Source organism: Rattus norvegicus, chromosome 6 (genome assembly GCF_021556685.1).
Source record: "Rattus norvegicus strain SHRSP/BbbUtx chromosome 6, alternate assembly SHRSP_T2T, whole genome shotgun sequence".
Taxonomy (NCBI): domain Eukaryota; kingdom Metazoa; phylum Chordata; class Mammalia; order Rodentia; family Muridae; genus Rattus; species Rattus norvegicus.
In genome coordinates this window covers 66,248,109-66,536,466 of record NC_141539.1, presented here as the reverse complement: position 1 = coordinate 66,536,466, position 288,358 = coordinate 66,248,109, and the positions used below count along the sequence as shown (strand labels likewise).

Here is a 288,358-nt window from a genome sequence, read left to right as displayed (position 1 = left end):
GGCTTATGGAGACTGTATATGCTTGTTCCAGTGAGTGGCTGCCCACATTATTGAATATGTTAATGACTCTTACTTTTGAGTACAACAAACCCAAGTACATTTTAAATTTTGGAATCATAAATTAAGGCTATGTATATATAAGAGTAGCAGAGATAAATTACTCCTATTAATATTGGGGGTAAATCCGTCGGAAGTTTATGGCTTATAAAATGCACAAATTTGTTTTGTTCTTCTTTTAAATTTAATAAAACTGTGGCTTACAATCGCATTTTCTAGGAAAATAGATGTCAAAATTTGATTTTTATTAGGATTTTCTACTAAAAATTGAATGTAAATATACTTTTTACAAGAATATTTTATTCTGTATTTTTCATGGTAAGACTAACTCTGAGTCATAATTAAAATGGCACATGTAGAGAGATTTCTAACTTATAGTTGGAAATACTCATATCTTCATATATTTCACGTATCTTCATAAAGCTTATAGTTTTATAGCTTGCTTACACTTCAGTGAAATATATTATTTTCTTAGGGTACCTGTTGCTATGATGAAAATCAAATTGGGGAGGAAGGGGTTTACTTGGCTTATGCTTCTATATCATAGTTTCTCACTGAAGGAAATCCAAAAAAGAAATTTAACAGGACAGATCTCTGGAGGCAAGAGCTGACAGGGTAGCAATGAGAGGTGCTGATACTCAGAACCTGCACAGTGTACTTTCTTATAGAACCCTCGTCCGGCAGTCCAGGGGTGGAAGGACACATAATGGATTTGACTCTCTCCTGTCAATCATTATTTAAGAAAATACCCTGCATCTCTATCTTATGAAGACATTTTCTCAATTGAGTTTTCTTCCTCTCTGACATAAAACTATTCAGTAGAATTATGAATCTTTATTAAGTTCATACAATTGTCATTTAAGAAACACACATTGGCTTTTACATATTAAAATGAGAAACATAACGGAAACTAGAGTTGGAAGAGAAAGGACTTGTGTGAGTACTAGAAAAACTGAGAAAATACATGAACTAGAAACAGGTATGTAGGACTTGATTTCTCTTCACCTATAAAGTAATATTCAGGGACAAATCAATAGAGTTTATCAAGCCTGAGCCTCACCACTCAGGTGATTAATACAGGAGGATACTGAAAAGTTTAAAATGTATTATCATGTAATTGCTTTCAGAATCATCATTTATAATTAACATATTTATCTGTGGAAATACTCATTGATACGATGAAATAGTCAACAGAGATGTCACTGTCTATAAGTTTCCAAGTGAATATTACTAAAACTGAGTAGGTGAATCAATGAAGATCTCCAAAAAACCAAGGGCTTCTCTTAGCATAAATGCAAAATCCAGTCTTGACAGTGCTATAGTAAGATACTCTGTTATGAATCCTGAGAGTTCAGGAGAGACTACCACTTCTGCTCACATTTCTGGCACAAGAAGAATGCACCTAGTGCCCTCTGGATACAGAAATGTAGGAGCAGTCAGGGGCAGGATCCTTCTATTTTCTGCCTGCGTCCTGAGCTGAACAAGCCCCACAGCTCTCTGTAAACAAATCCTGTGGGGGAAAGACCTGGACTAACGAAGAGAATCCTGAGAGCTCAGAAGAGACAACTACTTCAGTTCACATTCCAGGCCCAAGAGGAACCTGCCTAGTGCCCTCTGGATACAGGAACCTAGGAAGAGTGAAGGGCAGAACCCTACCAGTTTCTGCCTGCACCCAAAGCTGAAAGCCGGTTGCCCAGAGTGCTGCCACACCTGAGAGTAGAGGTAAGACCAACTCTTCTGATCCAAGAGTTCTGCCTGGTGTCCTCCGGACAAAAACCCAAGAGCAGCCTGGGACAGGACAGTTCCAACTTATGCCTACACCTTGAGCTGATCGAGTCCAACAGCTCTCTGTACTCAGATCTGGCTGAAAGAATACACATCTACAGGAGTGCTGACACACAGGCTAAAGGAGGATCAAGCCACTGTCAGAAACATCAAGACAAGCTAACACCAGAGACAACCTGTTGGCAAGAGGCAAATGCAGGAAAGTAAGCAACAGAAACCAAGACTACTTGGTATCATCAGAGCCCAGTTGTCCCACCAAAGCAAATACTGTATATACAAACACACCAGAAAAGCAAGATTTGGATTTAAAATCACATCTCATGATGATGATAGAGGATTTTAAGGAATAAATAAATAACTCTGTTAAAGAACAAAGGACAACACAGGTAAACAAGGAGAAGCCCTTGAATAGGAAACACAAAAATCCCTTAAAGAATAACAGGTAAACACAAGCACACAGGTGAAGGAATTGAATAAAACTAACCAGGATTTAAAAATGGAAATAGAAATAATAAAGAAAGCACAAAGGGAGATAGAAAAACTAGGGAATAAATCAGGAATCATAGATGATGTTAGATCCCTAATAGAATACAAGAGGTAGAAGAGAGAATCTCGGGGCAGAAGATACCATGGAAAACATTGACACAACTACCAAAGATAAGGTAAAATGCATATGTAGCAGAGGATGGCCTTGTTGGGTTTCAATGGGATGAGAAGCCCTTGGTCATTGTGCCAAAGCTGGACCCCCCAATGTAGGAGAATGTCAGGGTGGGGAGGTGGGAATTGGGGGGTAGTTGGGGAGGGGGAACACCCTTACAGAAGAAGGGGATAAGGGTCTTAGGATGGGAAACTGGGAAAGGGGATAACATTTCAAATGTAGATAAAAAATATCCAATAAAAAAGAAATAAGGCATGGAAAGGAAGGAAAATGTCAAAGTGAACAGAAATTATTATGATTAAAACAAACTTATTGGTACAGGAAAATGCCAAAGGAAGCACTTATTTTCTATAATTAATTTACACTAATATTAAAATACACTTTTTCTTAATTAACATATACAGTCTGAATATGTCTTAAGGAAGACACTTGAAAGTCATGTATTACTAAATATGTAAAGGACTATTGGAAATGTAGCAAATTAAGTATATGATTGAATATATGAAAGAAACTACTGAAGACCAAAATTGAAAGTGTTACTTCCAAAGTATAGTTAAAATTCAAAAGACCAATTGCAATGTATGCACACCTAACATTGTGTACTCCTAACTTGTCTATTGCACAGTCACTACATTTGTGAGAGCAAGGCTGTTTGTTAATGGGAATGTACAGTGCTGAATTGCTCCATAAAAAATAAAGATCATAATAAAACGATATATCCACCAGCTTGCAGAAAGACAAGTTGATATAACTGTATGACCAAAGGTATAAATACATATATAAAATAAATTTTACATCATTTTCTTGATTTAAGAAATTATTATTATTATTATTATTAGTAGTAGTAGTAGTAGTAGTAGTAGTAGTAGTAGTAGTAATGGATTGTTATCTTATGCTAAAATATGTTGGACTGAAAACACCATAAAAGAAGTGAGCAGATGAATTAGACCAAACAACCTAAGAACTTATTTTCTATGTAAGAATTATCTGACAAAATGAAAACAATATGAAATGAATAGGAAGTGTACTTACAACACAGCTACACTTACCCTCAATCTATCTGAAGAAGAAATACTTCTATGTGATTCATTAGCAATTATAATTTTGGACTTTGAGTCCTTTAGCCAATAAAAGCATAAAAATAATTATAGGAAAATTGTACCTACTCAGTAGAGGGCTGTTCACATTCAGTGGTGAGAGTTAAATGGAAGCAACTGATGAACAAGTAGGAGTGATTAAAGTAAGAATAACAAAAATGCTGTGAGTTTGAACTCAAAAATAAATTCACTATTAAGCTTCTTATAAGACTGTTGAAACTGCTTGCAATTCTGTATGTGAAGGAGACAAGCCAATAGTTATCACATGCATTCACACATGAGACAATAAATAAGCTGGTCTTTAGGGTTCAGTGTTTACAGCGGACAATAAACATTAAAACATATTTATACTTAAATATATCATATTTATATATTTAATTTATATATATTTATAATTAAAATATATTTATTGGCTAAGTCAAATATTTCATTGAAATTCCTCTACAGCAGTCACACGAATAGATCAGAAGATGATGATTTATGAAAAATAGAAAGTATGAGTGAGGGTGTTTAACATGGTAGGTTCATATGAAGTACTATGAAGGAAAAATGTGTGTCATTTCTACTGTGCTTAAAGTTTACAAGTTCTGTGAAACAAAATCCAGTGTTCATGGATAGAGGACCAAGAGTGGCCCATACACACCCCTAAGAGTGGTGACTCATTGCTACAAAGTGTATAGCAGTCATAAACCAAATTGTCCACATTTAAACAGATTCCCGGACTGTGTTTTGTTTTATGAAATGAAATAACGTGCAATGAAATGAGGAAACAGATACTGTACCACACAATTCCATCACTGACTCTCACAAAACCAATGCAGAACAAGTGTGCCTGGAACATAAACATATCATGTGAATATGATGATCGACTTGAGTGTGGTTTTTAAACACACACAGAAGCACAAGGATGATTGAAGTGATAGTCTAAATGTCCCTCTCATTTACAACTTGTTAATGACCTGCTGAGCTGCAGCCTCAGGCGATCCTTCACTTTTACTAAGTCAGTCATTAAGAAAAGAAACTGTAAATGACCAGCAGGAAGTAAATTGCCCTTAGTTAAAAATGAAAATGTGTTAACTTCACTTGACTAATAAATTTACTTTTGGCACTAAGCCACAACATGGAAAACAGCTTCAATTCCCGCTGAGAAGCTCAAGTTGGAAGGCAAATGTTATGTATTGTGATGGTTCTCCATGTGAAATGTCTGAACTCTGACAATCTTTTTTTTTCTTCTTTTTTTTTTTATCTTTATTAACTTGAGTATTTCTTATTTACATTTCGATTGTTATTCCCCTTCCCGGTTTTCGGGCCAACATCCCCCTAACCCCTCCCCCTCCCCTTCTCTATGGGTGTTCCCCTCCCCATCCTACCCCATTACGCCCTCCCCCCAACAATCACGGTCACTGGGAGTTCAGTCTTGGCAGGACCAAGGGCTTCCCCTTCCACTGGTGCTCTTACTAGGCTATTTCATTGCTACCTATGAGGTTGGAGCCCAGGGTCAGTAAATGTATAGTCTTTGGGTAGTGGCTTAGTCCCTGGAAGCTCTGGTTGGTTGGCATTGTTGTTCATATGGGGTCTCGAGCCCCTTCAAGCTCTTCCATTGCGAAAATCTAGAAAGTCCTTTATCATTGATTTTTGTTTGTTTCACTTTTATGTCAGAATAGCTATCTAATGGTAACAGTATGCCAAGACATGTGACTCCAGGGTTTGACATTTTCCCAGCGGCCACAAATTCCCATGCTAAATGTCTGTTAGGACTATATACCATACTCACTACAGTTGATATATACGTGTGAGTGCTCTATCTATATTTCTTCCTCTCTGTTTTTGAATCTGATTTGGTCTGGACAGCCATGTCTCACCTCTTGCTTTTCTACTTTCTTATCTACTCATTGAGTGGCCCATCCCTAATCCTACTTATTCCAGTAGCCTTCCTCCCCCAATTTAACTTATAGAAAAATAGGAAATGATAATCTACTTCACAATTATCTACACATGTTTTGTGATAGCATGTTAGAAAATTCATTAAGGTGTGATCACATATGCATACATATGGGACACAAAATCTGTTGTCTTAGAAGGATGGGAGGCAATATATGCAATACTGAGTACAAACTTCATGTATTCTGCTCAAAAGGTTTCTGATCATTTTCATAGTTGTTTAATACTCTGTGGTTACATTCATTTATGTTTATCTCATTTCTCCTTCAGGAATATCTGCATGTTTGAGGGAGGTTAATATATGTGCAGATATGTGTTGACATATGCACATGTGTGCCTAGAGGTATAGAATAACCTTAAATGTCTTTTTTTAAGAGCCTTTCAGCTTATTTTAAATATCATTCCCCTTTTTTCTGGTGCTTTCTTATTTGGCAGGTCCTCAAGCCCCAGAGATCTGCCCATGCTTCTCCAGTGTTGGGATTACAAACAGATATGTCTATGATTTTCTTCACATTGGTGTTGGGAGCTGAAGTTAGCTGTCCATTCTCAGTTGTCAGTTTCACAACTGAGCCATCTCCCCAGCCTCGGAGTCCTATGGTAGTAGTCCATATTGCAATATTTATGAGTGGGATGATATTAATTTAACAGTAGTGATTTAAAGAGCCACTTACCATATATATATATATATATATATATATATATATATATATATATATAATTAAACTGTGAATTTTTGTTTCATAGATTCCTGTCCTCTCTTAAAGGGAATTTATTAAGGCCTTCTGCTCAGCAGTGTAGTTAGTTTATGTAGGTCAACATCATCACAGACTTTAAGTTGAAATCTTTTCTCTCTATGTCTTAGATGGAAAATAAGAAACATAGAATAGAGGGTAGGTAGCTGAACTACAGAGGAAGGAAGAAGTAACAGTGAGCTTCTTCTTACAGCATAGGTTATGGACCCATCTATTGTCAGTACCCTGGATGATATCACAATCAATACTTTAACAGGTTGTGACAGATTCATCTAACAAACTCCGTGTATGAAAACCTCCAAATGACTTCCCCAGACATCAAGAGTTCTACATTGTCCTTGCCCTCACAACATAATTCATAATTCCTATTGGGAGGTTGTATTTAATGACATAGAAGTGGCACTTTAAATATATGAAGGAAAATAAAATTACTGAAAAAATCATAAATATTGATAGTTCAAGATACTTTACAATCACGAATGAAATCATATCAGAAATTTATATTATAATACAATATATTCAATGTTAACTTTTTTGTCTTTTAAAACAAAATGCTTGATAGCTAATCTTGATATTATGATATTGTGGGTCACAGTTAAAGGATGTATAGAAAGTATTTGAAAAATAGGACCTTAATGAAACTTTGACTTACGAAGACATGAACTTTTAGAAAACTAAGTGAAGGCAACTGACAACTTCTGAGAGTAGAATAATTGGTATTTTTCCATGGACAAGCCTCTGATTGACTAACAACACTATATGCATGGCCATCAAATCAAGCAACAATAAATGGACTAGGCAATATCTATTTACAGATATAGATATATGGATATAGATTAGATATAGGTTAGATATAGATTCGATACAGACATAGACATAGACATAGACATAGACATAGACATAGACATAGACATAGATATAGATATTAAATCAAGAGGGTATGAGTGGGGGCATGGGAAATCTTAGAGGGAAGGTTACATGGTAGGTATGGAAATGAGAACAGGGGAGAGTAGTATAACAATTTAAAATGTATCTCTATGTCTATAAAGAGATATAGATATAAATATATGGCTTATATATTAATATATGCATTGTGTGTACATATGTAGATATGTGATATATGTAACACATATGTATTATATGTTTATAACAACAAATGAATAAAGATAAGTATGTTTATATAAACATGGAACTGACTACTTTGCCCCATCTTTGAGAGACACTAATTCTTCATCTCTCTGTGGTCATTAGTTCTCTGTAGTACCTTGTCTAGGACAGTGACAATTCTCTTTCATGTTAAATATCTTAGATATTGTCATTATCTTGTATATACAGTGGTATTATTTAGGTATCACAGATTTCATGCTTTATAATCTTTTTGACTCGTATTTCACTGAGATAACCATTGAGCTTTAAGAGAAGGAGATATATTATAGATATATCAGATGGGCCTGGGCTTCACCCACTACCATCGTTTTGCATTCTGAGCCCTTGAGCTATTGTGGTTTTTTGCAATGGTTATCATTTGCTGCAAAGCAAAACTTTCTTGACTAGGAGTGAAAGCATAAAGCTAACGTCTAGAATGGAGATAAAAATCATTCTTATCTAGTAACGATTTATTCTGTGTTCCAGAACATAACTACCCCAGGGTAGTTGCCTAGGTTTCTAGTACCAGGTAAGACTTCTCTCCTATTGAGAGTGTTTTAATTCCAATTCGACAGTTGTTGGTTACCTCCAAGATAATTCTACTATTGTACACAGGGCATACTAAACAGATTCAGCAGGCAGTATTTTTATTTTATCCATTCATATTTACATATAAGTATAATAAAAATGAAACTATTAATTCAAAAAGGTGTGAGTGGGTGCATAGGAGATCTTAGAGGGAAGGTTACGTGGTAGGTATTGAAATGAGAAGAGGGAATGGAGAAAGTAGTATAACTTAATTAAAATGTAGATTTAGAAAAAAAATTTAATTTTTTCTTGGATATTTCATGTATTTAAATTTCAAATATTATCCCCACTCCCCCTTCTTTTCTTCTATGAGGATGCTCCTACTCCCACCCACCCAACCATTCCCACCCACCCACCTACTCCCACCTCAATGCCCTGGCATTCACCTACATTGGGGAAATGGGCCTTCACAGGACCAAGGGCTTTTCCTCCTACTGATACTGGAAAATGCCATCCTCTGCTACATATGCAGCTGGAATCATGGGTCTCATCATGTGTACTCATTGGTTGATGGTTTAGTCCCTGGGAGCACTAGTGGGGTCTAGTGCTTGATATAGTTGTTCTTCCAATGGAGATGCAAACCCCTTTAGTTCCTTCAGTCTTTTCTCTAACTCCTCCATTGGGGTCCCCGTACTCAGTCCAATGGTTGGCTGCAAGCATCCTCATCTGTATCACTAGGGATCTGGCTGAGTCTCTCAGGAGACACCAATATCATGCTCATATTAGCAATCACTTCTTCGCATCACAATAGTGACTGGGTTTGTTGGCTGCATATGGGACGGATCCCCAGGTTGGGCAGTCTCCAGATGACCTTTTCTTCAGTCCCTGCTCTACTCTTTGTTCTTGTATTTCCTCCCATGAGTATTTTGTTCTCCTTTCTAAAAAGGAATTAAGCATTTTTTGAAGAAAGTGAAACCATACATTTGAAAGGGAAAAAGCAAGGTGGAAACATGAGAGGTTGGAGGGAGGAAAAGAAAGGGGAAATGATATAGTTAAATTTTTTAAAATTTCAAAGAAAAATAAATGGAACCCTCAATATTATTTCACTGTCATGTGTACCAGGTTCATAGAAATGAATCAGTGCTTTTCCTCAATTTTATTCTTTCCAAAGGTTCAGAGTCGAGGACAGAGTTCCTGAAGTCTTTTAAAGATGACCCAATTCTCAAGCTGGTTATATCTGTTAGTGATCATCCTGATATCTAGGAACCTCTTCCATTGGTTCCGTGCTCCCAACGGACCTTTCAGTGAGCCACTTTTTGACTTCATTAGGTAAACTGGACCAGCTAAGTTGTAACCAAATACAGTGTTCTATATATTATATCCATGAAGTAACATGAGTACTGCCCTCACCTTCTCAGTGTCTGTGGTTTTTATTCAATAACAAATGAATAGTATTATCAGGGACTTTAGATCCACCTTTTTGAGTAATTTCTTTCATTGAATCCAGGCAGAAAAAATTCTGTATTGAGAAAACACTGACCCCTTGTCCCTTTTTCCAATTCTGTTTAGACATTCCGAATTTTACATTTGTTCATGATTAATTTTTCTATTAGTTTACATTGTGATTATTTGCTATATAAACTGTATATTTGAATTTTGAACACAAACATTGATATAAGATTTATTATCACTTTTACAATTGTTTTTAGGTATGTCCTAGAAATATTGAAACAAATATTCAGGAAACAAGATAAAAGAAATCTAAATGTTAAAAATTACAAACCAGGTTGAACTTATTTTATCTTTGCAAGTATTGTCTGAAGAGCTTAAGCAAATGTTTTTAGCATTAGATAAATTTTACTGGTATCATCACTAGTTACACTCTGAAATTTAAAACTGAATAAGCTGAGGTCCAAAGTGCTTTACTTCAAGTTATAAATAGAGATAAAAATAGCTGCTAATAAAGAAAATTATAATATTACTATCTAGAAAAATTATGGTTTTCCTTTGCCATATTTATATAAATGGACTCAATAAACTTTTTATTTGTATGAAAAGTAATTTTGCATAAAAATAGATCAAGCACTGCAGGAGAGGATTGTTAGAAAAATAAAACTAATTTTCGGAAGATTATTTTAAAAAAAGGTGTTGACACAGCCTACCTATTTTATTAGTCTGATGTCAGATGTTCAAATATTTCAAACATGCTAGTGTTTGTCATTGTTCAGCATAACATCCAATTAAAACTGTTAATTTAAACCAGATGTTTTATTATTATGAAGGTCTGGTATTAACCTGTTTAAGAACAGTGGGAAAAACACAATAATTTTCCAGATTGCTAATTGTTTATAAATATTCTACCTCAGTAATGACCTGAATATGAAAACAGCAATTACAAGAGCTATTTTGAATAAACTATGCCATTTTCATATGACAACCACCCAACTCTTTTAAAGAATGCTTACTACAATCAAAATACAATTATCTTTAGAATATAATTCAGAGTAAGAAATGCAATTTTAGAAAACACATACATCATAATTACATTTATGCAAATTAAATGACACTAAGCTAGGAGCAAAGATATAGACCTATAATCCAATTGCCCAGTAGGTAGAGGCAGGAGAAAAAGAGTTCAAGAATGTTATTTTAGAAGGATATGAAGCTATTTAAAAATTCATCATGGATACACACTGAATATGTATTCATCATGGTCTCAAGGTAAGCATGGATATCTTCATAGTAGGAAAATTTGAAGGTTATTTTCTGTAATTTTTCATAAAACAAAGATAATCCCATTAAATATATGAAAGCATTTGTTTTCATCTTGTTAATTGTGTAAAACCAAATTTGACTATAAAAAAATCAAATGGGAAGGGTTGGGGAAGAAAGGGAAGGAATAAATGATATAATTATTAATTTCCAAACATAAAAAACATTGAGTATTGGAATGAAGCCCTGTCCTTGTTAATCTCTTATACTAACCATTCTTACTTCCTCACAGTCCATAGTTTGTTCTTGAATGCTATTGATTCTTGACATTTCACATAAATAAACTAAACTAAAATAATAATTCTTGGGGGAATGGTGTGCTGCTCTTCTGATGTATTAGAAGGTTGTCAATGTTTATGAATGATGTAGGACATAAGGAAACTGTACCATTGTATTAGCAGCCATAAAATCCTTAGGTACTCAAACTTTGATTATCTCCACTTCACCTATAATTAACAAAGCTTGTTTTCACATGGAGATAGAAATGTAAAAGTGTTTTGTGTACATATTCTCTTGGTCCTTATATGTATAGGAATAAAAATGAAATTGCTAAGATCAATGGTAACTTTTATCAAATATTCTGTGGAATTATTAATTATTGTCCAAGGTGTGGCATCATCATATACCTTAGCCTGGAATAAATGAAGGTTTTAATTCCTATATGACAAAATTTGTTATTGTTTAGCACCACGCGATATTAATGTAGGATTAAGTAGGATCTCAGAGAAATATTGATTTTAATTTCTTTCAGAGCATTTTGCCCATTTGTGTATGTGTTTTAGATGAATGCCTATTCTAGTCTTTATTCTTTCTAAAATATATTTTCCACTTAGGTGTTTCCAGTCTCTGGTCCTCCTCTTATTCATACGTATTCTGGATGACATTTGTCTAGTTATTATTCTTTGCTGTTGCAAAATATACCAATAAAAGCAAATTGAGGGAAGAACATTTAATTTTGATTTCTGGCTCAAGGTACAGTCATTTTTTGGAAGCCAAGGCAGCAGAAACTTTAAGCAGCTCATCTGTATTCAGAAGAAGAAAGTCATCACTACTGGTACAGAGTTCACGTTCCCCTTTTAATATAGCACAGGATTCCAGTCCCGTGAATGTTGTCCACCACAGTGGGGAGAAATTCCCCCTTAAATTAGCTATTTAGGTTATCATGATTACACAGGTCAAGATGGCTGGATGAGAAAAAGCACCTGCCACAATCTGTGTTGGTGTAAGATTAATTTGCAGAAACCATTGTGACATGACAGAACCCACTCCTAAAATCTGTACTCTGAACTCCACATATATTTTCTGGTATGGGCAGTCCCCCCCATTCACCTATAAGCAAACAGAACAATATGTTATTGTTATTCTTTTTATTAATATTATTAATTTAAAAGTCTGCCCCAATCATGTACAAAAGTCCATCTCCTTTATACATTCTGGATCTCATCAACTTGCACAGAAGTTAATTTCCAAGATGACAAGGTAATTATAGGTTTTTATCAATTTAACAAGTCAGGTTATTCAAATTGATATCCAAGAGATATTTCAGTCTCTGTCGATTTCTTTTCCGTCTTTTAAAATAAACCCAGTCATTAGTCATCATTGTTTCTATTTGTTGTGAAAGTATATGTACTGTCTGGAGAATGATGGAAGAAATATCACTTCATGGGCATGAGAAAGGAGAAAGCAGATAGGAGGAAAGGACTAGGAACAGGCTACCATTTGAAATCATGTTCCAGTGACTTATTCTTTTAATGTAGGAAGTCGACTTCTAAAGTACCCACTATAGTGCTACCAACTAAAGGCCACGTGTTCAACATATGAACATGTGGAGACATTTCATATTCCAACCATGGCAAACTTTATTACTTACATTCTCCTCTGTTGATTCTGTAGCTGTTCTTTCTTACATTTCATTCACTTTAATATCTAGTTTACTTATGTATATGATATGTGTACATGTTCATGTGGGTGTTGATGCCTGTGAATGTGTGTGTGAACCATAATTTAATGTTAGATGTCTTTTGCATGCCAAATCTACCTTATTTTATGAGATAATGTCTCTCATTAAATCTAGGCCTAGACAATTAGCTTAGAATGGCTGGTCAAGGAGTTGTGGAGATCTATATGCCTCATTGCAGGACTTACAGATATGTGAATTTTGCCAACTTGATGCTATGACTCACATTTTAAGTTATTAGATTTTTTACAGTAGTTTTAAGTCTACAGCAAAGCTGATTAGAAAAACAGACTTGGCGAGAATGTGGAGAAAGAGGAATACTCCTCCATTGTTGGTGGAATTGCAAACTGATAACAACCACTCTGGAAATCAGTCTGGAGGTCCTCTCCCTGGACATTCCACTCCCTGAGAACCCAGCTATACCACTCCTGGGCATACATTCAAAAGTTGCTCCAACATATAACAAAGACACATGCTCCACTATGTTCATAGAAACCTTATTTATAATAGCCAGAAACTGGAAAGGAGGAATGGATTCAAAAAATGTGGTACAACTACACAATGGAGTACTACTCAGCTATCAAAAACAATGACTTCATGAAATTCATAGGCAAATGGAATGAACTAGAAAATATCATCCTGAGTGAGGTAACCCAATCACAGAAAAACCCACTTGCTATGCACTCATTGATAAGTGGATATTAGCCCAAAAACTCAATTTACCCAAGATGCAATTCACAGACCACAGAAAGCTCAAGAAGAAGGATGACCAAAATGCAGATGCTCCCATTCCTCCTTAAAAGGGGAAAATATTTATAGGAGGGGATATGGAAGCAAAGTTTAGAGCCTGCCCTTCATGTGACATATATATATATATATATATATATATATATATATATATATATACACATATATATATATATAGCCATCAAAACTAGATAAGATTGACGAAGCTAAAGCTAAACAGTGCATACTGAAAGGAACTGGATATAGATCTCTCCTGAGAGACACATTCAGAGCATGTCCAATACAGAGGTCAATGCTAGCAGCAAAGCACTGAACTCAGAACAGGATCCCTTTGGGGAAAATTAGAGGTAGAATTGAAAGAGCTGAAGGAGCTTGCAACACCATAAGAACAACAATGCCAACCAACCAGAGCTTCCAGGGAATAAACCACTACCAAAAGACTGACCCAGGGCCCCAACTGCATATGTAGCAGAGAATAGTCTTGTTGGCGCACCAGTGGAAGGGGAAGCCCTTGGTCTGCCAAGGTTGGACCCCCAGTGCAGGGGAATTTGGGGATTGGTACAGGGGATGCATGGGGGGGTGAACACTCATATGGAGGAGGGGGAGGGGATGGGGGCTTATGGACAGAATACTGGGAAGGGGAATAACCTTTGAAATGTAAGTAAAGAAATATATCTAATAAAAAATTTAATAAAAATAGACAAATATATAGAAAAACAGACTTGTCATTATATTCTCTACACATATATTAAACAGCCTCTCCAAATGTCATTATCCCCACTAATGAACTATCACTGAAATAGCAATTGCTTGAGACCTGTCCAGGCCTTTGCAGACTACTGAGGTGGGACACAGTGTTGGACAAAAACCAGAGGCTGATGATCTCTGGCTTGTAACTTACTATTCTGAGGTCTAGAAGTTGATGGTCTCTGGGAATTTAAGTCTCTCACTATTCTGTCATTAAAAACTACCGGTTTCTGGCAAATTGCCTCTCAATGTTAGCCACAGGAGATTAGAAAAAAAAGTTACTTACTTGGCTCTTTTCTCTCTGGTTTAGGGCCCCTCACTGACCAGTCAAAGGGCTTTGAGCTCATGAATTGTGAATAAGAAAGCAAGGAAAATAAAATAATAAAGAAAGAGAGAACAGAGACACACATACTGGATGAGTCTGAAGAATGTTGCATCATCATTTTATTGTGGTTCTTAGTTTTTATTGTTCTTTAAAAAATTGCTTCATACAGCTATTAGGTTGAAACATGACAGCCTCATAATAAATTACATGATTTTTAAAATATTTTACATTTCAGTAAGTTCATAGTAAATTTAACGCAATAATTCATATCATAAAACCACTAAATTTTTAGGAGTTATAACAGAATTGTTTACATGTTTTTACATTAAGAATAGTATCTGACTAAACAGTCATTATTTGTTACTACTCCCTCTGATACGTTCATTATAACTTTAAAGCAGTAAATTTTATGTCATAAATTAGCATGGATTTGTCAGGAGACAAATCATTTGTCTCATGTCTTATTATTTTGAAGCTTTGTATAGATAAGCTAGTCGATATTTTAACTTTTTGTCCTTCCACCTATAATAAATGTCCATTCCCAGTTTATGACCAGTTTAGGCCTAGTTCGTAGCCTAGAAGGAATATTATCCTTTATCAAGCCTGCTTTCTTTTCATGGTGCAATTAACCCTCGATACATGAAAGATTGCAGAGTTCTATTTGCAGCTCTTAATCTCTTGATGGTTAAGATTACTTATAATAATTTAGAAATTCTATAAAATCATTATCAGAAATTATGAAATTATCAGTTTGTTCAGACCACATTGCTATATTAAAGTGCATTTTCATGTTGATGTGCAGGAAGTCTGCCCAATAGGGTGGGCTAATGCTAAGGAATCATTACACTATGTAATAGTGATAGGAAAGGCATATCCATAGGAAGAAATAATCCTGAGATGAAGTCTTTAAGGATCCTGTATTACAGAGCTCACCCATTGCAGGCCATGCAAAATAGTGAGCTTTCTCCAGAAAATGATAAGGCATCTCCATTTGCATGCCTTAGCCTTTCCTGGATAGCTTCTGACAATCAATGTTTCAGAAAGGTCATCATTTTTCTGAGTGTTCACTTTTGCTTTCTTTGTTATTGTTGTCCACACATTTACAATTCCAGGTAGCCACCATGATAGCACCATACCGAATGCTATGTCTACTTCACAAATTCTCTGCATTTCACCTTTGTCTTTTGTTCTCTCAGCTCTTACACTGGCACAACAAATTATTCTTTCTATGGTTTGTCCCTTCTAAAATTGGAATGATATAATTGATAACCTTTTTTCACATAGTCCAGGTACATTGTTTTCACATTATTTGATAAATCTTTCCTTTCCAGTTCTGTCTTTATTGACAGCAATTTTTCATCTTTCATCCTATGATATATGTATTTTAAAATATTATCAATCTTGAAAAATAAACAAATAAAATAAAATAAAATAAAAATATGACTTCTCTACGTACAAGTTTTAGCTCACAAAATAATGCATAGATTAAGAAATATGTTACTTATATGGTCTCATTTTATACGGGTCTCTATACTTGAATAAACAACATCTTATGTATATGATTGTTTTTCCTAAATTTATATCAGTGTACCACTTGTGTATATTGCTCACAGAGGCCAGAAGAGGCCATTGAATTTCCTTGTAATTGGTGGTATAGATGGCTCTGAGCCTTTATGTGGATGCTAGGAATCAAGTCCTGGTCCTCCAAATAACATCCTGTGCTCTTCACTTGTAGCTAAGTCATTGCTACACTCACAAATATATATTTTTGTTATGGTTTGTTTGCTTTTTATGAAGTATTTGGCTATCTTTCTGAAAGTATTCTAAAACATAGTGGTAGATATAACAATTATGTCTATATATGATCTTTCTAGTCTTTATCTATCCTCTGGCCATACTCCATAGATATTTCCTTCATTGCAAACCATAAAGATTCAGTCCTGGTACTATTTAAAGAAATGTTCTCTGTCTTAAAGGAGTTAGCCATTTAGAATTCAAGGAAACTGTAAGTAAATAACTGGATAGATGGTATATAAACAATAATCACCTGATATAAAGAACTAGAAGATATTTTCTTTATATTTGAAGTTGATTTTATCATCTTTCTTTACATCCTACTGATATAAATAACATACTAATCTGTACTCTACATTTCTGGACAAGCTTCTAGGTATGTAGTTGTAGGTTAATAAAATTTTAGTGGACAACTGGATAAATCATTTGAAGAACTATCTCTGAAAATTAAAAAAGACATTAAAGGTAAAGTATTGTTTTCAAATAAACATACCACACTAACAATTATGTTCATTTTATTAGAAGAAGTAAATAAAGATGTAAACAATGACTATTGTCCTCAAGGAACCTGCGTAAAAATAATGGTATCCAATTACCACAAATAGAAATGAATGCAGTTACAAGCTGCATATATTAAAAATAGTTGTTTAAAATAATGTGCTTGATGCTAATTATATTGCTTTACCATTTTTATTTTAAGTGCATGAATTGCTTAAAATCATAAAGCAATGATGAACCATTACAAAACTACTATAAAGACTCCTGTAGCTTTTAAAAAGCATGCTTTCTGTGGTCAGTTAGCATTTATGGACTCTAAGCATAACTTGCATGTTCACTGATACAATTTTTAATTAGTTTCTCTAACATTTATGTGTATAGCATAAATATTATACTAATATGGTATGTGTAAAGTTCCATCATTTAATTGTAATTCACACACAGGGAAAAACAATAATTCTGAGAGTGGTCACAGAAAAAGGAAACTATCCAAAAAATAAAACCCTGGGAAACTGGAGACATGAATTTGGAGATAACCATAAGGAAATATCATAAAGTCTAGAAATGCAATTAGAGTTTTAGTTTAGGATTTGCTCTTCATATATGAGTATTACAAAAACTAACATTTTGAATTATTTAAAAACCAAAATTGCTTTGCTACAGAAAGTATTAGCCATTATCAAATTCTGCGAAGGCATCAGGTAGAAAAAGCTGAAAGAATTGAAATTGACAATTCTATCTGGCTACAGGACGTGGCTTCTTCAGGTTCGATATCCTTACCTCAGTTAATGCAATTCAATAAGAATAGGAGCCTCCTTTCTTGGAGCTTCCCACATCCCAAGTCTCTGCCACATTCTAGAGATTGTCCTTATCCTCCACAACCCAGGATAAAAACACCAACACACCAACAAAACTTTTGACCCCAAATTTGTCCTGTTTAAAAGAAATGCAGAGGAAAGATGGAGTAGAGACTAAAGGAAGGGCCAACTAATAACCTGGCCAACTTGATACCCATTCCATAGGGGCAAGAACCAATCCCTGGCAATATTTTTTTTTATTTTTTAGCTTTAAATGACACTTTAATGTAAAATTCCTTAATTTATTTATTTTTAAAAATTTTTTTATTAGATATATTTCTTTACTTACATTTCAAAGGTTATTCCCCTTCCCTGTTTCCTGTCCATAAGCCCCCATTCCCTCCCCTTCCACACCCCCATATATGTTTTCCCCCTATACATCTTCCTTATTGCACCCCCATATTCCCCTGCACTGGAGGTCCAAGTTTGCAATGACCAAGGCCTTCCCCTTCCCCTGGTGTCCCAACAAGGCTATTCTCTGCTACATATGCAGATGGAGCCCTGGGACAGTCCATGTATAGTCTTTCGGTAGTGGTTTAGTTCCTGGAAACTCTGGTTGGTTGACATTGTTGCTTTTATGGGGTTGCAAGCTCCTTCAACTCTTTCAATACTTCCTCTAATTCCACCCAAGGGGGTCCTGTTCTCAGTTCAGTGGTTTACTGCTAGCATTGATCTCTGTATTGGACATGCACTGGATGTGTCTCTCAGGAGAGATCTATATCCAGTCCCTTTCAGCATGCATTTTCTAGCTTCATCAATCTTATCTAATTTTGGTGGTTGTATATATATGGGCTACATGTGAGTCAGGCTCTGAATGGCCATTCTTTGAGTTGCTGTTCTAAACTTTGCTTCCATATCCCCTCCTATGGATATTTTTCCCCTTTTAAGAAGGAGTGGAAGCATCTGCATTTTGGTCATCCTTCTTCTTGAGGTTCCTGCGGTCTGTAGATTGCATCTTGGGTAATTCGAGCTTAAGGGCTAATATCCACTTATCCCACTTATCAATGAGTACATACTAAGTGTGTTTTTCTGTGATTGAGTAATTTCACTCAGGTTGATTTTTTTCTTGTTCGTTCCATTTGCCTATGTATTTCATGATGTCATTGATTTTGATAGCTGAGTAGTATTCCATTGTGTAGATGTACCACATTATTTGAATCCATTCCTCTGTTGAAGGGCATCTGGGTTATTTCCAGCTTCTGGCTATTATAAATAAGGCTGCTATGAACATAGTGGAATATGTGCCTTTGTTGTATGTTGGAGCATCTTTTGGGTATATGCCCAAGAGAGGTATAGCTGGGTCCACAGGTAGTGGAATGTCCAATTTTCTGAGGAACCTCCAGACTGATTTCCAGAGTGGTTGTACCAATTTGTAATCCCACCAACAATGGAGGAGTGTTCCTCTTTCTCCACATCTTCGCCAGCATTTGCTGACACCTGAGTTTTTTATCTTAGCCATTCTGACCAGTATGAGGTGGAATCTCAGGGTTGTTTTGATTTGCATTTCCCTGATGATTACAGATGTTGAACATTTCTTTAGGTGCTTTTTGGCCATTCAATAATCCTCAGCTAAGAATGCTTTGTTTAGCTCTGTACTCCATTTTATAGGGTCATTTGGCTTTCTGATGTCTAACTTTTTTGTTCTTTGTATATTTTTGATATTAGTCCTCTATCAGATGTCAGATTATTAAAGATCTTTTCCCAATCTCTTGGTTGCCATTTTGTCCTAATGTCAGTACTCGAGTGCCTGCCAACAACAACAACAACAAAAACAAACAAACAAACAAACAAACAAAAACAAGAAAGAGCATATGTCATCAGCTTCACAGCACACATAAAGTTCTAGAAAAAAAAGAAATAAATAAACCCAAGAGGAGCAGAAGGCAGGAAATAATCCAACTCAGAGCTGAAATAAATGAAGTAGAAACGAAAAGGACTATCCAAAGATTCAACAACACCAGGAACTGGTTCTTTGAGAAAATCAACAAGATAGTTAAACGCATAGCTAGATTAATCTGAGGTCACAAAGAGTGTACCGAAATTAACAAACTCAATAATGAAAAGGGAGACATAACAACAGAATCTGAAAAAATTAAAAAAAAATCATCAGATCCTACTACAAAAGCCTATATTCAACAAAACGGGAAAATCTGGAGGAAATGGACAATTTTCTAGACAGATACCAGGTACCAAAGTTAAATCAGGAACAAATAAACCATCTAAACAACCCCATAACTCCTAAAGAAATAGAAGCAGTTATTAAAAGTCTCCCAACCAAAAAGAGCCCATTTGGGTTCAGTGCAGAATTCTATTAGACCTTCATAGAAGACCTCACACCAATACTGTCCAAACTAGTCCACAAAATAGAAACAGTCACAGCACTACTAAATTCCTTCTTTGAAGCCACGATTACTCTTAAACTGAAACCACACAAAGGCCCAAGAAAGACAGAGAACTTCAGACCAATTTTCCTTATGATTATTGACGGAAAAATATTCAGTAAAATTCTTGCAAACTGAATCCAAGAAAACATCAAAATGATCATCCATTATGATCAAGTAGGCTTCTTCCCAGGGATGCAGGGATGGTTTATATATATAAAAATGCATCAATGTAATCCACTATATAAACAAACCCAAAGATAAGAACCACATGGTCATTTCATTAGATGCTGAGAAAGCATTTGACACAATTCAACACCCCTTCATGATAAAAGTTTTAGAAAGATCAGGAATTCAAGACCCATATCTAAACATAGTAAAAGCAATATACAGCAAACCAGTAGCTAACATCAAACTAAATGGAGAGAAACTTGAAGCAATCCCACTAAAATCAGGGACTACACAAGGATGCCCACTCTCTCCTTACTTATTCAAAATACTACTCGAAGTCCTAGACAGAGCAATCAGACAGCGAAAGGAGGTCAAGGGATACAAATTGGAAGGGAAGAAATCAAAATATCAATATTTGCAGATGATACGATAGTGTACTTAAGTGACCCCAAACGTTCTACCAGAGAACTACTTAACCTGATAAACAACTTCAGCAAAGGGTTGGGGTACAAAATTAACTCAAACAAATCAGTAGCCTTGCTCTTCTCAAAGGATAAACAGGCTGAGATAGAAATTAAGGAAATGACACCCTTCACAATAGTCCCAAATAATATAAAATATTTTGGTGTGACTTTAACCAAGAAAGTGAAAGATCTGTATGACAAGTACTTCAAGTCTCTGAAGAAAGTAATTGAGGGAGATCTTGGAAGATGGAAAGATCTTCCATATTCATGGATTGACAGGATTAATATAGTAAAGATGGCCATTTTGCCTAAAGCAATCTACAGATTCAATGCATTCCCCATCAAAATTCCTACTCAATTCTTTATAGAGATCGAAAGAGCAATTTGCAAATTCATTTGGAATAACAAAAAACCCAGGATAGCGAAAACTATATTCAACAATAAAAGACCTTCTGGGGAAATCACCATCCCTGACTTCAAGCAGTATTACAGAGCAATAGTCATAAAAACTGTATGGTATTGGTACAGCAGCAGGCAGGTAGATCAGTAGAACAGAATTGAAGACCCAGAAATGAACCCACATACCTATGGTCACTTGATCTTTGACAAAGGAGCTAAAACAATATAATGGAAGAAAGATAGCATTTCCAACAAATGATGCTGGTTCAACTGGACTTCAGCATGTAGAAGAATGCAAATCAATCCATTCTTATCACCATGTACAAAGCTTAAGTCCAAGTGGATCAAGGACCTCCACATCAAACCAGATACACTCAAACTAATAGAAGAAAAAGTGGTGAAGGTTCTCGAACACATGGGCACTGGGGAAAATTTTCTGAGCCAAACACCCATGACTCATGCTCTAAGATTAAGAATTGACAAATGGGACCTCATAAAACTGCAAACCAAAGCTTTTGTAAAGCAATCCTTGAACTATTAATGTGACTCTGTTATGCTTACTGAGAGGAACCTAGCATAACTGAGAGGCTCTTTCCAGCAGCTGACTGAAACAGATGCAGATAGCCACAGCCAAAATTTGGACAGAGGTCTGGGGTTCTTGTGGAGGAGTTTGGGGAAGGATTCAAGGCCATGAAGGAAATAGGAACTCCACATGAAGACCAACAGAGTCAACTAACTTGGACCCTTATGAGCTACCAGAGGTGAGCTACCGACCAAATAGCATACATGGGTTGGTCCTAGGCCCCAGACACATACGTTGCTCAGTCTTCATGTGGGTCCCTCAACAACTGGAGTGGGAGCTGTCCTAAAGTTCTTCCATGTCTACAGAATTTGTTTCCAAGCACCGCTGTCTTATCTAGGTTCAGTGGAAGAGGATGTGCCTAACCCTGCAGAGACTTGATTTATCAGGGTGGAAGGTTATCCAGGGAGGTCTGAGGATGTAAAAAATTAATTAATTAATTAATTAAATTAGAAGAAAGGAATTGGTGATTCTAAAGTCAGAGACAACTACAAAGTTGACTTTCGATAAGATAATGATAACGAAGAGTTAGCAGGCATGTCTTGTATACTAATTCCAGTGACATTTCTTATCTTATAAAACAGAAACACATGTATGGCCATTTTTTATAATGAATCTATCAAATACACATATGTTTGTATCATTTTATATAAAATTTCTAAGCATTGATAGCCTTTTGGATAGGATTTGAAGACCAAGAATGTCATGATTAAAGTACATTATACACATAAATGGAAATGTCATAGTAATAAGAAAGCAAAGAAGAGTAAAAGCAGGGATTAGCATCACGAGTAAGTATGTCTTAAATGTTTCCTTCTGATGAGTTCCTGTTCATCTAACAATGTACAACACTGAAGCCTGTCTATGGTTAGAAGTCCAGGTACAGAATTAAAGGTTTAATTTTAGAAATTTAAAAACAGATATTTTTATAAAATATATGCTTGTTTAAAGGAAACCAAAAACAATTACCATAAAAACATAAACAAAAAGAAGAGTTACGTACCCAAAGGTAGCCACAGTGGGAAGTCACTGAGGTGTGTATCAAGTGGGGAGAATCACATTATTAGCCAGTATGATCAGCAGTGGAGGAGAGGGAAGGAAACACAACCAAGAACCAGAAGATCCACAAGGAGGAACCACTGTGTCCCCTGTTGCATCCAATTGGTTCAACTGCATAGTGCTCCCTAGTAAGAGAGATGCAGTGTGCAGGACATCTCAAAACATGGCCTAAGCATTTTATCATGTCAATAGAGTTAACTACCTGAGGGAATAAGCATGGTTTTCTGAAGACATGAAATAAAAATATGACTCACTGCTGTAGGTGTGTATTCCTCTGCATCAACATTTATATACTATATTGTAGAGTTTTAAAAAAGGATATGCCATGGTTTGGTTAGTATTTAATATGTAGAATGTGCTACCTCTGGTTTACTATTGACAGTCTGAATGCTCTATATAAATTCTGCTCTGTGGTAACAATATACTTCCTTCTACTCAGGGATATAGCAAAAATAAGCCTCAAAAACAAGATGAAGAATGGATTAGCATTAGTACAGCCACAGCATGGTATCAAATGCTTGCTGTGTGAATTGACTCATATTCATTTCTTATAACTGTGAAGCCATATTTCTTATTTTTTCATATAGATTTGTTAATAGAAGATTGGTACACTTCTCAAAATGACCTACAGGTTGCTAATTTAACTCACAAACTCCAAGAAGTCTAATCTATACATAACACTAATGTTTGTGAACAAAAGCCATAGAAATAAAGTGATCTAGGATTTTCCCTCAAAAATGTAAACAAATAAATGTCTATCACCATCAGTAATATATATGTTTTTTAGAATCTCTTTTTTCCTTTTTCTTTTTTTCATTTTCCTTTCTTTTATTTGATATTTTCTTTATTTACATTTCAAATGCTATCCCCTTTCCTGTTTTCCCCTTCAGTAACACCCCATCCTACCCCCAACCACCCACCTACTCCCTCCTGCCTCCCCACCCTGGCATTCCCCTATGCTGCGGCATCTAGCCTTCACAGGACCAAGGGCATCTCCTCCCATTGATGCCCAACAAGGCCATCCTCTGCTACATATGAGGCTGGAGCCATGGGTCGCTCCATGTGTTCTCTTTGGTTGGTGTTAGTCCCTGGGAGCTCTGGGATGTCTGGATGGTTAATATTGTTGTTCTTTCTATGGGGGTTGAAAACCTTCTCAGCTACCTCAGTCCTTTCTCTAATTCCTCCATTGGAGACCCTGTTCTCAGTCCAATGGTTGACTGTGAGCATCCACCTCTGTATTCTTCAGGCTCTGGCAGGAGGCAGCTATATCAGGCTTCTGTCAGCATGTACCTCTTGGCATCCCCTACAGTGACGGGGTTGGGTAAATGCATGTGGGATGGATCCCAAGGTATGGCAGTCTCTGGATTGCATTTTCTTCAGGCTCTAATGGGTATAAGTACGATGGAAATGAGTCTTGTGGTTCCTCTGAAAACTGAACGTAGTACTACTTGAGGACCCAGGTATATCTAGACATATACCCAAAAGATGTTCCAACATATAACCAGGACACATGCTCCACTATGTTCATAGCAGCCTTATTTATAATAGCCAGAAGCTGGAAAGAATACAGATGTCCCTCAGCAGAGGAATGAATACAGGAAATGTGGTACATTTACACAATGGAGTACTACTCAGCTTTAAAAACAAGGACTTTGGGGAGGGGAACATCCATAAAAAAGGGGAGGGGGGAGGGGGATGTTTGCCCGGAAACCGGGAAAGGGAATAACACTCGAAATGTATATAAGAAATACTCAAGTTAATAAAAAAAAAAAACAAGGACTTCATGAAATTCTCAGAGAAATAGATGGAATTAGAAAAATTTATCCTGTGTGAGGTAACCCAGTCACAAAAGAACACACATGGTATGCACTCACTAATAAGTGGATATTAGTCCTAAAGCTCAGAATACCCAAGAAACAATCCACATACCACATGAAGCTCAAGAAGAAAAAAGACCAAAGTGTGGATGCTTCGGTCCTTCTTAGAAGGGGGAACAAAATACTCAAGTGAGGAAATACAAAGTGTGGAGCAGACACTGATGGTAATATATACTTTTTTATGCCAACATTAAATTGCTCTGTGGAATGGCATTTTAGTTTCAATATCAAAATTGAATTCCATAATACAGTTGTTTGGGGACTTTATTCACTGTAGTTTACTACAATAAATGTACTTGATTTCCTCCCACAGATCATGTGAAAAGTACCACCCACAGATCCTTTCACTCTCATGGAAAAAAAGTGTTTGAAGTTACAAAATGCAACACAAACTTTGTGGTAGAAAGTAACAGAAATTACTAAGCTTCCCAATTCTACAGATCAGAAAATGAAACTGAACCTGAATTTTCAGAGTCTTAGTGGTGAACTCTGTGTACAAATCCTGTCTAGCTTCTTGCCTTTGACTAGAGTGCCAAGAATTTTGCTTTTCTTTACAACTGATTCACTCCAGTGTTTATCATTTTTTACACATGGTCTCCTGCTTTTGGGTCTCCACATTCAGATACTGCTTCATGAAGTCATTGATCATCTACCCTGCAACACCATGATTTCATTCTAATTAATGGCATGGATAACTACCCAGGTTTTCTTATGTATTGTGCTCCTATAACAAAATATTGAAGGCTAGGTAATTTATTATAAACAAAAGTTTATTTGTTTTTGCTTTGCTGTTATCATGCCAAGGGCATCTTGTGTCACTACAATGATGAAAGCTTCACAAGAAAGAAAATCAAAGCAAAGAAGAGAGCGGAGGGGTGAAACTACCCCTTTGATACCAGTCTACTTTGGTCACAGAGCCTTCTTGACCTAATACTTCTTAGCAAACACTCACCACGACCCAGGTCCATTAAAAGGCAATTCATTGTTAACCTAAGTTTCGAGGGACATGTGTTCAAAGCATAGCAGGTCCTATTTTGAATGAGGTCATCTTTTAGTAACTAAAGTTTAAGGCTTCAACCTATTTATAGAGCAAAGGCACACAAATAATTTCGTATACATTGCACATTAAAAAGAGCTCATGAATGTGAGAGAGGGCAAGCAGAGTTTCCTGGGAGGGGTTAGAGGAAGAAAAGTGAGGAGTTAAAGGATGTGGTTTTGGGGCTGGGGATTTAGCTCAGTGGTAGAGCGCTTACCTAGGAAGCGCAAGGCCCTGGGTTCGGTCCCCAGCTCCGAAAAAAAAGAACCAAAAAAAAAAAAAAGGATGTGGTTTTTATACTTTAATTTCAAAAGTATAAAGTACAAAAAAATTAAAATTTAACAAGTTTAGGTTTATTTATTTATTTTCTTTTTTGTGTGTTAATGTTTTGCCTGAGTGTGTGAGTGTGTGTGTGTGTGTGTGTGTGTGTGTGTATGTGTACCATATACATGCAAAATTCCATAAATAAAAGAAGAATGTGTAGGAGCCCATGAAACTGGAGTTACAGATGGTTCTGAACCATGACATATGTGCTGGTAACTAAACACAGGTCTTGTATAAGGGTAGCAGTTTCTTAACCACAGAGCCATTGCTTCAGCTGCCAAGGAACACACTTTAAAATACTTATTTAGAAACAAGAACTAAACAGGTTCCTAAAAAATAGTTTTTTTTCCTAATTTGTCTATTGCATTTTTCTGTTGTCTATTAGAATATGTTTTATTCTATTTAAATGATTAAAATATAATGTGTTGAACTGTAAACACATCGTATTAGGTTTATATTCAGTAACCTGAAAGAATGTTACGTTTCTACTGCTCATTCATGCTGTTGGTCAGTTGTCATGAATTAGAAATGTCATAGTCAGGATTGTCAAAAGAAAACCAGAATAGGACAGGACTGAGAAAATAAGTTGCAAATGTTACTATAGCTGATGAAGCAAGTAGAAAGTCTATGTAGATGTTAAGAGGAAAGATCTAAAGACAGTCTCATAGCAAAGTGTGGGGTGCTGTGGTAATGGTAGGTGCCATTTCTATCAGAGAGTTCTCATTAAAATAGAAATATTTGAAAGGGTTGAGTTGCAATTTGATAGGAAAGCAAAAATAGATTCTCTACTATATTCATATACTCCCCCTAAACAAGATATGTCATAGAATGTGAATATATGGAAAAATTTGCTCAGTGATCCCCCCAGTTTGTTGCACGAAAAAGCCAGAAGTCATACAAATACTATTTTAAGTGAACTTTTGATTGAAGATTTATTCATTTTTGTTATTATGTATTGCTATTTTGCCTGCATGCATGCATGTTTAGGATGTGTATGCCTGGTGCAAGTTGAAATCAAGAAAGGTAACTGAATTCACAGATAGGTATGAGCAGCCATGTGGCCATGAGAAACTGACCTAGGGCTTCTGAAAAAGCAATTAACCTTCAAGGCAATTTTTCAGTCGCCCAATATGATATTTTAATAGCATAAGACAATGGACATATATCCATGATAGATAATTTTACATTCTTAAAAATACAGGATATAATGGCAGAGTTCTTAGGAATGGTCTTTTTGCTTATTGTAAACAATATTTCTTTTTAGTGTTTAAGCTTTAACTAAGTATATTTTTTAGAAAATTCCACATAATTGAAAGGAATGAATAAAGAAACAGTATAATGATGTCTTTTTTTTTTTTGTTATTTAAAGATCGCGAAGGGTCAATTCTGATAAATGTCTATAACACCTCTGTGAAACAACAGTATGGCCATGTGCTTACCATACACAGAGACACGTAGCTTAGTAGAAGGAAGAATTGTGTGACAGAACAAAGACACACAGCTCAGTAGAAGGAACAGAGAAGCCAGAAAGGGACAAACATAGCCTATTCCTCACTATGATACTGAGGCAAGAAAACGGGGGAAAAAAAAAGGAACAGTTATTCCCAGAAATGCAGCATTATTGTTTGAAATTGGTATTAGGAAGGAGGCATGAACTACCTTTTAGGTTTTGTTTTTTTTTTTTTTTTATTAACTTGAGTATTTCTTATATACATTTCGAGTGTTATTCCCTTTCCCGGTTTCCGGGCAAACATCCCCCTCCCCCCTCCCCTTCTTTATGGGTGTTTCCCTCCCCATCCTCCCCCCATTGCCGCCCTCCCCCCAACAATCTAGTTCACTGGGGGTTCAGTCTTAGCAGGACCCAGGGCTTCCCCTTCCACTGGTGCTCTTACTAGGATATTCATTGCTACCTATGAAGTCAGAGTCCAGGGTCAGTCCATGTATAGTCTTTAGGTAGTGGCTTAGTCCCTGGAAGCTCTGGTTGCTTGGCATTGTTGTTCATAAAGGGATGAACTACATTTTATTATTATGCCTTAGGGCATCAATTCAAAAGAGAGCCTAGGACTGTATGCAATACAGTGGAATATAATAGAGAAGGGGATGATTATAACCCAAGCTTTGAGAAAGAGTTCTTAGGCATGGCAAAAACAAACAAACAAAAAAACAAACAAACAAACATATAAAAATTATTTAAGGGGCTGGGGATTTAGCTCAGTGGTAGAGCGCTTGCCTAGGAAGCGCAAGGCCCTGGGTTCAGTCCCCAGCTCCGAAAAAAAAAATGATTTAAGACATTTTAAAGAAACTCAGTTTGCCTTCATTAAAATAAAAAAATCTTGATCAAACAAATCAAGAAAAATAGGTAAAGACTAGAAGAAAACATATGCAAACTGTCTATGATACAAAGGACATCTATTCAGGTTCTCTATGTAATTGTGTTTTAAAATCTCAAAACATTATAAAAGTAAAGAAACCAATTAAAATTTGGCAAAAGATTTAAGCAGATATTTTTCAAATGAAGCTCTGTGTATCAGAAATAATCATATGATATATAGTCAGCATTATTAATTATTAGAAAAATCCCACTCAGATTTATAATGAGATGCTACTGCAATCTTATTGGGAGAGCATACATTTAAATTAAATTAAAAGTTGATGAAATACACCCAAGGACATCTACTATAAGACTACAAAACAACCAGAACTCACAAACTGGTAGTAAAAATTCAAACAGAAAGAACGTCTAAGGCATAAGATTGCTCCCTAGGTCACTTGAAAAACATTCCTGTTTGATGTGTGACCTTAACTTTTCACCTAACATGATTCCCTGAAGATATTTCAGTTCCTGATATAAGGGGTTGTGATTTATTACTCTTACTTTTTTGCCTAGAGGTTTATTTATTGAACTCTGGGGTCAATCAAAAAGGTTTCCTGTGTAATATAACTGTAAATTTTTATGTGATATAAATTGATGATCATTAAGTTCTCTTTAAGTTCATGTACTTTTGAATAAGCAAGACTTATTCAAAAGTACATGAAAATCCACAGGCAACCAGAGCAGGTTGAATTGGCTGACCCAACAACTCCTTTTCTGGATATTAAAGTGCATAAGGTGAGAACCATAATCTGTACTAGAATACTATGTCTGCAATATCCAGAGCACAGTAAAAATGGCTTTCGTGTTAGTTGGGTAGATGATAGATTAGGTTGTTTAATTCACCAGGTATCATACCACTTGGGGCAGTAAAAGAAACACCAGACTGATTACTTTTGTCACTTGTAGTTCAATGGATTCATGGGAGGCCTCCAGAGAAAAACTGCCCAGATGACGAATTGAAAGCTCTACCCTCAGTGATACCTATGGAGTGCAGAAATCTAGCCATCTCTAATTATCCCCTTCTCTGTTATGTTCATTTGTAAATTTCTTAGAAAGAGTTAAGAGACAATCTTTTCTGTGAACTTACAAGAAACAAAGAAAAGAAATTAAGGAAGCAGATACAACTAATTTTTTATTAAGTTGCTGAGAGCATCAAGAACATGTGTAAGTTTTTTTTTTTTAATTAACTTGAGTATTTCTTATATACATTTCGAGTGTTATTCCCTTTCCCGGTTTCCGGGCAAACATCCCCCTCCCCCCTCCCCTTCCTTATGGGTGTTCCCCTCCCAACCCTCCCCCCATTGCCGCCCTCCCCCCATAGACTAGTTCACTGGGGGTTCAGTCTTAGCAGGACCCAGGGCTTCCCCTTCCACTGGTGCTCTTACTAGGATATTCATTGCTACCTATGGGGTCAGAGTCCAGGGTCAGTCCATGTATAGTCTTTAGGTAGTGGCTTAGTCCCTGGAAGCTCTGGTTGCTTGGCATTGTTGTACTTTTGGGGTCTCGAGCCCCTTCAAGCTCTTCCAGTTCTTTCTCTGATTCCTTCAATAGGGGACCTATTCTCAGTTCAGTGGTTTGCTGCTGGCAAGTTTTAGAGCTCATCTATAAAGGAATAATTGTACTTAGGAGCAGGCAGGATGGTGCTGGGAACCAACACATTCTGAACAATTTTAATGTTCTCATATGGCAGAAATGTAAAATGTAAAAATGTTTCTTAAAACATTTACCAAATTCTAAAGAATTGGGTCAGAAAAAATCTTTTTCATAATCACATATAAAAAAAGTACAAATTTTATAATGTGCTCCATTGTATTGTAAATGACATTACTGTTAATGACATTTTTCTATCAACAGGAACATTTACCATCAAGGAAAAAGGTATATTTTGATGAATACCTGCAAAATATAAAGATTGCAGAAATTCTGTCATGTATCAAGATTCCAAATAAAACCCGGTGTTGCCTGTATCAAATAGAAGGCAATTGGTTTTAAATAAGGTGCACTTCTAACCTTCAGCAGTAATGACCACTGAAAACTTGCCTTCAGTGTATTGCTAGGACTTGAGATAATAGTGTTTTCTGGTATTCAAGTTATAGTAATGAAACATGAAATCTAGCTAGGAAACATTAGTTAAAGTGATGAAAAAGCAAACCCATTATTCCTTATCTTTTCTCTTGTTTATAAACAAAACTATGAAAAAATTAAAAATATGCTGTGACATAACTTTAAGAATAATCTGCTTATCACTGAGGAAAACAAAGACTAGAGAAGTGATTATGGCTTGGACATAGCTTACATCTCTTAGTTCGATGGCTTTTCCATTATTCATTATTCATTTCCATACCATAATTCATTATTAAGATGGTGAAATTTTAATCTAGTACAGTGTCTACTAAGTCATTTCAGTGGAGCCTTCATGACTTAATACCGATGGATTTGTAGGAAAAGAGCAGAAGACAGACAGACAGACAGACAGACACACACACACACACACTCACACACACACACACACACACACACGAGGGGGGCAGAAGGAGGGAGGGAATGGGAGAGAGAGAGGAAGAGAGAGAGAAATTCATAACACACACTTGTCTCCCTTTTCTCCTGCCATGTGTTGCCTAACTAAGGACCTCTCTCTCTCTCTATATATATATATATATATTTTTTTTTCCCACATCTCTGTACCTTTAGAACCATGGATGCCCCAGCTCACCAGAGATGAAGGCTTCAGAATACCATCAATTAGAGAATAATTGCCATCCAAGCCATAATACATATCAACAGATTTTAGTCATTCATTGTGTATCTGAGATGAATACATGCAAGATATAAATGTCTACCTGAAATACTTCTCTGGTATTCATCCTAGGTATCCAAGACATTCCAAGGAATCATCATGAATATCATGAAGTAAGTAGGTATTCATTCGTGCAAATGCCAAGGATGAATATATTTATATATTGATTAATGTATGTTTATCCAAATCATTGCTTTATTTTTCTCTATACCATGCAATACATCACAAACAGATCAGACCAAAATGGAAATGATGCACGTATTCCATTCAACTAGGAACATCTTTGGCTTATGTAAGCCTATTTTCTTGGAACGACATTAAGTCTGGCTCATCTCTGTGGTGGAAGAGTAAATCATCGGAGTCACCATAGGACTCATCTGGCAGCAGCAGATAATTCTCCTCATGCCCAGTTGGCAGAACCTTGTCTAATTTGTAGACCTCAGGATGGATTGCTGTTCTTTTGAAGAAGTCATATTATTTATTTTCTATAGACCTTAATTTTATTTCAGTTTTTCTTCACTAGGTAATTAGAGTGTCTTGAAGTCTAACCCATTATTCACATAGGACTTATAAATCTTTCCACTGTTTGACCTACCTTTCTAAATTGGGACCTACTCTTAAGGGTTTTGTTCTCCCTCTCCACACCTTTTAAGATATGTAGATAAAAGAGTCAGTGCCTTTATCTATGAGCATAAATCCTAGTTTTAACTGATGAATGAGAGAATAGGAGTGCTTCTAATAATATAGAGCTATAAATATACTATGTTTCTTACATGTTCACAGCATTTCATATGCAAGTTCATGTAAAGTCTGACATGTAAAAATATATTGTGTCTTCTATATGCTCATACCATATACTTTTGTTTTTATAACCATGAACTGTTTAGCTATATTTTTGCTGAATCACCATAGCATTTAATGATTGCATTTTGTTAATTTTATAAAGTTTCTATAGAGCTATATTTTGCATGTTGAGCACATTCCTCCTATATCTGTTATTTCTTTTTGTTTCCCTTTTTAACTCCTTTAGTTCTCTCTGTTCCCATAGTCAGTTTCACATTTAGTTTCAAGCTATATATACTTATGTGATATTAGATGTGTATCATTTTATCTAAGTTTTATATTGATTTCCTTTAAATGCTCTAGAAAATATTGAAAATGCCCATTTTCATTAAACTGTTATAGGTGTCCAGTTGACCTAGAAAGTAGATCATTGTAGAAGAGTTTTCTTTCAGTGGTTGGTCTCAAAGCCATGGCAGATCCCAATGTACATAGTGAATTTTCTTCTCTTGCTTCAGTCCTGTTAACATCTGTTCTCTGCATGATATGTTGCTTTTAAAACAAAACCCCAAATGCTTGATTTTACCATTTAAGACTGAGAACCTAGTCATTGTGGTGATAGCCTATTGGCTTGGAGAGCCAGAGGAAGAACCCGGCTAATAGCTAACAGCTCATCTTCCTCCTCAAGGATCTCCAAGCAGGAAAATAGAAAGAACAAACCAAAGCAAAGTAAACCAAACCAAATCAAACAGTTCTCCTCCACAATGTCAAAAAAACCCTTCCAACTGAATGTTCATTCTTTCTAATTCATTCATTTTCTCTATCTGTCCTCCTGATTTCCCTTCATTCTCTCTGGTTTTTTTTAACCTATGTTCACTCCTTGCTCAACCTCTTGACCTATGATTGACTTTATTTAATCTTACATACAATAAATAGAAAGTTCTCAGATTAAATATGTGTGCTAGGTCTGAGCCATACCATGACTAGAAACAGTTCTTTTTTTCCCCAGTGCACCATCTCACAGTGTGACCAAATATCTTGCAACAAAGATATCTCTCAAACAAGAAGCCCTCTGAGAATGGAGAAAAAAATGTGCTTCCAAGTTCTCTGGAATCAGAAGCAGGCAGACCTCTAACTTTGAAGCTAGTCTACTCTACAGAGTGAGTTTCAAGACAGTCAAGAAACCATATCTCTAAAACTAATTAATTAAAAACAAACAAAAATCCATTCTTGGGATAATATTTGGAGAGGTATCAGAAAACTAGCATTCCAAATATTATACTGGCCTTAGAATGTTGAAAGAGTACTTTTTTATAAATCATGTGTGATTATATTTCCTAAACTTTTATTTTCATTCCAAATTCCTACAATATATTTTTGATAGGCAGTTAATGTGTTGGTGAATGCAACACTTTTTAAACTAAAAAGTGACCCACTTCAGGGGTTGGGGATTTAGCTCAGTGGTAGAGCGCTTGCCTAGCAAACTCAAGGCCCTGGGTTCAGTCCCCAGCTCCGGAAAAAAAAAAAGTGACCCACTTCAATGAGCTCATCATTAAGAACTGTATCGGGTATTAAATATTCAAACTCATATTCATATTTCCTTTGTTTTATGCCTTTCTATTTGCAAGTGTTGAAGATTTTTGAGATGCTACACCTTTACTGGCAGATACTTAGAGTGTGGAATTAGGGCATGAATTTAGAATAGTATGCTGTTATGGCTTTATATCGAGCCATAGAATCAAGAGTATAATGGTTACTGATCCATAGAATCTACAATGCCATGGCTATTGGGCCATGGAGTCTACAGTGACATAGTTACTAGGCCAAAGAATTTACATCGTCATGGCTACTGGGTCATAAAATCTTTTGTGCTATCACTATTGGGCCATAGAATCTAATGTTATTATTACTGGGCTACTGAATCTTCAGTGCCACTTGTCATTCATATATATATATATATATATATACATATATATATATATATATATATATATATATATATATATATATGTTCTGAAATCTGAAATCAGTACTCAGTGACTAGTGAATAATGATAAATTTAAAAGTCCAAAACTAGGGGCACTCCTGAGGCTGCAGAGCGGAAGAGACCACCAACACTGCTCACCCCTGCCCACATCCCTGGCCCAAGAGGAAACTGTATAAGGCCTCTGGGCTCCCATGGGAAAGGGCACAGGAGCGGCAGGACCCCTGCCTGAGACACCACCAGAACCTGAAGGAAACAGACCGGATAAACAGTTCTCTGCACCCAAATCCCATGGGAGGGAGAGCTAAACCTTCAGAGAGGCAGACAAGCCTGGAAAACCAGAAGAGACTGCTCTCTGCACACACATCTCGGACGCCAGAAGAAAAAGCCAAAGACCATCTGGAACCCTGGTGCACTGAAGCTCCCGGAAGGGGCGGCACAGGTCTTCCTGGTTGCTGCCGCTGCAGAGAGCCCGTGGGCAGCACCCCACGAGCGAACTTGAGCCTCGGGACAACAGATAAGACCAAATTTTCTGCTGCAAGAAAGCTGCCTGGTGAACTCAAGACACAGGCCCACAGGAACAGCTGAAGACCTGTAGAGAGGAAAAACTACATGCCCGAAAGCAGAACACTCTGTCCCCATAACTGACTGAAAGAGAGGAAAACAGGTCTACAGCACTCCTGACACACAGGCTTATAGGACAGTCTAGCCACTGTCAGAAATAGCAGAACAAAGTAACACTAGAGATAATCTGATGGCGAGAGGCAAGCACAGGAACCCAAGCTACAGAAACCAAGACTACATGGCACCATCGGAGCCCAATTCTCCCATCAAAACAAACATGGAATATCCAAACACACCAGAAAAGCAAGATCTAGTTTCAAAATCATTTTTGATCATGATGCTGGAGGACTTCAAGAAAGACGTGAAGAACTCCCTTAGAGAACAAGTAGAAGCTTACAGAGAGGAATCACAAAAATGCCTGAAAGAATTCCAGGAAAACATAAATAAACAAGTAGAAGCCCATAGAGAGGAGACACAAAAATCCCTGAAAGAATTCCAGGAAAACATAAATAAACAAGTAGAAGCCTGTAGAGAGGAGACACAAAAATCCCTGAAAGAATTCCAGGAAAACACAATCAAACAGTTGAAGGAATTAAAAATGGAAATAGAAGCAATCAAGAAAGAACACATGGAAACAACCCTGGGTATAGAAAACCAAAAGAAGAGACAAGGAGCTGTAGATACAAGCTTCACCAACAGAATACAAGAGATGGAAGAGAGAATCTCAGGAGCAGAAGATTCCATAGAAATCATTGACTCAACTGTCAAAGATAATGTAAAGCGGAAAAAGCTACTGGTCCAAAACACACAGGAAATCCAGGACTCAATGAGAAGATCAAACCTAAGGATAATAGGTGTAGAAGACAGTGAAGACTCCCAGCTCAAAGGACCAGTAAATATCTTCAACAAAATCATAGAAGAAAACTTCCCTAACCTAAAAAAAAGAGATACCCATAGACATACAAGAAGCCTACAGAACTCCAAATAGATTGGACCAGAAAAGAAACACCTTCCTTCACATAATTGTCAAAACACCAAACGCACAAAATAAAGAAAGAATATTAAAAGCAGTAAGGGAAAAAAGTCAAGTAACATATAAAGGCAGACCTATCAGAATCACACCAGACTTCTCGCCAGAAACTATGAAGGCCAGAAGATCCTGGACTGATGTCATACAGACCCTAAGAGAACATGCCAGCCCAGGTTACTGTATCCAGCAAAACTCTCAATTAACATTGATGGAGAAACCAAGATATTTCATGACAAAACCAAATTTACACAATATCTTTCTACAAATCCAGGACTACAAAGGATAATAAATGGTAAAGCCTAACATAAGGAGGCAAGCTATACCCTAGAAGAAGCAAGAAACTAATCGTCTTGGCAACAAAACAAAGAGAATGAAAGTACACAAACATAACCTCACATCCAAATATGAATATAATGGGAAGCAATAATAACTATTCCTTAATATCTCTCAACATCAATGGCCTCAACTCCCCAATAAAAAGACACAGATTAACAAACTGGATATGCAACGAGGACCCTGCATTCTGCTGCCTACAGGAAACACACCTCAGAGACAAAGACAGACACTACCTCAGAGTGAAAGGCTGGAAAACAACTTTCCAAGCAAATGGTCAGAAGAAGCAAGCTGGAGTAGCCATTCTAATATCAAATAAAATCAATTTCCAACTAAAAGTCATCAAAAAAGATAAGGAAGGACAGTTCATATTCATCAAAGGAAAAATCCACCAAGATGAACTCTCAATCCTAAATATCTATGCCCCAAATACAAGGGCACCTACATACGTAAAAGAAACCTTACTAAAGCTCAAAGCACACATTGCACCTCACACAATAATAGTGGGAGATTTCAACACCCCACTCTCATCAATGGACAGATCATGGAAACAGAAATTAAACAGTGATGTCGACAGACTAAGAGAAGTCATGAGCCAAAAGGACTTAACGGATATTTATAGAACATTCTATCCTAAAGCAAAAGGATATACCTTCTTCTCAGCTCCTCATGGTACTTTCTCCAAAATTGACCATATAATTGGTCAAAAAACGGGCCTCAACAGTTACAAAAAGATAGAAATAATCCCTTGCGTGCTATCGGACCACCACGGCCTAAAACTGGTCTTCAATAACAATAAGGGAAGAATGCCCACATATACGTGGAAATTGAACAATGCTCTACTCAATGATAACCTGGTCAAGGAAGAAATAAAGAAAGAAATTAAAAACTTTTTAGAATTTAATGAAAATGAAGGTAAAACATACCCAAACTTATGGGACACAATGAAAGCTGTGCTAAGAGGAAAACTCATAGCGCTGAGTGCCTGCAGAAGGAAACAGGAAAGAGCATATGTCAGCAGCTTGACAGCACACCTAAAAGCTCTAGAACAAAAAGAAGCAAATACACCCAGGAGGAGTAGAAGGCAGGAAATAATCAAACTCAGAGCTCAAATCAACCAAGTAGAAACAAAAAGGACCATAGGAAGAATCAACAGAACCAAAAGTTGGTTCTTTGAGAAAATCAACAAGATAGATAAACCCTTAGCCAGACTAACGAGAGGACACAGAGAGTGCGTCAAAATTCACAAAATCAGAAATGAAAAGGGAGACATAACTACAGATTCAGAGGAAATTCAAAAAAATCATCATCTCTTACTATAAAAACCTATATTCAACAAAACTTGAAAATCTTCAGGAAATGGACAATTTCCTAGACAGATACCAGGTATCGAAGTTAAATCAGGAACAGATAAACCAGTTAAACAACCCCATAACTCCTAAGGAAATAGAAGCAGTCATTAAAGGTCTCCCAACCAAAAAGAGCCCAGGTCCAGATGGGTTTAGTGCAGAATTCTATCAAACCTTCATAGAAGACCTCATACCAATATTATCCAAACTATTCCCCAAAATTGAAACAGATGAAGCCCTACCAAATTCCTTCTACGAAGCCACAATTACTCTTATACCTAAACAACACAAAGACACAACAAAGAAAGTGAACTTCAGACCAATTTCCCTTATGAATATCGACGCAAAAATACTCAATAAAATTCTGGCAAACCGAATTCAAGAGCACATCAAAACAATCATCCACCATGATCATGTAGGCTTCATCCCAGGCATGCAGGGATGGTTTAATATACGGAAAACCATCAACGTGATCCATTATATAAACAAACTGAAAGAACAGAACTACGTGATCATTTCATTAGACGCTGAGAAAGCATTTGACAAAATTCAACACCCCTTCATGATAAAAGTCCTGGAAAGAATAGGAATTCAAGGCCCATATCTAAACATAGTAAAAGCCATATACAGCAAACCAGTTGCTAACATTAAACTAAATGGAGAGAAACTTGAAGCAATCCCACTAAAATCAGGGACTAGACAAGGCTGCCCACTCTCTCCCTACTTATTCAATATAGTTCTTGAAGTTCTAGCCAGAGCAATCAGACAACAAAAGGAGATCAAGGGGATACAGATCGGAAAAGAAGAGGTCAAAATATCACTATTTGCAGATGACATGATAGTATATTTAAGTGATCCCAAAAGTCCCACCAGAGAACTACTAAAGCTGTTAAACAACTTCAGCAAAGTGGCTGGGTATAAAATTAACTCAAATAAATCAGTTGCCTTCCTCTATACAAAAGAGAAACAAGCCGAGAAAGAAATTAGGGAAACGACACCCTTCATAATAGACCCAAATAATATAAAGTACCTCGGTGTGACTTTAACCAAGCAAGTAAAAGATCTGTACAATAAGAACTTCAAGACACTGAGGAAAGAAATTGAAGAAGACCTCAGAAGATGGAAAGATCTCCCATGCTCATGGATTGGCAGGATTAATATAGTAAAAATGGCCATTTTACCAAAAGCAATCTACAGATTCAATGCAATCCCCATCAAAATACCAATCGAATTCTTCAAAGAGTTAGACAGAACAATTTGCAAATTCATCTGGAATAACAAAAAACCCAGGATAGCTAAAGCTATCCTCAACAATAAAAGGACTTCAGGGGGAATCACTTTCCCTGAACTCAAGCAGTATTACACAGCAATAGTGATAAAACCTGCATGGTATTGGTACAGAGACAGACAGATAGACCAATGGAACAGAATTGAAGACCCAGAAATGAACCCACACACCTATGGTCACTTGATTTTTGACAAAGGAGCCAAAACCATCCAATGGAAAAAGGATAGCATTTTCAGCAAATGGTGCTGGTTCAACTGGAGGTCAACATGAAGAAGAATGCAGATCGATCCATCCTTATCACCCTGTACAAAGCTTAAGTCCAAGTGGATCAAGGACCTCCACATCAAACCAGACACACTTAAACTAATAGAAGGAAAACTAGGGAAGCATCTGGAACACATGGGCACTGGAAAAAATTTCCTAAACAAAACACCAATGGCTTACGCTCTAAGATCAAGAATCGACAAATGGGATCTCATAAAACTGCAAAGCTTCTGCAAGGCAAAGGACACTGTGGTTAGGAGAAAACGGCAACCAACCGATTGGGAAAAGATCTTTTCCAATCCTACAACAGATAGAGGCCTTATATCCAAAATATACAAAGAACTCAAGAAGTTAGACCGCAGGGAAACAAATAACCCTATTAAAAAATGGGGTTCAGAGCTAAACAAAGAATTCACAGCTGAGGAATGCCGAATGGCTGAGAAACACCTAAAGAAATGTTCAACATCTTTAGTCATAAGGGAAATGCAAATCAAAACAACCCTGAGATTTCACCTCACGCCAGTGAGAATGGCTAAGATCAAAAACTCAGGTGACAGCAGATGCTGGCGAGGATGTGGAGAAAGAGGAACACTCCTCCATTGTTGGTGGGATTGCAGACTGGTAAAACCATTCTGGAAATCAGTCTGGAGGTTCCTCAGAAAACTCGACATTGAATTGCCTGAGGATCCAGCTATACCTCTCTTGGGCATATACCCAAAAGATGCCTCAACATATAAAAGAGACACGTGCTCCACTATGTTCATCCCAGCCTTATTTATAATAGCCAGAAACTGGAAAGAACCCAGATGCCCTTCAACAGAGGAATGGATACAGAAAATGTGGTACATCTACACAATGGAATATTACTCAGCTATCAAAAACAACGAGTTTATGAAATTCGTAGGCAAATGGTTGGAACTGGAAAATATCATCCTGAGTGAGCTAACCCAATCACAGAAAGACATACATGGTATGCACTCATTGATAAGTGGCTGTTAGCTCAAATGCTTGAATTACCCTAGATCCCTAGAACAAATGAAACTCAAGATGGATGATCAAAATGTGAATGCTTCACTCCTTCTTTAAATGAGGAAAAAGAATACCCTTGGCAGGGAAGGGAGAGGCAAAGATTAAAACAGAGATTGAAGGAACACCCATTCAGAGCTTGCCCCACACGTGGCCCATACATATACAGCCACCCAATTAGACAAGATGGATGAAGCAAAGAAGTGCAGACGGACAGGAGCCGGATGTAGATCGCTCCTGAGAGACACATCCTGAATACAGCAAATACAGAGGCGAATGGCAGAAGCAAACCACTGAACTGAGAATAGGTCCTCCGTTGAAGGAATCAGAGAAAGAACTGGAAGAGCTTGAAGTGGCTCAAGACCCCAAAAGTACAACAATGTCAAGCAACCAGAGCTTCCAGGGACTAAGCCACTCCCTAAAGACTATACATGGACTGACCCTGGACTCTGACCCCATAGGTAGCAATGAATATCCTAGTAAGAGCACCAGTGGAAGGGGAAGCCCTGGGTCCTGCTAAGACTGAACCCCCAGTGAACTAGTCTATGGGGGGAGGGCGGCAATGGGGGGAGGGCTGGAAGGGGAACACCCATAAGGAAGGGGAGGGTGTAGGGGGATGTTTGCCCAGAAACCGGGAAAGGGAATAACACTTGAAATGTATAAAAGAAATACTCAAGTTAATAAAAAAAAATGAAAGGCACTGTAGAGGCTACTCACATCTTGAGATGAACACTATAGATGACTCACATCTTGAGATAACTGGGTGTTCTTGCAGAGGATCCTGACTTAATTCTTAGAACAAAATGGCAGCCTCCAATAACTCCAGTTCCAAGGGAATTAAAAAAAAATTCCAAAAGTACATGTCTAAAGAAATGCATTTTGTTGTGAGAATTAACTATAACCTGTATTCATAATTGGAAAGAATAGAAACATTCATCAATAAGAAGGCTAGTTATAAAAACAATTAAGTTATTATATACTTAGGATCCATTTCTCTTTCTCTCTCTCTCTCTCTCTCTCTCTCTCTCTCTCTCTCTCTCTCTCTGTGTGTGTGTGTGTGTGTGTGTTTTAATTTGGAAATAGATTTTTTGTATAATATATGCTGATAAGGTTATCCTCATTCATCTTCTCTGAGGTCTTTCCCACTTATACAGCAACATGCTGTTTTTGTCTCTCTTTTTTAAAATTGAACAGGAAAATAAGAAGGAAAATATCTAAACACACCATAATAGAACAAAACAAACAGAAAAAAGAAGAAAAGCCAGAGAAGCACATGCACACATTGAGACATAAATGTGTGTCAAAAATACCAATTAATTCATTTTTTTATTAACTTGAGTATTTCTTATATACATTTCAAGTGTTATTGAGTTGGCCATCTACTGCTGACATGGGACCTACCCTTGAGTGAGGTATGGATACACAGTGAGATAATACTTGAAAAATACTGAGACTTTCTTATGTGTGGTTGTTAATCAGCAATAAATTCTTGATTAAGGATGAGAGATCATGTGCAATTCTCCCTCTTAGTTCTGAGACCCTGTGAACCTTAGACCAAAGTAGATCCTGTTCATGCTTCCAGAGTGTCTGTGAATTCTTATGTTCTATAGCCCTACTTGTCTAGAGGATTTTCTTTCTTTCTTTCTTTCTTTCTTTCTTTCTTTCTTTCCTTCTTTCTTTCTTTCTTTCTTTTTTTTTACTTTTTTTCATCTAACCTGAGTATTTCTTATTTAAATTTTTTTGAGTTTTATAATTTTTTTCTTTATTAACTTGAGTATTTCGTATTTACATTTCGATTGCTATTTCCTTTCCAGGTTTCCAGGCCAACATCCCCCTAAGCCCTCCCCCTCTCCTTCTCTATGGGTTTTCCCCTCCCCATCCATCCCCCATTACCGCCCTCCCCCCAACAATCACGTTCACTGGGGGTTCAGTCTTGGCAGGACCAAGGGCTTCCTCTTCCACTGGTGCTCTTACTAGGCTATTCATTGCTACGTATGCATTTGGAGTCCAGGGTCAGTCCATGTATAGTCTTTGGGTAGTGGCTTAGTCCCTGGAAGCTCTGGTTGATTGGCATTTTGTTCATATGGGGTCTTAAGCCCCTTCAAGCTCTTTCAGTCCTTTCTTAGATTCCTTCAACCGGGGTCCCATTCTCAGTTCAGTGGTTTAATGATGGCAATCGCCTATGTATTTGCTGTATTCTGGCTGTGTCTCTCAGGAGAGATCTACATCCGGTTCCTGTCAGCCTGCACTTCTTTGCTTCATCCATCGTATCTAGTTTGGTGGCTGTATATGTATGGGCCACATGTGGGGCAGGCTCTGAATGGGTATTCCTTCTGCTTCTGTTCTAAACTTGCCTCCCTATTCCCTCCCAAGGGTATTCTTGGTCCCCTTTTAAAGAAGGAGTGAAGCATCCGCATTTTGGTCATCCTTCTTGAGTTTCATGTGTTCTGTGCCTCTAGGGTAATTCAACATTTGGGTTAATAGGGACTTATCAATGAGTGCATACCATGTGTGTTTTTCTGTGATTGGGATACCTCATCAGGATGATATTTTCCAGTTCCATCCATTTGCCTATGAATTTCGTAAAGCCATTTTTTTTGATAGCTGAGTAATATTCCATCACTGACTTCTTCAATCTTTGTATTTTATCTTCTACAAAGTTTCTTGAGCCTTAAGAGATAATTTTTTTGGATACATACCACTGAGGACTGAGTATTCCAAGATCTCTTACTCTCTGAACATTGTCCAGTAGGAGATTTCTTATTTGTTCCCATCTACTGCAGGAAGAATATTCTTTTATGATGGCTAAGCAAGACAATGATTTATGGGTATAGCAGAATGGCATTATAAGTAATTATATTACTAGATTTCTTTAGCAGAACAATATTATTTGGTTTTCCCGAAGTCAATGGTCTATATAGTTCCAGCTTTTTGACCACATGAGCAGTATCTGTATTGGATTTCCTCTCAAGGAAATATAGTCCAAAGGTGGTTTATTACCCTGCAACTATTACGCCACTGCTGTACAAGTGAGTCATATAGTCAGGTCACCATTATACATCAGAGAGTTTATATGTGGGTTGGTGATTACCTTTCTCCTCTTGTAGCATGCAGAGTATTTTCAGGAATGTGAACAATATTCAGAGAGTTGAAGGGTCTAGCTACACACCATCTTTACCTCTCCATATTCAATGAAATATGGATGTAGGTGTGACCCTAAGCATTAGTGCCTTACCAGAAGTTTATAGAGAGGAATTAATACCCTTAGCTAGATCATGACTTATTTGGAGGATTCAATGGGTCATCTTTTGCCAACCACTCAATTAGATGTAACTCATTCCTGGCTTTCTTTTGGTGGCAAGAGGTGTCTTATTGAGGCTTTGTCTCCCCATTATTTAGTGATTTGATTTAGCTACAATGTGTGCATGAATGCACATATAACTATAAATACATGTATATTTAATATTTTTTCAAATTCTTCATTCATATATCTCAGACTTTAACCCTGTATTGACTGGATCGTTTCATATGCAGTAGCCTGACATTTTGACCAAATGCAGGGTTTCCCTCCAGACCTTTGAATGAAGACTGAATGAAGACCTTTGACTTCAGAAGGTTTTAAGTTTATTAGATTTCATTTATTAAATATTCTTCTTAGTGCCTGTGCTACTGATGTTATTTCCCATTTTGTTGTTTTACCATGTTAAAGTTATCTAATGCTGAGGTGTTTGATCCATTTGGAGTTGAGTTTTGTTCAGGGTGATAAGTGTATATCTATTTTGATTCTTTTACATGTAGACATCCAATCTGACCAGCATAATTTGTTAAAGATAACAATTTTTTAGTGTATTTTTGGTTTCTCTATAAAAGGATAGAAGTCCATAGATGTGTGCACTTATGATGGGATCTTTAAATATATTTACCAGTGTGTCTCATTTTATGCTAGTGCCATGCCATTTTTAGCTATCATGGGATTTCCACCTTTTCATAGAAAGTTGAAAATTATCCTATCAAGTTCTGTGAAGAAATATGTTGGAATTCTGATGGGGATTACAATGAATCTCCTTATTGCTTTTGGTACAGTGACTATATTAATCACTATATTAATATAATATAATATAATATATACAATATATAATATATAATCACTATACTAATATAATATAATATACAATATATCATATGTAATCATTATATTAATTGTATTGATGTGTGAACATAGAAGATCCATTTTCTGACATATTCTTCAATTTCTCTTTTTAGTACCTTCTAGGTTTTATTATACCATTTTCACTTGCTTGGTTAGAGTTACCCAAAAATATTTTTGAGGCTACTGTGAAAGTTATTTTTCTCCTCTTTTTCTTCCTTCTGCTCTTTTGTCATTTGTATATAAGTAGGCTATCATATTTATGTGTTAATTTTGTACCTTTCTATTTTACTAAAAGTATAAGCTGCAGGAATTTTATGATATTTTGTAGATAATTTATGTTTACAAACATATCATCTACAAATAAAGTTATTCTTCTTCCTGTTTGCATTCCCTTCATCTACTTCAGTTTTCTTACTGCTCACGTTATAGCTCTAAGCACTATATCGAACAGGTCTGGAAGTAGTGGATATTTTTGTCTTGTTCTTGATTTGAGTAGAAATCCATTTAGTTTCCTTCTGTTTCGGTTGTTGTTGGCTAAGAGTTTGCAATAAATGAACTTATTATATAGAGCTATGCCCTGTGCATTTCTTATCTCTCCAGGACATTCAACATGAAAGGGTATTTGGTTTTGTCAAAGGCTTTTCTCTTTCTAATGCTATAGTAGTGTGGTTCTTGTCTTTCATTGTGTTTATGTGGGAGACTACAATTATCAATTTGCATTGATTGCTGAATCATCCAGCATCTCTGGGATGAAGTTTACTTGATTATTTTGGATTATCATATTGATGTGTTCTTGATTTGGTTTGCATGATTTTATTGAGAACTTTTGCTTCTGCGTTCATAAGAATTGTTGGTCTATAATTTTTTTTTCTCCTTGGATCTTTGTGTGGCATAGTTATGAGAGTAATCCTGCCCTTTCAAAAAGAATTAAGCAATATTCCTTTTGTTTTTCTTTTGCAGAATTTTTCTTTTGTATAACTTTTCTTTGAATATCTAGTAGATTTCTGTGCTGAATCCTTTGTCATTGTGCTTTTTCTAATTAGGAGACTTAATTATCGCTTCTATTTCACTAGAAGCTATGGACGTGTTTAAGTTGTTTATCTGGCCTAGATTTTACTTTGGTATGTCATATATACCGGTAAATTTACACATTTCTTTTAGGTTTTACAATTTGAGTACAGATTTTTAAAGTATGTTCTACTGATTACCTGGATTCCTTCAGTGTCTATTTTTAAAGCCCCCATTTTAACTCTAATTTTATTAATTTGGGTCTTCTCTCTTTTTTTTTATTAACTTGAGTATTTCTTATTTACATTTCGAGTGTTATTCCCTTTCCCGGTTTCCAGGCAAACATCCCCCCAATCCCTCCCCCTCCCCTTCTTTATGGGTGTTCCCCTCCCCATCCTCCCCCCATTGCCACCCTCCCCCCAACAATCACGTTCACTGGGGGTTCAGTCTTAGTAGGACCAAGGGCTTCCCCTTCCACTGGTGATCTTACTAGAATATTCATTGCTACCTATGAGGTCAGAGTCCAGGGTCAGTCCATGTATAGTCTTTAGGTAGTGGCTTAGTCTCTGGAAGCTCTGGTTGCTTGGCATTGTTGTTCATAAGGGGTCTCGAGCTCCTTCAAGCTCTTCCAGTTCTTTCTCTGATTCCTTCTCTGTGTGTCTTTTAGTTAAAGCTGAATACTTATAAATTTTATTTTCTCAAAGAACCAGCTCACTAATTCATTTTTGGTATTGATTTTTTTTTATTTTATTGATTTCAACCTTGTGTTTGATTATGTCTTTTTATCTTCTCTGTTTTAGTGCTAGTTCTTTTTTTTTGTTTGTTTGTTTGATTTGAACAGTGATTCTCAACCTTCTTAATGTGGGCAACCCTTTAATACAGTTCCTCATGTTTTGATAATGTCATGTAATAAAATTATTTTCATTGCTTACTTCCTAACTATAATTTTGACACTTTATGAATTATGAATATTTGATATACAGGATATCTGATATGTGACTCTTATGAAAGGGAAATTCAACCCCAAACGAGTTGAGACAATTAATGTTGAGAGTCATCTATGATCAGTACCTGTTAATAACTGTTATTTTGTTGTAAGAGTGTGGATTATCCCTCCCCCTTCAATTATTTTTCTGAGATTATTTATTCCTTACGTTTACTTAGGTGAGGTTAACCTCTTCAGACTAAATTTTCTCTCCAAAGCCTTTTGAAGAACCAGATTTAAACATAGGCATTACTTTAAATTTTTATCATGTGATTTTATTCTTTATTGATTTAATTGCTTAGATATCTGGAGTGGATGATTGTGATTCTAGGTGTTTATACTGTAGTGTAATTGTTGGGTTGGTATTTCATTCCTTTGTTTATGCTAAACGCTGGATTTTAGTGAAATGTGTAAGATATAGATTTCCTTATAGGGAATGCTTCTACAGGCATTTGTGGACAGCAGAGAGGAAGAAAGGTAGGTTATGAGAAAGGCTGAGATAGGCTTCAGGAAGAGCTAAGTTTAATCCTGTTCACAGATAGAGGTAGGGTCTACAGAGAGTTGTGGATATAGTGGCAAGAGGAGATCTTGCCAAGTCAGTTGAAGCAAGACAAATAATTATCCTTCCAAGGATGGAAGGGCTATAGGTATCCTGGGTCTGAACAAAGAGAAGGAGTCTCCAGTGAATGAATTGAGGTAGGAATAGGCACACTTCTAAGAGGGTTCTTATTATGGTGAGGGTAAGAATGGTGAGATCCTAAGAGGAGACGGGAAGAACAGTGTGACTCACTTACTAGAGTCCCTACCAAGTATGGCTATTAGGGATCCCTGGAAGAGATCAGTTTTAGTATTAGGGGATGACACTATAGAAAGAGGAGAGACTAGAAAGAGGACTGAGAATGTCCACAGGAAGCAAGAAATCCCAACTGGCCAAAGAGTTTGTGATGAGTAGCGATTGCCTCCAGTTGTTGGCGGTTAACACAATGGGATAGGGATAAGAAGAAAAGCTGGATCTGTAGCAAGATCCAGGAGAGTCTACAAGGAATGGATGCAGAGCCCTATAAATACTCTATTACAGATGTGAGGATAAAACTGGAGACATTGTCATGTAGTAAAAGGAATGTAAGGATAGCCTACCTGCTTCCAAGGCATGACCATTGGGTTCCCAGATAGAATCATTTATTTTTATTTATATCTTTCTTTCACCTCATTATAAACATCAAATAAGTTCCTTTTGTGTGGTGAACACTTCTCAGAGCACTGAGAGAACAAAAGATAAAATACCCACCTGTATGTAATGTCCTATGCCTGGGAAGCTGAGACAAGGTCAGGTATAACTAGTTCCAGGAAAGAGTATAGTGTATAAACAGATCATGTCACACATAAAGAAGGCAAAAGAAAGAAAGAACAAATGAAGGAAGGTGGGAAGGAGGGAGGGAGGAAGAAAGGAAGGAAGGAAGAAAAGAAAGAAAGAAAGAAAGAAAGAAAGAAAGAAAGAAAGAAAGAAAGAAAGAGAGAAGAAAGAAATAAGAATAGGATTTCTCCAGGGATGTATGAAGCTTAGTAAAAGGCAGTGTAATGAGACACTGGAAAGCACTCAGAAAAGGAAATGGGGAAAAGTAAGAAGAGATTCAAGGCTTTTTGAGGTCTTGACCATAATGTGAAGTTTTGCTGTTGTTTTGTTTGTTTCTTTGTTTTGTTTTTTTATCATGCAAAGTGATATAAAATGCTTTGTTAGATGTGGTAATGATTAAGACAAGCTGAGTACTTCCTGCTAAAGACTCACTTCATATAGGGTTCTCTATCTTTGAAAGCCTTTGACCTTTGTTTCCTTGAATCATTTACTTTTCACGACTGTAACTATAAATTCTTTTCCTCTCTCTCTCTGCTACACAAGTCCTTTTAGAAAAAGCCTATTCTAATCCAGGCTGATCTATCTCAGGGAACTAGCAGCTATCTCTTTAAAATATAAAGAAATAAAATTTTGTGGGATGGTATAAGAAACTTAACTTAGAGAAGACCTCATTCCAGTTTATCAGAATGTCTCCTGCCATAAATATATAATGTTGACCTTTCCATTAGACAAAAGCATTAGCATACCCAGGTGACATCAGATTTTCCTCTTATGTTCTGAAACACTCTGTAGAACATTGAGCTGGGCACAGGCTGTGTTTGGCATCTTGCTTCAATCTCATTGCATAAAGTTACCATTACTTTTTTTCTCTGACAATGTGATTTTTCACTCGAATGCCTAAGTGTTATGGTTAACACAGAAGAGGAATTTGCTATTTTAAGAAACTACAATATAAGGATTGAAGCTGGATTGGTCCTTTGAGGAAGTGTATTGATAGGAAGTTTCATCTGAGATGTAAAGGTATGGTGATAAATTATGAGTGAGTGTGTGGGTCCTGAGGAAGAAGCTGGTTCATGAGCAATCCTAACAAAAGAGAAGAGTCCCAGTGAAGCTAGAGTGAGAAGATGCTAGGTCACTTCTAGGATAATGTTAAGCATCTAGATTTATTTCAAATTAAATGAAGACTGCAAAAGTGTTTGGCTAAATAGAAAAGCTCACGTTATATTAGGATAGTTAAATACCTTAGGTATAAATGTGACAACTGGATGAAGGTATTCCTGGGGATTCATTATAGGAGAACTAGGTAGATAGAGCAAAGGACACCTCAGCTTGATATAGGTAGCAGTAGAGATGAAAAGAAATGAAAATGGGAATTGAGGAGCCCAAATAGAAGAATTTGAATAAATGAGGTGGAAGAATTTTGCAGGAGCAAGAGATCATTCCAGGACTTACAATGTATATGAGCAAAACTTTTGTTCAGTGAGGAGAACTCTGCAGGCATCTGAGCAGGAAGAGAGGTTGCAATAGGGAAGCCTAATAGAGACAAAGGGTTTATTGTCAGAAGAAGGCCTCTAAGGAAAAGAGAGCAAGTGGGTTTGGTGGGGCACACCTATTAATCCCAGCCTTTAAAAGTAGATGCAGTTCAAGCCCATTCTTAGCTACCTAGAGTCTTAAGATCACTCTGCTTTATGAAACTAAGTCTCAAAAAAATAAAAGCAATAATTGGCCATCTTTATGGCACCACCACAAGACTGGTTAGGGGGAGGTATGATACAAAACACAGCACAAATGGCTCCTTGCCTCCAAAATGCATACACTGCAATCGGAGTATCTTAGTCTCTTCATTCACACACGCACTCATTCATTTAAAAAAAATCAATCTATTGGGCATCAACTGTCAGGAAGCTTAACTTTAAAATGTGATAGTCATGTAATATGATTGTGTAGTAATATATCTACATCTGTCTATCTATATATTATCTATTTATCTATCTATCTATCTTTAAAAAGAAAAAAACTGACTATAGGAAATGGGTCTGCAGAAGGTATCTGATCTTTGACATTTCATCACAGCCAGATTAATTTGCATAATATATATCCTTAACTTAGAAAATGAGACTTTATCTGAGATATATAGGCCTATTCTGTAGGCTAACAGCCTCCTGAGACCAGTACTGCTGAAAGACTGAGTTTCGTGAACAAAAAGGATTTTTATTACTTCGGTATATGTTTAAACTCTTTCCCATTGACAAACTACAAAAAATATCATGTACTCGTTACATGTTATGTCTTAAATGGAAAACGAGCCTAACTGAGAATTAGAACTGTGATATCTCTACAAATATCCTCAAGGTAGCATTTTTTGGACAATTCCTTACTTGAGTTATTTTTAAAACACGGGGAAGAGTTCACTTTTTCTATGAGTACCATTTAGCATTATTTAAATTAACACTTACCCTTTCGGATCTTGTAGCTCCTAACATTTAACTGAATAGTGATTGGCTAATTCATCTTCCAGTAATGTTGCTAGCACGCAGACTTGACAGACTATTACCTTACTTGTAAGCAGATTATTTGATGCTTTAAAGTCAGTTGTGATTTGACAGGACATGACCTATAACTAAATAAACAATTTAAAAGCTGTATGCCAACCCACTTTAATAGTCTATTGATTTCTAGTTAGTGCCTGGTAATATGTAAAAAGAGTTTTAGAAGTAGCTGCTTTTACCCCAAGGAAGCTTGGTGCAGAACACTTAGAAATACCTTTGTGAGGCAGACTATGGATTCACTCAACTGTTTTTTGATTTTTTTTTCATGTATGCCTCTCTACGTCATTGCTGCTGCACACATTGCACTGTTATTGCTGGTAAAATGTCTATAATAAATTAGAAAAAAAGAGATTTAAGTAAGTAGATGAGAATCAATAATCAAAGTAGACCTAACAATTGGCATTGGCTTTTGCAGAAGAAATAGTTTCTGAATGAACGTCTAACAACCAAATATAGCTCTCTGAACAGCAGTGACAAATTTAGTTTTCCAGGATGAAGGAAACAGAGCTACATCCCAGGATGTCCAGTTCTCCAAAGATGTCAAACTTCTCATCTACCTGACATTTAATTATGAAAATTTGATACAAAGTCTTGTCCAAGTGCTTAGCTTCACCTCTCATCATGCTCCTGCCTCAGCCTCAGAGGTGCTGGCATTACAGGAGGATGCCACCATGGTAAACTTAACTGCCTTTACTTAAATTAGTAAAACATTGTTGGATTTTTACCTTTATCATTACTGACTCATGTGGAGATACCGCTGAGATCTTCAACATATACTACTAATAAAGATTAGAAAGAAATCAGATATAAAACCAATCCTGAAAGCATTTTGATTCATATCTGAGTATAGTGTAAAGGATTATTTTAAGTTTCAGTTAAACTTAGTTTAACAAAAATAAATGTTTTGACTTTTACATTCTTTCCACCTCCTCTTTCATTATATTTCCAGAGCTTTAGAGTGGGTAGTATAAGACATACTCATAGGGCTGAGCCCTCAACAGTCATCTTCTCAGCCCCTAAAGCTCAGGAGTTTCGGCATTCATTGTGGCTCATTGCCAAGGGAAGCTTCTCTGATTAAGGCTGAGAGCAGCCTTTGTTATGTTATGTATTATCATAAACACTAAAAACAGTAGTTCAGCATTATGTCAAGTTAGTCAATCAAGCACAGTACGTTTTCTCCTAGGGCCTAAGCCCTCCTTGGCCATAAGCTTTTCTGACTGTGTTTACCATACCAGGTGTAGTTTCTCTCTTCTGGAGTGGTCCTCAAATGAAATCAGTTGAATTCAGTTGATTATGAAACCAGTTGAAGGCAGTTGATTATACCAATAATAGCTATTCCATTGCATTATTGCAACACTTGCATCAGAGGGCATTTTTTCTAACAGGTTGGTCTAGTTCATAGGGCTTCTTATTGACTAATACTGTGGATGTTTTGTGAGAACTGGACATCCTGGGATATAGCTCTGTTTCCTTCATCCTGGAAAACTAAATTTGTGGATATTTTCTCCCTCTGCACTGTACACGGCTAGAACTATGAATGCCATGCAATAGAGACGCTACCAGCTCAACTCCAGTTGCACATTTCTATACTTTGTAACCATGGTATATGATGTCTTTGTCAGGAGGGTCTCATCAAGTTTCACCAGTAGGTAACTAGAGAAAAAGGCAAGGTCCTTTTTGTTTTTTTAATGGAGCCTCTGTGACCTACTTTGATACTGTTTATGAAGAATCACACACATGGTATTTGAATTTTTACTTGAAAACCCATATTTTTTAGCAGCAGTACTATACATCTATGCAGAATATTTTCCCTTTCAATGTTTTTGTTTAACTTACATTTTGGTAATAAGCTTACAAAATAATCGGTTTCCAAACGTCTTTTTTATACATTTTTTACTTTTGCTATTCTCTTTTCTCCCTTATCTCTTCATATTCTATATCATCTCTGCTTAAGGGTTTCCATTTCTTCTTTTTCTTTCTTTTTTGACATGGATGTTTAACCTTCACTCACTGTTGATGTGAGTGTAAACTAGTAGTGAGTTTGGGATTATATTTGAAAATGTCACAAAAGTAAGAACAAAACTGAGATGTACAACAGCTATATTCCTCCCAAGCATACAATTAATGACTCTGCAGTTTTCTTTTATTATTTATTCTAATGGGCCCCTTCTTTACTTCCAAAGGAGTAGAAAGAATATAAGAGCTGGAACATATAAGGAGGGCTGTGAAATGACATTTTCTGGGCATAACATTGTAGCTATGATTACCTTTACTGGACCTGTATAAAACAAGAAATGTCAGTTGTCAATCATGGTTCTGGGAGGGACTCAAGAATCTTTACCCTTCCATGTTCAATAGCTCACCTCTTAATTATTGATGGGTTCTGAGGAGAATCAGTAATTGTCTTCTGTTGTATAGCTACTAGTAAATCTTACATATTCCCATGGAGTATTCCAAATACATGGTCACACATAAAGTCCCTGTCAAATCCACTTGATTATGAAGCAAAGGAAAAGGAAATGAAAGGGTTACATGTATTTGTAGGAAGAAGAGTGTGGGTAAGGAACGGGGAGCTATAAAAATCTGGGTGCTGGTAGTAATCAGAATGTATTCTATGCATATATGAAATTGTCAAAGAACAAAACTAATAAAACTTATTTTGAAAATATTTTGAGCCAAATAAACCATTGGTCTTGACATTGGTGGGTGAGAGAAACCACTAACTGCTGTTTCCCCAGTAGCTAGTGGATCATTTCCAACCCCTCAAAGGGATAGCTGCTATAGCTTTAAAGTGGTCTATATAGTACATCATAGTGTAACATCATTTTGTTCAATACCACTGGTGAACACCCTAAAATTGGCTAGGGCAATCATATTAAAAAATCAAAAATGTTTTTTAAGGCAAAGGATACACCACCATGAAATGTAGAGCTCTGTCTACACACAAGATAAGGGAACTGCTTTTCACAAAACCCAATATTCCTAACCACACGTGGCAGAAAGTAATTCAAGCTTACTCTTCCAGCTCTCTCTCTCTCTCTGTGTGTGTGTGTGTGTGTGTATGTGTGTGTGTGTATGTTTTTTCCTTTCAAGCAGTCATGCCTCCCTGATTACTTCTGCTTCTCTCTCATCACTGAAGATAAGAAGACATGAGTTTTAAAAGTGTTTATTGCACCTAGTACTTAGAAAATTATAGTCTTCACATGCATACTTTTTAAACATATGAATTTTACCCACAGACTAAGAATTTAAAGTGAAAAGGATAATCAAACTAATAGTCACATCTTTCAAAATCATATTCATAGATTGAAACTGTACCATTTTCAGAGAAGTAAGTTATCTACAATTTTTTTGTAAGCTACTTTCTTATAGAAAAACGATTAGAAAAAATTAAGCAAACAGCTTTGGCTACAAAGTGGACTCTGTCTCAAAAGAAGAAACAAAGAAACAAAAAAGAAATGGAAAAGGAAATTCTATAAAATGAGACAAATGTAATTTAGTAATAAAGTTTGGTTTATAAGTTATCAATACTTACTAAAATTTTCTATAAATTATCTAATAAATTGTGTGTTGTGTCCTAAGTATCCAATGGCCTATTTAAATTAATAAATAGTAATTAATATTCCAAAAACTTATAAGAATAGCACGCTGGCTAAACAAATTTCTGTTTTAGTTTCATCTCTGTTGTTAGGATAAACATCGTGATTGAAAACAGCGTAGAAGGAAATGGTTATTGATTTACAAATTATAGTCTGTTAGCAAGGAAGCCAAGGCAGGAACTCCAGTAGAAATCATGGAGGAATTCAGGCTGCCTCCCTTTATGTTGAGTAATCTTTTTTATGCAACTCGGAATGACCGGTCCAGAGTACTCCTTTTTAGTAGTTCTAATCTACTAATATGCTACTCTATTCAGTTTTTCTTTCTCCATATTGGCCCATTAGCCAAAGAATACCTATGAGGAATTGAGTGTAGGGCAGCAGTCTACGAAAGGTACCTTGATTCCTGGTTGAGATAAGTCAAATCCCCAGGGACCCTAAATGGGACAACAGGTGTATTCCCAGTCTACCAGGAGATCAGGGCCCCCTCAAATAGCTGCAGTCTCTCAGAGGCCCCTGTAGACAGATCAGTCATGTAGTGCAATGCCCAATCCCCTCCTCCACAGGTGTGGACATAACCACAGGTCATAGATCAGACATAGAAGCAGGACCATGACCCCAAATATAGATGAGGTCTTCCCAAGCTCTCAGTCCAACCAATAGGAAGTACCTGCTGTAAGACACTGACCCATCCAAAAAACTGCATTTAATCGTGTTCAGAAGGATTAAAGGTGCATAGGAATTATTCCGTCATCTGAGACCTTCTTTCATAAGAACTGTAGCACTGCCACTTGGGGGAAGAGATCTGCTCTCCTGAAATCACCACCAGAGGCTCCCATACACCCCTCACTGGCTATTCAGTCTACTGTTGGCTCAACCTGGCTCAAGCAACTGAAGCAGTAGCAGGAGAAAGGAGCAATACCAGCAGCGGAGGTGACAGAAGCAGTCGCCCGCCTCCCTGCCTGAGTTTTTTCCCTCTGGCCTGAACCCATGCACCTAGCTGTGCCAGAGATCTCTGTGGAAAGTCCCAGGCTCCAGAGCCCCACAACTGAGTTCTCAACTCCTGATATGCAGATGAAATGATTTTAAAAGAATGACTGGCTTAACTCACTTAATATGGTTCTTTCACTTTGCATCCATTTTTTTGCAAATAATATATGTAACACATCTCATTACCTAGAAGTCTCCTTCACATTATACATATAAAACCTAAAAGTAGAAATGAAATTATCTGGGGAAACAGAGGGCAACTGGAAAGACAGAGGGAATAGAAATAAAACACAAGGTAAAAAGTCATGCTTATATTTCTATATAGATTTGAATAAATTTTCCAATCAATATTTTTTTAAAGAAAGGACATTCCTAAGGCATTATCAAAATTCAAATGTACTTTCTCTGGTCTCTGATGGATGCCACTGTAACAGCAGTGACCCAGACTATTGGTTTCTATCACTCTGTACATTAGCTAAACCTACACTCTGTCTATTAAATTTTCTGTTTGATCCAGTAGTCAAATAGGTTTTTATTTTGAGTCACGAATGTAATATAATGAAAGTGCATTAATTTGTATTCCAACATTTGATATCCTGGCAATTCTGAAAAAAGATTATGTAACGCATCCTTTGTAGTATCATCATAGAAAAGTACTAAATAAATAAATGGCAAATATAGCTTGCTAAAGGCTATCTTAAAATACTTCTTAGGAAGACCTCCAGTCAAATTTAAGTACCTTATCATTGTATACCTCTGAAAAAGGAGGCATAGGCTAAGTGGAAAGAAACATATCTTTACTTTAAAGATTCCTTATATAACCTTTTAAAACTCAGCCGATTCATTTACAACACACACACACACACACACACACACACACGTGCACATACACACACACGTGCACATACACACACAAACACACACACACATGAACGCGCATGCACACACACATTATTAATGGTTTTAAAATTTTAAAACAAACGTAGATTTCTTGTCTTCCCTTTTAAATATTGAAAATAGGTTATTTGCTCATACAATATATCATGATTATAGTTTCCCCTCCCTCTACTCCTCCCAATTGCTGCTCCTCTATCCTTCCCTTCCCTCTAGATTCACTCCACTTCTGTCTCTATTAGATAAAAAACAGGCTTCTAAGAGATAAAAGCTAAACATGGCAAAATAAAATATGATCAGATGAAGCAAAAATTTTCATATTGAAGATGAACATAACGACCCAGCAGGAAGAAAAAAGTCCCATGAGCAGGGAAAAGACTCAGAGACACAATCTTTCTTACAGTCAGGAGTCCCATAAAAATACTAAGATAATGGTTATAACATATGAAGAGGACTGATGTAGACATCTGTAGGCCCTGTGCTTGCTGGTTCAGTCTCTGTGAACTCATGTGTATCATGCTTAGTTGATTCAGAGGACCATGCTATCTTGATAACCTCTAACCCCTTGCACTATTATAATATTTGCACCTCTTCTTCAGCAGAATTCCCTAGGGTCTGATGTAAGAGATTTGATGGAGACCTCCAGTTTAGACTCTTTCTCCACATCATGTTTGGCTGTGTGTCTTTTCATCTGTTCTCTTCTGCTGCTGGAAGAAGTTTCCCTGGTGATGACTAAATAATTCTACGAATATAGCAGATTATCATTAGGAATCATTGATATTTTTTGACCAGTTATGTATAACTTTACCCTAGGTTTTTACCCTTCTAATATTTGGTTTTGATTATCCAAGCAGTGTCAGATATTGTTTAAGTCTGATGTAGTGGGCCTTAAGGCACGCCAAACATTGCTTGGCTTCTCCCAAAAGTTCTGTGCCACAAATGCACTGGCAAATTCACAAACAGGACAAACTGTAGGTGAAAGACATTTGGGTTGCTGAGGTTCTTTTTCAGTAGCCTGAGAGCACCCTCTTCCAGCAGAGAGACTACAATGTTGGGGCGATGGCACCATGTAGGCACCAGCTCCACTTCTCCAGGTTCAATGAGGGGTGCATGTTTTCCTTGGCAATGATGCCCCAATGTCAATTTGTGGAGACCCACCTTTTGGGTTAGGGCTAGCCTGGGTTGTTGCAGACAACCCTGTCCCTCTACTAGAATCATTGCCTGGCTATAAGAAATTGACAGTTGAATTTAGGTCTCAACCATTGCTGCAGTCATCACTAGGGTCACCTTCATAAATTTCAGGAAATTTCCACTGCACAAGGTTTCTGCACCACTCACAACAAACCCTCCAATTTCATCTCTCTCTTCCCTCCCTCTCACTCTTTGTCCCATCTCCACCTCCAGCCCTTCTTCACTATTCCTACCCAACCCCAGTCTACCCATAAAATCTATTCTATTTCTTTTTCCAAATATGTATGTACATCCCATCTAGACCATTCACCTTTACCCAACCTTTATAAGTCTATAGACTATGGCTTGGTTATCATCCAATTAACAGCCAATATCCACTTATAATAAATACAAACCAGATTTATCTTTCTGCATCTGTGTTACCTCATTCAAGATATACTCTGGTATCATGCATTTGCCTGCAAATTTCATGTCAGTTTTCTTAACAGCTAAGTAATAATCATTTGTATAATAATCCTAGAACCAAAATATAGACAAGCTATATTTTGCTTCTCTATTCCTCTGTTGAGGAATATCTAGTTTGATCAAGTTTCAGGATATATATATATATATCCAAAAAGTGAAGTGGTATATAGATTGGGTCTGGAGGAAGACTGATTCCCAATTTTCCGATGAAATTCCATAGTGGTTGTAGAAGTTTTCTGGCTGGCGTGGCCTGTGGTTGAGGTGGTGTTATCTGATGGAGTGTGGGATGGATATAGTGATACGTGTAGGAAGAGGTAGTTGATGGTATCCATGGGAGATGTGTACATGAGAGGAGATAGTTGGTGATCCATTGTGGTACTAGAGATGAGACTGATGGATTGGTTCTAGGGAAACAGAAAGAAGAGTAGGAATATGAGTAGCCTACATGTCTTTGGTTTTCTTTTTTTATTCACTTTACATCTTGATCACATCCTGATCACATCCCTCCCCCACATCCTTTCTCTTCTGAGACAGTGGAGACTTTCCTCCATCACCTCAGCAGTAGGGAATAGCCTTATGCTCATTGGTATAGGAGACAAAATATTGAACATAACACTGGTGTCTTAGGCCCTGTTCATAAAAAAATTGTCAATTTATTAATTTATCAACAATTAATTAACAATTGATAAATAGAAAACTGAAAGCTTCTGAAAGGTAAAGGACATTGCAATTAGTACAAAACTCTCACTAACCTTACATTTGATAAAGGGCTAATACTGAAAATTAATAAAGTGCTCAAGAAGTTAGGTACCAACCACCCACATTACCCAAGTAAAGAATGGGGCACAGAGCTAAACAGAGAATCCTCAACACAGGAATCTTGAATGGCCAAGAAACACTTAAAGAAATATTTAAGGTCCTTAGCCATCAGGGAAATGCAAATCAAATCTTCTCTGAGATTCCTCCTTATACCTGGTCAGAATGTCTAAGATCAAAAACTCAAGTAATAGTACACGCTGGAGAGGATGTAGAGCAAGAGAAACAATTGTCCATTGTTAGTGGGATTGAAAACTTGTACGACTACTTTGGAAATCAATATTGTGGTTTCTCGGAAAATGGGGACTAGTTCTACCTCAGGACCCAGCTCTATCACTCCTGAGCATATACCCAAAGATGCCCCGCTATAGCACAGTGATAGTTGCTTAACTATGTTCATAGTAGCTTTATTTCTTTTTTTTTTTTTTTTTTAATTTGTGGAGATGTCCTTTATTTCCAAGCTAATGGTCTGGAAGATCTTTTTTTTTTTTTTTTTTTTATTATTAACTTGAGTATTTCTTATATACATTTCAAGTGTTATTCCCTTTCCCGGTTTCTGGGCAAAATCCCCCTCCCCCCTCCCCTTCCTTATGGGTGTTCCCCTCCCAACCCTCCCCCCATTGCCGCCCTCCCCCCATAGTCTAGTTCACTGGGGGTTCAGTCTTAGCAGGACCCAGGGCTTCCCCTTCCACTGGTGCTCTTACTAGGATATTCATTGCTACCTATGGGGTCAGAGTCCAGGGTCAGTCCATGTATAGTCTTTAGGTAGTGGCTTAGTCCCTGGAAGCTCTGGTTGCTTGACATTGTTGTACTTTTGGGGTCTCGAGCCCCTTCAAGCTCTTCCAGTTCTTTCTCTGATTCCTTCAACGGGGGACCTATTCTCAGCTCAGTGGTTTGCTGCTGGCATTCGCCTCTGTATTTGCTGTATTCTGGCTGTGTCTCTCAGGAGCGATCTACATCCGGCTCCTGTCGGCCTGCACTTCTTTGCTTCATCCATCTTGTCCAATTGGGTGGCTGTATATGTATGGGCCACCTGTGGGGCAGGCTCTGAATGGGTGTTCCTTCAGTCTCTGTTTTAATCTTTGCCTCTCCCTTCCCAGCCAAGGGTATTCTTTTTCCTCATTTAAAGAAGGAGTGAAGCATTCACATTTTGATCATCCGTCTTGAGTTTCGTTTGTTCTAAGCATCTAGGGTAATTCAAGCATTTGGGCTAATAGCCACTTATCAATGAGTGCATACCATGTATGTCTTTCTGTGATTGGGTTAGCTCACTCAGGATGATATTTTCCAGTTCCAACCATTTGCCTACGAATTTCATAGACTCGTTGTTTTTGATAGCTGAGTAATATTCCATTGTGTAGATGTACCACATTTTCTGTATCCATTCCTCTGTTGAAGGGCATCTGGGTTCTTTCCATTTTCTGGCTATTATAAATAAGGCTGCGATGAACATAGTGGAGCACGTGTCTCTTTTATATGTTGAGGCATCTTTTGGGTATATGCCCAAGAGAGGTATAGCTGGATCCTCAGGTAGTTCAATGTCCAATTTTCTGAGGAACCTCCAGACTGCTTTCCAGAATGGTTTTACCAGTCTGCAATCCCACCAACAATGGAGGAGTGTTCCTCTTTCTCCACATCCTCGCCAGCATCTGCTGTCACCTGAGTTTTTGATCTTAGCCATTCTCACTGGTGTGAGGTGAAATCTCAGGGTTGTTTTGATTTGCATTTCCCTTATGACTAAAGATGTTGAACATTTCTTTAGGTGTTTCTCAGCCATTCGGCATTCCTCAGCTGTGAATTCTTTGTTTAGCTCTGAACCCCATTTTTTAATAGGGTTATTTGTTTCCCTGCGGTCTAACTTCTTGAGTTCTTTGTATATTTTGGATATAAGGCCTCTATCTGTTGTAGGATTGGTAAAGATCTTTTCCCAATCTGTTGGTTGCCGTTTTGTCCTAACCACCGTGTCCTTTGCCTTACAGAAGCTTTGCAGTTTTATGAGATCCCATTTGTCGATTCTTGATCTTAGAGCATAAGCCATTGGTGTTTTGTTCAGGAAATTTTTTCCAGTGCCCATGTGTTCCAGATGCTTCCCTAGTTTTTCTTCTATTAGTTTGAGTGTGTCTGGTTTGATGTGGAGGTCCTTGATCCACTTGGACTTAAGCTTTGTACAGGGTGATAAGCATGGATCGATCTGCATTCTTCTACATGTTGCCCTCCAGTTGAACCAGCACCATTTGCTGAAAATGCTATCTTTTTTCCATTGGATGGTTTTGGCTCCTTTGTCAAAAATCAAGTGACCATAGGTGTGTGGGTTCATTTCTGGGTCTTCAATTCTATTCCATTGGTCTATCTGTCTGTCTCTGTACCAATACCATGCAGTTTTTATCACTATTGCTCTGTAATACTGCTTGAGTTCAGGGATAGTGATTCCCCCTGAAGTCCTTTTATTGTTGAGGATAGCTTTAGCTATCCTGGGTTTTTTGTTATTCCAGATGAATTTGCAAATTGTTCTGTCTAACTCTTTGAAGAATTGGATTGGTATTTTGATGGGGATTGCATTGAATCTGTAGATTGCTTTTGGTAAAATGGCCATTTTTACTATATTAATCCTGCCAATCCATGAGCATGGGAGATCTTTCCATCTTCTGAGGTCTTCTTCAATTTCTTTCCTCAGTGTCTTGAAGTTCTTATTGTACAGATCTTTTACTCGCTTGGTTAAAGTCACACCGAGGTACTTTATATTATTTGGGTCTATTATGAAGGGTGTCGTTTCCCTAATTTCTTTCTCGGCTTGTTTCTCTTTTGTATAGAGGAAGGCAACTGATTTATTTGAGTTAATTTTATACCCAGCCACTTTGCTGAATTTGTTTATCAGCTTTAGTAGTTCTCTGGTGGAACTTTTGGGATCACTTAAATATACTATCATGTCATCTGCAAATAGTGATATTTTGACTTCTTCTTTTCCGATCTGTATCCCCTTGATCTCCTTTTGTTGTCTGATTGCTCTGGCTAGAACTTCAAGAACTATATTGAATAAGTAGGGAGAGAGTGGGCAGCCTTGTCTAGTCCCTGATTTTAGTGGGATTGCTTCGAGTTTCTCTCCATTTAGTTTAATGTTAGCAACTGGTTTGCTGTATATGGCTTTTACTATGTTTAGGTATGGGCCTTGAATTCCTATTCTTTCCAGGACTTTTATCATGAAGGGGTGTTGAATTTTGTCAAATGCTTTCTCAGCATCTAATGAAATGATCATGTGGTTTTGTTCTTTCAGTTTGTTTATATGATGGATCACGTTGATGGTTTTCCGTATATTAAACCATCCCTGCATGCCTGGGATGAAGCCTACTTGATCATGGTGGATGATTGTTTTGATGTGCTCTTGAATTCGGTTTGCCAGAATTTTATTGAGTATTTTTGCGTCGATATTCATAAGGGAAATTGGTCTGAAGTTCTCTTTCTTTGTTGTGTCTTTGTGTGGTTTAGGTATAAGAGTAATTGTGGCTTCGTAGAAGGAATTCGGTAGTGCTCCATCTGTTTCAATTTTGTGGAATAGTGTGGATAATATTGGTATGAGGTCTTCTATGAAGGTTTGATAGAATTCTGCACTAAACCCGTCTGGACCTGGGCTCTTTTTGGTTGGAAGACCTTTAATGACTGCTTCTATTTCCTTAGGAGTTATGGGGTTGTTTAACTGGTTTATCTGTTCCTGATTTAACTTCGATACCTGGTATCTGTCTAGGAAATTGTCCATTTCCTGAAGATTTTCAAATTTTGTTGAATATAGGTTTTTATAGTAAGAACTGATGATTTTTTGAATTTCCTCTGAATCTGTAGTTATGTCTCCCTTTTCATTTCTAATTTTGTTAATTTGGACGCACTCTCTGTGTCCTCTCGTTAGTCTGGCTAAGGGTTTATCTATCTTGTTGATTTTCTCAAAGAACCAACTTTTGGTTCTGTTGATTCTTTCTATGGTCCTTTTTGTTTCTACTTGGTTGATTTCAGCTCTGAGTTTGATTATTTCCTGCCTTCTACTCCTCCTGGGTGTATTTGCTTCTTTTTGTTCTAGAGCTTTTAGGTGTGCTGTCAAGCTGCTGACATATGCTCTTTCCTGTTTCTTTCTGCAGGCACTCAGCGCTATGAGTTTTCCTCTTAGCACAGCTTTCATTGTGTCCCATAAGTTTGGGTATGTTGTATCTTCATTTTCATTAAATTCTAAAAAGTTTTTAATTTCTTTCTTTATTTCTTCCTTGACCAGGTTATCATTGAGTAGAGCATTGTTCAATTTCCACGTATATGTGGGCATTCTTCCCTTATTATTATTGAAGACCAGTTTTAGGCCGTGGTGGTCCGATAGCATGCATGGGATTATCTCTATCTTTCTGTACCTGTTGAGGCCCGTTTTTTGACCAATTATATGGTCAATTTTGGAGAAAGTACCATGAGGAGCTGAGAAGAAGGTATATCCTTTTGCTTTAGGATAGAATGTTCTATAAATATCCGTTAAGTCCATTTGGCTCATGACTTCTCTTAGTCTGTCGACATCACTGTTTAATTTCTGTTTCCATGATCTGTCCATTGATGAGAGTGGGGTGTTGAAGTCTCCCACTATTATTGTGTGAGGTGCAATGTGTGCTTTGAGCTTTAGTAAGGTTTCTTTTACATATGTAGGTGCCCTTGTATTTGGGGCATAGATATTTAGGATTGAGAGTTCATCTTGGTGGATTTTTCCTTTGATGAATATGAAGTGTCCTTCCTTATCTTTTTTGATGACTTTTAGTTGGAAATTGATTTTATTTGATATTAGAATGGCTACTCCAGCTTGCTTCTTCTGACCATTTGCTTGGAAAGTTGTTTTCCAGCCTTTCACTCTGAGGTAGTGTCTGTCTTTGTCTCTGAGGTATGTTTCCTGTAGGCAGCAGAATGCAGGGTCCTCATTGCGTATCCAGTTTGTTAATCTATGTCTTTTTATTGGGGAGTTGAGGCCATTGATATTGAGAGATATTAAGGAATAGTGATTATTGCTTCCCTTTATATTCATATTTGGATGTGAGGTTATGTTTGTGTGCTTTCATTCTCTTTGTTTTGTTGCCAAGACGATTAGTTTCTTGCTTCTTCTAGGGTATAGCTTGCCTCCTTATGTTGGGCTTTACCATTTATTATCCTTTGTAGTGCTGGATTTGTAGAAAGATATTGTGTAAATTTGGTTTTGTCATGGAATATCTTGGTTTCTCCATCAATGTTAATTGAGAGTTTTGCTGGATACAGTAACCTGGGCTGGCATTTGTGTTCTCTTAGGGTCTGTATGACATCAGTCCAGGATCTTCTGGCCATCATAGTTTCTGGCGAGAAGTCTGGTGTGATTCTGATAGGTCTCCCTTTATATGTTACTTGACCTTTTTCCCTTACTGCTTTTAATATTCTTTCTTTATTTTGTGCGTTTGGTGTTTTGACAATTATGTGACGGGAGGTGTTTCTTTTCTGGTCCAATCTATTTGGAGTTCTGTAGGCTTCTTGTATGTCTATGGGTATCTCTTTTTTTAGGTTAGGGAAGTTTTCTTCTATGATTTTGTTGAAGATATTTACTGGTCCTTTGAGCTGGGAGTCTTCACTCTCTTCTATACCTATTATCCTTAGGTTTGATCTTCTCATTGAGTCCTGGATTTCCTGTATGTTTTGGACCAGTAGCTTTTTCCGCTTTACATTATCTTTGACCTTTGAGTCAATGATTTCTATGGAATCTTCTGCTCCTGAGATTCTCTCTTCCATCTCTTGTATTCTGTTGGTGAGGCTTGTATCTACAGCTCCTTGTCTCTTCTTTTGGTTTTCTATATCCAGGGTTGTTTCCATGTGTTCTTTCTTGATTGCTTCTATTTCCATTTCAATTCCTTCAACTGTTTGATTGTGTTTTCCTGGAATTCTTTCAGGGATTTTTGCGATTCCTCTCTGTAGGCTTTTACTTGTTTATTAATGTTTTCCTGTGCTTCCCTAAGTGTGTTCATGTCTTTCTTGAAGTCCTCCAGCATCATGATCAAATATGATTTTGTAACTAGATCTTGCTTTTCTGGTGTGTTTGGATATTCCATGTTTGTTTTGGTGGGAGAATTGGGCTCCGATGATGGCATGTAGTCTTGGTTTCTGTTGCTTGGGTTCCTGCGCTTGCCTCTCGCCATCAGATTATCTCTAGTGTTACTTTGTTCTGCTATTTCTGACAGTGGCTAGACTGTCCTATAAGCCTGTGTGACAGGAGTGCTGTTGACCTGTTTTCCTCTCTTTCAGTCAGTTATGGGGACAGAGTGTTCTGCTTTCTGGCGTGTAGTTTTTCCTCTCTACAGGTCTTCAGCTGTTCCTGTGGGCCTGTGTCTTGAGTTCACCAGGCAGCTTTCTTGCAGCAGAAAATTTGGTCTTACCTGTGGTCCCGAGGCTCAGGTTCGCTCGTGGGGTGCTGCCCACGGGCTCTCTGCATCGGCAGCAACCAGGAAGACCTGTGCCGCCCCTTCCGGGAACTTCAGTGCACCAGGGTTCCAGATGGTCTTTGGCTTTTTCCTCTGGCGTCCGAGATGTGTGTGCAGGGAGCAGTCACTTCTGGTTTCCCAGGCTTGTCTGCCTCTCTGAAGGTTTAGCTCTCCCTCCCACGGGATTTGGGTGCAGAGAACTGTTTATCCGGTCTGTTTCTTTCAGGTTCCGGCGGTGTCTCAGGCACAGGGGTCCTGCCGCTCCTGGGCCCTTCCTCACGGGAGCCCAGAGGCCTTATACAGTTTCCTCTTGGGCCAGGGATGTGGGCAGGGGTGAGCAGAGTTGGTGGTCTCTTCCGCTCTGCAGCCTCAGGAGTGCACACCTGACCAGGTGGTTGGGTCTCTCTCTCACCGGGTCTGGGAGCAGAGAGCTGCTGCGGGCCAGGATCCGCGGGTGTGGGACTTCCGGTAAACACAGAACGTGCCCGGTCCTAGAGAAATTCTGCTTTCCTGTGTCCCAAGCTCACCAGGCAGCTTTCTTGCAGCAGAAAATTTGGTCTTACCTGTGGTCCCGAGGCTCAGGTTCGCTCGTGGGGTGCTCCCCACGGGCTCTCTGCAGCGGCAGCAACCAGGAAGACCTGTGCCGCCCCTTCCGGGAGCTTCAGTGCACCAGGGTTCCAGATGGTCTTTGGCTTTTTCCTCTGGCGTCTGAGATGTGTGTGCAGGGAGCAGTCACTTCTGGTTTCCCAGGCTTGTCTGCCTCTCTGAAGGTTTAGCTCTCCCTCCCACGGGATTTGGGTGCAGAGAACTGTTTATCCGGTCTGTTTCTTTCAGGTTCCGGTGGTGTCTCAGGCAGGGGTCCTGCCGCTCCAGGGCCCTCCCCCACGGGAGCCCAGAGGCCTTATACAGTTTCCTCTTGGGCCAGAGATGTGGGCAGGGGTGAGCAGAGTTGGTGGTCTCTTCCGCTCTGCAGCCTCAGGAGTGCCCACCTGACCAGGTGGTTGGGTCTCTCTCTCACCGGGTCTGGGCAGTAGCTTTATTTCTAACAGCCAGGATCTGGAAACAACTAAGATGTTCCTCAACTGAAACAGATAAAGAAAATGTGGTTCATATACACAATAAAATAGTATTCAGCTATTAAAACAAAGACATCATGAATTTCGCAGGCAAATGGATGGAAATTGAGAATATCATCTTGAGTGAAGTAACCCAGATCCAAAGTACATGTGTAGTATGTACTCACTTATATGTATATGTTAGTCTTAAAATATAGGATAGCCATGCTACACTCCACATACCCAAAGAAGCTAAAGAAGAAAGAAGACACAAGGGAGGATACTTGAATCTCACTTAGAAGATGGAATAAAATACTCATAGAAGACATAAGTAGGGAGGTAACCGTATGGCAGAGGGGACACAGAGGGAAATAGGGGCTTCAGGATCAGGTGTAGGGAGAGACAAAAGAAGTAGCTGGGTGTCCATGAAAAGGAATGAAATCTGCAGGTGAATGTGGTCATGGCTGAAGCACCTCAATGATATGCCAAGGACCTGGGATAAGGGAGGCTCCCAAGAATCAGTAGAGGTAACCTTAGCGGACACTCACAGAAGGGGGGATATGGAGTCTAAGAAGCCCTATCCTGTAGCCAAACAGGAACCCTAGTAGAGCAATAGGGATACTAATACACCCACAAAATTTTGACCCAAAGTTTATCCTGTATACAAGAAATGCATGGGCAGGGGATGGAGCAGAGACTGAGTGAAGAGCCAAGCAATAACCAGCATTTGGTTTTCTTAAAGGTCTATTACATAAATGTTTGTCAACTACTACTTATCTCCAATAGAACAATTATTTTCATTTATTATCATCTCACACTTTGAGAAAATTAGATGCATTGGTGATTACATCCTAATTACCCACATTGTATCTATATCATACTCAAAAAAAAAGAAAGAAAGAAAAGAAAACAAAACAAAATATTCATGTTCTTGGAGTCCAACTAAGAGTAAACCTAGTCTTGAATTCTGTATTCCTGTTCCCTTCCCTCCATGTCTTCCTTCCTCTGTCTGCTGTATGAGTCTGAATCTATACCTGTTTGAATCTGTCTCTGTGTTTCTGTCTGTTTTGTGACTGTCTCTAGCAAAGAGTTTCACATTTTACTTAACAGCAAAGAATTTCATGAGGTAGAAGTGGAATTCTTTAGAGAAATACTTAAGAAAATTTGAAAGGGCTTAAGTCACTGACTCCAACTGATCCCAACTGACTGACAACAAAAACACTACAAGAAATAACTTTGTCAATATCCATAAATGTTGTCATCCACTTTTAAGGTGGATTTTAGAAGGATGATATCAGCCTTTGTACTTGCTGCTTTCAGCAAATGATATGCGTGCATTGTTCTGAGTTTGGGGGAAGGAAGAACACATGATTTAAGCTTACAGCTATGTATTAATTTAGGTTATAAAAGTTGATATCATAGGAAATTCAAAGCAAGTAAGGTTGATTATTACACCGTTCTCTTCAAAGCAGGTTAAACCGACAGGCTGAGTAGACTTTAAAATAGAAAGCTGTCTTACTATCTCCAAGTGTGACTTTCATTCTGGCTCTGAGGTTAAACAAAAGTTCCAGTCTGTTAGAATATAAGAAGTAATTTCATAATCATGCACTGTCACATTTTTTGTGCTTTCTTCTTTCTTTCTTGTAAGGCTTCTCAAGGGGGAGTTATTTGAGCCAATTTTACCTGGCATCCTCTTTATCTCTTTATCATGTACGTTCCACGATATAATATTCCCTGTGCTGTTATCGCTTGCTGGTACTTTGGTAGCATGCTGTGAGACACCTTAATATGTCAGCTGTGGTTACATGCAGAGTCTGCTCCTAAACTCTGCCCTTGACTCTAGGACATTATGGCAAAGATAAAACTCTACATCTCTCAAATGCATTAATGAGGTTAATATTTATCTCACCTAACGAACTAAATACGAAAACTCAATGTTGGAGCAGATTTTTTAAAAACAGTTTGAGAAATACTAATATTTGTGTTTGACTGATTTTCTTTCCTTTTCTTTTTTGCTTTTGGTTTTTATTTTATTTATTTTTTGTTTGTGTATGTCTGTCTGGCTTGGAAATTCTTCAGCAGCCTAGATTAACCTCCGTATCCAGGTGCAATATTCCTGGGATTTCATAAAACTTAGTAGAGTTTTTTGATAAAGTTCATTTATTCTAGAAACTTCTCCTATTCCTGTGATCATGTTTTTCTATTGAAATGATCATGTGTGCTGTAAATGGAAAAATTAGTTCAAAATTTAGGCCAATCCTTCTTCTACCTATTGCTTATAGACTTTTCCTTTTCCTTTTTTTTATTGTATATATTTCTTTATTTACATTTCAAATGTTATTCCCTTTCCCAATTTCCTGTCCATAAGCCCCCAATTCGCACCACTCCCCCATAAGGGTGCCCCCCATCCACCCTTCATTATCACCCCACACCTTCCTCCCAGCATTCTCCTATACTGGGGGTCCAACTTTGGCAGAATCAAGGGCTTCCCCTTCCACTGGTGTTCAACAAGGCTATCCTCTGCTACTATGCAGTTGGAGCCCTGGGTCAGTCCAGATATAGTCCTTTGGTAGTGGTTTAGTCCCTGGAAGCTCTGGTTGGTTGGCATTGTTGTTCTTTTTTATTTTTTAACTTTTTTTATTAGATATATTTCTTTACTTACATTTCGAATTGTATTCCCTTTCCTGGTTTCCTGTCCATAAGCTCTCATCCCCACCCCCTCCCCCATACGGGTGTTCCCCCCATCCACCTCCCTTACTGCCCCACCCCTGGTATTCCCCTGTACTGGGGGGGGGTTGCAAGCCCCTTCAGCTCTTTCACACCTTTCTCTAATTCCCATTCTCAGGTCAGTGGTTTACTGCTAGCATTTGCCTCTGTATTTGATATGCTCCGGTTGTGTCTCTCAGGAGAGATCTATATCTGGTTCCTGTCAACATGCACTTCTTAGCTTCATCAATCTTATCTACTTTTGGTGGATATATATATATATATATGTATATATATATATATATATATATATATATATATGAATATGCCACATGGGGAGCAGGCTCTGAATGGCTGTTTCTTCATTCTCTGTTCCAAACTTTGCCTCCATATCCCCTCCAATGAATATTTTCCCCCTTTTAAGAAGAAATGAAGGAGCCACACTTTGCTTATCCTTCTTCTTGAGCTTCAAATGGTCTGTGGATTGCATCCTGGGTAACTCAAACTTTTTGACTAATATCCATTTATCAGTGAGTGCATACCATGTGTATTTTTCTGTGATTGGGTTACCTAACTCAGGATGATATTTTCTATTTTATTCCTTTTGCCTATGAATTTCATAAAGTCATTGTTTTTGATAACTGAGTAATATTCCATTGTGTAGATGTACCACATTTTCTGTATTCATTCCTCTGTTGAAGGGCATCTGCGTTCTTTCCAGCGTCTGGTTATTGTAAATGAGGCTGCTATGAACATAGAGGTGCATGTATCTTTATTGTATGTTGGAGCATTTTTTTGGGCATATGGCCAGGAGAGGTATAGCTGGGTCCTCAGTTGGTGGAATGTCCAATGTTCTGAGGAACCTCCAGACTGATTTCCAGAGTGGTTGTACCTGTTTGCAATCCCACCAACAATGGAGGCATATTCTTCTTTCTCCACATCCTCACCAGCATCTGCTGTCGCCTGAGATTTTTTGATCTCAGCCATTCTGACTGGTGTGAAGTGGACCCAATAACTCCTAAAGAAATAGAAGCAGTTATTAAAAGTCTCCCAACCAAAAAGAGCCCAGGAACAGATGGGTTTAGTGCAGAATTCTATCACAACATCCTAGAAGACCTCATATAAATATTGTCCAAACTATTCCGCAAAATAGAAATAGACAGCACTACCAAATTCCTTCTATGAAGCCACAATTATTCTTATACTTAAACCACACAAAGACCCAACAAAGAAAGAGAACTTCAGACCAATTTCACTTATGAATATAGATACAAAAATTCTCAGTAAAATTCTTGCAAACCAAATCCAAGAACACCTCAAAACAGTTATTCATCAGGATCAATTAGGCTTCACCCGAGGGATACAGGGATGGTTCAATATATGGAAATCCATCAATGTAATATACTATATAAACAAACTCAAAGAAAAAACCACATGGTCATTTCATTAGATGCTGAGAAAGGATTTGATAAAATTCAACACCCCTTCATTATAAAAGTCTTGTAAAGATCAGGAATTAAAGGCACATACCTAAACATAGTAAAATCAATATAAAGTAAGCTAATAGCTAACACAAAACTAAATAGAGAGAAACTTGAAACAATCCCACTAAAATCGTGGACTAGACAAGCCTAGTCTTTCCCTACTTTCAATATAATACTCAACCTTCTAACCACAGCAATCAGAAAATGAAGATACTTCAACATACAACAAAGACCCATGCTCCACTATGTTCATAGCAGCCTCATTTATAGTAGCCAGAAGCTGGAAAAAATCCCATTGGCCTTCAACAGAGGAATGGATACAGAAAATGTGGTACATCTACACAATGGAGTACTACTCAGCTATCACAATGACTTCATGGAATTCATAAGCAAATGGGATGAACTCCAAAATATCATCCTGAGTGAGGTAACCCAATCACAGAAAAACACAGATGGTATGCAGCCACTGATAAGTGGATATTAGCCCAAAAGTTCGAATTAACCAAGATGCAATCCTTGGACCACAGGAAGCTCAAGAAGAAGGATTGCCAAATGTTTTTGTTCCTCCTTTTTAAAAGGGGGAACAAAAACATCCATAGGATGGGATATGGAGGCAAAGTTTTGTTCAGAGACTGAAGGACTGTCCATTGAGTGCCTGCGCCACATGTGGTACACACACACACACACACACACACACACAAACACACACCACAACCACCAAAACTACTAGATAAGATTCATTAAGCTAAGAAGTACATTCTAACAAGAACCAGATATGGATGTCTCCTGAGAGACACAGCCAGAACATCAGAACATGTCAAATACAGGCTAAGGCTAGCAGCAAATCACTGGACTGAGAATAGGACCCTCATTGAAGGAATTAGAGAAAGGATTTAAAGAGCTGAAGGGGTTTGCAACCCCATAAGAACAACAATGCCAACCAACCAGAGCTTCCAGGAACTAAACCACTACCCCAAAACTTACATGTACTGACCAGTGGCTCCAACTGCATATGTAGCAGAAGATGGCCTTGCTGGGCAGCCCTTAGTCCTGCCAAGGTTGGATCCCCAGTATAAGGGATTTTCGAGGGGAGCAGTAAAGGGGGTGTATGTGGAGGGGAACACCCTTATAGAAGAATGGCAGGGGGAGGGGACAGGGGGCTTATGGACAGGAAACCAGGAAAGGGAATAACTTTTGAAAAGTAAATAAAGAAATATCCAATAAAAATAAAACATTTCTCTCAAATATAAGCTGAGCACAAGTATGATCATTTTGTAATTAAAAGTATAAAATATAACTAACACTCAGTCCAACATTTTATCAGTTAAACAGAACACTTAGTTATCCATTCCAGCTTAAGAAAAGCTTAAAAACTATGTTATATTCTGGTAATCTTATATACTATCTGATAACTATCTAATAAAATATGTAATTTCAAATTTAAACAGCCTGATAGGCAATGAGACTATAATCAGTCTTCCACCTTGTCAGAAATCTGAGAATGACCAAATATCTATACACACAGGAAGCCTAATACAGCTTCCAGAACTGAGAGGTTGCAGAGATAAATCTGTACCAGCACAGTCCTCTGTTAGCAACATGTGAGTGCAAGTCTTCAGCCTTCTGGTGCAAAATCAACTGACAGACTCTTGAAATGCAGAAACCTCGGATGGCTGATAATTCTGGCTTGGCAAAATTATCAGTCGACTATTCTGCATAAGTTTTCCCTTTGTACATAGTATTAGTCTGTAGATGAAATAGGCAGTTTCTACCTGGTATCTGCCAAGCCACAAATTATTGCCTCACCTGGAGGGAGAGATGTTCAATTTCTTTGTTAAATCCACCAAAGGGGAACTGTTAGGAGTAGATATGTCTCAACAAAAGATAAATAACTTTAAATCTCAAATTTTGTCGATTTCTGACGTTTTTGAAAACTATCTATCTAAGGTAATCTGGACTTTTATCCCTTAAAAATCTTAATATATTATCTTGAAAACACTCCAGGAAATCCAGGACTCAATGAGAAGATCAAACCTAAGGATAATAGGTATAGAAGAGAGTGAAGACTCCCAGCTCAAAGAACCAGTAAATATTTTCAACAAAATCATAGAAGAAAACTTCCCTAACCTAAAAAAAGAGATACCCATAGGCATACAAAAAGCCTACAGAACTCCAAATAGATTGGACCAGAAAAGAAACACCTCCCGTCACATAAGGTCAAAACACCAAACGCACAAAATAAAGAAAGAATATTAAAAGCAGTAAGGGAAAAAGGTCAAGTAACATATAAAGGCAGACCTATCAGAATTACACGAGACTTTTCGCCAGAAACTATGAAAGCTAGAAGATCCTGGACAGATGTCATACAGACCCTAAGAGAACACAAATGCCAGCCCAGGTTACTGTATCCTGAAAAACTCTCAATTAACATAGATGGAGACCAAGATATTCCATGACAAAACCAAATTTACACAATATCTTTCTACAAATCCAGCACTACAAAGGATAATAAATGGTAAAGCCCAACATAAAGAGGCAAGCTATACCCTAGAAAAAACAAGAAACTAATCATCTTGGCAACAAAACAAAGAGAAGAAAAGCACACAAACATAACCTCAAATCCAAATATGAATATAACAGGAAGCAATAATCACTATTCCTTAATATCTCTCAACATCAATGGCCTCAACTCCCCAATAAAAAGACATAGATTAACAAACTGGATACGCAACGAGGACCCTGCATTCTGCTGCCTACAGGAAACACACCTCAGAGACAAAGACAGACACTACCTCAGAGTGAAAGGCTGGAAAACAACTTTCCAAGCAAATGGTCAGAAGAAGCAAGCTGGAGTAGCCATTCTAATATCAAATAAAATCAATTTTCAACTAAAAGTCATCAAAAAAGATAAGGAAGGACAGTTCATATTCATCAAAGGAAAAATCCACCAAGATGAACTCTCAATCCTAAATATCTATGCCCCAAATACAAGGGCACCTACATACGTAAAAGAAAGCTTATTAAGGCTCAAAACACACATTGCACCTCACACAATAATACTAGGAGACTTCAACACCACACTCTCATCAATGGACAGATCATGGAAACAGAAATTAAACAGAGACATAGACAGACTAAGAGAAGGCATGAGCCAAATGGACTTAACAGATATTTACAGAACATTCTACCCTAAAGCAAAAGGATATACCTTCTTCTTATCTCCTCATGGTACTTTCTCCAAAATTGACCATATAATTGGTCAAAAAACGGGCCTCAACAGGTACAGAAAGATAGAAATAATCCCATGCGTGCTACCGGACCACCACGGCCTAAAACTGGTCTTCAATAACAATAAGGGAAGAATGCCCACATATACGTGGAATTTGAACAATGCTCTACTCAATGATAACCTGGTCAAGGAAGAAATAAAGAAAGAAATTAAAGACTTTTTAGAATTTAATGAAAATGAAGGTACAACATACCCAAACTTATGGGACACAATGAAAGCTGTGCTAAGAGGAAAACTCATAGCGCTGAGTGCCTGCAGAAAGAAACAGGAAAGAGCATATGTCCGCAGCTTGACAGCACACCTAAAATCTCTAGAACAAAAAGAAGCAAATACACCCAGGAGGAGTAGAAGGCAGGAAATAATCAAACTCAGAGCTGAAATCAACCAAGTAGAAACAAAAAGGACCATAGAAAGAATCAACAGAACCAAAAGTTGGTTCTTTGAGAGAATCAACAAGATAGATAAGCCCTTAGCCAGACTAACGAGAGGACACAGAGACTGTATCCAAATTAACAAAATCAGAAATGAAAAGGGAGACATAACTACGGATTCAGAGGAAATTCAAAAAATCATCAGATCTTACTATAAAAGCCTTTATACAACAAAACTTGAAAATCTGCAGGAAATGGACAATTTCCTAGACAGATGCCAGGTATCGAAGTTAACTCAGGAACAGATAAACCAGTTAAACAACCCCATAACTCCTAAGGAAATAGAAGCAGTCATTAAAGGTCTCCCAACCAAAAAGAGCCCAGGTCCAAACAGGTTTAGTGCAGAATTCTATCAAACCTTCATAGAAGACCTCATATCAATATTATCCAAACTATTCCACAAAATTGAAACAGATGGATCACTCCCGAACTCATTCTATGAAGCCACAGTTACTCTTATACCTAAACCACAGAAAGACCCAACAAAGAAAGAGAACGTCAGACCAATTTCCCTTATGAATATTGACGCAAAAATACTCAATAAAATTCTGGCAAACCAAATCCAAGAGCACATCAAAACAATCATCCACCATGATCAAGTATGCTTCATCCCAGGCATGCAGGGATGGTTTAATATATGGAAAACCATCAATGTGAACCATTATAAAAATAAACTGAAAGAACAAAAGCACATGATCATTTCACTAGATGCTGAGAAAGCATTTGACAAAATTCAACACCCCTTCATGATAAAAGTCCTGGAAAGAATAGGAATTCAAGGCCCATACCTAAACATAGTAAAAGCCATATACAGCAAACCAGTTGCTAACATTAAACTAAATGGAGAGAAACTTGAAGCGATCCCACTAAAATCAGGGACTAGACAAGGCTGCCCACTCTCTCCCTACTTACTCAATATAGTTCTTGAAGTTCTAGTCAGAGCAATCAGACAACAAAAGGAGGTCAAGTGGATACAGATCGGAAAAGAAGTCAAAATATCACTATTTGCAGATGATATGATAGTATATTTAAGTGATCCCAAAAGTTCCACCAGAGAACTTCTAAAGCTGATAAACAACTTCACCAAGGTGGCTGGGTATAAAATTAACTCAAGTAAGTCAGTAGCCTTCCTCTACACAAAAGAGAAACAAGCCGAGAAAGAAATTAGGGAAACAACACCATTAGTAATAGACCCAAGTAATATAAAGTACCTCGGTGTGACTTTAACCAAGCAAGTAAAAGATCTGTACAATAAGAACTTCAAGACACTGAAGAAAGAAATTGAAGAAGACCTCAGAAGATGGAAAGATCTCCCATGCTCATGGATTGGCAGGATTATTATAGTAAAAATGGCCATTTTACCAAAAGCTATCTATAGATTCAATGCAATCCCCATCAAAATACCAATCCAATTCTTCAAATAGTTAGACAGAACAATTTGCAAATTCATCTGGAATAACAAAAAACCCAGGATAGCTAAAACTATCCTCAACAATAAAAGGACTTCAGGGGGAATCACTATCCCTGAACTCAAGCAGTATTACAGAGCAACAGTGATAAAAACTGCATGGTATTGGTACAGAGACAGACAGATAGACCAATGAAACAGAATTGAAGACCCAGAAATGAACCCACACACCTATGGGCACTTGATTTTTGACAAAGGAGCCAAAACCATCAAATGGAAAAAAGATAGCCTTTTCAGCAAATGGTGCTGGTTCAAATGGAGGTCAACATGTAGAAGAATGCAGATTGATCCATGCTTATCACCCTGTACAAAGCTTAAGTCCAAGTGGATCAAGGACCTCCACATCAAACCAGATACACTCAAACTAATAGAAGAAAACCTAGGGAAGCATCTGGAACACATGGGCACTGGAAAAAATTTCCTGAACAAAACACCAATGGCTTATGCTCTAAGATCAAGAATCGACAAATGGGATCTCATAAAACTGCAAAGCTTCTGTAAGGCAAAGGACACTGTGGTTAGGACAAAACGGCAACCAACAGATTTGGGAAAAGATCTTTACCAATCCTACAACAGATAGAGGCCTTATATCCAAAATATACAAAGAACTCAAGAAGTTAGACCACAGGGAGACAAATAACACTGTTAAAAATGGGGTTCAGAGCTAAACAAAGAAGTCACAGCCGAGGAATGCCGAATGGCTGAGAAACACCTAAAGAAATGTTCAACATCTTTAGTCATAAGGGAAATGCAAATCAAAACAACCCTGAGATTTCACCTCACACCAGTGAGAATGGCTAAGTTCAAAAACTCAGTTGACAGCAGATGCTGGCAAGGATGCGGAAAAAGAGGAACACTCCTCCATTGTTGGTGGGATTGCAGACTGGTACAACCATTCTGGAAATCATTCTGGAGTTTCCTCAGAAAATTGGACATTGAACTGCCTGAGGATCCAGCTATACCTCTCTTGGGCATATACCCACAAGATGCCCCAACATATAAAAAAGTCACGTGCTCCACTATGTTCATCGCAGCCTTATTTATAATAGCCAGAAGCTGGAAAGAACCCAGATGTCCTTCAACAGAGGAATGGATACAGAGAACGTGGTACATCTACACAATGGAATATTACTCAGCTATCAAAAACAATGACCTTATGAAATTCATAGGCAAATGGTCGGAACTGGAAAATATCATCCTGAGTGAGGTAACCCAATCACAGAAAAACACACATGGTATGCACTCATTGATAAGTGGCTATTAGCCCAAATGCTTGAATTACCCTAGATCCCTAGAACAAATGATACTCAAGACGGATGATCAAAATGTGAATGCTTCACTCCTTCTTTAAAAGGGGAACAAGAATACCCTTGGCAGGGAATAGAGAGGCAATGATTAAAACAGACACAGAAGGAACACCCATTATGAGCCTGCCCCACATGTGGCCCATGCATATACAGCCATCCAATCAGACAAGATTGATGAAGCAAAGTAGTGCAGGCCGACAGGAGCCGGAAGTAGATCTCTCCTGAGAGACACAGCCAGAATACAGTAAACACAGAGGCGTATGCCAGCAGCAAACCACTGAATTGGGAATAGGACCCCCGTTGAAGGAATCAGAGAAAGAACTGGAAGAGCTTGAAGGGGCTCGAGACCCCATATGTACAACAATGCCAAGCAACCAGAGCTTCCAGGGACTAAGCCACTACCTAAAGACTATACATGGACTGACCCTGGACTCTGACCTCATAGGTAGCAATGAATATCCTAGTAAGAGCACCAGTGGAAGGGGAAGCCCTGGGTCCTGCTAAGACTGAACCCCCAGTGAGCTAGACTGTTGGGGGGAGGGTGATAATGGGGAGAGGATGGAGAGAGGAACACCTATATAGAAGGGAAGTGGCAGGGGCTAGGGGGATATTGGCCCAGAAACCGGGAAGGGGAATAACAATCAAAATGTACATAAGAAATACTCAAGTTAATAAAGATGGAAAAAAAATACCTGCTTAAGTTGCTAACATTGCCTGTATTTGTCTAATGTCAAAAGCAGTCATTAGTACTTGAATACGACTTGAAATATATGATTGCTATTACACAACGGCAAAAGTGTTGTGGGAATTTTGGGTGTATGGTAATTTAAAAATAAAAGCAAGGATCCTTTGTAGGGGGAGGTGCTGATTCCCAAATTGGTTCTTGATTGTGTCACTATAGAAGTCAGGAGCCAATTTCTGAGTGAAGGTTAAACGTCCCAGGAGGAAAAAGAGGAAAAGTAAGGGGCTCTTTCAGCCAGGCTTTGGAATAAGAAGCATGCGACAAACCGTTTTGGGTTAGCTGGAACCAGCAGCTCTGCCACCAGTAGACTGGCTGATGTAGACTAGCTGATAAGGAGAAGGCAGGCGATTCTGTGCCCGTCTATGCTATCTGACAAGTTCTAAATTAATAAAACTGACTAAGTGTTTTTCTTCTTCGGAGTAAGGGTGGGCAGAGATAAAAGCCTAGTCCTTGGTGCCTGCTTGGTGAAGCTAAGGTAGGTGGGCATGGGAGCTTGATCTCAGCCATCCTGGGAAAGGCAGTAGCTGGCCATTGTTAGAGCTATCCCTCAGGAACAAAAGAGGCAAAGGATGCAGTCATGGGCAAATGCAGAAGCATGTTTTTTATTTTTTAATTACATGCAACAATCCTTTCTCCGTTGTCTGAAGATGCCTTAGTATGTTGTTTCCATGGACTGAGCATATTTTGATATCATGTAAAGACAAGGACCTTACCTAAATAGTGTTTCTGAGTCAATTTTTCTTTTATGCATATACTTAGCTGTTACTTTAAAAAATATGACAAAGCAAAATCTTTGTAAATATTTCTTAAAGAGAAATGGAAGAACAGAAGAAAATAGCCATGTGTGACAGATATTATCCCAGTCCTATAAAAACCTCATAACAATTAAGAACACCCTCCCTGTCACTCAGTGAGTCTTCATGACTCGTTTTTATATGAGCTATACTTACATCCCTGTATGTCAAGATATAAAGATACACAAACATCCTATTTCTTTGTCTTACTGGTCCATTTCTAACCTGGGGGAGGCATATTTATGATCTACTTTCACAACATTCTGGTTAAGTGCTTCCTGCTTTATTGACTGTTGCATCCCGCCTTGCCACAATGTTGACAATTGTGTGATGCCGGCAAAATCACAGCAGATGAGAAGGCAGGACTTCAATTTTCTGGTGATTAACTTTCCTCTGTGCAATTTGCATGCATGCGGATTGTCTTCACTGGTCAGAGAATTTCAGGCTGTTAGAGTTGTCACTTTTGTTTAGCTTTTACCTACTCCATTTTATTTTTTTGCAACCCAACGAATCCATTATTATCCTTAATAATGGAAGCAACATATGGAGCGCTTGGAAATCAAAGTCCTCCAGATAGTATGGGTTTGCATAAGGTCACAAACATTGTTAGGTCTGACTCTCCTCAACCTGTTCTGTACATAGGTCCACGTTATTTTTTCCAGGATTGTGTTTTTCTGCAGAAGATTTGAGAAAGGCTTGAAGGACAATTAACATCTCAGGTGAATTTCACAGCTTAGACTACAGTACCTCTTGACCCTTGCGTTCTTATGCTCTATGGACCTTGACACTCAGCCTGGGTCAGAACTCTGAGCCCTTTCATCATGTTAACACTATAACTCCTACTTCTTTAGTTCATGCTTTTGACTCCATTCCCTCTCATGCTTTGTCATCCCAGCTTGCCTTCTTAGTAAACAGTAGCTTGGATATCACAGTTTAGATGTCTTTTTACCTTTAGCATTGGACTGAAATCTTGATTCCCAGTCTGGTAGTGTCAGCAGATGTTCTAGTCATTTGGCCTTTAGATGATGGCTGGGGGGGGGGGGGCTTAAATCATTGTGCACGTGGCGGTGGAAAAAAATGAGGTTTTATAAGAGGGAGGATAGTGCTTACAATGGTTAATTTTAACTGTAAACTTGAATATATTGAGATGCATTTGTGATACTAATAATGTACACCCATGGGTGTGTCTGAGAGGACATTGGCAAATGTGATGGTTCTAATGAGCACATTGATATTCTTGATAAATCAGAGTTTCAGTAGTGTATTGGGAGGTAGTGAGACCATTACAGTAGAGACTAGTCAGTTACTGGAGAGAGTTGTATCTTGTCCTGACTGTTTCTTGTTATGGTACCTCTCTGCTTTCTGGCTGCTATAATGAGAATTAATTTTCTTTACAAATAGCCTATATCCATTATGACCAAAAATTCTGAATATACAAATTATAGGAAGTTTCCCCCTTAGGTAGTTTATGTCATATATCACAGTGACTCAAAATTTCTGAAGAGAAGGTTGTTTAATAAGATCAAACCTGGACTTTCCTCATCTAGGGTACCTATCATGCCTTGTGATATCTTTCTCTTACATATATTCAAGCTGTTGTGATGTCTTCAGCAATCTCTGATGCTGAGCCAAACAGAAAACAAGTCTGTAACTTTGTGTCTCTAAAGTGAACTAAAACAAAGTAAAATTGTCAGTAAAATTAAAAGCCAAACAAATACCCCAACACTTACTTTTTATGTATAAAATACATGACTTATAATTTGCTAATAATACTAGAAAACAGAATCCATACAGTTTGCAAAGTGATTTTAATGGTGCAATTTTGTTTTAGTTTCTAAAAACCAAGGGTCTCTTCCAAACAAAATCATAAAGATACTTTCATAATTTTAGCCCATAATATAAGCTTGGATCAAATTAAAATTGTAATATTTTTGTCTGATCAGTATTAATAAAACATTCACTTCTGTGGTACAACAAACAACTACATTAAGATTTAGAGGAATGGATTTAAATTATGCTTATCCCTCAAAGCAGTACTTGATCTCTCATCAGGTATGGAATAAATTGCTCAGAAATCGGAAAAAAGAAAATGATTTTCAATTTTTTTGAATGTGCTAAATCATTTTTTCTTTTTTTGGATATTTCTTTTTACTTTTCAAATGTTGTTCCCTTTCCCTGTCTCCAGGACGGAAGCCCCTTATCCCATCCTCTCCCCTTCTTCTATGAGGGTGTTCACCTACCTATCCACCCCTTCTTATGCTCCCTCCCCCAACATTCTCCTACACTGGGATCCAATCTAGGCAGGGTCAAGGGCTTCTCCTTCCATTGGTGCCCAACAAGGTCAGCCTCCGCTATATATGCAGCTGGAGCCATGGGTCAGTCCATGTATAGACTTTGGGTAGTGGTTTAGTCCGTGGGAGATCAGGTTGGTTGATACAGTTATTGTTATGAGGTTGCAAGCCCTTTGAGTTACTTCACTCCTTTCTCTAATTACTCCAACAGGAACTCTGTTTGCAGTTCAATGGTTTAGTGCTAGCACTCGCCTCTATATTTGACATTCTCTGACTGCGCCTCTCAGGAGACATCTATATCAGGCTCCTGTCATCAGGCACTTCTTAGCTCATCAATCTTATTGCATTTTGGTGGCGTTACCTGTCGGGCAGGCTCTTAATGGCCTTAAGAGCCCTCCAGTCTCTGCTCCAAACTTTGCCTCTATAACCCCTCCTATGAATATTTTTGTTCTCCCCTTTTCAGAAGGAGTGAAGCACATGAAACTCAAGAAGGATGACCAAAATGCGAATGCTTCACTCCTTCTTTAAAAGGGGAACAAGAATACCCTTAGCAGGGAATAGGGAGGCAAAGTTTAGAACAGAGGCTGAAGGAACACCGATTCAGAGCCTGCCCCACATGTGGCCCATACATATACAGCCACCAAACTAGATAAGATGGATGAAGCAAAGAAGTGCAGGCTGACAGGAACCGGGTGTAGATCTCTCCTGAGAGATACAGCCAGAATATGGCAAATACTTAGGCAAATGCCAGCAGCAAACCACGGAACCCCAGTTGAAGGATTCAGAGAAAGGACTGAAAGAGCTTGAAGGGGCTTGAGACCCCCATATGAACAACAATGCCGACCAACCAGAGCTTCCAGGGACTGAGCCACTACCCAAAGACTATAGATAGACTGACCCTGGGCTCCAAGTGCATAGGTAGCAATGAATAGCCTAGTAAGAGCACCAGTGGAAGGGGAAGCCCTTGGTCCTGCCAAGACTGAACCCCCAGTGAACGTGATTGTTGGGGGGAGGGAGTAGTTGGGGGAGGATGAGAGCGGAACATCCATAGAGAAGGAGAGGGGGAGGGGTTAGGGGGATGTTGGCCCAGAAACCGGGAAGGGGAATAACAATCGAAATGTAAATAAGAAATACTCAAGTTAATAAAGATGGGGGAAAAAAAAGGAGTGAAGCATCCACACTTTGGTCATCCTTCTTCTTGAGTTGCATGTAGTCTGTGAATTGTATCTTGAAATATTCAAGTTTTGGACTAATATCCGAATTTCAGTGAGTGTATACCATGTTTTTAGGGTTTTTTGGGGGGGGAGTTACCTCACTCAGGATGATATTTTCTAGTTCAATCCATTTGCCTATGAATTTCATGAACTCATTGTTTTTGATAGCTGAGTTGTACTCCATTGTGTAGATGTACCACATTTTTTAAATCATTTCCTCTGTTGAAGAGCATCTGGGTTCTTTCCAGCTTCTGGTTTTTATAAATAAGGCTGCTATGAACATAGTGGAGCATGTGTCTTTGTTATATGTTGGGGCATCTTTTGGGTATATGCCCAGGAGAGGTCTAGCTGGGTCCTCAGGTAGTTCAATATTCAATTTTCTGAGGAACCTCCAGACTGATTTACAGAGTGGTAGTACCAGTCTGCAATCCCACCAAGAATGGAGGAGTGTTCCTCTTTCTCCACATCCTTGCCAGCATCTGCTGTCACCTGAAATTTTTATCTTAGCCATTCTGACTTGTGTGAGGTAGAATCTCAGGGTTGTTTTGATTTGCATTTCCCTGATTACTAAGGATGTTCAGCTTTTCTTTAGGTATTTCTCAGCCATTCGGCACTCCTCAGCTGTGAATTCTTTGTTTAGCTCTGTACACCATTTTCAATAGGGTTATTTGACTCTCTGCAGTCTAACTTCTTGTGTTTTTGTATATTTTTGAATTACCACTCTATCAGATGTAGGACTCGTAAAGATCTTTTCCCAATATGTTGGTTGCCAATTTGTCCTAATGACAGTGTCTTTTGCCTTACAGAAGCTTTGTAGTTTTATGAGGTCCCATTTGTCAATTCTTGATCTTAGAGCATAAGGCATTGGTGTTTTGTTCAAGAAATTTTCCCCAGTGCCCATGTGTTCGAAACTTCCCTACTTTTTAGTCTATTAGTTTGAGTGTTTCTGGTTTTATGTGGACTTGGACTTAAGATTTGCACAGGGCAATAAGAATAGATCTATTTTCATTCTTGTACATGCTGACCACCAGTTGAACCAGCACCATTTGTTGAAAATGCTATCATTTTTCTATTGGATAGTTGAAGCTCCTTTGTCAAATAGCAAGTGACCATAGGTATGTGGGTTCATTTCTGGGTCTTCAATTCTATTCATCTGATCTATCTGCCTGACTCCGTACCAATACTGTTTACCAGAGCTAAACAGTTTTTATGACTATTGCTCTGTAATACTGCTTGAGTTCCGGGATGGTGATTTCCCCAGAATTTCTTTTATTGTTGAGTATAATTTTAGCTATCCTGGGGTTTTTGTTATTCCAAATGAATTTGCTCTTTCTAACTCTATGAGTTGGAATTTTGATGGGGATCACACTGAATCTGTAGATTGATTTGGTAAAATGGCCATTTTTATAATATTAATCCTGCCAATCCATGAACATGGAAGATCTTTCCATCTTCTGAGATCTCCTTCAATTTCTTTCTAAAGAAACGAAGTTATTGTCATACAGACCTTTCACTTGCTTGGTTAAAGTCACACCAAGGTATTTTATATTATTCGGGACTATTGTGAAGGATGTCATTTCCCTGATTTCTTTCTCAGCCTGTTTATCCTTTGAGAAGAGCAAGCCTTCTGATTTTCCGAGTTAATTTTATAGCCAGCCACTTTGCTCAAGTTGTGTATCAGGTTTAGTAGTTCTCTGGTGGAACTTTTGGGGTCACTTATATATACTATCATATCATCCGCAAATAGTGGTATTTTGACTTCTTCCTTTCCAATTTGTATTGTTTGACGTCCTTTCATTTCTGGATTTCTGGTGCTATATTGAGTGAGTAGGGAGAGAGTGGGCAGCCTTCTGTAATCCCTAATTTTAGTGAGATTGCTTCAAGTTTCTCTCCATTCAGTTAGATATTGGCTACTGGTTTTCTGTGTATTGTTTTTACTATGTTTAGTTTTGGACCTTGAATTCCTGATCTTTTCTGGACTTTTATCATGAAGGAGTGTTGAATGTTGTTGCTTCCTCAGCATCTAATGAAATGATCATGTGTTTTTTTTTCTTTGAGTTTCTTTATATAATGGATTACGTTGATGGATTTCTGTATATTGAACCATCCCTGCATCCCTTGGATGAAGCCTATTTGATCATGATGGATGATCTTTTTGATGTGTTCTCGAATTCTGATTGTGAGAACTTTATTGAATATTTTTGCATTGATATTAATAAAGGAAATTGTTACTAAGTTCTCTTTCTCTGTTGAGTGTTTGGTTTAGGTATAAGCATACTTGTGGCTCCTTAGTAGGAATTTTGTAGAGTTTCCTTTGTTTCTGTTTTGTGGAATAGTTTGGACAGTATTGGTATGAGGTCTTCTACGAAGGTCTGATAGAATTCTGCACTATACACATCTTGTCCTGGACACTTTTTGGTTGTGAGAATTTTAGTAAATGCTTCTACTTCTTTAGGAGTTATGGGTATTTTAATATGATTAATCTGTTCCTGATTTAACTTGTGCATGTCTTATTTGTCTAGAAAATTGTCCATTTTCTTCAGATTTTCCAGTTTTGCTGAATATAAACTTTTGTAGTAGGATCTGTGGATTTTTTTAATTACCTCAGATTCTGTTGACATATCTGTCTTTTTATTTCCAATTTTGTTAATCTGGATACAGTCTCTATCTTGTGAATTTTCTCAAAGAACCAGCTCATTTTTTTTTGATTCTTTGCATAGTCCTTTTTGTTTCTATTTGGTTGATTTCAGCCCTGAGTTTGATTATTTCCTGCCTTTTACTCTTCTTGGGTATATTTGCTTCTTTTTGTTCTACAGCTTTTAGGTGTACTGTCGAGTTGCTAATGTATGCTCTCCCTTGTTTCTTTTTGGAGGCCCTCAGAGCTATGAGTTTTCCTCTTAGCACAGCCTTCATTGTGTCCCAAAAATTTGGGTATGTTGTGCCTATTAAATTCTAAAAAGTCTTTAATTTCTTTATTTCTTCCTTGCCCAAGTTATCATTGAGTAGAGCATTATTCAACTCTCATGTAAATCTGGGTTTTCTGTTGTTTTTGTTGTTATTGAAGACCAGTCTTAGTCCATGGTCATCTGTTAGGATGCATGGGATTATTTCTATCTTCTTTTATCTGTTGAGGCCTATTTTGTTTCTGATTATATGTTCAATTTTGGAGAAGGTACCACGAGGTGCTGAGAAGAAGGTATATCCTTTTGTTTAAGGATGAAATATTCTATAAATATCTGTTAAGTGTTTTTGGTTCATATCTTCTGCTAGTTTCTCTATGTCTCTGTTTAATTTCTGTTTTCATGATCTGTCCTTTGGTGAGTGTGAAGTGTTGAAATCTTCTACTATTTTTATATGAGGTACAATGTGTGCTTTGAGAGCTTTAGTACGGTGTCTTTTATGAATGTAGGTGCCCTTGCATTTGGAGCATAGATACTTAGGATTGAGAGTCCATTTTGGTGGATTTTTCCTTTGATGAATACTAAGTGTAATTCTTTATCTTTTTTGATAACTTTTGGTTGAATGTTGATTTTTATTGGATATTAGAATGGCTACTCCAGGTTGTTTCTTTGGACTATTTGCTTAGAAAGTTGTTTTCCAGCCTTTTACTCTGAGGTAGTGCTTGTCTTTGTCTCTGAAGTGTGTTTCCTATATGCAGGAAAATGCTGGGTCCTCTTTACAAATCCAGTCTGTTAGTCTCTATTTTTTTTATTGGGGAATTGAGTCCATTTTTGTTAAGAAATATTAAGGAATAGTGGTTGTTATTTTTGTTGTTATAGGTGGAAATATGTCTGTGTGTCTCTCTTCTTTTGGTTTCATTGCAAGGAGATTACTTTCTTGCTCTTTCTTTCTTTTTTTTTTTGCTTTCTTTTTTTTATTTAATACTTAATAATAATTCTTTGTTTTCCGGGCAAACATCCCCCTCCCCCCTCCCCTTCCTTATGGGTGTTCCCCTCCCCACCCTCCCCCCAATGCCGCCCTCCCCCCAACAGTCTAGTTCACTGGGGGTTCAGTCTTAGCAGGACCCAGGGCTTCCCTTTCCACTGGTGCTCTTACTAGGATATTCATTGCTACCTATGAGGTCAGAGTCCAGGGTCAGTCCATGTATAGTCTTTACGTAGTGGCATAGTCCCTGGAAGCTCTGGTTGCCTGGCATTGTTGTACATATGGGGTCTCGAGCCCCTTCAAGCTCTTCCAGTTCTTTCTCTGATTCCTTCAACGGGGGTCCTATTCTCAGTTCAGTGGTTTGCTGCTGGCATTCGCCTCTGTATTTGCTGTATTCTGGCTGTGTCTCTCAGGAGCGATCTACATCCGGCTCCTGTCGGTTGCAATTCTTTGCTTCATCCATCTTGTCTAATTGGGTGGCTGTATATGTATGGGCCACATGTGGGGCAGGTTCTGAATGGGAATTCCTTCAGTCTCTGTTTTAATCTTTGCCTCTCTCTTCCCTGCCAAGAGTATTCTTGTTCCCCTTTTAAAGAAGGAGTGAAGCATTCACATTTTGATCATCTGTCTTGAGTTTCATTTGTTCTAGGCATCTAGGGTAATTCAAGCATTTGGGCTAATAGCCACTTATCAGTGACTGCATACCATGTATGTCTTTCTGTGATTGGGTTAGCTCACTCAGGATGATATTTTCCAGTTCCAACCATTTGCCTACGAATTTCATAAAGCCGTTGTTTTTGATAGCTGAGTAATATTCCATTGTGTAGATGTACCACATTTTCTGTATCCATTCCTCTGTTGAAGGGCATCTGGGTTCTTTCCAGCTTCTGGCTATTATAAATAAGGCTGCGATGAACAGAGTGGAGAACGTGTCTTTTTTATATGTTGGGGCATCTTGTGGGTATATGCCCAAGAGAGGTATAGCTGGATCCTCAGGTAGTTCAATGTCCAATTTTCTGAGGAACCTCCAGAATGATTTCCACAATGGTTGTACCAGTCTGCAATCCCACCAACAATGGAGGAGTGTTCCTCTTTCTCCGCATCCTCGCCAGCATCTGCTGTCACCTGAGTTTTTGATCTTAGCCATTCTCATTGGTGTGAGGTGAAATCTCAGGGTTGTTTTGATTTGCATTTCCCTTATGACTAAAGATGTTGAACATTTCTTTAGGTGTTTCTCAGCCATTGGGAATTCCTCAGCTGTGAATTCTTTGTTTAGCTCTGAACCCCATTTTTTAATAGGGTTATTTGTCTCCCTGTGGTCTAACTTCTTGAGTTCTTTGTATATTTTGGATATAAGGCCTCTATCTGTTGTAGGATTGGTAAAGATCTTTTCCCAATCTGTTGGTTGCCGATTTGTCTTAACCACAGTGTCCTTTGCCTTACAGAAGCTTTGCAGTTTTATGAGATCCCATTTGTCGATTCTTGATCTTAGAGCATAAGCCATTGGTGTTTTGTTCAGGAAATTTTTTCCAGTGCCCATGTGTTCCAGATGCTTCCCTAGTTTTTCTTCTGTTAGTTTGAGTGTATCAGGTTTGATGTGGAGGTCCTTGATCCGCATGGACTGAAGCTTTGTACAGGGTGATAAGCATGGATCAATCTGCATTCTTCTTCATGTTGACCTCCAGCTGAACCAGCACCATTTGCTGAAAATACTATCTTTTTTCCATTGGATGGTTTTGGCTCCTTTGTCAAAAATCAAGTGCCCATAGATGTGTGCGTTCATTTCTGGGTCTTCAATTCTATTCCATTGGTCTATCTATCTGTCTATGTACCAATACCATGCAGTTTTTATCACTATTGCTCTGTAATACTGCTTGAGTTCAGGGATAGTGATTCCCCCTGAAGTCCTTTTATTGTTGAGGATAGTTTTAGCTATCCTGGGTTTTTTGTTATTCCAGATGAATTTGCAAATTGTTCTGTCTAACTCTTTGAAGAATTGGATTGGTATTTTGATGGGGATTGCATTGAATCTGTAGATTGCTTTTGGTAAAATGGCCATTTTTACTATATTAATCCTGCCAATCCATGAGCATGGGAGATCTTTCCATCTTCTGAGGTCTTCTTCAATTTCTTTCTTCAGTGTCTTGAAGTTCTTATTGTACAGATCTTTTACTTGCTTGGTTAAAGTCACACCGAGGTACTTTATATTATTTGGGTCTATTATGAAGGGTGTCGTTTCCCTAATTTCTTTCTCGGCTTGTTTCTCTTTTGTGTAGAGGAAGGCTACTGATTTATTTGAGTTAATTTTATACCCAGCCACTTTGCTAAAGTTGTTTATCAGCTTTAGTAGTTCTCTGGTGGAACTTTTGGGATCACTTAAATAAACTATCATATAATCTGCAAATAGTGATATTTTGACCTCTTCTTTTCCGATCTGTATCCCCCTGACCTCCTTTTGTTGTCTGATTGCTCTGGCTAGAACTTCAAGAACTATATTGAATAAGTAGGGAGAGAGTGGGCAGCCTTGTCTAGTCCCTGATTTTAGTGGGATTGCTTCAAGTTTCTCTCCATTTAGTTTAATGTTAGCAACTGGTTTGCTGTATATGGCTTTTACTATGTTTAGGTATGGGCCTGGAATTCCTATTCTTTCCAGGACTTTAATCATGAAGGGGTGTTGAATTTTGTCAAATGCTTTCTCAGCATTTAATGAAATGATCATATGGTTTTGTTCTTTCAGTTTGTTTAAATAATGGATCACGTTGATGGTTTTCTGTATGTTAAACCATCCCTGCATCCCTGGGATGAAGTCTACTTTATCATAGTGGATGATTGTTTTGATGTGCTCTTGGATTCGGTTTGCCAGAATTTTATTGAGTATTTTTGGGTCGATATTCATAAGGGAAATTGGTCTGAAGTTCTCTTTCTTTGTTGGGTCTTTGTGTGGTTTAGGTATAAGAGTAATTGTGGCTTCATAGAAGGAATTCGGTAGTGCACCATCTGTTTGAATTTTGTGGAATAGTTTGGACAATCTTGGTATGAGGTTTTCTATGAAGGTCTGATAGAATTCTGCACTAAACCCATCTGGACCTGGGCTCTTTTTGGTTGGGAGAACTTTAATGACTGCTTCTATTTCCTTAGGAGTTATGGGGTTGTTTACCTGGTTTATCTGTTCCTGATTTAACTTCGATACCTGGTATATGTCTAGGAAATTGTCCATTTCCTGCAGATTTTCAAGTTTTGTTGAATATAGGCTTTTATAGTAAGATCTGATGATTTTTTGAATTTCCTCTGAATCTGTAGTTATGTCTCCCTTTTCATTTCTGATTTTGTTAATTTGGACACATTCTCTGGGTCCTCTTGTTTTTCTGGCTAAGGGTTTATCTATCTTTTTGATTTTCTCAAAGAACCAACTTTTGGTTCTGTTGATTCTTTCTATGGTCCTTTTTGTTTCTACTTGGTTGATTTCAGCTCTAAGTTTGATTATTTCCTGCCTTCTACTCCTCCTGGGTGTATTTGCTTCTTTTTGTTCTAGAGCTTTTAGGTGTGCTGTCAAGCTGCTGACATATGCTCTTTCCTGTTTCTTTCTGCAGGCACTCAGCGCTATGAGTTTTCCTCTTAGCACTGCTTTCATTGTGTCCATAAGTTTGGGTATGTTGTACCTTCATTTTCATTAAATTCTAAAAAGTTTTTAATTTCTTTCTTTATTTCTTCCTTGACAAGGTTATCATTGAGTAGAGCATTGTTCAATTTCTACGTATATGTGGGCATTCTTCCCTTATTGTTATTGAAGACCAGTTTTAGGCCGTGGTGGTCCAATAGCACGCATGGGATTATTTCTATCTTTCTGTACCTGTTGAGGCCCGTTTTTTGACCAACTATATGGTCAATTTTGGAGAAAGTACCATGAGGAGCTGAGAAGAAGGTATATCCTTTTGCTTTAGGGTAGAATGTTCTATAAATATCTGTTAAGTCCATTTGGCTCATGCCTTCTCTTAGTCTGTCTACGTCTCTTTGTAATTTCTGTTTCCATGATCTGTCCATTGATGAGAGTGGGGTGTTGAAATCTCCCACTATTATTGTGTGAGGTGCAATGTGTGTTTTGAGCTCTAGTAAGGTTTCTTTTACGTATGTAGGTGCCCTTGTATTTGGGGCATAGATATTTAGGATTGAGAGTTCATCTTGGTGGATTTTTCCTTTGATGAATATGAACTGTCCTTCCTTATCTTTTTTGATGACTTTTAGTTGAAAATTGATTTTATTTGATATTAGAATGGCTACTCCAGCTTGCTTCTTCTGACCATTTGCTTGGAAAGTTGTTTTCCAGCTTTTCACTCTGAGGTAGTGTCTGTCTTTGTCTCTGAGGTGTGTTTCCTGTAGGCAGCTGAATGCAGGGTCCTCGTTGCGTATCCAGTTTGTTAATCTATGTCTTTTTATTGGGGAGATGAGGCCATTGATGTTGAGAGATATTAAGGAATAGTGATTATTGCTTACTGTTTTATTCATATTTGGATGTGAGGTTATGTTTGTGTGCTTTTCTTCTCTTTGTTTTGTTGCCAAGACGATTAGTTTCTTGCTTCTTCTAGGGTATAGCTTGTCTCCTTATGTTGGGCTTTACCATTTATTATCCTGTGTAATGCTGGATTTGTAGAAAGATATTGTGTAAATTTGGTTTTGTCATGGAATATCTTGGTTTCTCCATCTATGTTTATTGAGAGTTTTGCAGGATACAGTAACCTGGGCTGGCACTTGTGTTCTTTTAGGGTCGGTATGACATCTGTCCAGGATCTTCTGGCCTTCATAGTTTCTGGCGAAAAATCTGGTGTGATTCTGATAGGACTGCCTTTATATGTTACTTGACCTTTTTCCCTTACTGCTTTTAATATTCTTTCTTTATTTTGTGCGTTTGGCGTTTTGACTATTATGTGACGGGAGGTGTTTCTTTTTTGGTCCAATCTATTTGGAGTTCCGTAGGCTTCTCGTATGCCTATGGGTATCTCTTTTTTTAGGTTAGGGAAGTTTTCTTCTATGATTTTGTTGAAGATATTTACTGGTCCTTTGAGCTGGGAGTCTTCACTCTCTTCTATACCTATTATCCTTAGGTTTGATCTTCTCATTGAGTCCTGGATTTCCTGTACGTTTTGGACCAGTAGCTTTTTCTGCTTTACATTATCTTTGACAGTTGAGTCAATGATTTCTAGGGAATCTTCTGCTTCCGAGATTTCTCTTCCATCTCTTGTATTCTGTTGGTGAAGCTTGTATGTACAGCTCCTTGTCTCTTCTTTTGGTTTTCTATATCCAGGGTTGTTTCCATGTGTTCTTTCTAGATTGTTTCTATTTCCATTTTTAATTCCTTCAACTGTTTGATTGTGTTTTCCTGGAATTCTTTCAGGGATTTTTGTGTCTCCTCTCTATGGGTTTCTACTTGTTTATTTATGTTTTCCTGGAATTCTTTCAGGCAGTTTTGCAATTCCTCTCTGTAGGCTTCTACTTGTTCTCTAAGGGAGTTCTTCACGTCTTTCTTGAAGTCCTCCAGCATCATGATCAAATATGATTTTGAAACTAGATCTTGCTTTTCTGGTGTGTTTGGATATTCCACGTTTATTTTGGTGGGAGAATTGGGCTCTTATGATGCCATGTAGTCTTGGTTTCTGTTGCTTGGGTTCCTGCGCTTGCCTCTCGCCACCAGATTATCTCTAGTGTTACTTTGTTCTGCTATTTCTGACAGTGGCTAGACTGTCCTATAAGCCTGTGTGTCAGGAGTGCTGTAGACCTGTTTTCCTGTTTTCTTTCAGTCAGTTATGGGGACAGAGTGTTCTGCTTTCGGGCGTGTAGTTTTTCCTCTCTACAGGTCTTCAGCTGTTCCTGTGGGCCTGTGTCTTGAGTTCACCAGGCAGGTCACTTGCAGGGGAAAAGTTGGTCCAACCTGAGGTTCCGAGGCTCAAGTGGCTTGTGGGGTACTGCCTAAGTCCTCTCCGCGGCGACAGCAACCGAGAAGATCTGCGCCGCTCTTTCCGGGAGCCTCCGTGCACCAGGGTTCCAGATGGCGTTTGGTGTTTTCCTCTGGCGTCTGGGCGTGCGCAGAGTGCAGTCTTTTCTGGTTTCCCAGGCGTGTCTGCCTCTCTGTAGGTTTAGCTCTCCCTCCCACGGGACCTGGGTGCAGAGAACTGTTTATCCGGTCAGTTTCCTTCAGGTTCCGGCGGTGTCCCAGGCGCAGGGGTCCTGCCGCTCCTGGAACTTCCCCTGAGGTTCCGAGGCTCAAGTGTGCTCCTAGGGCACTGCCCAAGTCCTCTCCTTGGCGGCAGCAACCGAGAAGATCTGCGCCGCTCTTTCCGGGAGCCTCCGTGCACCAGGGTTCCAGATGGCGTTTGGTGTTTTCCTCTGGCGTCTGGATGTGCGCAGAGTGCAGTCTCCTCTGGTCTCCCAGGCGTGCCTGCCCCTCTGTAGGTTTAGCTCTCCCTCCCACGGGACCTGGGTGCAGAGAACTGTTTATCCAGTCTGTTTCCTTCAGGTTCCGGCGGTGTCTTAGGCGCAGGGGTCCTGCGGCTCCTGGGCCCTCCCCTACGGGAACCCAGAGGCCTTATACAGTTTCCTCTTGGGCCAGGGGTGTGGGCAGGGGTGGGCAGTGATGGTGGTCTCCTCAGCTCTGCAGCCTCAGGAGTGCCCACCTGACCAGGCGGTGAGGTCTCTCTCCCACAGGGTTTGGGAGCAGAGAGCTGCTGCGGGCCGGGATCCGCGGGTGTGGGACTTCCGGTAAACACAGGAAGTGCCCGGTCCTAGAGGAATTTTGCCTCTGTGTGTCCTGAGTTCACCAGGCAGGTTTCTTGCAGGGGAAAAGTTGGTCCTACCTGAGGTTCCGAGGCTCAAGTGTGCTCGTGGGGTACTGCCTAAGTCCTCTCTGCGGCGGCAGCAACCGAGAAGATCTGTGCCGCTCTTTCCGGGAGCCTCCATGCACCAGAGTTCCAGATGGCGTTTGGTGTTTTCCTCTGGCGCCTGGACGTGCGTAGAGTGCAGTCTCTTCCGGTTTCCCAGGCGTGTCTGCCTCTCTGTAGGTTTAGCTCTCCCTCCCACGGGACCTGGGTGCAGAGAACTGTCTATCTGGTCTGTTTCCTTCAGGTTCCGGCGGTGTCTCTTTCTTGCTCTTTCTAGGGAGTAGTTTCCTTCCTTGCATTGGAATTTTGTACTATCCTTTGTAGGGCTGGATTTATAGAGAGATATTGTGTAAATTTGGTTTTGTCATGGGATATCTTGGTTTCTCCACCTATGTTAATTGGGAGTTTGCTGGATATAGTAGCCTGCACTGGCATTTGTGTTCTCCGAGGGTCTATATGACATCTGCCCAGGATCTTTTGGCTTTCATAGTCTCTGGTGAGAAGTCTGGTGTAATTCTGATTGTCTGCCTTTATATGTTACTTGATGTTATTCCCTTACTGCTTTTGATATTCTTTCTTTGTTTTGTGCATTTGGTGTTTTGACTATTATGTGATGGAAGGAGTTTTTTTCTGGTCCAATCTATTTGGAGTTCTGTAGGCTTTTTGTATGTTTATGGGCGTCTCTTTCTTTAGGTTAGGGAAGTTTTCTTCTATGATTTTCTTGGAGATAATTCCTGGCCCTTTTAGTTGGGAGTCTTCACTCTCTTCTATACTTATTATCCTTAAGTTTGATCTTGTCACTGTGTCCTGGCTTTCCTGGATGTTTTGGGCTAGGAGATACTTGTGTTTTATCTTATGTTTGACAGTTGTGTAGATGTTTCCTATTTTATCTTCTGCCTCTGAGATTCTCTCTTCTATCTCTTGTATTCTGATGTTGAAGCTTGCATCTATGACTCTTGATCTCTTCCCTAGGTTGTATATCTCCTGGGTTGTCTCCCTTTATGCTTTCTTTACTGTTTCCAGTTCCATTTTTAAATCCTGGATGGTTTCGTTCAATTCCTTCAGCCGTTTTATTTTTTTTTTCTTGTAATTCTTTAAAGGATTTTCTTTTGTTTCTTCTTTAAGGTCTTCTACTTGTTTACTTGTGTTGTTCTGTATTTCTTTAAGGGAGTTATTTATGTCCTTCTTAATGTTCTCCATCATCATCATAAAATGTGATTTTAAATCTAAATCTTGCTTTTCCAGTGTGTTTGGATATCCAGTATTTTCTTTTGTCTGAGGTTTTGGCTCTGATGATGCCAAGTAGTCTTGGTTTCTGTTGCTTAGGTTCCCTGCTTGCCTCTGGCCATCAGGTTGTCTCTGTTGTTAGCTCGTCTTGCTGTCTTTGACAGTGGCTTGACCCTGTAGGCCTGTGTGTTAGCACTCCTGTAGACTTGTTTTCTTTCAGCTGTATATGGGAACAAAGAACTCTGCTCTCATGTGTCTAGGTGTTCCTGGAGACTAGCTTTCAGCTCTTAGCAAAGGCAGAAACCTGAAGGGTCATACCCCTGACTGCCCCTAGGTCCCTGTGCCCAGGAGGCAGTGATGTCAGTAGGCAATTTCTTCTTGGGTAAGGAATGTGGGCAGAAAGTTTTCATCCACTCTGTGTTCTCAGAAGTGTCTGCACTGCTGAGAGTCCATCTCTTTCCTCCACAGAATTTGGGTGCAGGGAGCTGTGGTACTGGTTCATTTCAGTTCAGGGTACAGCCAGAAACCAGCTGGTTCCTGCTGCTGATTGCTTCTATCTTTCTGTATCTTTCTGTATCCAGAGGCATTATGCAGTTTCCTCTTGGGCCAGTAATGTGGGAAGAAGTGTGGGCAGAAGTGGGCAGAAATGGGCAGAAGTGTTAGTATGTCCTGAGGTCTCAGGACTTTCCACACTTCTGGGAGTTCAGCTCTTTCCCCCACAGGATTTGGGTACAAAGAGCTGTAGGATTATTTCAGTTCAGTTCCAGGCACAGCCAGAAACCAGAAGTGACCTGTCCCAGAGAACTTCTGCCTTAATATGTCCTGGGGCCACCAGGCAGGTCACTTGGAGCTGAAAAGTTGGTCTTGCCTCTTCTTTCAGGTGTGTAGTCACTCCTGGAGGCTGGCTTTCAGCTCTCGGGGCAGGCAGAAACCTGAAGGGTCCTGCCCCTGACTTCTCCTAGGTCCCTGTGTCCATATAGTACAAGTGGCACTAAGATATTTCCTCTTGGGTCAGGAATATGGGCTGAAAGTAGGTATCTCCTCTGAGTTCTCCGGAGTGTCTATACTTCTGATGGTCCAGCTCACTTCCCCATGGGATTTCGGTGTCAATGTTTTTCTTTCTATCTCTACTTAACTGTGTCTTGTCCTGGACCTCTAAGACAGTATAATATTGAAATAGGTTGTCAAACATAGATACTAACTGAATCACCAGCCATTAAAAGTAGATGATGTTCATCGGCTAATAAGGAAAAACCCTAGGCTGGAGAATAATGGCCTAAAATTTTGCTCTCAGGCAACCTTTGAAGTCATATTACCATTGATTTCACATCTCAATTTTTTATTTATAATTGTCTCCAAAAATAGTATAAAAATACAGAAAAAAATAAGAAAAATAAACAAAGCAATTTTTGTTTTGATTTTTCTTTTGAGGAAGGAGTGAGGAGAGACAACATACACTAGAGTAAGGATATGGAAGAGAATGTGGCAGGAATTGGAGGAAATGAAAAAATATAATCAAAATAAAATGTATGAAAAACATTTAACAAAGTCTTTAAAAATGGTTCCTAGATAACTTCTCATTCCCACTGTTAATAAAATTGTTGTTTTAATAAAATCCTGCTTGATCAAATATATATATATATATATTAATCCTATATCAATCACTAAAAATAGTAATCAGTTCTTTAACTTTTTTTCATGGTTTCTCTTCTGCCCCTCCCTACTTTAGACTATATCAATTCTATCTTTTAGTTGTCTAACTATGCTGGGCATTGTGCCTTGACTGGGATTTTTCTGACTTACCCTCCGAAATAGCAATCAAGTGCCAGTAACTGATTTCCTGGCCACCTTACCTCATCCATATTGGGATTCTCTTGGTAACTATTAGCTGCTAGGAGAAGGAAAATGGCTTTTCCCAAAGGGGAGCTTAGTTGCTGGCTGTTCAATACAGAGTAATCAGCCTTGGCACCAAATACACATATTCAACAAAACTGGATGCATAGGATTTTGTTAATATATATTTGTGCATGGTAGAGCAACTGTGTAGGGGGTGAGAGAGAAATGATTAATTCTTGAGATGATTAATTCTATTTCTATTAAAAACATCTAGAAGGAATTATTATATTTTTATTGACCTAATAGGTTAGAGAAATCACTCTGGCTGATTTATATGCATGTTGTCTAGACATATTACATAGGTTTTCATGTGTTTATACCTATGTTCAAATTACATATTATTCCTCAAGACATTTCTATTTATTTAAACACTTTTAACATATTCTTGAATGAATCATCTCTTTATTCTGTTGTCATTTAAATCAATGGCTTATTATTTTTTCTATTTTATTTAAGGATTTTTCATTTATAAATTTGTTTTAAAATCAAGTTTCCATAGGTGTGTGAGTTTATATCTGGGTCTTTAATTCAATTCCATTTATCAACCTCTCTGTTTCTATACAAATACCATGCAGTGTGTATTACAGTTGCTCTGTAGTACAACTGGAAATCAAGGACAATTATACCACCAGAAGTTAGGTATTTGTCACTCTGAATAAACCTCAAATCCAAATTGATCAACCTTCCCAGATACACTAAATCTAATAGAAAAGAAAATGGAGAATAGCCTTCAGTACTCTGGTATATGAAACAATATTCTAAACAGAACACCAATAGCTCAAGTACTAAGATGAACAATTAATAAATGGAACTGCATGAAAATGAAAAGCTTATGTAAGGCAAAGGACACCATCAATAAGACAAAACATCAGTCTCTAGGATGGGAAAATATCTTCCCCAACCCTACATCTGACAGAGAGCTAATATGAAAAATATATAAAGAATTCAAGAACTTAGACACCAACAAACTGAGTAACCCAAGTAAAAAAAAAATGGGCTGCAGAGCTGAATAGAATTCTCAACAGAGGAACCTCGAATGGCCAAGAAACTCTAAAAGAAATGTCCAACATCATTAGTCAGCAAGGAAATGTCAATCAAAATAACTCTGATAGTCCACAGAACCATCAGAATGGCTAAGATAAAAATTCAAGGAAAAACACATGTAGGCAAGGATGTAGAGCATGGGAGCTTGGTGGAAGTGCAAACTTGTACAACTCTGGAAATCAATGTAACAGTTCCTTGGAAAATTGGGAACAGTTTTACCTGAAGATCCTGCTATATAAATGCTCCTCGGTATATAAGCAAAAGATATTCCACCATGCCACAAGGACACTTGTACAGCTTTGTTCGTAGAAGCTTTATTTGTAATAGCCAAAAACTGAAAACAATCTAGATGTCCCTCACCTGAAGAACGGATAAAGAAAATGGCATTTATTTGCACAGTAGAAAATACTCAGCTATTGAAAACAAGGACATCATGAAATGTGTTGGGCAATAGATGGAACTAGAAAACATCATCCTAACTGAGGTAACCCAGACCTTAAAGGACATGAATGGTATGCACTCACTTACAAGTCAATATTAGCCCTAAAGTACATGCTACAATTTGTAGACCTAAAAAGCTAAACAAAGAGGGCCTGAGGAAGGATTTTTAAATCACACCTAAAAAAGGAAATAACATAGTCATCAGAGGTGGATGGAGGGAGGGAAGTGGATGGCATAAGGGACAGGGAAGAGAAGGAGGCTGTCAGGTTAGGGAGAGGTGGGAGGAGAGTGTCCGAAGAATAGAGAATGAAAGAAAATTATTGACTAGCCTGGAGGGAGTGAGAGGAGCAGTGGGCCATACCAAGAAACATAGTAAGGTTGAGTAGATCCAGAGACCTCATCAACCAGGCACCTATCGGAGATTTTAGGGAACTTCTTGCTCCCTACCAGATTCCTGGCACAGAGCATGTGATCACATTCCCCACATAAATAACATAGCCCAGAATAGAGTTCTCCATACTAATGAGGTTACTAGAGGCCTTGAGGGTTTAGCCAATAAGCTTCTCTTCCTGGACATTCCTTCCTGCAGAAGGTATTTAAACTCTATCTACTATGAGGAGGTAGTATGTGGCCATTTTCCACAATGAAAAATCAGTAAACAGTTTGGAACCAAGGACTGTCTTTCATCAAGAACCACTGTGGGGAGAATGAAGAAGGTTTTCATCTACAGAGCCTCAAGTCAGAGCTGGAGTTCCACATTTCTGCTTTCCCTGACCAGCACTCTCCTCCCCCCAAAACACACACACACACACACACACACACACACACACACACACACACACGCATGCACTAGCTCCTCAGCCCTTAAGCCTCTTTGGTTCCCAACTATCCATAACCCAGCAGTGTATGATGTTCAGGACTTTGGGATTCCCTGACCATAGGCTCCTCATCATAAGGCTGTGGATCCCTGTCCCTCTGTTTCCAACTCCTCTATGAGGTGGCAATTGGGTACCTGGGAGTCTGGGAACCCTAGCTTCACTCTCCCACACCTTAGGCTGCATTTTCCCACCTCCTGAGCAGTGTATCTGGGTGCTCAAGCCCAGCATCCAATGGTGGCACAGGGTAAATGCAGTTAAGCATCTCCAGTTTGTCAGATCAGCAGGGTTCTCACACCCCAGCAACTGATGAGGTGGAATACAAAGCCACAAGGGAGAGAAGTTCTCTATGACATACCAGAGATCTGGGATGGGGGAACTTCAGGGAGTCTTTGAGGGTAAATCTAGCTGATGCTGCTAGCAATGGGGGCTATAAAGCCTGAAGTAATCATCTCCTAGAGACAGACAGGACTTCCACTGGAGGGATAAGGACACCAATCCACCCACAAAACTTTTGACCTGAAACTTGTACCGCCTCCAAGGACTTCAGGGAAAAAGATGGAACAGAAATTGAGAGAATGGCCAACCAATGACTGCCCTATTTGAGACCCATCGCAGAGGTAAGAACCGAGGTCTGCTTGAAGAGAGGAGCCTAGCATAACTTGGCTCTGAGAAACTCTACTCAGCAGCTAACTGGAACAGATGGAGAGACCCACAATCAAACATCAGACAGAACACAGGGAGTCTTATGGAGTAGTTGGGGAAATGATTGAAGGGTCCAGATGGCCTAAGGGCTCCACAAGAAGACCAACAGAGTAAAGTAACCTGGACTCTTGGGAGCTCCCAGAGACTGAACCACTAATCAAAGAGCATACATGGGCTAAACCTAGGTCTCCTGCACATATGTAGCAGATGGGCAGCTTGGTCTTCATGAGGGCTCCCCAAAACTAGAGTATGACTTCTTCCTGACTGTATTGCCTGCTTGTGGATCCTGTTTCCTTAATTGGACTTTCTTTTCTGCCGTCAATAAGAGAAGATCTGCCTATTCCTGCAGTAATGTGTTGTACCTGTGTGGGTTGGTAATCGGGGGGTGGGGGGTCATTCCCTTATAAGAGAATAAGGGAACCAGAATCAGGGAGAGGGGAAGAAGGGAGGGGTCTATGGGAGGGCAGAGGGACTGGGAGGAGAGGAGGGATGAAAAAGAATGTAAAATGAGTGAATAAACAAACAAACAAACAAACAAATAAATAAATAAATGGAAACATCTAAACATCTAAAATTCTTTCATGATGGATTTTATCATCATATTGCATTTGTGAGTTATGTTGGTCACTTCTTAAACTCTGTTACATGTGCTGTTTGTCCTATATTACATTATGCATACAATATAATTTATATCAATAGTTCTCAACCTTCTTAGTGCTATGACTATTTTTTTTTAGTCTTTTTTCTTTATTAACCTGAGTATTTCTTATATACATTTCGAGTGTTATTCCCTTTCCTGGTATCCGGGCAAACATCCCCCTCCCCCCTCCCCTTCCTTATGGGTGTTCCCCTCCCAACCCTCCCCCCATTGCCACCCTCCCCGCAACAGTCTAGTTCACTGGGGGTTCAGTCTTAGCAGGACCCAGGGCTTCCCCTTCCACTGGTGCTCTTACTAGGATATTCATTGCTACCTATGGGGTCAGAGTCCAGGGTCAGTCCATGTATAGTCTTTAGGTAGTGACTTAGTCCCTGGAAGCTCTGGTTGCTTGGCATTGTTGTACTTTTGGGGTCTCGAGCCCCTTCAAGCTCTTCCAGTTCTTTCTCTGATTCCTTCAATAGGGGACCTATTCTCATTTCAGTGGTTTGCTGCTGGCATTCGCCTCTGTATTTGCTGTATTCTGGCTGTGTCTCTCAGGAGCGATCTACATCCGGCTCCTGTCGGTCTGCACTTCTTTGCTTCATCCATCTTGTCTAATAGGGTGGCTGTATATGTATGGGCCAAATGTGGGGCAGGCTCTGAATGGGTGTTCCTTCAGTCTCTGTTTTAATCTTTGCCTCTCCCTTCCCTGCCAAGGGTATTCTTTTTCCTCATTTAAAGAAGGAGTGAAGCATTCACATTTTGATCATCCGTCTTGAGTTTCGTTTGTTCTGGGATCTAGGGTAATTCAAGCATTTGGGCTAATAGCCACTTATCAATGGGTGCATACCATGTATGTCTTTCTGTGATTGGGTTAGCTCACTCAGGATGATATTTTCCAGTTCCAACCATTTGCCTACGAATTTCATAAACTCGTTGTTTTTGATAGCTGAGTAATATTCCATTGTGTAGATGTACCACATTTTCTGTATCCATTCCTCTGTTGAAGGGCATCTGGGTTCTTTCCATTTTCTGGCTATTATAAATAAGGCTGCGATGAACATAGTGGAGCACGTGTCTCTTTTATATGTTGAGGCATCTTTTGGGTATATGCCCAAGAGAGGTATAGCTGGATCATCAGGCAGTTCAATGTCCACTTTTCTGAGGAACCTCCAGACTGATTTCCAGAATGGTTTTACCAGTCTGCAATCCCACCAACAATGGAGGAGTGTTCCTCTTTCTCCACATCCTCGCCAGCATCTGCTGTCACCTGAGTTTTTGATCTTAGCCATTCTCACTGGTGTGAGGTGAAATCTCAGGGTTGTTTTGATTTGCATTTCCCTTATGACTAAAGATGTTGAACATTTCTTTAGGTGCTTCTCAGCCATTCGGCATTCCTCAGCTGTGAATTCTTTGTTTAGCTCTGAACCCCATTTTTTAATAGGGTTATTTGTTTCCCTGCGGTCTAACATCTTGAGTTCTTTGTATATTTTGGATATAAGGCCTCTATCTGTTGTAGGATTGGTAAAGATCTTTTCCCAATCTGTTGGTTGCCGTTTTGTCCTAACCACAGTGTCCTTTGCCTTACAGAAGCTTTGCAGTTTTATGAGATCCCATTTGTCGATTCTTGATCTTAGAGCATAAGCCATTGGTGTTTTGTTCAGGAAATTTTTTCCAGTGCCCATGTGTTCCAGATGCTTCCCTAGTTTTTCTTCTATTAGTTTGAGTGTGTCTGGTTTGATGTGGAGGTCCTTGATCGACTTGGACTTAAGCTTTGTACAGGGTGATAAGCATGGATCGATCTGCATTCTTCTACATGTTGCCCTCCAGTTGAACCAGCACCATTTGCTGAAAATGCTATCTTTTTTCCATTGGATGGTTTTGGCTCCTTTGTCAAAATTCAAGTGCCCATAGGTGTGTGGGTTCATTTCTGGGTCTTCAATTCTATTCCATTGGTCTATCTGTCTGTCTCTGTACCAATACCATGCAGTTTTTATCACTATTGCTCTGTAATACTGCTTGAGTTCAGGGATAGTGATTCTCCCTGAAGTCCTTTTATTGTTGAGGATAGCTTTAGCTTTTTTAGTTTTTTTGTTATTCCAGATGAATTTGCAAATTGTTCTGTCTAACTCTTTGAAGAATTGGATTGGTATTTTGGTGGGGATTGCATTGAATCTGTAGATTGCTTTTGGTAAAATGGCCATTTTTACTATATTAATCCTGCCAATCCATGAGCATGGGAGATCTTTCCATCTTCTGAGGTCTTCTTCAATTTCTTTCCTCAGTGTCTTGAAGTTCTTATTGTACAGATCTTTTACTTGCTTGGTTAAAGTCACACCGAGGTACTTTATATAATTTGGGTCTATTATGAAGGGTGTCGTTTCCCTAATTTCTTTCTCGGCTTGTTTCTCTTTTGTATAGAGGAAGGCAACTGATTTATTTGAGTTAATTTTATACCCAGCCACTTTGCTGAATTTGTTTATCAGCTTTAGTAGTTCTCTGGTGGAACTTTTGGGATCACTTAAATATACTATCATGTCATCTGCAAATAGTGATATTTTGACCTCTTCTTTTCCGATCTGTATCCCTTTGATCTCCTTTTGTTGTCTGATTGCTCTGGCTAGAACTTCAAGAACTATATTGAATAAGTAGGGAGAGAGTGGGCAGCCTTGTCTAGTCCCTGATTTTAGTGGGATTGCTTCAAGTTTCTCTCCATTTAGTTTAATGTTAGCAACTGGTTTGCTGTATATGGCTTTTACTATGTTTAGGTATGGGCCTTGAATTCCTATTCTTTCCAGGACTGTTATCATGAAGGGGTGTTGAATTTTGTCAAATGCTTTCTCAGCATCTAATGAAATGATCATGTGGGTCTGTTCTTTCAGTTTGTTTATGTAATGGATCACGTTGATGGTTTTCCGTATATTAAACCATCCCTGCATGCCTGGGATGAAGCCTACTTGATCATGGTGGATGATTGTTTTGATGTGCTCTTGAATTCGGTTTGCCAGAATTTTATTGAGTATTTTGCGTCGATATTCATAAGGGAAATTGGTCTGAAGTCTCAGGTTCGCTCGTGGGGTGCTGCCCAGGGGCTCTCTGCAGCGGCAGCAACCAGGAAGACCTGTGCCGCCCCTTCCGGGAGCTTCAGTGCACCAGGGTTCCAGATGGTCTTTGGCTTTTTCCTCTGGCGTCCGAGATGTGTGTGCAGGGAGCAGTCTCTTCTGGTTTCCCAGGCTTGTCTGCCTCTCTGAAGGTTTAGCTCTCCCTCCCACGGGATTTGGGTGCAGAGAACTGTTTATCCGGTCTGTTTCTTTCAGGTTCCGGCGGTGTCTCAGGCACAGGGGTCCTGCCGCTCCTGGGCCCTCCCCCACGGGAGCCCAGAGGCCTTATACAGTTTCCTCTTGGGCCAGGGATGTGGGCAGGGGTGAGCAGTGTTGGTGGTCTCTTCCGCTCTGCAGCCTCAGGAGTGCCCACCTGACCAGGCGGTTGGGTCTCTCTCTCCGCTATGACTATTTTTAACTATTTTATTATTTAGTATTTATTTTATTAACTATTAACTTACCCAACTTGAGTCCCATGCTGAGAGAGAGAGAGACAGAGAGAGAGAGAGAGAGAGAGAGAGAGAGAGAGAGAGATCTCTTACCTGACACTATTAATAGTATTTTGTTATACTTCCAGACAGGAGGCTATGTTGAAGTGACACCCAACCATAAATTATTTTGTTATATAACTGTAATTTCGCTGGTTGTGAATTTTAATGTAAATATTTGTGTTTTAGGTCTTAACCAAAACCTGCAAAAAGGTCTTTAGGCTACCAAAGAGGTTATGACCCACAGATTGTGAAACACTGCTCTGTATCTATATGAGTTATTCCATCTCTTTTTTCCCCAGTTCTATGTAGACTTTCTCATTTTTGTTCTAGATAGTTTCCTGTCTTTTCTGCCTTATGAAATGTGCATTAATTCGTCTTCCTTCCTGATATTTGTACTGATGTTGCAAATACTCATGCAAAATTGGGGTAAGCATGTTCATAATATTGAGCCATCTAAGCAAGGGAATTCTTCTGCATTGGTTTAAATCTTTTGCAGCTCTCATGAACATTATAAATATTTTCATTTTTAGTTTATATGTCTGTTTGTATGTGTATTTGCAAGTTAAGTGTATGCATGCATACCTGAACAAGTATGTTCAAGTATTTACAATCCAGTGATAACATTGTCTAACATTGTCTGTCATTCTTCAGGTGGTAGGGCAAGCACTTTAATGATGTTACTGTCATCTCAACCTTTAAATATACCCTTTAACTATGTGAACGTGTTTGGTATACTCCAAAATATTTTATCTTCTATTATAACATTATAAATGGTACTTTTTATATAATTACGAGGAAATCTTATTTGTGGATAGTATGGTATTACTAATTAGGACAAGTTTTAGATTTCTTAAAAGATTATAATGTCAAAATGTATTACACTTTTAACACAATATAGTATTTATGATTAATATTAACAAGTTATCTTGCTTACAATTTATAAATTCCACTCACCTGTCTTTTTCCTTTATCTATTTTGTTTTATTTGTATCATTAGTAAAGGGGTTGCCATATTTTATTTCATTTTTCATCTCTACAGCATTGAAATCTATTTGGCTTGAAGATTTGGGGAGGTGGTTTCTTGATGCATTTCACTATTTTGTGAAATTGGTCACTTGAAAATTCTATTTCTAGTAGAGATTAACTTTAGCAAAAGTATTGTATAATCCCCTGTGGTCGTTATTTTTTATAGACTTTTCAATTTTTGTACAATACTCCCATAGTCAAACTATTTTGATGACTTAAATGTTTGTTCACTCATGTATATTGTTTTGTGCTCTTACTAGTCACCCAATGTCTGGTTTTCATATTTTTTATTTAAAAAAGTACAGCAGACTGTTGAGTTATTAATTAATTATTTGGCTTTGTATTCTCTACCTTGTAAATACATTTTTGAACTACGTGATTTTGAAAAAATAAAACATCATATTTTCATAAAAACTAAAGTATTCAATAGCCATAAAGAACAGCTCTTTCTACTTTCTATCCTGTGGAGATGTTCAATACGCTGGATAGAAATTGGTTTCTATTTGAAGAATTATTTTTAGTCCCAATCCATATGATTTACTGAAGAGTTGACAAATAAATCAAGAGTTTGTTTATGATTTTGTGATGAATTTTACATATTTGTATTACAGAATTTATTATCAAGCCAAGAGAGTCTGTGTGACCTACATTCATGTGGCTGGAGAAGGAGAAGCCAGCCACATAACTATGTTAATAACTGTGTACTCTGTCTTGGCTTCATTTGGTGGAAAGATAAATGAATACATAAGCAAACAAACCTCCCCAATCAAACAGAAAGTTTAGGGCTAAAATACTTCACCCAAATACTGTGAATATTGTCACAGTACAGTTTTCCACATATACAATTCAGAGAAGCTAGGAAGTTGGCTATCATCATTTGCTGTATAATAGTTTGCTTTGTAACACACACACATACATATACATTCATACATGTATATTTATATTTATAATGTGGATAATAACTTGCTTTGCCCTTTCATTCTATTGAGACTAATGGATTCAGTGGATTGTATGATACTCTCCAACATGATGAATGAGGAGCCGCCCCTTAGTCTCCAACACCTTTACATCTTCACAAACATATTTAGAAACAATGTTTGATCAGCTCTCTCTGCATCATGTCCAATCAAGTTGACACATAAAATTAGACATCAGATACATCAATCAGATACCTCTCAAGATTCTGAATTATTTTACTACTAATGCATACCATATACAATTCAATAACCTTGAAAATTAAGAATATATTTATATTCAATAAGCTCAAACTAATAAATAGCTTTAAAATAGAAAATGGACACAAAATCTATGAAATAAGAAGAGAATGTGTCTGGGGAATTTTATTTTGCCCTATAATAGTAACAATCTTGAAATGTGTTTTACGACACATCTACGTAATTATACTTCACAGCCATTTCATTTTTTTGGCCAGTGTTCAGGTAATAAAGACTTTTGCTGTTCATGGGCCCAGAGACTCATTTTCAAAATAGAATTGACTCTTTCAAATGGAAAGTTCTTTGAAATGAACCAGCAGAAAAGTGTAGAAATTTGGAACACAGGAAACAAATATTTACAGTCTAATTTCATTTACAAAGCTCCACATTTTATTTTCAAGGTTTCTTTCTTTCCTCTAAAGAGAAAATAACTTACAGTTCTCAATTTGATCCAGTGTACCCAGTGGCCCAGTGGCCCAGACAATAGTCCACCACATAAACAGACATATAAAGTAATTATCCTTGGAAGTTGGAAGGAAAATGCATCATCACAAAACACAATTCATTATCCTTTCCACAGTCTGAATAGTCTTACTATAGCTCATTGTACTTAAACCATAAGTGAAGTCCCATTCTGCTGGGTTAACATCTTCATGCTTAGCTAAATGATTCAGGGCCTAAAGCAGCTCGAATTTAATTAAGCAGTACTTTATAATTACACAATATAGAAGTGATGCTTTAAATTTTTTTAACTAAAAGTTGGTTTTCACTTACTTAAAAATCTAGTATCAAACAAATCGAATAGACAAGACCACTTTTTGAAAAAGAAATGAATACCAGAAAATACCAAAACCCTTCCCACATGTAGTGTAAAATATTTTCCTGATAGCACACATGCTCTCCATTTTTCATGTGAGTGTATGTATCTGTCTGTCTGTCTCTCTCTGTCTATCTGTCTGTTTTACTCCTGTCTCTCTCTCTCTCTCTCTCTCTCTCTCTCTCTCTCTCTGTGTGTGTGTGTGTGTGTGTGTGTGTGTGTGTGTGTGTGTTCAGGGCATGTATGTGAACAGATTTTTGCACAAATGTGAGAATTTGAGTACATGTATATATGAGAGCACAAACACATAACTCATGGAAATTGCTGTGGATGATCATCCTCCACAGCCATCCCATCTTCTGTTTTCTGGTTGTGTCTCTGAATCAAGCTCAGAGTTTGCAGATATAGTTAGTATCACTAGTCTAGTCAGGCTATTCTGAAGAACCCTCTGTCTCCAGTTTCCAAGATTGCAAATGGAAAATTATCCTCACCCATAATTTCTGTGGGTTTCTGGAACGTGAAACATAGTTGTCACATGAGCATGGCAAGTGCCTTAGCTGCTGAGCCACCTGCACCTACTTGGATATGCGTTCTCCTTTCACGTCATTTTAGAATCTATTATTACAGACTTATTTATGCAATTAAACTAGCAATAACATTGCATTGTGATTTCCTTTTTAAAAATTACTTCAGCATTTTTTATGGATTCAAGTCTTCAACATAGCAAGTCCACTATAAAGTACACAAAAAACAAATGCCACTAAATATATTAACTCAACATGGAGGATACTTGTTGAGACATTGCTATACCACAGCATACAAAGTAAATATCTCTTCATTCTCCTGGAGAGATAAAAATCTGTACCAATAAGCATTAAATTGCTTAGACACATCTGATAACATTTGCTAGTAAGATTTGTTATAGTGCCTTTATCACATTCCATCATACGCAGCACAGAAATAACATGAACTGATTTTTTTTCAAAGTGAGACGTATTGATATATTGTCACCTGCATTTGCCTAATGGTATTTAAAAGACCCAAATCCTCTAGCGGGAAAGCCTTTTTAGGTTTTGCTTGCAACGAAGCAGTTCATTTCTAGCCTCTACTTCCAGTTATGTGTATTATTTTTACAGATTTTCTCATCCATTAATCTCACAGAGATTTCAAAGAACAGGTGTCAAACATTCAGAGAGAAAGTTCTCTTTGATGATGGACTTTGCATCAAGTTTTGAAGTGTTACTTACTATGAATTATGTTATATAGATTGCTTTTTATTAAAAGAAGTCAAACTTTAAGTTTTGTATTATTTAATAAAGTTGAATAGTCACAGTTACACAGTGAGACTAACTCTTTCTGAAAATGGATCATTAAGTGGGTTAGCATGCCATGTTACCACATAAGGGCCTCTATACTACTACTCCTCTGTGAAGTAGGAATGGTACCTCACCTTAAAAAAAAATGTGTGTGAACTCAAGATGAATGGGCAGGACATTATTATAAATTGTAATCTGAGCTTTGCTGGCCTCAGGCAAACAAGGTGATTTCATTTTTAATTTTATGACCTCCCACAAACATGAAAATAATGAAAATTCTTATGGGTACTGGGAGATTTAGTTAGAATTTATGTAGAGTTTCATGTCCAAGTCTACAAAATTATACATGGGAGTCATAGTCATGCTTGTTTGTATTCTGAATCTTTATTAATAGGAAAAGAGATTCAGGGCATTCTATTTCATACAAACAATTTTAGGAATAAAAATAATAATTTTAATCTTGAAATTAGAAGACCTGTGGTCGAGACTTGATAATCTTATACAAGCATGATACCTCTCTGGGGAAAGTAGGAAACCTACTTAGAATTCCGATTTTCTCTTCTGTCAAGATAATAAGCAAGCATTTACTAAAAATAGCATTGATTTCATGTTATTTCTAGAAATTCCAAATGTAGATGCATTTAAAATAAAATAGAGAGATTAGGGTGTTAAATAATGAGGGATAGTTTATTCCAAAAGTGAGGAACAGAAGGGCAAAGGAGCAGAGGATGATAAAGTGAGTGGTATGGACAAGTACTGTGCTAGTAGGAATCCATTCCATAATCAATAATGTGAGTCACAAGAAAATGAGAGATATAAGGATATCTGTGCTCAGTGTCAGGAACCACAGAAATTGTCTACATTCCTTGCAACCTGAAGACTAGAAGCTAATCAGTATCAGTGGTAAATAGAGGCTTATTGGGTATTCAGAATCTTTGGATATTAAGAGTACCCACTTGATTAATAAATATTATAATTGTATTAAACTGGGTTTGGGCATCTGGCATAACCTAGAAAAGCTTGTACCTGATATTAGCTTAATATAGGCAAATATATGAAAGGGGATTGTAGACTCTGAGGCTGATAGATTGATTATCTTTATTCTGTTTTAGAACTTGATATATGTGTGTGTGTGTGTGTGTGTGTGCGTGTGTGTGTGTGTGTGTGTGTGTGTGTGTGTGTGTGCTTTTTTCAACACAGGTCTTTACTGATCTCTGTGTTTAGTGACTAGAATTTTTAAATAACTAAATCATTTTCAGCTATGCATTCTTTGTTTACTTTGTGTACATTTTTATGTATACATGTATTGTATATGTATGAGTACATATATACATGTGTTTATAATGTATTTGTGGATATTTGTACACATCTGTATAGGCTAGATACTGAGGTTGGTTTTCTTCCTCTAGTGTTCTCCACTTGTTTTTGAAATACAGTCTGTTTTACTGAACCTGGAGCTCACTATTTGGTTGAACAAACTATCCAGAGAGATACATGGATTCTCCTGTGTCTGGTCCTGAGCTCTGGGGTTTGGGGCCTTACTGATACATTGTCTACATGTGTGCTAAATACCCACACTCAGTTCCTTGTGTTTGCACAAGCACAATACCTATGGACTATCTCCTCAATTGCCAGTTGCTTTATGGATAAGAAGCTCAAATGAGTATGGTAGTGAATGTCTATGATTTTAGAAGGTAACAAGAGGATTAAAAGCTTAAAATCATCCTTGGCTGCATATGGAGTTCACAAGAGTTCCTATTTCAAACAAAAAAGAACTCCTTATATGACATTTATACTGCTGCATGTATTATATTTTTAACATTCATATGCAGGAAGAGAAATCACTTTTATAATATTACCTTTATTGCCCTATAACTATCCAAAAAGTTCTTTAAGTGTCCAGAGGGAAATTGGGAAACCCAGAGCAGGCAGGTCCTATTCTCAGATCACAGGAAGCTTACCAAGCAAATCACTTGGCTTCCAAAACTTCCAAGTCTACATTTTGACAAATGTATATGTCTTATCTACCTCTATTTATGCCACCTTCTAGAAGATGACTAAATCAATTGGTCAATATAAATTCATTTTTTTTGTTGTTGTGGTCGATGAGAAACTCACCTCATCATTCACATTGATAAAGACTAAGGTTTAACAAAGCATTTGCCACTGAGATCTAGGCATAGCTTACATGAGTAAAACATGATATACTTGTGTAATTTTAGGTCTTTGGTCTTATTTGGCATGCTACCTTGGGCTGTACATCATTACACTTTCCCCTTAAGAATTTACAAAACACAATCATATCTCAAAATTTTCTCAAGGGTATTTAATAGCTCTCAAGCCTAGATATGTATTAGAATTACTTAAAGGTTTTCAAATACACTCCTCCTGGGCACCGTGCCCAATTCTTCTGATTTATTTGGTTTAAGTACTGGCAATGGGCAGCCATCAATTTTAAACATCCTATAGGCCCTCTAGTTTATGTTCAGGCTACGCAACACACAAATGGTGATCAAAAAATGGATTTTTTATTAAGCGTATTCAGGTCACCATGGGTTCTCTACCGTCCCAGATGACAGCACACTCTACCTGAGAGCTCATGTATGATGTCATTAAATGTATATTTTCCATTCTGCTAAAAGGCAAATTGTCTCTATAATTGTGAAAGCACAAAATGAATGTCTAATTCACATCAGGAAAATAATTCCCTAGTATGTTCTTAAATGGTTCCTAAATGGCTTTTGCACGAATTGTCCTTAGCCACTTTCCATTCTTTAGTACTGTTACTGTACCTTTTTCTGGAGCAATGAAGTATAGTAAAAACAGTGGGGCTAAAGAAACCTGTTATTTTTAGCAGTGAAATGTTACAAATCAATTCAACTCCTAAAACAGAAAATGAATAACAGTTGGAGACACAAGATTCCTGTTCAGGTAGGTAGGGACCTTAAAGAGCAAACAACAAAACAGCTTTAGAACTCCTAGAATGCAGGCTACTAGTTTACACAACAAAGAGGCAAAGGCCTGAGGACTGTGCTTTGAATACTTCATACTATTGTAGAGTTTGATGTTGCCTGTTACCCTCATGCTCATCACATTCCCCATAATCCTTGAGTCCTGTGAAAACTCTAAAGGGGTTTCCAGACCCTACTGGCCAGTCTCATCCTGGGCATATATCCAAAAGATGTTCTAACATATAACAAGGGCACATGCTCCACTATGATCATAGCAGCCTTATTTGTAATAGCCAGAGCTGGAAAGAACGCAAATGTCCCTCAACAAAGGAATGGATACAGAAAATGTGGTGCATTTACACAATGGAATACTACTCAGCTATTAAAAACACTGACTTCATGAAATTCACAGGCAAAAGCATGGAACTAGAAAATATCATCCTGAGTGAGGTAGCACAGTCACAAAAGAACATACGAAGTATGTACTCACTGATGAGTGGATATTAGGCAAAAAGTTTGAAATACTCATGATACAACTCACAGACCATATGAGACTCAAGAAGAAAGAAGACCAAAGTGTGGATGCTTCAGTCCTTCTTAGAAGGGGGAACAAAATACTCACATGAAGTAGAGGTTGGAAAGGACTTGAGAGGAAGAAAGGAGGGGAAGGGGAAGAAAGGAGGGAAGGATGGGGTTTTGGGAGGAGACATGGATGATATAGAGAGGGTCAGGAAATTGTACAGAGGTGTATAGGAATGGGGGTTGGGAAACTGGGAGTTGCTACCAGAAAGTCCCAGATACCAGGAAAGCAAGAGACTCCAAGGACCCAAAGGGGATGCCCACCAAAGGAGAGGAACAACCCGTAGGGAAGATTTCCAGAAGGTAGGCAGGCTCCAGGTTGGGGGATGGGGGCCACACACTCATCTCCAAATTTCTAATCCAAAATTGCTCTTGTTTAAACAAAATATGGAACAAAGTACAGAGCAGACACTGAAGAAAAGGCCATCCAGAAACTGCCCCACCTAGGGATCCATCTCTTATACAGATACCAAACCCAGAAGCTATTGCTGATGACAAGAAGTGCTTGCTAAAAAGAGCCTGATATAGCTATCTCCTGAGTGACTCTGCCAGAGCCTGAGAAATGCAATGTGGATGTTTGCAGCCAACCACCTGACTGAGCACAGGAACACCAATGAAGGTGCTAGGGAAAGGACCGAAAGAGCTGAAGGGGTTTGCCACCTCATAGTAAGAACAACTATATCAACCAACTAGACTCCCCAGAGCTCCCAGTGACTAAACCACGATCCAGAGTACACATGGAGGGAACCATAGCTCCAGCTGCATATGTAGCAGAGGATGAGTCTTTTTGGACATCAATGACATGGGAGGCCCTTGGTCCTGTGAAGGCTTGATGCCCCAGTGTGGGGGAATGCCAGGGCTTGAGGTGAGAGTGGGGGGACACTCTCATAAAAGCAGGGTAAGGAGGATGGGATAGGGGATCTGCTGAGGGGAAACTTGGAAAGGGGATCACATTTGAAATATAAGTAAATATAATATCTAATAAAACAATAACACGATTGATCTTTTTCAAGCATTGCTGCTAGAGCAGATTAATGATTCAACCACCACCCTCAGAAAACTTAGAGATGTAGATGTTGTAGATGATACTAGAGTTAGTTTAAGATGTCTTTGTTAGTGGCTTTGATGTAGAAGATCTTGGAGAACAATTTTAGGTTAAGAAATGAACACTGTTAATAATTGAGTGAGGGAATAAGAACAATGGTAGCTCAACTAGTTCTAGTTGATGTTCCTTCTTATTAAAGCAGGCCTGGTGGTAAAGCAGGGCTGGTGATGATTAATTTCTTGTACCCTTTTCTGCCCTCTGGCTTCCTGATACGATTAAATAAAAATATTATTAATGATTAAATGACCACCCTGAGGATTTTTTTTAAAACTATTTTTATATAAGTGCTTACATTTGTGATTCTCTTAAAGTTTTTTTGTGAGATTACTTTTTAAGATAAATAATAAAATGAATAATCCTTTCTTTGTAACTGCAAGCTGCAGCCTGATAGTAAGAGAAACTGGCTAAAAAAAGTGTCTTACTTGTTTACATTTTGTTAATCTATAACAAGTTGTTTAAATAGGATTTTATGTGGTTTCTTGAGAATAATTTGTCTTTTACATGTATTACAGAAAGTGTTTAGCCATGTAAATGTATTAGGAAACATAATGGGTTTTGCTCATAATTATTCACTTAAAGAAAATTAGAGTGTAACCCTGTTATAATTTTTGTATTTCTTGAAAGATTTTGCTGTGTTATATAAGCTGTGGGAGAAAAACTAAAGCTGATTGGATATTGTAGGAACCTTGTTTCATCCAACAAGTGTGTGTGTGTGTGTGTGTGTGTGTGTGTGTGTGTGTGTGTGTGTGTGTGTGTCTGTGTGTGTCTGTGTGTGTCTGTGTGCATTTCCTTTCATTTGGTGGTCCCAGAGAAGTAAGTTTTGTTCCTCACCTTTATGCTGGTCCCTCAGAGAAAAGACTCCTGAATGATCAGTTGCTAACTTCCTGACTCTCTTCAGTTTACCTGACATGTCAAAGCTTAGTTCCACATCAGACCATTTTCACAGTTATATAAAGTAGATATTTTACTGCTTGATTAGTGGCAGCACAATTCGATCAGGTATACCTTGGATAATATTTAAAAGCCAGATGTGATTCATTAAAATTCATGTTTCAGAAAATTTTGCCGGTCTACAAAAAAAAGGTAGAAAAGTAAACTTATTTAGCCACAATATTTTCACATGATAATCCAGCCTATGGATATTTCTAATGTGCTGTATTATTCATTTTTTTCTTCATACGTGAGCAAACAAAAATACTTTATAGAATGGAAGTGGGTTCATATTTACAGGGAGTTTCAAATTAGAATGTCCTGGTATTCTGCCTTTCATAGAACCTCTAGAGGGATTAATAAAATGACATACAGGAATTTGAACATTTAGATTCACACAATGAAATCAGGGTTTTTAAGATATGATGGCTTTTAAGGTGCAAAAGATCACTAATGCACAAGCATTTAAATATCTCACTTGGATATAATGATACTTTTATTGAAGCTTTTAAATAGCCTGTGCTTTTCATGTTAATAGTTTTCAAACATCTAATAGGTAGCACAATTAATGTTGAGTACTTGGCACAATCATTTAAATAATCTGAACCTCTGATATGCATCTGTTTTTTTTCCCTTGGCTTCAGAGGAAGCAAAAGAACTAGTGTTATTTTTGTATCTAGTATATTTTCGAGTTACAGATATCATTTTAGTGCAAACACAAGATAAATTAGAGTCAAATTCAAGTTATAAAGAAAAACTATTTACTCCCTGGTCTTTTTTTCCTTGCTCTCCCCATATCTAGTCAGATATCTTCCTCCCTATTGGCTCTCCCACCCAGTTCCCTTTCTCCATCCACCTCAGATGACTTTCATTTCTTCTTCTGAATGAGATTCAAGCATCCTTCCCTGGGCTCTCCTTGTTGGAGGGGTCTGTGGATTTTAGTGTGGGGTATACTGTAATTCATGGCTAATATCCACTTATAAGTGAGTACACACCATTAATGTCCTTAGCGTTCTGGGTTACCTCATTTAGGAAATTGGATGCTGGTAGGGGTCAGGAGATCTCTCGAACCTGCCAGCGACTTGGAATGGGTGAGGCTCCAGGGAGTCTATGAAGGTATCTAGTGAAGACTGCTAGCAGTATGGGATATGGCGGCTGATGTGACCACCTCCAGTATCCAGGCAGGACTCCCAGTGGACAATTAAGGACAACAATTATCTCACAATACCTTCGGCCCAACAATTGTCCTGCCTACAAGAAATGCAGAGACAAATATGTAGCAATAACTGAGGGAATGACCAATTAATGACTGGCACAAATTGAGACCCATCCCATGGGCAATAACCAATCAATGCCTGACAAAGTGGTACATAATAATAATTTTTTAAAAAAATATCTATGAGCAATTGTATCTGGGAGGTAAGTGGGAGGCCAAGTAGACAGAAGACTGGCAAATGACCTCTGTTCTCCAACCCTTACTTTCTCAGTTATAAAACAAGATTCATGGCAATTTTATAGTGTCTGCTTCAGTGGTTTTCTGTTGAAATTTATAAAAAAATCCTTGAAGAGAAGGGACACACAAAATCCTAAGTGGTCAGGACTTAGTTTCAATACTCGACATTCTAAAAATCACATTCTGAGTTTTCAAGGCATTGTTTTTAGTAATTGCTTTGGAAGTATTTGGTTTAATAAGAAAAAAAGTATCCTTTCTGTTGTCTTACTATGGGATGATTAAAAATTCATTAATGCAAAAAAAATCACAGGATCAAAGTTGGGTGTCATGCTCTTTTATATAAATTCTTAAAGACAGTTGTTTAATTATGATGTTTTGTACTTAAACAAATAAAACTTTACTTGAAATAATCAAGCCTATCTAAAGAGATTTCCATTCAACAAGTATTGAAATCTGCAAAAATATTTTTTGAGATAATTTAACTTCTGATTCAAAATTCTGTGTGTGAATGGTGGAGAAACATCATGAGTATGTGGACCAAACATGGCATTCATGCAAACTATAACTCCAAAACAAGGCAAAATACTCAGATATGGTTAGTACATAGCCAATGTATTATCTTGTAAAAGTGAAAATATATGTCAATCACATCACTAGATTAGGAGTTTACCTTCCCACCTCTGCAGTTAATGTTTCAGATTTAATATCTTGCCTCAGTTTTTATAAAAGATACACCCAACTAGTTGATACATCTATGTGCCAGCTAGCATTAGAAATGGTGATTTTTCTCAATATGCAATATCTCGTGTTTTATAGTTCTTAGGTTTTGTTTTAAAACAAAACTAGAAAAGTCATACTATTTTTAACATTCATTCAACAGAAATACAACTGTCATTGAGACTAAGAATAAATATAAAAGCAATTCTGGGAAACTCTTAGCCAGATGCTATGCAGTGCCAAGAGTTCACTCAATTTTGGATTTGAAAGTCTGCTCCTGTTTCTATCAACATCTACATATTGATGTCAGGGTCGAGAAGATGGCTGTGAAAGTGTAATACCCCCTTTATTTTCTTTGGGAACATTATGAAACGCAGGACTGTAACTCTAGGCTGGAAAGGTGCATCTAGTAAACGTCTGGTCTACGGACAGAAGATTCATGTACTTTGAGGAATGTACTTCCTAAACCCATGCAAGCAACAATTCTTAGACAGTGTGGGTTATGTTACAAGGTAAATATGCTCCCTTCATTTCCTTCTGAAATATAGTTAAATGTTCATCTAACAAAGTTGGGCATCAGTTCTCTTTACAATACTGAATCTCTATCCTCATGTTACTTCACATTCGATTAAACAGAAGTAGATATAACAGTTCCTAAAGTAATGTAATCCAGAAGGACTTTCATTGAGAATGATTCCCACTGAGATTAGGGTGACAGAAATGTGAGGGGATAAGGTAAGTGCCCTGGTGTGTATATTCATACTCTGGAAAGTCACTTGGTGGTAGACACATAAAGGATCAGTTGTCTTATGGAGCAATCTTTGGAAGATTCTATGCAACAAAAAATAGCTAGCAGAAAGTTCTTCATCCCTAGAAATGTTATTGAGCCATTTCCCCATGGTATGGTAAACTAGAATGTTCATGATCAAAATGTGTTTTCTAATTCGCCGTATGTTTTATCCAGTCTATAACATTTTAATTGTTGAACATTGAGCCATTCCAATGGAGAGAGCATTTACAAATTAAAAATCTATCCATATTGGATGTCTAAATTTTCATGATATAAATTATCTAAATCATAGTAGAAAGGGATAGACATGCAAATAAGAAATAATTCGAAATGAATGGAGTTTCTTAGGAAATTATGTTTAAAGTTATATTCAAAAATCAAATCCATAGCAGGTCTCACTACAGGTTTTCTAACATCCTAGTGACTTTGATATAAGTCTTGCTGCACTATGCCAGCCGATCATAGGTGCTTCTTTTTCCTGTGGGAAAATTAAGTAAGGTCTTTTCATTATTCTAAAATTCTTATCTGTTAACTGGACATATTGGAAGTCTTGGACATAAATAAAAATGACTTTTAGTAAGCCCAAGTTATTGTAAGTTGGTGGCAATAAACCCAACAGACCATAAAATATCGAAACAGAAAACTTCATTAGAAATGTACTTTATTTTGTTTGCAGAATCCTAGGATAGCATTACATCTTGTCCTTTGCAATAACAAATGTCATGGCAGGTCAAGTGTTTGGGCAAAAAGAATTTGTTTGATGTCACATTAAAGATGATTGTGTGACTGTACAAGTCTTTAAAAACATGAGCTAACAGAAAATTTTAGATCTTTCCTCATTGTCTAATGAAAATGATAACAAATGGTTTTGAATTCTACATTCCAGCATTTTCTTCTCATATATGGTGTATTGTTTTATAGTCTTTCTCAATCTTCTTCATTTGAGTAACACCTTAGATACACAATAAAGTGAAATGGTTCAGAGGGTAAGGTGTTTAATGTCAACTCTGAGGAGCTGAGTTCAATTCCTGGAACACACATGGTGAGAGGAGAGCCCCAACTCTCCAGTACACATGTACACAGTGAATCATATACATGTGCACACATACATACAAATAAAGAAACATCAAAAGAAGAATATGGCTGTCATGCAGTAGTTCATAAGGGCAAATCTGAGATTGTTATGGAATACTGACAGCCTTGTGCACTGGCTGCTTTGCAGTGCCTGCAGTCTTCTGGAGAGGACCTAGCTGAATAGAGACCTGTAGACACTCACTTGAACACTTACATTAAATGTAGCTTGCATGCTACATTTTAGATTTTACACCTTGATTTTAGGGGAAAATGCATGTGTTAAATAATCTGTTAAACTTACTTAGTTTGTGAATTCTTTCTTCTGACTGCCACCCTTTCCCCCATACAAGTGTAAAATCATTTTCCTATAAAGTGATAAGAAATATTTTACATGCATTTTGCCTTTCATATTTACTACTATTACCTTGTGATCGATTCCTTATTTGTCCATTTGAAAACTTTCTTCAATTATCATAGCTTTAATTTTTATAGATGATCTTTTATCACTTATATTCATGGCACACAATGCTTAAAACAGCACCAGTGGCTCAGCTCTACTTCCTTAGCAAATGCCAGACACAAAAATCTTTATGTTCAAACTGCTATTCTGGATGCAAAGCGGTTACTTACCCTCTTAACATTCTTCCTTCCTCTAACTATGTGATTGGCCAGACCAAAGTTCTGGCTCTGAATTTATCACTTTGTTTATTTATTTATCTCCTTATTGAACAATAAAAAGATTTTGTCACAGTTTTTTTTTTGCTAGTAATGAGCTGAGAAGTACTCAGAACTAAATAGTCCTTATTTTTGCATCTGTTTCTAACAGAGTTTTCATAAACATGGCATAATCAAATACATTTCAGTGTAGATATCAATGTTAATAGAATACAATACTGTATTTTGTCAGAAGTCCCTAATAAGAATATGTTATGCAGAGTTACAGATGTTTTACCTTCCAATGGTTGTTTTATAACATTTTTATGCTGCCTTTTTAGGGAACACATTACACCCACTTATTTTCCTAAAGACACGCTTAGAAATTAAAGTAGAATGACTTGAGCTATCTTGCATTCTCTTTCCAATACTCTGCGTTCAAATTATCAGAGGTTAGAATTATATGCTGAATTTAATTGGGTCATTACAAAACTTGGAAAAGTACAGGTATAGAAATTACAGGTTAACAAAGAGAAATAACAGGTACATCATGATCTATAATTAACAATTTGAAATTTTTCTATTAATTTTTTTATTAAAATAATATATTTAATAATTTCTTTGAACAAAATTGTTTTTAATTTCAAGATGGTTACTTCACCAAATCTTTCTTTGTTTTCATTTTGAAGGAAAGATGTATAATATGAATCCTTTTACTTTAAAAAAAGTTTTACTTTTTTATTTAATATTTATTTATTCATCTAAATAAAATTTATTCCAATTGATATCATTTGTACATACATTTGGAGTATACATTGATATTTTAGTAAATATTGCAATGTAATAATTTTATTAGTACAATTATCTCTTTAAACTCAGCATTTTTAAAAATTTTAAGACTATGACTTTTTGACTTCTAGTTGTTTATAAAATATATAATGTGTAAGTGCATAGTGTATTCTTTTTAAATGTGCAGCCATCACCACTTGCCTTTTTAAACAGAATATAGAAAGCATTGTATCTTTCATTGCCAAGGCTGTGTCATCCTCGTGAAGATGAATCAGCAGCCTGAATCAGTGCTCTCTGAGGTTATTGAATATGTGTTCACTTACTTAAGTTTCATGCAAGGGATAATCTGTTTTTAAGGGTTTGTGTGCCTTTTAATATGGTGTGATATTATTCACACCGTATTCTTTACACCAATGTACATTAGCATATTCATCTCTGATATTCATATCAAAGAAGCTAGGTTTATTTATAAGTTGGTGTTTCATATCTCTAAGTTTATTGGTTTTTATTTTATCATCATTATTTTTACAGTCCAGTCATTATCACCCATTCTGGTCTGCCCTCCAACTGTTCCACATCTCATTCCTCATCCTCTGTCTTCTAGACAATGTCCCTTGTAACCTCCCAACCCCACCAGACCTCCCCAATCCCTGGAGCCTCAAGTCTCTGAAGGATTAGATGCATCTTCTCTCACTGAGGCCAAACCAGATAATCCTCTGCTGTATATGTGTCAGGAGCCTTGGATCAGCTTGTGTATGCTTCCTGATTGGTGGCTCAATGTCTCAGAGCTCTTCCGGGTCCAGGTTAGTTGACACTGCTGTTCTTCTATGGGGTTACCCTCCTCCTCAGCTTCTTCCAGCTTTTCCCTACTTCAACCACAGGGGTCCACAGCTTCTGTTCATTGGTTGGTTCTAAGCATCTGCTCCTGACTTTTTCAGCTGCTTGTTGAGACTCTCAGAGAGGAAGGCAGTGGTGCTAGGCTCCTGTTTGTAAGCACATCATAGCATTAGTCTTTATAACACAAGAAAAAAAGTTTCCCTAGTCCTGCTTTGCTTAAGAAGTAGATAACCAAATGGACTTTCTTCATAGGAAAAAAAAGGCATTGCTCATGTCTTCAGATAATGTAAGTCATCATTCCTCTTTGTGCAAAATTTAATCAGATGAGCAGAGCTTTGCTTTTTAGAGATGAAATATTACATTAACAAGAAAACAAGCAAATCTAGTCTGCAATTGGTTTTGTAACTTAATTTTCAATTGTATTATGTCAATATTGATGAGCAGATGTTTCAGCTGAGGAGCTGTTTACTATGAACTGCAGGAGGAAATACTGAGGATGCGTTTGAAATAAGCAACAATATGGAAGGGATGAGACGATGCATCCATTGTGCCACTTTAAATGATGGTCCCCTCGGGAACAGCTGCTTAGTTTATCTCTTGGAAGATTTTCTTACTCTTCCATCAAGTCAAACTATGATTCATTGTATTCTCACAGGAGTTATATGCAATTTTTTCTTTGAAAAACACTAGGGGCAACGACATCAGGGTCTGAACATCTCACAAATAATTACACACATTTGGCAAAAACAATTTTCACTTACTTTAGTGTTAAGAAGGAAAGTATAGCTTAGGGCACAAGTAATGACCTCCCTACTGTTGACTCTTCATACAGGATATAATTTGGATACAAGGATTTAGATTCCTTTTCTTTTTCATTGGATATTTTTTATTTGCATTCCTTTCCTGGTTATTCCCTTTTCTGGTTCCCTGTCCATAAGCCCCTTATCCCATCCACCTCCCTTTCTTCTATAAGTATGTTCTCCCTCCCTATCCATTCCCCCTCCCCCCTTCCATGTCCTGACATTCCCCTACACTGGGAGGGGGGGTCCAGCCTTGGATTTAGACTCTTGAACTCTTTGATCAATGCCCTATTACAGAGGTTTTAAGCCTGTAATAGTTTCTTAAACAAAGTGTCAAGCTTTCTTAGTTAAGTCCATGAAGGTGTGAAATCAATGCATAGATAGCCCGCTGATTTTATTTACAAAGATTGTTCTTTACTTCTTGATATAAAATGTTTTTACTGGAATTTTTAAAAATGTCACTTATGTTTATTGAAAGCATGGTAACTACTGGTAATGTCTTATATTCTTTGTATGTCCATTTTTTTCAAGAATGACCTCGTGCTAAGGTAACATAATATTTATGGAAAGGGAAAAATTAGAAGTTTTAAATTCTCATTCTATCATTTTGAAATACTGCTTACAATAGAACAACAATTTAGGAAGAAGGAAACAGGATATTACCATTTGACAAGCACCACAATAATAAACAAGGAAGTATCAATAATTACAAATTAGAGAACAAAATGTAATAAGAAGCAGAACATTTTCCACATGTCCTGACATAGATAATGAATGCAAACCGGTAGCTATGCTGTTCAGAGCGTTCACTGTTGCTATCTTTATTATACAATAAGCCTTAAATTTTCAATTAATGTGGCAAATAACTATTATATACCTCTTGATAAATACTAATCCAATTCTACAGCACCTTTTCTTTCATTTTCTTTGTCAAAAATGTTAAATTAAGTCTACGTAAAAAAAAGGATTATAATAATCAAAAATTTCAAATGCATAAAAGAAAGAATAGCAAACTCTTTGAATTAAAAAAAACTAAGAACAAATGCCAATTAGTGCAATACTGCACACTGGCTTTGTCGTACTAGTTTGTTTGTTTTTGACAACCTGACACAAACTAGTGTCACTAAGAAAGAGAGAGAGACTTTTAACTGAGAAGTGACCCCATCAGATTTGCTTGCAGACATGTTTGTGGACATTTTTTCCGGACTAATCGTTGACTTGTAAGTGACTAATTGACTGCAGGCAGTGCCAACCCTGGGCTGGTGTTCCTGGGTATATAAGAAAGCAAGATTTCCCACACATAAGTATAGCTACAAGATATTAATGACCAATGAGTAAAGAATCAGATTTCTCCGGGGATAAAGCTACCTAATTGGTTATCCAATCCTAAATTGTCAGTCCTAAAACCACATACATACAAACAATACTAAAGGGACCTAGAATATTGTATTTACATATTTACTAATTTATGTATAGATGAGTTTATTATTTATTTCACAACAATGTGCAAGAAAAAAGAATTTCAGAAGAAGTGTTGGGGAGTGTGGACATGGGAGAAATTAGAGGGAGGAGATAAAGGTCACAAATGATGTAAACACAGTACACATATATGAGATTTTAAAAAGCCATCCAAGCAAGCCATAGAAAGCAAGCTAGTCATTCATATCTGTCTCTGCACTTCATTTCAGTTTCGGCCTCAATGCTCTCTCTTTAAGCTCCTTTCCTGGGTTCCTTTGATTATAACTTCTAACTATAAGATGTAATAAACTCTTTATTTCCCTTGTCTTTTTTTTTTCATGGCATTTAGAGTGGTCTCCATTAAAAGAAAAGCAGTCTGCTTTTTCGAAAAAAAATATTATCATAGATTTAATGCACCTGAGGGAAGGAGAAGTTTCTATTAAATTCTAGGATGGTGTTTGCTTGTTTGTTTGGGTTTTGTTTGGGTTTTCGGGGGTCTCTCCTATGATGGGACAAATAAATTGTATCACTGGAGGAACAGTTGCTAAAGTCAAAGATTATGGGCATAGAGCGACCCAGTAAGAGATGTACTCAGATTACAGGATACTTCCCACATCCCTCATCTCCCCACAAATTCATCCGTGCGGCAGTATGGTAAGAATGATTTAAAGCTAAAAACTAAAAAGGCAGATTTTAGCAAGATACTCTAAGATCACTAAAGTCAGCTTTAAACAGAGTACAAGTCTTCACTAGACTGACAGCAAAATCGCAGACTACCTATCTCAATCTTGTCAGATAGATTAAATCTTTCATTTAAAAATGAAAGAGAAGAGGGATGAGGATAAGGATGGAGGGCAGTGGAAGTAGCAATAAATGGGGAGATATAAGAAATCCTGGAATGGTCAATGATAATAGACACTGTTAGGACCAGAGAAGGAATGAAAAACTGTGAATAATAAGTTTGAGACCAAAGCTAGGTGACATGAAAATGTAAAACTAAGAGCAGTATGAGAATATTTACAACTCTAAGAGACTATTCTAATATACTCAAAGGACATTTTTTGGAACAGAATTAAAGAATATTTATTGAAGGCTCATTGAGATAGAAGATTCTGTGCATTTGAAAATAAATTCTTTAGGAACTGTCTCAACTGGACAGAGAAGGGTATAAAAAGAAAAAAAATATAAAAAATAGAATGCTCTCAAACTTAAACAATCTCAAGGGTTATAATATTCTTGTTAGAAAACTAGAAAAAATAAAACAATATAAGGCTGCCTATGAAAAACTTAAAGCGATAATTGTTGAGACTTTTTCAAACTCAGTGAAAGGTATAAAGCCAAAAATTTCAGAAGCTCATAGGACACAAAGCAAGGTCAATATGAAAACTATCTTTAAAAGCACATGGATTGAGGTTGGTAGTTAAGTCTTTGCATATCTGTGAAGGACAATCATGGACCACTCAAGGAAAACTGTGAAAGCACCCAATCAGAGGAAACTATTTAAACTTTGGGTGAAGAAATAACAAAGTAACAAAAACAAATTATAAATAAAATTATACACCCATAAAGGGTGATTTTTAGGAAAATGAATGATTTCTCAAAGGATCACATTGACAGCAAAATTTTCCAAGAGGAAAAATGAAAAGAAGTGTTTAGCAGGGCTGAAGAAATGACTCAGCAATTAAGACAGTATACTCTGCTTTCGTACATCACCTGTTGGGTTCCTAATACCTATGTGAGGTGACTAAGTGATACTCTTAACTCAAGCTCCAGAGAATGTACTGTGGACTCCATAGGCATCTATACTCATATTAGCATATCCACACAGAGACAGCCAAATCCACATACAAATAATTTAAAATAACAAAATAAACCTTTGAAAATGTTTTATCTTTATGTACATGGGTATTTTGCCTGTGTGCACATCTATTATATGCATGCATGGTTTCTTCAGAAATCAAAAGAGATGTCATTTATTCTGTGAGTGAAGTTGCAGATGGTATAGATGTTGGGAATTGAACCTGCATCCTCGGGAAGAGTGTCCAGTGTTCTTTTTTTTTAATTTTTTTTATTAACTTGAGTATTTCTTATATACATTTCGAGTGTTATTCCCTTTCCCGGTTTCCGGGCAAACATCCCCCTCCCCCCTCCCCTTCCTTATGGGTGTTCCCCTCCCAACCCTCCCCCCATTGCCACCCTCCCCGCAACAGTCTAGTTCACTGGGGGTTCAGTCTTAGCAGGACTCAGGGCTTCCCCTTCCACTGGTGCTCTTACTAGGATATTCATTGCTATCTATGAGGTCAGAGTCCAGGGTCAGTCCATGTATAGTCTTTAGGTAGTGGCTTAGTCCCTGGAAGCTCTGGTTGCTTGGCATTGTTGTACATATGGGGTCTCGAGCCCCTTCAAGCTCTTCCAGTTCTTTCTCTGATTCCTTCAACGGGGGTCCTATTCTCAGTTCAGTGGTTTGCTGCTGGCATTCGCCTCTGTATTTGCTGTATTCTGGCTGTGTCTCTCAGGAGCGATCTACATCCGGCTCCTGTCGGCCTGCCCTTCTTTGCTTCATCCGTCTTGTCTAATTGGGTGGCTGTATATATATGGGCCACATGTGGGGCAGGCTCTGAATGGGAGTTCCTTCAGTCTCTGTTTTAATCTTTGCCTCTCTCTTCCCTGCCAAGGGTATTCCTGTTCCCCTTTTAAAGAAGGAGTGAAGCATTCAGAGTGTCCAGTGTTCTGACTGCTAAGTAATCTCTCTGGACTCAGTGGCCTAGAAAAAAGTGCACGTTGGTGAGGGCCTTAACAAACAGATTTAACAGAGCAGCAAAGACTCACCCTGTAAGTGACTCATATCATCTTATAGGCTAGAATTCAGAACTGAACAAGCAGCACAAAATGCATTTCTTTTGTTTCCTTGACACATCTGAGACACTATAGGTGCCATATGACTAGCAACAACTGTACTATCCCAACATTATTGATTATATCCCTTCTCAACCCGTAAACTTTTCCTTCTTTATATTTTTTTGCCAGATACTTTTGCTACAGGAAGAAGAAGAGTAATGAATATAGATATATCAAACTAAAACTACTCTCACAGGATAGTTTTGTCTCTATACAAAATGTACAACACTTTACAGACTTTTCCTTGAATTATCCAAAATATAGACCATTATAACAAAAGAAACAAGTTAATTGTACTTCTTCATCTTTCTGATAAAGAAATGGAAATATAAACTATAGCAATGTACACAATGGTGCCAAAGATGAAATATATATGAATGGAACAAAGTATACTAGTTGTAATGCTTGTAACTGATCAAAGATCTAAATAGAGAGAAACTCATGGTTCATTGATTGGAAGACTAATTATTATAAAATTTCCAATTTTTGAAACTCAATATATAGATTATCTTACTCATAATTAAAACTAAAGCAAGTTATTTGTGATATTGAAAACATGTTTATAAAGCTTCTGCAAAGAACCCAAAGATTCAATGAAAGACACAATTTCAGAGTTAATAGACTCACCACTATGAATACATTCCCCATGGGAGTTATGGTTGGAAAAACTTGGCAGCAAAATGAATAACAGTTGACTGGATTAAAATGCAAATATGAAATAAGCTTATACTGGCAAAAATGATTTAATGAATGCACGACTGAATGAAAATATACTTAGTTTCTCAGAAAAATCTCAATAATTATTAATTTTAATGTGTATTAATTTTAATACTTTTTGTTTTTGAGATTATAATGTTTTTAGATCATTTTCCCATTTGCTTTTCCACCATTTAACCTTCCAGGGTATCTCTCTTTTGTTCTCTCTCTAGTTCATTTCCTTGTTTTCTTTGACTATGGTTAAATATATGTGTGCGTATGTTGATATATATGCATATTTTTAGGCTCTTACAAGATTTCCACCTACTTCTTCCATAATGATACTTAAACTACAGGTATAGGAACTATATACAAATTTTATCCATAGGAACTACTAGGCATTTATTGATTATGATTTTCTTTGCTAAGAAAAGTTTCCTTGATGAGGAATAAGAACTACACTTCTCTATTAATATAAGAATATATACTTTAAATGTAATTGGAGATGAAAAAGATTTAGTAAAGTGGTGGGTGTAGTTTTTTCCTCCAAAATCCATAATTTCATTAGCCCTGTGTATTTGGCCAGATTTTCATTACCAAGAACAATTCCTGTCTTGTTGAAGAGGTCGTATTTGAAAGCTTTGTGTTACTATCGTGGGATACATGCTAGTATTACACCCTTAGGTTTAATAGGCCCTTACAGTAACTGTTGTAGAATCTAATAATTTTGTAGATACATAATGCTTTGTTAGTTGTATTACAGCTTCACAAGAAAATAATTTGCAAGTACTGCAGTGAAATTTGATAAAATGTACTGTATTACTCAGGGTTGCCTAGAGTAACAGTCTTTATAAAATGAATTTCTGTCTCTTCATAGAAAGAGAACTTACTAGGATGGCTTACAGGCTGTGGTCTACCTATTCTAACAATGGCTGACTGTGAAGGGAAAGTCTAAGTATCCAATAGATGCTCACTTCATGAGGCCAGATGTCTCAGCTAGTCTTTGGTATGCACTGGAATCCTAAAGAAGTAGGATCTAATGGCAGTGAAAGAATGGATTTTCAAGCAAAGCAAGAATAAGCAGCAAAAAGCAAAAGATTTCTCCTTCTGTATCCTTAAATAGGCTTAAAGCAGAAGGTGTGGTCCAGATTAGAGGTGGGTTTTCCCAGCTCAATTTATTTGGATTAAAGTTGTGTTCCTGCTTCAAGATGGAGATAGAAGCTGTGATTTAGATTGGAAAGGGGTCTTCTTACTTCAAATTAAGCAAACATCCCTAAGAGGTGGGTTCTCCATTTTGGGTTTTAGTTACCTCCAGATGTAGTCAAGTTGACAATGAGGAATACCCATAATACATAGGATATAACCAACTATCATAAGGACAGATAGGAAAGAAAGGCTACTGAAGAACTGTGCGAGGGCAGAGAGGCAGTTCTGTTTGACGCAGTTCAGTTGATTCCAAGCAATGCATTTGATTTTGGTTGAGTTCAGTTCAGAAGCCGTTTTAACCAGGACATTTTTAGAAAGACGGGCTATAGACGGGCTATAGCAAGTGACACACAAGAGGGCAGAGAATAAGAAGAAGCCAGATTAGAATATACTATCCAGTTAGTTTGAGGCCAAGCAGAAAAATTCAGTGAGAATCCAAAAGAAGCTAGTTTGAATCAGTCAGCTTGGAGAGGCGTTTTGAGTCAGAAAAACTGAGTTAAACCAGCCAGCAAGAGTTTTCAAAAAATCAAAACAAAACCTAGAAAGTATGTGAGTCTATTCAGCAGTAAGCTCCGAAAAGAAAATTATATCTGGTGAATACATTTACAGTACCCAGAGAGCATCAAGGAGTAGAAGGATTTTAGGGGGAAAGTAAAAGCAACTAACAGTGGAAGCCATGTTGTTATAAAGCCAGAGCAAGTTAGTTTCTGTGTGCTGCAAAACTCAAGTTGATCATTCTTTAACCTGTTTTTGGAATTTGAAGTTTCTTTATTTTGTCTCTGTTGAGGCCAACTTTGGTTTCTATCACTTGCATTAAAAGTCCTTTGGTAAAGCACTGAGAACTGTTCTAGAAGCTCAGGTGTCACACTGTTCTAGATAACTGCATATTTTTGACTTTTTGTTGAACTGCTTGCTTACTTCCCCCTGCAACTGCCAACCTGGATGTAGTTTTCCTGTCTTCTTTTTCTTTAAAATCTCTGTGCAATGTGCACTCAGAAATATTTTATGAGAAGTGTTTCTCTCCAGTCAGTGTCCAACAGCCTAATACTGACTCTCAATCCATGCTGAGTTGTCTCTGGGTTTTTACCCTGTAACATTTGGAGTTTCCTTCAAGATTTACATAAGACTCTAGCCAATATGACCAACTTCCATGTCTCAGTGTGGCATATGACTGCAGTGTGTGTGTACATCCTCCTAGGAAGTGCGCAATCTGAGGTTTTCCACTGGGCTCCAAGCAAGAAACTTAGTATTTGTGGCAGTCCAGGCCCTTCCAAAACCCCTGTCTAAATTACCTTCAGTGAGAGTCATTTGGTCTGTCACCTCTAGAGGTAAGTCTGGTTAAGACACCTGTTTTGACACATAGGAGAGGTCAGACCTGGTTGCTGATCCTGTGTCTGGGATCCTTGTCAGATGTCACAGCATCCCCTCTTTCAGGTGTATGAGTGGTGGTTACCACTAATATGTCTCTTTATTATTATTGTCTGTTTCTGTCCTGTCTGTGTCTGTCTCTTTTAATCAGTACTTCACTTTTCATTGTGAATTGCAATTCAGAAATGAAACTATGGACAGTTATGTTTCTAAACAGGTCTCTACTATGGAATTTTTTTCTTTATTTTCAGGAGGCATAAAAAGACAGGGAGATGGAGTATGAAGTCTATTCTACAAAAGGCTACCTATAGACTCTTTGAATTGGAATGGCCCTCCTTTGATATTGAGTGATCTTCACCTGCAGGTACATGAGACCACAAAAAAGCCCAAGGAGAATGGCTTGTGATGATAGGAACTCCTGGACATCCTGATTAGTATGGTTACGTTTATTATAGAAACTTCCTCTACGGCTTATGATCTGTTCCCTTAGAGCTACAATCAAGGTTCCAGTAACCAATCCCCAAAGGGAAAAACACAGAAATTTAGCCCATCAATCCAGAGGAGGAAGAACTACCCAGTACAATGTCTTAGATGAGTGGTAACTCCATCTTTAGTCTTAACACCATGCACCGTTTTCTCATTTCCCATATACTATCTCCCCCACATAAACAGAATAGTTCGAAATGTGCTTCCTGTTCTCTTGGCTCCCAAGACTCAGCTCATTCTGTCATTTTTTCCTTCTGCCAGACTCCTAGTCTTACTTTTTTTTGAGACAAAGGATTCAAGCAAGAAGTACCCCCATCATTGATTAATATGTTTCCTCCTTAGCTTGTACAACTGAAGGTCATAAAATACACTCACACCCATTTTTCTGAGAAACTAGAGATACTTATTTCTCTTCTGGAGACTGTTTTTTTATACCCACCAACCAAGCTGAGATGATTGCCAACAGCGTTTGATTGACCTGTTTACATCACAAGTAAAGGATGATATTAAGTTGGAAGTGAAGAAAATGGTCCAGACAGGACATTTCTGGCTTATAGTGCTAATCATATTGAGGGTGTGTTTCCATCCAACCTACACCCTTGGGATCCTAACACTGATCAATTGGGGTTGTGCTACACATGTACTGCTGAGCTTTTCTGGCTGGCCTCTAAGCAGTAGTAAGGAAGTCCACAACCTCTCAAAGCTAAATGATGTCATACAGCGAACCTTAAAGCATCCTGCTGTATTCCTATGGTGCCTCCTAGGGACTTACTGTACCTGTATGTCCATAGACCCAGATACATTGTAGAATAATCAGGCACTCAAGATTGCCTCTGTCATTCAGTCAGCCCCAGATGTTAGAATGAAGTTACAAAACATAAAGAGACTTGACGGGATGAATAGGTTCTAGTCGCTGGAGGTAGCACAAAACCATGTTTAGTTGCCAGAGAACGGATTGGGAGCCAGAGGTACAAGAAACTTACTAAGGTCATAGTAGTAGCTGTATGAAAAAGTCTAAAATACAAACCAGTTTGGTAAAACAGGCAAGAAGAGTGACGGGATAAATAAGCCACCACTAGAGAAAGATCAATGTGCCTATTGCAAGAGGAAAATGCACTGGAAAAGGGAATGACCTAATCATAAGAAAAAGTCCCTACAAATATTACAAGTGGAAAAGTGATAATGTCTAGGTTCCTATATTTTAAGCTCCAAGAGCCCAGGGTAACATTTAAAATTGGGGTGAATCAATCAATTTCTTAGTAAACACAGGGGTGACATCTTCAGTCCTTACAAAGCCACTGCATCAATTGATTGATAAAAGTATTGGAGATTATATTGTCTGTATTAGAGACAGACATCAGGATGTCCTGCCAGTCTCCCTGGAATAAACTTCTTCTGCCTGTGAAGAAACATGAGACCTCTCATTATACACCTGTCTAAAATATACTAGAAGTTAGTAAGAACGTCAAGACCATCCACCTATACACCTTACAGTTCTAATTTGATGAGTATGATTCCTCCAGAGAAATAGGTGTCACAGCCTTGAACCTGAAATATGTGTTCTTCAGACAATGGGAATTGGTAAAGGTGAGTAAACACCTTTTTGTTATTGAATTTTCTTTTTTATTCTTTTGTGGGCCAGACCTATGGGACAGACAGAGGTTACATGTACAGCTTACTTAGAAAGATTGCCTCAACGATTTAAGAACTTACAAATTATGTTTGATGAAGTATTAACTTCTGACTTTCTTGTGCTCTTGCATCAGAAATTTCTTGCTACCCTACTCGGACACTATGGAGATGATTTCCTCCTAGCCTCTGAAACTGAACTAGATTATAAAAGGCCCACTGAGGGATTGATGCAAGAGTTAGAGACAGTAGGCTACAGAGTATCTGTTAAGAAAGCCCAGCTTTCTACATGAGAGGCTACTATCCCAGCTATCACCCATGTGAGGGCCAAAAGGAGCCTGAATCAGAGTAGGATTGTTTCTATCTTTCAAATTCCAACTCTAAAGACGAAGAGACGGGTTCAAGTGTTCCTAGATGTGGATGGATATTGCCACCTCTGGATACCAGGGTTTGCAGAAATAGCAAAGCTTCTGTATACCAGAACAAATTGGTGCACTGATCCCCTAATCTGGACTGAGACTGACTAAAAGACATTTGAGTCTTTAAAAATATCTATGACTACAGGTCCAGTCTTGCACTTCCAGGTGTTTCAAAGTACTTGAAACACTCAGGGAAACAGTAACACCTCCTAACCCAGGAAACAGTGGGATACTCACCCTTATTTTTCACTTTTCTACCACTTGTTTAATCATTTTCAGCCAGAAATTGACCAAGATCTCTGGTTATGCTTAGTCCCACCACCCTTATACTACATAGTGATAAGAGCTAATAAAATGTCAGCTCATTTACTGATAAAACTTACCCATTCAGGGCCTGAGCTTGCTGCTGCAGTTTCTATGAGCCCATGTATTCCACACTTAGTTGATTTGGTCACGTTCTCCTGGTGACTTCCATTCTCTCTGATTCCTGTGGTCTTTCCTGTCCTTCTTCTGCAGGGTTTCCCTATTTCCAAGGGGATCTGAAGGAGACCTGTAACCTGGGTTCTCTCTGTGCCTAATTTTCCTTTGTATCTGATACCATCTATAATGAGAGGAAACCTCTCTGATGATGACTAGTCAGAGTAACTATCTCTAAGTATAGCAGATTATCATTAAAATAATTTCATTAATCTTTTTGTATGTTTATTTTGCCAATAGTATTTGTTTCTACCCTGGTCTCTGGGGTATTTAGATTCTGGACTCTGGCCATCTATGCACTGTCAGGCATGAGTTTCCTTTTTGGCATCTCAGGTCAAATTAGACAATGGCTAGTCACTCCTACAAGTTCTGTGCTACCATTTCCCCAGCACATCATACTGACAGGACAACTTTTATGTGGAGGTTTTTGTGGCTGGATTGATGTCTAGGTTTCTCTTTCTATAGCCTTCAGAGTACCTTCTCTTGCCAAAACAATGAGATCGTAAAAAAGAAGTCTCTAAGCCTATACTGGCTTGATCTTGCTACCTTCAATGATCTGTATGAAATCTCTCCTTGTAAACAGAGCAGCACTTTCAGTTTTCAAATTTCGGTAACATTTTGTCCTAGCATCATCCTTTGTTGTTTAGAGAGTTCCACGAGGCTTACTGAGCCAACAACTCAAAGGAATATGCTCAAGTCCTAGCACTGAAAGCCTTGCCTAGGTACAAATGGCCAGTTGAGTCTCAATATCCTCCATTAGTATGGTTCTCACTAGTGACACTTTCATAGATTCCGGGACATTTCCACTATACTAAGTTTCCCAACAACCCCCCAAATATCCATCAATTCCAGCTTTCTTTCCTGCACTCTGTCCTCCATTCCTCTCTCAGACCTGATCTCTCCTACTCCCATTCCCATCCCATTCCCACCTGCACCCTAGTCCACTTGCAGAATCTATTCTATTTCCCCTTCCCGGGGAAATGGATGCTTACCCCACTATAGCCTGTTCTTTACCTAACCTCTCTGGGTCTGTGGATTGTAGCTGGACTATCATTTACTTAACAGCTAACATCCACTTATAAGTGAGTACATGCAATATTTGTCTCTCTGTGTCTGGTTTACCTCACTCAGTTTGATTTTTTTCCAATTGCATTTATTTGCCTGCAAATTTTATCATGTCATATTTCTTTAACTGCTGAGTAATTACTGTGTACCACATTTTGTTTATCTATTCTTCAATTGAGGGGCATCTAGGTTGTTTCCAGATTCTATTAGAGTTAAAGCTGCAATGAACATAGTTGAACAAGTGTCCTTATTGAGCTTCCTTAGGGTATATGTTCAGTGGGATACCCGTGTCTTACTCTTGACCTTTTCAGATCATGAGATGTGAAATTGGCATGGTGATAGGTAAAATTCTGGTAGAATCTTAGAAGAATTTTTTCAACTACAACTTAATATGGGAATTATGAACCAAGACACAGACGACAGTCAACTAATTAGGAAAATAGATATTGGAAGACAATTGTAACTTTGAAGCATACATAAATACAGGAGGACTCTGGATAAAGCTATACCTTATATGAATGGGAGCAAAACACTTGGTAATAACTGGGGAAGGTAAAAGAGATAAGCAAAATCTCACAGCAGTGCTTTAAGGGTGAGAGCTTTTATTTTTCTTAGTTTACCTTGAATTATAAGTTTCGAAAAGATCTGCCACCAACTAATGGATTGAAAATCAGTGTATGACGAATAGTATTATTATGAATCAAATGAAGTTGAATAGAAAATACTGTTAGCATTTTGTCTAAGTTCCTCCCCACAGTTACCTGGCAAAAGCCAGGTATGACTGACTCACTATAAAAAGGGCTGCTTGCCCTTATACTCTTGCAATTGCCCCCACTCTCTTCCCTCCTCTCTCCCATTCCCTTCCCTCCTCTCTCCACATGCTGTGCTCATGGCTGCCCTCTACACCTCTCTCTCTCTCTCTCTCTCTCTCTCTCTCTCTCTCTCTCTCTCTCTCTCTGTTCTCTGCTGTTCTCTGCCTCTACTACCCCCTCAACTCCCCTGTCCATCCTCTGAATAAACTCTATTCTATAATATAGCGTGCCATTGTGTAACTTGTCCCTCGGAGGAAAGAGATACCTCAGCGTGGACCCTCTGAGGCACCCCTTTCCCTCATACCTGCACCAAAACATACACCCTCTGACTTTATCTTTCTTAAAAACACATCAAACACAAAAGTTGATATGTATGGGAAAGTGTTGAGATCACCCTAAGAGAGAAAAATGTTATCCTCTGGTGAAAATGAATTGTCACTTATAAAGCAAGCAAGTGAGAATCGATTTACCACCTCCAATAAGCCTCCTATGAGAATAGAGATTCCATATAGGTTCTAATATGACTGATAAAGGAGCCATAAAATGAGGATGGGGTTTTTGGTGAGTATGGAGTGAGGTTATGATTTCACAGGTGACTAGAAGAACCCTAATTCTCCTGACTCCATTAAAAACAGTTTCCTCTTTAGCACCCATTGATGGGGGGAGAGGCAAGTTGAAATCATTTCAATGAAAACCACTAGTAGCCCAGCATCAATAACAGGTATTCACTCTTTCTACAGCCTTTGTTTCAGAAGTATATGGGTTAGTATATATGAACTAGATTCTGCTGCTTGGTGCTGTAGTGAAAAAGTTTTGCAACAAAAGCGGAAACCAAAAGTCAGAGAAGAGATTAATAGACACTTTCCCAAAGTTCACCATCAAATTAAATGCAGGAATACATTTTAATGATTTTTCCCAGATACTTGCTATCTCTCTTTTATTTCAGGAGATTTAAGAGCTAGAAAAATGAAAGTCCATGTATTAATATACTCTTACTTCCTGCCAAGCCATTTGATTCATCTGAACCACTACACAGAAGTTATTTAATTTCACCTTGACAGTTATACTGTGAGCTCTAATCCCAGCACAGATTTATATTTCTAAATATTGTGTATGTATACTTGGTTTTCGGTATCGGTGTGATCCTCAGGGTTCAAGAAACTGTAAATGGAGAACTAAACACATCAATAATGAGTGCACAGATTTGTTTTAGTCATCTTCCTTTAACCAATTTAGTAAAATAGGAACTTAAGACACCACTGTTTTGTTTACAAACAAACAAGCAATGATTTAAAGTTTGACTGAGATTTTCATTTCACAAGTCTCATGTGGATTTGTATAAGGCTATGAAATATTCACAGATATTAATATCTAATGTGAACCAATGCCCAATGAAGTTCAAGGGACAACTGTCAGCCACCATAGCGGTCTTCCTTAGCATCTGGTGAAAATGCTTCAGTTTCACCCACTCAACATCTTTGGGTCCATAATTTTTAAATCCAAATAACAATCTTTTCCCAAGCTATGGAATTTTTAGTTTATCCTTGGAACTGAGTGATGTCAATGCACTATATCATCAGTTGTATGTGATATATAGTATCTTACTGTTCCGTGTGATACCTGTTGACCATACTTCCAATCCCAATCCTGATTATTGCCCACTAGTTGTTCTTTGTTTCTTGTGGGATGTTAGCTTTATCTAAAATATTAATGTTATTTCCTAGAGTACTTCCTTTTCTTACTTCAGTAATCCAATGGTTTTCTGAGATGATGTCAAAATACAGAGATATTTATACACACAAGCACACAATTGCAGCCACATTGCTTTTCAGGCAGATGGAAAATGTTGCCTAAAATAATGTCACTTTTCAATGTTAATTGGACTGAGATCTCACTGTATAATAAGCTTCCATTTTCAAAAAGTCTGCTGTGTAAGGTGTTTTTGGAGTCTGCATTTTAGATTAGACTCTAATTGAAAATTTAGTCTGTTGCCTTAAAAAGTACAATTATCACCCTTTAAAAAAACAACAGAAGTCACAGAGTGATCTCACACACACAAGGATGCTCATCTAAAAGCAATGTCTCAGGCATCTGACTTGGGACCATGTGATTAGAAAGAGGAAAGACAATTTTTTTTTGCTTTTAATTTTGGTAACTTAGAAAATGTAAGGATTATATTCAATACCCAAAGATATTTTTCATATATTCCTTTTCTATAATATTTTTGTTGTTATTTCTGTCTCTTAAATGCTTTCCCTTTTTAGATTTCTCTTCCTGTGCTTCTGGTGTTTTGTTGTTTGTTTGTTTTTGTTTCTTTTGTTTTGCTTTGTTTTTTGTTTTGTTTTGCTTTGATTTTCGTTTTATTTTGTTTTTGTTTTTTGTTTTTGTATGTGTGTTAAATTTTTAGTGTTAGTACGATATTTTTAGTTGTTCTCTGATTTTTGTTTTCTAACTTAATTGCTGTATAAAATAGAAAGATGTACATAGATTTTCAAGGAAGTTGAATAATAAGAAATAAGAAAAGATCTTTTTCTGAACTGAAATTCTGTTCCATGTAGAGTTTTATCACCTAAATTTTCAGATATACGTGTGTCTGAACATGTATATTGAAAAAAGTGAGATCAATTTTGTCTTTTTTAGAATTTACAGTGAAGAGGCTAAGTAGGATGTGTATGTCATAAGCGTACCAAGCAATGGAATAGGGGAATCTGTGGTAAAACACCTTGATGACCAATAGGCAGAAGTCTATCTGAATTCCTTGGGTTACCATTGACAAAAATATTCTCACAGGTATTCTAATATAGCCAGTGTATGACTTTATAAAAGAAACATTTAAAAATAAAAATTTACCCAGCCTCATTTTAAGGTCATTTTATTAAGCTTGATTACTATACTTCTACACAGTCAAATCTGGAACTGATTAGTTCAACTAAAACTTTATCTAATAAGTATAGCTTGGTTATTAATAGAGACATTTTGAACAATGATATAATCAGCCAAACAGGGTTAAGATATTTTTATGTAAACTTGCAAGTTTCAAAAGCTAATCACATGACAAAACACAAAAGACTGCGCTTAAAGTCCTGGAAAGAATAGGAATTTAAGGCCCATACCTAAACATAGTAAAAGCCATATACAGCAAACCAGTCGCTAACATTAAACTAAATGGAGAGAAACTTGAAGCAATTCCACTAAAATCAGGGACCAGACAAGGCTGCCCACTCTCTCCCTACTTATTCAATATAGTTCTTGAAGTTCTAGCCAGAGCAATCAGACAACAAAAGGAGATCAAGGGGATACAGATTGGAAAGGAAAAAGTCAAAATATCACTATTTGCAGATGATATGATAGTATATTTAAGTGATCCCAAAAGTCCCACCAGAGAACTACTAAAGCTGATAAACAACTTCAGCAAAGTGGCTGGGTATAAAATTAACTCAAATAAATCAGTAACCTTCCTCTACACAAAATAGAAATAAGCCGAGAAAGAAATTAGGGAAACGACACCCTTCATAATAGTCCCAAATAATATAAAATACCTCGGTGTGACTTTAACCAAGCAAGTAAAAGATCTGTACAATAAGAACTTCAAGCCTCTGAAGAAAGACATTGAAGACCTCAGAAGATGGAAAGATCTCCCATGCTCATGGATTGGCAGGATTAATATAGTAAAAATGGCCGTTTTACCAAAAGCGATCTACAGATTCAATGCAATCCCCATCAAAATACCAATCCAATTATTCAGAGAGTTAGACAGAAAAATTTGCAAATTCATCTGTAATAACAAAAAAACCCAGGATAGCTAAAACTATCCTCAACAACAAAAGGACTTCTGGGTAATCACTATCCCTGAACTCAAGCAGTATTACAGAGCAATAGTGATAAAAACTGCACGGTATTGGTACAGAGACAGACAGATAGACCAATGGAATAGAATTGAAGACCCAGAAATGAACCCACACACCTATGGTCACTTGATTTTTGACAAGGACCCAAAACCATCCAACGGAAAAAAAGATAGGATTTTCAGCAAATGGTGCTGGTTCAACTGGAGGTCAACATGTAGAAGAATGCATATCAATCCATGCTTATCACCCTGTACAAAGCTTAAGTCCAAGTGGATCAAGGACCTCCACATCAAACCAGATACACTCAAACTAATAGAAGAAAAAGTGGGGAAGCATCTGGCACACATGGGCACTGGAGAAAATTTCCTGAACAAAACACCAATGGCTTATGCTCTAAGATCAAGAATCGACAAATGGGATCTCATAAAACTGCAAAGCTTCTCTAAGGCAAAGGACACTGTTGTTAGAACAAAACGACAACCAACAGATTGAGAAAAGATCTTTACCAAGTCTACAACAGATAAAGGGCATATATCCAAAATATACAAAGAACTCAAGAAGTTAGACCATAGGGAGACAAATAACCCTATTAAAAATGGGGTTCAGAGCTAAACAAAAAATTCACAGCTGAGGAATGCCGAATGGCTGAGAAAAACCTACAGAAATATTCAACATCGTTAGTCATAAGGGAAATGTAAATCAAAACAACAACACCAGTGCATATGGCTAAGATCAAAAACACAGGTGACAGCAAATGCTGGTGAGGATATGAAAAGGAGGAACACCCCTCCATTGTTCGTGGGATTGCAGATTGGTACAACCATTCTGGAAATCAGTCTGGAGGTTCCTCAAAAATTGGACATTGAACTACCTGAGGACCTCTTGGGCATATACCCAAAAGATGCCTCAACATATAACAAAGACACGTGCTCCACTATGTTCATCGCAGCCTTATTTATAATAGCCAGAAGCTGGAAAGAACACAGATGCCCTTCATCAGAGGAATGGATACAGAAAATGTGGTACATCTACACAATGGAATATTACTCAGCTATCCAAAACAATGACTTTATGAAATTCATAGGCAAATGGATGGAACTGAAAAAATACCATCCTGAGTGAGGTAACCCAATCACAGAAAAATACACATGGTATGCACTCATTGATAAGTGGTTATTAGCCCAAATGCTTGAATTACCCTATTGCACAGAACACATGAAACTCAAGAAGGATGACCAAAATGCAAATCACTCCTTCTTTAAAAGGGGACCAAGAATAACCTTGGGAGGGAATAGGGAGGCAAAGTTTAGAACATAGGCAGAAGGAACACCCATTCAGAGCCTGCCCCACATGTGGCCCATACATATACAGCCATCCAATTAGACAAGATGGATGAAGGAAAGAAGTGCAGGCTGACAGGAACCGGATGTAGATCTCTCCTGAGAGACACAGCCAGAATACAGCAAATTCATAGGCGAATGCCATCAGCAAACCACTGAACTGAAAATGGGACCCCCGTTGAAGTAATCAGAGAATGGACTGGAAGAGCTTGAAGGGGCTCGAGACCCTATATGAAAAACAATGCCAACCAACCAGAGCTTCAAGGGACTAACCCACTATGCAAATATTATACATGGACTGACCCTGGGCTCCAACCTCATAGGTAACAATGAATAGCCTAGTAAGAGCATCAGTGGAAGGGGAAGCCCTTGCTCCTGTCAAGACTGAACCCCCAGTGAATGTGATTGTTGGGGGGAGTGTGGTAATGGGGGGAGGATGGGATGGGGAAGCCCATTTCGAAGGGGACAGGGAGGGGTTAGGGGGAATGTTGGCCTGGAAACCAGGAAGGGGAATAACAATTGAAATGTAAATAAGAAATACTCAAGTTAATAAAGATAAAAAATTATTAATCTTGAAGCAAGTCATAACTTTTCTGAATATAAGTGTATCGATGTATTATTTGAATGTGATATTTTCTCCCTAAACAATGAATTAAAATGTTAATAGGAAAAATAATTATGTACCGTATGGGCAACTTATTTCTATATTTATATAATTACAATGAACTTTGTTTTCATAAAATACAAATTAGACAATTAACATCTTTCAGTCTATATGATAGTCACAATCTAAAATTTTAGAATAATAAAAGATACTGTTAAGTGCATGCTCAATATAGCTGCTACCATTTTCAGTACATTTGTTGTTAACAGTAACTACTCAACTTTACTCCTCATTGACTGCCTAAATACCAACTAAGATAGGGTCACTAATCCATTTTGAGAATTCTACAAATTAATATTAATCTTACCTATTTCTTTCAGGTTTTCAGAGAGCATTTCCTCATCATTATTTCTGTTCTTAACCAGTTTTCATTATTTGTCTTTATATATATATATATATATATATATATATATATATCCATTATGACAAATTTTCAAAGACTATTCAGCCCAGAAGTGAGATGGTTTCATCATTCAACCCACAAGTGAGAAGGTCTCAACATGTCCTTCCATCCCTTTTAACAATCAAGTACCTTCATGCTGCCACCTCAAGATGAACATTTTTAAAGTAAGCAAGATGGCTTTCCCTCCATAATGCAATTACATAATGCCTGCTGAGACTAAGAAGGGTAGTTAGATAAGAAGTGATTCTATGGAAATAAGTTTACTCTGGGTCATATAAAGGAAGAAGGTCTGGTTGTTTGGCATGGTTGTTCATAAGGGGTCTCGAGCCCCTTAGATCTCTTCCAGTCCATTCTCTGATTACTTCAACGGGGATCCCAGTGAACCAGATTGTTGGGGGGAGGGCGGCAAGGGGGGGAGGATGGGGAGGGGAACACCCATAAAGAAGGGGAGGGGAGAGGGGGATGTTTGCCCGTAAACCGAGAAAGGGAATAACACTCGAAATGTAAATAAGAAATACTCAAGTTAATAAAAAAAGAAAGGAAGAAGTTGTGTAAAACATATAGGGAAGCCATTAAAACCATTTCATAGAGTTTGTTCAATGAGCTTCTCTCATGAGCAAGGGATTGTCATTTGTCTCTCATCTGAGCCTTCAGTGGTTTTACCTGGGTTTGTATCAGTCCACAGTTCATTTAAACAAAGATACTTGTTTATCTATAAGTGGTGACTTCCAAATGAAGCAAGTGCTCACAGTTGACCTAGAGTCTGAATACTCTGCTACAAATGTTAAAAATCACCCTACTTCTCAATTTTGTAAACCTGTGGCCCAACCTTCACTATATGAACCTTCATTAGGACAAGCAACAGCCAAATTACATCAGCAGAACTAATATAAATGAAATAAAAACAAGAGGATAAATGAATTTTCCTAACTTGTAAACACTGCAGTAGATTATTTCCATAGGAGCCTCTGAAAAGATATAAATCTGCTTTATAAAACAGCAAAATTAAATTAGGGTCAGTCTGGAGATTACAAACACACACACACACACACACACACACACACAAACACACACACACACACACACACACATGCCTTACACAAGCCTGAACTGAACAGGTTGTATTTATATATTTAGTAAAATCTAATATATATATTTATCATAAATGAAAGTCCTATAAATTAAAAAATAGAATTTAAACATTGAATCCTGCAACAAAAATGAACCACAACTCAACCTTATTCTGTTGACCCTTTTCTTAAGAATGTTGTTACTCAAGGGGTAAAGAATGAATTTAAGAGTTGTATCATTCTATGAATCTTAGAATACAGATTATGAATTGTGATATTATTTTCTGACATAAGGAAATCTTTGGCCTCTGTTAATTTATGATTACCCAATGATCTGACATAATTTTCATCTACGTAAAATGAAAATATTTTCTGCTGAATACATTTCAATTCTTTTTTTTTTAATTTTAAAAGCATGCACAGAGCTCAAAGTACAATGAGTTCTCATGCACATATAATCAAGCAGGAAAGTCATCAATGTGTGATCAACTTGTTAAATCTATTGTCGTGTTCAACTTTATTTCGACATTTCACATACATTGTTCAGGAGATAATAGTTTATGACAAAAAGAGGACAAAGTTATTTCTAAAATTACACCTAAAGGTGTCTCTTTTTCTAACATGGAAAGATCACGAACATTTTTTGTGCCATGTGAGGGTTGAGCTGACTTGGGGATTGGGCCATGTTCAAAAACCGCTGCACTTAATTACAAAAAAAGGTTGAAACAATATAAGATGATATAATACTCTTTTGTCTCCTCCTCCATTATGGGTTTCTGAGAATACATTCCTCTCTCAAGGAATTATTTGTGAAAACATTTCCTTCACATACAGGAATATGGGTATATGTTTATATGTTATATCTAACAATATAATTTCAGTAACTGAGTGTCAATACAAAATAAACTGTGTATGGATTTTCCTGACCCTTGATCTCTTTTCTATGATAACAATCATAACATCAATTTTTGTTTAACACAAAAATACTTTCTTGAAGAATTAATTACCATACATGTAACCTAAAATATATTGATCTCTCTTCCATAGTTATTTTTGATAACTGTCATTAATGATGGACTTTTGGATCCATTCTAACACTTCTGATATAAATAACACTGATAGCAGTGTGTTTCTGTAAGATTGACAGATGATAGCTGAACAAGAATTTCTATTGGATACTGTCTCTAAAAATTTTACAAAAGGCCTCATATTTTTAATTTCACTGGAGGATTTAAATGTATATTCAATGTGATTTCCAATTTATACTCCCACTCACTGTTTGACGGTTTCTATTGTACCATCTCCGAAAACATCATTGAAATGCACAGTGTCTAAAGCTGATGTCTGATTACCTAAGTGGTAATTAACTATTTTCAATGTTTTCCCATGTTCAAATAAAACAGAACACACCTCAATATTTCTATATATTATATTGTTGTTTGTGCTTTTGTTGTACAAAGTAAAAGCCTTTCAATTGTTCTTGACTGAAAAATCCACATTTAAAATTTTTTACATATAAATGAACTTTCATTTTACATGATAAAATCTAAGATTTTTTTAATTGAAAATTTTAATGTGGTTTTCATGGAGAAAGAATGGTAAACAAGAGTCAGGAAGAAGGCTCAACAATTGAGAGCATTGCTGCTTTTGCAGAGGACCTGAATTTCATTCCAGAATCCATAACAGAAAGCTATAACTTCAAGTCTAGCTGATCTGCCATTATTAGGTTGCACATAGCCACATACATTCACGTATATACATAACTCAAAAGAAGTTAGGATATGTTGAGCTTTTACAACTTAAAAACAAAGCTTTAAACATATCCTTTCATTTTTCTTCATGAGTTGTGGCACACACATGCTCACTCCAGTATTGAGTATTGAAGGCAGGAACCAGCATGCATGATGGACACGTACTCTACCACTGAACTTTATTACACAATTGCTTTTCTTTTACATTTAATTTGAGCCAGGCTCTCACTAAGGTGACAAGGCTGTCCTTAAACTAACTCTACAGTGTTGGTCAGCCTTGAATTTGAAATCCTCCTTCTTCAGATCATGAAATAATCTGGACCCATACAGGGAAATACAACTTTATATTTCCTTTAATAAATGATTACCCCACACACTAACAAGGCCTGAAGCCTACTTATGTAGCTACTGTAGGTAGGCAAGCTACTATTGCATTTTAAGGTCATTGCGGTGGTTCACAAGAATCATGGTTCGGTAGGATTATCACTTGCTTTCTTCTCTTGGAACTTGTGAGGATAGCACAAGTGTAAACACCTGTGCAGTATGAATGGTAGGATACATTTCATTCTTTTTTTTCTTATTGGATTTTTTTTTAATTTACATTCCCTTTCCCGGTTTCCCGTCCATAAGGCCCCTAACCTATTCCCCTCCCCCTTTTTCTATAAGGGTGTTCCCCCTCCCCAAACAGCCCCCTCCTTCTTTCCTCCCTGCCTTAACATTCCCCTACACTCGGGGGTCCAGCCTTGGCTGGACCAAGGTCTTTTCCTCCCATTGGTGGGCAACAAGGCCATTCTCTGCTACATAAGCAGCCGGAGCCATGGGTCTGCCCATGTGTACTCTTTGGGTAGTGGTTTAGTCCCTGGGAGCTCTGGTTGGTTGGTATTGTTGCTCTTATGGTATTGCAAGTCCCTTCAGCTCCTTCAATCCTTTCTCTAACTCCTCTAATGGGGACCCCGTTCTCTATTCAATGGTTTGCTGCTAGCATTCTCCTCTGTATTAATCATGCCCTGGCTGAGTCTCTCAGGAGACAGCTATATCAGGCTTCTGTCAACATGCACTTCTTGGCATCAGCAATATTGTCTAGATTTGGTGGCTGTACATATGTGGGCTGGATCCACAGGTGAGCAGGCTTTGAATGGCCGTTCCTTCAGTCTCTGCTCTAAACTTTGTCTCCGTATCTACTCCTACAAATATTTTTGTTCCCCACATTTTATTCTTTTTTTTCAATTTTTTTTATTTTTATTAACTTGAGTATTTCTTATTTACATTCGATTGTTATTCCCCTTCCTGGTTTCCCGGCCAACATCCCCCAACCCCTCCCCCTCCCCTTCTATGTGGGCTTCCCCTCCCCATCCTTCCCCCATTACCACCCTCCCCTCAACAAACAGATAGTTTTCCAAGTATGTTTCACTGAAGATTCTTTTTATTTCATTGTCAATCTCTAGAATCAACTAACATTTTTTTTTCCTTTTCATTGTGTGTGAGTATGTTTGTGTTTTATATGAAGTGTGTGTGTTTGTGTGCATGGGTGTGTTAGTGTGAGACTGTGTGTGTGATTATATGTATGTGTCTGCAAGTGTGCTTGTGGTTACACTTACTTATGCACTTGCCTATGTATTTCTTCATAGCTTTTCTATCTGAACTTCTTTAAGACAATCTCTCACTGAATGTTGGACTTGCCATTGTATCTAAACTATCAAAGCAGTGAGCACCTGGAATTCACCTGTCCTGGATTCCCCAGTACTAGTATTACAGATGCTTATCTCCAGGACTTGTTCTTTTAAAAACTCAGAGCCTACTTTTAGAGAGCAAGTACCTTGCCTAGTAAGCTCCCTCTCTAGTCCTCAGCTTGGACAGTTATGAATACTGAAAGAATTCGATAGCCTGTTTCAAGACAATTAATGTCCTATCTTTTTTATTTCTGCCTATGTACCACTGTCACGCTTTAGTTCTTATATGTTGAAATTAATTTTTAATAAAATTTATTTCTGCCTTCTTATTTTGAAAAGTCTCCTATGGAAACTTATAGACTTTAAAATTACTTTATATGGGATTTTGATTGACCCACAAATAAATACATAAAATTAAACTTGAAGGAAATGTCCATTTCATAATATTCAGGGACTGTCATGGATATATTAAGTTTAATCATATGAAATTGCGAATACTGACATCCCAAAACAAGAATTTCATATAGTTCAACTTGATAAATGATCATTGAGGGTTTTTGTAGCTTTCTGACATTTTTCACTAAAAGTTTGCTATTTCCTCTATGAATTAACACATTATTTGTTAGACTTAATTCAAGGTACATATTGTTGTTTTCTTGAGCTCAAAAAATGCAGGTAATTTACCTAGATTAATAATCTATGTAGCAAATACATTGCAATAAATTATAATCATCATTATCATCATCATCATCATCATCATACTTTTTAGTGTGATTTTTTTAAAGAAAGAAACTGGTACCTCTAATTCTAAAAGTGTGATAGTTATAGTAAGATTTTGACCAATTACCTTAGTATATTTAAAAATATTTTACTATTCTACTTAAATATTCTATATTGAGTTTGTTGAATAGCATCAAAAGATTTTTCTTTATTTAGAGATTTATTTATAGGAGGTTTTTTTTTACTTGATGCTTAGATTGCTGTAATACATACAATAAGAATTTTATTTTCATTGTAATTATTGTAGAACATATTTATCTACCAAACACTATTTTGCTTTATCCATTTTAAAACCAGAGTTGTTTATACACCAAGGTACTTCGATGGTAGCCCTATCTCATTGTTCAGCAGCAGTAGAAAGCTTTGAATAGTGAAGTTCGAGGGTACACTGGCTCACATCTGGCCAACATATCAAGATATTTTCTTTTTTTTTTTCTTTTCTTTTTTTTTGGAGCTGGGGAACGAACCCAGGGCCTTTAGGCAAGCGCTCTACCACTGAGCTAAATCCACAACCCCCTCAAGATATTTTCTAAAGCACCTTTGACTAATGTACTTTTCCAAGCCATTCTATGATTAGGGGTACAAAGTACATTTTCTCTCACATTCCAAACATTTGAGGTAACAATGGAAATAAATTTTACCTATTGAGTAAACTTCTCAATTTGACCACATGATAAACTTTTAGCAGATCGCAGATATTTCAAATAGCTTACAGATAGGCTCTATTAAAGTAAAGAAAAACATAGACTTAGGAAAAAGAAATAAAATGAGTAAAATACATCTTAATTGAAAACTGCACCAAAAATCAGAATATGACTTTGTCAAATAGAACTGAAAATAAACATGCATATCCAAAAATAATACAATTTTAAAGCAATCAAATGAATCACAATGAAGAGGTTAGAAGGATACTGTTGGAAAGTTACAATATTGATTTCAAATCATCAGACTTTCATTAATAAGAAGTAATAAATAATAACTGCAAATCCCTTGTAAATGCTCTGAAATTACTTATTTCTGAAACCTTATTTGGGTGAGATATCAAGTGTACTCTGCAAGAACTAATCCATTGATGTGATAGACTGCAGAAGAGTCCCTAGATTCTCATCTCTTTGAAGAAAATAATTCAGTTCAAGACAGTAATTTTGAACATTTGGGCATTTATTTAGCAAAGCATCTGAATCAAAGTGCACAAAGCAAACACTCCAAAGATTGTGGGAGCAGCATCATGAAGTCAATGTTGTGGATTTTAAAGATGTTATGAATATTTATGGAGTGACATATTTATACAGTAAGGCTACCCTTTTTCTATTCCATATCACGGTAAGCTGGGAGTAATGTCAAAACAACATTGAATATAAAATGAGATCAAACATTTTGAGGATGTGTGGGTGTATGGAAATTTGTGTCAATGTTTTAAAACGTATAGGTTTCTGGGTTAGGTGATACAACATGATTGATCCAGTGAAGGTCACTGAGTACTAACCAGAGACTTTCGTCAAGAGCTAGGAAGAGTCTAACAGTTTGCCTGCGTTAATATTCACATGGTTGACTGTCACTAATTCATGGGCAATGAGAGGAAGAAAAAAATTCTTGAGAGATAAAAGATTTTGTGGTTCATAGCACATGAAGCAACAGAAGCTTCATATTTCTTCTTGCTCCCATTGACCTATATTACCAAGAAACAGTATTGGGAGTCTCAGGTGGGAATAAAGCATGCATTATACATATATTTCATATGAAGGAACAGCCTAGAAAACCCCAAAATTTAAGAAGATTTTTCTGAAGCATCCATAAACTTTTCCAAAAAGGGATTTATTACCTTGATAGTCATAGAATAACAATGGAAATCCAAAACAACCACTTTTTTATCCTGTAAAAAATGCTACCAAATCTTCTAATATATTTGTGAAGCAAACACCCTACATAGACTGAAATCAAAGCTGAAACATATTGTTCTGTAGTAAGAAAGGACAGATATTTGCCTTCCACTAATTCTGGATATTGATCTTAGTAGATCATCTATTGTAAGTAGAGTGATAAGTGCTTGGTATAAAAATAGAGACATTAAGTATTTGGAGGACAGAACGGTTAGTGAATGAAACAAAAATTATAAATGTTCCTTGGCATTCATCTTTGCCCTTAAGCTTGAATTTCTACTGTACTCTATTTACAAGAATCCAAGCAAAAATATCTCCATAATTATGGAGCTATATAATTATGTATTGAAGGATTTTGTTCTAATACTTGCCAGGTAAAAACTCATGTACTACAAAAGCATATGACTTCGATATACTCTGTTTCTTTTGTGTGAAAGATTGGTATATCTGTGAGAGAGATATAAATGAGAAAATGTCTACCATGAATGTGGTTAGTACCATATGTGAAATGGATTTCGGAATGTAAACTTGGGTAGAAGTGGAGACAGCTGACTACCGGTTTTAATGTCTCTTTTCTTCCTAATTCAGGATGCAAAGTTACCTGTAGTCTCATACTCCTGATAGCATGACTTCCCACCAAGATGGACTGTATCACTTCCTAAACCATGACCTCAAACAGATCTCTCTTCCTTTCAATTGTTTTCTATTAGTAACATGTTACAGTAACATGAATTATAACCAATCCTGAAGGTAAGAGATGTCTTTAAATTATTTTTTTCTGAACCCAAATATTTGATTCTTAACTATGTCTTGTTAAAATACAGTTAATTCCTTGGTAAGTTCAAAATAAACAAAAAAGCTAGTATGATGGTACCTTCCTTTAATTCCAATACTGAGGTGGCAGAGGCAGGGATCTCTGAATAGAAGATCAACTAGATACTTCCAAAAAAGCCTCCTTTTTCATACACACACACACACACACACACACACACACACACACACACACACACACACGCATGCGCGCGCGTGCGCTCAGTACACAGAATGTTATTTGTGTGTATGTGTTCTAGGCTGGCCATTTGGCACTGGACAACTAATTACTGTCTTCTTACTTGGGGAAGGCCACTTCTATAACTCCCAGCTTGCTTGAATTTGATTCAAATTGAGGACACATGAGGGTTTCCATCAAATTTAACATGTAGGGCCAGTTATTGGTTAGCCTTTCAGTCTCTGCTCCTTCTGTGCATTTCCTTTAGACAGGAACTGGGTGGGACAGGGAACCGGGAGGAAAATGGAGAGGCAGAGATCAGATGTGAGGAGAGTCTGGAGAGAGGAATAGAGGACCAGGAGAGTGAATGAAATTCTGCAGTTTCAGGGGTAGGGACAGAGGATCTTTAGGAAGTTCCAGAGACCTAGGAGAGGAGGAGGCTCCCAATAGCCAATGGAAGTGACCTTAGCCAGATGCCTAACAGTGCAGGGACATGGAACCTGGAAAAGCCACCTCCTTTACCTAGCTAGGACCCCCAGATAAAGGATAAGGACACCAAACCACCCATAAAACATTTCTGTCTAAAACTAATATGTAGTTTTAAAGGAATCATTTTATTTGCTGTACTCGTATAAATATTCTAAGCTTTCTAAGCTAGTTGGATTCATAATTTCATGAGAATTTTTTTAATCCTTGAAAATGCTATAGGAACATCTAATTTCACATATTTAGTAAACTTGGAAATTACTTTGTAGTTTGCTTCCTCAAATATTCACAGGAACTAATTGATCTGGAACACTGGGTTGGATTAAAAGCCTGAGAAAATTCCTGAGGGCAGTATCATTTTTCAAAATGTTTCCAAGGGTATGGGAAGGGCTAGGATTGTAAATTACCTGCTTAATAGCTACCTGGTGTGAGCTGATATGCAGTACTCACCCCACAGATAATTTCCTCTTCACCTTCAGCAAGATGTTAGATGTTTTCAAATAGCAATTCTGTACTGTTTTATTGGTGCTAGCAGAACTATTATGGCCGTTACTGGCTATCTTTATTGCCCTTTGATGGCTCACGCCCATAACATATATGTCTGACTACCAAAACTGCCATCGATCATAGTTTAAAGCATCATCTTTCGATGATAAAATTGGTAATATCATTGAATGACAGATTCCAAAGTATCTATCTTCAAAAATCTCTCAAACAGATGGCAAATATACCACTGTTTACATTCTTTAAATGAAGGCTACAGATGGTAAGGAATTATTCCACCATGTTTAATAGGAAAATCCCTCAGCATTTCTACAAAGGCACTTCTAATTTTATTGCATGAGAATATATTCGGTAATTTAGTTACCAAACATTCTTTTGCCTTCCAAATTATAGATTGGGAGCATATGGGAAAGATATGTGAAGAGCAAGCATTTACTTTTCCCTTTATGTGACCTTAAAATTATTTGATAGTAAAAATAAATAGGAATGAGAAAAATGCTTGAAGGTGTTTGGACTTTTTTGTTTATATATCTAAGGGAAAAATCAGGATTCTTTAAGGTATTTTAGGTGGTTCATTTATTTATTTAAAGCATAATAAAATTTTTATTTAAAAAGACTTAAGGGGTTGGGGATTTAGCTCAGTGGTAGAGCGCTTGCCTAGCAAGCACAAGGCCCTGGGTTCGGTTCCCAGCTCCAAAAAAAAAAAAAAAAAAAAGAAATACACAAAAAGACTTAAAAGGTTTAAAAATGTCATGTAAACATTGTAAAAAGCTTTAATATATCATTATGGTGCTTGTAATATGTACTAATTTCATGCATCTTGTAATAAAACAATACTTTAACAGAATGTTTTAAATAAGAAAATATATCAATTAAAGAAGCATTTGAAGTGGAAACTTAAATCTTCTATATAATTTTGGTAATATATGTGATCATATATTACCACAGATGGTCACAAGGACATAAACCATTTAATTCTATTCTCCTAATAGTAACTAAGTTGTAGGGATGGAGGAACGGTTTAGTGGTTAAGAATGTTCACTGTTCTTGTATAAGATCCAATTTTGTTCCAAGCACACACTTTTGGTGGTTTGCAACTATGTGTACCTTCAATTCCAGGGGACCTGACAGCCTCCTTTAGACTCCATAAGCACCAGAATTTTTAAATTTCAATTTAAAAGTTAAAAATCTCTAAAGAAATAACTTGCTCTATAATCAAACTTACTATTTGTACTTTTTCTCACAAGTAAAAATGTAATTCCTCTGGAAACATTTCTCGTAGAGCTTCAATTTAAGTTTATAGTTTCCTTATTAATAATAAATCTTGGGCTAGAAAGATAGTTCAGTGGGTAAAAGTATCTACAGTCAAACTTTACCTGAGCATAATCTCAAAGAAGTCTATGGTAGAAGGGGAAACAGGAAAGTTGTCTTCTGACTTGACCATGTGCGGCATGGCATTCCTGAACTTATTACCCAAATAAGAACATTAAATTACTCCAAGTCAAATAAGAAGTGGTATTTTAAAAATGTGCATGTTTATTTAATCTATTTAATCTATTTAAAGCTATTCTTATTTGTAGTTAATCTTTTGAACCATTTAAGACTTATGGGTTCACAGTTGTTTGTTTCTGAAGGGCTAATGGTAAATGACATCCACTTGAATGATGCATAAAAATAACCTGTGATACTTATATTTGTTATGGTGCTATGATGCTTCCTGTATCTCTGGTTGTTTGTCTACATCATCTTTAATTTGTATAAGCTTACGGGCACATAAAAAATCATTGTTAAAATTTTAAATCTAATCTTTTTCTTGAAACAATATAAAAATATGATGTCCAAAATGTGTTGGGAAAGTTTAAAACTCAATGGTTTATTCTGAGTCATAGTATTTCCAGTGGCCTTCCAGAGATAGCACAAAGCAAGTGTCTCAATAAATTCAAACTAACAACATTTCAAATATAAAAACAGTGCTTATTTTGTATATGTGCTTTAAGTTCCTTTTCTATTACTACTCTTAAGTGCCTTCCATTTAATTAAAGAGTTTAGCTATTAAAAATAGTGCTTAAGGGGCTGGAGAGATGGCTCAAGATTTCAGAACACTGGCTATTATTCCAGAGGACTAAGATTCACTTTCCAACACCCACATGGCAGCTTACTACATATATATATATATATGTATATGTATATATATGTATATATATATGCAGGCAAATACAAAGCAATGCTCACATAATAAAAATGTGTATATATATATATATATATATATATATATATATAGTGCTTTAGTAACATGGTAGTACAAGTATCTTTTTGGTAGTTTTTGTATTACATTTCTTTTGGTTATCACTGGATATTCATGACTCTTGTTTAGCTAAATTTATATGGTGCTATGACACCTTGCTACATTTCAATATTTTTGTTTATGCTCAGAGAATTTGAAGAAAATGGACAAAGCATGAAAAACTCATCCAGAGTGATCCAACCCAGACACAGAAAGACAAATAAGGTATATATTTCCTTTATGTGTCTGTTAGTTAAGTCTTTGATAAACAAATTACAATTCTTATAATCACATATGTTAGTATAGAGTAAGGGACTAACGAGGAGGGATGAAGATGAATCATTTGGGAAGGGGGAATATAATAGAGAGTTAGGGTGAATGAGGGACAGGGGTACTGAAATGAGAAGATCGACTAGAGAAGCAGGGGGAAGAAAGTGTGTAGAGAAAATATAGGGAAAAAACCGTTAAAACTAAGGGTCATTTGAGGGGTCTTATGGAAACCTCATATCTGTAGGTTAATGTCATTATGCAGGTAAGGCAGACACAAGATAAAACGAGGCCTGCCATTTAACTAGAAGGAAAGGAGGCAGGAACAGAAGTTTTAGAAGGAGAGGGAGAAGCAGAAGAGAGAGGAGAAGCAACGTGGAGACAGACATAGAGGATCCTCACCATGCATCTCTACATAAATACAAGCTTTTATGAATATTTCTTAAGGGATGGATTTCTATAGGTCAATTTATCTTATCTAGGTGGCCAGTTCATGTCTTTTATCAATTGGTTGTGAATTTATTGTGTGGATGTATTGTAGATTGAGAATTTTTTTTTGTGTGTGTGTGTGTGTGTGTGTGTGTGTGTGTATTAGCATATCATCTGCAAATAGTGATATCTTGACTTCCTCTTCGATTATGTCCCCTTGATCTTTTGTTTTCTTTTCTTTTCTTTTTTTTTTTTTTTGCACTGTCTAAGAACATTTTTTTTTTATTAACTTGAGTATTTCTTATATACATTTCGAGTGTTATTCCCTTTCCCGGTTTCCGGGCAAACATCCCCCTCCCCCCTCCCCTTCCTTATGGGTGTTCCCCTCCCAACCCTCCCCCCATTGCCGCCCTCCCCCCACCAGTCTAGTTCACTGGGGGTTCAGTCTTAGCAGGACCCAGGGCTTCCCCTTCCACTGGTGCTCTTACTAGGATATTCATTGCTACCTATGAGGTCAGAGTCCAGGGTCAGTCCATGTATAGTCTTTAGGTAGTGGCTTAGTCCCTGGAAGCTCTGGTTGCTTGGCATTGTTGTACTTTTGGGGTCTCGAGCCCCTTCAAGCTCTTCCAGTTCTTTCTCTGATTCCTTCAATAGGGGACCTATTCTCAGTTCAGTGGTTTGCTGCTGGCATTCGCCTCTATATTTGCTGTATTCTGGCTGTGTCTCTCAGGAGCGATCTACATCCGGCTCCTGTTGGTCTGCACTTCTTTGCTTCATCCATCTTGTCTAATTGGGTGGCTGTATATGTATGGGCCAAAAACATCCAATGGAAAAAAGATAGTATTTTCAGCAAATGGTGCTGGTTCAACTGGAGGGCAACATGTAGAAGAATGCAGATCGATCCATCCTTATCACCCTGTACAAAGCTTAAGTCCAAGTGGATCAAGGACCTCCACATCAAACCAGACACACTCAAACTAATAGAAGAAAAACTAGGGAAGCATCTGGAACACATGGGCACTGGAAAAAATTTCCTGAACAAAACACCAATGGCTTATGCTCTAAGATCAAGAATCGACAAATGGGATCTCATAAAACTGCAAAGCTTCTGTAAGGCAAAGGACACTGTGGTTAGGACAAAACGGCAACCAACAGATTGGGAAAAGATCTTTACCAATCCTACAACAGATAGAGGCCTTATTTCCAAAATATACAAAGAACTCAAGAAGGTAGATTGAGAATTTAACATATAAATCTTATTGTTGGGTTGCAGTTTGTTGAGTCTTGATTTTACTGGGTAGCTGGAACCAGAGAGTTCACGGCTAATAGAGAGATACTAACCAGAGGTAAATTATGGCTGTCCTTATGGCTCCACAGGTGTCAGAACTAACTCTAGAGACCAGCATGGTAACTCGCAGATTGCAGGTGTCTGAGAGTATTTTGGACCAGTGTGAAGCCGCTGAGATAAAGAATCCTGCAGTGTCACATGGCCCCACAGGTGCTGGTGCTAGCCCAGGGTAAAAGGTTACCAGTTTTTTAATGTTTACCGCAACATATATGGTAGAATCTCCTTAAAACATATTTATATACAAAGTTGATCTAAGTGAAATTACTGGAAGAGACACAGCCCCAATTGAACGTCTCTCATCATTAAATGACACAGTTCCACAAATGGATTATATCTAGTCAAGTTGTTGGCTAAAGGGGCCAACAAACAATGGAAACCTCCAAACAATCTTGGCTGTTGCCAAGGCTATTGGTTGCTCTCTAGAAACTGAGAGTAAGATTCTGTTCATGAGGACTATACCACACATTGAATTTTGGAGAAAGTGAGCTGGTGCCTACCTAGAGCCTTCTCCACTACTGGCTAGTGTTTATGGTACAGGAAGGTACTCTACACACTACCAAAACACAAATCACAAATGCAGCTGCAAAACCTAACATGTACAATAATGACCTGAATGCAGGATGTGCTAGTGCAATAGTGTCACAAGACTGTGGGAGTAACTGATCGATATTTGATTAGATTTAAGGCTTATCCCATGACAGGTTGACCCATCTCTGATTCTACTTGGGCAGCCGAGAACTTGAGACTAGATAGACTATGGAAAAATCAAATAGTCTTCTGCTAAAGTAACATAGCCAAGCAATGACTCCTAAGGATATTCTTCTATAATCATATATCACTGCCTTACTCAGATGTCATTAGAAAAGAGTTCTGCTGTAGATGGGAACGAATACATATAGTCAAGATACAGCCAGACTATATGTAGAGCATGAGAGATGTTGGAATAACCAGTCCTAAATGGGTTGTCAAATACCTCTTATTGGGATCCAGGAGACATTATGGAAGAGAATGTATAAAAATTCTAAAAACCAGAGGTGATGGAGGATATCAAGGAGACAACGTCTTCTAAACCCAGCATGACTGGTGCATACATGAACTCAAAGATACTATGGAAGCATCCACAGTATATTCACATGTCTGTACCAATGTGGTAACCCAGCACTGGGAGGATATCCTCATTCCTAGCCCAGAATCTATCTCTAATAACTACTCATAAATTAAAAATTAGTCTTCTCCAATAAAGTTTCAGGAGATTAAAACCACCTCTAAGAGTAAGCTTCACAACCAGTAAATGGCCAACACAAACACACTCACACACACACGTGTGTGAGTGTGTTTGCGTGTGTGTGTGAAAATATGTTAATACATTTATATGTGCATCTTGTGCTTTATTCTTGTTTGCTTTTCCTATTTTGAATTTTTATCTTACTTTATTTTTTATTGTTCTCTAGGTATTTGTTTCTTTTCTAAGGAGAGATAGAAAGAGTGTGGATTTGGGTGGAAGGGTAAGTGAGGAAAATCATAGAAGAGTGGAAGAAGGAAAATATTTCTTACAAGCTGCCAATGCCTTTGATGCTGGCTGTATGGCAGTAAGACAAGAGGAAAAAACTAAACTGTTCAAATTCTATATTCACTGCAACTATTAGATACACACTGGAAACACTGCTACTCTGGGGTCCCTGTCTGATCTGTTTTCCAATGAGAGTATTGGGATAAATGATCGTTCATTCTCTTCTATTGTACTCCAAAGTGATTGAATATCAATCATTCATATGCATAAAATAAAAATTAAAGTTAAAAGACAAAGTCCTTAAAATAGAACTACCATATTTCCTAACTGTAGCACTCCTGAGTATATAATCAAAGATTGAAATCCTAGCACCAAGATTTTTATATATTGTCTTACTCAACATGTTAAGGAAATGAAACCATGACACATGTATGTAATAGAATTTTAATCAACCATAAAAAAATTAAAATTTTGAATATTTTGGAAAATTGGTAGATCTAAATATTACTACATTAAATTGTACAGCATAACCCAAACACAGACAAATACATTTTTATATTGTATCTTATATGTGAATATTAGCTTTAAAATTTTGTCTGTATTTATATATGTGCCTTTGAGTGTGCTTATATGCCATGAAACTGGAAGAAGTCTTTTATGGGAAAAGGAGGTATAAAGGAAGCAGAAAAAGTAATAAAACATAATAACAGAAAAGGAAACAACTGAGTCAAAGTATACTGTTAATGGTCGTGAAGTGATGGAGGAGAGGTCTGAAAAAGCATGGACCAAGGTAAAATATTCATGAACAAGCCATTAGCTGTTTATTTTATCTGCCAGTTAATAGCAAAAAATATGAAATATCATAATAATATTTACAAACAATGAATTATAAAAATTACTTCTGATATTCTCATTACCTATGAACTGGCCCATATTTGGATAACTGTCACTGGCTTCTATCTATAGATAGGCAAACTGACTATTGCAATAAAATGACTCAGTTGCTTCCCCAATTTTATTGTAAGATTTGGCCAGAAAAAAAATTGATTCTGATTACAATACTAGATCTTCTACCAAAATCTTCTCTAAAATGTAAACATTGATTGTACATAAATAATAAATAATAACATCATCATTGATAGAAATATTCTCAGAGGACACCTGTTTGTCTGTCTCTTAAAATGCAACACCTCATTATTTTGCAACAATTACTACATGGCTAAAGTACATGTTTCCTGTCTGCTATCCTAGAGCAAATGGAAATTATTGTCTACGTTCAGTCAATTTTTACATTTACGAGGAACATTTGGTAAAAAGAGCATAGGAATCAGAGGATCAAATTCTGTGGACTAGGGTTTTTTTTGTAATTAGTTTAGGTCATCATACCAGCTTTGATCATATTATTATTAGTGAAGCACCAATGGAGTTAATGTTCTAAAACTCAGTGTTGTCAAATTTCTACTTGTGACTGATTATGTTTGATAGCAAATTATCTCTGAATTCATCATAGTGATTAACACTTATAATCACATCTATTTTTAAAGAAATACCCTAAATTAGTTAGCCACAGCAAGTGATAAAATATTTTCATTTAAGTAAAACTCTGCCATTAGTGTCTAAACTTCCCAGAATACTTACTACAAGGCTGTGTTTCTCTTTCTCTTAAATGATGTCAAAATAAGTCTTTATTTTAACAGCTAGGTGTTCTCAGAGCTCAAATTTGTACAGACACCCAAAAACCTTGTCGATCATTTTGACAGGAAAAGAAAACCTTGACCGTTGCAGAGGTCAAATATAACCTGACCTTTTGGTCTAAAATCTCAGGAAGCAGTCAATCATTAGTTTTTGTTGCAAAAAGACAGTTACTTTCTGTCCGTGTGAATCTACAATCCAAGAAAATAGTTTCACTACATTTATGAAATTCTCAACAACGAAGAAAAATTATAAAGAAATGAAAATTGGAAGACATTGTAAAATTTGAAGCAAGTGAAAAAAATTAAGTACATAGACTGTCTTTGACCTACAGAACTGTAATTGTTCGAAGTATTTCTTTAGTCTGCATCTGTAGTATTATTTGTAGTATTCATGCATATGTCCCTAAGATTTATCATTTTATAATAAAAATGATATCTCAACATGCTTTATTCTCTCTCACCTTTTCAGATATGGTTACCTAATTCTCAGTATGAACATTTGGTCATAGAATAGGAATCCCTAGCTTTCTCCCAGATGAGGAATTATACACATGTAATGTGAAAACTTTCCTTAAAACTAGACAATGGCAATGTGAGGCTTCTCCATCAGTCCTATGTCAAATATCACAGCTGGTTATTGATGAATAGCTGCATTTTTGTTTTTGTTTTTTTGGGGTTTTTTTTGGCTTTTTTGTTTCTTATTGGTTATTTTATTTACATTTCAAATGTTATGCCCCCTCACAGTCTCCCCCAAAACCAAACCTACTCAACCCCTCTCCTCCTGCCTCCACGAGGGTACTCCCCTACCCACTCACCCACTTCCGCCACACTGCCCTAGCATTACCCTACATGGGGGGATCAAGCCTTCACAGGACCCAGGGCTTCCCCTCCTATTGATGCCAGACAAGGCCATCCTCCACAACATATACAGCTGGAGCCATGTGATCTTCCGTGTGTACTCTTTGGTTGGTGGTTTAGTCCCTGGCAGCTCTAGGGCGTCTGCTTGGTTGCTATTGTTAATCCTGCCCTGGGATTGCAAATCCCTTCATTTTACTTCTTTCTAGACTGTTGGGGGGAGGGCGGCAATGGGGGGAGGGTGGGGAGGGGAACACCCATAAGGAAGAGGAGGGGGGAGGGGGATGTTTGCCCGGAAACCAGGAAAGGGAATAACACTCAAAATGTATATAAGAAATACTCAAGTTAATAAAAAAAAAAAGAAAATTAAAAAAAAAAGTGAGGACATGGCATTGATTTTGAAAACTGCTGGATGGAAAAGATGTTAAACGTGTATTTTTAAACTATCTACTGATTATCCCTGAAAAATACATCAGTATAATAACATGAACGCACATGCAAATTAAAATGCAATAGATAGAAAGTAAAAAGAGTAGTTATTTGAAACTGGGAGCTTTTAGAGTAAACCTGGTGGCAGAGAGCTGACAAGAAAAAAGGAGGATGCATTCTGCAAATTGAAAGAGAGGCCTCCCTTTACTTTTCTTCATCCCTCTGTATCTGAGCACTGATGAGCAGTGACTTATTATCTACTTATTATCAGTCATAACATTGCTAAACTGGGAAGTCACCAGTTGATAAAATTAAAGAAATCCTGAAAGGTCAGAATGGCGTAAAATTTACTTACTAAACATTATATACCCCTTTCCATTGAATAGCAATACAATAAAACCCAACTCACCGAATAAGTCATTTCTTTAACACACTTTACCTGGTAAATATGTTTATAACCTGCCAATTCTAATGTGTAAGAACTGACTTCTTGTAAACCTTACTGCACTGCTAGGAGCGTCCTTTCTGTCATTGTTGTTACATTGTTGCTATTTGACCGTGAGTGTTTGCTGTGGCAGCATTCATGCTTTATAAGCAGGTCTGTTTTATAGGAAGTACTGATAATATTTTTTAAAAGAAAAGTTATAAAATGTGTTTAAGAGCTTCCGAAGATGAAGATTTATTGTATGCAACAGCACTGGGAACAGGTAATACAGATTTGCCTTTATATAAGCATGTACGTTCATGGTCAAATACATTAGGCTAGAACTGACATATAAAATGTCACATCAGATGTCAGTTAGGTTGAAGTAAAGCCCCTAAGGTCTCAATGGAGATTATCAACTAAGTCTCATAACAAATTATTTAAATATAAAGGGTGCCGTTTTGTTTGGTTTGATTTTTTGTTTGTTTGTTTGTTTGTTTTAGTTTTAGTCTTTACAGTCTAGCACTTGCCCCACTCCGGGTCCCTCTCCCACATTTCCTCATCCTCCCTAGTCTCCAAAACGATGCCCCGCCCCCTTAGGCCTCTCCACTTCCTGAGTCCTCAAGTCTCCTAAGGGTTAGGCATGCAGCTTTTCCCAGTGAGACCAGACTAGACAGTCCTCGGCTCTGTATGTGTCAGGGGTTCAGAAAAGCTCATGTATGCTGCCTGGTTGGTGGTTCAGTGTCTTAAGTGTTTTAAAATATGAATCTATGTGTGTAAATAAAATTTCTCTCTATATGTATTAACCCATATATTTCCATAAAACACTCAGAAATAGGAAGCTTAAATATGGAGATTTATTCTTATTTTCATTCTTGGGCTTTTATTAAACTATCTATTTTCCATGTACAAATTATTTGCTTGAATAATACTTGATAGATACCTTACAATTGATGTTATCTATATTAAATCTAATCAGCCTACTGGAAAGCTGAGAAGTCACCCATGACTCACCTCTATTGTCTGAATTAATTTGGTCAAAAAAGAAAATGTGATAAATGTCCTTACAGAAACAATTTTTGGGATGAACATATGTTGAGAATCATGAAAGAATAATTGTAAATATTCTACAAAGCCATTTGTTTATTTCAGCACATAGTACAATTTTAGTGATAATCTGGTGTATCATAATAGAGAAGATTGATCAGGTTTTATTGCCTTTGCTGGAGAAAATGAATATAATTTTATGTCATTTTAATAAAGATTCAGTTTAGAAGAAAGGTATGTCATTTCTTCTCCGCTTTATTAAAATCTCATATGACCATGAGGATATTAAGCTTTGCATTGGAGCATAACTGATATTATAAATTACTTGTCATACTAATGGTCCAATTAATCAAAGAAAATGTCAGGAAAGTGTATGGGAGATAACTCCATGAGTTTGCAATAAACAGTTTTACTAGTATGGGGATCTGTAAAAATATGAGATCTTTTCTCTTCCTGACTGATGGTTGTTCCTTTTGTAGTTTGGATCCACAGTTAAGTTAATAAATAAAAAAAACATAAAACAACTAACAAACAGATGTACAGCTAAATTTAGAACTTGCTCAAATTAGGATTATTGAAGACTCTGCTATTCTTGTACTTTCTACACGGTGTTTAGAAATTTCAAGCAGTTCTTTAAATTACACTGACCTGAAATGGTGTTGCTTTGCATAGACAATTCCTGCCAGCCCATTTCAGACAAAATTCTACCACAGTATGTAACTCTTAAAGTAACATACTGATACATTAATTAACTGATAAGTTATATATTTTACAGGTTATTTTTAACCCAACTTTTATTGATAAGCCTGTTACTACATGTACTTTATGTATGTTTAAACATGCTTGAACTTTGAACTAAACTCACTAGCTAACTATGAAAATTAGGTTATACGTTAGCATTTTAGTATTTATCATTGTGCAAATGATAGTGCTTTCAACTCACCAAATTTGACATTTTAACTGTTCCCTCGACATTATACTGATGCTTCATCTCCTGTTAGGCATCTTTCACAGACTTATAAGTGTATATTGAAAATGATTTCTTTATCCTAAGAATGGAATAGGTAAAATTCAGGTTCACGTCATGCCAAATTTACTTAATTTGAATAGTATTCTATGATAGGCATATGCCTGTCTCATAAATGTTATGTAGATATAATTTGTTATGATAGATTTCACCACTACATTAAATCATTTGCTCAAGCATGATGAAGATTTCCTGTGATGTGAGTTTTTCAATCATGAGCGAAAAAATCATGGTAAATGAAGGTCCATTGAATAGAACTTCTGGCAAAAGTATTGTGTTCATTAAGAGAAAACGCATATCCAGCCTTGGTCTCTGCTCTGGTAATTACAAAGCATAGTATTTTTCATCATGGAATGTTGAAACATACTCCAAAAAACAGCATTGTGTGGACAGATTTCTCAAGGCTTGTGCAAAAACTCCAAGAAAACGAGATATGAGTTTTGTGAACTCAGTTCTTCCAAACATTGAATTGTTCTTGGTATGTGTTTGTGTTCTCTTTTCAGGTGTAGCAAATAGGAATAAATTATTTCAGCTTTGGTTATTTGTATGCATCTGTAGAAAAAAGACATTGTTTTGAAATATGTAGCTTGTTCTTGTGATTATGTACTTTACTCAGATCACTCTTCTTAATGCTCACTATATAAATTGTCTGATGCTCTGAATAAAGCTGTCCATTGGTTGAGACTTTAATTCACCTCCTTTTCAGGCCCCTATAACCCAGGTTTATGCTGCCAACTAGAGTAATAAAGAATGACTTCATTCAGTTTCATCAAGCAGCCTTTGCGAAGCTGTTAAATCATTGCAGAGTGTCGCCCGGAATGGCTTCTGAGTTGTTTCTGTTTCCGGAAGAATTAGTATTGAAAGGTACTGTGGCTATGTTAACACTGGGCAAACATGTCGTGTGTAATTTTCCTCACCATGGCCATCAGTTTAATGAATTGGACAATAATAGAAATAGTTAGAGAAAGGAGCTGGCTGTAATCTTCGGAGCAGGTCATCCCATACATTTTATCTTAAATCTCTTCTAAATTCTTACTTTTGTGAACATCTCCACAGGTCATTCATTCAGTAGAGATTATCCATATGTATCTTTGCTGCTAATTTCTAAATCATCTTCCTTCTGCTTCCATGATCACTTTGTCAAAGACTCTGCCTTAGACAATAAAGTAATATAGACTCTTACTGATGACTGTTTTTACTTCTGAGAAAAGGGGACAAACAGGTACCCTTCCACCAACCCCCATAAGTCACATTATAGAAAGAGTTGCCCACATCTTTATCTGGTGAATGCATTAGGATAGCTGACTGCTTGGAGATTGTACTTACACAATGTAGAACCAACTTACCTACCTATTTCTCAGTCAACTGACCATAAAGAATTTACCTTTAAGTGCCTAGTGTATAAGAGCTTAGAATAAGAAGGTAATATCACTAGGATCAAGATTAAAAAGCATTTGCATCACTTCTTCATAAATTCATCTGTCCTGAACTGAAATGTAACTCATTTAGTATTGTGTGTCCAGCAAGCATGAAGCTATGGTTTTAATGTCTAGCATTGGATAAACCAGTTATAGTTATAAGCACCCATAATCGCACACTCAGTGGAAAGAAATGGGAAGATAACATGTTCATGGGCATTCTAATCTCTATTATGTACTATAAAATGCCTGCTTGTTTAATCAATGCAAAACATATATGCACCAATATTAAGAGTTGCCATCTGCTTAATTTGTTGTACTGTCACTTGTCAAGATCCATCATTACACAGACCAGCTAGATGAGCTGAATGGGGAAGTGGTAAGGATCGTGATTTCTGTAACTTTCAAATTCTGGCTATTTCAGTGGCATTTACTTCTGCACTCTCTAGAAATATGGTACTATTTTTCTTTATGATGCAACACAGTCCCAAATCACAGTAGACCCTCTGACAATAGCAAAACTGATTTCATGGTAGACGTACCATTCAGGCCCTAAGTTAACATGAAGATATCATCACCACATGCCAAAATAAATACAAAAACCTAGTCCCCCAAAGTACATAGTTCTAAAAAAGTCTCTAGATATACTAACATTGTTTTCTTGGCTTAAACAGTTTTGTGTCTGTCTAACTGCTTTTGTTATCTGAAGTATGTCAATGAAGAATATGTTTTTGTTTGTTTTTACTGGCTACTTTTTTTATCTACACTTCAAATGTTTTCCCTTGTCTCCATTTCCCGTCTGTAAACACCCATACCATCCCCACTCCAAGCTTCTATTAGGGTGCTTACCCACCCACTCCTGCCTTACCACCCTAGTATTTCCCTATGCTGGGTCGTCAAGCCTTCAGAGGACCAAACGACTCCCCTCTCTTGAGAGATAAGTCCACCCTCTGCTACATATGCAGCTGGAGCCATGGATCACTCCATGTGTACTCTTTGGTTGGTGGTTTAGTCCTTGGTAACTCTGGGGGATCTGGTTGGATGATATTTTTGTTCTTCCTATGGCATGGCAACCCCCCTCAGCTACCTCACTCCTTTCTCTAACTACTCCTTTGGGGACCCTGTTCTCAGTTCAATAGTTGGCTGTAAGCATCAATATCTGTATTAGTCTGGCTCTAGCAGAGCCTCTCAGGAGACAGTTATATCAGGGTCCTGTTAGCAAGCACTTCTTAGCTTGACAAACAATATTGACTATTCAGCAATATTGTCTGGGTTTGGTGGCTTGTATAGGGGCTGGATCCCTAGGTGAAGCAATCTCTGGATGGCCATTCCTTCAGTCTCTCCTCCACACTTTGTCCCCGTATTTCTATTAGACAGGACCAATTTTGGGTTAAATTTTTTGAGATGGGTTTGTTTGTTTTTGTTTGGTTTGGTTTTGGGGAGCTTAAAAGTTCATTCTGAGAAAGCTCAGTCATTGGAGCCTGAATATCCCATGTAGTCACTGACTGACTAATAAAGACTTTTTATTGACTGAAACACATGTCTCAGTAGTCTTCTCAGGGGGATACTTCACAACAACTAATTTTGTGGGACACAGCATTTTTTCTTTTTTTATTTTTTATTTAACCTTTCTAAAAAGAAAAAATTCAAACTACAGCTTATTACATTAATAAATAGCTCTGCCAACTTCCATATTTAATAATGATACATATACTTTGTAAAATTGGGAAAATAAACCATAACATGTATTTAGTAATTTGCTGGAACTAGAGTAGACAGAACTCCGCTAAAATTCTACTGGCCTTGACTTCTACAAGTCTTCTACTTGACTTCTACAAGTTATTGTTCTGATGGACTGACTGCATTGTTATTTGGCCTCCAGTGGTTGGTGCTAGTTCTTAATGTTCAGTTTCCCATAAAGTATTATTATTCCACTTTCCCTAATATACAGTCATTCCAATTAATGACCGTTTATCCTATAGAGGAATGAAATCTTTCACAATATGAAGATTCAGTGTGATATTTTAAGGTCAATCTTAGGTTATTTGTAAACGTAAAATAAAACATGTATAAGACAGGTCCAAACATGTTCAATATCATGATGACAGTTTGAACTATACTTCTGGTCATTTCATTTCTAACTACATATTATTATTTTTCTTACTAAACTCACCTTATATGACACAGCTGTAGTGTATACTGTTAAAAAAAACTAATGATATGAGTTATTGACACTAATAGCATGGCATCTCTTTTGTTCAAGGATTTCTCTACTTGTAAACTTCCTTGGGCCTCAGAATTGATTATTAATCACTTTCCTTTTTAAAGATTTGAATTAGAATTGTATTCACATGACACAGATTATACAGACTAAGTAAGAACTTACTAGGCTGTCATGCGTTTCTTTCATAGGCACTGCTGTTACCCTGCTATTCCTTTTGATAACTTTGACAACCGTGACTCTGAAGGTTATTTAGACCATTTGGATTCTACCTTCCTAAAATGCCACTACATCTCTGAACTTACCTTTTGGTAATAAGTTTTTGTGATTTCTGACAAACACACAGGTATAATCACATATCACCTCAGAGATTCTGTACTCTCTTCTAACCAATATTTCTCACACTTGTGTAGTAAAGAGGTCTGTGCCCTTCCAACATATGTAAGTAGACAGCCCTGAGACACTGACTTGAATATTTTATTTTTTTAAAGACTTTGGATCGCAAACTTCATAACAGTTCAGTCTATTATAAACTTTCAAGTATATGTATAAAAGCCATATTTGAATTCTAATTTTCACACACAAACCAAATAAATTGTAACTCTCCCTTTTACTCTTTGAACTAAAATATTGAGTGCAAATTTTAGTGTTCTTTTTTAACAAGAAACTCAATGTGCTTTGTGTTCATGGTTGTTGTTTATTTTGCCATGATTCTTCAATGCTAAGGTCTATTCTCACACAGTCTGCAGATTTCTGTATGTATCAGTTGTAAATATCATGTAGCTAAGTTCTGTAAGTAAAGGACCCCTTCATAAGTCACCAAGGCCTCATCTAGTTATAGGCCAATATACACAAAATAAAACTAAAAGTAATTCTTAGGGATATTCAGTACTTCTCTGCAAGACTTTTACCACAATAGAGTCCAGGAAAGTAGAAACAACCTAGCTACTGGAAAAATTTTATCCTTTTCATTAAATATAGCAAAATTAAGCAGTTTGAATTTTCACTATTAGGGTCCTCCCTTATTTTACCATCATATCATAAACATTAAGCTTTCTACTCACTCCCCATATTAAACTTGGGCAAATCCTACATAGTTTGGAGTTCCAACTTGTGTTGCATGTCCTACACACCAACTAAGAATCTGGGTTTATTCTTATAAGAAAATAATTTTTCTCATAGTAGCTTAAATAAAAGAATCTAGGTTTAAATCAGAATTCGTAGCCACAGAGGTTCGAAAGTTTAAAATTTTCTTTCAGTTCAGATATAAAAACTATACAAACATTGATGTCATCTATGAGGACTTTCAGTGGATCTTTGGAGGCCTTTCTCTTCTCAAATTTACCTATTCAGCTGCCATTATGGTCTTTGGTTTGATGTAAATCCATTAAGGCATACCATATAAGTCAATTACACCATTCCCTGCTGTAAGATATGAGTTAGCTGTTTACCCACAGTTCCTTGTAATGAGCTACCACTCAGTTTCCTTTACTAACAAGATGGATTCATTCACCTCTCAAAATATGATCAATTTCCAGAACAAATACTGAAAAGCATGAATTCACAGAATCTAGCCTAGGACTCTTTCAGAAACTCCATCTGTACCCTGATTAGAACTAAATAAACATTAATTACAAGAGAAACATAACCAAGAAAAGACATGTACCAAGAGTTTTTCTCAGGGATAACAATAAATTTAAAGACTTATCACAAGGATATACTTATAGGTACTCTTAAAGAAAGTGTCACATTTATACCAGATCAAAAATTGTAAGTTGGAAGGCTGGATCACAAGCTGAAACTTCTATTCACAGTTAGAATTTCTTCTTCCTCTGGGAAGACATTTCTCTATTTTAAAGGTTACATAAGACTCAAGAAGCTAAAACATATTTCTTATAATAAGCTTCTTTAGTAAAATACAATACTTCATTCACATTAATTTTTGCCCAGAGAAAGCAAATAGCAGAATCTTGCTCAGAGTCATACCATAAATGATCAGGGGCACAGTCCTTTAGAGCTGTAGCATAAAGGTATCCATTTCCTATGGGCCTAAGTATACATTCTTCGGAATTAGGATGCGGGGAATAAGAATGCCTTTCTGCTAACCTGATATAGGAAGAAATTCAGATTTACTGAACAGAGAAGCCAGAAAATGAAGATAATTTTGCCACTTAAATGAGATCTATCCTATCAAAGAACAACTATAACATATAATCATCTGCAGAGGCATTTCTGAGAAAGCTAAAAATTACTCCAGTAATTTGTCACATGCAGAGGTGTGATCTACAGTGATGAAGGTCCTTGCTCTTCTCCAAATCTGCAGTGGAGTTTCTAAATAACAGAATGAAGATGGACAATGTGTCAAAGAGGGTGATTTTCCAAACTCCAACATACCTTATTTAAAGGGAATTTGACTTCAAGTGTTTAAAAACACCTACAAAAAATCTATAAAATTTACTGTAATTTAGCCAGGACCTTGAGTCATAGGGAGGACTTTGAAAAAAATGTTAAATCTTCCTATCTGTACTTTACAAACCACAGCTCATTCTACTTCTAAAATCTGGCAGAATTTCAGTTAGAGATTTATTTTTCCTAAACAAATGATTCTTGAGTGATTAGGGTACAAAGATAGAATTTTAGGTAAATATTAGACTCAGTGAAAATTAGAAAAGAAATAATGTATTTATTCCTATAGCAAAATTGGCTACTAATAGTAAAAAACATAAAATTATTTTCAGGTAACACATATGAAAAACAAAAGTTAAATGATCTAATTTTAAATACTAAGTATTTAGAGGGATTCTTAATAGGTTCGTATTGAAAGGGAAGGAAACAAAACTCATCAAGTTATCAAGAAGCAAGGTCATGAGTTTGCACATATGTGTGTGTGTTGTGTGTGTATGCAAACACATTTCTGCACTACACAGGTATGAAATTATACATACCACATGATTTAGAAAACCACAGGTTGTTGAGATTGTTAGCTTCCCACACAATCATCTAACACATTTCATTTTCTTGTGGTGTTGTTAACTGAAGTAGTGTGCTTTAAGACAAAGAAATATTTTATTTCTATGAATTATGCAGTGGTAACATTAAGCGAAAGATGCCCCCTCCATTACTATTCTGGTCAAAGTACCAATGTTATTTATGAGGCAACAAAAGGTTTCTGTACCAGAAACACATTTTTATAATCCCTCCTTCTAAACATGTAGGTGAATGATGCCAAAGGCAGAATACTAATTATTTTCCAGATGTGATTTCTCTGACTAGAGAGTTGTTTCTGTCTACATAATTGACTCAAACATTGACTTCTGAGGAACGTTTACTTGTTCTCTGGCAAAAAAAACCCAACTAACAAGGTTTGAATTCTCAACCAAACTAAGGTGTATATCTTGCCCACTAAATTGATAGTAAAAAAATAGACTTTTTTCTATAATTAGCTATTTTATGAAGTATATATGATTTCTAAATATAATCAAAAGTTTTCCGCAGACCCATAGTTCAGGGATGGGGATGGGATAGGGGGCTTATGGATGGGAAAACAAAAAAGGGAATTTCAAAAAAGGGATTTGAAATGTAAATAAAAAATCCAATAAAATATCAAGATAATTAAAGGAAACAGTGAAATTTTACAGATCATCTTGTACACTGTCTGGTTAACATGTAGCTAACTGCAGAAATGAGGCTTTCAGGATAGATCCACTGTGAGTATTTGTTGGTGAGACTGTGGTGTTTTCAGCAATAAATGATTAAATTCATTCTCTTAGATGCAACAAAAAGCTACATCAATACTATATATTATTTTAGGAGTTTCTGAACAAACATGTGAAAGGGAATTTCTCATGCCATGGTACTGAGAATTTTCCTAGTCTTCTTGTGAGGAGTATTACCATACCAAATGAGTCTCTCTCTCTCTCTCTCTCTCTCTCTCTCTCTCTCTCTCTCTCTCTCTCTCTCTCTCTCTCACACACACACACACACACACACACACACACACACACACACACACACAAACATGAGGGGGTATTATGTATTATATAATTGGGGAAAATATAAAGTAATTTAATTTCTTGAGACTTTAATCAAACACGTTGCTCTTTTCAGTGATTATTCAGTGATTATTCTCCTATTTTAACCCACAAACCTCAGCTTTGCTATTCTGAACTATAATAGACAAGTTGTGGAATGTTGCAGAAACTTCTGGCTGATTAGCACCTTTAAAATCTCTGCACTCTTTTTGTAGCTGTAAACAGTAGCCACAGTAAAATAGTGGTGAGACAGTCAGGCAAGTGTTTTGTGCTTCTATTCACACTATTTCAAGAACTTCGTGTCATGAGATTCCAAGTAATACACTAGAATGTAGAGATGTGAAAGTTCTATGTAAGGACAAGCTTGACCCCTCCATATTCAATGAGATGTTCAATGAGGTGTGTAGTCTTCTGCAATGGGACACTGTTATTCCTTTGTGAAGAGCAATCTATTGTCTTGCAAACAGCCTAGAATGTTTGGGGATTTCCATGGGATCACTTTGGCGAGCAACTCAATTCAATATAATCCAGTCCCCTGGCACTGAAAGTTTGATTTGGACACAAGAGATGAGTGAACTTTGTCTTCCCCATTATTTGGAAACTTTATAAAAATTACCTTCATATATTTTGGGAAGGTTCCACTGCACTAGATTCTGATACAGATCTTCAAGTGCCCCTCAGTTCTAGCTGTCTTTCCCCACATCCCCTCGCTTAACTCCATCCTCTCTCCTCCCTCCCCACCTGATCCTCCTCTTCTCATTCCTTTCCCAGAGAAGCCATAAAAATCTATGCTTCCTCCTTGGGAAATTCCTGTGCCACTTCCTATAGCTAGTCTCTTTATACCTAACCTTTCTTGTAAAAATAACTTTTATTCACCTGATGTAATTGTCTTCTCAATGGTTTACTGCTGAATAAGATCACCCTTTCTAATTCTTTGTGAACCCTGACTGGCTGGTTCTGCCTCAAATTTACTGATTCAATCGGGCTTCTTTCAGTTTCTCTCTGGGTTTCTCTGCTTGGACTCAAATTAATCCGGTAATTTGGTCTAATCTTACAGCTTCTTCCTTATCTGGCTGCAACTACCTCTACTGACCCGCACTGAACTGCTTGAACTCATGAAGAAACTCAATTCTATTGCAAAGCACTCAGTGCAATGACTCCTAATTATCCAACTCTCTCCTTGCATTGCCTTTAAATAACTTCTCTTTCCTGGGCTATCCTCACAAGAATTGCTTGTATTCTATCTCTGACTCATTCAGTCAAATCTTTCTCTGATCTATCACTTTGTCTGCCCCTCAATTAAACAACACATTCCAACACAATTGCTTCCTTCTGCAAACGTTTTGGCCTAAAGGTGAGTACTAAATACATGGCATATCTATATTCCAGCCAGAGAGCTTAAAGGTGTGTAGCTTGTTCTTATTCTAGCCAGATCGCAGAGATCTAGATATTTGGATATGATCCCTTGCCAGAAGAGTCATGTTGCTGGCAACTACCCTTTTGGATTGTATAGATTGTTAACTTAATTTTCTTTTACTTAGTAGCTAATATTTACATATTCTTGTATCATTGGTATGGAAATGTTCTCTGCAGGCTACAAAAAGACACCAAAGCGCCAGTACAACAATCCTAAAAATACATATTTAGGCGTTAAATGTTATGTTTTAGCAATTAATTTAAAGTATTTAAAAATTGTTATGTATAAGTATTTGCTGTTCTGATAATAATGTTTTCATTCATCCAATATTTTAGTTTATTACATAATATAAAAATCATTCAATAATTTTCTATTTTGGTCTTGCTTTTCTCCCTTTCATCAGCTGATAGAAACATAATTTGATAAGACAGACATTTAAATACTGTATATGCAAAAATGCATTTATTTCTATGAATTTATTTCTACTAATAGTCCAGGGAACTAAGTGTTTCAGTCTGTTCATGAATTTTAGGCACTGAGATTATAATTACTTTTCCCAGACCACAGCTTTGAATGCAGACTACTGTCTCTTGACCTCCATGACATTTACCCTTGCACAGTATCCAACACTGTAATTACACAGGTTCTCAGAAATAATGGCAGGGCTCTTGTGTGCTCTCTACATTGATAATAAAATAACAAGTGTCCATTTTTCCTATTCCTTTCAATGTTACAATCCGTTGGGCCTATTGTTTTTGATGTTCTTTTAACTAGAGAATTCGTTTGTCACAAATAACAGGCTAAAGCAGTTGAGACCTTTTCATTTACACAGGAGTGCCTTGAAAAGAATCACTTAGCTGAAATGAATATCTTTAATAAAATAATTCAAATGGGTCCTTTGAAAAGGATATTCTATACATGAAATTGTTTGAGGAAATAAGTTACAAAAACAGGTACTTCCACCAGATTTATAAAAAAAAACAAAAATCTAACTCTCTTTCCAGTTTTATAAAAGATAAACAGAAAATAATTATTGATTTGATGGTTTAGTAAAATCTCACGCATAATCTATGCCTATGCATATTTTGCCCCCAGCTATGGCCGTTGAAAGATTTTTAGAACTTGTGTCTATCTCAACAATGTCACTGAAGGTGCACCTTGCAGCATTAGACTCATTCCATGTTGAATTCACCGTGCAGGTTGTATTTATGGCTTATAATATGTGTTCTCAGTTCTCAGCTTCAACCCCAGACATCTGAAGGCCAGCGGCTATACCCATCATTATTGACCCTAAACTTAAATTAAAGCCTTCAGCTTTGTGAGTTGTCTTAGTTATGTTGCTTTGTTACAGTAATAGAAAAGTAGTTAACAGTGTAGAGGATTACTGAGGGGTGGGTAACGGGGATGGATGAGGAGGGGAACACTCATATAGAAGGGGAGGGGAAGGGGTTAGGGGACTGATGGACAGGAAACTGGGAAAGGGAATAACATTTGAAATGTAAATAAGAAATACCCAATGTAATAAAAATGTAAAAAAAAAAGAAAAGTAGTTAATACATTTAATTAGCTATGTAGTTCTACCATTATATAATCTCCAATACATAAATATGCTTTGCCACCCTCCTAGCCACTTGTCTTGTATTTCATAATTACATATTTCTGTCAATCTTTATCTGTCATTTTTAACTTTAATTCTAGTAATATCCTTTTTGTTGACTTACTGATTGTAATAACACAAGTCATCAATCAATCATTAATCACACCAATTATAAATCATCTCTCCAAACACAGAGTTGCTATGTTATCATGTATCTCAGAACGAAGTCCAAAGTCCTCAGCAATGAATAGAGCTTTATTCTAGAGTCTCTTCTTTAAATGTTTGCACCAATCCTTTAAGACTACACTATAAGAAATCATATGAGAAATCTTTCAGGACCTTGTTACAAACAACAGTTTTCTGGATAGGATCACTGTAACACAAAACACAAAGGCAAAACTGATAGAAATGCATAAAATTAAAAAATGGTGAGAACTAAGGTGGATGGTGCTTAAAAGAGAGGGTAACCTATCGTGAGTCTTAATTATAAAGCATGTAGTCGGGGGTTGTGGATTTAGCTCAGTGGTAGAGCGCTTGCCTAGGAAGTGCAAGGCCCTGGGTTCGGTCCCCAGCTCCGAAAAAAAGAACCAAAAAAAAAAAATAAAAATAAAAATAAAAAAATAAAGCATGTAGGCAAAAATAGATCTATGCTTAAGGGATAGAAGAGAACAGTGGGTTAAGGCATCAGTGGTGGAATAATTTTTAATCCATGAGGATGCAATGTTAAAGCTTACACAGTAATTAGATGGTATGCAAAACTCACGGACAGAATTTACAGTAATACTGTAGTAGTTTAATAATAATGTAGTAATTTGCATTCAGTCAATTAACACTCATGCAATTAACACTAAATATGTGATTATGTATCAAAACAAGGTAACCAGAAGCAACCTCTCATAGGAATAAAATATAAGAAAAGTCAATACACTGATGAAAAAACAATTTGAACTTCACAAAGAGAATTATTATCATGTGATCATTGAATAGTCAGTGTTCAGTTAAATCACTTGGCCAGAAGGATCACTGACAGATGAGTTTAGAAGAGTCTATGGAAAAGAACGATCATCAGAAAAACTATAGGTGATATAAGAGAGTAGGAAATGGGCAAATTTATGTCAGATTGACCTGAATTGACCAATCTAATCTCATAAGTGAACCATTATCCAGAATATATTGCATGCATTTTGTACCACATTACAGGGTACATTAGATATATTATTCTTTAACCATTCCTGATATGGATATTATTATTTTCATTTTACAACCTAGAATATATTGTATAAGAATCAGCATCCTTGGAGCCATATCTAACATAAGTGGTCAGACTAGTAGTTAAATTCAGGTCTTCAAGTTCCAAATTGCAGCACAATTTTCATGATAGCACAGAAAATTTGAAGTGTAGTTAGACATAGCAAAATTAAGCTGCTTGAAGCCAAAGATAAAAAACAATCTTGAAATCTCTGAAGGGGAAAAATGACACATTATTACGACATGAATATCACAATTGTTTCATCAGAAAATAGAGGTCAGAATCAGTAGAACAACATAAAAATAATTATTCTTAAAAAATATCACCCCCAAGTTCTACAGATGCTGAAAGTATTCTTTATTATTTTTATTTTATATTATGTCATTGTACTGAAAACAAAAGAAGTTTTCTCACAGCATGTCTGTTGTGTGTAAAATGTAGCACAAAAGCTTTAAGAAAGAGGAAATGCTACCAGAATATAAATTCACCTTTAAATAATGAAAAAAATCAGAAATGATAATTATCTAAGAAATTAACATCATTCTCTAATTGTTTCAAATCTGTTAGTTATGTGAAATAAATATTATAAAATGAGAACTTCCATTGCATATGCATCTAATATTCATGACACCTGAGACAGAAGGGACACTAAATTTAAAAGGTGTTTGTAAGGTTTCAAGCTGTCTACATTTAAAGTGAACCTAAGCGGTTTTAACTCCAGCTGAGTTATAAAAGACTGTAATGACACAGAGTGAATATTCAATGAAAAGGCAAGGATCATTATACTTCCTTGAGCCTAAGGACACACTTTATATACAAAGTTCAGCTAGACTGAAACTAAATAAGATGAAACAGATATACTCGGCTAATAATAGGTATAAAAGCATTTGAGTGAGTAAATTCATGTTGAATAACTTAAAAGTTAAATGTGACCACTAGTAAAATATAAATTTAGAGTAAGAAGAAGTAATAACAGGTGAAAATAATAATTACAAATATATTTCTATCTGATAAAAAGTGTTAAAATTCTTTTTTTATTAACTTGAGTATCGCTTATATTTATTTCGAGTGTTATTCCCTTTCCCGGTTTCCAGGCAAACATGCCCCTCCCCGCTCCCCTTCCCTATGGGTGTTCCCCTCCCAAACCTCCCCCCATTGCCGCCCTCCCCCCAACACTGAGTTCACTGGGGATTCAGTCTTAGCAGGTCCCAGGGCTTCCCCTTCCACTGGTGCTCTTACTAGGATATTCATTGCTACCTATGGGGTCAGAGTCCAGGGTCAGTCCATGTATAGTCTTTAGGTAGTGGCTTAGTCCCTGGAAGCTCTGGTTGCTTGGCATTGTTGTACATATGGGGTCTCGAGCCCCTTCAAGCTCTTCCAGTTCTTTCTCTGATTCCTTCAACGGGGGTCCTATTCTCATTTAAGTGGTTTGCTGCTGGCATTCGCCTCTGTATTTGCTGTATTCTGGCTGTGTCTGTCAGGAGCGATCTACATCTGGCTCCTGTCGGTCTGCACGTCTTTGCTTCATCCATCTTGTCTAATTGGGTGGCTGTATATGTATGGGCCACATGTGGGGCAGGCTCTGAATGAGTGTTCCTTCAGTCTCTGTTTTAATCTTTGCCTCTCTCTTCCCTGCCAAGGGTATTCTTGTTCCCCTTTCAAAGAAGGCCTGAAGCATTCACATTTTGATCATCCGTCTTGAGTTTCATTTGTTCTAGGCATCTAGGGTAATTCAAGCATTTGGGCTAATAGCCACTTATCAATGAGTACATACCATGTATGTCTTTCTGTGATTGGGTTAGCTCACTCAAGATGATATTTTCCAGTTCCAACCATTTGCCTACGAAATTCATAAAGTCGTTGTTTTTGATAGCTGAGTAATATTCCATTGTGTAGATGTACCACTTTTCTGTATCCATTCCTCTGTTGAAGGGCATCTGGGTTCTTTCCAGCTTCTGGCTATTATAAATAGGGCTGCGATGAACATAGTGGAGCACGTGTCTTTTTTCTATGTTTGGGCATCTTTTGGGTATATGCACAAGAGAGGTATAGCTGGATCCTCAGGCAGTTCAATGTCCAATTTTCTGAGGAACCTCCAGACTGATTTCCAGAATGGTTATACCAGTCTGCAACCCCACCAACAATGGAGGAGTGTTCCTCTTTCTCCGCATCCTAGCCAGCATCTGCTGTCACCTGAGTTTTTGATCTTAGCCATTCTCACTGGCATGAGGTGAAATCTCAGGGTTGTTTTGATTTGCATTTTTCTTATGACTAAAGATGTTGAACATTTCTTTAGGTGTTTCTCAGCCATTCGGCATTCCTCAGCTGTGAATTCTTTGTTTAGCTCTGAACCCCATTTTTAATAGGGTTATTTGTCTCCCTGTGGTCTAACTTCTTGAGTTCTTTGTATATTTTGGATATAAGGCCTCTATCTTTTGTAGGATTGGTAAAGATCTTTACGCAATCTGTTGGTTGCCATTTTGTCCTAACCACAGTGTCCTTTGCCTTACAGAAGCTTTGTAGTTTTATGAGATCCCATTTGTCGATTCTTGATCTTAGAGCATAAGCCATTGGTGTTTTGTTCAGGAAACTTTTTCCAGTGCCCATGTGTTCCAGATGCTTCCCTAATTTTTCTTCTATTAGTTTGAGTGTGTCTGGTTTGATGTGGAGGTCCTTGATCCACTTGGACTTAAGCTTTTTACAGGGTGATAAGCATGGATCAATCTGCATTCTTCTACATGTTGATCTCCAGTTGAATCAGCATCATTTGCTGAAAATGCTATCTTTTTTCCATTGGATGGTTTTGGCTCCTTTGTCAAAAATCAAGTGACCATAGGTGTGTGGGTTCATTTCTGGGTCTTCAATTCTATTCCATTGGTCTATCTATCTGTCTCTGTACCAATACCATGCAGTTTTTATCACTATTGCTCTGTAATACTGCTTGAGTTCAGGGATAGTGATTCCCCCTGAAGTCCTTTTATTGTTGAGGATAGTTTTAGCTATCCTGGGTTTTCTGTTATTCTAGATGAACTTGCAAATTGTTCTGTCTAACTCTTTGAAGAATTGGATTTGTATTTTGATGGGGATTGCATTGAATCTGTAGATCGCATTTGGTAAAATGGCCATTTTTACTATATTAATCCTGCCAATCCATGAGCATGGGAGATCTTTCTATCTTCTGAGGTCTTCTTCAATTTCTTTCTTCAGTGTCTTGAAGTTCTTATTGTACAGATCATTTATTTGCTTGGTTAAAGTCACACCGAGGTACTTTATATTATTTGGGTCTATTATGAAGGATGTCGTTCCCTAATTTCTTTCTCAGCTTGTTTCTCTTTTGTGTAGAGGAAGGCAACTGAATTATTTGAGTTAATTTTATACAGCCACTTTGCTGAAGTTGTTTATCAGCTTTAGTAGTTCTCTGGTGGAACTTTTGGGATCACTTAAATATACTATCATATCATCTGCAAATAGTGATATTTTGACTTCTTCTTTTCCGTTCTGTATCCACTTGACCTTGACCTCCTTTTGTTGTCTGATTGCTCTGGCTAGAACTTCAAGAACTATATTGAATAAGTAGGGAGAGAGTGGGCAGCCTTGTCTAGTCCCTGATTTTAGTGGGATTGCTTCAAGTTTCTCTCCATTTAGTTTAATGTTAGCAACTGGTTTGCTGTATATGGCTTTTACTATGTTTAGGTATGGGCCTTGAATTCCTATTCTTTCCAGGACTGTTATCATGAAGGGGTGTTGAATTTTGTCACATGGTTTCTCAGCATCTAATGAAATGATCATGTGGTTTTGTTCTTTCAGTTTGTTTATATAATGGATCATGTTGATGGTTTTCCGTATATTAAACCATCCTTGCATGCCTGGGATGAAGCCTACTTGATCATGGTGGATGATTGTTTTGATGTGCTCTTGGATTTGGTTTGCCAGAATTTTATAGAGTATTTTTGCGTCGATATTCATAAGGGAAATTGGTCTGAAGTTCTCTTGCTTTGTTAGGTCTTTGTGTGGTTTAGGTATAAGAGTAATTGTGGCTTCATAGAAGGAATTCCTAGTGATCCATCTGTTTCAATTTTGTGGAATAGTTTGGATAATATTGGTATGAGGTCTTCTATGAAGGTTTGATAGAATTCTGCACTAAACCCGTCTGGACCTGGGCTCCTTTTGGTTGGGAGACCTTTAATGACTGCTTCTATTTCCTTAGGAGTTATGGGGTTGTTTAACTGGTTTATCTGTTCCTGATTTAACTTCGGTACCTGGTATCTGTGTAGGAAATTGTCCATTTCCTGAAGATTTTCAAGTTTGTTGAATATAGGCTTTTATAGTAAGATCTGATGATTTTTTTGAATTTCCTCTGAATCTGTAGTTATGTCTCCCTTTTCATTTCTGATTTTGTTAATTTGGACACACTCGCTGTGTCCTCTCGTTAGTCTGGCTAAGGGTTTATCTATCTTGTTGATTTTGTCAAAGAACCAAGTTTTGGTTCTGTTGATTCTTTCTATGGTCCTTTTTGTTTCTACTTGGTTGATTTGAGCTCTGAGGTTGATTATTTCCTGCCTTCTACTCCTCCTGGGTGTATTTGCTTCTTTTTGTTCTAGAGCTTTTAGGTGTGCTGTCAAGCTGCTGACATATGCTCTTTTCTGTTTCTTTCTGCAGGCACTCAGCGCTATGAGTTTTCCTCTTAGCACAGCTTTCATTGTGTCCCATAAGTTTGGGTTATGTTGTACTTTCATTTTCATTATATTCTAAAAAGTCTTTAATTTCTTTCTTTATTTCTTCCTTGACCAGTTTATCATTGAGTAGAGCATTGTTCAAATTCCACGTATATGTGGGCATTCTTCCCTTATTGTTATTGAAGTCCAGTTTTAGGCCGTGGTGGTCCGATAGCACGCATGGGATTATTTCTATCTTTCTGTACCTATTGAGGCCCGTTTTTTGACCAATTATATGGTCAATTTTGGAGAAAGTACCATGAGGAGCTGAGAAGAAGGTATATCCTTTTGCTTTAGGATAGAATGTTCTATAAATATCCGCTAAGTCCATTTGGCTCATGACTTCTCTTAGTCTGTCTATGTCTCTGTTCACTTTCTGTTTCCATGTTCTGTCCGTTGATGAGAGTGGGGTGTTGAAATCTCCTACTATTATTGTGTGAAGTGCAATGTGTGTTTTGAGCTTTAGTAAGGTTTCTTTTACGTATGTAGGTGCCCTTGTATTTGGGGCATAGATATTTAGGATTGAGAGTTCATCTTGGTGGATTTTTCCTTTGATGAATATGACGTGTCCTTCCTTATCTTTTTTGATGACTTTCAGTTAAAAATTGATTTTATCTGATATTTGAATGGCTACTCCAGCTTGCTTCTTCCGACCATTTGCTTGGAAAGTTGTTTTCCAGCCTTTCACTCTGAGGTAGTGTCTGTCTTTCTCTCTGAGGTGTGTTTCTTGTAGGCAGCAGAATGCAGGGTCCTCGTTGCGTATCCAGTTTGTTAATCTATGTCTTTTTATTGGGGATTTGAGGCCATTGATGTTGAGAGATATTAAAAAATAGTGATTATTGCTTCCTGTTATATTCATGTTTGGATGTGAGGTTATGTTTGTGTGCTTTTCTTCTCTTTGTTTTGTTGCCAAGATGATTAGTTTCTTGCTTCTTCTACGGTATAGCTTGCCTCCTTATGTTGGGCTTTACCATTTATTATCCTTTGTAGTGCTGGATTTGTAGAAATATATTGTGTAAATTTGGTTTTGTCATGGAATATCTTGGTTTCTCCATCTATGTTAATTGAGAGTTTTGCAGGATACAGTAACCTGGGCTGTCATTTGTATTCTCTTAGGGTCTGTATGACATCAGTCCAGGATCTTCTGGCCTTCATAGTTTCTGGCGAAAAGTCTGGTGTGATTCTGATAGTTCTGCCTTTATATGTTACTTGACCTTTTTCCCTTACTGCTTTTAATATTCTTTCTTTATTTTGGGCGGTTTGTGTTTTGACTATTATGTGACGGGAGGTGTTTCTTTTCTGGTCCAATCTATTTGGAGTTCTGTAGGCTTCTTGTATGTCTATGGGTATCTCTTTTTTTAGGTTAGGGAAGTTTTCATGTATGATTATGTTGAAGATATTTACTGGTCTTTTGAGCTGGGAGTCTTCACTCTCTTCTATACCTATTATCCTTAGGTTTGATCTTCTCATTGAGTCCTGGATTTCCTGTATGTTCTTGACCAGTAGCTTTTTCTGCTTTACATTATCTTTGACAGTTGAGTCAATGATTTCTATGGAATCTTCTGCTCCTGAGATTCTCTCTTCCATCTCTTGTATTCTGTTGGTGAAGCTTGTATCTACAGCTCCTTGTCTCTTCTTTTGGTTTTCTATATCCAGTGTTGTTTCCATGTGTTCTTTCTTGATTGTTTCTATTTCCATTTTTAATTCCTTCAACTGTTTGATTGTGTTTTCCTGGAATTCTTTCAGGGATTTTTGTGTCTCCTCTCTATGGGCTTCTACTTGTTTATTTATATTTTCCTGGAATTCTTTCAGGCATTTTTGCGATTCCTCTCTGTAGGCTTCTACTTTTTTCTAAGGGAGTTCTTCATGCCTTTCTTGAAGTCCTTCAGCATCATGATCAAATATGATTTTGAAACTAGATCTTGCTTTTCTGGTGTGTTTGGATATTCCATGTTTGTTTTGATGGGAGAATTGGGCTCCGATGGTGCCATGAAGTCTTGGTTTCTGTTGCTTGGGTTCCTGTGCTTGCCTCTCGCCAGCAGATTATCTCTAGTGTTACTTTGTTCTGCTATTTCTGACAGTGGCTAGACTGCCCTATACGCCTGTGTGTCAAGAGTGCTGTAGACCTGTTTTCCTGTTTTCTTTCAGCCTGTTATTGGCACAGAGTGTTTTGCTTTCGGGCGTGTAGTTTTTCCTCTCTACAGGTCTTCAGCTGTTCCTGTGGCCCTGTGTCTTGAGTTCACCAGGCAGGTCTCTTGCAGCAGTAAAGTTGGTCTTACCTGTGGTCCCGAGGCTCAAGTTCGCTCGCAGGGTGCTGCCCACGAGCTCTCTGCAGTGGCAGTAACCAGGAAGATCTGCGCCACCGTTTCCGGGAGCTTCAGTGCACCAGGGTTCCAGATGGCGTTTGGTGATTTCCTCTGGCGTCCAAGATGTGTGTGCAGAGTGCAGTCTCTTCTGGTTTCCCAGGCGTGTCTGCCTCTCTGAAGGTTTAGCTCTCCCTCCCACGGGATTTGGGTGCAGAGAACTGTTTCTAAAATTCTTTTTTATTTTTATTTATTTTTTATTTTTTCTATTATTGGATATGTTCATTATTTACATTTCAAATGTTATCCCCTTTCCAGGTTTAACCTCAGGAAACCTCCTATCCCATCCCCCATTTCTATGCTTCTATGAGGGTGCTCCACCACCCAACCACCTACTCCCTCCTGCCTCCCCGCCCAGGCATTCCCCTACATTGGGACATAGAGCCTTCACAGGATCGGGTCATTTCCTCCCATTGATGCTCAACAACGACATCCTCTGCTACATTTGCAGCTGGAGCCATGGGTGGCTCCATGTATAATCTTTGGTTGGTGGTTTAGTCCCTGGGAGCTCTGGACTGTCTGGTTGGTTAATATTGTTGTTCTTCCTATGGGGTTGAGAACTCCTTCAACTAAAACAATCCTTTCTCTAACTCCTACACTGGGGGATCATGTGCTCAGTTCAATGGTTGGCTATGAACATCCACCTTTGTATTTGTCAGGATCTGGCAGAGACTCTAAGGAGACAGGTATATCAGGCTCCTGTCAGCATGCACTTCTTGACATCTGCAATAGTGTCTGGGTTTGATGACTGTATATGTGGTGGTGAAGTAGTCTCTGGATGGCCTTACCTTCAGTCTCTGCTCCCAACTTTGTCTCCATATTTCATCCTGTGAGTATTTGGTTCCCCCTTCTAAGAAGGACTGTAGCATTCACACTTTGGTCTTCCTTCTTCTTGAGTTTCATGTTGTCTGTAAATTGTATTTTTGGTGTTCTAATCTTTTGGTTAATATCCATTTATCAGTGAGTGCATACCATGTGTGTTTTTGTGATTGGATTACATCCTCACTCAGGATGATGTGTTCTAGCTCCATCCATTTGTCTAAGAATTTTATGAAGCCATTGTTTTTAATAGCTGAATAGTACTCCATTGTGTAAATGTACCACATTTTATGTATGCATTCTTCTGTTGATATACATCTGGGTTGTTTCCAGCTTTAGACTGTGATAAAAAAGCTGCTAGGAACATAGTGGAGCATGTGACCTTGTTATAAGTTGGAGTATCTTTTGGGTATATGCCCAGGAGTGGTATTGCTGGGTACTCTGGTTGTACTATGTCCAATTTTCTGAGGAACTGCAAGAATGATTTCCAGAGTAACTGTACCAGCTTGCAATCCCACCTACAATGAAGGAATGTTCCTCTTTCTCCTGATCCTTACGAGCATTAGCTGTCCCATGAGTTTTTGGTCTTAGCCATTCTGATTGCTATGAGGTGGAGCCTCAGAGTTGTTTTGATTTGCATTTCCTGATGATTAAGGGTGTTGAATATTTCTTTGGGTGTTTCCTGACCATTTAGTATGCCTCAGTTGAGAATTCTTTGTCTAGCTATGTACCCCATTTTTAATAGGATTATTTGATTCTCTAGAGTCTATCTTCTTAAGTTCTTTTTATATTTTGGATATTAGTCCTCTATCAGATGTAGGATTGGTAAACATCTTTTCCTAATATGTTGGTTGCCATTTTCTCCTAATGATGGTGTCCTTTGTCTTACAGAAACTTTGCAATTTTATTAGGTCCTATTCGTCGATTCTTGATCTTTGAGCATAAACCATAGGTGTTCTGTTCAGGAAATTTTGTTGTGCCTAGGTATTCAAGACTCTGTCCCACTTTTTCTTCTATTAGTTCCAGTGTATCAGGTTTTATGTGGAGGTCCTCGATCCACTTGAACTTGAGCTTTGTACAAGGTGATAAGAATAGATTGATTTTCACTCTTCTACATGCTGATCACCAGTTGAACCAGCACCATATGCTGAAAATACTATTTTTTCCACTAGATGGTTTTAGCTCATTTGCCAAAGATCAAGTCACCATAGGTGTGTGGATTCATTTCTTGGCCTTCAATTCTACTTCACTGATCTAATTGCCTGTCTCTGTACCAATACCATGCAATTTTTATCACAATTGTTGTATAATATAGCTTTAGTTCAGGGATATTGATTCCCCCAGAAGTTCTTTTATTGTTGAGGATAGTTTTGACTATCCTGGGTTTTTTGTTATTACAATTACATTTGCAAATTGCTCTTTCTAACTCTATGAAGAACTGAGTTGGGATTTTGATGGGGATTGCATTGAATCTGTAGATTGCTTTCAGAAAAATAACCATTTTTTACAATAAAAACCTTGCAAATCCATGAGCATGGAAGATCTTTCCATCTCTTGAGATCTTCAATTTCTTTCTTCAGAGGCTGGAAGATCTTGTCACACAGATATTTCACTTGCTTGGTTAGAGTCACACCAAGATATTTATATTATTTGGGACTATTGTGAAGGGTGTCATTTCCCTAATTTGTTTCTCATCCTGTTTATCCTTTGAATAGAGGAAGGCTACTGATTTGTTTGAGTTAATTTTATATCCAGCCACTTTGCTGAAGTTGTTTATCAGGTTTAGGAGTTCTCTGGTGGAATTTTTGGGTCCCTTAAGAATACTATCATATCAACTGCAACTAGTGATATTTTTACTTCTTCCTTTCCAATTCGTATCCACTTGACCTCCTTTGGTTGTCTAATTGCTCTGGCTAGGACTTTGAGTACTATATTGGATAGGCAGAGAGAGAGTGGGCAGCCTTGTCTAGTCTCTGATTTTAGTGGAATCAAGTTTCTCTCCATTTAGTTTGATGTTGGCTACTTGTTCTACGGATTCGATGCAATTCCCATCATAATCCTAAGTTATTCTTCACAGAGTTAGAAATAGAAATTTGCAAATTCATTTGGAATAACAAAAAAAAGCACAGGATAGCGAAAATTATCCCCAGCAATAAAAGAACTTCTGGGGACTCATCATGCCTGACCTCAAGCTGTACATTACTACAGATTAATGGAAGAATGGAATACTACTCAGTTGTTGAGAAGGACATCATGAATTTTGCATGCAAATGGATGAGGGAAGTAACTCAGACCCAAAAGAACATGCATGGTATGTTCTCACTAACAAGTGGATATTAGCCAAAATGTACAGAATACCTGGGATACAATCCACAGAACTCAAGAAGGTTAACACACAGAAGGGCCCAATTGAAAACTCTTTAATCTCACTTGGGAGGGAGAAGAACACAATCACAGGAGGCAGAGTAAGGGAGAAATTTGGGTGGGAGAGGGGAGAGGTAGGGAAAATGGGAACATAATCAGGAATTGGGGGAGGGAGGCAGGAGAGAATCCATGAGGGCTAGCAAAATGAATTGAAATATGCAACCTCTGGGTGGGAATTGGAGGGACCCTCTAGAAAGTATCAGAGGCCTGGGAGGTGAGAGACTCTCAAGACTCAAAGGGAGGGAACTTAGATGAAATGTTGTTTAATATTCCATAATAAGAGATCTAATTTGGTTTAGTTGTTTTGTATTTTGCTTCTGAGACCTCTTTATCCCTGAATTCTTCCCACTTCAGTAAAAACACATTAAATCATTTTATTAGTTTTTGAGTCAGCTGACAGTTTTGTAGGATTGTACTTACCATTAAGGAAAGTGACATATGACCTAGTCATTGAGAATTATTTTGCAGGTAATTATCTTCTTTAGAAAATCATTTTGCACTTTCGATTTATATTACTTCTTTGTGTGGCCCATCATTTTATTAAATTTCAAGAATTGGTCAATGACAATGCACTGTTCCCCCACATACTTTTAGGAAGTTTTCCACATTGCAAATCCAATAAGTCCTTAATCTATAAGGCAATACTTGTTCCTTACACACAAAATTATATTATGGAGATCCAACAAAGTCCTTCTGTAAAGTTGGTGGGTGTCCTGGTATTTGCATTTAGTTTGCTAATGACAACTAAAACTTAATGATGAACTCTTTTTTAACTGTGCTAAATTGATAATAACATTACAAATAAAGGAACAGGACAATGGTGTTCTAACATGTTAAACATTTTTTTCCTTCAGAAAAATGAATAGAAAGCTATTGCATATCTGTCCTAGATGTGCTTATCTCCTCATTTATAAACTATATTTTCTCTTATCCAACAACATTTTTTCCTTCTAATCAACCTTTAGATTATCATGTAAACCTTTTGACAATCAATCTAAAAGATCTGTTTTTTGTATACAGACAAGTTATTGTGCACCAATGTGGGGAACAATATTACAAAGACAACCTGTGTTGAGGAATTCTGCAGATATAAAAGTAAAAGGCACTAGCATAGGACATTAACAGCAGAAGTTGTCAAAAGGCTTGAGAAGTGAATGAGTGTAGAGTCCAGCAAATGTTTCAGAAAACCATAGGAAAAACAATAATAAACTAGTTTTGAGATGAGTGAGATTAAAGTTCCTGTTTTCTTGTTTGGTCTGTGTTTATTTATTTGTTCATTCATTCATTCATTCATTCACTTTAAATTCTAAGCAAACCCCATATCCCTGTCCCCCTTTACACAGCCCCTCCCCATATTCCCTTCTCTTCTGAGAAGGCAGAGGACCCCCCCGGGTACCAACTGACCCTGGCACATCAAATCACTTCAGGACTGGGCACAAAGGTCAAAGAATACAACCAAATTAGGAGAACAGTATCTACAGGCAGGAAACAGAGTCAGGGATAGCCCCCTGTCCAGTTGTTGGGAGCCTGCATTAAGACCAAGCTGCACTTCTGCCACTTGTAGCAGACTTAGGTCAAGCCCATGCATGCTCTTTGGTTGATGGTTTAGTCTCTGGGAGTCCTCAAGAGTCCAGGTTAGCTGAATCTGTTGATCTTCTTTGGAGCTCCTATCCCCTCTGGGACAATCAACCCTTCCTTCATGAGTTCTGTCTAATGTTTGGCTATGGGTCTCTGCATCTGTTTCAGTCTGCTGCTGTTCTCTCAGAGAACACTTATGTGTGTCTGCAAGCATTAACAGTGTCTGGGATTGGTTCTTGTCCATGGAATGGGTCTCAATTTGAGCCAGTCACTTATTGGCCATTACCTCAGTGTCTGCTCCATTTCTTGTAGGCAGGACACATTTTGGGTTGAATGTTTTGTACATGGGTTGGTGTCCTTAACCTTCCAGGGGAAGTCCTGCCTGGCTACAAGGGGAGCTCAAATCTGGTTTCATATTCCCCACTGATAGGAATCTCAGCTAGAGTCATCCTCCTAGACTCCCTGGAGCCTCATCCCTATCCCAGGTCTTCTGGTACATCTCAGGGTCCCCCTCCCCACTCCTGCATGCTGCTGATTTCCATTCATTGTCCTGCCTCTCTCTCCCTGCCTCTCCCTAGACCTCATTCCTCTCCTCATTCCCTTTGCCATCCCCACTCCTATCCAGTTCCCTCCCTCCATCCATTGAGCTGACTATTTTATTTCCCCTTCTAATTAAGATTCAAGCATCTTCCCTTGGACCCTCCTTGCAATTTAACTTCTTTGCATCTCTGAATTGTAGTGTGAGTATGCTGGCTAAAAGATATGGGATTAGACTCTACCATTTAGGTAGATCAAAGCATTTCAAGTCTATGTGTAATGCAATCTGCAGTTCTCTGGTGGTCTAACTGGTATGACTACCTCTGTCTGGAAAGTATTCTGACACAAACCTTTGGTTTTCCATTTACATATATTATATGTATGAGTATATTATACAAAAACAGTCAATCTGAGACACAATTCTGCAGACCCATGCATAAGCAACTCCATCCATTTGAGCAAGCACATCCTGCTGTACTGATATTTCCTCACATCTTTGCTGTCTTGAAAATATTATTAGTAAGGTTGCTCCAAACTCTTGCAGAATAGAAACTATTCTAGTAATTTTTAAAATTATTTATTATAACTGTAAGCTTACTTTAAATTAAGTTTTTGGAAATCTGAAAATGATATGGATACATGGATATAGATATTAATTTTATTGATATAAATAATTAAGGTTGAAGGAATATATTTTTCAGACTGAGAAAGAACAAAATTATAATTATATGAATAAAAGGAATAACCAGAGTACTATAATATATACATATATTGTGCATATATATATATACACACATATATATATATAAAGATATTTATCAATTTTCTCTAAAAACCAACTGGCTTGTTTAAATGGAAACAGGATTTTATGAGGTTCACACTGATTACCTGAATGTACTAGCATATTGTTTTTATATGGAAGCCCAGTGCCTCCTACATGTTAGGTAAGCACTCATCCAACACAGCCATTTTTTCAGTCTGGCAACATCTTTTGTTGAGGGTAAAAAAAGACAAGATGACAACTAATACTAAGTTTTCTGTTTAAAACTATACTGAAGTATTAAGGCTTGGACATCTGAAAAGATAAATAAGTGATAGAATAGCTTTATCTTTGAAATGTAAATGCAGTTATCTTTTTGTATATAAAGTAGAATTGTGTTTTATTATAACTTGACTTGGGCACTTGGTTCTGAGACTATTTTCTATGAAGAAAATTAGCTAAAGCATCTCTGCGAATGCTACTGCTTTCCTGATTGATGGGTGTTTTTCTGTGTGAACTCAAGTCCCTGAGCCACAGTGTCTCCCCAGAGGTACACATGGGCTCCTGGCTAGACAAAACGCTGCTCTGAAATGTATTCCCTCTGGACTTCTTGAAATAAATAATCATTTCCCCAATGTCAATGAGCTCAACTTTTCGTTATACTTACTAAGGTATTCTTTCAATTTGGTATATGCTTAAAGACTGACCAAGGGTAGAGCACAGTTATGAACAACTTAGGACCAAGATACATCCTATCTTCATTTCCTATTAAAATGACCAAGTCCCACACTTGCTTGTAGATGAATGTGACAGTGCAAACATTCCAGATATCAGTTATGCATTTTAACCATCTGTGACAATCTGATGGCAGAAAAAAATGATTGCAATAAGATAACAATTGGCTGGGTGCTTCAGAATAATGAATCAAGTATTTTGCAGAAAGCCTGGGGGAAACAGGGGTCAAGCGTGAAAGGCTGATAATGAGAAAGTGAAATAGTCAGTCCTTATTGGATTCATTATCTAGGTACAAAAACTCCTGTGAAAAGCCCTGTTAGCAATCAATGAATATTGGCCTTTTCCCTACAAATCTGTCTTCTGAGAACAAATGTAGGTATCTCAATTTGAGAGGCGAAGAATTATAAAAAAAGAAAAGAAAAAAGATCTTCTCGTATATCTGTATATGAAAGTTTACACAGTTTTTAGTCATCTTAGAAATCTGGGCATATATGTGGTTAAGAATGGCTAATGTGTCTATAGAAGTACCCAGCCATGATTCCCTCTGTGTGCTTCACACACACACATACACACACACACACACACACACACACACACACACACACACACACACACACATTTCTCCTTTATTGAAAATAAATTTTTACTCAGAGAATATTTCCTGATGACCGTTTTCTGTCCCTCTACTTCCTCCCCATTCCTTACTGCCTCTTCTCCCAAACTCATCAACCACTGTCAGTTATTAGGAAGAAATAGATTCTAAGGGATCAAAGGAGAAGAGACGGAGAGAAAGGAGGTCCAGTGACTTGCTCAACCTGGGATCCATCACAAGGAAGGCTCCAAGGCCTGACAGTATTACAGATGCTCTGGTGTGCTTACAGAGAGGAGCCTAGCATGGCTGCTCTCTGAGGGGCTTAACAGCAGCTGACTGAGACAGATGCAGACACTTACACCCAGTCATTGGACTGAAGCTGGGACCCCTATGGTTGAATTAGGGAAAGAATGAGAGAAACTGAGGAGGAGGGCGACCCCATAGGAAGACCAGCAGTGTCAACTAACCTGAACCCCTGAGATCTCCCAGACACTGATCCACCAACCAGGCAGTAGTAGCTGTCCTAGTCCCCAGGTACATATACTGCAGAAGACTGCCTGGTCTGACCTCAGTGGGAGAAGACGCACCTAACAGTCAAGAAACTTGAGGCCCTAGGGAGTGGCAAAGGGGTCATCCTCTTGGAGACAGTGGAGAAGAGGAATGGAATGAGGAACTTTTGGAGGGAGGATAGGGTAAGGCATAATAGCTGGAATGTGCGTGTGTGTGTGTGTGTGTGTGTGTGTGTGTGTGTGTGTGTGTGTAACAAAAACTAAAATATTCGAGTTGGACAGAGCAAACAACACGAAGGAAAAGAGCCAGTGGAATGCACAAGAAACAGAACTCACATTCTTTTCTTTTCTTTTCTTTTTTTCGGAGCTGGGGACCGAACCCAGGGCCTTGTGCTTGCTAGGCAAGCGCTCTACCACTGAGCTAAATCCCCAACCCCCAGAACTCACATTCTTAGGAATTCCATAAGAACCATAAACGGTGAGACACAATACGCAAGTAAAGCATCTGTAGGGTAAGGAGCAAAGAGAAAAATATCCAAGTAAAAGAAAAATAAAAGAAAAAATAAGATAAAGTTAAATAGTAATAGCAATCACAATGAAAATAGAAAAGTTAAAAGGAAAGGTCATGCCACAATGTTATGAGGCAAGGAACCTTAATTCTTTTGAGTTCATTTTCTGTTGACCATCTACCATTGTACATATATTCTACCTCTAAAAGTAGGTGATTCTACAGAGACACTCCCTTGAACAAAACTGAATATTAATTTGTAAGGGTTATAATTTGGATATTGGTTCTAGGTTAGGCATGATGGAGACATGTGTCCATTTCTCCTTTCAGCTCTAGGGCACCATGTGGTATAGATCCATTCAGATTTATGCAAAATGTCTCGGTCTTTGTAAGTTCCTATATGCTTGATTATATTTAATAAGCTCTTTTTGAACCTAAATAATTTAGATTGTTTTCTAGGTGTCCTGCATCATCTAGTCTCTTACACTCTTTCTGCATCTTCCTATAAGGACCTGATAGAGGGCTTTGATGGAGACATTCCATTTCAAGCTGAGTGTTACAAGATCTCTCATTCTCTGCATAAAGTCTGGCTGTGAGTCTCTGCTTTGTTTTCACATGATGTAGGCAGAATCTTCTCTTATGATAGCTGAATAGGACATGGATCTATGAGTATGGTAGACTGTCATTAGGTGTCACTTTATTGTTACGTTATTTTGCTTCTTTGTTTTAGAACAGTATTTGCTTTTACCCTAGGTCACCAGGCCATCTCATCTCAAGCAATATTAGGTATTGGTTCTACTTCATGGAATAAACCTTCACTCAAGTCATGTATTAACTGCTATTCGCACACATTTTGTTCCATCATTGTACTAGCATTTTTCAGACAAAACAGCATTGTAGTTAAAAGGTTTTGTGGCAGGGTTGTTGTTTATGTTTTGGTAGCATGCAGAGTACATTATGCAAAAGATGCTAGCATGAGAAGGCTCTATGTAGGAACCACCAGCTTTACTTCTTGTTCAATGAGTTGTGTAGTTGTTCTCAGTAAGATGACATTGGCATCAGATTGTGGAGATTCACCACTGGACTTGGCCTAGCTTATTTAGAAGTTCTCATGTGACACCTTTGGACAATACAGTTATATACAACACATCTTTCATATGAGAGGCTTCACTTGGTGACAAAAGAAGGCAAGGTGGACACTGTGCCTGCATTGTTGGGCAGTTTCATTGAGATCACCCTTCTTATATATTTTAGGAAGCATTTACTGTACTACATTTTCATACTGCCCCTCAAATAACCCTTAATTTTGACTATGTCTTCACATATTCCCTTTTCTCCTTTCCTCTACCTTTACAATTGATAAACCACTCATAGTCTCTCCCACATCTATCTAAAATTATCTATTTTACCTTTCTTAGGCATTTTTCTACCTCCATCCAGTACCTTATTCTCTACCTTACCACTCTGGTTTTACAGATTGTAGGTTGGGTACCATTGACTTACCAGATAATATTCACATATAAGTAAACACTTATAAGATCTGTCTTTTGGGTCTACGACAGATTACTCAGGATAATTTTTTTTTTTACCAATTTAACTGAATGTGTCAAGATTTCATTATTTTTAATGGCGGAGTAGTAATCCATTGTGTCAATATGCCACATTTTATTTATCCATTTATCTGTTAATTACTTCTAAGTTTCTTTCCATTTCTAGCTATTATGGATAGAGCAGCAGTGGACATGATTAACCAGGTATCTTTATGTTTGGATGAAATTTGTGGGTATATTCCTAAGAGTTATATAGTAGGATCTTGAGATAAGCCAATGTCCATGTTTCTATGGAACACCACTCCATAATACATTTGTACACCTACCAGCAATGGACAAGTGTCTCCCTTTCTCCATATTTTTGCCAGCATAAGCTGCCCCATGTTTTATTAATATTAGCTATTCTGACAGATATAAAATGAAATATCAAAATAGTTTAATTTGCACTTCCCTGATAGTTATTTCTTTAGATATCTTTCAACCATTTGAGTTTCGCTTTGATAATTCTCTCCTCAGGTTTCTACCAGATTTTTTATTGGAATCCTTGTTTTCTTGATATTTTATTAAGATCATCTAAATTGTTTGTTTTGTAATAATTATGTGAAGTTTTTCTTTAAAAAAATCTCCTATACTGTAAGTTTTTGCTTTGTTTTAATGATGGTGCCCTTGCCAAACAGATGCTTCTCAATTTCATGAGGCCCAATTTATTAATTGTTGATCTGTACCTGTGCTAATATTATTCTGTTCAGAATGTCATTTCCTGTGCCAATAAGTTGAAGGCTATTACCCATTTTCTCTTCTATCAGGTTCAGTGTATCTGGTTTTATGTTGAGGAATTTAGTTCCTTTGGTCTTCAATTTTGTGCAGAATGATAAGTTTGGGTCGATATTGATTCTTCTATATTCAGACATGCAGTTTGACCAGAACCATTTGTTAAAGAGACTGTTTTCCTTCCCTTACATATTTCTGGCTTATTTATCCTAATTAGATGCCCATAGATATGTAGATTTATATCTTAAATTCAATTCCATTGATCATTCTCTCTGTTTTTTTGCCAATACCTTGCTTTTATTTTTTTATTATTATAGCTTTGTAATACAACTTAAATGTTGTCCTCACAAGAGTTGCCTTGGTCATGGTGTGTGTTCACAGCAGTAAAACACTAACTAAGATGGCCTTAAATCAAACAAGGCATTGGTTGGCTACTATCACAGGTTCTGTGCCACCGTTGCTTTAGTTTACCTTACAGGAAGCAGACTGTAGGTCAAAATTTTTGTGGTTGGGTTTATGTTTACCTTTCTTCTTTGGTAGTCTGCAGAGTATCATTGTGCTGAAAAGATATAAGTGAGGACTCCATATAGGTACTAGCTGAAAGGGCTTGATCATTTATGTAGGTATTATACTCAGCAATGGTGTCTACCTATCAAGTTTGCAGAGAGCAACCCCATTGTCTTAGCAACAACCTGGATAGTTTGGGGATTTCCATGGGACTCCAACCCCTTAGCCAGTAACCCTTGGAATGCAACTCTTTCCCTCTACTGGAGGCTTTCTTTGATGAAAAGAGATATCTACTTGGACCCCAGATACCCTATTATAAAGATACCTCATTTTGGTTGCATCATATATTTTTGTACATGTCCCCTGCACTAGATTTCCATATCATCTCTCAAATGCTCGACAATTTCAGCTGGTTCTCCCATATTACCTCCCTCAACCATACCTCTATTCCCTCTTTCCAACTAATCATCCACTTTCAGGCCACAACCAACCCCAACCTACCCATAAAACCTACTCTATTCTCCCCTCCCAGGATGTGTTCCCCTTCCTTGTAACGTTTTCTATATATAACCTTTCTAGGCCCATGGATTATAGCTTTGTTATCATTTATTTATGGCTAATATACATATACAAGTGACTACAAACCATATTTATTTGGCTGGGTCTGGGTTACTGTTAAGGTTTGGGAATTACTGCACAAACCATTAAAACATTATTCTTATTCAAATAGGGATGGCTTATTGAATGCCACACACCAAGGCTGATCAATCAGGGCCACATTTCAGACTCAGCAGCTGAACTGTGAACTTGAATTAAGATTCTACAAGGCTTTTAAGTCTATAATCCACAAGCATCTGTGCCAATTTATTGCACCAATCAGGATTAGGGATAAGGGATTGAATTAGAAACATGTGTTTGTTATACACTTGTCCTGCTCCCACTGGTTGTAATATTCAACTGTGGCATGGGACTTGCCTTGTTTAACATTTATATCTCAACTTGTCAGCAAGAATGGGACTTGTCTGGTTGAACATTTATATCTTAACTTGTCAACCAGAATATCTGTTACCCACACTGTGGCACATTTCTCTTTCTGTCAAGTAGGATGTCAGTATGCAGGGATGTCTTAGAAACATAAAATTTACTTGACACCTAGTCAAAATAGAAGTCTTATTCCAAATAGTTTCTTTTATTGGTATGGGTGTTTATCTTTTAACTTTTTGGCTCAAGCTTATTGTGGTTAACTATATAAAGTAGTTCTACTGACTTCTACTATTGTGATTGGTTTCCAAAAATACAGACACAAGAGAATATGTAATCAACTTCAGCATATAAAGTTTACTAGCTACAGCAGAAACAACATATGAGAAAATTACTTCTGATATTAGTAATAGCACAAAATTACAGGCTAGCAATGTACCAGTTACTTAGTTCTTAACATTCTACGTAGGTCTTAACATTCTATCTAGAACTTAATTTTTTACCTTCATCTTAGCTGTCATTTCACTCATGATTTTTCTAGTTCAATCCATTTGCCTGCAAATTTTATGATGATGCTATTATTTAACTAAGTAGTATGCCATTGAGTAATATAGACCACATTTTCTTTATCTTTTCTTCTATAAAAGGACATCTAGTTTGTTTCCAATTGCTAGCCATTATGAATAAACTAACTATGAACATAGTTGAACAACTGTCTTTATCATAGAATGGAATGAATTTTGGCTGTATTCCCAAAAAGTAGTTAACTGTGTTTTGGGGTAGATTGATTTCAAGTTTTGAAGAAAATGCCTACTTGATTTCCATACTGGCTGTACAAGTTTTCACTTCCACCAGTAATTGGATAATTGTTTCCTTTATTCCACATCCTCATCAACATGAAGTGTCACTTATGTGATTGATCTTAGCCATTCTGATAGTGTGAGATGGAATTTCAAAGTTGTCTTAAATTTTATGTTGACTAATGATATTGAGATGGATATACTCAGTTGTCAACTTAACTATAAGTATAGTCCTAAAATTAAAGGCACATTGGTGACCCAGATCTTGAGGCAGAAAGACACACATGCTCTTAATCCATATAAACCCATACATTTAATCCGGATCTTGAGGCACACCTTTAATCTGGGCCATATTTTCTACTAGAGGACTATATAAAGATAATGGAAGACGGAGGGATACTTTGCCTGCTTACACTTGCCAGCACATCTATTAAAACATACTTCTCCAGGATTCCAGCATATACAGGAGATAACCTAAAATGCCAGCTTCTTGGGAATGAGTAACTACTAGATTCTTGGACTTTCTATTAACACCTAGACATTGTCAGGTTTGTTGGACTGCAGATCCTAAGTCGTTCCAGTAAATTCCTTTATGCATATAAATTCATTTCATAAGTTTTTGTGACTCTAGAGAATGTGAAGAGTGAAGTTGAACATTTCATTAAGTCTATCTTAGTTACATGAGTTTCTTCATTTGACAATTCTGTGTTTAATGTATACCATTTTAGTTGGATTATTTGATTTGTTTGATAGCTAGTTTCTTGGGTTCTTTATATGTGTTTAATATTAGTCCTTCATTTTTTCTAACTTAGTAATGCTTTCTTGTTGTATTTTTTAATTTACATTTCACGTATTATGCCCTTTGACTGTATCCCCTCAATAAATCCCCTATCCCATCCCCCTTCTCCCATTTTCTCTGAAGGTGTTCCCAGACACATTGACCTACAACTCCTCACCTCTCTTCCCCTACACTTGCGAGTGGGGGAGGGTCTAGTCTTGGCAGGATCAAGGGCTTCTCCTTGCACTGGTGATCAACAAGGCCATCCTCTGCTACATATGCACCTGGAGCCATGGCTCTGTCAATGTGTACTCTTTGGATAGTGGTTTAGTCCCTGGGAGCTCTGGTTGGTTGGTATTGTTGTTCTTATGGCTTTGCAAAAACCTATGTCATCTTCAATCCTTTCTCTAACACTTTCAATGTAGACCCCATTCTCAGTTCAGTGGTTGGCTGCAAGCATTGGCTTCTGTTTTTGTCATGCTCTGGCAGAGCTTCTCAGAAGACAGCTATATCAGGTTCCTGTCAGCTGCACTTTTTGGCATTACAAATATTTTCTGGGTTTAGTGGCTGTATGTATATGGACTGGATTCCCAGGTGGGGCAGTCTCTGAATGACCATTCCTTCAGTCTCTGCTCCAAACTTTGTCTCCATATCTCCTCCTATGAATATTTTTGTTTCGCCTTTTAAGAAAAACTGAAGCATCCATAATTTCGTCATCCTTCTTGAGCTTCATGTGGTCTGTGGATTATATTTTGAATAAGTTTTTGGACTAATATCCACTTATCAGTGAGTACATACCATGTGTGTTTTTTGTGATTGGGTTAACTCACTCAGGATGATATTTTCTAGTTCCATCTATTTACCAATGAATTTCATGAAGTTTCATTATATTTTATAGCTGGCTAGTACTCCATTGTGTAAATGTACCATTTTCTGTATCCATTCCTCTGTTGACAGACATCTGGGTTATTCCCAGCTTCTGGCTATTATAAATAAGGCTGCTATGAACATAGTGGAGCATGTGTCTTTGTTATATGTTGGAGCATCTTTTGGGTATATGCCCAGGAGAGGAATAAGGAATACCTGGGTCCTCAGGTAGTACTATGTTCAATTTTCTGAGGAACCTCCAGACTGTTTTCCAGAAGTGGCTTGTACAGGCTTGAAATCCCACCAACAATGGAGGAGTGTTCCTCTTTCTCCACTTCCTCTTCAGCATCTGCTGTCATCTGAGATTTTATCTTAGCAATTCTGACTGGTGTGAGGTAAATCTCAGGATTGTTTTTATTTACACTTTCCTGATGACTAAGGATGTTGAACCTTTCTTTAGGTACTACTCAGTCATTTATTATTCCTCAGGTGAGAATTTACTTAGCTCAATACCCCATTTTAATAGGGTTAGTTGGGATTGGGGATTTAGCTCAGTGGTAGAGCCCTTGCCTAGCAAGCACAAGGCCCTGGGTTCGGTCCTCAGCTCCAAAAAAAAAAAAAAAATAGGGTTAGTTGATTCTCTGGAGTCTAACTTCTTGAGATCTTTGTATATATTGAATATTAGCCCTCCGTTGGATGTAGGATTGATAAAGATCTTTTTCCAATCTGTTGGTTGCCAATTAGTCCTATTGACAGTGTCCTTTGCCTTACAGAAGCTTTGCAATTTTATGAATTCCCAAGTCAATTGTTGATCTTAGAGTATAAGCTGTGGATATTCTGTTCAGGAAATTTTCTCCAGTGCCCATTAATTTGAATGTATCTGGTTTTATATGGAGGTTCTTGGTACACTTGGACTTGACTTTGTAAAGAGTGATAAGAATAAATTCATTTGCATTTTTCTAGATGATGACCATCAGTTGAACCAGCACCAATTGTTAAAAATGATATCCTTTTTTTCTTCACTGGATGGCTTTAGCACATTTGTCAAAGATCAAATGACCATAGGTGTGTGGGTTCATTTCTGAGTCTTGAATTCTATTACACTGATCTACCTCTCTGTCTCTGTACCAATACCAACACTTTTTATCACTATTGCTCTGCAATACTGCTTGAGGTCAGGAATGGTGATTTCCCCCAGAAATTCTTTATTGTTGAGGATAGTTTTGGGTATCATGGGTTTTTGTTATTCCAAATGAATTCACAAATTGTTTTTCTAACTATATGAGGAATTGAGTTGGAATTTTGATACGGATTACATTGAATCTGTAGATTGCTTTTGGCAACATGGTCATTTTTATAATATTAATCCTACCAATTCATGAACATCTGAGATCTTTCCATCTTCTGAGATCAATTCCTTTCTTCAGAGACTTGAAGTTCTTGTCTTATAGATCTTTCACTTGTTTGGTTAGAGTGATAATATTTTATGTTATTTGGGACTATTGTGAAGGGTGTCATTTCCCTAATTTCTTTCTTAGCCTGTTTATCCTTTGAGTAAAGGAAGGCTACTGATTTGTTTGAGTTAATTTTATGCTCTGACACTTTACTGAAGTTGTTTATCAGGCTTAGTAGTTCTCTGGTAGAACTTTGGGAGTCACTTAATTATACTATCATATCATCTGTAAATACTGATATTTTGATTTCTTCCTTTTTAATTTGTATCCATTTGACTTCCATTTCCTGTCAGATTGCTCTGGATAAGACTTTGAGTACTATACTGAATAAGTAAGGAGAGAGGGGACAGCATTGTCTAGTCTCTGATTTTAGTGGGATTGCTTCAAGTTTCTCTCCATTTAGTTTGATGTTTTCTAGTGGTTTGCTATATATTACTTTTACAAGCTTAGTTATGGGCTTTGAATTCCTGATCTTTCCAAGACTTTTAACATGAAGAGCTGTTGAATTTTGTCAAATGATTCCTTATCATCTAATGAGATGATTATGTGCTTTTGTTCTTTGAGTTTGTTTATATAGTGGATTATATTGATGGATTTCTGTATACTGTAACATCCCTGTATCCCTGTGATGAAGTTTACCTTATCATGGTGGATGATAGTTTGATGTGTTCTTGGATTCAGTGTGCAAAGACATTATTGAGTATTTTTGCATTGATATTCATAAAGGAAATTGGTCTGAAGTTCTCCTTCTTTGTTCAGTCTTTTTGTGGTTTAGATATAAGGGTAATTGTGGATTCATAGAAGGAATTGGATAGTGTTCCTTCTGTTTTTATTTTGTGGGTTAGTTTGGACTGTATTGGTATTAAGTTTCCTATGAAGGTCTGATAGAATTCTGCACTAAACCCATCTGATCCTGGGCTTTTTTTGGTTGGGAACTAATACTACTACTTCCATTTCTTTAGGAGTTATGGGACTGTTTACATGGTTTATCTGATCCTGATTTAACTTTGGTACCTGGTGTCTGTCTAGACAATTATCCATTTTATCCAGATATTACAGTTTTGTTGGATATAGGTGTTTGTAGTAGGATCTGATGATTTTTTTTTAATTTCTTTAAATTCTGTTGTTATGTCTCCCTTTTCACATCTGATTTTGTTAATTTAGGTACATTCTCTGTGCCCTATGATTAGTCTAAGTGTTTATCTATCTTGTTGATTTTCTCAAACAATCAGCTCCTGATTTTGTTGATTCTTTATTTAGTTCTTTTTGTTTCTATTTGGTTGATTTCAGCTCCAAGTTTGATTATTTCCTGCTGTGTACTCCTCTGCAGTGCATATGCTTCTTTTAGTTCTAGAGTTTTTAGGGGTACTGTTAAGCTGGTAGTGTATGCTCTCTCCAGTGTCTTCTTGGAGGCACACAGAGCTATGAGTTTTCCTCTTAGCACTGTTTTCATTGTATGTCATTAGTTTCGGTATGTTGTTCCTTTTTATTAAATACTAAAAAGTTTTAATTTCTTTCTTTATTTCTTCCTTGACCAAGTTATCATTTAGTAGAGCATTGTTCAGCTTCCATATGTATGTGAGCTTTCTGTTATTTTTGCTGTTATTGAAGACCAGCCTTAGTCTGTGGTGAACTGATAGGTTGCATGGTATTATTTCAACCCTCTTGTATTTGTTAGGCCTGTTTAGGTACCATTTGGATTATATGGTGAATTTTTGTAGGAAGTCCCATGAGATGCTGATTAAAAGGTATATATATATTTTTTCTTTTGTTTTAGAGTGAAATGTTCTATAGATATCTGTTAAATCCCTTTGTTGTTAGTTTCTCTGTTAATCTGTTTAGTTTCTTTTTTCATGATCTTTCTATTGCTGAGAGTGAGATGCTGAAGTCTCCCATTATAATTGTTTGAGGTGTAATGTGTGCTTTGAGCTTTAGTACTGTTTCTTTCATGCATGAAGGTGCCCTTTCTTTTTTTTTTTTTTTAAGTTTTGTCAAAACTGAGTATTCTTTTTTTTTTTTATTAACTTGAGTATTTCTTATATACATTTCGAGTGTTATTCCCTTTCCCGGTATCTGGGCAAACATCCCCTTCCCCCCTCCCCTTCCTTATGGGTGTTCCCCTCCCAACCCTCCCCCCATTGCCGCCCTCCCCCCATTTGAAGCATACACTTGGTTTATAAAGCCTGTTAGATACAGCATTTCTCTGTTCAGTTTTTGTCTGGAGGACCTGACTGTTAGTGAAAGTTGGTATTGAAGTCTTCCACTACCATTAAGTGGGACCAGTATGTGATTTACACTTCAATAGTCTTTCTTTTACAAATCGGGTATCCTTATGTTTGGAACATAAATTTTAAGAATTAAAAAGTCACCTTGGTGGATTTTTCCTTAATAAATTTTTAGTTGTCTTCTCTTTTTCCTATTATTTTCATTTGAATTCTGTTTTGTTAGATATTAAAATGTCTATACCTGTTTCCTGTTTAGGTTAACTTAGCAAAATATTTTTTCCAATCCTTTACCCTGAGATGATATCTATCTTTGGTCTTGAGTTTGGGTCTATTAGATGCAGAAAAAAAATGGATCTGTTTTTTTTCATTAAACCTGTCAATCTGGGTCTATTTATTGGTGGAATTGAGTCCAGTAATATTGACATATAACCGTGACTGATGATTATGGATTCCTACTATTTTAGTATTTTTATTGTTGTTGTCATTGTTAGGTGTGTGTGTGTGTGTGTGTGAGAGAGAGAGAGAGAGAGAGAGAGAGAGAGAGAGAGAGAGAGAGAGAGAGACAGAGAGAGACAGAGAGAGACAGAGAGAGAGACAGAGAGAGAGAGACAGAGAGAGAGAGAGAGAGAGAGAGTTTCCCATTTTTGATAATCCTGGTATAAGATTATGTATTCCCTGTGTTTTCATGGGTATAATGGACCTTAGACTGGATTTTTCCTTTTCACACCTTCTATAGTACTGGATTTGAACACAGATATTGTTTAAGTTTGCCCTTACTATGTAATGTCTTAGTTTCTCCATCTACAAAGATTGAAAGTTTTCTAGGTGTAATAGTCTGGGCCAGTATCTGTAATCGCCTAGAGTCTGCAGCATATTATATAGGACCTTCTGCTTTTTAGAGTAGTCATGAGAAATCAGGTATTCTAATATGTCTTCTTTTATATGAGAGTTCGTCTTTTTTCTTGATACTTTTACTACTCTTTCTTTGTTCTCTCTTTAGTGTTTGGATTATTATGCAGTAAGGGCATGTTCTTTCTGCTCTGGTCTATTTGGTGTTCTGTATATGCTTTGTACCTTTATAAGCATATTCTTCAGGGTAAGAAAATTCTTTTCTGTGATTTTGTTGAAAACATTTTCTGAGCCTTTGATCTGACATTCTATTCTGTCTATTCCTATTATTCTTAGATTTGGTTTCTTCATAATGCCCCAGATTTCTCGGATGTTTCTACCAGAGGATTTTTAGATTTAATATTTTTGACTGCTATTAAATATATCAGTAAATATCAGTAATTATTTCTTCTTCCTTACCTCAATGTGTGGGTTTCTCTCTTCCTTCTTGCTTGCCTCTGTAGTTCCTGTTTGAATTTCTAAATTTTTAATTTTTAGAATTTTCTCAGTTTATGTTTTCTTTATTAATTCCATTGCAATTTTCAGGTTTATAACTAACTGTTTTATTTGTTACCTTTCACAGTTTGTGCTTTTCTGGATTTCAAAGGATTTATTCATTTCCTCTTTGAGAACTTCTCTTATCTGCATACAGGTTGTTTTTAAGACTTTTACATGTGCTTCAGTTGTATTGGAATATTCAGGTCTTGCTGTAGTGGAATGGCTGTGCCCTAATACAGACCTGTTGCCCTGGCTGTTATTAAATTTGTTTTTATGCTGGTATTGAGATGATTATAGGTTTGATTTCTTGATTTCTTGTTGGGTGGGTATTTTCCTTGGTTTCTGTCTCCTCTCTAAATATTTACAGAACATATTGCCTGTTAGAAAATTTTCTTTGGACCTGATAATTGTGACCACTTAGGGTTCCAGGTAAAATGATAAAAATATGTTTCTGGGTATAGAGAGATAACAGTTAGAAATGGAAATAGACTAGAGGTTGAAGGGGTTACCAGGAATGGTGTTGCGCCAAGTGTTCAACCAGGATCTGCCTTTTTTCTCCATGGAATGAGTAAAGTGAAGAGAGGTCACCGCAGAGACTTTTCTATAGCAGTGGGAATGAGAGTAGGGTTGTATGTGGAGGAACAGAGGAAGGTAAGATCTAAAGATAGCCATAGGCTTCCCTAGAATGATTTGTCTATAGGTTAGCAGGGAGTACCTGCTAGAATTGGGAGTCAGGAAAATCAATCAGTGGAGAAAGGGACAGTAGGAAGGGAATATGGGTCATTGGGTTTGAGGAGAAAATGGAACACAAAGGTCTTAAATTAGCTTACTTGCTTCCTTGGGCTTACTCACTGGTGTGTTCACAGGTAATGCCTGCTGCTGATGGAGGATGGGGATATTGTGATGAATTAGAGGAAGGAAGGTTGAAACAGATGATCACTGTGAGCTTTAATAGATTGAATTGGGGAAAGGAAGACTGAAGCAGGCTTTCTGACACAAAGCTCAGGATGAGACTGGATGGATTAGATTTGGAGGAGCAAACGAAGTACGGCTCTACCTTCAGCCTACTTTATTTCTTGTCAGCAGTAGCTTGTGGGTTAGCTGGGGTTGTTGATGAGATAAATTAATGAGTAGAGGAGAGATTAGAAGTAGCACATCTTTGGCATGTACAGCAGAAGGGAATGGGAAGAAGATAAAGCTATCACAGGTAGTTTGCTGCAGAACTGGGCATGAGAAAGTGGGGTTAGTGTTGTGAATTGTCTGTATTTTTCTGCCCCCTCAAAAGGGGCACCTGTACTTAGGTGAGGTCAGGTGAAATCTTAATTAATCCGATAAGACTAGAGCCTGTGATTGGACAGTGAAAGAAGGGGATTTAACTGAAAGTTTTAGAGAGGGGAAAGAGACAGAGGGCCAGAGACAGAGATGGATGGAGAGATGATGGAGGAAGATGAACCATATCTACATGGCCTGAAAGAGAACAGGTAGCTATGAATACTATAGGACAATATAGTAATAATGTAGGGTACATTTACCCCATCTAGGTATATAGTTTATATTTGTATCAGTTGAGTTTTAGTTCTTTGTGTGGGTATTTTGGGCATTGAAGCTTTACTGTTATAAATCTGGCTGATATGGTAAAAGCCTCTAGAAATTTCAGTTTATGGGATTACAGGCATTTGTGCAAGGAGCAGTAGTCAACGTTCTGCCAGCTAGTCACAGGGGTGGTTGGTGTGGGACTTTTTTTTTAAATATTACATGCTACAGGTTAGATCTGGGTAGAGAGAAGAGAAGCTATGTAGGGAGTCTACCTTGTTTTCCAGGAAGTGCTTTTTATATAGGAAGGCTAATAATTTTTGAGTTAAATTTGTATGTAGCTACTTTGATAAAATTGTCCATCAATTATTGGAGTGCCCAGTAGAATTTTACTGTCATTTATGTACACTGTCCTAACATTTTCAAATAAAGATACTTTGACTTCTTTTCCAACTTGTATACTCCAAATATCATTCAGTTTCCTCATTTATGTGCTTTAGATAAGACTTCAAGCACTATATTGAATAGGTGCAAAGAAAGCAGACAACCTTGCTTTGTTCTTGATGTTAGTGAAGTTGGTGTGATTTACTCTCCAGTTAAGTCGATGTTGGCTCTAGGATTGCTGTAAACTGTTTTTATTATATTGAGGTATGCTTTGCATCCTTAATCTCTCCAGGGCTTTCATCACAAAGAGGTATTAGATTTTGTCCAAGCATTTTTCTGTATCTAAAAAATGATCATGTGAGTTTTGTCCTTTATTTAGTTTATATGGTAATTACCTTTATGTATTTATGGGTATTAAATCATCGCTGCATCTCTGGGATGAATTCTACTTGATCATAGTGAATGACATTTTAGATGTTTTCTTGGGTTTGATTTCTAAGCCCTTTATTTTGAGGTTTGCATCTATGTTCTTGAGAGAAATTGGTCTATAATTCTTTTATTTTGTTGAGATCGTTGTTTGAACTCAGGGTTACTTGGATCTCTTGAAACAAACTGAGTTATGTTCCTCCTGCTTGTAATTTTTTGCTATACTTTAAGAGGAAATGGCATTATTTTCTTACTGACAATCTGGTGGAATTCTTTGTTAAAACCACCTGGCCTTGAGCTTTTTTTTTTTTTTTAGCTGAAAAGCATAAATTTCTTCTTTTCTTAAATTAACTTATTTTTTTTTACTTATTCACTTTAAGTCTCTCTCATTATTGCACTGCCTGCCACCCTTTCCCATAGTCCTTTTCATATATCCCCTTCCCTTTTCCTAAGAATGGATATGTCTTCCTCCCCAAACCGAGTAATCCTTCACTCTAGTTCTTCAAGTCTCTGAAAGGCTAGGCACTTCCTCTCCCACTGAGGCCAGACAAGGTAGCCGAGCTAGAACATATCCCACAGACAGGCAACAGCTTTTGGGTTAGCAACCCATTCCAGCTGTTCAGGACCTACCTGACAACCAAGCTGCACATCTGCTACATACATTTGAGGAGGCCTAGGTCTGGGCTGTGTATACTCTTTGGTTGTTTATTCAGACTCTGACAGCCCCAAGGGTTCACGTTAGTTGACTCTGTTGGTCTCCTGTGTACTTTTTATCCCTTTAAGGGGTCCACATTCTTTCCTCCTATTCTTGGTTGGCAGGCTTGTGATTACTGCTTCTATTTCAGTAGGGTTACATGACTGTTTAAATTAATTATATCATCTTTATTTAACTTTGTTAAGTGGTATAAATTGGGGAAATGATCCATTCCTTTTAGATTTTCTAATATTTTGGAGTGCAAGCTTTTTATGTTCTTATGATTCTCACGATTTCTTCAGTGTCTTGTTATGTACTTTTTTTTTTATCTAGTTTTTGTTTTAAATTTTGATTTTCTTTTTTTTTCATTAATATAAATAAAGTTTATCAATCTTATTGATTTCTCTGAAAGAACCAACTCTTTGTTTCATTATTTTTTGCATTGTTGCTGTTGATTTACTTGTTTTTGTTATTTTAATGACCTGAGTTTGATTTTCTTCTGTTTATTCCATCTAGGTGTGGTTTTATTTTCTTCTTGAGCTTTCAGGTTACGAGTATGTTATCTCTCCAAATTTTTCATACAGGCATATAAAGTTGCCTCTTTGTTTTGTTCAATACATTTCTGTGTATTGTATATTCGTTTTTTATTTTTCTAGAAAGTCTGTTTTATTTTTTTCTTGAATGGCCATTTTTCATTTAGTAGTGATTTGTTCAATTTCCATGGGATAATTTTTCTTTTTTTTTCTTTTTCTGTTTTTGTTGATACGTAAATTTATGGTGGTCAGATAGGATGCAGAGTGTTGCTTCAGTTGCCTTGGGTTAGTTGAGATTTCCATTGTTTCTGGATATATGGTTAATTTTTGAGAAAGGTCCATGGGTTGTTGAGAAGAAAATAGATCCATTTCTGTTTGGATGAAATGTTCTGTAAGTTCTGTTAAACCATATGGTTTGCAATTCAATTAGTTACTTCATTTCTTGATTTAGTTTTGACTGAGTAACCCATCTATTGGTATAATAGGGTATATTTTTTTTATAGTTCTTTTAAATTTTTTTATTTTTTCTTCCATTTTTATTAAATTGGGTATTTTTACATATATTTCAAATGTGATTCCCTTTCCCAGTTTCCTGTCCATCAGTCCCCTAACCCCTCCCTCTCCCTTTCTATATGGGTGTTCCCCTCCCCATCCACCTCCATTACAGCCTCCCAACAATCCCCTTCACAGGGGGTATAGTCTTGCCAGAACCAAGGGCTGCCCCTTCCAATGGTGCCCCAACAAGTTTAGTCTCTGCTACATATGCAGTTGGAGCCCACGATCAGTCCATATATAATCTTTGAGTAGTGGTTTAGTCCCTGGAAGCTCTGGTGGGTTGTTGATTGTTGTTCTTTTGGGGTCGCAAGTCCCTATAGCTCTTTCAGTCCTTTTTCTAATTCTTCCAACGGGGGTCCTGTTCTCAGTTCAGTGGTTTCTTGCTGCCATTCGCCTCTGTATTTGACGTGGTCTAGCTGTGTCTCTCAGGAGAGATCTATATCCAGTTCCTGTCAGCATGCACTTCTGAGCTTCATCCATCTTATCTAGTTTTGGTGGCTGTATGTATATGGAAAACATGTGCGGCAGGCTCTGAATGGCCGTTCCTTCAGTCTCTGCTCTAAACTTTTCCTCCCTATCTTCTCCTCTGGATATTTTTGTTCCCTTTTTAAAGAAAGAGTGAAGCATCTGCATTTTGGTCATCCTTCTTGAGTTTCATGTGATCTGTGCATCATGGGTAATACAAGCATTTGGGCTAATATTCACTTATCAATGAGTGCATACCATGTGTGTTTTTCTGCAATTGGGTTACCTCACTCAGGATGATATTTTCTAGTTCCATCCATTTGCCTGTGAATTTCCTGAAGTCATTGTTTTTGGTAGCTGATTAGTACTCCATTGGGTAGATGTACCACATTTTCTGTATCCATTCCTCTGTTGAAGGGCATCTGGGATCTTTCTGGCTTCTGGTTATTATAAATAAGGCTGCTATAAACATAGTGGAGAATGTGTCTTTGTTGTATGTTGGAGCATCTTTTGGGTATGTGCCCTGGAGAGGTATAGCTGGGTCCTCAGGTAGTGCAATGTCCAATTTTCTGAGGAACCTCCAGATTGATTTCCAGAGAGGTTGTACCAGTTTGCAATCCCACCAACAATGGAGGAGTGTTCCTCTTTCTCCACATCCTCGCCAGCATCTGCCTTAGCCAGAGTTTTTTATCTTGGCACTGCTGACTGGTATGAAATCTCAGGGTTGTTTTGATTTGCATTTCCTTGTTGGCATAGATGTTGAACATTTCTTTATGTGCTTCTCAGCCATTTGATACTCCTCAGCTGTGAACTTTTTGTTTAGCTCCATTTTTAATAGGGTTATATGGCTTTCTGGAGTCTAATTTCATGAATTTTTTGTATAGTTTAGATATTAGCCCTCTATCAGTTGTAGGCTTGGAAAAGATCTTATCCCAATTTCTTGGTTGCCATTTTGTCTTAATGACAGTGTCTTTTGCCTTACAGGAGATTTGCAGCTTTATGAGATCCCATTTGTAGATTCTTGGTCTTAGAGTATAAGCCATTGGTGTTCTGTTCAGGAAATTTTCCCCAGTGCCCATGTGTTTGAGACTCTTCCCCAATTTTTCTTCTATTAGTTTGAGTTTATCTGGTTTGATGTAGAGGTTCTTGATCCACTTGGACTTAAGCTTTCTACAGGGCGATAAGAATGTGGATCCATTTTCATTCTCTTATAGCTGACCTACAGTTGAACGAGCACCATTTATTGAAAATGCTATCTTTTTTCCATTGGATGGTTTTGGCTCCTTTGTCAAAAATCAAGTGACCATAGTTATATGGGTTCATTTCTGGGTTCAGTTCTATTCCACTGGTCTATCTGCCTGTCTCTGTACCAATGCCATACAGTTTTTATCACTATTGCTCTGTAATACTGCTTGAGGTCAGGGATGGTGATTCCTCCAGAAATCTTTTTATTTTTGAGGATAGTTTTAGCTATCCTGGGCTTTTTTGTTATTCCGATGAATTTGCAAATTTTCTTTCTAACTCTGTGAAGAATTCTTAAAGGCTACATTAAGGGTTTTTTTGTTGTTTTGTTTTTTGGGGTTTTTTTTGGGGTATTTATTTATTTATTTATTTATTTATTTATTTTTCGTTCAGTTATGTTGCAGTACTTAGTATCTGATAAAGTAGTGTTGCTAGGCCCTTGTGGAAACATATTGTCCTGACTGGTACTGATTTTGTTTTTATACTGATGTCTTAGCATCTGAAACTAAAGACTGACTGATAACAAATCTAACATGCTTGAAATAAAGAGGGAGACCTGTTTGAAAATGCCCCCTTTATTTTTCTTTTCTGTTTTTATTCTTCCCCTCTGTACCTATTTGCTTTCAATTTTTAATTACAACTTTAGTAGCAACTTTTACTTACCTTATTTAAAAATAGTGTTTTGCTTTTATTCCCTTTTAAATATTTAGATTTTTTGACTCATTTTATTCTGTTTTCTTTCTATTTTCATCTTTAATTTTGTGCTCACCTTAGATCTGAGAAATAATTTTAGAAAGGTAGCAAGATACAAAATGAATATGATAGAAATAAGTCAAATACATATTATATATTATGCATTATATATATTATATGTTATATATATTATATATTATATTTTATATATATATTATATATAAAACAGCCCATGCTCATGGATCTCCAAAATATGGCTACTACGTGGAAAGAAATCTGCAGCACCAGAATTCTACTAACATTCTTTAAAAAAAGTAAAATAGACAATAATGCAATTCACATGAAACCACCAAGATTCTGAACACCAAGCCATTTTGATCAGAAAGAGAAAGTCTGATATTTTTCAGTGTCTGATTTTAAATTATACAATAGAGATATAGTTGCAAAGTCAGTACAGCGTTTTCACAAAAAACAAATTCAATGGACAGAATAGTACAGAGGAATCAGAAATAATACCACAGATAACTCAGAAATATTACTACAGAGACAGGCCTCCTATGTTTTTACAATAAGTAGAACATCTCTTAGGGAAATAATAAAATATTTTCTACTACAAACAGTTCCAGGAATCTAAGAAATTCACACGCATAAGAGTTGAACTAGACATACCTTTTCACACTATAATGAATACATTCTGAATGCATGCAAAGCCCTAATACAAGATTTCAAACATATGTGTAAATGAGCAAATTGGAGACAAGTTCAACATAAAGAAATAGGCATGTTGCTGTGTGAAAATAAAATGCTCTGCTCAGAAAAGGAAAGAGTCGATGAAGTGAAGCGTAATTCATCAGAGAAAGGGAAACCTTCACTGACTTATAGCAGACATGGAGGTACTACCCTAAATATAAAACAACAAAGAACAAAACAAAATTTCAAATCATTCAACTGCTAATTTTGCTAATGAATATAAGAGGTGATTCTTAAATAAACAACTACAATTTCTAATAAATATTTAAGATAGTAGCTAGCATTCTGAGCTATCAAGGAAGTGCAAATTTGAAGTATTTTTTAGTTTGAGTCTGATTCTATTCAGAATGATGACCATCAAGAAGACCGAAGCAACCAATCCTGCTGAGGCCATGGGTAGAGAACCCTGTTTGTCTGCTGAGGACATGGGGTAGAGAACCCTGTTTGCCTGCTGAGGACATGGGGTAGAGAACCCTGTTTGCCTGCTGAGGACATGGGGTAGAGAACCCTGTTTGTCTGCTGAGGACATGGGTAGAGAACCCTGTTTGCCTGCTGAGGACATGGGTAGAGAACCCTGTTTGCCTGCTGGAGGAAGTGTAAGTGGGTATGCACACAGCGATATTCAGCACTGGGGTTTCTAAAACTGTTGAACTTGAAACTCTCATATGATTTGTAAAAATTCTGATAATATGCTCAAATGCTTCTATATCAGTCTACTAAGTACATGTTTGCATATTTGGGTTTTTTGCTTACTATTCACTATAACCAAGGTATAAAAGCAGCCTAAATATCCATTCACAGAAAAACAGATAAACAAAACTTGTTATATTAATGTGATTAGTTTTTATATATCAGTAAAAAATAAAATTACATCACATATGGGAATGGAATGGGGCATCATTATGCTAGGTGAAATAAGCCATGCTCAGATAGATAAACATCTTAATTTCTCTCTGAGGTTGAATGTAGATTTTGTACACACACACAGACACACACACACACATATTTGAAACACACACATACACACACATAAATATAACATATAAATATAAATATAAACATATAAACATATAAATATAACATAAATATATGCTATGTGTATGTGTGTGTTTCAAATATGTGTGTGTGTGTGTGCGTGAATTTGTGTGTACGTGTGTATGTCAGTGAGAGTGCATGGGAGTGAAAAGGGAGAATGAGATAAAACAGCCTAAAGGGAGGAGGAGTATGGAACAAGAGAATAAGAGAATGTAGATGTCATGAGAACAGAAGGGGTAAATATTTGGGGAAAACCAACAGGCCAGATAGATATGGAATGGGAATATGTAGAAGTGCAGGTGGTAATAGGAAAATAAGAAAAAGGATAAATATATACATATGTATATATACAGATATATCATTTTGGTGCATGCTAACCAAAAGGGAATTTAAAATAACTAGCTTTCAAAAGCAGCAAGAAAAGGAAAAAGAATGAAAAAACCAATAGTTATTATAAATCAATATTATACATGCAGTCCAAAAAAATCATCCTTAAATGTTTACATATGTATTGTGTGTGTGTGTGCATGCAGGCGCATGCATGCGCACCAACGTGTTTTAAGTGATATATGCCATGAATCGCAGCTAGCATAGCTCTAAAATGCAAAAAATTAGGAGGTTGCAAGTAGGTATTTCCTTTCAGGCATCCAGGGCATAATTATAGACAAATAGCTTACCACAAAAACGTTAAATAGAAGAAAGCACGTGTTTCCAGCATGCCAAAAATAAGCTCAGAAGAGCACGATAAAAATGCTGGTACCAAAGATCGCTAGGTATTCTAAGGGATTCTGGGGCGAGGGGGTTTTTGTTTACTGCTTATTCTTACACCTTCTCAGAACCCACTAATTGCTCTGTGCTTGTCAGATCTCTTCCTGTTTACTCATGCAAACTTAACCAAATCTAATGGGAAAAATCCTTCTCACTCAACAGGTGAGGGAGGATCCAAAGAGTTGGTTAAACCAGGGATAGGGAACCTTGAACATGCAGTACTTAACTGGCACAAAACGACCATCCACATGATGTGAATTCCTAAAGCACCTAGTTTGTAAGAAATCCACTTTCCAAACTTACACTACAGCACAAGGGACAAACATCAGTTTGTCACACAGATATTTCAAAGAACACCCCCAAAATTTATATAGGTTGGCAAGGCACAACTAAAGAGTTTCCCAAGAAATTTCTAAATTGCAAAACCAAACAACAGAGTACTCCTGGACATAAGACTAGCAGCAGTTTTCATGGTAAGTCTTCATTTTAGGAAACATGATATAAAATCTTTTGGAACCAATTTTTAAAAAAATGGATGTTAAATTTGCAAGAGGCATAAGGGGAATAGATTCACTACACAAGGTTGTTCCAGTCCCGAATTTCACTTCGCACACTACTAAGACTTTTATTACTTTCGGTATTACCATAAGATTGTCTTAATGGTTCATGTTCATGGCTAGAAGTTGTTGATTTTGCCATCTATATTTCTGTTCATAGATGCTTTGCTTTATAAACTAAAAATGCAGTTTTATATTAAGGAAATAATTTTATTACAACATTTTTTCAACACTTGACGAACATACTACTGACTTTATTCCCCAAAGGAACAAACAGTAAAAAGTACCTGGAATGGTACATCCCACCATGCAGACAAGTCCTAATAGCTCTGAGCTTATGCAAGCAAATTCGTCTCTCATTGTATCACACAGGCAAGTTTTAGATGTGATTCCCACAGCAGACCTACCCTCTGGTCAAGCAAAGTTCTATTTCTTTCCTTCTTTCTTTCTTTCTTTCTTTCTTTCTTTCTTTCTTTCTTTCTTTCTTTCTTTCTTTCTTTTAGTTTTCTTTCAGGTTTCTTTTTTTCCATTTTTTCTTTATTAACTTGAGTATTTCTTATTTACATTTCGATTGTTATTCCTCTTCCCGGTTTCCGGGCCAACATCCCCCTAACCCCTCCCCCTCCCCTTCTATATGGGTGTTCCCCTCCCAAAGTTCTATTTCTATAGGCTGTCTTCAGCATCTACTTTGATAAGACCCACCCCTCCACACATACTACCAACTAGTATGCTCAGATATAGCTGTTATCAGAGGCTAGCTTCTCAGACCTCCAGTCCAGTCACATCTCCTTTCTTAGTCACTGTATTATCAACTCACGTTGGTGGAGATTTTATATATATATATATATATATATATATATATATATATATATATATATATATATATATATATCTCCACTTGTTTAACAAACCTGTCTTCCACTCCAGATGACCAAATCCATAGAGGGAGTAACATATCATGGCATGGAATGAGGACAGCCTAGTTACAAGAGTGCTGCCACCTTTCTATATGTGGATCTGTATCACCTCACATGAAAGGCAATTTTATCACTTTTTGGAGTATTTCTCAAGAGTCTGGGCATCATAGAAACCCAAGACTTGCCAAGCTATTGCTTCTGCTCTCATACATTCCCTTGCACTTTTTAAATACGTCACTCTAGGAAGACTTTTTCAGTCAGTCACTTACAAACTTTAACTTTCTCAATGAACTAGTTTGCAAAACTTTACCTCAAATACAGCTAGTGTGAAGTTGTCATGCACCAATAATTCTTTGTCAGTAGTTTATAGCCAAGAAGCAGTGAACAATAGAGTTCATGGGAGTTTTATCAAGTACTTACTTCTTCCATAGATTCGCCATAATCTTAGGTGCTTAAATAATATACATTAATACTTTCACTGCTGTTATATGTTAGAGATGCTACAAATATTTCCTAGGTTTTATTTTTCATATCATGTATAATACTATGTTTAAAGAGGTTAGGAAGGTTTGCTTCCGTGTTGAGATATACCACAGGCAGGATTCATGTCTAGGCTCACTCAGTGGTTGATGGCACAATTCAGTCCTCCGGAGGATGTTTTTTCTTATTTCCTCCCTCACTGTTAGGCATAAGTCCCTTACTTCCTTACGAGAGAGAGAGAGAGAGAGAGAGAGAGAGAGAGAGAGAGAGAGAGAGAGAGAGAGAGAAAGAGAGAGAAGATGGAGAGAGACATGGAGGGAGGGAGGGAGGGAGGGAGGAAGGGAGGGAGGGAGGAAGGGGGAGAGAGAGAGAGAGACTGGGAGGGGCAGAGGGAGGGGGAGAGGGAGAGAGAGAGGAGAAATGGGTATGAGTCAGTCTTTTGAACCCTAACTACAGAAGCTATGTCTCTCCATTTATTAATTTACACAATGAGGCTAAGTGCAACTCGCACTCAAAGGAGGTTCCTCAGGGCAAGAATATTCAGAGAAGCACAACTCTCTAAAGCCTTAACCTGCTTGGCAGTTGGGAAGCAAGTTATTCATAGTGTTTGGGGAGAAACTTGCTTTCTTTGTTTTTATTCATTAAGCATATTAATTTATACTTTAATGTTTATGTTCATAGCAAATGCAATGAAGTTGATTATTGATTCCAAGGCAGAGAAACTTTTACTTGTTCATGAATATCACCTAAATATCAGTATAGGGAAGAAATCCAAGTAGTAATTGTTTTGCAAACTTAAAATGACTGAAATTCTGTCAAGACAGATCACAGTTTAGAAAGCCCAGGATACCAGTTGTTGCTGCTTCAGACGGCACTGCCGCTTGGCATTTCCTGTCACACTATCAGAAATGATTATTAGATAATTTGCTTTTTAGCTCAATCAGGTTTGAACTGGAAGGTATTTCATGGTAGTTTTCTATAAAAAGACCTATGTCCACTTCAATAGCTCCAAAATGAATGAGCTTGACTCTTGGATATGAATGATTCATCGGATCTTATCACGTTTATGCTGACTTCTTGGCTCTCAACTCACTAATATAAGGATTTCAAATGCTCCTTCCAGATGTTTCTCCGGGATAAGCAGGACAGGCAGAGCCCAGGTGTGTTTAAGGATGAAGCTTCACTTGTTTTGAAATTTTAATTTTAAAAATGTTTTTAAGAGTATAGTCGGACTATATTTAAGTATAGAAAACAGTAGTTCGCACAGCTGCATTCTCTCCACCAGCGCCACTGTGTAGACGTGGGCACATTGCTTTCTACTTCCGCATTATGTAGGGAACAAATAAGCCAGTCAGCAACCTTGCCAAGAGAGCCATCATTTAGAACCTGACCTTCCACCTGTCTGAAGTTTCAGAAAAGATTGAAAAGTCCTTGCCCCTAGAAGTTAATAAGAAAACCAAATGGCATTAAATAAAAAGTGGTTACCTTATGAGTATCCATTTATGCTTTCTGATTCCAAGTGAGCTATAAGCATTACCAAGGACTAGGTCCTTTTTTATATTTTCAAGTATGCATGAAGGTTATCATAACTTTGGAATGATTTAAAAATTAACTTTAAATTGAATCATGGCACTAATTTAATAGTTGAGTGTTTTTCTGTGTCTTAAAAATAATAGTAGTAAAATGAATGACTCATTCTGTCTATAATTTTAAAAGTACTTAAAACCTAGGGCACTGTGACCTGACTAGACCCCTAGCAGACCAACATATCAGAGATATACAATTCATGTAAATACACACAGGTGCAGTCCTGGAATAGGATTATTTTATAAGGGAGATACAGTCTGTCTCAGCTACAATAAAATTTATTCAACTGTTTCATACATATAGTATTCATTTTATCTAAAGATTACCAACCTGACAACTGTAAGACACAGATAGGAAGAGGCCTTGTATTGCACTGTGCATCCCACACTATCTCCAGAATACCCGTGGCATTGTAGAGGCAAAAGCATGTGAAAGTCTAATCTCTGGCTATGGTTCTGATGTTCCCAAGTGAAGCAGCACATTTAGTGACCAAAAATTACATGATATTGCCTACTTCATTTCCATAGTTCTCATGACTCCATAGTGAATGGAGGGAGATTCAGGTGGTTGACACACTAAGGTTACTGAGGAGTTGACAATGGAGGTCAGCACATCTGAACTACATCTGCATATGTAACAAAACTTCTTTCAATAATTTATATTTCATCTTATAAAACTTATTTTTCTGTTTCCCATACAGTGCATTTTGTACATAATCTTAAAAAACAATTTAAAGCTTTATTTTTTATAAATTGTATAGCTATTATTTTTGAATACAAAGCAAATCATTTTCATGAGTAAATGCATGTTTACTTTACACTCTAATTTCTTTTAAAAATCATAGTCATACTTTATAAACTGTATTTCTTCTTTCTTTTTCTGGAGGGGGTTTGTGGGTTCTGGGCACCAAGTTCAGATGCTTCATCCCTGAACTATACTTTTAGTTATTGTAAATTACTTTTAAGTTTGAAACAAAATTCTGATTTCTGCAGGCACTGTTAGATGTCTACCTAATAATATCACCCCCTTCTGCTTCAACCAATACCTGCAAAGAAGACAGAAGTCATCTTTCAAGGGATGAGGTAAGGGTTAGTGGTGCGACTTACAAGACCTTGTCCCCCAGCCTTCCAGTGCTGTGGGCAGGTAAAGCAAGCAATGATAGAGTACAGATCTCTCAGGTCAAAGGAAAGAGAACTGAGGACTGCCAGCCACATGGCACTGCTCTGCTTAAAAGAGATGAACACATCCAACATGGACCACACACATACTCTTCCTTTACCTTCTAATTTCAACACAGATGTGAGAGCTGTTGGTTTAGGGCCACTTTGAGGATATGAGAGACATGTCAAGGATCACAGACCCTGTCCCTTGCCTTTCTCCAGATTCAAGAATATAGAAATATAATGGCTTCATCCACTGTGGTGTGTCTTCTGTCATTTGAAGCCAAATATTCTTTCATTTTAAACCTGTCATAATTTATCTTTGCACCTACATTGCTTAACATTAGTGTCTTGACTACAGTAACTAGTTTCCTATTGTTTAGAAAAAATTAGTTAAGTCCTAGCAGACATAGCAAAAGCTTCATTCCTCTTTTTTCCTTTCACTAATTTTAGTCCTTAATACTAAATTATGACAAATTAATCTCCAAACTGATAACCATCCTTTTATATAATGTTCATGTGGACTTATTTATTAAAATTAATATTTTGAAGTTCTAATTGAGTTTAAAGTATGAATAGTTTAGAAGAGGGAGTAGAAGTAGTGCTTGGCTCATCAGATGTGTATGTAGTGCGTAACCGTAAGCCCTTACACAGCCTTTGTTCTTCGCAGAGTACAGCGTAGTCAGTTCATGGTGCTGTGACAATGTTGCCCTAGTCTGTAAGGTAGATGAAGACAAGCTTTAATTATCCCAGCTCTGAAGGTTAGGGTATGGAGGCGAGGGTGTCAACATGGACTAGCACAGATGAGGTCCAATCTTACGTTCATAGACTCTATAGTTCTTACTGTTGTCACATGGCGATTAAAGGAGCTATAAACTCTCTCAAAGATACCTCTGGCAGCAGTAATTGCATTCAAGAACACTTCCCACTTATGGTTTCATCTAATTAATAAACTCTCTAGGGCTCCAACCCCTAGTGCTCTTACATGAGGGCAAATAATATAACATGAAGTTTCAGGGATATAACATTCTTTAGCATGTATACATATGTGGATAAAGATTTATAGTGCTACAAATGTGTTGGGGACCACATGATTAAACTGAAAGCACTATTTTGCATTATTCTTAGCTATACGGTCTATCTATATTACTCTGTGGATTACTATTTGCAAAAGGCGCTCAGAAGAGGCCTTAAGAAAGTTTAGCTTTGAGTGGCCAATTCTTCTGCCCAATGAATAGAATGACACTATCAATCTATCTTTTCTAGCATATCACCTAATTATCTGTGGACATCTTTGGAAGAGTACGTGACTCTTCTAGAATACTAGGTGATTTCCTTCATGTGAAACTAACGTGATCATTGTCATTTTTTCTGTTATTTGTTGCCATATTCCTTATTGTACATTATATTCTTACACATTTGTGTGCATTTTCTAAGAAGCATTTCAACATACATATATATATACATATATATATATATATATATATGAATTTCTTAAGTGTCTTGTGAAATAGACCAGTAAGGAGTATATTTTCAGAGTTTAACACATTGCTTTCACCTCAGAAATATACTGGAAGCTCTCTTGGCTTTATAACTGCAAATGGCACCACTGGTGGTGTATGGGTCCCTAATTCTGACACTATTTTGAAGAGGACACTGAACCACTGGAATATGGCAATAAAGAATCAATCTGTGGAAGATAGTCACAGTTCACACTATAGATTATGAATATAAGGACCTTATTAACAAGGTTAATTCCCTGTGGGAAGATACATAGAAACTAGAGAGTTTCTTCTTCCCTCTCCTTTCCCTGACATCTTACGCAAGGATTTACCTAAGAAAAAAATACATCAGCTCATCCTTTCATAACGGGTCCCCACTCAGCCTGAACTGTAGAAAATAAACACCTGCTGCTTACCCGCTCCTCTTAGCATTTTGTCATTGCAGCAGGAGCTAATACACATTTATTTGCTGTTTTGACCTTGCTCAAGTTTTAATTTCCAATTGAATATTGCTGGGATTACATTTTGCCTGTGTTTTTAACGCACATAACAAAATGACGTTCTTTACAAATGGATATTTCCTCACAGAGCTATAATGCTATTCTCTCATGTTTTAAAAGTTCATGTATATCCATCAATCTATCTTCATCCTTGAGTCTATTTTATTGAGGCCCTGGCCCTTTGTGGAGTTTAACCCTTTCACTCCTTCTCCGGATTTTGAATATTTTATGATTCTATTTTCCTCTGCTTTTACGTGTTAGTAATACTTCTGTTTAAAATATTTAGGCTTGCCCTCAGGTTTATAATATATATTTACACCTAATCTAATTTAGCCTTCATATCACACTTTACAGTTCATGGTAGAGGTAGCATACCATATGAAAGAAAAGAAAGACCAAAAATATGACAGAAAAAAATATAGAAAAAATAAGGAAAGACTAATGTTCCCTTCCTTTTGTATCATTAATATCATTTTTACTTATACATAAGCATGCATAAGCATATGTGCATAATATAGGGGAAAATATAATAATTGGATATTGTTAATATTCCTTTAAATACACTGTTGTCTTTTAGCTCAATTACAATTAAGCCATGTACTCTGGAAACTTTTCTCTGGATTGTCTGGCTCTGTTGAACTTGTTCACTTTATGCAGATTCAAATTGCTCACTTGTGCCATTTTTCTTCTTAAAAAACATCTTTTAACATGTTATGCAATTCAAGTCCAATAGCATATTTTTGTAAAATGTGAGAGAGGGCACAGAATTCTAACTTGAAGCCTTGTTTGTGATTTTCTTTCTCAATGCCTCAACTTTCTCACATGCTCTTCTCTTGTTTGCCAGGTGTAAGCTGTACCTTGTTCTCTTCTAGGCAAAGTGAGTTGTTTCTTGTAACTTGTTTAAGAAGTTTTGTTATTTTTCTTTCTGCATTTGTTTTGGGAACATTATAACTTAATTGTTGCTCTTTTGAACATGTAGCCTGCTGGTTTTAAGGACCTGAGTATGTTATCTACCATCTGATCTTACTTAGCAGAATTATTTAGTCATTACTTGAACAATTTTCTGTGTTGCTTATGTTCTCATATTTCTGTTGAACACATTTTCACTCAGAGTTGTCCCACAGTTATTAGTCATCATTTTTTAAATGTTTCCTACTCCTTGCTGTTTAGGAAGTTCTATTATGGTAGACCAAGCTCATCAGCCTGTTCTTCAGTTATGTGCAGTTTGCTAAAGAACCCACCAGAGACATTCTTCATGTTTATCATCGTGTGGCTGATTTTCAGTAGTTCTTATTGTGTCTTTCATTTTTCATTTTCCCCGAATTTTAATCCTATTGTTTATCTGTTCTAGTATGTCCCATTAGAGTTTTGGCCTATTAATCATTAGTTCGATAAGTCCAGTATCCTTGTTTTATTTACATAAGACTATAATGCTCCCCCCCCCCAGTCACAAAGCTTGGGTTTTTTGTTTTGTGCTTACCATTTATTATACCCTAATTTTTCATTCTTGGTAGCGGGGTCTAATGTATCATGTGAAAGGAACTATATTAAATATACCTGGAGTGATGTCGGGGAAGAAGAGAAGTATCCTACAGTACTATGATTAAGGTTCCATCTGCAAACAAGTATATGCCTTGGGCTTATGATTTTCATCCATGAGTCTTTAAGTCAATCTCTGCATAGTAGGAAAGGGGTTACAAATTTATAAAATACATGTTGAAGTATTTATGCTTTTTGATAATTTACCCCTTTATCATATGAGTAAATACATGGATAATTTCTGTATAAATAAAACTATTTTCCGCTGAAAATAATATGCCTCAATACTTTCTTCTTACTTATGTGATCATAATTTTGGGATTTATACAATTTGGGATTTATTAGGGGTCTCAAAGTCCTTAATTCATGTCACTTACCTACATCTTAAAATTTTATTTTTACTCTTACCATTTATTTTTAATAAATGTTAATTTCTCTTTATGCATCATTGGTATTTTTAACTAACTTTGTTATTAATGAGGTATTTCTATCCTAAAAATAAAGTTAGCATTTTGGACATAAGTGGTTACTGATAAAATTAAGTCATTGTTATAGGAAGCAAAATAAACTAAAACTAGCCAGTTATTTTATGGGAAACATGATGATTTGAATAAGAAGTGTCCTCAATAAAAGTTCCTGTGTTGAAACTTGGTTTCCCTCAGTGCTAATTGAAAATTAACTACATGCAGAGCACTCTGAACTAACCAATGGATTAATCTCTTGATGGATACAAATTTACCACCATTGGGAGGAGGATCCTCAGAGGAGGCTATAAATGTTAAAGCCATGCCCTGAAAAGCTTGTACTCATTCCTTTCCTCTTTTGTGTGTCTTGTACAGTACAGGACGATCAAATTTATCCTCAATGCTTTTCTGCAATGGTAGTTTGCCTCACTATGGGACAGAAATAATGGAGCTGACCAATCATAGACTGAAGTCTTGAAATCATGAATCAAACTGCATACTTTCTCTATAAACTGTTTTAGTGAGGTAGTTTGTCAGAAAGGAAAGTCTAAGTAGAACAGTAAAATAAACTTTGAATGATTCATATAATTTTCATAACAGTGACTACAGTATATATATAATATACTATATTATATATATGAAATAATAATGGAAGATTAAGTAAAGATGGTCACCCTGTAAAAATGGTCTAACAACTTTTTAGATTAATATATAACTTAGACAATAAAAGATAAAATATCTAAATATAAGATAAAATCTTCAAAGTAACAAAATAACTACAATACCGTGACATTACAGACATACTGAATGTGCATGTTTGGCTACTTAGTAAATATCCAGTCATATTTAGCAAAGAAAACAAGAGTTTGATTAGAAATAATGTTAACCATATGTTCTTGTATTTAAAATGAATATGTTATATTTCAAAAATAACTATTATTTATTTTAATATGATCTTTTAATTACTATAGTTTAAGATAATAGATAATATTTACTATAAATCATATGTATTGAATTTTTAAATTTCTATAGTATTAATATATAACATTTGAATTTTTCTAATGCCACACTTTGTACAATTATAAAAATAATTACTATGGCTATTTATAAAACTAGCAACTCTCCAAAAGAGTGTAAAATATGGTCAAATAATTGAATAAATATATATTAATGTCAACAAAACTTTAAGATATCAAGCAAGAATTTTAAAAATGACCCTCATCACTTCCTGTCACGTGAAACACCACATGAAGTATCTGAAGTTCTGCACCAATTTCAGTTTTGCTGGCATATTATCATCATGTCCTAGACACATAGATAGCACACAGTAAATTGCTATGATCATGTGCAATATTTCCTGATGGAGAGTGTTGCTTTTCACCTGAAACTGCTGCAACCATTTTATAATTGTTGGACTCAAACAAAAAGCTTCTGACCAAAATATTTATCTGAATTTTTGTAAAAAGAAAATGAAAGAGAATATGTTTGTTAAAAGTCAAAGAGAACGTATAGAGGTAACATTTTACAAGTAATGAGGGCAGATAAAGAAAAATTATTTACTTGTACACTCGTAGTTACATAATTCTATCATATAGAGGAGAAAGCTTTTTACCATGGATAACCATCATTAAACTTCTGATGAGCTTCTACCAAGCAGTTAACACACACTGGAAAATTTCACAAACCATTTGCAATATATCAAATCTACACATCTGCTCATACTATTGATTAAAAACTTGTTATCAATTTGGTACATTTTAATTACTGAATAGTCTGATAAGTCATCGATAAAAATAAAATATGATTATTGAGAAACTAACTATATGCTATTTTTTATGATCATTTTCAATTTTATGAAACATTTTTGGTTATATCCTAGTCTCATCTAAATAATTTGAGTTTCACAAAACTTGGTAGAACACTTTTGGTTACAACTTTTCCTTAAGTTGTTGACTTTGGTAAATAATTTGTGTTTAGAGATTAATCTCTTTTAGGCAACTCATGACAATATAAATTATTATCCTATGTATTCAGGATAATCTTAATTTAATCAGAATCTTGTATATTGTAATGTTTTACCTTCATCTTTAATTTTAGTTTTGGGTCTTCTCTACGTTAATTTTGCTAAGGACTTATCAATTTTATCTTTTCAAAGAATCAACTTTTTTATTTATTAATTTGTTATTTATTTCTATCTCTTTAATTTGTTTCCTGCCCATTGTTGTCTATCACAGTCTGTTATATTTGAGATTTTTTTCTGAATAGACATAGAATCATTCTTCCCCCAAAATTGGTATCTTTATATACATAGATTAACGTAGCTCTCAGACATCATCAGAATAATTTCTTTGTACAGTGGATGATGATTGTACCAGAAAATAACAACTGGTCAATGTTCAAAGAATGAGTGCTTGTGGAGAAAACAGCCATAAATGAGACACCTATATCATACTTTCACATACAAGACTCAGAGGTTATTTGACAAGATAGCTGGAAAATTGTATGAAGTAGAGGTAAGTAATATACCAAGTTAAAATAGTATATTTTCGACTGGACAGGTCTAGTGGACTCAAGAATTCATGGCAACTATGGTTGCCGAAATATGACTTGGATAAGATTAAAACAGTAAACACTCCAGAATTTAGAGGAAACAGGCTCATGAGAAGCTGAGATGCTATGGACACTGATGGCTTATAAGGGAAGTAGAGTCAGTCCATGCTTGTTCTACTGCATCCTTTGATGGGCTTGTATTTATGCGGAATTTCACGAAGTCATTGTTGTTAGTGTCTGAGTAGTACTCCATTATGTAGATATACCACATTTTCTGAATCCATTCCTCTGTTGAAGGACATCTGGGTTTTTCCAGCTTCTGGCTGTTATAAACAAGACTATTATGAATATATTGGAGCATGTGTCCTTCTTATATGTTGTAGCATCTTTTGGGTATATGCCTAGGAGCAGTACAGCTGGGTCCTCAGATAGAACTGTATCCAATTTTCTGAGGAACCTCCAGAATGATTTCCAGAATGGTTGTACCAGCTTGCAGTCCCACCAACAATGGAGGAGTGTTCCTCTTTATCCACATCCTTGCCAGCATCTGCTGTCATCTGAGGTTTTGATCTTTGTCATTCTGACTGATGTTAGATAGAATATCAGCGTTGTTTTCATTTGCATTTCCCTGATGATTAAGGATGTTGAACATTCAATATTCCTCGGTTGAGAATTCTTTGTTTAGCTCTGTAGCCCATTCTAAATAGGGTTATTTGATTCTCTGGAGTCTAACTTCTTGATATATATTGGATATTAGCCCTCTATCAGATGTAGGATTGGTAAAAATCTTTTCCTAATCTGTTGGTTGACGTTTTGGCCTATTGACACTATCCTTTGCCTTATAGAAACTTTGAAATTTTCTGAAATCCCACTTGTTGACTCTTGATCTTGGAGCATAAGCCATTGGCATTCTGTTCAGGATATTTACACATGTGCATATGTGTTTGAGACTCTTTCCTACTTTTTATTCTGTTAGTTTAAATGTATCTAGTTTTATGTAGAGGTCCTTGATCCAAATAGACTTGAGATTTGTATAAGGAGAAAAGAATCGATTGATATGCATTCTTCTACATGCTAACCTCCAGTTGATCCAGCACCATATGCTGAAAATGCTGTCTTTTTTCCATTGGATGGTTTTAGCTCTTTTGTCAAGGATCAAGTGAACATATGTATGTAGATTCATTCCTGGGTCTTCAGTTCTATTCCATTCATCAACCTGCCTGTCTCTATACCAATAACATACAGTTTTTATCACAATTGTGCTGTAGTACACCTTGAGGGGAGGGATGGTAATTCCCCCAGAAGTTCTTTTATTTTTAAGAATAGTTTTGCCTATCCTGTTTTATTTTTTGTTATTCCAAATGAATTTGCAAATTGCTTTTTCTAACTCTATGAATAATTGAGTTGGAATTTGTGAATCTATACATTGCTTATGGCAAGATGGCCATTTTTTTCTCTATTAATCTAGCCAATAGATGAACATGGGAGATCTTCCCATCTTCTGAGATCTTCTTCAATTTTTTTCTTCAGAGCCTTGAAATTCTTATCATACAGATATTTCACTTGCTTGATAAGAGTCACACTAAGGTATTTTATATTATTTGTGACTATCGTGAAGGAAGGTTGTTGTTTCCTTAATTTCTTTCTCAGACTGTTTATCTTTTGAATAGAGGAAGGCTATTGATTTGTTTGAATTAATTTTATATCCAGCCACTTTGCTAAAGTTGTTTATCATGTTTAGGAATTTTCTGGCACAATTTTTGTGGTCACATAAGTATATTATAAAATCATGAGCAAATAGTGATATTTTTACTTTCTCCTTCCCAATTTATATTCACTTGACTTCTTTTTTGTCTAATTTTCCTGGCTAGCATTTAGAGTACTAATTGAATAGGTAGGGAAAGGGAGGACAGCCTTGTCTAGTTTCTGATTTTAGTGGGATGCTTCAAGTTTCTCTCCATTTAGTTTCATTTTGGCTATGGATTTGCTGTACATTGATTTTACTCTGTTTATATATGGGCCTTGAATTCCTGATCTTTCTAAGACTTTTACCATGATGGTATACTGAATTTTGTCAAATGTTTTTGCAGTATCTAAGAGATGATCATGAAGTTTTTTTCTTTGAGTTTGTTTATATAAGGGATTATGCTTGGGTGATATTTGTGTGTGTGTGTGTGTGTGTGTGTGTGTGTGTGTGTGTGTGTGTGTGTGTGTGTATTTAACCACCCCTACATTCCCTGGATGAAGTCTATTTGACCATGATTCATGACCATTTTGTTCTATTCTTGGATTTTTGAGTCAATATACATGAGGGAACTTGTTCTAAAGTTCTTTTTCTTTGTTGGGTCTTGGTGTCCTTTAAGTAAAGCATAATTGTGGCTTCAGAGAACAAATTGGATAGTGTTCCTTCTGTTTCTACTTTGTGAAATAGCTTGAAGAGTATCAGCGGTACTAGGTCTTCTTTGAATGTCTGATAGAATTCTTCACTAAGTCTATGTGGTCCTGGATTTTTTATGGTTGACCGATTTTCAATGACTAGTTCTGTTTCTTAAGGTGCTATGGGACTGTTTAGAAGGTTTATCAGATCCTGATTTAACTATAGTACATGATATCTTTCTAGAAAATTTTCCATTTCATCAAGATTTTCCAGCTTTGATGAGTAAAGACTTGTAGTTGGATCTGATAATTTTCTGAATTTCCTCAGTTTCTGTTGTTATGTCTCCCTTTTCATTTCTGATTTTGTTAATTTGGATACTGTCTTTATGCCCTCTGGTTAGTCTGGCTAAGGTTTCATCTATTTTGTTGATGTTCTCAAGGGACTAGCACCTGTTTATTTTTCTTTTGATGCTTTGTATAGTTCTTATGTTCTTATGTTTCTATTTGGTTGATTTCAGCCCTGAGTTTGATTATTTCCTGAAGCCTATTTCTCTTGGAGCATTCAAATGTGCTGTCAAGCTGGTAGGGTATGCTCTCTCCAGTTTTTCTTTGGAGGAACTCAGAGCTATAAGTTTTCCTCTTAGCACTGCTTACTTTATGTCCTATAATTTTGGGTATCTTGTGCCTTCATGTTTATTAAATTCTAAAAAAAATCTTTAATTTCATTATTTTTTTACTGCAAAAAGTATCTGCCATCACTCTCTTTTTTTTATTAACTTGAGTATTTCTTATATACATTTCGAGTGTTATTCTTTATCTCTTTCTTGACCAAGTTATCATTGAGTAAAGTGTTGTTCAGCTTCCATGTGTATGTGGGCTTCCTGTTTGTTCTGTCATTATTGAAGACCAGCCTTAGTCTGTGATGATCTGATAGGATACATGGGATTATTTCCATCTTCTTCCATCTATTAAGGCCTGTTTTGTGATCGAAATGTACCATGAGGTGCTGAGAAGAAGGTATATTCTTTTGTTTTAAGATGAAATGTTCTATAGATATCCGTTAAATCATAACTTCTGTTAGTTTCACTGTGTTTCTACTTAGTTTTTGTTTCCATGATCTATCATTGATGAGAGTGGAATGTTGAGTTCTCCCACAATAAATGTGTGAGGAACAGTGTGTACTTTGAGCTTTAGTAAAGTTCCTTTTATGAATGTGGCTGCCCTTGCATTTGGAGCATACATGTTCAGAATTGAGAGTTCATCTTGGTATGTTTGTCCTTTGAGGTGTATCAAGCGTCCTACTTTATCTTTTTGATAACTTTTGGTCGAATGTTGATTTTATTCAACATTGGAATGGCTATTCCATATTGTTTCTTGGGACAATTTTCAAGTAAAACATTTTTCCAACCTTTTACTCTGAGATAGTTTCTGTTCTTGTTCCTGAGGTGTGTTTCCTGTATGTAGCAATATGTTGGGTCCTGTTTATGTATCCAGTCAGTAAGTCTATGTCTTTTTAATGGGGAATTTAGTCCATTGACATTAACAGATATTAAGGAAAAATGATTGTTGTTTCTTATTATTTTTGTTGTTAGAGATGGAATTATGTTTGTGTGACTATCTTCTTTTGGTTTATTGAAAGATTAATTCTCGCTTTTTTTAGGGTGTAGTTTCCCTCCTTGTGTTTCCATCTATTATCCTTTGTAGGACTTGATTTGTGGAAAGATGCTGTATAAATTTGGTTTTGTCATGGAACATCTTGGTTTCTCCATCTATGTTTATTGAGAGTTTTGCTGGGTATAGTAGCCTGGGCTGGTATTTGTATTCTCTATTGGTCTGTGTGACATCTAACAAGAATCGTCTGGATTTCATAATCTCTGGTGAGAAGTCTGGTGTAATTCTCATAGGTCTGCCTGTATATGTTACTTGACATTTTTTTCCTTACTCCTTTTTATATTCTTTGTTTTGTGCATTTGGTGATTTGATTATTATGTGACAGAAAAAGTTTCTTTTCTGGTCCAATATATTTGGAGCTCTATGGTCTTCTTGTATGTTCATAGACATCTCTTTCTTTGGGTTAGGGAAGTTTTCTTCTATAATTTTGTTGAAGATATTTACTGCCCTTTTATGTTGGGAATCTTTACTCTCTTTTATACCTATTATCCATAGGTTTGGTCTTCTCATTGTGTCCTGGATTTTCTGGATGTTTTAGGTTGAGAGCCTTTTGCATTTTTATTTTTTGACTGTTACGTCAATGGTTTCTATGGTATCATCTGCACCTGAGATTTTCTCTTCTATTTCTTGTATTCTGTTGGTGATGCTTGCATGTATGACTCCTGATCTCTTTCCTAGGTTTTCTATGTCCATGGTTGTCTCTCTTTGTGATTTCTTTGTTCCTATTTCCAGTTTAAATCCAGGATGGTTTTGTTAAATTCCTTCACCTGTTTGGTTATATTTTTCTGTAATTCTTTAAGGTATTTTTGTGTTTCCTCTTACAGTCTTCTGTTTACTTGTGTTATCCTCTATTTTTAGGGTGTTTTTAGGTCCTTCCTAAGTCCTCTATCATCATCACGAGGTGTGATTTTTAATCTAAATCTTGCTTTTCCAGTATATGGGTATCCAGGAATTGCTGTAGTGGGAGAACTGGGTTCTGATTGTGCCAAGTAGACTTGGTTACTGTTGCTTATTCACTTGCCTCTTGACCTCTGGTGCTACCTGCCCTTGTCTCTGTCTGGAGCCTGTCCCTCCTGTGATCCTGATTGTGTCAGAACTTCTCAGAGTCCAGCTTTCTTTATGATCCTGAGATACTGGGTGTGTCAGAGCTCCTGGGTATCAAGCTGCCTCTGGGATCCAGAAATTCTGGTGTGACCAAGCTCCTGAGATCCTGTTGTGTCAGAACTCCTGGGAGTCAAGTTTTCCCAGGGTGTAGCAGGATTGGGTATGGAGCCAGATCCTTGGGTTTGCTCTGGGCACTAGTGCAAGCTGGAAGGAAACCATGCCTTTTGCTGCTTTGTGTTTCCCTGGTTCCTGGAGGGGGAGGGGGGCCCCTGTTATGTTGGATGTTGGGAAAGATGTTGTGGCATCAAGTGTGATCTTGAGTGTGTCAGAGCTCCTGTGCTCCTGATTGTGTCTGATCTACTGGTAGGGGAGCTTCTCTGTGATCCTGGGTATTTCAGAGCTCCTGGGAGTCAGACTTCCTCAGGGTGTTGTGGGATTGGGTGCCGAGCCAGCGCACTAGGTCTTCTCAGGGCAAAGATTCGGACTGGAAGGGAACCATGCTCCTACTTGGGTGGGGGTTCATGCGTCATTGGATCCTGGGGTGTATGTGGCAGATGTTGTGGCCTCTGGCCTGTGATCCTTAGAGTGTTAGAGTACCTGGGAGTTGAGCTTCCTCTGGGTTTTGTGGGACTGGGTGCAGAGTCACCACCCAAGGTCTGCTCAGGGTACTGGTTTAGACCAGACAGGCAAAAATTCTAATCTTATATTATCTAATTTTCAGCATTTTTATTATCAAGTAGATAACTTGAGGCAAGAACAACAGACATTATACAACTGAATCTCCAAAAATGCTTGAAAATGAACCCATCATTTTGGTTAGTAAATGTGCATTTGGTTAACTGATAGTATATACATAGTGCATCATAGTGATGATCAAAAGGAAAACTAATAAAACCAATAGTTTCTTGCAAAACATACTTAGTATTCAACTTTTACACACAAGACTTATTTTCTTACTCAATAAAAAACTATATGTCAACATAATATATATATATATACCAATTGAACATAAAAGTTAGAGCAAATAGATACTCATAATTTTTACCTGAAGAACAGAACAGTAAATTATGAGTCACTCTGGGTTAGCAGGGTGATAGATTGGTAATGGCTGTAATGTTGATTAACATAAACCATTTCTGATAAAATGTTTATTAATTATAAATAAACTAAATGGAACTTTTAATTAAATGGGATAGTTTAAGTCTTGAATTTAATCCTTAAGTTTAATCCTATTAGGAGAATTTTAAAAATTACAAAAAATTTCCACATAAATAAAGATTGGAAATTTTGATGATAAAGTTTATTTACAGTCTATAGGTTTTGCAAATTAAATAAGAAGACTCAGTGAAGTCTAACTACTTCCAGATTACAAAATTAGTGTTTATTTACCTAAATTTGTTTGAACTCTATTGCAGGAAAGATAACATTGATCTTTTCATCTATTCTCCAGTCTGCCAAGCAAAACTATAAAAATTGTAAATGGTGAAAATAAAATTAAAAATTAAAAATTCTGAAATTTGATAAGTAGAATGTGAGATGCTTTGGTATTCCTGGGAAGACATATTATAACCACAAACATCAAATATCAACAAGGGACAGCCATCTAATACTTACCATTTCATGACACTATGCTGTTAAACACAGGACAACCTAGATAGAATAATTCTTCCCATGGACCAAATGGGAACACTTATGACATCAGGAAAGCCCTAAAATTAATGTTCAAGGAACTTAATAAAAGCCAACCCAAATATCACCTGAACAGGAAAATATTTCTATCCTACCATGCTTAAGACTTCCTTTCTCCACAGGGGAATTACTTATACCAAGTAGCTTAGTCTGCATAACCTTTGTCCTTTACAACATCATATCCAATCACAGATACTGGATGGGAGTATACCAATGACACTGGTAAAAATAGAATATCTTCACTAAGAGATGTGATACAGGAAATCTGACTGTGTTTGTGAACGCAAGTCTCTTCTCTCATTTCAAAAGCACACAATTGGAAGGATTGAAAATAGCTATGAGTACTAACTAAGTTTGAGAATCAAGTTGTTCTTCTGGCTGTTACAAAAATCAGAATCCACAAGGGAAGGAGAATATGTATGACATACAAAATCAAAGTGACTTTTTGCTAAAGTAAAAACTCAAACAGGATTTAGAATCCTATAACACAAGAAAACAAAGGCCTACAACTCATTAAAAATCAGCCACTACTCAAAAAGCACAGTTTATATTATATATGTAAAATGACATTGTGGTGATTCATTTTTTTTTACCATATTCAGAATACTGATGACTTCAATGATAAAAATATGGTAACAACATATAAGAATGAAGAAGACCTCAGAAGATGGAATGATCTCCCATGCTCATGGATTGGCAGGATTAATATAGTAAAAATGGCGATTTTACCAAAAGCGATCTACAGATTCAATGCAATCCCCATCAAAATACCAATCCATTTCTTCAAAGAGTTAGACAGAACAATTTGCAAATTCATCTGGAAAAACAAAAAACCCAGGATAACTAAAACTATCCTCAACAATAAAAGGACTTCAGGGGGAATCACTATCCCAGAACTCGAGCAGTATTACAGAGCAATAGTGATAAAAACTGCATGGTATTGGTACAGAGACAGACAGATAGACCAATGGAACAGAATTGAAGACCCAGAAATGAACCCACACACCTATGGGCACTTGATTTTGACAAAAGAACCAAAACCATCAAATGGAAAAAAGATAGCATTTTCAGCAAATGGTGCTGGTTCAACAGGAGGTCAACATATAGAAGAATGCAGATCGTTCCATGCTTATAACCCTGTACAAAGCTTAAGTCCAAGTGGATCAAGGACCTCCACATCAAACCAGATACACTCAAACTAATAGAAGAAAAACTAGGGCAGCATCTCGAACACATGGGCACTGGAAAAAATTTCCTGAACATAACACCAATGGCTTATGCTCTAAGATCAAGAATCGACAAATGGGATCTCATAAAACTGCAAAGCTTCTGTAAGGCAAAGGACACTGTGGTTAGGACAAATCGGCAACCAACAGATTGGGAAAAGATCTTTACCAATGCTACAACAGATAGAGGCCTTATATCCAAAATATACAAAGAACTCAAGAAGTTAGACCACAGGGAGACAAATAACCCTATTAAAAATGGGGTTCAGAGGGGTTGGGGATTTAGCTCAGCGGTAGAGCGCTTGCCTAGCGAGCACAAGGCCCTGGGTTCGGTCCCCAGCTCCAAAAAAAAAAAAAAAGAAAAAAGAAAAAAAATGGGGTTCAGAGCTAAACAAAGAATTCACAGCTGAGAATTCTGAGAATGGCTGAGAAACACCTAAAGAAATGTTCAACATCTTTAGTCATAAGGGAAATGCAAATCAAAACAACTCTGAGATTTCACCTCACACCAGTGAGAATGGCTAAGATCAAAAACTCAGGTGACAGCAAATGCTGGCGAGGATGTGGAGAAAGAGGAACACTCCTCCATTGTTGGAGGGATTGCAGACTGGTACAACCATTCTGGAAATCAGTCTGGAGGTTCCTCAGAAAATTGGACATTGAACTGTCTGAGGATCCAGCTATAACTCTCTTGGGCATATACCCAAAAGATGCCCCAACATATAAAAAAGACACGTGCTCCACTATGTTCATAGCAGCCTTATTTATAATAGCCAGAAGCTGAAAAGAACAGCTTCAACAGAGGAATGGATACAGAAAATGTTGTACATCTACACAATGGAATATTACTCAGCTATCAAAAACAATGACTTTATGAAATTCGGAGGCAAATGGTCGGAACTGGAAAATATCGTCCTGAGTGAGGTAACCCAATCACAGAAAAACACACATGGTATGCACTCCTTGATAAGTGGCTATTAGCCCAAATGCTTGAATTACCCTAGATGCCTAGAACAAATGAAACTCAAGACGGATGATCAAAATGTGAATGCTTCACTCCTTCTTTAAAAGGGGAATAAGAATACCCTTGGCAGGGAATAGAGAGGCAAAGATTAAAACAGAGACAGAAGGAACACCCATTCAGAGCCTGCCCCACATGTGGCCCATACATATACAGCCACCCAATTAGACAAGATGGATGAAGCAAAGAAGTGCAGGCAGATCTCTCCTGAGAGACACAGTCAGAATACAGCAAATACATAGGCGAATGCCAGCAGCAAACCACTGAACTGAGAACAGGACCCCCGTTGAAGGAATCAGAGAAAGAACTGGAAAGCTTGAAGGGGCTCGAGACCCCATATGTACAACAATGCCAAGCAACCAGAGCTTCCAGGGACTAAGCCACTACCTAAAGACTATACATGGACTGACCCTGGTCTCTGACCTCATAGGTAGCATTGAATATCCTAGTAAGATCACCAGTGTAAGGGGAAGACCTTGGTCCTGCTAAGACTGAAACCCCCAGTGAACGTGATTGTTGGGGGGAGGGTGGCAATGGGGGGAGGATGGGGAGTGGAACACCCATAAAGAAGGGGAGAGAGAGGGGTTAGGGGGATGTTGGCCCATAAACCGGGAAAGGGAGTAACACTCGAAATGTAAACAAGAAATACTCAGGTTAATAAAAAAAAAGAAAAGAAAAAATAAAGAATCAGATATTAGAATTATTTAACAAATAGTAAAAAAGTATCCATTATATAGATGCTTCATCAGAAAACTAAATTATCTCTTAAAACAAGTGCAGACAATCAGAAAACCCTATCCAGAAAAAGTTAAAATTTTGCCTTATACTGTAGAGATTTCATGCCCTAGGGTGTAGAATGCAGGGGCAGGGGGCAATATTTAAGTCCAAGTGGATCAAGGACCTCCACATCAAACCAGATACACTCAAACTAATAGAAGAAAAAGTAGGGAAGAGTCTCGAACACATGGGCACTGGGGAGATTTTCCTGAACAAAACACCAATGGCTTATGCTCTAAGATCAAGAATCGACAAATGGTACCTCATAAAACTGCAAAGCTTCTGTAAGGCAAAGGACACTGTGGTTAGGACAAAACGGCAACCAAGTGATTGGGAAACGATCTTTGCCAATCCTACATCTGATAGAGGGCTAATATCCAAAATATACAAAGAACTCAAGAAGTTAGACTCCAGAGAGCCAAATAACCCTATTATCGTGGGGTACAGAGTTAAACAAAACATTCTCAGCTGAGGAATATCGAATGGCCAAAAAGCACCTAAAGAAATGTTCAACATCCTTAATCATCAGAAAAATGCAAATCAAAACAGCCCTGTGAATCCACCTCAAACCAGTGAGAATGGCTAAGATCAAAAACTCAGGCGACAGCAGATGCTGGTGAGGCTGTGGAGAAAGAGGAATACTCCTCACTGTTGGTGGGATTGCAAACTGGTAAAACCACTCTGAAAATCAGTCTGGAGTTTCCTCAGAAAATTAGACATTGTACTACCTGAGGATCCAGCTATACCTCTCCTGGGCATACACCCAAAAGATGCTCCAAATTATAACAAGGACACATGCTCCACTATGTTCAATGCAGCCTTATTCATAATAGCCAGAGGCTGGAAAGAACCCAGATGCCCTTCACCAGAGGAATGGATTAAAAAATGTGGTACATCTACACAATGAATTACTACTCAGCTATCAAAAGCAATGACTTCATGAAATTCATAGGTAAATGGAATGAACTAGAAAATATCATCCAGAGTGAGGTAACCCAATCACAGAAAATCACATTTGGTATGTACTCATTGATAAGGGGATATAAGCCCAAAGGCTCGAATTACCCAAGATGCAGTCCACAGACCACAGGACGCTCAAGAAGGATGACAAAAATGTGAATGCTCCCACTCCTTCTTAAAAGGGGGAACAAAAATATCCATAGGAGGGGATATGCAGGCAAAGTTTAGAGCAGTGCCTGAAGTAGCAGCCATTCAGAGCCTGCCCCACATGTGTCCCATATATATACAGCCACCAAAACTGGATAAGACTGATGAAGCTAAAAAATGCATGCTCAAAGGGACTGGATATAGTTCTCTCCTGAGAGACACATCCAGGGCATGCACAATACAGAGGTCAATGCTAGCAATAAATTACTGAACTGAGAATAGGACCCCCTTGGGGGGAATTAGAGGAAGGATTGAAAAAACTGAAGAGGCTTGCAACCCCATAAAAACAACAATGCCTGCCAACCAAACTTCCAGTGACTAAACCACTTCCAAAAGACTATATATGGACTGACCCAGGGCTCCAACTACATATGTAGCAGAGAATAGCCTTGTTGGGGCACCAGTGGAAGGGGAAGCCCTTGGTTCTGCCAAGGTTGGACCCTCAACCTTGCAGGGGAATACCAGGGAGGGGGATTGTAAGGGGGGTGGATGAGGGTAACACCTGTATGGGGGAGAAGGGGAGGGTGGTTTATGGACATGAAACAGGGAAAAGAGAATGACATTTAAAATGTAATTAAATAAATACATCTAATAAAATTTTTTCAAAAAATGTTGTTATGATAGATAGATGCAAATATTATCTGGCACATGACTTGAAAGGACAAGGAAATCTAGGTACATATAAAGGCAACAGGGTGCCATTTCCACATAGAATGGGTGGACATAAAGAATATAGCTCATTTATGACAGACAACTCAGAAGAATTAAATCTTGTCAACAAGGAGATTTGGACTGTTGTATATTGTATAAATCACCTACCCTGTGGAACTTTATTATGGAAATTTCATCAAATTAATACTGCTTCTAATGCTGTATACTCAAACAATAAAGAATTAAGCATTTAAGTTCTCCTGTGGAGGAGCTTAAAATATACAAGAAAATAAAATTATCAATCTACTATGGACTTAAATTGGATTCAATATTGGGAAGTCATGTTAGCTTAAGCAGAATTGCATTTAGAAATGTTTGTAGCTATATATACATATTCAGACTCATATTTACTAACAAATTTCTTTTATCAGAAAAAGGGGATCGGAATGATATGCAATAATCAAGACTAGGGTCTGGATTTTAGCTGTCAAGCTATTTGCACCAAAGTAGCAGCAGCAGCAGCAGCAGCAGCAGCAGCAGCAGCAGCAGCAGCAGCAGCAGCAGCAGCAACAACAACAACAACAACCAGGGTTCTAAAAATAAATGTTTGATCTTATAAATAGGAACATAAAAGTGTGTGTTACCTTATATGTCAAAAAAGTAAAGGAATGCTCAAATACAATGCATGAATATTGCCAGGCACATGGGTTATTGCATACAAGATCCATGTTAAAGATCTCCAACTGGCTAAAGCTGGACCAATTCAAGTATAACAGCTAAAGTAGTTATGTGTTATAATGCAAAATAACACAATCCACACTGATAGAAATAACAGAATAAAGGAAGGAAAAGAAAAGCCTCTAATGAACAATTTGAATATTATTTCTGTACTTTTCTTAGAAGGAGGAATTTTCATTCATTCAATGTGAGCTCAATATAGTGATTTTCTTACAATGACTTGAATGTAAGAAAGGAAAAGAATAATTTTATAATAAAAACACTTAGACTACTACCTCAGTTAATTTGTTTTCATTTCTTGAGAGGGATATATGTCTCAATCTGAGGTTGTACTATAAAATACATAAACTTCATGCCAAAACAATGATCAAAAACAAAGGGTAGAGTATTGAGAGGGATGGCTCAGCTGCTAAAAACTCAGTATAGCTGTTTCAGAAGATCAAGGTTTATTTCCCAGCACTCGCACAGCAGTTAACAACTGTCTGTAACTCTAACTCTAAGACATTCTGTACACTCTTCTGTCTATGTGGGCACTGCATTTATATGGTGTACAGACCTACATCCAAGCACAACACCATAAACATACAATTTAAAAGGAAATGAAAAACAAAGAAAGAATAAAAACTTCCATTCCAGGAGATTCTTGATCAGGAAGAAAATACAGATGCAAACTCATAACTAATATGACATCCTAGAGCAGAAGTTATATATTATGCAAAGTGAAGGAATCATGAATGAAATGTGGACTTGTCTCAGTAATTATTTGTTAATTGAGTGGAATTAAGTACAATAAATACATTGTAGTAGCATGATATGATAAGGAGGGAAACTAGTATGACAAATATGGGGATTTTTTTTCATAAATGCTCCATAGATATAAAGCTATTTTAAATATGATTTTTATTTTATTCTTAATGGATTTTTTTATTTACATTTCAAATGTTATCCCCTTTCCTGGTTTCCCATCCATAAACAACCTATGCCATCCCTTACCCCTCTTCTTCTATGAGAAGAACATAGAACATCCAACAACAATTTCATGCCTCTCTGCTCTGGCACGCCTCCACAGCAGGTCCAAGGGCTTCTCCTCCCCTTAGTGCCCAACAAGGCCATCCTCTGCCACATACGCAGCTGGAGCCATGGGTCTGTCCATGTGTACTCTTTGGAAGGTGGTTTAGTCCATGGAAATCTGTTTGGTTGGTAATGCTGTTCTTATAGGGTTGCAAACCTCTTCAGCTTCTTCAATCCTTTCTCTCACTCCTCCAATGGGGATCCTGTTCTCAGTTAAATGATTGGCTGTAAGCATGTGCCTCTGTATTTGTCATGCTCTGGCAGAGGTTCTCAGAAGACAGCTATATCAGGCTCCTGTCAGCATGCACTTTGTACCATCAACAATATAGTCTGGGTTTGGTGGCTGTATGTATAGATGCTAGATGCCCAGGTAGGGCAGTCTCTGGATGGCCTTTCATTCAGTCTCTGCTCCAAACTTTGTTTCCATATTTCCTCCTATGAATGCTTTTGTTCTCCCTTTTAAGAAGGACCAAAGCATCCACACATTGGGAGTCCTTCTTCTTGAGCTTCATGTGGTCTGTGGATTGTACCTTGGGTAATCTGAGCTTTTGAGCTAAGATCCATTTATTAGTGAATGTATGTTTTTTGTGACTGTGTAACCTCACTCAGAGTGATATTTTCTAGTTCTATCCTTTTGCCTACGAATTTCATGAAGTCAGTGTTTTTAATAGCTAAGTAGTACTATATAGATGTACCACATTTTCTGTATATATTCTACTGTTGAAGGGTATCTGGGTTCATTCCAGCTATTAGCTATTATAAATAAGGCTTCTATGAATACAGTGGAGATGTGTCCTTGTTAATGTTGGAGGATGTTTTGGTATATGTACAGGAGTAGTATAGCTGAGTCCTTGAATAGTACTATGTCCAATTTTCTGAGGAATCCTCCAGACTGATTTCTAGAGTGGTTGTACCAGCTTGCTATCCCACTAACAATGGATATTAACACTCTTTTAGATGTAGGGTTGGTAAAGGTCTTTTCCCAATCTGTTGGTTGCCATTTTATCCTATTGACAGTATCCTTTCCCTTATAGAAGCTTTGAAATTTTCTGAAGTCCCATTTGTCAATTCTTGATGTTAAAGCATAAACTATTGGTGTTCTGCTCAGGAAATTTTTTCCAGTGATCATGAGATCCAGGCACACCTCTACATTGTCTTCTATTAGTTTGAGTATATCTGGTTTTATGTGGAGGTCCTTGATCCACTGGGACTTGACTTTGTACAGGGTCATAAGAATGGATCAATTTGCATTCTTCTACATGCTGACCTCCAGTTGAACCAGCACCATTTGTTGAAAATGCTGTCAAGTGACCATAGGTGTGTGGGTTCATAGGTGGGTCTTCAATTCTACACCATTGATCAACCTACTTGCCTCTGTACAAATATCAAAACAGTTTTTATCACTATTGCTTTGCAATACAGCTTGAATTCGGGGAATTCTCTTATTGTTAAGGATAGTTTTCCTACCCTGGGTTTTTTGTTATTCCAAATGAATTTGCAAATTGCTCTTTCTATCTCTATAAAGAATTGAGTAGGAATTTTGATGGGGATTTCACTGAATCTGTAGATTGCTTTCGGCAATATGGCCATTTTTAACCTATTGATCTTCCCAGTCCATGAGATGTTCAATTTCTTTCTTCAGAGACTCGAAGTTATGTCATACAGATCTTTCACTTGCTTGGTTAGAATCACAATGAGGTATTTTATATTATTAGTGACTATTTTGAAGGTTTTCATTTCCCTAGTTTCTTTTTCAGCCTGCTTATCTGCTTATCTTTTGAGTAGAGAAAGGCTAGTGATTTGTTTGAGTAAATTTTTTATCCAGCTAGTTTACTGATGTTGTTTGTCAGGTTTAGTAGTTCTCTTGTGGAATTTTTAGGGTCACTTAAGGATACTATCATATCATCTGCAAATAGTGATATTTTGACTTCTTCCTTTCCAATTTGTATCAATTTGACCTTCTTTTGTTGTCTGATTTTTCTGGCTAGGACTTCAAGTACTATATTGCCTAGGTAGGGAGAGAGTGGGCATCCTTGTCTAGTTCCTGTTTTTAGTGGGATTGCTTCAAGTTTTCTCTCCATTTAATTTGGTATTGACTACTGGTTTGCTGTACAATGCTTTTACTATGCTAAGTTATGGGCCTTGAATTCCTGATCGTTTCAAGATGTTTAACATGAAGGGGTGCTGAATTTTGTCAAGTTCTTTCTCAGCAAATAATGAGATTATCATATGGATTTCCTTTGAATTTCTCTATAGATTTGATTAAATTGATGGATTTCTATATATTGAACTATCCCTGCATACCTGGGATGAAGCCTACTTGATCATGACCAATGATCATTTTGATGTGTCCTTTGGTTCAGTTTGCAAGAATTTTATTGAGTATTTTTGCATCAATATTCATAAGCAAAATTGTTCTGAAGTTTTCTTTGTTGGGTCATTGTGTGATTTAGGCATAAGTGTAATTATGGCTTCATAGAAGGAATTGGGGAGTGTTCCTTCTGTTCATATTTTGTGGAATAGTTTGGACAGTATTTGCCTAAGGTTTCTTTGGTTGGAAGACTTTTAATGACTGCTTCTATTTCTTTAGGAGTTATGGAACTGTTTAGATGGTTTACCTGATCCTGATTTAATGTTGATATCTGTGTATAAAATTGTCCATTTCAACAAGATTTTAGAGTTTTGTTGAGTATAGGCTTTTGTGGTAGGATCTGATGGTTTTTTTTTTATTTTCTCAGTTTCTGTTGGTATGTCTCCCTTTTCATTTCTAATATTGTTAATTTGGACACTCTGTGCCTTCCAGTTAGTCTAGCTAAGGTTTTATCCATCTTGTTGATTTTCTAAAAGAACTTGCTCCTGATTTTGTTGATTCATTGTATACTTCTTTTTGTTTCTACTTGGTTGATTTCAGCCCTGAGTTTGATTATTTCCTGCCTTCTACTCCTCTTGGGTGTATTTTCTTCTTTTCTTCTAGAGTTTTCATGTGTGCTGTCAAGCTGCTAGTGTATGCTATCTCCAGTTTCCTTTTGGAGGCACTGTAAGCTATGATTTTTTCTCAGCACTGCTTTCATTGTGTTCCATAAGTTTGGGTGTATTGTGCTTTCATTTTCACTAATTTCTAAATAGTTTTCCACTTTTATCCTTACTTCTTACTTGACCAGCTCCCATGTATATGTGGACTTTTTGTTGTTTTCGTTATTATTGAAACCAGACTTTGTAAGTGTTTTTTTGATAGGATGCAGGGAATTATTTCAATCTTCTTGTATCTGTTAAGGCCTTGTTTGTGACTGATTATATGGTCAATTTTGGAGAAGGTACATTAGTTGTTGCAAAGAAAGTATATTCTGTTTTTTAGGATGAAATATTCTATAAATATCTGTTAAATCCATTTGCTTCATAACTTCTGTTAGTTTCACTGTGTCTTTGTTTAGTTTCTGTTTCCATGATCTGTCCATTGATGAGAGTGGGGTGTTGAAGTCTCCTACTATTATTGTCCGAGTTGCAATGTGTACTTTGAGCTTTAATAAGGTTTCTTTTATGAATGTAGGTGCCCTTGCATTTGGAGCATATATATTCAGGATTTAGAGTTTATCTTGGTGAATTTTTCTTTGATAAATATGAAGTATCCTTCCTTTTCTTTTTTGATAGCTTTTAGTTGAAAGTTGATTTTATTCAATATTAGGCTGGTTATTCCAGCTTTTTTTCTTGGTACCACTCCAACACAAAGAAGGAAACTATGCCCTAGGAAAAATAAGAATGTAATCTAATTTCAAATAACCCAAAAGAAGATAGCCACACAAACATAATTCCACCTCTAACAACAAAAATAACAGGAAACAACTATCATTGGTCCCTATTATCTGTCAACATCAATGGACTCAATTCCCCAATAAAAAAGCATAGACTAACAGACTCAATAAGTAAAGAGAACCCAGTATTTTGTGCATACAGGAAATGCACCTCAGTGACAAAGACAGACACTCACTCAGAGTAAAAGTCTGGAAAACAATTTCCAAGCAAATGGCCCCAAGAAGCAAGATAAAATGTACGTTAAACTATGTAAATACAAAAATGACCACAGAGAACCAATGCTTTTCCTACCCATATATAAAACTCAAGGAAACAGCACGGTATGTTCAGGATTTGAAATTGAAGAACTATCAAGCATCATTTTTCCATCTAACAAAGACTCACTTTAAGAATGAACAGATGATAAGAACTCTGTCAGATGAAGTAAAACTAAGGTTACTTGTCATTATCTGTCTATTTTCCAGATTAATTATAAGATGATTTTCAATCAGTAAAGAATGTCTAAGAGAAGACCAATAAAACCCAGGTCATAAAAATAACTTATGGATATTTCATCTTAGAATCTATATTGTTTTTAGTAATATGTATTAAGAAATAAACAAAGTACCACTAAATTGGTATTTGGGGCTTGCCTTTTAACAAATATAAATTAAATGGATCGAATACTACTACACTCATTTCTTTTTCAATTGTAACCTAATACCTGATAATTAGCAATTTAAGGTAGAAAGGGATTATTCTGCTTCTGGAGTAGATCAGTCTGTCAGGGAAAGCATGAGAGTGGAATCTCTCATGGTATCGTAGCAGGGTCACAAGGTTGCTGCTATAATTTCTGCAGTTTCAGGAACTAGTGAAACAGTAGCACAGATGGAGGTAGGCCTGGTCTACAACTCCCTACGACAAACCTCAGCAATCTCTTTTCTTTAGCAATCCTCAATTTCTTTAAGGGGTCCACAATCCAAATAAATAATATCACCCTGTGTGGTTCAAACACATAAGCTTATTGAAAACTACTCACAAACTATAATGACTACCTAAACATTTAAAGACATAATGCTTTAAGAAAGTGAGCTGTAAAACTCAATTGCAAATAAAAAAAATAAATAATTGGCTGGAGAGATGGCTCAGTGGTCATAAGAACTGACAACAATCCTGAGTTCATTTCCCAGCAACCACATGGTGGCTCACAAACATCTACAATGAGATCTGATGACCTCTTCTGGTGTGTCTGAAAACAACCACAGTGTACTCATAAATAAATAACAAAGTAAATAAATATATAAATAAATAATAAAACTCAATTAAAACTCAATTTTAACTCACTGGATTAGAATGAATAAATATTAAAGAAAATATGTAATAATGTCAAATATATTGAAAAAATTAAATATCATTTATGTATTTAATACTTTTGTCAATATACATTAGTGTATTAGCTAATATTTACATGTATTAAGAATAATTTTAATGTGAAAAAATATTTAAAATACATAGAAATAAATTATTTATATTGAATAAAAATTAATCGAATTAAGGTTAGCTTATACATTTTTACTCAACTTGTCACACTTTATAATATATCAATTTCATATGTTGTACTACAAGTAGATATTGGAAGAATTCTTCAGCATTAAAATGATGCATTATACTGCAAAAGAAGTTGAATTGAAGATATAAGAAGAGAATGTTAGGGGTTGGGCATTTAGCTCAGTGGTAGAGTGCTGAGCCCTGGGTTCAGTCCCCAGCTCCGAAAAAAAAAGAAAAAAGAAAAAAAAGAAAAAAGAAGAAGAGAATGTTAAATCTTATTAGCTCTAATTAAATTTAATAATTTTTTGAGTTACACAGAGAGGCATATTTTCTTCAATGAGATGTGTGAATGCAAATACAGAGCTTCTGCAGTTAGGTTCTAGAAAACTTCACAGTTGTGTGTGTAGACCTAAACAGAACATGTATACCACTACCACTTCTCAGATTCAGGAATCAGTGAAAAGGAGCAGTCAATAATAGGGAGGATGTCTCTAAAATGCTGCCTTCAGAATATGGCACAGTCAAGGCAATCATGGTCTCACTGTATAGTAACTACTGCAATGAGCTTCCATAAGACTTGATCTATTAACTATTAAGTGGATCACGGGGGAGCCTCCTGAATTCTATTCCTCTCTGCTGGACTATTGACTACTTATTGACCTTCCTTGATAGGGGCACCCATTGTCTTCATTTATGTATGTACTAAAGAGCTTACTAGATTCCAAAGAATAGTTCCTAACTAAGAGTGATACAGAAAGTCTTGGTTCTCTCTTAGAGCCTATGGATTGCCTACCCGTGTATTTTGAACCGGTTTCAATATCACGCATAATGCCTTTCCTGTGGAGCAGGCCTTTAATTAATCAAGAGATTGATTGCTTACTCTTATAAATAGCCTTAACACTATTGTACCAATGGTCTCTTCTTGCCTGACAAGGCAATGTCATAGTAATGTTAGATTAGACCATGTTCTCTGGTCATTCTGGCATGGGTTTGTTTAAAAGCTGGCAATGTCTCCTGTTTCTGCTTGGTCAAGTAGCATAAATACTAGACTCCACTGATGCAAAGACAATAAGAAGAGTGACAATCATTCATAGGAATATATATATATATATATATATATTTTATGCCTAATTACAAATTCATTAATCTCAACTTTATTTTACATATTGTTCTACCAGTAATTTATATTTACCTATATTTACATATTTTTAAATAAAAATTTTAGTTTTGCATACAGCAACAAAATAAAACTGATCTGGAGCAAACTTACAGAAAATATTAAGCTACATAAAGAGAAGCTCAAACTAATTACATTAAAATCAGGAGCCAGACAGGGTGTCACTCTCTCCATACCTATTCAATATAGTTCTATATGTCTTAGCTAATAACAAAGCGACTGAAGGAGATTAAGTGAAGAGAAATAGAAAATGAAGAAGTCACAGTATAATTATTTATACATGATATCATTTTATACTTAAGTAACCCTAAAATTTCACTGGGTAACTCCTATAGCTGATAATCATTTTTACCAAGGTAGCTGAATACAAAATTAATACATGCAAAAATTAGTAACTTTCATAAATTCAAATTGCTAATGAAGTGAGAATAAAGTCAGAGAAACAATAGTTTTTATGGTGTGTCTTGAGGGTACCCCAAACCAAGCAAGTGAAAGATTTGTATAATAAAAACATTAAGATATTAAAGAAAGAAACTAAAAAGATATCAGAAGACAAAAAACTCTGTCATGTTCATGGATCAATGAGTTTAATACAATAAAAATGGACATGCTACCATAATCAATCTGCAGATTCAATGCAATCCCCATAAACATTTCTCACAAAGCTTGAGAAAATAATTTTCAGATTCATTACAAAAACACAAAAATATCTAATATAGCTAAAATAATGCTGACTAATACAGGAATATCTGGAGATACCATTACAAACCTTAAAGTGTACTACAAAGCTATAGTAACAAAACCAGGACGGTATTGGATAAAAATAAACATATTGATTAATAGAATCAGCTGGAAGATATAGCCACATACCTATAGACAAGTCATTTTTATAAAGAAACCAGAAATACACACTGGAAAAAGACAGTATCTTCAAAAAAAGAGCATCTTCAAAATATATTTTCCTGTGGAGGAATCCAAACAGATCTTTACCTATCATCTTGTACAAAACCAAGGATCAAAATGGATCAAAAACTCAATTTAAAACCAGATACACTGAATCTGTCAGAGGGGAAAATGGGGAATTTGAACTCTATGGCGCAGCAAATGACTTTCTCAACAGAATAACAGAGGATTGGGACTAAGAACAGCAATGGATACATTGGACCTCTTCGAACTGAAAAGCTTCTATATAGCAAATTATACAATAATTCAAAGAAGAAAATGCTTTACTCAACTACACATCTGATTGAAGGCTAATATTTAGAATTTATAAGTGATGCCAACATTAAATATTTATATACGATTCAATTTTGAAATGGGGTACAGGTCTAAACAGAGTATTCCCAAAAATAAGAATACAAGTGGCTGAAAAGCACTAAAAGAAATGTGGAACATCATTTTTTCAAGGATATCAGTATGTCAGGAGGATAAGAATCAGTTTACCTCAAGATCTAAATATAACACACCTGATTATATATCAAAAGACTTTTTCACCCTACCATGAAAATATTTGCTTAACTATGCTGCTCTATGCATAAAAGCTAGAAACTGTTAACCCAGTAGATGTCCCTCTGTAGATGAATGAATAAAAAAATGTGTATTTACACAAGAGAATGTTCCTTAATTGCTTAAAAATATGGAATTTAGAGTTAAAAGGATAGAGCTAGAAACAGTCATATCAACTGAGGTAATTCAAGCCCAAAAATCAAATATGGCATGTATTAGTATATATGTTAACATTGCTGGTAGATCTTTGATAAGTATACTACAACCCATGTAACCACCTGGTTAGGAACTAGAGGAGAAAATTGGATCACTTCATAAAAAGCAAAATATTCATTAAGATTAGATTTCCATCCACATCTATAAAGAAAACTGCATATCAAAGGTGGCTTCTTATAAAATTTCTTGGAATCCTGTCAGTTTTGAATACATAGGAATAATTAAATAAGTATATTAAGCAAAAGAAGCTAGACACAAAAAAAACCACTATATGTTCTCATTCATGTTGGAAACCTAAGGAGTCAGTTTTATAGAAGAAGGAGATGAGATAGTGGTAACAAAAGACAAAAATGTTCATGGGGGTAGTAAATGAAGTAATAGAAATAACAAGAGACACCAGAACATCAGAACACTAGAATTAATTTGGGCTTTTCTATTGTGCAAAAAGGTGACTGTTGGTTAAATCAATATATGATATACTTCCCCATGACCAGAAATACATAAACGTTTTAACACATAAAAGTGATTAATTTTTAAGAGATGGAAATTTTATTACTTTGATCCAATTTTTATACATTGTACACATGTACTCAATTACTATAATGTAGCTATAAAAAGTCTAAATATTATGTCTCAATTAAAAACTCATGTTTACCAAACAACATTCCAAGATATAGGACATTTCTTTATTTATGGTTCATAAAGAAAGTCCCCTCAAATAACGCAGGCATTTGCCATTCCTTCGGTTATCTACTACACTAGATGATAAGACCTTAATGCTGAAGACAACATTATACACTGGTTCCTAGATGGAAGTGAGCTGAAAGCTTCCTCATGTCTGGAAAGCTTCCAAAATGCTAGAAGCTGCTTTCAGACTTCTGTGGGTAGCAAAGAATAAATGGTCTTACTGCTCTTAGAACCCTAGGAACTTTAATGCTCACCTGCTAAGAAAGGTGTGCCTACTAAGAAAATATCTGTGTGATGTCTATGAGGTTAACCCCTCTTGAATTGAAATTGAAGCCTGCTATACAGGAGGAAATCCATTCAAGCTTCTGTAACCCCCTTGAAAAGCTTATGGCTTTGGAGATCATATGCCCTATGGGCAACATGCTCCTGTAGTCTAGCTAAACTGACATGGAACTGAATGATATCCCAGTTATTTCTGTTTATATTAATAAACAAATACGCTATTCCTTAATTAGAGAAGATTCCTTGCCCCCCACCTCTCTGTCTCTGTCTCTTTCTCTCTCTCTCTGTGACAGATAGTGGATTCAGAGACTCATAGATGCTCAAGATGCTTAGAATAAATGATGATTGCCTGTGCTGCCCTAAATAGAATACTTATACTAGTCTCTTTAATGATCAAGGGACATTGTGGGAGACAGAATAGAAAATATAAACAACACAAGTTAAGGTGGTCTGATCTCACCAGCTACTATGGTTGCCTTCATTGGGCCTTCACCAAAACAGGTCTTTCAACAGTCAGTCACCAATAAATAATGGAGGAGCTCATGGGATCCCACCCCACCCTGCTGAACTATTAGTAACTAATGAATTCTTGGGGAATGGCAGCTGTTGTGTGCAGCTGTGTACCACATGGTGAGCCCACTAGGCTCTCTTGGGTAGCTCCAAATCCCTGCAGTTCATGGTAGTGTGGGGTTAGAGGTCCTGTTCATGTTCCTTCACACATTTAGTAATATTTATTTTCTAATTCAAATGTGCTTAGAAAAGCAGAGAATGTGAATTCTGCTTCAAAATGCTTTCCTATAAAGGCCAGTTATTTTTGTTTTAAAAGACAACTGTCTCCAACTCTATTGCTATTTCCAATAGGCTCTCTCTATGTTGCGGCTATGTTAAATACCAGTATCATTTCTCTTGGAACTCTGCATACGTATGTACAACTACATATACTGTATGCAGGTGTCATTCTGGGGTCAACTACAGACCTGAAGGAAAGTATATACAGAGGTTTTGGGGACTTTAGTTCTGCTTCTTGCTCACCACTAAGATTTACTCCTTGACTTTATGAGAACTCTAGCTCCCACTTTTTAAAAAAATTATCTTATTTATTTATATTTCAAATGTTATCAACCACCCCAGTTTCTCCTCCACAAGCTCCTTATCCCCTCCTCCCTTCCCCTGTCTCTATGAGGATGCTCTCTCACCCTCCCACCCACTCCTGTCTCACCAACCTAGAGTTCCCCTAGATCATCAAGCCTCCATAGGATCAAGAGGCTCCCCTCCCAGTAATGCCAGATAAATCAATTCTCTGCAACATATCCAGCTGTAGCTATTGGGTACCCACTGTGTGCCCCCTATTTGGTTGGTGGTTTAGTCCTTAGGAACATTGAGGCATCTAGTTGGTTGATGTTGTTCTTCCTATGAGTTTGCAAACCCCTTCACCTCCTAAAATCCTTGCCCTAACTTCTCCATTGGGGTCCTTGCACTCAGTCCAATGTTTGGCTGTGTACATTCGCTTCTGTATTTTTCAGGTTCTGGCAGAGCCTCTCAGGGGACAGCTATACCAGGCTCCTGTCAGGAAGCACTTCTTGGCATCAGCAATAGTGTCTGGGTTTGGTGTCAGCAGATGGGAAGGACCCCTAGGTGGTGCAGTCTCTGGATGGCCTTTCCTTCAGTTTCTGCTCCACTCATTGTCCCTGCATTTTCTTTTCACAGGAGTAATTCTGGATTAATATTTTTGAGGTGGGTAGGTAGTCTGATCCCTCCATCAACTGGATATGGTCTCTACAGATTCTATATCCCCTTTGTTGGATCTTTCAGACATTAGCCAAACTAGATCCCACTTTTTCTGTATAACAGTACTAAGATCCCTGTCTTCTTTATATTTTGGAATATTTTATGATTACATATTTCTTCTTTTCCAAATTCATGACTTCTTTTCCATTAATTATTGTTGCATACACACACACACACACACACACACACACACACACACACACACACACACATATAAACTCAACCCATTTAGTCACTATACCGTTACTTCTATGCATGTTTTTGTGGCTCACAATTTGATACTGGATAATCAGCTGGTGTGCTCTTCCATGACAAAGACTATTTATGCTGCTGCTGCTGCTGCTGCTGCTGCTGCTGCTGCTGCTGCTGCTGCTGCTGTTGCTGTTGCAGTTGTTGTTGTGACTTTTGTGGCTGTTGTTGTTGTCCTAGTTCAGTTCATGTTTAGGAACTCATGGAGATGAAACTTTATTGCTATATATTCTGACACTACCAGGAGACACGGTCTCAGAGGAAACTCTCTCATTCTGGTTTTAAATCTTTACTTCCTTTAAATGGAACACCTAAATTTTCCAATGAATTATTCAGCTTTTAACTTTAAATCAACATTTTAAAAAAGGCAAATATTTGACTGGAAGGGCTATCCTTATTCCAGTGACCTCATTGGTATGTTAGATTTTATTGTAGTATGATTTTCCAGAGCCTTTAATCATGAGTCCTGTTCATGACAGATGTGACAGGTTAGTGTGTAACTTTTCTTTAAGGAACATATTTTTACTCATTATTTGTTTTCTTTTAACTTTGTTCTTTGAAACAAAGTGTGTGAAAAATGAGTCCATCAATATATTTCTGGGCTGACAAGCCTTGTACATTCCAGACACACTCCAGAATACATTCCCCATCTTCTGCCATAGGCCATATAATTCTCCAGTGGCTCTTATCCACATGATATTATAGAACAGGAGAATTAAAATGTCTTTCTATCAAAATATGATCTGTAAAACTATTTTGGATTTTAATTGCAAAAAATTATATCTAGTTTTGAGGAATCTCCTTAGAGCCTTCATTATACTCATTTTTTTCAAACCACAACGTGAACAATTTAAATAAAAATACCTATAGTACACTCTGCACCTTCTAAGTATTGATAAAATTATGAGACTCAAGAGGATAGCTTTTTGGGAAATTGTTATGTTTTCCTGAAAATTTTGACTCTTTCTAAGCAATATACCCTGTTAGAAAATAGTACCTATTAACCTAAGAAAGGCAAATTCTGTGTTTCACATGGACAACACCTGGATGCTAATGAATCATCTGGCTAAATTTAGGGGTTTTTTTATATGAATCGTTTGGTTCCTAAATATAAGTACATTGCAAAAGTAAGATGTTATGAATTTTTACATAAGAATTCTTATTTTGACTTCTCATAGCACAGGTGTCGTTTTTACTTATTAATATAACTTTGCAGGCTTCCTCATTATCGTAATGATCTTTAGAATATGGCAATTTACTCTATAAAGTATGTTACTATGATTTCCACTCAGCTATCTGCAGTATGATTGCCATTTGATAGAATGCAAGCATAGGACAGCTGGGGTTGCATGGAAGTTTCTAAAAGCCTCTGAAATGTGATATACTGCTCACTAAGGTAAAACCTGAGACACCACTCAAAGATAACAATTTAAAGGGCAAACTGAAGGTTTATTGAAAAGAAATGGAGTTGCATTATTCTCTCTTCTAATTTTCTTCAATTCTACCTCTACTTCTATAAGAATTCTATTATTATTATTATTATTATTATTATTATTAATCATTCCATTCATTACATCTCCAATGATATTCCACTTCCTGATTACCCCTCTACAAACCCATCATCCAATATCTGCCCTCTTTCCCCTCCCCTTTGACTCTTGGGAGGGTGCTCTCCCACTTGCCCACCCTCTCCTGCCCCACTGCTACAGCATCCCCCTACACTGGGGCATCAAACCTCCACAGGACGACGGGCCTCCCCTCCCCTTGATGTCAGACAAGGCCATCCTCTGCCACATAAAAATCTGGAGCCATAGATCCCTCACCGTGCATTCCTTGGTTGGTGATTTAGTCCCTGGGAGCCATGGGTGGTCCAGCCAGCTGATCTTGCTCTTCCCATGAAGTTGCAATACCCCTCAACTCTTCCAGTCCTTCTGGCAGCTCCCTTCCGAGCTCCCCAAGCTCAGTCAGATAGTTGGCTCTAAGCATCTACATCTGCATTGGTCAGATTGAAGAACCTCCCAAGGAACAGCCACACCAAGTTCCTGTCAGGAAGCAGCTCTTGGCAACAGCAACAGTGTTGTGTGTGTGGTATGGGATTGGTGTCTGCAGACAGGATGGATCCCCAGGTGGCGCAGTCCCTGGATGGCTGTTCCTTCGGTCTCTGCTCCTTTTTTTAATCCCTGACCTTCCTTTGAACAGGAACATTTCTGGGTTAAAAACTTTAAGACAGGTGGTTATCCCCATCACTCAACTGGGAGCTGTGCCTGTCTACTGGAGATCTCTACAGCTTCTATCTCCCCTTTGCTGCTCAGCTATTAAAAACAACGACTTCATGAAATTCGCAGGAGAGTGGATGGAACTAGAAAATATCATTCTGAGTGAGGAAAACTAATAGCAAGAGAACCCACATAGTATGTATTCACTGATAAGTGGACATTAGCCCAAAATGTGAATGCTTCAATTCTACATAAAAGGGGAAACAATAATTACTGGAGGTAGAGGGAAGAAGGGAACTGGGAGGGAGAGGGGAGAGGGAGGCCAGACCAGGCAGTGTATGTTTCCTGGTTGGTGGCTCAGTGTCTGAGAGATCTCAGGGGTCCAAGTTAGTTGAGACTGCTGATCTTCCCATGAGGTTGCCCTATTCCTCAGCTTCTTACAACTTTTCCCTAATTCACCTACAGGGGTCCTCAGCTTCTGTCCATTGGCTGGGTGTAAGTATCTGCATCTGACCCTTTCAGTTCTCAGAGGGCAGCTATACTAGGCTCCTGTCCGTAAGCATACCATAGCATCAGTAATAGTGTCAGGCCTTGAAACCTCTCATTGATCTGAATCAATTCGGGGCTGTCCTTTCCCTCAGATTCCTCTCCATTTTTGTCCCTGCAGTTCTTTTAGACATTCTGAGTCAGAGTTTTTGACTGTGGGATTACAACCTCATCCCTCCACTTGATTGCTGTCTTTCTGATTAGTTTTTTTTTCTCTATCTTTATTAACTTGGGTATTTCTTATTTACATTTCAATTGTTATTCCCTTTCCCGGTTCCTGGGCCAACATCCCAAGAACCCCTCCCCTTCTATATGGGTGTTCCCCTCCCCATCCTCCCCCCATTACCACCCTACCCCAAACAATCACACTAAAATCTTTCTATCAAAGTTTAAGCTTCAAGGGCTAGAAGTAAAAGGGGAACTAATTGGGAAAAGATAGGGAGTCTGCAGTTCACAGGCAAGTACAATAGGAGTGAGTAAATTCAAAGTGCATTATACATATTTAAGAAAATCTCATAATGTAATCTAATCATGTGTAACTAATATATGCTTAACATTTAAGTAATGATGACAACTTTAGACAGACTACACATGTTTCCAATAAAGACATAGAACTGAATACTATGGTAAATGCAATTTGCCCATTATCTGTATTTTTTTTTTTTTTGGTTCTTTTTTTCGGAGCTGGGGACCGAACCCAGGGCCTTGCGCTTCCTAGGCAAGCGCTCTACCAACTGAGCTAAATCCCCAACCCCCGCAATTTGCCCATTATAAAGAGAGTCGAATTATAAAGAGAGTTGAAGGGAGGTGAGAATTAAGATAGGTTGCAGCTGTGCATCGAGATGACTCCTAAATAATATGTTCAAGTCATACCAGATAAGATAGTACTTCTATAATGTGTTTAAGATCTATAGTTCAGCAGGTACAATCTGAAAGGCCTTGGTTTGAATGTGCTCTCTCAGGATCTTGTTTCATCACATCTTACGAGAGACAGAGAGAGAGAGAGAGAGAGAGAGAGAGAGAGAGAGAGAGAGAGAGAGAGAGAGATTGACTACCTATTTTAAGTATCCGAACAAAAAGAAAATAAAGCCTAAAACATTCAAGTATCCTGGGTGGTATTACTTTCTCTGTCTATGGGCATCATGGTTACTGGAGAGTCTGGAAATTGGCGATTATGTCACACTTTGTGACTTAATAAAAAGAAGTTATGTTCTTTTAGCCTTCACATTTCTAAACTAAAACACTCTGACTTTTTTGTATTATCTTCTTTAAAAATTTCTGACAAACCAGAAACTATTGGTGCTCACTGTCTGTTAATAATGAAGAAAGACAGAAGACACAATTCTCTTCTGTTCCTTTCAATCTTCATCAGTCAAAGCTTCTAAATATGCACAACCAAAATCCTACTTTTGATTGAGGATTGTGAATTATGGGACTGAAGGAGAAACATAAATAGGCCATGACCTAATTTAAGAGCAAAAGCTCCCCATATCTCACTGTCCTACAGAAATAGGCAATGATCAGAGCTGCCAATGGTGCTGGGAACCTGATTCTGTTTGAAATGTTCTGTCTCTCATGTTTTTACTAGATTTTGTCATAATATTGTGTTTCTTTTTCTTCTTATATTTCATTGAACACATTTCACCTTAAATAGCTTAGTTTTCCAACGTAACTACTAGCCATAGTCTATTCAATGACTTGATATTCTTCAGAGATAGGAACCAGTGGATGAGACTGGTTGAACAGAATTTTATTCTTGGGTATGAGTAAAGGCTCTTAATATTCTAATTTCCCATCTGCCAGTTGATTCCTCCAAAAGTTATATACTTAATATTTTCTTCTCCTGTATGTTATAGCTTTCTTGATATGTGAACATAATAGCAGAACCTAACCCTTCTGTAGTAGCCACCAGCACATTGATATAACTAAATGATAAATGGTAATAAAAAACAGGTCATTGATGAAGACTTTTCATATCTCTTGGATACAAACAAGCACTGTAGAGTTTATGATCATATGTCCTCATGATCTACTGTAATTTATGATTAATTTATAAAATTCCTAACACAAAGCCCAGATAGTATAACAATTGAAATTCTCTAAAGTGCCCGTGATGGAAATCAGTTAGCATCCCACAGCCGTTGTTAACCACATTCTCTTCATTTAACACATCCACTAAGAATATGTCCTGTTCTTATAACACTGACAAGAATCTCTTCATTTCACAGTTCTAATATTTCAGAAGTTACATTCATTCTGCTGAGAATTGAGTCCCTAAAGCATGGTTCTGCCACATCAACTATCTGACCCTTCTCCATCACTCATTCACCCCCTTGGTTCTGTTATTCAATTTGGAACAAACATAGAAGCAAATAGTCAAATCCATGTACACGTTAAATCTTCATATCTAATAGTAAAAATTCTGCTCAAAACAATGCCTAAAATTGTTGTGATTTCAATGCCTACAGTTTCTTGCCAAACAGTATATCCCAGAATATACCACTTCCTAGAACATTCTCACATGTGGCTCCCTTCTTCCCTTTACATTTATTGCCCTTTGATGGCCAGCTTTAAATTGATGAAGCTGTTATTTTCTGAGCCAAATCACTTTTTTAAAGGAAAAAGCAATAATATAAAATCAATGAAAAACTAAATTGAATGAATAGTTTGACAGTCAAGATTGTGAACATAAAATGCACCATTTGAAAGAGAAGAAATTTAGGTCACGTCACACTTTTTCACCTTCATTTCCAAGGATAGGTCACTGACTCTGGCACCTTATAAAGAATCTGCTCATTTACCCCATACGCACTAAAATGAAAGTTTTAGCTGCACGCCAATATAAAATGAGGAACATCCATATTTTGATAAAAACCATTTTAATGTATCGTGCCTTGTAAATCTCACAACTCTTAGGGCAGAGGGAGCATCAAGAACTTGATGGTTAGGAAACTTCCTAAAAACAACAATGGCTAAGAAAAAAATGCTGCTTGACAGTGCACAAGATGATATCAAGCTATTTCATGTTGTCAGCAAATACAGATATAACAGATATAATAACACAGCATGTTAAATGTTCTTACCACACCCTGACATGTTGCCTTTTCAAGTGTTATTTCCACTGTCTGTCCTACTTGCCTGTTCACCAGATGGCAGTACAAGAGCACTCTTCCTTGAGCTGTTTCAAAGAAAGCAGCCTTGAAAATACATTTGCATATAGCCTAGGTAGTGCTGTTTGGGTTTTTAAATTTTTAAGTGTTACTTTCACAGCGTTAAAATAGCCTTGCATACCAATTTCCACAACTGCCTTTTGGTTTGAATGCTGTGCAGATAGTTCCCTCCTCTAATTTTCTAAACAAGAAAAATGGAATATATATAATCTAGTGGGTCTTTGTTGTCTCACGGGGCTAAATAAGAACCTTTTCTATCATGGTGAATAAATGTAGTATTTTTTTTTATAAACCAAGTCTTCTCAATAATTGGATTAAGCAGGGTTTCCCACAATTTCAACAGAAGCATATGCCAGCCGACTCCAGGCCCCGAAGACAAGAATTCTGACATTTCATTTTTCCTTATCTAAACTTCCCCAGCTGTCATTATCCCATCTGAGACTGGTTTTCAGTTTACAGAGCTATCAGACTCTTTGTGTTTATACAATGTTCATTCAGCACTTTAACTGGGACAAAAGAACCAATTTCAACATTTGTTTTCCAATACACAGGCTTTGTTATGTGCTGAAGTATGTCTGGATTCTTCCCTTTTGAAGACAGAAATTCATATAGAAGACACAGATTCTGTAATCTGATCCAATCCCAAATCATGAGAACACAGCAACACCTAAATATTATAACTGGCACGATTTTGTCTCTGAGTTTAATGTCATAGTAATCTAAAATGGTTCTTGCTGCAATTGGAAGTAGGTATTTGAGAACATGTCCTAAATTTTCTTTCCATAGATTTCTCTTATTCTTAGGGTCAGTGCTGGAAGGATTTTCTTTATCTGGAGCTACAGTGCAGAATGTAACAATAGAGGAGCAGAGGCAAAAGTTATTTTCATGCAGGAATAGGGGTTAAACTGTTGTTAATGGTTGACTACACACAATCAGGTAAAAAACGAAGATAGTTCTCATGGACTTGAAAAAGATCCAGGGAACCTGTAGACTGAATGTAAATCTATTTGGAATTCAACTTCAAAACTTTCTCTGGTAGCTTGCTCATTTTCTTATCCAAACCACTTCCATGGACATTATACAATAACTACTTATTTTATCTCAGAGAAGAGTAAACTCAACTGCTTAACTTGACTTAAATAATAAGCCAAACCAGATGTTTGCAGCCATTTGTTTCCATTAACTTATCTATAATATTTTTGCTTTTACAATAGAACATTCTGGAGACTATGTTAAAGTAGACATGGCCCAAAATTGGGAATGCAAGATTTTAAATTTCAACTCACTTTTTATAGAGAGAATCTACTTTGTCCTGTTCTAAGATACCCGATTGAACTAAAATTCAAAATTTGTTGTGAACATGGTTTTACTCTTTATATCATATTTAAAATTCTCCCTGGCAATATTTAGGATAAAAATAGATGTATCCAAATGTTAAACAGATATATAATGAATAGGAAGGCATTTTAATTTCTCCACTAAAAATGTTCTTCTGCAATTATTCAAGTAAAAGTCTATTGAATAGTACAGAAATAATTTTATAAATTATGTTGGTCAGCTTTTAGTCACTGTCATGAAATATGTAGGGTAATAAATTTATAAAGAGAAAGGACTTATTTTAGCTTGTGGCTATGAAGGTTCCAGTTTAAGACAAATTTCTCCGTGCATTTCACAAGATTATTTATCCAGGAGTCTGCAGTGGAACAGTCTGTTCAGCTCACAGCTTCAGGACAAAAGAGCCTCAAGTCTCCCAACCACCTTGATAGGTCTTTTTTTATCTATCTTTTCTACCTGTTCTTTCAACCTTAAAGTTGAAATGCTTCCTACTAACACCACTCTGGACAAATAAGCCCTAACACATGGACATACAAAAATGTAGCACGTTAAAATATATAAATTTGTCAACAGCCATAACTTTGTAAATAATAATAACTTACCAATTATAGATGATTCAAGTATTTTCATAATTAGTAACATTTTTATATAATCAATTTTAAGTATTTTCTACACAATAGGTTAAAAAGTCATACTATTCCAAAAAATAACAAGTACTTTGATTTCCTCAGGGAAGTGTGCAGTAGAACCTCCTGTGGGTCAATGTAAAAACCAGTGCCCCCAAACTAGGCTACACTGGGAAATGCAGTTGAAATTGCTTGTAGGTGGTTCTAACTTAACACACTTCCCCTTAAAGTAGGGAAGAAGCCAAAACAAGCATGTAAAAGTGGGAAACACCTTAAAAGTTTCTCCTCCCCATAATCTGAATGGAGAAGAGTATAATTTCTGCCTATGTCATGGACTCAAACTTACCACAACTCCACAAAGGACTGGGGCAAGCCGAATCAAGAATATTTAAAGGAGGTTCAGCTCAGCATAGGTGTGTCAGAAATTTATCCCACAACTTAGTGGAGTCAATGAACAGCACTTATTTATTGACTAAACTTGAACTACAAACTGAGCACATGCAAAGTTATGCTCGCTCTTATTTGCACTCAGTGTTTTATTTTGTGTCATAAATGGGCTGAGTATAGACGATGAGGATTAGTTATTGCCATACTTTAAGTTGTAATATAGAGCCATAGTAGAAAACACAAATACAAAACAGCTTAGTACTTAGACAAAAACACACATGGGTCAATGGAACAGTAGATTGAAATAGAACCTACACAGGGATAACCATCACATTTTTCACAAATATGTCAAGAACTCAAAGAAAAGAATATCTTTTAAACAAATAGTGCTATAAAGATGAGATATCCATACTCAAAGGAAAAAATACTAGACTTTTCTCTTCCACCTTGTATGAAAATTCACACACAAGTGAGTCAAAAGTACGAATGGAGGTAAATCATCTATACCTAGAAAATAATAATAAAATATTTAGGAAAATTGGAATTTTCCTATACCCAATGTAGTACTGTTAGAAAAAAATTACTTGCCCTTTCTTAGCAGGAAACATTTGCAAATATATTTGACTCTGGGCCTGCTTCTCCCCAAGTATATTGAGAAGCATAGTAGATGACCAACATTGAATGAACTCCATCTTTCCATGTGCACTTTTTCAATTATTACCTGGTTTTGAAGGAGAAAGAAGGTAATGTTTAATGGGTAGATGGAGGAATATTTGGAAGAAATGAGGGGAGGGGGAAGAATATGATCAAAATATATTATATGAAAACAATTTAAGTGAAATAAACACAGAAATCGGGTCATAATGTAGAAAAATTATCAATTGATCATGTTTCTGTAAAAATTTAATGAATATTGCTATATATTATAGAATATTTCTTAAGGGGAAAAATGTAAGCTATTTTGTCATTTCCCTATTAAAACATAAATATACTAACTTTGTATAGGTTAAAATATAAATAGACCAACATATTCAAATGTATTAAATAATATTACATATTATACTCATTATTTGATAAAGGAGAATTTCATTATTTTACCAAAAAATTATTATGAAGATTACATTATTACATAGCAACTTTTCTCAAGAATGTCTGAGTGTTCATGAGAAGAAAAGCCAACTTATATTACTTTTTTATCAACTTCAGTATCAATTTTTCTATCAAATAATAGCACTAAAAACATGCATTGCTGTGTGTGTAAGTGTATCTAATTATAATTGACTTGTATCACTTTTTTAAAGTATACAATCTTTCAAGAACATTCAAATATCTTACTATAACCTCAATTACTTTCAAATACTTCTGAACAAATTTGTTTTCCTTGAGTATCAGAGATGAATAGAGAACATGTCAAAAAAGTAGTATTTATCTTGATACATATGTACTTCTGGTTTTAGTCATTTTTCATATTTGATTTAGGGAGAAACCAGTAGGCCACTCCTTGAAAATAATTTTATTTGATCAAGTAAGTCTAATAATACATTTAGTGAATTTTTCATCCCTTTATTCCCACTCACTCTTTCTTCTCTTGGCCCAACTTCTTATTTACTCTTCTCTTTACCTCCCTCCCTTCCTCCCTCCTTCCTTCCCTCCCTCTCTCTCTTGCTCTCCCTCTCTCCCTGCCTCCCCCCTCTTGTCCCCTCATCTTGATTTTATAATAAAAGTCATTCAAATAATTTAAATCTGTGACACAAGGTCTAGCCAATTTTGTTCTTTTGTTAAATTAAATCAAAGAAAGACATTGTTTTCAAATATTTTCAATGAGCCTGTTGGTACCACTTTTAAATGAATTTACATTTTTTGGTGTCATAGTGTGAAGATCTGAAGTTCTTTTTAGATTAGCTACTTATCCCCAAACTATTTGGCGGCTAGCAATGTTACAAGACCCATGAACAGCAGGTGCCTGAAAATCACAGAAGGGATAATGCTATAGTCACTTGGACTGCTGCAAAGAGTTCAGGATTTTAGCTGACACATAGGTAGCGTATGGCAGATACTACAAACAACACAGCATGAATACATGAAAGGTGACTAGTGGAAACACAAAACATTGTTATACCATGAAAACAACTCAGTGATGGTCTTACAATCTACTAAAACAAATGACATTTATGATTTATGAAGTTTCTGGCCTTTAGTTTCTGTTATTGCAATGAGCACAACACAAGGAAATGATGCCAACCCTGGAGTACAATTGTTGTTGCTGTCACATCACTAATATGAATTCCTAGATTCACAGATTACATTGCTATTAATGTATGGGAAAGGTAATTATTGTGTATACATAATTTCCTTAAAGTCTACCAGTCTCTTGTTCCAATTTAATTTTTCATCAGTTACAAGCTTACCTGATTGTCTATATTAATATGTTTCAAATTTATAAACCTGTGACCTGTTCTACTGATAATATCACAGACCAAGGCATTACATCTTTATAACTATGGACAGTCCTGTAAGACTTGACCTCTGCCCACTTTCTCTGCTTCCTCATCTTTCCTTGCACATCCCAGGTAGTTATGTTTCACAGTTATGTTCTAAGAGCATTTTGCATTACTTTACTCACAGTTGTATGACAGTAAGTTACTTGTATATTATATCACATTCAAACTTGAATTGAAAATATCTTTGAATACAATGTAAGAAAATGTCTCCGATAGATGTGAAAATTTGTTAGATACAGTGACAAAACTGTAGGGATGCTACTATGATCTTTAATTGGGGCTACATAGTTATGCTAGGAATCATTCTTAGTCAAAGAAATGGAAACCATCTTAATAAAGGAACAGTTGCATAGAAGTATACTAAGGAGCGACATCCAATAAAATACACGCTAGAAATAAATTTCTCACTTGCTGAATTCATCTTACAAACTCATTTTATTTATAGAACAAGATAAGAGGTTCAAGGTCAAGAGGATATTATCTTTATTGACACTGATATTCAGTGTACATGATTACAAGGCTTAATAGCTTATGGAAGGTTAATGTTATCTTCAGGGTTTTGATTTCCTTTTCTGAATTACTTATGAGATTCTTCATTAAAATTCAGAGAAAACTGCCTAGGAATTTTTTTCTGGAGTTTCAATTAAGTTATACATGCACATAATCTAGGTGGTGATAGACACAACTTTGTATCTATTTCAGAGTTATTTAAATAATGGTGATGTATTACCTTTCTAGCCATGAGATTTTATCCCATGTAAAATAAAGAAAACATTAAAACATAACAAGAATTCAGGGAGACACTTGATTCCTTATTTAAAGAAGAAAAAAAAAAGGTACTGGTAAACGTAATAGACCCTAACAACAAAAAATAAAATAAAATAAAAATTTACAGTCTGAGAAGAAAAAAGTGCACTTTGTAGCTCAAATTATTTTTATATATTACTCATACCTGCATAATAAAGAAATTGTAATATGTATAATACATAGGTTATAAAAACATTTAGATTTTCATGAGAATAATTTGCCTCTTTTTACCTCTATGCAAGTGATTTCTTGTATAGAGAGAAGAGTTCATTGTTTTCTTCAATCATACTTTGAGGAAAGTAATTAAAGAGAATAAATACATCACCCAGTAAATTCCAGGATGATGAAGAGTGATGAGAACCTGATTATGACATAAAAAAACTATTGAAGCATAAGGGGAATTATGGGAAAGAAAAAGAACTAATGCCTTTTAGAAAATAAAGTACCATAATAACCGTCATTATAAAGCCATTCTTACCGAGATCATGAAATAATATAGTTTTCTATAGTAACAACTAGCAAGAACATTGGACGGGAAAGCTTTGTAAAACTAGTTCTGGTCAAACGGGTGCCACAGAAATAAAAGGAAAGTTCTAAAACGAAAAAAGAAATTGCATCCATGATGCAAAAGGGATTTTTTTTTGCAATGGCTCCAATTGAACTAAGAATCCTGACTACAGTGTAACAGCAAATGACTTCCGTGACTCTGTTCTTGAAATGTTTAAATGAAATTCTGAGCACTTCTTTTCCACTCAGTTTTCTACTATATGTTTGCCATGACAATAAGTGCTTGACCATATAAAATTACTCTTTATCAGGTCAACTTTCTTCCATTTTACTAATTTCTGTTTTGTTTCTAATTGAACTTCCAGTCATGTTTTCTTAAGCTAGTACACTAATATGGTCTTTGATATGCCTACTCAGAGAAATCTGACTCTTTTTACTAAAAGAAGACAAAAATTATTTTAAGATTCATCATGAGTCAAAATAACAAAAAGTACACTGATAAAGAAAGTTTCCCCAAGATAGAGACATTAAGACAAAATGTAGAAAGTTTTAGATTCTGTCTTCATAGTTTCTTTTTCATAGTTAGTGATAGATTTCATATCAGTACAAAAATAATAACCTAAGGTTTCTTCTTTTAATTTGTTTAACTTCATTTGTGCCAGCGCAAGTTTCACACCCTTCAACATTTTCCATTTGACTTCCTTTAACTAGAGTAGAAAAAATGTAATTGCCCTTAACAGACTGTCTACTCCCAACCTTGAACTGATTCCTGGCACTCCCGATGCTCAAGATTGCTTTCATTTTTTATAGTATCATTTGATAATTTTAACAGAGTAATCAAAATATCTCTTTGCTAGCTATACAAGCTTTTAATAACTGTAACGTGAAATTGGTTTGGAAAGAGAAATTACTAAACAGATATAATGGTCACTTAAGTGGAAAATTGTTCTATTATTTATTGTCCACATGCAAATGTCATAATGAAAGAGGAAGTGGATTCACTAATTATCCTAGTATGATGAAACTGGCTAGCCTTCAGCGTGTACCACCTGCGTGCCTCATACTCTGATAGCATTTGCTCTGCTGTGTGAGGTTTTTAAGTGACTAAAGAGGTCTGTCAACCAGAGCCAAGCATTTTTGCCATTTGAGGAAATGTAGTCATGTTAAAATGCTTAATTTATTTTACCTTTACCACATTTAGCATAATCAATTATATAGATATGAAATAAAAATATGTGGCTTATATGAAAGAATCAAAAATTCTAATCAGAAATTAGAATTATCAGTGGTTAGAGATGGAATATATAGAAGAAAATATAATTAAATAGACTGTCTAAAATATTTGAATTAAAATAGTTTTGAAAACAAGTGGATGATGAAAACAAACATAGGACATATACTTTCTATATTTTTGTTATATTGTAATTTTTAAAATTTTCTAGTTAATAACAGAAGCTTTCAAATTTATATGTGTAAATAGATGGAGTAAAAGCATCATTCCTGCCTGGTAGTTCTAAACAAATTTGTAGGTTCCTAATTTGTAGGTTCCTCTTGTTCACATCCTCTGACAATTACAGTTCAACCAACTCTACCTTAAAAGCCTGTTGAATATGCATAGGTTCTTTAGAACCATGGCTAACTCAAGCCAGCATTGCTTTCCTGAGTGAATAGACATCCCAGTTTTTAAACACGCCTTACCATACTCATTTCTGCAAAATAGACTAGTATTATTCACATTTAATGAGATTTCAAAACCATGGCACATAAAAATCCAAATACTTTATATAGTACCTAAAACTGCATATAATTCATTGTCTTTTATCTCACATTTACAAACTACAAAGTGCTTTCTTACAAAATTGGCCTTTTCTATTCCCTCTGTGTTACTTCAAATTGCCTGCATATAATGGAACTTTTGCTTATATATCTTTCCTTACAAGTTCATATGACTGACCACTTTACATTCAGATCACATTGCACTTTCCCTCTTATCAGTGGTCTCTTCAATACATCTCACGACCTTCACTGACCCTCTACAGCAAGGAATAGCCGGTCATGATGCAAAGATTAACTGTTTGCTTGAGAAACTCTATATTCATTTGAAAACAATTATGGTATTTCTAATTAAAATTTTTTCACATAATATGTTTTAATTATATTTGTTCTCCTTCACCAAAACCTCCCAGATCCTTTCCTACCTATTCAAATTCATGTGCACACTATTTTTCATTCTTTCTATCTTTTTTCTTGCTTGCTTTATTCTTAATCATCATCTAATATCGATCATCTATTTTTCATTGATCTACCTATCTATTCATTTATCTGATTGGTCTATTGACCTATTTATCTTCTATCCAAAAAAAAAAAAAAAGAAAGAAAGAAAAAAAGATTCGAAACAATCAATTATGCTGTTAAGATTAGGTTGATTTTTTTCTACAACATTTGCTTGGAATCATTTCAAAATATATCATATGACCACATTACCTGAATGTATAATTATTGAGCCTTAAAGCCGTTCTCTATCCCATTAATGATTTGGGACATAATCTGAGCTTATGTCATCTGTCAACTCTCTGCCCTATAAATATTCGGTTTTTTCTATCTATTGCAACAGTGTGCCTATTTTCAGAAATGTATCAAGTTTTAAGTACATACTCTCTATCTTGAATGAAAAATACTTGAAAGATTTTGATTCTTTAGATGTAGAGTACATTCATTCAATATTTATCTAAAATAAGAACTTTTTTTCTCAGGGCACATAATGCTCTACTTCTTCAGAACTGAGGCTAGGCCTGTTGCTTATATGTACTGTCCTGGAGAATGATGATGTAACTTGTTTTCCACTGTGCCTACTGTTGAACACAAAAAGACTAGTGCATTGACGGGACGAATAAAGTCTGGACAGATATATTAAATGTTAATTTATGATAAGAACTAATCTATACTATTCAATTCTTGATTCACTAGCTCTTTCCTTTTCCTGTACTTTAAGATTCAGGACAAGCAATGCCTTAACATCTCAAGTCATAGTGCAAATATCTGTCAAGATTTGGAGTTTTTATTGGGAAAAAATAACCTGTTTTACTCCAAGTGCTAAATGCAGAGATGTATATAACCGCATACCAAAGTAACGAAAACTGGTTGATATGAAGAGTGTGTGAGGTATAGCAATGCAGAGAATAGAATGGTTTCCTGGCCAAAAAAAAAAATCTTACACTTTCTTTAGCAGCCTGGTTCCCTGACTATTGTTTCGTGTCTCCTATGATGGCAAGATGGCTTCAATGATTTTCAGATGATGTTCTAAGATGATCTGAGAACTACTGAAAAAGCTTTGATCATATTAGGATTCTAAAAATAATTTTTATATTTGTTAAAAAAGTGATTGAAAAGATTTTTTTCTTCAAAGAAAATTTATCATAGAAAGTAGCCATGATTAGGACTATCAAGAAAGACAGGGCAATTCAAATGCTCTGATTTACTTCATTTTCTTTCCTCAAGCATGCAAGTACCTATAGTGAAACAGCAATTACTGAGCAAAATATGAGTGCCAAATACCTTAAAAAATAGCCCTCTATTTTCAAAGGTAATCTTTTTCTTATTATGTAAATAATATATGGAAGAAATTTAAAATACAAAGAGAAAAGAAAGTGATGTCTGAAACCCTAACTTGCAAGCACTTGATCCTACTCAACATTTGGACTGATATTCTTAGGTTGTGTGGATGTAGTGATAACCATCTAGGGTTGCACATTGTAGTCTACTTCACATCTTGATTTTCTTCTGACTTTATAAAACTTTACATCATATATATCTTACATGAAGCGTTTTAACCATCTCATGATAATTGCTAATAATAAGTTTACTGAATTTTTGCATCTTCCATACTTATGTTGTTTTGGTTTAAGTGCTATTTAAAGGACCCCTCCCCTTTAGCAGTTTCAGGAAGGTTACCTAAACTGCATTTTAGTGAATGAGTAGCATGCTGGTGCATCCTTGTAAAATGCTCCCTGGGCATTTGTACCAATTTAATACCAAACATAAATATGCGTGTGTTGTTTTAAAGTCTACTAACTAAAGATATATTTATTGTTAACTATTGCATGTTATCATCTTTTAATTAAGAAAATTATCTTTTATTGTTTCAATTTATTTTCTTCCAATATTTATTCTGTTTTCATCAAATACTAAATGTTCTGTATAATAAATCCACATTTGCAGACATTATCTTTGTTCACTTATATTCTACCACAATCATTTATATTATGAATTTTATATTTTTGCACTTGGTGAAATTTTTAAATAAAATTATAAGAGCTAAAGTACTTGTCTCCTTAGTATATATTAGCCACAATTTAATATATATATTTATATATATATAGCTATTCATACTATTTTCTCATAGTAATGCCTCTTTTTATTATATAAATACTATTTGTCTTAGTATTGGCTTACATCTGAAATCATCAATAATTATGTTGGCATAATTATCTAGTACATTTTTAGCTAATATGTATTTCCACTTTACTATTTTCATATTTTATCCTGAATATTTCCTTGCTCTTTTGCTTCATGATGGACTTTGGAGTCGATGCAGAACGAAATTTTAAAACAGTCTGATAGTCTTCTTTTATATCAAAAAATTTAACTAATCTGCCCTAATGTTACTTATAATCATAGCAAAATTATGCTATACAAGTTTAATTCAACATATCCCCTTTACCTTTAAGCCTTACTTGGCACTTACCTAATTTTATTACCTTTGTACGCTGATTACTTGATTAAGAATACATATAAAACTCTAATAGTATCTTTGACCATGTCCTCACAGTAGAGTATGTATGCATAGATAATATGCAGTATTTTAACTCTTCTTCAAAATACAAATTACCTATACAGGTACACATTGATGTAGTTAGTATTTGATTGAATTATTTTGGCTGGTGGAATTTTTTAATTCTGAAAAAAAGTAGAAATTACAACCATTCTATTCATATTTTAGTTGGAGTGGCACATTTTAAAACTCTCTGCCTAGGTCAAGGTCACACAGAGGTCTCTTTTCTGTTCTTCAGGAACCATGTAGGTTTTGTTAAAGTTGTTTGTCCACCTGTTGTTTTATTTCATGATCTCACTCAAACACCTTAAATTGTCCTTAGATCATTTCCCACTTGGATACTATTCTTATGAGGATAGAACCTATTAAATATAACTCCTTTCGTGTAGGGTTTATTCATACGCCTCTATTAATGTCTTTGTTCACATTATTGAAAAATTGTGGTCTCAATTTTAATTGAGAATAATTTTGTATTAAATTGTTATACATATCCCAATGTTCCTGTTTTCTTTCCTTTCTTACCAGACTTCTCTTCCTTCTTAATTATTTGATGCAGCTTCTCTGCTTTAGTTGCGCTTGCATATTCCAATGTCTACAAAGATGTTAATAGTATAATCTACTTTTGTTACTTAATGGGCATCAAATTTACTAATTTTGGGATTTGTGTCTTTTACTAGTTGGGGTTAATGAGAAGCACCAGGAGGTAAGGGCACTTACTGCCAACCTTCTTGAGGAGAAAAATCAATCCTGCAAAATTTCCTCTGACCTTTACTTGTGCGCTCTGTCTGTATTCCAAGACACACACACACACACACACACACACACACACACACACACACACGCATGCACATACACACACACACACACACACACGCATGCACGCACGCATGCACGCACATGCATACGAGTACAATCATTTAGGAAAGGAAACTTACAGGCATTTTCTCTTTACGCAGACTCTTTTAGTAGTCAATCGAGTTTTAGATTCTACCTTCATAGTTTTCAGAGTTAGTGATAGATTTCATGTCAGTACAAAAGATGACCTGAGGTTTCTTCTCTTAACTTGTTTAACTTAATTTGTGCCAGTCGAATTTTCATATCCCTCAACATTTTCCATTTGACTTCCTTTAACCAGAGTAGAAAAAAATGTAATTGCCCTTAAAAGACTCTTCAGTAACCTCACCAGAAACCATCAACTATGGAGAGCTAACTTTAACATTTTTTCCTCCCCTGTCCCCAACTTCAGCATTTTTTAAATTTTATTTTTTTGGATATTTTATGTATTTACATTTCAAATATTATCTATCCCCTTTCCTCCTTCTTCCTCCCCCCATCCTCTTCCCCTGTTTCTATGAAGATGTTCTCACTCCACTCACCTACCCCAACCTTAATGCCCTGGCATTACCCTATATTGGGGAAACAACCCTTCACAGTACCAAGGGCTTTTCCTCCTATTGATGCTGGACAATGCCATCCTCTGCTACATATGTGGCTGGAGTCATGGTCCCTCCCTGTGTACTCATTGGTTAGTAGTTTAATCCCTGGGAGCTCTGGTGGTGTCTGGCTGGTTGATATTGTTGTTCTTTCTATGGTGTTACAAACCCCTTCAGCTCCTTCAGTCCTTTCTCTAACTCCTCCATTGGGGTTCCCATGCTTACTTTGATGATTAGCTGCAAGGATCTTCATCTGTATCAGTAGGGCTCTGGCACAGCCTCTCAGGAGACACCCATATCTGGCTCCTGTCAGCAAGCACTTCTTGGCATTAGCACTAGTGACTGGGTTTAGTGGTTGCATGTGGGGTGGATCCCCAAGTGAGTCAGTCTCTGGAGGACCTTTTCCTCAGTCCCTACTCCACCAACTTCAGCATTTTTTCACACCTTTTAAGAGTTCTCTTCTATGACTTCTTGTTTAGGCTGTTATTTTTGTGGAGATAGGAGTTGGGTTGGGAGTAGGGGTTGTCACCAAAAACTGCTACATGTCTCTCGACTGTGTCTACAATTATCCGCTGCAAACGTAGCTTCCTTGCTTTTAACAGGCGATTGGAACGCAGATCACGGGCTTCCACGTGGTGTCTAGTGACAGTACACACCACAAACATGGCCCTCAGCTTCAGTATGATCAAAAACCCAGCAAGGCCCTTAGATACAGCCTGGGTCATGCACATTAACATGGATTTAGGCAATGCCACTGACCATGGATATCTGTGTGGCCTTTGATGGAAACAGGGGTCATGAACTTCAACACTGAACCCAGTTTCACTAGGACCTCAGATAGCCATCTGTGGCAGCATAGATGTGGATATCACCACGGCCTCAGGTGGCAGTGCAGTTTTCTCTCATCAATATGCACTCCCATGGCTGAATGGCTAATGGGCATCAACTGGATTCAGATGGCAACACAGACAATGGACATCACCACAGCCTTCAGTGGTAACATGGACCACATAAATCAATACAGACCTCAGTTGCAGTAGAACCATTATTTTTATATTTCAGTGACTATATTTTTACTTGTTTATATTTTAAAACATAATTATCTGTCAATTCTAGCATTTTGTTGTACTTCTGAACCACTAAATCTCACTTTTGTTGTACTTGTTTGATATCCATAATTACTATAACAATTGAGCTATTATTATTATTATTATTATCATCATCATCATCTTCATCATCATCATCATCATCATCATCATCATCATCATCATTATGAAAGGCATTGTAATAACAGATATTCTCAAAATTTTTCAGTTAAATTAACAAGTACCTATGCTTTCTTTGGGGATTCCCTATGCTCGTGGCTGTGTGCTAAGGATGTCAGCTCTCAGCTATCTTCAAATGTTATATATTCCTGGAAGCTGAGGATGGATTTAGAATACTTTACTGTTGGAAAGCTTGACATAGCTTGGGAATGTGGTTGAAAGTTTGGGAAAGTAAACTAGCAGAAACATGTTAATACCTTTACCAAGTCCTTTATTGGAGTCAAAACTGTCAGTTTATATAGATGCCTCTTTCCAATGCTAATTCTATGTCTAATCCCAGCCCATTGTATTTCATTTTCTTTTCTATTGCTGTGACAAACATCATGTCAAAAGCACCTTATGGCAGGAAAGTATTTCTTTGGCTTACATTTTTCCAGCGTCCAGCCATGATTGAGAAAAGTTAGTACATAAAGTCTAAGTGGGAACATGAAGCACAAACCACGGAGGAACAATGCTTCCTGGCTTGTTCTCTGATTCACGCCCAGCCAGCTTTCTTGTATAGGCCAGGATCATCTGCCCAGAAAATACTGTAACCTACTGTGACCTAGACCCTCATTTATCAAGAAGTGCAATTTTCCACAGATTCACCTGATAGAGACAATTACTCATTTATACACTTGGTTTATGTGAAGGTGATTATACTCTTTATAATGTTGACAACTATTACTAGCTAGGAAAATTGTCTTGAAAACATGAAAATACATCCACAGCTTTCAAACTGTAGATTTGTGTTTGGTAATGAATAGACACATCTCTCCCTCTCCCTGTCCTTCTCCCTCTCCCTCTCTCTCTTCCTCTCCCACTCTCTTTCTCCCTCCCTTTCCCTGTGTCTCTCTCTGTCTCTCTATCTGTCTCTCTCTCTGTCTCTCTCCCTCCCCCCCTTCTCTCTCTCTCTGTTGATTTTCATTTTCATGGTCTCAAAACAAAATACCTTTCATATGTTTGCTTTGCTTCGTGGTGAATTATGTCAAACAATATCTTCATTTTAATAACAAATTCAATTCAACAATAAAGTCCAGAAAACATTGTTTTGATATATTGTAACTTACAAACTTATACTCCAGTACAAATGGCAAGGAAGGGCCTTAGGCCCACTAGCTCTTCATACATGAGATACTTGTGAAGGAAGCAACACAGCTTTTTTCATTTATTTATTTATTTATTTATTTTATGAAAGCTTCTCAAAGAGCTTCAAATGTTGAGGGTATTAGGAGTTTGTGTCATGGACAATGGCGATGCCAATATATCTATTAGGATTCAGAAACTTACATTTTATTGAACATTACCCTCATTATATTCCTGAAGTTAAATAAATGTGTGATTAACCAGAAGAAGTGATCTAATTATTTTGGAAATTTATGATTCTGGATTAAATATTCATGCCTTGAATACTTTTACTGAATGGTAATTCTGTGACAAGAATTATGTGAGATTTTTGTGAAACTCACCTTTAATTGAAAAACGAAGTAGATGGCTGCCACAGAGCATACTCAACATTATTATTAAGTAGAGTAGCAGTCAGTAACAATGGTTAGAACTATGAGTCAGTTGCTGTATGTAGGCTTAGGTGAGGCTTATTTATTTCCCATTATTTTATTTCCTTTTCTACAACTTGGCATTACAAGCATTGTTTTCTAACAGGATTAATGACTTTTCACTAGGCTCAGAAAGACCACTACGTATAAGATAAGTACTCAACTAATATTTCTTATCATGGTCATTAATTTTAATAGCTTCATCTCCTTATAATGGAAACTTTTGTGATAACTATAATTATGAGCACAGTTTCTAAGCATCAGTCCACCTAGTATTTAAAAGGAACTTTCTTTTTTCCCCCATTTTCATTAAATTGTGTAATTCTTATTTACATTTCAAATGTTATTCGCTTTCCCGGTTTCCTGTCCATCAGCCCCCTAACCCCTTCCCCTCCCCACCCACCCTGTATTACCGCCCTTGCCAACAATCCCCTACACTGGGGGTCCAACCTGACAGGACCAAGGGCTTTCCCTTCCACTGGTGCCCCAAGAAAGTTATTCACTGCTACATACGCAGTTGAAGGCCAGGGTCAGTCCATGTATACTTTTTGGGTAGTGGTTAAGTCCCTGGAAGCACTGGTTGGTTGGCATTGTTGTCCTTATGGAGTTCCAAGCCCCTTCAGCTCTTACAGTCCTTCCTCTAATTTCTCCAACATGGTTCCCATTCTCAGTTCAGGGGTTTGCTGCTAGCATTCGCCTCTGTATTTGACATGTTCTGGCTGTGTCTCTCAGGAAAGATCTATATCTGATTCCTGTCAGCATGTATTTATTAGCTTCATCCATCTTATCTAGTTTTGGTGTCTGTATATATATGGGCCACATGTGGGGCAGACTCTGAATGGCCATTCCTTCAGGCTCTGCTCTAAACTTGGCCTCCTTATCCCCTCCTATGGATATTTTTGTGGCCCTTTTAAAGAAGGAATAAAACATCCACATTTTGGTCAACCTTCTTGATGTGGTCTGTGCATTGCATCTTGGATAATTCGAGCATTTGGCTTAATATTCACTTATCAATGAGTGCATACCATGTGTGTTTTTCTGTGATTGGGTTACCTCACTCAGGATGATATTTTCTAGTTCATTCCATTTGCATATGAATTTCATGAAGTTATTCTTTTTGATAGCTGACTAGTATTCCATTGTGTAGATATACCACATTTTCTTTATTCATTCCTCTGTTGAAGTGCATTTGGGTTCTTTCCAGCTTCTGGCTATTATAAATAAGGCTGCTATGAAGAGTGGAGCTTGTGTCTTTTTTGTATGTTGGAGCATCTTTTGGGTATATGCCCAGAAGTGGTATAGATGGGTCAGTACAATGTCCAGTTTTCTGAGCAACCTCCAGACTGATTTCCAGAATGGTTGTACCAGTTTGTAATCCCACCAACAATGGAGGAGTATTCCTCTTTCTCCACATCTTTGCCAGTGTCTGCTGACACCTGAGTTTTTGATTTTAGCTATTCTGAATGGTGTGAGGTGGAATCTCAGTTTCTTTTGATTTGCATTTCCCTGATGAATTAGGATATTGAACATTTCTTTAGGTGCTTCTCAGTCATTCGGGATTCCTCAGCTTTAAATTCTTAATTTAGATCTGTACCACATTTTTTCAGGGTGTTATTTGGCTCTCTGGAGTCTAATTTTGTAAGTTCTTTGTATATTTTGGATATTAGCCCTCTATCAGATGTAGGACTGATAAAGATCTTTTCCTAATCTATTGGTTGTCATTTTGTCATAATGACATTGTCCTTTGCCTTACAGAAGACTTGCAATTTTATGAGATCTCTTTTGTCAATTCTTGATCTTAGAGCATAAGCCATTGGTTTTCTGTTCAGGAAATTTTCCCCAGTGCCCATGTGTTTGAGACTCTCCCTCACTTTTTCTTCTGTTAGTTTGAGTGTATCTGTCTTGTTGTGGAGGTCCTTGATCCACTTTGGCTTAAGCTTTGTACAGGGTGATAAGAATGGATTGATTTGCATTCTTCTTCATGCGGACCTCCAGTAGAACCAGCACCATTTGTTGAAAATGCTCTTTTTTCCATTGGATGGTTTTGGCTCCTTTGTCAAAAATCAAGCAACCATGGTTGTGTGGGTTCATTTCTGGATCTTCAATTCTATTCCACTGGTGGAATTGCCTGTCTCTATACCAATACCATACAGTTTTTATCACTATTGCCTTGTAATACTGCTTGAGTTCAGGGATGGTGATTCCCCCAAGAAAGTCCCTTTATTGTTGAGGATAGTTTTAGGTATCCTGGGTTTTTTATTATTCCAAATGTATTTGCAAATTATTCTTTCTAACTCTATGAAGAATTGGATTGGAATTTTGCTGGGAATTGCATTGAATCTGTAGATAGCTTTTGGTAAAATGGCCAATTTTACTATATTAATCCTGCCAATCCATGAGCATGGGAAATCTTTCCATCTTCTGAGTTCTTCAATTTCTTTCTTCAGAGACTTGACGTTCCTATCATACAGATCTTTCATTTGCTTGGTTAAGGTCACACCAAGGTATTTTATATTATGTGGGACTATTATGAAGGGTGTCGTTTCCCTAATTTCTTTCTCGGCTTGTTTCTATTTTGTGTAGAGGAAGGCTACTGATTTGTTTGAGTTATTTTTTTTACCCAGCCACTTTGGTGAAGTTGTTTATCGGGCTTAGTAGTTCTCTGGTGGAACTTTTGGGGTCACTTATGTATACTATCATATTGTCTGCAAATAGTGATATTTTGACTTCTTCCTTTCCAATCTGTATCCCTTTATCTCCTTTTGTTGTCTCATTGCTCTGGCTAGAACTTTGAGAACTATATTGAGTAAGTAGGAAGAGCCTTGTGTAATCCCTGATTTTAGTGGGATTGCTTCAAGTTTCTCTCCATTTAATTTAAGGTTAGCTACTGGTTTGCTGTATATGGCTTTTACTATGTTTAGTTATGGACCTTGAATTCCTGTTCCTTCCAGTGTCGCGCGTCCAATGTCTCGCCAGCAAGAACAACGCACGGACACCAGGATCCTTCTGCAACAAAGCGTTTATTGCATCTTGAAGAGGAAGAGACCCGGAGCCCAGAAAGGTGATGCTTATAAAACCCTAGCACGGTGCGTCTTCGCCTGATTGGTCGCTTAATCATGATCTCACTGGCACGCCCTGGGGTGGGCAAAGGCTTGGCATGAACACACTCTTGCACATGCGCACACAGCTAGTTTCCTGAAAGGAAGTCGGGGTGGTGCAGCGGAAGCCAGCGCCATCTTGTAATGGAGAATGTTATTGCGGCTTTCCACATGGGGCACAGCGGAAGCTGGCGCCATCTTGTAATGGTGAATGCTATCACGGCTTTCCACATCTCCCCCTTTTTGTTTTACTAGAATGAGGCTGGTTTAGGCCTCTGCAGTTATGTCCATCTGCTGTGGCTCCTGTCTTAGGTCGTTCCTCTAATGTCACAGCCTTATCCGTCGTAGGGTAACCTTATCGCCACCGGGCCCCATGTCTTAGATTGGTCTGTGCATGAGGAAAGTTGCCCGTCTCTGGATGCCGCAGTGCTGTGTGACAGTAACTGCTAAATGACCTAGGGCAAACTCTACAAAAGAGGCCAGCCAGAAAATGAGTTAGTGGGGAAATCATGATCACCCTATCGCGTGCAATGAGGAAACCTCTGCGATGTAGAAAGGCTGATCAAAGAATCATTGAGTCTCTCTCATCCCAGTGCAATGGATGCACAAATCCATGGGGTGCAAGAGCAGAGAACTCAGATGCCGACTAATTCCTGAGCATAGATAACCAAATTCCAGGGGAGGCCCATTGTTCAATGGCCACAAGTGCTTGAGTGACAACGACCTTGTCACGTTTCTGTTGAGATCTGAGTTTGCAAACCAACCATAGCATGAACATTAATCTACAGCATAGGGCTGTACCAAACAGAGCCACTCCCAGTAAGTAGTGGGCACCTCATCTGGTTCTCCTCAGCTGCTACCACCAAAGCCCGTAGTCAAGCCGCTCCTATAATAAAATTTGGAATTCCCAATTGTTAGCAACTACTCCAGAAAGTTCACCCACTGTGCTTGCCTAACAATAGATTGGGGGAGGGTAACTCTAGACACTGCAGACACAATGGCTGCAGTAGTAATGGCTGCTACAATAGCAGCAAAAATGCCAAGGTCTTTCCCAGGACAGTTCAGGATCAGTCATTCTTCTCTGGAACAACCAGCAGGCAATGGAACCATGTCTGAGATCTGTACAACCAGGACAGAGTTCCCCAGTCCACAGCAGTTTCACGCAGATGGCATTCCTGTGGAGCTACAGAGTGCAAAATGACAACACCAGTTAAGGCAGCAAGAGTCGCCAGGGGAATGTGGGGGGCAAGGGGAATGGAGTCCAGTCTTCTCCAGAAAGCAGCAGTGCACAGAGGGTCTGAGCATAGGCCACAGTAGGATGGGATACACGCAGTGGTAACACTGACTGCAGCAACACCAAAATCTCTGTGATGACAAAAGATGAGGGGGAATCTTCCATCTTCCTCTCAGGGCAGAGGAATGACTCCAGGGACCCAAACCACGAGAGCTGAATCTTCATGCAACCAGGATCAGCAAGTCTCAGCAACCACCTCTGGCAGCTGGCATACTCTTGTAGCATCCTGTAGAAAAAACACAAACATTGCCTCTTCCCCATATAAAATATATGAACAGGATCATGTCAATATGTGAATCTTTCTATTTCACCTAGGTAGAAGTATGCCTAGTTGTAGGGTGCCATAAACACTCAAGGGGTCCTTGGCATCCAAATTTTAAAATTGAAATAAAAGGAGCATTATTTAGCATACAGGGATAACTCCCCCTTTTTATTTATTAAGATATAAACTGTCTAGTATCATTGTCCTCCCTCGTTAAGGGGTCTAGGCAATCCAGTTTGAGTTCTTAAATGGCCTGTAAAGGAACAGTATTTAGTGTTCTTAACCACTAAGCCATCTCTCTAGCACCTCACAAACTTTATTTCCAATGAGGATAACAAAGACCTACATCCTTTGGTAAGGTGAGGTACTTAGCCAACTTAACATATCCTTAGAAGTTTAAAATTAGTTTCAAATATTCTTTTCTGGAGTAATGTAACAGCTACTCCCCAAATATTAAAGCTCATTTTGAGAGCAAAGGTTTGTAGTAAACTTTCCATATACACTGAAAGATTCAAAGTTCTAACTTCTTACATTGAAGAAGCGACGAAATTATATAACATAAGGCTACTAGCCATTCCTTTGTAAAATTTTTAATGATATCACTTTATGGGCTCTCTAAAATTATAAGCAAGCTCACGAAATGAAAACTCACAATCACCAGGACATCCTCTAAATCTATCTTGAAATGGCAGTTGGAGTAAGCAAATAGGCTGTAATGCTCTCACAAGTTCTAAAACCTCATCAATCCTTCGTAAATCCTGTAACGATCTCTACCTGTTTGATTTTTTCTTAATTATAAATAACTTTGAGTTAGTCAATGTAACACTGGCAATCTTTAATCACAATCTTTAAGTTCTAATTGTAACACCAGAGCACAACCACAACTTTGGAAAGTCACCTGAGTTCTGAGTACTTGACTAGGCAGCTGTTCTTGGGGCAGTGGAATTAGCATCAAAATACAGATAACTTCAGGGCAAACCACAACTTTGGAAAGCAAAACTCAACTTCTAACAACTAGCCTCTAAAGTCTAGTCTCCAAAACACCCCAAGTCTATCTTTTATGCTACAAAGTTTGACTGCCAATTCTTTTTTTTTTCTTTTCTCTCTCTCTCTCTTTTTTTTTATTAACTTGAGTATTTCTTATATACATTTCGAGGGTTATTCCCTTTCCTGGTTTCCGGGCAAACATCCCCCTCCCCTTTTCTATGGGTGTTCCCCTCCCCATCCTCCCCCCTTCTCGCCCTCCCCCAAAAAATCTAGTTCACTGGGGGTCCAGTCTTAGCAGGACCCAGGGCTTCCACTTCCACTGGTGCTCTTACTAGGATCTTCATTGCTACCTATGAGGTCAGAGTCCAGGGTCAGTCCATGTATAGCCTTTAGGTAAGGGCTTAGCCCCTGGAAGCTCTGGTTGCTTGGCATTGTTGTACATATGGGGTCTCGAGCCCCTTCAAGCTCTTCCAGTTCTTTCTCTGATTCCTTCAACGGGGGTCCTATTCTCAATTCAGTGGTTTGCTGCTGGCATACACCTCTGTGTTTGCTGTATTCTGGCTGTGTCTCTCAGGAGAGATCTACATGCGTCTCCTGTCGGCCTGCACTTCTTTGCTTCATCCATCTTGTCTAGTTGGATGGCTGTATATGCATGCGCCACATGTGGAGCAGGCTCTGAATGGGTGTTCCTTCTGTGTCTGTTTTAATCTTTGCCTCTCTCTTCCCTGCCAAGGGTATTCTTGTTCCCCTTTTAAAGAAGGAGTGAAGCATTCACATTTTGATCATCCGTCTTGAGTTTCATTTGTATAAGGCATCTAGGGTAATTCAAGCATTTGGGCTAATAGCCACTTATCAATGAGTGCATTCCATGTGTGTTTTTCTGTGATTGGGTTACCTCACTCAGGATGATATTTTCCAGTTCCGACCATTTGCCTACGAATTTAATAAAGTCATTGTTTTTGATAGCTGAGTAATATTCCATTGTGTAGATGTACCACATTTTCTGTATCCATTCCTCTGTTGAAGGGCATCTGGGTTCTTTCCAGCTTCTGGCTATTATAAATAAGGCTGCGATGAACATACTGGAGCACGTGTCTTTTTTATAAGTTGGGGCAACTTTTGGGTATATGCCCAAGAGAGGTATAGCTGGATCCTCAGGCAGTTCAATGTCCAATTTTCTGAGGAACCTCCAGACTGATTTCCAGAATGGTTGTAGCAGTCTGCAATCCCACCAAAAATGGAGGAGTGTTCCTCTTTCTCCACATCCTCGCCAGCATTTGCTGTCACCTGAGTTTTGATCTTAGTCATTCTCAATGGTGTGAGGTGAAATCTCAGGGTTGTTTTGATTTGCATTTCCCTCATGACTAAAGGTGTTGAACATTTCTTTAGGTGTTTCTCAGCAATTCCGCATTCCTCAGCTGTGAATTCTTTGTTTAGCTCTGAACGCATTTTTTTTTCTTTTTTTTTTCGGAGCTGGGGATCGAACCCAGGACCTTGCACTTGCCAGGCAAGCGCTTTACCGCTGAGCTAAATCCCCAACCCTGAACCCCCTTTTTTAATAGGGTTATTTGTCTCGCTGCGGTCTAACATCTTGAGTTCTTTGTATATTTTGGATTTAAGGCCTCTATCTGTTGTAGGATTGGAAAAGATCTTTTCCGAATCTGTTGGTTGCTGGTTTGTCCTAACCAGTGTCCTTTGCCTTACAGAAGTTTAGCAGTTTTATGAGATCCCATTTGTCGATTCTTGATCTTAGAGCATAAGCCATTGGTGTTTTGTTCAGGAAATTATTTTCAGTGCCCATGTGTTCCAGATGCTACCCTAGATTTTCTTCTATTAGTTTGAGGGTATCTGGTTTGATGTGGAGGTCCTTGATCCACTTGGACTTAAGCTTTGTACGAGGTGATAAGCATGGATCGATCTGCATTCTTCTGCATGTTGACCTCCAGTTGAACCAGCACCATTTGCTGAAAATGCTGTCTTTTTTCCATTTGATGGTTTTGGCTCCTTTGTCAGAAATCAAGTGCCCATAGGTGTGTGGGTTCATTTCTGGGTCTTCAGTTCTGTTCCATTGGTCGATCTGTCTGTCTCTATACCAATACCATGCAGTTTTTATCACTATTGCTCTGTAATACTGCTTGAGTTCAGGGATAGTGATTCCCCCTGAAGTCCTTTTATTGTTGAGGATAGTTTTAGCTATCCTGGGTCTTTTATTATTCCAGATGAATTTGCAAATTATTCTGTCTTACTCTTTGAAGAATTGGATTGGTATTTTGATGGGGATTGCATTGAATCTGTAGATCACTTTTGGTAAAATGGCCATTTTTACTATATTAATCCTGCCAATCCATGAGCATGGGAGATCTTTCCATCTTCTGAGATCTTCTTCAATTTCTTTCTTCAGAGTCTTGAAGTTCTTATTGTACAAATCTTTTACTTGCTTGGTTAAAGTCACACCGAGGTACTTTATATTATTTGGGTCTATTATGAAGGGTGCCGTTTCCCTAATTTCTTTCTCGGCTTGTTTCTCTTTTGTGTAGAAGAAGGCTACTGATTTATTTGAGTTAATTTTATACCCAGCCACTTTGCTGAAGCTGTTTATCAGCTTTAGTAGTTCTCTGGTGGAACTTTTGGGATCACTTAAATATGCTATCATATCATCTGCAAATAGTGATATTTTGACCACTTCATTTCCGATCTGTATCCCCTTGATCTCCTTTTGTTGTCTGATTGTTCTGGCTAGAACTTCAAGAACTATATTGAATAAGTAGGGAGAGAGTGGGCAGCCTTGTCTAGTCCCTGATTTTAGTGGGATTGCTTCAAGTTTCTCTCCATTTAGTTTAATGTTAGCAACTGGTTTGCTGTATATGGCTTTTACTATGTTTAGGTATCGGCCTTGAATTCCTATTCTTTCCAGGACTTTTATCATGAAGGGGTGTTGAATTTTGTCAAATGCTTTCTCAGCATCTAATGAAATGATCATGTGGTTCTGTTCTTTCAGTTTGTTTATATAATGGATCACGTTGATGGTTTTCCGTATATTAAACCATCTCTGCATGCGTGGGATGAAGCCTACTTGATCATGGTGGATGATAGTTTTGTTGTGCTTTTGGATTCGGTTTGCCAGAATTTTATAGAGTATTTTTGCGTCGATATTCATAAGGGAAATTGGTCTGAAGTTCTCTTTCATTGTTGAGTCATTGTGTGGTTTAGGTATAAGAGTAATTGTGGCTTCATAGAAGGAACTCGGTAGTGCTCCATCTGTTTGAATTTTGTGGAATAGTTTGGACAATATTGGTATGAGGTTTTCTATGAAGGTCTGATAGAATTCTGCACTAAACCCATCTGGACCTGGGCTCTTTTTGGTTGGGAGAACTTTAATGACTGCTTCTATTTCCTTAGGAGTTATGGGGTTGTTTACCTGATTTATCTGTTCTTGATTTAACTTCGGTACCTGGTATATGTCTAGGAAATTGTCCATTTCCTGTAGATTTTCAAGTTTTGTTGAATATAGGCTTTTATAATAAGATCTGATGATTTTTTGAATTTCCTCTGAATCTGTAGTTACGACTCCCTTTTCATTTCTGATTTTGTTAATTTGGACACACTCTCTGTGTCCTCTCCTTAGTCTGGCTAAGGGTTTATCTATCTTGTTGATTTTCTCAAAGAACCAACATTTGGTTCTGTTGATTCTTTCTATGGTCCTTTTTGTTTCTACTTGGTTGATTTCAGCTCTGAGTTTGATTGTTTCCTGCCTTCTACTCCTCCTGGGTGTATTTGCTTCCTTTTGTTCTAGAGCTTTTAGGTGTGCTGTCAAGCTGCTGACATATGCTCTTTCCTGTTTCTTTCTGCAGGCACTCAGTGCTATGAGTTTTCCTCTTAGCACAGCTTTCATCGTGTCCCATAAGTTTGGGTATGTTGTACCTTCATTTTCATTAAATTCTAAAAAGTCTTTAATTTCTTTCTTTATTTCTTCCTTGACCAGGTTATCATTGAATAGATCATTGTTCAAATTCCACGTATATGTGGGCATTCTTCCCTTATTGTTATTGAAGACCAGTTTTAGGCCGTGGTGGTCCGATAGCACGCATGGGATTATGTCTATCTTTCTGTACCTTTTGAGGCCCGTTTTTTGACCAATTATATGGTCAATTTTGGAGAAAGTACCATGAAGAGCTGAGAAGAAGGTATATCCTTTTGCTTTAGGGTAGAATGTTCTATAAATATCTGTTAAGTCCATTTAGCTCATGACTTCCCTTAGTCTGTCTACATCTCTGTTTAATTTCTGTTTCCATGATCTGTCCATTGATGAGAGTGGTGTGTTGAAATCTCCCACTATTATTGTGTGAGGTGCAATGTGTGTTTTGAGCTTTAGTAAGGTTTCTTTTACGTATGTAGGTGCCCTTGTATTTGGGGCATAGATATTTAGGATTGAGAGTTCATCTTGGTGGATTTTTCCTTTGATGAATATGAAGTGTCCTTCCTTTACTTTTTTGATGAATTTTAGTTGAGAATTGATTTTATTTGATATTAGAATGGCTACTCCAGCTTCTTTCTTCTGACCATTTGCTTGGAAAGTTGCTTTCCAGTCTTTCACTCTGAGGTAGTGTCTGTCTTTGTCTCTGAGGTGTGTTTCCTGTAGGCAGCAGAATGCAGGGTCCTCGTTGCATATCCAGTTTGTTACTCTACGTCTTTTTATTGGGGAGTTGAGGCCATCGATGTTGAGAGATATTAAGGAATAGTGATTATTGCTTCCTGTTATATTCATATTTGGATGTGAGGTTATGTTTGTGTGCTTTTCTTCTCTTTGTTTTGTTGCCAAGACGATTAGTTTCTTGTTTCTTCTAGGGTATAGCTTGCCTCCTTATATTTGGCTTTAACATTTATTATCCTTTCTAGTGCTGGATTTGTAGAATGATATTGTGTAAATTTGGTTTTGTCACGGAATATCTTGGTTTCTCCATCTATGTTAATTGATAGTTTTGCAGGATACAGTAACCTGGGCTGGCATTTGTGTTCTCTTAGGGTCTGTATGACATCTATCCAGGATCTTCTGGCGTTCATAGTTTCTGGCGAAATGTCTGGTGTAATTCTGATAGGTCTGCCCTCATATGTTACTTGACCTTTTCCCCTTACTGCTTTTAATATTCTTTCTTTATTTTGTGCGTTTGGTGTTTTGACTATTATGTGACGGGAGGTGTTTCTTTTCTGGTCCAATCTATTTGGAGTTCTGTAGGCTTCTTGTATGCCTATGGGTATCTCTTTTTTTAGGTTAGGGAAGTTTTCTTCTATGATTTTGTTGAAGATATTTACTGGTCCTTTGAGCTGGGAGTCTTCACTCTCTTCTATACCTATTATCCTTAGGTTTGATCTTCTCATTGAGTCCTGGATTTCCTGTATGTTTTGGACCAGTAGCTTTTCCCGCTTTACATTATCTTTGACAGTTGAGTCAATGATTTCTATGGAATCTTCTGCTCCTGAGATTCTCTCTTCCATCTCTTGTATTCTGTTGGTGAAGCTCGTATCTACAGCTCCTTGTCTCTTCTTTTGGTTTTCTATAGCCAGAGTTGTTTCCATGTGTTCTTTCTTGATTGCTTCTATTTCCATTTTTAATTCCTTCAACTGTTTGATTGTGTTTTCCTGGAATTCTTTCAGGGATTTTTGCGATTCCTCTCTGTAGGCTTCTACTTCTTCTCTAAGGCAGTTCTTCACGTCTTTCTTGAAGTCCTCCAGCATCATGATCAAATATGATTTTGAAACTAGATCTTGCTTTTCTGGTGTGTTTGGATATTCCTTGTTTGCTTTGGTGGGAGAATTGGGCTCCGATGATGCCATGTAGTCTTGGTTTCTGTTGCTTGAGTTCCTGCACTTGCCTCTCGCCATTAGATTATCTCTAGTGTTACTTTGTTCTGCTATTTCTGACAGTGGCAAGACTGTCCTACAAGCCTGTGGGTCAGGAGTGCTGTAGACCTGTTTTCCTGTTTTCTTTCAGACTGATATGAGGACAGAGTATTCTGCTTTCGGGCGTGTAGTTTTTTTTATCTACAGGTCTTCAGCTGTTCCTGTGGGCCTGTGTCTTGAGTTCACCAGGCAGGTCACTTGCACAGAAAAGTTGGTCTTACCTGTGGGCCCGAGGCTCAAGTTTGCTCATGGGGTGTTTTCCTCTAGCGTCAGAGATGTGTGCAGAGTGCTGTCTCTTCTGGTTTCCCAGGCTTGTCTGCCTCTCTGTAGGTTTAGTTCTCCCTCCCACGGGATTTGGGTGCACAGAACTGTTTATCTGATCTGTCCTTTCAGGTTCTGGCGGTGTCTTAGGCGCAGGGGTCCTGCCGCTCTTGGGCCCTCCCCCATGGGAACTCTGAGGCCATATACAGTTTCTTCTTGGGCCAGGGATGTGGGCAGGGGTGGGCAGTGTTGGTGGTCTCTTCTGCTCTGCAGCCTCATGAGTGCCCACCTGAGGAGGCAGTGAGGTCTCTCTCCCACAGGGTCTGGGAGCAGAGAGCTGCTGCGGGCCGGGATCCGCGGGTTTGGGACTCCTGGTAAACACAGGAAGTGCCCGGTCCTAGAGGAATTCTGCCTCTGTGTGTCCTGAGTTCACCAGGCAGGTCTCTTGCAGCAGAAAACTTGGTCTTACCTGTGGTCCTGAGGCTCAAGTTTGCTCGTAGGGTGCTGGCTACGAGCTCTCTGCGGCGGCAGCAACCAGGAAGATCTGTTCCGCCGTTTCCGGGAGCCTCCGTGCACCAGGGTTCCAGATGGCGTTTGGTGTTTTCCTCTGGCGTCAGAGATGTATGCAGATTGCAGTCTCTTCTTTGACTGCCAGTTCTTACATATGAACGCTCGATGGTGCGATCTCTGATACCTCAAAGATACATTGCCCTAAATTCTTTTAGAAGCCTGGTTTCTAGAGTAAGAATTCCATAAAAATATTATCTCAATTTAGACCTGTTTCCCTAGGTTGGCTCATGCCACATGTTGTCTAGAATGACTCCATACAAATTACCAGCTTTATGTCAACTTTCTGTTACCAATATTATACCTTTTTAACCATATCCAATAACTTAAAAGCCAATAGTCCATAACCAAGGCATGTAGAGCATATTTATACATTTAAAACCAATCAGAAACAAAATTGAAGAGGCTACACATATCTTTAATATTTAGACCAAGCACCATTTTTACTTTTCTAGCTATGATTTTAAGAGAAGCACCTTGTCACCTGCTAAGTCTAATAATAAGTCAGGTATTTTTCTAAGAGAAACAGCCATCAGCTCCTGTACCAAAGAAGCTGAGGAGCTGTTGGCACCTTTAAGATCAGCCGTGCAGACGCTCAGCCCCCGGACAGCTTCTCCAGCTGACCTAGACACCTGGCTACAGGTACAGGGCTCCAAGGGCTGATTGAAACTGCTTTTTATTCATTTGTTCCTTTTTTGAAACGAGTTAAAACCAAATCAAGGTGTGAACGACTGGCAGATAATGTTTTTACCATTTTTTTCTTTTGAACGTGAAACATAAAACATTTAAACAACGAGAAACAAAAACCACAGACATAAACTGACAGACATGGAGAGCTTGGTGCACCAAGGACAGACAATAGACAGAGGGGAAAAACCTAGATGGTGTCCCACCAAAGGGACCCAGATTCCAATAGGAGTCAGCAGTGAGGTAGGATTTCCCCTTTCCCACCACTTCCACGGCGACCATCCACTCAAGTGGAGTTGATATGGACGATGGATTGTCTCAATTCCTGGACTAGTCCATCAACTCGTTGAAACCAAATTCCTGTAAGATACTGAGATATATTACGGGATATCTGAGCAGCACGACTGACATTCACAAATGGTATGGAAGTGAAACACAGTCCTGAATATTTCCACTCACAACCCAATTACATTCACTCCATCAAGCTGTGCATGGGCGATGAGATGTCTTTGGGGGTAGGGGGTAGGAAAAATGAAACTAATGCTGTAGCTGATGTGTCCTGACTGGTCCCAGCTAAAAGTGCTTGAGACCAGGAATCCAAGTAGGCACACTCTGTAAAATACAACTCTGAAGACAAAAGTTTAGAATTGAGATATCTTTTTGTTTGATTCTCCTGAATAAATGTTTCAGGCTGTCTACCTCTATCAAATCTGTTCAGTATGACTCTGTGAAGTTTCCAGAGCATAATCACACCTTTTACAAGCACAAAGACAAAATTTTCCTCCCAAAATACTGTGTTCCTTTTATCTCCTCCTTATTTCTCTCCCAGGGCGTCCTTTCCCTTATCTCTCGCTTCCTCGGATCCAAGGTTCTTGGAAGGGCCTCTTAGGTGCACCTTTCCTTCTTAAAGCTTCTAATCTTTCACCTTGCTCTGTTTCTGATATGCTGTCCTGTAACTCCTCTAATGCCCCCTGTCCTGCTATTACTGTTGGGCGGCATTTCTCATCTTCTAGGCACGACTTCTGACTGTGGTCACCAAAGCCCTCTGTGTCTTCTCTAAGGCTTCAGCAGCTACAGCATATGGGATTCCCCACTGAGCAGGCTGCGGTGGCCTTGGCAGCTACAGGGCGTGTAGAGGGGGCAGTATCCCTGCTGGTGGAAGGGCTAGTGGATACCGAGGCCCTAGTAACTGAGGAGAGGAGTGGTCCAGCCCACTGCAAGGACACTGGGGTCTCATAGTCTAAGAAGAGAGTAGACCTGGCCTGAGTCCTTACCTGGTCTCCTGAGGGCTTGGTGGGGTCTTGAAAGCATCCTGGGGCAGGAGCAGGCCCCACCATGTTCCCCTGGTACTTTGTAAGAATGAGCGCTGCCAAAACGATAACAAAAGCTTCCACCGCATCTTCTAATGGGGGAGAGAGACGAGAGAGATCAAGACCAAACATGCCTCTCAGAGCTTACCTTTCGTCCTGCAGTTCTGGACCCTCTCCGCCAGCGGAGGCTCTCCTTGGCGCCGGTGATGGTGAGGCGTTTGTTCTGGGTTTCGGCACCAAATGTCCTGTGCTATCGTCTCGCCAGCAAGAACGCACGCGGACACCAGGATCCTTCTGCAGCAAAGTGTTTATTGCATCTTGAAGAGGAAGAGACCCGGGGCCCAGAAAGGCGCTGCTTATAAAACCCTAGCACGGCACGTCCACTCCTGATTGGTCGCTTACCCATGATCTCACTGGCAGGCCCCGGGGTGGGCAAAGACTTGACACGAACACACTCTTGCACATGCGCACACAGCTAGTTTCCTGAAAGGAAGTTGGACTGGCGCAGCGGAAGCCAGCGCCATCTTGTAATGGCGAATGTTATCATGGCTTTCCACGTGGGGCACAGCGGAAGCTGGCGCCATCTTGTAATGGCGAATGCTATCATGGCTTTCCACATTCCAGGACTTTTATCATGAAGGGATATTGAATTTTGTCAAATGCTGTCTTAGCATCTAATGAAATGATCATATGATTTTTATCTTTGAGTTTGTTTATATAGTGGATTACATTGATGGTTTTCGGTATATTGAACCATCTTTCATAATGAGATGAATGCCATTTAATTTAGGTATTAATTGTTGCAAACCCCTTCAGCTTAATTTAGGAATTAATGTCTCTATTTTCAACTCAAGAGGCTGAAGGCAGCACAATCAAAAAGATAATGTACCCAAAAGTAAAAAATTTCTGTAAGCCCTCAGGCTGTCCCCTTTGCAGAGCCAACTTCTGGGACTGTGTCTGTAGAACTGAGTGAAAGTCATGATACCTGTAATCCAATTGCTTATGACATACTAAGACAGGTTCTCTTTTCTAGTTCCTTTTTAAAGTGAAGCTTATCTGATAATTAAAGTGCTATAATTTGGTTAAATCAAAGCAATATATTTTGCCACAATTAAGAATGCAAATATTTTTAAAGAATATAACAGAATTATTATTTCTGCTCAATATATTGTACTACATGTGAATTTTATTCACTAAACATCTTTCTTTCTAGAGTTGTTGCATCCCACAGACACGCACTAAGCATATATAGAAAAGTATTCCATGGAGACTGCCAAAGATCAGCCTTAGCTTGGTGAGGGGTTCTGAGAGACGTTGCTTAAGAGCTGTAAAACAAAGGACTTAAAGACAAATTATGAGTCCAAGTTGAGGAACTATGTTCTGCTTGAGTCAGTTGTCCAGACTGATTTCTCTCTGTGCTACTTTTTATTTAGTCGTCCAGACAGCTTTCTCTCCATGTTCTGTTCAAAACAGTATTCCAAGCACTTCTCTCTTGCTATTTTTTAAAAAAAGTTCTCTAGATGGCTCATCTCTTGAAGATCAAGAACCCAGTCTATTATTTTACATATCCATTTAGTCTTTACCCCAGGTTTCTTTTTGATTAGCCCATAAATGAACATCTTACGACCGCAGCCCTTTGATTCTTAGGAGACAGCCAGTACACAGGTTTTTGTTGTTGTTGTTACTGTTGTTTTAAAAAAATTGCAAAAGAATCAGAGATCTGTCTGCCTTTATGAAGCACAGAATATAAGCTATCTGGTTGAGACCCTGCTCTGAAATTACCATTTCTACCATGCCTGGGCATGGACCTAAATTCTCTCTATTCCAGGCAGACCTTCAATTTAGAAACTATCTGCCTTTGTAATCATAAAGAACAGCAATAACAACAACAACAACAACAACAACAACAACAACAACAACAACAAAAACTTATCTTGGTGGGACCTCCTGAGATCACCACTTCCTAAATCTCTTTATCTCCTCCCTTCTTATCTGTCTGACATGTTAACTCAGTGTAGCTGCTTTTGTTCTTTTATATTCATGAAGTACTTTTTATAATTCATATTGTATTCTTATATTTTGCATAGTTAAGAAATTATATATTTTTGATCTTATATTTTCATTATTTCTCACAGCCTTATGGGCTGTCCTGATGGTACAAGTGTTTACCATTTTGCTAAGACATCAGCCACACCTTTGTCTCCTGAAACATGCTGTCTCTGATTATCACGGAGTCATTAACCTTGGCAGAGAGGGCAATGCTAGAAGGAGGAAAGTGAAAATATGTACATTATTATACAAACAAGCCTGACACCCACAACAACTATTAACACTCACGGAGGCCCATCCCAAAGTGGCTCTGTTCCAGGGGCAGAAAATCATGTCATATTGTTCCATTCATGACTATGCCAGACCCAACAAGAAGTAAGTAGAGCACACATAAAAGGGCACTCCATGGAGATAATTGAACATATGTGAAATGAATTAAGTATACATGGAATAATTAAATGAATATGGAGATGAATTAAGTATACATGGAAAGGTGAGGAGATTATTTCAATGATCAAGCTTTCCATCAATCAGCCCAGTTCTGTCCATAAATCTATTCATATTACACAAGAAACTTTGGGTGGGTGAAATAATGAATATTCTAAATGAGGCATCAACTGATTATTTCTGTGCTAAGTATTCTAACCTATAAAATAAAAACAGAAGTAATGGTAAGCAATGGTAGGCATGAATGCCTACCTTTGAGGTACCAATGGTTCCATCCAAGTTGAAATAAGATTAATGTGAGTATGGAAATGCACACAATACTACCAGAGTACACCCTAAGTGAGACACAGATATTTTGCAACTTAAGTGCATGTTGTGATCTTATATGTAGCTCTCACATGTCGTACCAAAACAAATATTTTAAGTAACTATCTTCATCCTAGAAAAGTTTAATAGGCTTAGGCACATCATTAGACAATATCTTCTAGTTATAACTGAATGATCATTCGTCCTAAGGTAACAAATTCTGGAGAGAACATGAAGAGAGACTTTTCTCATCATTGACTCTGTACGGGAGGCTCTTGAGCCCTATAAAGAAGGAGAAGGAGGCAGGGCAACCAGGTTTCCCACTGCTCCTTAATATTTATAAAATCTCTGAGTGGAGAAATATATAAATGGGACTGTCAGAAGATAGTGGGGAAATCAACAACCACTAGGTTCCAACATGTGAAAAGAATGTAAGATAATAAATGTTTCATTCTTCAGCCCATACTGATCTTTTTATGTAATTTTTGTGCTGATGGATGAATTTTCTTATGTCATACAACTAGATAAGAACCAAATGAATACATGAGCAAGCCAGTCATCACCATGGTCTAATCTATAGGAAATACTCAAGTGGGCTTTATGTGTTTTTTCCTAAAGACCCTTTTCAGACATAATTTAATTAAAGTGAAAGATTGCACAGATGTTGCATAGAGCAGCATTTTCAGAAGTTCATACTTTAGCTTGATCAGCAATTAAATACAGGTAAAGAGAAATGTCACTTACTTATTTCAGCTGAGATAATTCACATGTATCTTTCAACTTCAGTAACTATGGAGATCATGCTCCCGTTATTTCCTTACAATTACTAAATTCATAGCAATAAGATGTGATCTTCAGAAAGAATGCAATATTTTTCTAAACATAACAAGAATATTTAACATAAAGTAGTTTTCACACACACATAGATTCTTTCTGAACATTACTATTATACTTATTATACTTATAAAATTATTCTTGTCTTATTGCTATGATATATACATATATATTCTTTCTTAATTTTACCATATACTATGTATGCTTATGTGTGTTGAATTTCAAATTATCTCAAAAAAAGTATTGGGTTATATCTTTCTGAGAAATATTAAACTGAATAATTAAGTTTGTTTATGCTGAATGTGATTTATCAGAGCCTTAAGTTGGATCTCTGAGAGGATAAAAAAGTAGGAATTCCTCTTGTAGATGTTTGTGATTAAGTTTCTTCATAGGTTGGAGGGAGATATTTTTAAGAAAAGAACACTTTAATAAACATAGAAGAATTGAAAATGAAATGTAAACTTCATAGTGTCTTTTGATATACCACAATATTATCTGTAAAGGCATTACAAGATAGAATTGTTTAAAAACCACATAATCTAAATGCCTGTTTTTCTCAATTATGGTGAATCTGCATGTGATATCAATTTATTAAATCATATTATCTCTGAAATCTTCATATAATATACAAAGAAATTTGCATTGATGAGAAACTGTTAATTTAAGGCCATTGAATGCTACCCAAGACAAACATGTATACATAGAGTCAACATTCAGACCTCCTTGATGTTTGTCATCAATCAGTAATGAAGAGGATTGCATCCACAGGAGATTCTTTAAACAGGAAAATAAGTGCCATGATTTAGACAATGACATTCCGGGTTATGAAGAGAATGATATCCTTCTGCATCAACAGTGATAGTCGATCTGCTCTCTGAATGCAAAGAATGCATTTTTCATTGGATTTAAAAAAGAAGGCTTTGCAAGTAACCTAAGCTTGAAAGAAACTTAAAGAACCTTGCCTTGTTTAACTAAGAAACATTTATACAATTTTAAAAATCTTTCTATAAGGAAGCTTCTTCTATTAAAACTTTGTCATAACTTTTATACCACCATTTTTGTATAACATGAGAAAAATCTTGCAACACTGGGGTTCTCTAATCCACACTAAAATAGAGGGTCTCTATATAGTAACATTCATTATACATAAAAATAAACAGGGTAGAGAAAATAGAACAGGCTTGAATAGGGGAGGCTTTTGATTTTAAAATTATGGACTTACATATGGGAGGAAGAGACTGAGACATTATATTTTAAAATAGTCTACCCCGAGACTATTTTAAACAATTGTTTATTTTTCATTTCACTGAATTTCAGATAGAATACAAGTATATTAGGAAGCAAAAAAAAATGTGTGTCATGTGAAATTGAGTGCAACTAAAGGATGCGGGAAATGTAGTAAAACTTTAGAACATGTGTGTAGCCCTGGGTTTGAATCATATCACTGAAGGAAATGAAAAAGAAAAATGAAGTAACAGGCAAAAACTGTAACAGATACATCAAAATTAAAGTCACAGTCAACCTGAAGGCATATTTTCAAAGTAATTTGCATTCAATATCAAGGAATATGTAAGCTAATTTTTGACATAGTTTATCTTAAAAAAATTTATAAGTGAGAATTTTTTGAGCTGTAAGGGAAAATAGGGAAGCAACATCCTTCACAATAGTCACAAATAGTATAAAATATCTTGGTGTAACTCTAATCAAATAAGTTAAAGTTCTGTATGACAAGAAATTCAAGTCTCTAAAAAAAGAAATAGAAGAAGACCTCAGAAAATGCAAAGATCTCCCATGCTCATGGATTGATAGGGTTAACATAGTAAAATGGCCATCTACCAAAAACAATCTATACATACATCACAATCCCCATCGTGATTCCAAAACAGTTCTTCATAGGCATAGAAAGAAAAATTCTCAATTTCATATGGAAAAAAAAAACAAAAAATTGCAGGATAGCAAAAACAATTCTTTGTTTTAAGATTTATTTATTTATTTATTTTATACACTGTAGCTCTCCTAAGACACACCAGAAGATGGCATCAGACCCCATTACAGATGGTTGTGAGCCACCATGTGGTTGCTGGGAATTGAACTCAGGACCTCTGGAAGAGCCGTCAGTGCTCTTAACCACTGAGCCATCTCTCCAGCCCAGCAAAAACAATTCTTAACAATAAAAGAACTTCTGGGGGAATCACAAAACCTGACCTCAAGCTGTACTACAGAGCAACAGTGATTTAAAAACTGCATGGTGTTGGTACAGAGACTGACAGGCCAATCAATGGAATAGAATTGAAGACCCAGAAATAAACCAACACACTTATGGACACTTGATTTTTGACAGAGAAGCCAAGAACATACAATGGGAAAAAGAATGCATCTTCAATAAATGGTGCTGTTAAACTGGCAGTCCATAAGTTGAAAAACAAAAGTCGTTCCATATTTATCACGTTCACAAAGCTCAAATCGAAGTGGATCAAGGATGTTAGAATAAAACCAAATACAGTGAATCTAAGAGAAGAGAAAGGAGGAAAGACCCTCAAACTCATTGACACATGTGAATATTTCCTAAATAGATCCTCAATGTTTCAGACTCTAAGATCAACAATTGCTAAATGGGACATCATGAAACTGAAATGCTTCTGTAAGGCAAAAAACACAGTCACTAGGACAAATCAGCAACATATAGATTGGGGGGAAAAGTCTTCACTAACCCCACATATGATAGGGGGCTCATATCCAAAACATATAAAGAACCCAAGAAGCTAACCTCAAAAAAAACAAACAAACCAAAAAAAAAACAAAAAACAAAAAACAACAACAAAAAAACAATACAACTTAAAAGTGGGGTATCTAAAAAGAGATTTTAAAATAGAGGAATCTCAAATAGCACTTAAATAAATATTTAAAGTTCTTAGTTATCAGGGAAATGTGAATCGAAAGGACCCTGAGATTGTACCTTCAAACAATCAGGATGGCTAATATTTAAAAACTCAGGTGAAACCACATGCTGGCAAGGATGTGGAGAAAATTGCTGGTGGGATTGAAAATTGGTACAACTCTAGAAATCAATCTGGCGGCTCCTCAGAAAATTGGAAATAGATCTAACTGAAGACCAAGCTACATCACTCTTGGGCATATACTGAAAAAAAAATGCCCCGTAATACCATGAGGATACATGATCCACTATGTTCAGCACAGCCTTATTTTTAATAGCCAGAAGCTGGAAACAACCCAGATGTTCCTCAAACAAACAACAGATACAGAAAATGTGGTCCATTTACACAATGGAATACTATTCAACTATTAAAAACAAGGACATCATGAGTTTTGCAGTCAAATTGATGGTACTAGAAAATATCGTCCTGAGCAAGGTAACCCAGGCCCAAAAGGACATACATGGTATTTACTCAATAAGTGGATATTAGCCAAAAAGTTCAGAATACCTAGGATATCATCCATAGAACTTAAGTTTAACAAGCAGGCAGGTCAAGTGAGTATGATTCAATCCCACTTGGAAGGGGGAAGAAAATAGTCATGGGAGGCAGAAGGGGGGAGGGACCTGTCTGGGAAAGAGGAGGAGGGAGGGGAAAAGAGGAACAGAGTCAGCAAAATGAATGGAAATATGGAAGTCATGGAATGGGAAGTAGGGAGACTCTTTAGAAAGTACCAGAGACCTGGGAGGTGAGAGACTTTTAGAACTCAGTGGGAGTGACCTTAGATGAAATGTCCAACAGTGGGGAGAGGGAACTTAAAGAGTCCACCTCCATTAGATAAGAAGCCTTAAGTTGAGGGGTGAGGTTGCCAACCCAGTCAATATTTCTGACTCAGAATTGGTTCTGCCTAAAAGAACTGCAGGGACAAAAATGGAGAAGAGACTGAGGGAAAGATGGTCCACTAACTGTCCCAACTTGGGATCCATCTCATGAAAGGCACCAAGACCTAACTCAATTACTGATGCTATGCTGTGCTTACAGACCGGAACCTAGCCTGACTGTTGTCTGAGAGACCCAACCAGCATCTGACTGAGACAGATACAGATACATATACCCAAGCATTGAACTGAAGTCAAGGACTCCTGTGGTTGAATTAGGGGAAGGATGGAGAAGTTGAAGAGAAGGGTGACTCCGAAGAAGTACCAGCAGTCTCAACTAAGCTGGACTCCTGGGAACACCCGGACATTAAGCCATCAACCAGACAGGATACAAGAGCTGGTCTGAAACCCCCTGACACATACATAGCAGAGGACTGCCTGGTCTGGCTTCAGTAGGGGGAAGATGTGCCTAATCTTCAACAGACTTTAGGCCCTAGGGAAGGGGCAGGTCTGGTTGGGGAATACTGTTCTTCAACACAATGTGTCCAAGTTACTGTTAGGTAATCATTGTTACCTTGCTCTAATAACCTGATAATTCTGAGTCACTTCAGATATCATAAATATTGTAGGGCCTTCTTTACACACAAGACAGTTCTAAGTCATCAATGAGAAACACATACCCAATACTTATAAGGCAAACCAAACTACACTCCAAATTACTACTTATTGAAGAGTGTTTGGTTATGATTACAAACCAGAGTGTACATTCCATATTTGTAATTGCATCTTTCCCCCAACTGATGGACTTAGCTTTATTAATAAAGAAAATCTCTTCAAAAATATGAAGATATTTAATAGATGTGTTTTCACTAAGTGCTCAGTGAACTGTTAACAAAGTTTATTTAATCTCCACTAGTAGAGATTTCATTTATCCTACTGTTGCTCTTCTATTGAATCTTTATTGTACAGTTTAATGTGGAACTGTGATCATCTTCTGTAACAAAAATACTAATTGTATTTTTGGGCACGTTTGCACATTTATGTGACAAGTTAACCTCTCACATGGTCTACATGTAAAAAAAACTATTAGATAAAGTTCTACTCAGTCTGTAGATTGGCATGGCTTATTTTACACATCTGAACACAGAATTATCAGATAAAAATATTGCTTTATTATTAAATGATTCAACAAGTAAAATTTAATTAAATGTATTAGAAAATGAGATTTCTACTCTCTGAGGACTCAGAGCAATTCAGTAACTAAGAGCAGAGGCACTACTTAGGAAGGCCATGAAGACTCTTCTTAAGTGCATCACACTCTAACAATTGTAACAAGAGCATCAGTTTAGTGGAAATGTCTTACTTGACATAAATGCTAAAGAGTGTATTCTAGTTCACTTAGGGAATAAATATGAGGAAAAATGCTTATCTGTTTCTGGCTCCCTGCCAGTACTGGCAAACAATGGTGACCATTAGAACCCTACCTTATTAGTATTATCAGAATATAAATCAGTGCCTCTGGGATGCTTACAACTTGGCCAATGTCAAGGACAGTGTGGTGTCCCTGTACTAAGAAAGCACCAGTCTCAGGGCCTTACCATCTTTAAGATGACATTTAGGAAAGAAAGCAGTTCACTCTTCTTCTGAACTTTCAAGTAAATTCACCTTAAATGTAAGGCACTTAACATTAATTAAATGACCTGATGTCACAGTAGAAGATGATGAAATCCAGAAAGAGAAGGTGATTCACAGGGCTTTGAGGAGGGGCTGAATATTTTAAGAATTAATGCTTCCACATCTATCAACTGCTCGGTTTCCTCACTTATTTTCTATTTCATAATATATAATATTTATAATATATAAGTAAAATGGGCCGAAGTTGCTGAGCCTCAAATAATTGTACATGTCTGATTTTCTTCATCCTGGATCCCAGAATGTATGTCTGTTCTTGTTGATCTTGATATTAAACAAGGAGAATTAGTATATTCACTGGACCACTCAGATAGAACAAAAGTATCTATATGGTCAACTTTTCATAATCATCATCTTTATTTTTGTACCTTTCTTATATTAGTAAAAATAGTTTACTTACTCTTTTAATTGAAGTTCCCCATTAGAACCATAAGTAACATTATGAACCATCCTTTTTATTAAATATCCAGTGAAATAATTCATGGCAATATTGAAGGATGTTCAGGATTTGTATAGCTACTTAAATAATACTTGGTGGAGGATCATTGGCCTAATTCCTAAATCTGACCCAGAGCCTCTTATGAATGAAAATGCACTACAACCTTTGAGTCTCTTTGCATTTTATTGTGTAAGAATATAATCAAGATTTTTAATGTATACCAAGCAAAAATAATAATGATAAGTATCTATATTTACTTTAATTACCAAGTTTTAATTTTCCTTTTTACTTCATAAGTCTTAAAGAAATTTTAATGCTGTATGTATTATATGGCTTCTGACAGCTCTCTTTGCCCTATTCATATATAAAAATACTCCCTATGTTGTCTATGTTTATGTGTCTGTATTGTTAATGTGAATACACGAATCCATAAAATAAGGCCAGCAGAAATAATGTAAACAGGCAACCTCTGGAGGAAGGTGGTTGGGAGGACCCTCCAGAATATACCGGAGACCTGGGAGGTAAGAGACACTCAGGACTCAAAGGGGTGGGGGGAACCCTAGATGAAGTGCCTACAGTGGTAGAGAGGGAACTAATTGAGCCCACCTCTAGCAAAAAGACAGGGCATCAAGAGGATGAGGTTGCTATCCTACAGTCAAAACTCTGACCCATAATTGTTCCTGTCTGAAAGATTGTCAGAGATGAAAATGGAGAAGAGCCTGAGAAAAAGAAGGTTCAGTGACAGGCCCAAAGTGGGATAGAGCTTAAGGGGAGGCCACAAGGCCTGACACCATTACTGAGGCTATGTGGCGCTCACAAAAAGGGACCTATCATGACTGCCCTCTGAAAGACCCAGCAAGCGGCTGAGAGCCAGATGCAGATATGTGCACCCAACCAATGATCAGAAGTTGCTGAACCCATTGGTTGATAA

At 37.2% G+C, this 288,358-nt stretch overlaps 1 protein-coding gene across 1 annotated transcript; it reads left to right on the top strand.

The window, feature by feature from the left end:
- Nucleotides 1-138,043: 138,043 nt before the first annotated feature.
- On the top strand, nucleotides 138,044-278,543 carry LOC148005220 (uncharacterized). The gene is made up of 6 exons (XM_087555154.1): nucleotides 138,044-138,128; nucleotides 145,704-145,865; nucleotides 149,527-149,602; nucleotides 210,811-210,900; nucleotides 266,437-266,546; nucleotides 278,012-278,543. Exons 3-6 carry the CDS (start codon nucleotides 149,552-149,554, stop codon nucleotides 278,169-278,171), a joined length of 411 nt encoding a protein of 136 aa, XP_087411280.1. The 5' UTR covers nucleotides 138,044-138,128; nucleotides 145,704-145,865; nucleotides 149,527-149,551; the 3' UTR covers nucleotides 278,172-278,543.
- The last annotated feature ends 9,815 nt before the right edge of the window (nucleotides 278,544-288,358 follow it).

Coding starts and splice junctions, on each gene's coding strand:
- LOC148005220 (XM_087555154.1), top strand. CDS start 149,552: ATGAAAAACTCATCCAGAGTGATCCAACCCAGACACAGAAAGACAAAT. Junction 149,603..210,810: donor GACACAGAAAGACAAATAAG/GTATATATTTCC, acceptor TGATTTCTGCAG/GCACTGTTAGATGTCTACCT. Junction 266,547..278,011: donor GAGACCCGGAGCCCAGAAAG/GTGATGCTTATA, acceptor TTCGTCCTGCAG/TTCTGGACCCTCTCCGCCAG.